At 41.4% G+C, this 288,358-nt stretch overlaps 2 protein-coding genes across 5 annotated transcripts; one reads left to right on the forward strand and one right to left on the reverse strand.

The window, feature by feature from the left end:
- Nucleotides 1–2,965: 2,965 nt before the first annotated feature.
- LCLAT1 (lysocardiolipin acyltransferase 1) lies at nucleotides 2,966–170,569 on the reverse strand. 4 transcript variants are annotated; one of them, XM_081254167.1, is made up of 8 exons: nucleotides 170,343–170,567; nucleotides 151,851–151,978; nucleotides 110,829–110,997; nucleotides 99,390–99,588; nucleotides 81,091–81,237; nucleotides 75,121–75,237; nucleotides 59,632–59,694; nucleotides 2,966–7,286 (listed from the first exon to the last, which is right to left on the reverse strand). In XM_081254167.1, exons 3-8 carry the CDS (start codon nucleotides 110,991–110,993, stop codon nucleotides 6,784–6,786), a joined length of 1,194 nt encoding a protein of 397 aa, XP_081110293.1. In that variant the 5' UTR covers nucleotides 110,994–110,997; nucleotides 151,851–151,978; nucleotides 170,343–170,567; the 3' UTR covers nucleotides 2,966–6,783. The 4 variants fall into 4 exon arrangements, with proteins under 4 accessions (XP_081110293.1, XP_081110292.1, XP_081110295.1 ...); XM_081254166.1 differs by lacking the exon at nucleotides 151,851–151,978 and having other exon boundaries at nucleotides 170,343–170,565; XM_081254169.1 differs by lacking the exons at nucleotides 110,829–110,997; nucleotides 151,851–151,978 and having other exon boundaries at nucleotides 170,343–170,569.
- Nucleotides 170,570–217,070: 46,501 nt separating this feature from the next.
- LOC308627464 (E3 ubiquitin-protein ligase ZFP91-like) lies at nucleotides 217,071–219,233 on the forward strand. The gene has a single exon (XM_081253658.1). The coding sequence runs from the start codon at nucleotides 217,109–217,111 to the stop codon at nucleotides 218,822–218,824; it is 1,716 nt and encodes a 571-aa protein (XP_081109784.1). The 5' UTR covers nucleotides 217,071–217,108; the 3' UTR covers nucleotides 218,825–219,233.
- The last annotated feature ends 69,125 nt before the right edge of the window (nucleotides 219,234–288,358 follow it).

The raw sequence follows: 288,358 nt of genomic DNA on the forward strand, positions 1-288,358 counted from the left end.
CCGGCCGATGCAGGGGACGCGGGTTTGTGCCCTGGTCCGGGAGGATCCCGCATGCCACGGAGCGGCTGGGCCCGTGAGCCATGGCCGCTGGGCCTGCGCGTCCAGAGCCTGTGCTCTGCGGCGGGAAAGGCCACAACAGTGAGAGGCCCGCATACCAAAAAAAAAGGAATGGGTGAGATGCTGGGCTAAATACTGTTCGGGATAAGAGAAATATGAGGCATTCTTATCTTGGCTTTCCAGGAGCTTATACTCCAGGTGAGGTGATAAGACTGAAAAATAACTATAACGTAAGATAGTATGTAATACGGTCAAGCGAGAGTTGCAGAGAAATATCACCATGACAGGAGGACATTTCAAGCTAGACTGATGAGGAAACAGTTCAGAGAAAAAGTGGGATTTGACAGAATTTGGGCTGTGAAGGAAGCACCTTTATGAGCAAAGGTGGGAAAGAGCAGGGGGCACGTGAGTTTTAGGCAGCCAGTTGCATTGGGATGAAAAGGTCCACCCCTGGGGACAATCGTGGGCCTGAGGATAGGGTGGATTGGGAAGAACTGGGATAGGTTGAGTCTGGGCTGCCTGACATCAGCAGGAAGCCACTGGGGGTGGTGAGACGCAGGGTTCCATGATTAAACTGGGGTTGTGGGGAGATCAACTGGGTCCCGTGGATAGAGATTGGCGTCCATCTCCTGGAGCAGGGAGAATTGGTAGGTAGTGCTGACTTGCCAGGTCTAATGCCGTAGGAAGGAGCTGCCCCTGAGGAGGAAGGCACAAGTGGGGGTGACGGCTTGACTGTCAGGGCAGGTGAGGGAGGGGTGAGCGACACGGTGAGATTCTGTGCCTGCAGTGCTGGAAGAAAGAGGACTGCATCAGCCAACAGGGAGAGACATGAGAGCTACAGGATTTGTACTTCAACAGATTTCCCACGGGAAGAAAAATGCTGTCCATACTGTCTTGCTTAAGTCGCGTGGTCTGGGTAGAGGTAATGATTAAAGTATTCAGATGGACCAGTTGTTGATGAGGTTGTCTGTGTACAGCTCTGGAGAACCTTGGATTCCCAAATATCCCCTGGTGTTGATGGGAGGAGGCAGCCAAGCTCCTTTGTTTCTCACTGTGCAGGGTCAGGGACTCTCTGCAAGCTGTGCTGATTTGCTCCCAGCTCCACTGGGAGGTTTGGGAAGTTTCATAGTCGAGGTGGACATCTGGCCACCCAGCGTCATTTTATCCTGTTCTCAACAGCAGCCCTCTGAAAGTTCATCCCTCCCCAGCACTGGGTCCCTGTGGTCCAGGGGTACAAACTCCAGCCCTCTCCAGGGGGTGGTGAGTAACCCAGGGACGCAAGCCACCTAGTTATTTCCAGGCAAGTAAGTGGTTCAGGAATGAGCATTGCAACCCACTTTAGGATTTGTGTTAAGCCACTGGGGAAGCTGTCCCTCTGGCTCTTCCCCACCGGATTTGAACCTTGGAGGATGTAGGGCTGAAGTGACTGCAGGCCTCAAGTCACCATGTGGATCCTGGGAATCAAGTCAACACAGCCAGGAGAGCTCAAGTTGTCTTTTAGGTATTTACTTTAAAAACATTTTGGCATGAAGAGTGCATTGTATGAGTGTAGGTTAGACTCTGTGACATCCTAGGGCTTACTAGCTGGCATTTGAAGTACCTCACTGAAAACCCACCCTTCGCAGGGAGCAGCTGAAGCCCTTTACATAACTTATCAGTGAAATGAGTGGTGTGGAAGCACATGGGTGCTTTCCTCTCCCCTTTGCCTGAACAGAATATAGAAATCCCACCAGCCCCACGGCCCAGTCCTGGAAACCCATTCTTCTGGTCCCTCATGCCCCCTTCCCAGAGAATGACATTGGGGGCTCCCCTCAGAGTGGATCTTTCAAGCAAATGCTTGTTGGAGAACCCAAAGACAGAATGGGGCACTGCAGAGCTTAGATTCTGTAGGGGAGGAAAATCATTTTCCCTCTACCCTTCTGAGTTCTTGGCTGAGACTCCTGTAATATCAGCCAGATTAACAAGAGGAGAACAATCAAAAATTTATTAGCATGTATCCCTCATGTATTCATGGAGATACTCAGGGAAAAAGGAGTAACTCTTCGAGGTGGCTTAGAATCCAGGCCTGAAATACCATCTTAATGGAAAAAGGGGAGGAAGAAAGTAGCCCTCTTAGGGGATAGTGAATGTTTTTTAGGAAAGATGAATGGACCCTTGGAATAGATGGGGTGGGGGTATGGCCTTTTGTGACAAAGTGTGTGGGTGTGAAGTCTTTCCTGTGACAAGAGTCAATCCCCTCCCGCTGATAAAACTCCCTGGGAGGGGATTTATGGCAGTTGAGTTCCTTTTGGAGGATCTGTCTTCAGGCAGAAAAGGAGAGTTCAGAGACAGCCCTTCCCTGCATTTGCTGTTTCTCAAGTGCCTACAGCTGAAAATAATCAATATTCCAAAGTGGTATATTTGCGGCGGCATGTCCTGAACTCCTACACTCATATTTGGGGGCAGCATATTCTGCTACCCTTCAGTCCCATGATGTTTGTGCGTGTCTGTTGGCTAAGTGTGTTTTCAGGATTTGTCAAGCTTTGGTCCAAGAATTGCTTTCCTAGTTCTGTATTCCCTGACGGTGGGGGAGGGGCGTGCATAGAGCCCCATTTACCTCTTACAGCTAGTGGTCCGGATATTTCCCATGAGACCCCCTCCCTTGTGGAACGACCACACTGCCCTCAGGCTGAACTGAGATGGAGGAAAACCAAGTTCTGATGACATTCACTGAACCCTGAATTCAGCTGCGGCCCCTGGACTTTCTCAGTGATGAAGGCGGTATATTCCCTTTTTGCTTTGGCATTATGTTTTAAACATCTGTGAAAGAGAGTCCTAACTGGTCAGCTCTTCCTCAATACCACGTTATAAAACAGTAACAATATAGCCGCCAGTCATTCCTGCAAAAAACAGAAACCCAACACACGAGTAAACTATTGAATTCACTCCACTTTATTCTGGGATGTATACTACAGAGAACACAACTCACAAACATACCAGCATACATAAAAAACTAAGGCCATTCTGTGAGTTATTTTTAAAACGTAGTGTTTTTGCACATGATCTTTTAAAAAATGAATTACCAAAACCAAGATTCTCTTCTGAAATAAGAATTTAAGGTCAGCACAAGACAACTTTAGGGCCATGTCTAATCTGAAGCTCATCATGTGACAAGAGCGTTTCTGCAACATAAACAATAGCCCTGAGGCAACCGCTACCTCCACATAAAGCTCTCTTTCCCAGATGTCATCACAAAGTAGTATTGACCACAGTGACCAGTGTTTTAGAAACCATTTTTCTCCCAGTGAACAGCAAAAAGAGACTTTTACCTAAGAGACACATTGCAGAATTCTTGGAACAAGAGAAAGAAAGGGACCCGTAACTAAGGCACTGAAAGCACATTATTTATATAAAGAAATGTAAACAATTTAATACCAACAGGCTCCCTCCATTAGTCTCTGTTATAAAAGTGCACAAGGGCAGCGTGGTCAGGCCAGAGCTTGAAGTCCGAGTGAGGTGGGAACGTCTCCCCTTCCTGGCGAGTTCAGTATCGGCTGCTGATGGACGACGTCTGACGTGGGGCTATGGATGTAACTAATTTCAAAGTGACTCAAGTGGAAGCTGGGATTTCTCCCCATCTGTGTTTTAGCAGCCTAACAAACAAGGATTTTATTAAGAACTTTAAATTATGGGCTCTGACATTTATTTTTCTTTTAGTCTTTTACCATGTTCTTCTACTGAATTTTACAATTACTTCGGCTTGTTTCATCAAAGAGGCCTGGTGGGAAAACTTGTGACCTAATCAGTGCCCTTCCTTGTAGGTTCCTGTTTTAAGTGTAATGGTTCATGTCCCATGTAAACCACACTTGCTTTATTTAAATCTTGTCTGAATGGTAAAGATGTAACAAATGGACATACAGCACTGTAAACATTTCAAACTCCACTGAGTTTCCTTTGGATGGACTGGTGAGAGTCCAGATGCCGCCAGAGAGGCGGCTGCTGAGTCCAGAGCAAGAGACTGGGAGGTGGGAAGGGGTCACAGCTGAGGCCAAGCACAGTACTGTAACTGCATTAACCTCTACGTGACACTATCAATTTTAGAGTCCAAATCATGGACAGTGTATTTTTTTAAATAAGAAAAAGTTGTGTAGGAAAACACAAATGATTACAATTTTAAAAGAAGCCCTATTGCAAACAAAACAAAACAAACAAACAAAAAACCACACCAGAGACCAAAAAAGGCAACATTTTTCTTTTTGAAGTTATTTCTAATTCTTAGAAGTACAATGTCTCAGTTTCAGTGCTTATGAATTCAGGGTACTAAAAAAGAGTTTGCATTTTATCTTAAACATGTTTTTTATGATCAAAAGAAAACATGTTTTAAAAAGGAAGAGTTCCCCTTTTACAGGTTTCAAAGGGTTCAAGAGGACTCGCCGTTAAAGCCAGACCCTGAACCAAGGAGCCTTGAGCAGTTGGAGGAAGAGCAGCCAGGCTACATTACAAACACCTGTGGAGCAGAAAACTCAGCGTTTCTCTCTGACCCAGGACAAATGCAATCCTGACTGTTAAACTACTTCTTATTTCCAAATATAACCAGAAGTCTGAGAGAGGCCTGAATTAGAAACCTCTTTTATTAAGGGGAGGGGAAAAAAGGTTAAAAAAATAACCACCTTAGAAACCAAGGAAGCTGGGTCTGCAGATGTGCCTAATAACTAATTAGTAGCCCCCGCCCCGGCAGGATTAGAAACAGCCTTGGGAGAGGAGTTAAATACAGGTTGGGCTCTTCAGCAGAGGCACTAGTTAGTTCTCTTCCAGTGGAGATGGCGTGCCAGCAGGGTGCTGCGGTGGCTTTCTGAAAGAAGTCGTCTGCTGGGTAAGTCTAGCTCACAGCGGGCTTGCCTGTCACAGCGATGCCGGTTTCCACTGCCGGCGGAAATCACCGCCCAGCACAAAGGAGATGTAATTAAGGAGAAGGCACTCACGCCAAGAGTACACAAAGCTAGAAACAGTGTTTGAAGCTGGTTCAAGGCAGGAATAAGCGGACAGGTTTTTTAACAGTAAAGACTTTTTTTTTTCCCTTTTTCTTTTGATGCCTGCAGTTTCCATTCATCATTACACAATTAAGTGCCTCCCTATGTTTTTTTTGTTTTTTTTTTTTTGCGGTACGCGGGCCTCTCACTGCTGTGGCCTCTCCCGTTGCGGAGCACAGGCTCCGGACGCGCAGGCTCAGCGGCCATGGCTCACGGGCCCAGCCGCTCCGCCGCATGTGGGATCCTCCCAGGCCGGGGCACGAACCCGTGTCCCCTGCATCGGCAGGCGGACTCTTAACCACTGCGCCACCAGGGAAGCCCCAACAGTAAAGACTTTTAATTGCCCCATATTTTCTGCTGCACTGACCAGCATTCCCATTAGGACCAGAAAAAAAAGAAAAGAAAAAAAAGAAAAGTAGCTGCACGGCTCCAGCAGAGTGGAAACAATAACCACACATTTGTTTTTTTGCCTCAGAAGGAGACTGGTGCTGTTGACTGCTGAATTTTCCATTGACTCCAAATAACAGGAATATTTAGGTGAACAACACAATTGGTAAAAAGTGGGTTTTACTAATGAAAGAGGAAACCTGGGACTAAAAAAGAGAGAGAGATCCCTCACTATCATTAAAAAAGGATTCATTTTTGTGTGACCATTTTGGTTTTAAGAATAAAACTTGTCAAGGATTGAATAATTTAAGTTAAACCATTACAGCCCTGTCTGCAAGTGCTGCTGTTGATTTAGTGGCAGAAGTTAGATACCCATGCACACGTAGAAAATACAATAACCTTCCTTTTTGTGGCAGGTTTTAAAGAAATATTTCAACCAAGACACAACTTCAAAAGAGCGTTTCTGATGGCAATAAGAGAAAGTTCTTCTACGCTTTCCTTTAAAAAGGTAAGTGACTTGATTTTTATAATGCAGAAAAGCTACACCTGCTAACAAGCTGTAAAGAAACCAGCACGAAACATGCAAGGTTACACAGAAGTGAAGAGCTAAACTGTATGAATTCCTGGCTTTAAAAATTCAAACTAAGGTTTCTGAGTGGAGAGCCTGCGGTTGCTCCCTGAGACTTGTCCAGCTCTTATTTTCCACGTGAGAAAAGGGCACCGGTGGTCTTCTGACGTCTAGGTCAGTGCACAGCAAAATGCCAAGATTTCACGAGTAATGAAGGGCTTCCTATTAAAATGTTTGTTCAGCTTAAGGACAAGGGGTTTCTGTTTTCTGGTCTTGAGGAAGGATGCAAGGGTTTGATTGGCATAGAAAGGAGTGCAGGGACAGGGCTGAGAGGGAGCCAGGAGGAAGGGCCCTCACCTCCATGGTCAAGTGCCAGCACTTGATCTGGGCCAGTGCTCAGGAGCCCCAGATCTGCCTCCTGTCTGGGGAGTTTGTTAGGAAGCAGGATTGGGCCTTTAAGAAGATCTTGTGTGTACCTTGTCTGCTAACAGCCTGATGATTGTTTACTAATACTCTGGCCCAAGTTATTTCACAGCGATTGCTCCCTGCTACACAGTGTTGAAATTACATTCAGAGATTTAAAAAAAAAAATCGTGTGTGTAGCAATATTTTCCCACAAAACTAAGTGCAAAATATCTTTAACAAATAATGACGATAGTAAGAAATATTTGACATAGTCATGCAAAAAAGCATCTCGGTTTACAAAAGCTTAGAACATTTCCAAAATACCCCCTAGGTTTTTACACTGTGAACCTTACAATCTTACTCCTTTTTCTTTGCATTTAAATGTGGCTGTTTGTGTAAAAAACGGTAACATGCAAGTTCAATGATCTCCAGTCCACCAAATACTCTCTCCTGCAGCACGAAGATGACAATGATGATTATAAAATACCACCGAACAAGGCTGTATAGATAGATGAGCAGGCACATTGCAGGGCCAAACAGGGTCCAGTACAGTATGGAGAGCAATTTGACCACAAGGACCCTGAGCTCAGACTTGCAAGGTGGAATGACAGTCTGCCCCGTAAAGTAAAAATTCTTCTCCCCTTGATAGAAGGAGCGCAGCCTCTCCTCTTTCTCTTCCCACCGCTTGCGGCACCAGAGCTGGAGGTCCTCCTTGGATGTGGGGAGGGTGTCCACTGGGTATCGGTGGACGTGGAAGTGGATCTCCTTAGGAAAGTCACCGAGGAGGAGGTGCCTCTCTGTCTGGGGAATGTTGTGAGGGTATGCCACCGTGATGTCATGGACAGCATCCAGGTTCTTACCTACGTTTTGGAAAAGATAAAAATACAGATGGAGTAAAGATCAATTCAGACAGCAATGCTGATTCCCAAAATCAGGACCAAGTGAACCAAGATGAACAAACAAGGGCTGTAAATACTCATGTTCCTATGCTCTTGGGTCAATATTTACCAGTCATTTTTAGTTTTTTATCTGCTTGCTAATTACCACAAAGGCCTTTAGAAAGAAATTACCTTCATTTGTAGAAACGGTAATCTGCCATTCTAGAACTAAACGAATAAGCACATTAAGTTAGATTTGAGATAGGAATTAGAGCACAGACAGCTCTTTTACACCAACAGGACTCACCGTTTTGAGACCTCTTACCAACAATAAATACACCCTCTCTCTAAATAAAAAACTTGCTCACCATTAACCCAATATTATCACGAAAGCTATTGGAAAGAAAAACTCAGAATCAGACTTGATGAAGTGGTCAGACATGCATGAAAACTTCCATATGATTTTTTATTTCTAGAAACATCAATGTGAAGTCTGAATAAGACCCTGACCCAGTACAGCACCATCCTTAGAAGTCTCATGATTTAGTTACTTTGGGGTTAAGTGTTGTCGGCAAAGTCATATGCCAGATGCTGGAGATAGGGAAGTGAATAAAATATGGTCCCTAACCTCACTGCAGAGCTCACAGCAGAATCAGGGGGTCGGCAAGTGCAATGCCCTAACAGGGGCCTGTGGAAGGGGGGAGGGAGCCGGTGAGGCAGGAGAGCAATGGCAGGGTGAACCTCCCAGCAGAGAACACTGGGGGGCTGAGGGCACTAAACACAGGCTGGAGGCATTCAGTTAAGGCCCTCATTGTCAAACTTGAGAACTGGAACTCAAGTCTGTAGGTGACAGAGAAGCACCTTAAATGGTGGAGAACCACTTAAGGATTTTAAATAGAAAAGCGACCAGAATTTGTTTCATTTTAGCAGGGATTAGCTTGGGGGCAGTAATAAGAATATTTTGGAGAGGACCAGGGGCAAGAGAGGTCGGAAAAGTAATTTGATTGGTCATTACAAGGCAAGAGATGAAGAGGAGGTAGGGACTAAAGTAAGTGACATGTCCAAAAACATCACAAGGAAGAACTGACCTGACAAGAGTGCTCAACTGGAGAGGGTGGAATGAGCCCGAGGTTCGTTTCTGCTCCGGGTTCTTGAATGGACTGCGGGGGGGGGGGTAATTTTGAGATTAAAAATGTGCGTGGAGTTCGATCTTTAAGGAATCAAGAGGATCACCTATGGAACTCTGTAACGAGGCCCAGGGAGGTTACAGCACAAAGCCACATACAACTCTTGACTGCTGACAAAAGAGCTTACTTTTCAAACTATCTTATCAAGACCTCTTGGCCCTGGGGCCTCTAGCCAAGGGGAACCCTTACTACCAGACAAGTTAGCTTCCTCCCAGAAGGTAGCAGGCCAGGGGTTGGCAGGCTTGCAGAACTTGGTTCATACGTAAGTGACAATAATGAAATGGATACTCAGAAGTTGAGATGTGCCTCTATTTCATTTACCAATTTATAATAGCTAAAATAATGCATAATGGATTAAGAAAAGATAAGTTCCTGCAATTACAAAGGAGTTAAACTATCTTTAAATTTTCTGGTATGAAAACAACAGACCTTTCAGTATGCAAATCAACTTGGGTACATGATTATTAGTAGAGCCCTACTCACCAGGAATGGGGGAGGGCCAAGTCTTTACACATTTGTATGTTTAAAGTGAAAGAATGGAGTGAAGAAATCCCCGTTTGCCCAGATTCAATTATATAGTTCAGTGGCAGAATAATAGAAATGTAAGTTTTGTTTCTTTTTAATCCAAAGTGAGCTTTAATGGAGCCGATAACAACTGAAATGTCTTTTCTTTCCCCATTCCATAATCAAATGTATGCAGAATATACAAAAATATAATTTATTTTGGATATCATTTTAATGCCTGCTTTTAAAAAAAATTACAAATAAGTTTATTTTCTATTAGAGCTAGATCCATAAATCTAACTACGTGTATTAGATAGTTTTTGATAAAGCAGCTTGTCACCTAAGATGTATTTGTGTTAAAAGAAAATGCTGAGGCCGCTGGTTTTGTGCACCATTTTTCAGATTAATTAAAAAAACCCAATAGAATAAAAGTTGGAATTAGTAACTAAACAGTCATCCACTGTGCCACTTTGACACTGACATGTAATAGTACGTGGCTAATAATAGGCATGACAAATTAGCACTAGTTAGTACACTTAGAAGAACAGCTTTGAGTGGACAGATTGGGATAAATTTAGATGAAAAATACCGATAAAGAAGACACTTTCAGCTTCAAAATAATAGGGCGTGCATGAATCACCTAAAATCAACTGGTATTAAGGCTCAAACAGTACCATTTTCTTTGTTGGAGAAAACACGACCGTTGCCTACTAGGGACATTATTCATTTTTCCTTCTGTACAAGTTGGATGCATATGGAACAAAAGGTGGAGTCAGGTGGCTTCCAGCCCTGCCTCTTATCAGCTCTATGGCTTGCCAAGTTCACTAGAAGCCTCATCTGTAAATGTGGATGATAACAGTAGCGACTCTCATAGGGTTTTGTGAAGATCAGTTGGAAACAGGACTGCGGGATGCTTAGAGAAGTGCCTGGCAGGTGGTATGTGCTCCGACTCTCTTGTGATTGTTATTCCTCCAGGTGGGAGGATCAACTACAGCACTTGAAGAGAGGTTCGGTTTAGGCTGCTACCCTTTACCTTCCTTTCTCTAGATTTCCTCTTCCTTTGGGAGAGAGACAGGTCTGTTGTAGTGACTCTGAGTTTTACTGTCTAAAATGCAGTCCACTCCTCTCCCACGGTATAGAAGCAAAGCTGTTTAGGGGATTGACCTTGGCTCTAGGGGTAGGTCCCAATTTATCTCCTGATACATATTCTTCTCCATCCCTACTAACTCATTCCTTAGACATTTTGAGCTCAGCATAGATATTAAATCCTCTGAGGGCATTCGGAATTAGAAACTGATGATTTGTGCTCTAGGATCATTGGTCTCTTGTCCCATATTGTTGTTGCTGTTGTTTTTTTAATAAGTCAAAGTTGGTGCCTACTCTTCTTCTAAGAAAGAACCATCCTGTGCTTAAAAAGCAAATTTCAGCTGAAAGGTGAAACTAAAAATGGTATCCTTGTGAACAATCTTGCTTATCCAACCTGAGTTCAGGTCTTACATATTAATTTTAGGGACATATATTTTCACTTTCCTATCCTAAATCTATTGTACTTTTGTGTTTTCATGTGTAAACGCATGAATCTTTTCAGTTACAAATCTCTCTTCCGATGGGCATTGGTTCTCTGGATCTTCAAAACAAGTTTTATTTTCTAGGTAGAGTGGAAACCTGTTGACATTTTCCATAATTCGACAGTACTGGTGCATTAGCAGAACATCAAAGGCAAGATGTGAATAACAATACAGCACTTGCTGAGGCCAGATACACATCTATACACACATATACACACGTGTATATAAAACATGTTCCTTGAAAAAAGATATATAAACTTTCAAAAATGAGATCATACCATATACACTGTTTTATAACTTTGTTCATGCACTTCCCATCCATGCCATTAAAGATTTTCTAATATGTCACTTTATAGATGTATAATATTTGATTTTATATATATATTAAAAATTACTTTGTTTTCAGGTATTTAAGTTTTTTCACATAAACAATATTTAAATATCTCTCAATATTTAAATAGATATCTTTGTAATTAATGATAAGGATTTTCTAGGATAAATTCCAATATGTTAAATTGCTGGATGAAAGAACATGAATACTTTAATAGGCTTTTGCTACCTATGGGAAACTGACCCCTGCAAAGGTCAATTTAATAAACACGCAAGAAATGTATGGTGGTACTTTCCTTTTCACACTTTTACTAATGCTTGGGATTGCTATTTTTGGAAAGTTGCCAAAGTATGTCATTTTTGTTTTAATTTGTATGTCTTTGATTAGATAAAACAAGTTCACTGGATATACACTGGGACTATTCCTACCTGTTTTGGAAATTCAGTTAGTTGTCATCTTACGGATTTGTAAGACCTCTTTATATTGTACATGCTTTAAATCTTTTACACTAATTTTGGTCATCAGGCTACTAGTGTTTCCCTGGCCACTAATGAGTTTATTTTGTTGGATTTGCTGCTCTGTGAATGCAGCTCCACATCCTTTATCTAGTGCCTATGGGCTGTTTGTCTCTTTCTAGTCAACTTGCAAAGCTCCTTCTTTATCATGGATTATTAATACTCTGTATTCTTTTGTTGCAAGGTTTTTTTTTTTTTTTTTTGCGGTACGCGGGCCTCTCACTGCTGTGGCCTCTCCCGTTGTGGAGCACAGGCTCCGGACGCACAGGCTCAGCAGCCATGGCTCACGGGCCCAGCTGCTCCGCGGCGGCATGTGGGATCTTCCCAGACAGGGGCACGAACCCGTGTCCCCTGCATTGGCAGGCGGACTCTCAACCACTGCGCCACCAGGGAAGCCCTGTTGCAAATTTTTATAAATCCACTATCGCCTTTATTTATGGCATCTATCCAATACTCATGTGTGCGTGCATGTGCATGTCTGTGTGTCTATACAAGTTCATTTCTTTTTCGGTTACAGCTTTTGGATTCCTGTTTTTGTCTTCCCTGCCCCTAGACTGTATGTATATTTTATATTTTTCTACAAGATGAAAAACATTTTTCATTTAATTTTATAATCTAGCTTTACTTTCTTTCAAGACATTCATTTTTCTAGCATCCTTTATTAAATAACTCCTTTTTTCCCCACCGTTTTGAAATACCAACTTGGTCATATATTACATTCTCAAATATACAGATATCCAGTCTCCCTTCTCTCTTCTGCTCCATTGATCTGTGTTTATTCCTGCTTTCCTTAGTGACTTAATATCTAATAAGGCAAGTCTGGCTGTTTTCTTTTTCACGCTGTTTTGGGCTCCTGCTGGCACCGATTTTGCAATATACATTTAAGAGTATTTAACTTAATTCTAACACACACACAAAAAACCCTTCTCAACTTATCCCGAAATTGCATTTGTGTGATATTTACATGATACTTTTGAAAGAACTGACACTTTTATACTGTCTTTTCAAGGAAAAAGTATAAGTTTCCATGTGCTCAAATCTTATTTTCTCTTCCAATAAGACTTCAGTTTTCTTCACATAACTTCTGTGGCTTTCTTTTAAAATTTATTCCTAAACAATTTCATAATTTTTTCATTATGGTAAATGGAATATGTGTTCCTACTTCTGCTTTTAGGCAATCACTGCTTAGAATAGAGAAAATCAACTGTTGTGTATTTATCTCATATGTAGCCATATTAACAAATTTTAAGTCTACTTGATTTTTTTACTAGACTCTTTTTGACTTTCTAGATTTTCTATCAGCAGCAAAAACACAGCTTTATGTTGAATATTCTCATCTTTATGGTCTTTTCTTAGTGCTTTCACTAGCATTTGCTTAATAATAAAAAAGCATAGTTCTGACTTTAACCAAAATGTGGGTTTTAATGCTTCAGCATATGAGATACTGTTGAGTTTTGGTAACACAGTATTATATTTAAATAGTTAACTTCTATTTTGTTCTAATTTTTATTAGGAATGCCTTAAGTTTATCAAATCTCTTTTCAGCATCTATGGATAGGATCAAATATATATATATATTTTTAAAAAGAAAATACTGGTCGAACATCTGTATGAATCAAAGTAGTAGCTAAATATTAAAAGGAAAAATATTAGAAATGCAAAGAGAAATGGAAAAATAATAAAATTACAGTGTAGGCTTCAGTATCTTTCATAGTAGGACAACTCCAGTAGATAAAAATTAATTAAATAAAGGAATTGAAACTACTGATAAATTTAATAGACTTATACAAACCCATATGTCCCTCAAAAATATTTTAAAGGGGGTAGGATCCCTGGAACACTTTGATGTTTGATCATTTACTTGGTGGCAAGAGGATTAAAACACATTTTATAAAAACTTATATTTTATAAGTTACATTCTCACATCAAGATTCCATAAAAATAAAAATAAAAATAAACAACAAAATATAATAACTAAAAGTGTTCTGGGATGTTAACTCTGGGATGGAAGATGAAATCAAAAGAAACATCATGAACTACTTAAAAAAGAATGAAAAAGAGAATCAACGGGATACAGTATAGGCTGTACTAAATAATAAATGCCTCATTATTAAAGAGGAAAAATAGGGCTTCCCTGGTGGCGCAGTGGTTGAGAGTCCGCCTGCCAATGCAGGGGACACGGGTTCGTGCCCCGGTCCAGGAAGATCCCACATGCCGCAGAGCGGCTGGGCCCGTGAGCCATGGCTGCTGAGCCTGCGCATCCGGAGCCTGTGCTCTGCAACGGGAGAGGCCACAACAGTGAGAGGCCTGTGCACCGAAAAAAAAAAAAAAAGAGGAAAAATAAAGAGAAATTACTTATCTTGGAAATTGGGGGAAAAAAAAGAAAAAGAATCCAAAGGGAAACAGGAAGAGAAAATTACTAAAGATAAAAAGCAATAATTAATGAAACAAAAGTAAGAAATAGTGAAAGAATAAACAAATGCAAAAGCTGGTTATTTGACGAGATGAATAAAATATTAAACTCTATGAAGATGATTAAGGGAAAAAGAGCATACATATTTAAGATCACAGTGAACGAAACAGAATCACAGATATGGAAGAGATTAAAAGAATTACGACAACGTGAATCTACACGTGATATACACAAACCACAGTAGAAGATCCATGTGTATATATACTATATATTATACTTCAGATTTGCTTGGTGAAAATTTGTGTTCACTTCAAAAATCATAAAATATCATTATTCACTCTATTTTCAACAGAAATGCAAGCTATTGTTGCTGTGTAATAAGGACAAGGAGCATGGGTGCTAATTTTATAGGCAGGCCAACACAGCTCATGCACCTCGTCTCCTCAGCTCCCGGGAGTTTAGTGCAGAATTTACAAAGCAAACATAGACATCAATGAATAAAATAACACAATGTGCTATGAAGGGAAAGGGACAAAGAGTTCTAGTTCCAAATTGTTTTCACTCCTAGGACCTACTAAGCATAACTGCCACTTACAGTGGTGCATCTGTAGACTGTGTCATTGGTGACACAGACTTATTTTGCCTATTCTTTCAAAAATTCATACTCTTTGTTTTCATTACTCTTTAAAAGAAGATGTGCTAACGTGATGTTTAGAGAAGACATTCAAAATTCAATGTAAAAAAACAAGAGCAATAACAATATAATTTATGTTACTGTTGGATTCAACAAAAATTTGTTTAGATGTTCCAAAACCCATGGACATGAATCAATACTGGATTAAAAGATTAGAAGTGTCAGCATATGCATACTCTGCTAATTTGCTAGTGTTTGAATTAAATGAGATCGGAGACAGCACATTATTATAGTCTCTGTGCTTTGAGGTTAGGATTGAAGATGACTAATGATGCACTTGGACAATGCCATGTATTGAATGCCTACTAAGTGCCAGGCATTATTAATTCAACAAGTTCTCTATGGAGCAGGTACTGGCTGTAGTACCAAAAGCTGCAGGCAGTTGGGGTACACTGGTGGACAAAAGGAAGATCCCTCCCTTGTGGAGTTTATCAGGACAGTCACTTTTAGATATGTAACCACCCTTGTGGTGCTATCCCTCTTTTGCAGTTGTGGAAACTGAGGCACAAAGAAGTTGTCACTTGCTGAAGATCACAGTTAGTTAGCCACTTGTGTCTAATGACTACAAAGCCTTTCCACTATGCTGCTCTACCTTCTAAGAGCTGCACATTAAGAACAGGAGCTGCAGAGTCAGACTAACCTCGTTTGTACCCACAGTCTTATTAGCCACGTGACCTTGAACAAGTTACTTAACCTCCCTGGGCCTTAGGCTCTTCATCTGCAATCTGGGAATAATGCTTCCCTTGGAGGGCTAGAAGAAACAAAAGGTATCTGTCAGCCAGTCTGTAAAGGCAGTCTACTGTACTTAGTAAGGGTGTCAATTCTATGCAAATGAAAGATCTTGGTGTTTTTCAAGTTTCTTTCAATCTGGCACTGTGTTATTTTCATCTTTTAAGTATATCATGCACATATTCTGATTAACAGAGTTTTGCTATAGTTTTATACAAAGTATAAATGATTAAATCTTGTATAAATTTCTGTTATATACTCCTGGGATAAAGCTTGATTGATTGATCCACCAAACCACAAGCTAGGCCCTACCGTCCATTACGTGGCAGCTATCTAAACCACAGTGGAATGTCTGTTACAATCTTGTAAATCTAAAAAATTTATGGTAAATGGGCTTCCTGGTGGCGCAGTGGTTGAGAGTCTGCCTGCCGATGCAGGAGACACGGGTTCGTGCCCCGGTCCGGGAAGATCCCACATGCCGCGGAGCGGCTAGGCCCGTGAGCCATGGCCGCTGAGCCTGCGCGTCCGGAGCCCGTACTCCGCAACGGGAGAGGCCGCGACAGTGAGAGGCCCGCGTACTGAAAAAAAAAAAAAAAAAACAAAACAAAAAAGTTTATGGTAACAAAAATACAGCTTAAACTAGTAAAAAGTATGCCCCCAAATCAAAGCCTAACATTACTACTTTATAGCTTTATTTAGTATGCATATATACTCTGCATATAACACAGAGTTCTCTGCAACTTCATCCTTGTCTCCTTTGAGAGGGAAAGGTAATTTGGTTGAGGATGGGGTATTATTAATGGGTGGAGGGGAAGTTGCTGTCTTCAAGAGTAAGTAGAAGATAGAGTAGAAGTGAGGGTCTCTGACTGCAGATGAGTTTTGTCCTTCCCGTGGCCCTGGGCTCTGCATTAGGAGCCACATGAGTCGGTCTCAAGATGGCTGTCAAACTGCCTTAGGCTTGTGCCGCACCTCCTGGCTAGCCTTCTCCTTAGATGACCCAAGAATTACCTTGCTTTCAGTCACTCAGAAATCAGAATTCCCACTCAGTAAACTGACCTCAGCCTGATGGGATTGAGGATCTTACTACAACAGGGTTTTCTTCATCAACCAGGACTGAGCCAACCATGGCTGCTCACCTTGTACAGTAGGGCCTTATTAATCCAAAAGACCCTCTGGTCGATGGAAGGCATGTGGGGAGATATTTCTGAGCAGGATTATGTGTGTTCTGAAGGCTGTGTTTCTATTTTTTCCCTCCACCACCATCTGCTCATACTCTCTTCCCCCAAATAACCAAATTAAATATTCTACCAGGGAACATACTTTATGGCTTCTGTACTCTTTAGTAGAAATAGTCGTAATTCATTCTTCCTTATCTTCTTATGTTGTTTTAATGAGTCCTGTAAGGTAAAGTACAAAGTGCAGCAGTGGTGGTGCTGGTAAAGAGAATGGGTCAGCACAGGAAATATTCAAAACTTCCAACAGTGAATTCTCAGTGCAGGTCTTCACTTCGCTTCTGCAAAAGGTCCACTACTTTAATAGGACCATAATTTAATGGAACTGTGACTTCTTTTCTACTGAAAGGATAAAGAATCAGACTCTGTGGAGCTCAACTGAAGGACAGAAGTCTCAGGTTCTTCCAAGATGGAAAAGGAACAGTAAGCTCTATTCTTACAGCATTTAGAGTATCTTTTGAAGGTTAAAATAAAATAAGAAAAAGAAAATGGACTTTATGTAGTTCAGAAAGATGTGTTTCAAAGAACAGAGCAGGCATACAGATAACATCATATACCATTTTGATACTTCTGACCAAAAGAGGTTACATTTTCCTGCTTTTTCTTTTAGTAGTTTCTTTTTTCTTTTTCCTTCCTTCCTTCCTCTCTCCCTCTTTTCTTTCTCTTTTCCTTCCTTCCCTCCCTCCCTTCTTTCCTTTTTTTTTTTTTTTTTAACTATTTGTGGATAAAGCTCAAAGACAGACACTAACATTACACCAAACTGGAAACTAATCCAAGTACTCTCAACAGTTGTAAATGATCAGAATACCATACAGGTGGCCATCTACATTTATAGACTTACTTTTTATAGTCATTTATAGACTTTTTAAATTCCTGGATTTAAAAAGTTCTGGCCTGCTGTATGTTCCAGGCAAAAAACTCATTTTCTTGCATCCTGAGGAGTCTGAAATCAACTGCTGATCCAAGGGATGGAGTGTTTTATGTAATACTGTTCTGTGTATTTTATTCCTTAGATTAAACAGGATCAAAGATTCTGCTAAATATTTCCCAAACATCAACCAGAAATTCTTTAGTGCTGACAAACTTCTCAAAACAACACTCCCCAAAGCATCAATAGAGACTGGGGGGGTGGGGGTGGAGGAAGATATTAAGGTGAGTTCATTTTCTAGTAAACTTTGTCAAGTTTCATCAGAAAGCAGAGGTCAGTGCTGATGATCTAGCCCAACTGTTTAGTAAACAACTGCTACATCTGAGCCGCAGAGAGGAGAAATCGGGATGGGACCACTGCAGTAAATAAAGTATTAAAGAGCAGATGATTTCTTTGCAGATAGTCATTAGGAGATAGGGAGTAGAGAGAGAAAAGTGCTTCCATCCAGGGATCAATTCCTATGACTCGGCATAAAAACAGAGTCATTTGAGTAATAACTGGACTTTGTTTAAATTCAGAAACATAAGCAGAGTTAACATCTGGATGAATAGCTACCTAACCTGGAATTTAAGCTGGCAGAATAACAATTAATTAGGGAAGTAAATAAGTATATGTAGTGGGTTGAATAGTGTCTTCCCCAAAATTTACATCCACCAAAACTTCAGAATATGACCTTATTCGGAAAGGGTCCTCTTTTTTTTTTTAACATCTTTATTGGAGTATAATTTCTTTAAAATGGTATGTTAGTTTCTGCTTCGTAACAAAGTGAATCAGTTATACATATACATATATCCCCATATCTCTTCCTTCTTGCGTCTCCCTCCCTCCCACCCTCACTATCCCACCCCGCTAGGTGGTCACAAAGCACCAAGCTGATCTCCTTGAGCCATGCGGCTGCTATCCACTAGCTATTGGTTTTACGTTTGGTAGTGTCTATATGTCCATGCCACTCTCTCACTGTCCCAGCTTACCCTTCCGCTTCCTCAAGTCCATTCTCTAGTAGGTCTGCGTCTTTATTCCTGTCCTGCCCCTATGTTTCGAATGTTGGTGCGTTTTATGTTGTCCCAGAGGTCTCTGAGACTGTCCTTAGTTCTTTTCATTCTTTTTTCTTTATTCTGCTCTGCAGTAGTTATTTCCACTATTTTATCTTCCAGGTCACTTATCCATTCTTCTGCCTCAGTTATTCTGCTATTGGTCCCTTCTAGAGTATTTTTAATTCCATTTATTGTGTTGTTCATTGTTGCTTGTTTCATCTTTAGTTCTTCTAGGTCCTTGTTAAATGTTTCTTGCATTTTCTGTATTCTGTTTCCAAGATTTTGGATCATCTTTACTATCATTACTCTGAATTCTTTTTCAGGTAGACTGCCTACTTCCTCTTCATTTGTTTGGTGTGGTGGGTTTTTACCTTGCTCCTTCATCTGCTGTGTATTTCTGTGTCTTCTCATTTTGCTTAACTTATTGTGTTTGGGGTGTCCTTTTCACAGGCTGCAGGTTTGTAGTTCCCATTGTTTTTGGTGTCTGCCCACAGTGGCTAAGGTTGGTTCAGTGGGTTGTGTAGGCTTCCTGGTGAAAAGGACTGGTCCCAGTGTTCCCGTGGATGAGGCTGGATCTTGTCTTTCTGGTGGGCAGCATTGTGTCCAGTGGTGTGTTTTGGGGTGTCTGTGAACTTATTATGATTTTAGGCAGCCTCTCTGCTAATGGGTGGGATTGTGTTCCTGTCTTGCTAGTTGTTTGGCATAGGGTGTCCAGCACTGTAGCTTGCCGGTCGTTGAGTGGAGCTGGTTCTTAGCATTAGGATGGAGATGTCTGGGAGAGCTTTGGCCATTTGATATTACATGGGGCTGGGAGGTCTCTGGTGGACCAATGTCCTGAGCGCAGCTCTCCCACCTCAGAGGCTCAGGCCTGGCACCCGGCCAGAGCACCAAGACCCTGTCAGCCACACGGCTAAATCATTCGGCTTCCTTTCTAACTCCACGTTCCAACAAAAACGGACAAAGTCCAGCTTATTACAGTTCTTTCCCCTATTCCCTGCTATACAGTTCCGAGAATCTGTCTTCCCTAGGACTTCTCTAGACTGAGATTTTCCATTGTACTTTCATCATTCCGTTTTACCATCAGTCCCAACTCTTGTTTTTGACTAGCCTCTCTCCTGTATCCGGGCAGGACTTGGAGAGCACTCCGCACTCGCAGCAACGCAATACAAGACCCCTGGCTCTGGCTCCCGCCTGTGCCTCCCTACATTCAGCTGGTGGGAAATGTGTGTCTGTGGTGATTTTTTTTTTTTTTTTTTTTTGCGGTACGCGGGCCTCTCACTGTTGTGGCCTCTCCCGTTGCGGAGCACAGGCTCCGGACGCACAGGCTCAGCGGCCATGGCTCACGGGCCCAGCCGCTCCGCAGCATGTGGAATCTTCCCGGACCGGGGCACGAATCCGTGTCCCCTGCATCGGCAGGCAGACTCTCAACCACTGCGCCACCAGGGAAGCCCTGTGGTGATTTTTAATGGCAGCCTAGGAAACTAACACAATATACATTAAGAAATATTGAATGTCAAGGACTGCTTCTTTTTTGAGGCATTATTTTGGGGAAGGACATTTCTTCTAGAGATTTGTTGTACTCTTGAGTTATCAAGTGGCATTTTGAGAATAAAGAGCAAGGTCACCTAACTGTTAGAGACAGCTGTATGGAAGACGAAGAGTTTGTTTTCTATATTTATCTGAAGAGGTTGACTACAGGTTCTTATGGAGAATGCAGAGCTACCATTTTATGGCAGTTCCTACAAACTGCTGAGATCTGTTCCTCAGTTGAGAAGGAGAGGCTGTGACAGTGGTTCTCAACCTTCAGTGGCCTAAGCATCACCTGGGGAACTAAATGAAAATGAAGAGTCCTGGAGACTCTTCCCAGAGATTCTCATTTAGCATGTATGGGTGAGATCCCCTATTCCCTGCTATACAGTTCCGAGAATCTGTCTTCCCTAGGACCTCTCCAGACTGAGATTTTCCATTGTACTTTCATCATTCCGTTTTACCATCAGTCCCAACTCTTGTTTTTGACTAGCCTCTCTCCTGTATCCGGGCGATTCTCATTCCCAGAGATTCTCATTTAGCATGTATGGGTGAGATCAAGGAATCTACATTTTAACAGGCACTCCAGGAGATTCTGCTCTGATACAGAGGGTTGGAGGGCCACATTTTGGAAAACATTAGGTTATAAGGATGGTTCTAAGCAGAGGAGACTGTGTGGAGTTGTGTTTAAGAGCTGGGTTCTTAGAATCAGGTAAGACTGTGGATTCGTCGTCTAGTTCCACTCCTTGCTAATGTGTGGCTTGGGAAACATACACCTCTGGGAGGATTATATGAGATCATCCTAGTAAGTGGTTGATGAATGTTGTCTATTAAAATTATTTTACAATTTACTTAAGGTAAAAACAATTTGCTCTAATTCTCATTACATAGTGACTTAATTAGAGCAGTAACTGCCATAGTTGTGCTCACATAGTGCGAGATTTTGATTAGGGTATTGATAAGAGTTTATTCCCTGCTTTGGGGTACTGGAGAGAGATCTTGCTGGATATGATTTCAGATAACTGAAACAGCAAGAGGGAACAAAATAGCTAGCATTAACAAGAGAAATTTTAAAAGGAAGAAGGCAAACCCCAAGTCTTCCAACACTGCAGTTTTGGCCTGAAAACCCTGGTGGCTTCTATGTTTACCACTAAAATCATTTCTTGTGTATTTGGCATGCCCAGTGTCATAGTTGTGTATCTGGGCTGGATTGGAAAGAGTGGCATTCTTGACCTCCAAATTCAACCTGGTTTCTCAGTCAGTCTCAAGCAGAGGAAAGGAAAAAGAGAAAAACAAAATAGGTGCATGAGTAAAGTTCCCTTTTTATTAGTACTAGAATACTTAAGTACAGTTTCATATTTGTAGAAAACTTCCTCAGTGGGACTGGCGGGCAGGGAGGAGCGAGGACTGAAAGTGAGCAAGACTGCAGACACCTAACAGAGGTTTACTGACTAATGCCAGGGGAGCAGAAAGTCTGCTGGTCTGAACCCTGAAGGCTAGAGCGAGCTCTGGCCTGAATCTTAGAGCCATGTGGGATAGTAAGTTTCATATTACTACTTTTTAACACCAGTATTCATGCAGCTGAGGCTACACTTAATAGCAGGTTTTTTTTTTAAAACATTTTAAAGTAGTACATAAAGTGTTTAAAGTAGTGTATAAAGACATAAGGTTAACGTATGATAAAAAACCACTTCTCATCTTTTTTCCTGTTCTTAGCTCACTAGAACAGAGATGCTTAACAAGAGGTTAGGTAAGATATGTTTGAAAAATCAACCCAAATTATTAGGTAGAATACTGGTCTTTCAGTTCCACATACCTAAAATAACACTAAGTAGCCATATATCGGTACTACATCAATATGTTAGCATTTATTACCAGACACATGGTATTAGAGGTTCTAGTCATTATAACAGGCAAGAGAAAGAAATAAAAGGCCTACAGATTGAAAAGGAAAAAGTAAAACTGTCTTTTATTTATAGACAATTAGATAGACTATCAAAAAGCTACTGGAATAATAAGTGGATTTAGCAAGGTTGCAGAATACAAGTTCAATATAAAAAATAAATTTTTATATTTACTTTTATATTATAAAAGTAAATTTAACAAAAAAAAGTGCACGACTGCAAACTACAAACATTACTGAGAGAGATTTGAAAGACCTAAATAATTGGAGAGATTACAAGCATACCTTGGAGATATTGCAGGTGTGGTTCCAGACTACTACAATGAAGGGAGTATCACAATAAAGTGAGTCACAAATTTTGGGGTTTCTACGTGCATATGAAAGTTATGTTTACACTATACTGTAGTCTATTAGGTGTGCAATAGCATTATGTCTAAAAAAAATGTACATGCCTAATTAAAAAATACTTTATTGCTAAAAAAATGCCAACCATTATCTGACAACACAGGGTTGCCACAAACCTTCAATTTGTAAAAAGAAAAAAAAAAAAAACGCAGTACCTGTGAAGTGCAATAAAGCAAAGCACAATAAAACAAGTTATGGTTGTACCATGTTCATAGATTGGAAGATTCACTATTGTTAAGAGGACATTTGTCCTCCAAACTGATCTACAGATTCAAAGCAATCTTAATCAAAGCTCCTAGTATGCTATGTATAAGTTAACTGATTCTAAATTTTATATAGATACGCAAAGTAACTAGAAAAACAAAACAATTTTGAAAAAGAAGAACAAAGCCGGGGGCCTTACACTAGCTAACTTAAGGACTCTTTCTAAAGGTTCAAGTAATCAAAACAGTGTGGTGCTGGAGGAGGGCTAGACGTATCGCTCAGTGGAACAGAACAGAGTCCAGGAACGATTCACACTTACACTGCCAATTAATTTTCAACAAAGTTGCCTGATTCAATGGAGAAAAGATGGTCTTTGCAATAAATGGTACTGGAACAATTGGATATCTACATGTAAAGGCAACGAAACAAATTTGATGCTTACTTCATACCATATACAAAAATTAACTCAAAATGGATCATGGGCCTAAATGTAAATACTAAAACTATATAATTTCTGTAGGAAAACATAAAGGAAAATCTTTGTGACCTGGGCTAGGCGACAATTTCTTAGATAGGTCACAGAGAACAAAAACAAGAAAGGAAACAATGGAGAAATTGTACTTCATCAAAATTAAACACCTTGACTCTGTATAAGACAATATGAAGGAAATGAAAAGGCAAGGCACAGATTGGGAGAAAATAACTGCAAACCAATTTATATGATAAACGACTTGCACCCAAAATATTAAGAAGTCTTACAACTCAGTAATAAGAAGACAACCCAATTTTTAAGAATAGGTAAAAGACTGGAATTGACATCACCAAAGAAGTTATATGAAAAGCAGTTAAACCCAGGAAAAGATGCTTAACATCTTTAGTTATTAGGGAAATACAAACTGAAACCACAGTTAAGATACCACTACGTACTTAACAGAATGGCTAGAATTAAAAAAAACTGACTATCCAGTTTTGATGAGGATGCCAAACAACTGGACCTCTGCCACACTGCTGATGGGAATGTAAGCTAGTACAGCCACTTTGGAAGAGTTTGGCAATGGCCCACTAATCACACTCCTAGGTATTTACCCAAGAAAACATAAGCAAATTCTTTTATGCAAATGTTTGTGGCAATTTTATACATAATATTCTAAAACTGTAAGCAACCCAAATATCTATCAATCCATGAATGGGTAAACAAATTGTGGTATATTCCATACAGTGGAATACCGCTCAGCCATAAAAAGGAATAAACTGATACATAAAACAATATGGACGAAACTTAAAAGCATTATGCTAAGTGAAAGAAGCCAGATACAGTTAACTCCATACCAGTTAATTTCATTTATATAAAAATCTAGAAGAGGCAAAACTATAGGGACAGCAGATGAGCAGTTTCTAGGGACTGGGGGTTTCAGGGGAGAGGTCTGACTGCAAATGGGGTCATATGAGAACTTTTAGGGTTGATGGGATGTTCTGTAGTTTGATTATGGTGGTAGTTATGTGACTATGCATTTATCAAAAAGTATCTAATTGTACACTTAAAATGTACTTGCACTTTAAGGCAAGTAGATTGTACCTCTACAAGTTGTTGTTTTTTAAAGCTTTTCAAATATGAACTTTAAAATACTTAAGTGATATAACAAATTGGTAATATCTGCTATAGTCCAAATAGAGCTTTATTTATGCTGGTTGGATTCTCATCAAACCAAAATGTTAGAAAACATAGTATTTAAAGTTTGAAACAAGTCCAAAATTTATTCACATGCACTAATTTTTAATGATTTTTTTGATATTAGCATTTTATTGGAAACAGAACATTTTCCTATTCATTCAGATAAACACTGACATATCAATAAGCTTTGCATTATTGTTTTGCACCTTTTTTCCTTTCTTGGCTAATATAATTCCCTAATTAAGAAATTACGCTTAGTGCAACCTGACATTTTAAAATTTCTACCACCCTAATTTCTTTCAGGGTCACAAATAATATCTGAAATGTTTTCTTGCTACTATCTAGAAAGGAAAGGGTTGAATCAACATAATTCTGAAGCAGTTACAAATAATTCAATTAGGATTGACACAGAAAAGAATAAAGATGACAAGACAAGTGGGAGACAATGTGTCTTGAGACCAATATTTTAGAAGCAGAGCTCTCTAATTTATTAGATCACCACAATGGGAGCAGGGCTTCAGGTTTATCAAACAAAGCACACACATACACACCCTTGTACCCTTCAATATTAAAACAGTATAGCATCTAATCTGTTTAATAGTTCAGATTCTGGAGGATTTATTTCTGCTTTTAACCAACACCATGACACAGAAACTTATAAAACATTTGGGAACTGGTTTAACATACCCACTGTAACCATCCCCCCGGCCAAGTACTCCCTCTACCACCACCCAGAACAGAGCACCGATCCCCTCACGTGCCACAGCAATGCAACAGCAGCACCTTCTCAGCGGCACAGAAGGTGGGACACTTGCATCGAGATTACCTCGCACCGCTCTGAGTTACTCACACACAGTGGCTGTAGACCGGTCCGGGCCTGGGCACAACTGCGCAGAAGGCTGACGGGGAGGTAGTCACGACTCTCCCTCTGCATGTCCAGAGGCTCCTGCTCTGTAATCTAGCACTCTCTCCCCCTTTACTGAACAGGGAAGGGTCTCATTTCAGTACTTTAAACAAGCTGATCCATACTTGCATATGAGTAGATTTCAAGAAGTCTTAACCATGCAACCAGTCTTAAGACATAACCAGAAAGAAATCTGATTTAGCCCTCCTGATGTATAATTTACCCTTCCCTGGTAAAAATTTCCCACCATAGCTCCACAGAGCCAATAAATGAAACTGGATTTGAATGCTCGGTTCCTAAGGTTTTGTACTCCCTTTCACTTCACACATCTACATAACCCCTCTGGCTACTGGAGGTTTTTCCTTTTGCTACCTCCTCCTCACCCAGAAACTCACTTGAGCCTACTGGATGGGTACATGTTTTGGGAGGAGTATTTGATTTTTTGGCTGGGAATGGAGGCTAGTGGGAGTCCTTGGTAAATTTGTGATTATTAGCCAAAACTTGGCCCTCTACTTCTTGGCAATCATACCTATTTCTTTAGTCCATTCTGTGTCCCAACTGCCCAGATTTGAGTATTTCATGCCTTTGTTTTTCTTTTCAACCTCCACTACAGTTCCTCACCATCCCTCATTCTCATCCTATTTCTCTGAGAAAATAAATCATAAGAAACTTCTACAAACTCTTACCACCCCATCTACCCACCTACTTGCATGTAAGTCCATATACTTTGCCTACTCTTCTTTATATGGACGACCTGTCCATACTCCTATTTAGTGCCAATTCCCTCCACCTGTGTGCTCTGTCATCCTGTCTACTCCAGTGATATTTGATGATGATATTTCTCCAGCAATAACCAATCACTCCTGTCTTGCCTATCAACATGGGTATAATTCCTCCCGTCATTCCCTCTTGCCACGTGTCCTCCTAGCTACTGCTCACTTTGCTCACCTACACAGCTAAACATCTTGCGTTGTCTATACTCACCATCTTCAATCCTCTCTCATCTCTCTCTTGGACCTATGCCCATTAAGCTTTGCCCTCACCACTCCACCAAAACTGTTCTCATCAAAGTCATCAGTGACCTTCAAAAAAAAACCAAATCCAATGACTCTCTCCCTCCTTGAAAAACTATTTTACCTTGTTTCCTTCCCATATTACTCTCTTGGTGCTTTTCCTGACTCACTGATCACTCTCAAGTCTCGGATTTTATTAGTTTACCTGCACTCATTCCCGAGGTGATCTCTTCCAGTCTTAAAGCTTTAAGTACCAAATATGTGCTGATGCCTCCCAAATCTGTACCTCCAGCCTGCCTCTTTCCCTTGCAGACTCATATATCTGACTACTAACTTGGCATCTCCCCTTGGATGTCTAATTAGTATCTCAAGTTTAACATGGCCCCAGTGGAACTTCTTCTTGGTCTCTCCCCCAAAACCTGTGCTTCCCACCATCTCTGTCTCAATTAAAGGCAAAGTTGTCCTTCCTCCAGTTCAGACCGAGAACCCTGAAGTCATCCTTGCTTCCTCTCTCTCTCATGTACTCCACATGCATTCCATCACAAGGTTCTATTGGCTCTACTTTAAAATAGATGCAGAGTCTAGCCAGTTCTCACCACCTCCCCAATTTTACCTCAAGCTACCACCTCCCACCAGGATTACTGCAAATATCTTTCTAACTGGTTTCTCTGTTTGACCACCCTCCCTCCTACAGATTCGTTTCAGCACAGCAGCCAGAGTAATCCCTTCAGAATGTTAGTCACTACATTATAACCCACCTTGGTCTCCTCACCCCATCTCATGCAGGGAAAACGCCAAAATCCTGCACTCACCTGGCAACCTGTTACCCTTCAGCCCTCGTTTTCTTCTACCGCCCACCAGACTAGCTGCTCCCGCCACACTGAGTTCTGTGTTCTCCTTTGAACACACCACGCACACTCCCAGGACCCGAGCTGTTTCTCTACCTGAGATGTTCTTCCCCCAAATTCGCCTTTTCAGGGAGGCCCCAAGGACCCTATTTAAGATAGCAGGCTTTCCTCTTCCCTGATTTATTTTTCCTCTATAGGCCTCATCATCGGACATACTATATGTTTTACTTACTTGTTTATTGCCCGTTTTCCTCCTGCTAAAATGAAAGCACCACAGGGTAGTAATTTTGTCACTTTTACTCACTGGCATATCCCCAGTGTTTCTTCAATGTGCTCGGTAAATAGCTGTTTACTGAATACATTGAATGAGCAGAAAAAGGGAAACTGAGCTGAGCCTCCCTCTGTGGTATATCTCTGCCAGGAAGAGTACCTGAGAATAGAGCCTTTGCTAACAGCCTGCAGGAGAAAGAGGTACTGGGAGGCTGTCACTTGACAGTAATTGTGATTAATGATCCTCCTGACCTGAGAAGAGAAGACGGGTTTATGCTTTTGTCCTTCTGTGAGCGTCAGACATTCTTTGTTAATTTAAGCCTCAGATACTCTGCACTTCTGCCATTCTCTAACTCTATTTGTGCAAACACTGCTATATTATTGTTAAAGCACCAGTATTCTTCACGGGTTTTGGGCAACCTGAGATGATAAAAGGTTTTAGGTGATATACTGGGAATCAAGGTCACATGTGTGGGGCAGTAAGAGTAGGTCAAGGGAGCTAACTGACCAACATTAGGACATCTACAGGCTGCCACAAGGGTAGGAAGCTAGGGGTGTATTCAATGTGCATAGAGCTGAGTGAGTTTGATATTCCCCCTCTCCCACTACCTTCAAACCCCCAGATGAATGTTTTCTAGTTTATGGCATATTTGACAATGCTAAGTATATAATGCTATATTTAAACTGAAATTCTTTCCTGAAATTATGTAATGCAATACTGAGTGCTTTCTGTATCATTTCTCTCTATCAACAAAAGATACTTCATTAAGCCTGCTGGAATGTTGCCTCTTCCTTAATTGAAGAATTTACAGTAGAAGCATTCGTTTCCTCCTCAACTCTAAAAATATGTCTTTAAAGCGAACCACCAATCTCCTCAAAGAAAGCCTTGTAATTTCTCTACTGTGCTATTTTTCTTTCTGTCCATGAGACACATAGGGTTCTCACTTGCTTGAAAAAAATCTCGCAGAGCTGGCATTTCCATCAGTGCAGACATTACTCTGAATACAGTAATTGCTGCCTTACTTACATGACACACTATTTCTACTGTGACCTCTTCCCGGGCGGGGGGGGGGTCTCTTCTGCAAATGACCACAGTATTTCATCCTATTATTTCACGTGGCCTGCTAACGAGTTCATCAACCACCTCCCCCGCTGACCAGACAAGTTGCTCAGAGCCCCTCACGCCACGCCCAGACCTGTTAAGAATCTTAGCCTGACTCGGTCTGAGATCCCTCCACTTCCAGTCCTGACTCCAAAGCACCTTCTATCAGCTTCTGCCCCACTGACTCAGGCTCCTACCAAACCACTGTTTCCAAACAGAATAGTTCACATGGGGCAGAGGAGGGTGATGGGGAGAGAAAAGGAAGAGTCAGCAACTCTCAGGGAGCTGGTAAGCAAAGGGCTCGGCAGGAAATGGGAGCTCGGAAGTCACCGGATGCTGGACTGCCTTTCCTTCTCCCCTCATGGTCCGCCCGCCCTCTCCTACTCAACTGAGAACATGTGTGCACACAAACACACACACTCATTCACCCCTCCCCTCCCTGGGATTTCCAGAAACTGGAGCTAAATTATGATCAGAACACATCATTTAGTTTGCTTCATAATGGACTTTCTTGATATCACAAAAAAGGGACAGTATTTTCAGGGGTTTTTCCGGCTGCAGCAAATTAGAATATATGCTTTGGCTTCATATAGTTAATTTACATAGCTTTAGTCACATTCACATGGAGACAGCAATGTAAACTTTCTCTTGCACACATAGTGGGGAAGAGGAAGGGCTAAAAGAACAAAAAATAAAAATGAAAAGCTGGACAAAAGGGTTAGACAAGGTTATAAGAGCAAGTGGTGAGGCCAGACTTGAATAAAGGGAGGAATGTTGGGGGAAAGTTGATTAAGAAAGAAGAAAAAAGACCCCAAGCAAAATTAAGTTCAATATCTATTAAATGTCCATCAATGAAAAATAGAGGAAAAGCAGAAAGAAGGTAAAGGGTGAGGACGCAATAATGGTCAAGTCCAAGAAGTTTAAAAAAAAAAGGGGGACAAGTTACACTCATGTCCATGGAGGCCCTCATTTCAGAATATTTATCTACAATGCTTGTTTCTATTAAAACTGAACTTCTGGTAAAACAGAAAAGGCATATTTAATGTGGTGAACCAACTAGTTGGGATGAAAACTGATTCCCAAACCAAAGGAACATAAGAATATATAAGGTCAGTATTTTAATTTAAAACAGACTAAGTCTCCTGTTTTCAGTGACAGGCTGTTACAGCACTTGTGACATTCTTGAATTTAGCAGAGTGACATCAGACCTAGGTTTACAGAACAATTCAAACAGCGAGGTCTTAAATACCTGAAAGATCTGTGAATATAAAGATCTTAATATTCCTAATGCTCTGGTGTTAAAAACACTTTCCACCAGACCTTGATATACAAGTGGATAAATCACATTAAATTAAATCAGTCTGTACTTGGGGAGCTATCTTAATCAGAAAGAGATTTAATAAAAAGCCTTAGCATAGATGAGTCCTCTAATTATTACAGGCTAATATTTGTCCACAAAGAAGAATTTGTTTCAGAATTAGAGACCAGGGGAAGCCAGAGACACCAATTCAGTAATGGAATGCCTAATTAAATGATAATGGAATCCTAATTATAATATATTGCTTTCCCCTGCACATGATTTATTTACCACAACTGCTTTTCTCTTGGTTCATTAAGGAAAACAGTAAAATGCAATTACTGAAAATACAAAGGGAAAGAAAAAATAGGTAAATTAAAACTTTTTTTTTTAAACATGGAGAGATTCAGATATAACACAAAGTTTAATGATTGGGGGGGAAAAAAAGTCCTGCTGCAGAAGATATGACTGTGTTCAATTAGTACATCTAGAAACTGGATGTCTGTCCTACATCCTTTAAGTCAGTCATTGTCCTTATGTGCTTACAATTCAGTTAAGACATACATCCATCAAATCAAAGGTACTGATGAAAAGTCTAGTAAGTGCTCAGTAAATCATGGCTATGATGACGACTGCAGATCCTGTGATAGCTACAGCTACTATGGAAGACTCAAAGACATGGAAATATAAGATATAATCATGTGAAAAGTTAAGTAATAACAAGGGAAATTAATAAAAGTTAATACAAAATTTTAAAGAGAAGTGAAGTGAGTGTACTGGAAAATGAGTACTGTGAGTTCAGAGAAGGACAAGATCACTGTGGGCTGAAATGCCTAAACAGTTCTGAAAGCAAGAAGAATATTCTGGTTTAACATATGCATGAACCAGTTCCTTGAAATTTAGAAGAAACAGCATTTTACATTCTAAAAGAATCAAGTAGTTACAGAACAACAAACATCAGATGCCTCAAAAAAAAAGACTAATGCAGTAGAGAATAGAGTTCAAAGCCATTCTCATGGATATATGGGAACTTAATGTACAACAAAGATGACATCACAAATCAATGAGGGAATGACAGGTTGCTTAATAAAGTGCTGGAGAAAAATAAAACTGCGTCCTCAACAACAACACATTTAAAGGACTTGAGAGCTTTCCTGGTGCTGCAGTGGTTAAGAATCCACCTGCCAATGGAGGGGACACGGGTTCGAGCCCTGGTCCGGGAAGATCCCACATGCCGCGGAGCAACTAAGCCCGTGCGCCGCAACTACTGAGCCTGCGCTCTAGAGCCCATGAGCCACAACTACTGAAGCCCGTGTGCCTAGAGCCCATGCTCCCCAACAAGAGGAGCCACCGCAATGAGAAGCCCGCGCACCGTGACAAAGAATAGCCCCCACTCACCGCAACTAGAGAAAGCCCGCACGCAACAACGAAGACCCAACACAGCCAAAAATAAATAAATAAATAAATAAATAAATAAATAAAGGAGGGCTTGAGATGACAAAAATTTAAATGTAAGAGGTAGTTATATATTTAACATAAGAAAATGGAGACTATTTTTCTGATCCAGTGGCTAGAAAGGTTTTATTAAAAATAAACTTCAAGAGCATAAATTATAAGGCAAAAATTTTTTAATGAGTTTGATTACATTAAGTGTTTCTGTTCAGTGAATACGTAATTGAATAAGAACATATTTGTAATATTTAAAACTGAACAAGGGATTAATATCTATAACACAAAAAGAACTAGTACAAATCAACAAGTCACTATAGTAATCTCAATAGAAAAACAGAAGATATAAACATAGAAAAGGAAATGCAGAAACCTAATTGGCACATGAAAATCCTCTGCAATCAGACAAATGCAAACAAAACACCAATAAGGTACTACTTTACACATATCTGACTGGCAGAAAGTAGAAAGCTGGATAATACCAAATGCTGGTAGGAGTGAGAGGGTACAGGTATCCTCATGCACTGCCAGAGTGAGTTTAGTGGGGAGTAACCATTTTGGAGAGCAATGTGGATCTAGTCAAATTAAGGCTACCTAATCCTCTGCCTCAGCAACTCATACTCTCGGACATGTATCACATGGCTACAAAAGAGAGCATAACAGCAGTGCTTTTGTGATGGTGAGAGTTAGAGGCTACCTTGGATGTCTGTCTTTGGGAGCCTCAATAACTGAGATGTGGAAGGGACACACCATGGAGAAGACAGTAGTCAGAAGCCAAGGATTAGATACACGTTTAACAGCATGATGACAAACTGAAATTATAATGGAGTCATCACAATTCAGGCATACAAGAATGGACGGGCCTCCCTGGTGGCGCAGTGGTTGAGAGTCCGCCTGCCGATGCAGGGGATACGGGTTCGTGCCCCGGTCCGGGAGGATCCCATATGCCGCGGAGCGGCTGGGCCCGTGAGCCATGGCCGCTGAGCCTGCGCATCCGGAGCCTGTGCTCCGCAACGGGAGAGGCCACAACAGTGAGAGGCCCGCATACCGCAAAAAAAAAAAAAAAAAAAGAATGGAATCAGGCAGCCACTGAGGATCTGGTCTCAGACATGCCTCTGCACCACTGAGAACTTGAACTTTCTTTGAACTGTACAAGACCCAGGGATACCACCAATCACATTCAGAACAATACCTGCCAGCTGCACCACTATGGTCTCAAGGTCTCTCCCTGTAACTATGCAACCATTTTGGATCCCAACCAATCCTTACTTAACAAGCATCCTTACTTCTTGCCAGCTCCAATTATAATTCTTGATAAACAATTCATGTAACTGTAACCTTGCAGTTTTTGTCTTTATAAACCTCCCCCATTTTGTAGTCTGGCAGAACACAATTCAAGTGCTTCTTGAATCTGTAGCTCCTGGGCTGCAGTCCTAATAAACCTCACATAAACACCTTATTTCAATCAAGTCCCCTTTTCTAAAATTTTGGTTAACAAACATGACTATATTTTAAAAGCAAAATGCTAAGTGAAAAAGCAAGAAACAATGAGATATTAAACAGTCTAATTTGTATAAACTTAAAAATGCAGGAATACAAAACACCAAAAATTTTATAGGAACAATAGAAGCAAAAGGATACACATTACATGTATCAGAATACCTATGGAAGAAGGAAGTAGGGTACAGGGAAAAGTGGAATAAATAAAAAACAATAAAAACAAAAGAGAAGCTTTGCTCAAGATCAACAACAATGTCCTATAAACTAAGGAGTATGATTAACTCAATCCTCTGAACCCCAGGTCTGCATTAAGTAATAAGTGCTTTTAAGTAATTAATGGACAGTAGAAAACACAAATTAGGCCCTTTAAAATAATACACACACCTCCCAATTAAAGAATCTAAATTAGCTACCCTATCTACTCAAATAATCGCACATTTAGAAGGGAAGAACTAATAGCATTTTTGAAGCAGGATTTAAAGCTCAATCCCCACTGCCATGGAACACTATAATTTTAATACACATCATGGGGTGGCGGAGGGGAGGGGATGGTTTGTCTTGGCCAGTAAACCCTATTCTAAACTGGAGTACTAAAAATTCTGAGGATGCGATATTTAGATCTCTGGTTTTTATGTGCAACGTTTTCGTTTTGGGTTGTGAGTCAACTGAAACCTGTCAAAATATTTTAAAATTTAGCAGCTTTGCTGTGACTGCTCAGCTCAGCTCCCCTTTAATTCTCACATCTGAATCTAAAACAGATCTTTACTTGAGCTATCTTCATCTGCAAAGGATTTATATGAGGATCTATTCTCTTTTTTTAAATTTTACTTTGAATAATTTTAGGTTTATAAAAAATGTTGCAAAGTACTAAAATGACTTCCAGTAAACTTCACCCACCCTCCTCAAATGTTAGTATCTTATACAACTATAGTACAATTAAATAAAACCAGATTAACATTGATACTTTACTATTAGCTAATCTATTGATCAAATTTTACCCAAACTTTGCCAATTTTTCCACTATTGTCCTTTTTCTGGTTCAGGATCCAATCCAGGAACCAATGTTGACAATTATTTTCTGGAAGGTCTCTCAATTTGGTTTGTCTCATGTTTCCTCATGATTTAATCCAAGTTATGCATTTTGGTATGAATACTTCAGAAGTGATGATGCTCCCTTCTCAGTGAAGCTTATCAACATCCATTATCTTTTTAATACAAATTGATGCAACGTGGATGGGCAACATTCACTTCCAGTGTACACATTACCGTGTTTTGTTATCATCACTAGATGATAACATCTCATAACATTCAAAGGTTATGTTTTATTTTCTCCCAGCCATCTGAACTCTGGGATCTGATGATAATGTATATATTGTCTCCCTTCTCTAAATTCCACAGCTCTTTCTGTGAACTTCTCTTATAGCACTTACCATTTTTCTAGTTTAAACTGTTTTTGTCAAAATCATATTTCTTGGGTTAGATTATATACTCAAGGGCAGGCTGCATGTCTTTCTCTCTTTGTATTCTCCACATTGCTTTGGGTCTACTGTTCATAGAGGTACCTGTTAGAAAAATGATTCCTCTGTATTATGAAACCTAAGAAAAAAAAGGAAAGAAACTAAATGCAAACAGTAGGCTATGTACTTCCTCATACTACTTTATTTGATACTCACAATAACCCCATGAAGTGGGTATTGAGACCCAGGTTAAGTAATTTGTACACGGTTACAAAGCCAGTAAGGGACAAGGTGATGGTTTTAAACCTAGGTCAATCGGATTCTAAAGCCCTGGGGTTAGGGTCAAGAATTTAATATAGGGAGGCAGTTCAGGATTTCTCATTTTCAGTTTGGTAAACTGAAGATCAGAGAGATTAAATAATTTTTCAAAGAGGCTTAGAGTTTGGCTGAATAAAAGGACTAAATTTAGAAGCTAGGTTTCCTGCCTCCTAGCTTTAGTTAGTTCTTTCCATTTCATAAAAGGACTGGAGCGCAGGCCCCCAAATTGTACTTTGGTATTCTCAATAAGCACATTTTTAAAAGTTAAGATCTAGAAGAATATAATTGGTCTTTACAGTATATTTTTAAAAGTCTCTCAAAAAGTTGTTTGGCAGCAAAAGCCTTTTAGACAACTTAAATATCTTAATTTTATTACACTGCAAATATAACTGAAATTCTTTCCATTTCTGAAACACATTACAAACAAAACATCAATTAATCAACATTTACCCAGAGCGGAAGAAACACACTGTTCTAATTGAGAACATGGCCAATGGAAAAGGACTGAGCTATGGTATATTGTCTTGCCTGTGTTTCTGAAATGGAAAAGTTTTCCATTACTCTTCTCGGTATGATTATGAATACCTAATTCTAATCGAAAGAATTAGGGGCTCATATGTGAACTTTAAAATGGTTCCTTCATTGACCTGTAATAAAGTGAGAAATGGTATGGTCTATCACATTCCTAGGGTAAACTAGGTTATCTTTTTAATGTTTTTATTTATTTACTTAATTTTTGGCTGCTTTGGGTCTTTGTTGCTGTGCGCAGGCTTTCTCTAGTTGTGGTGAGCGGGGATTACTCTTCGTTACGGTGAGCAGGCTTCTCATTGCAGTGGCTTCTCTTGTTGCAGAGCATGGGCTCTAGGCACGTGGGCTTCAGTAGTTGTAGCTCACGAGCTCAGTAGTTGTGGCTCACGGCTCTAGAGCGCAGGCCCAGTAGTTGTGGCACATGGGCTTAGCTGCTCCGCGGCGTGTGGGATCTTCCAGGACCAGGGCTCAAACTCGTGTGTCCTGTATTGGCAGGCAGACTTTTAACCACTGCGCCACTAGGGAAGCCCCTAGGCTATCTTTTATTCCAGTGAATGTACATTGCTTGGAGTAAATTTGCTACTTAATATGAATAAACCTCGTTTTAGTAAAGTATCTCTTACATCCAGCCTGGCAGAGAAAACTGAAGGTTTATAAGTGAGTAGGATGACCATATAAATGAATATTCTCTTGTGGTTCATTCATCTCTGTCTGTAGTTTTATCTCTATGGTGCTGCTACTATCCATCATTCTCATGAAAATCCATCAGTGACTCTTGGGGCAACACGTCCTTTTCTCTCTAAAGAAACAGAAATACTCTATACCTGGCTCAGCTTGAGTTACAGTATGACTTTGGGTCTCTCTGACTTGACTGTCTTCAAATCTCTCTGTAGATTTGGCCTCCACCTTTCTTAACCATAGTATATATACAAAAATATTGCCCACACCAAGGAAGTTTGGAAAGGCAACTTGATAGCAAAATACATTCAATAAGACTCACTAGCTTGCACATTTAAAATGAAGGCTAAACTTATATTCTGGTATCTTTCAGTCTAGAAAAAAAGCTCAGTCATTCTAAGGCTGACTTAGTATATTTTTCTCATGTACTGCCGTGGATGCAGCTTATTAGAGATCACTTAACTCTGTGTGTATACGTGGTATCCTGCCCCAAGTTCCAAGGTCAAAGTCGGTTTCAATGTCAAACTAAGCTGTTCCTGCTCTGTGGCGTGTGTGTGTGTGTGCGTGTGCGTGTGAGTGTGAGGGGGTGGTCCCTGAAAACTCATTCTTGATCTTACTAGTGTCTAGAATGGCTTAAAAGTAGTTATAGAACCAGCTCTAGACCCCTATGAATACCTACATAAGCATTAATACTTGAGACTTCCAAAAACTGACCTTAGGAATTCATCACTGAATTATATGGAAGCAGGAAGCTTTTAATCTTGTAGTTCTTAAATTTTTTTTTTAACTCACCGACTCGGTCAGAAGTTTTACTAGATCGTACAGGTCCCTCCAGAGTACTGTCTGAGGATTAACCATGTCTCTGTGTGTCACAGAGCACTTAGTTTGATGCTGTCTCCTTATAGACATTCAATAAATATCGGCTGAGTGAGCGATAACTGTCATAACTGGCTTAATAAAAATGTCTTAGCCTTGTTAACAATCATTTTCATTCAAGTATCAACAGGAGATTTTAAATATCTTAAAACGGTGACTTTAAACTTATGTGGCTTTAAACTTAGGACTTAAATATCCCAGTCACCTGGGACAATTAGTGATGATGGTATCAAGACTGTATAGAAAATTGGGTGCTTGCTTTTCTCACTGGATCTGAATTATAAGCCCAGTTGTATCTGATCCTCAGTCATGTAGCTGAGAAAAGAGTTGCACGAGCTACTTATCCAAGAAACACAAAGCAGAATGCCACTTGCTAAACTATTTTAAAAAGTCCCTAAGACAGAGTCTATTTATAGCCCATAAGCAGCCAATAGCTCTGGGGTGATGACTTGAGCTAGCTTTTATCTTTTCTTTTTTATTTTTTTGAATTTTATTTTATTTAGAGCTACCTTTTATCTTATGAAGCTTGAGGACAGAGTAATTTCAGGACTGTCTGGGAATTATGTTCATTTCAATAAAAACTTCAAATGATTTGGAAACTCTTGATCAAATTAACCCCCCATCCTCCATGCCTAAAGATGAGTAACATAAATCTCTGCATGGTGGCCATAGTGGAAGTTGAAGGTACATGACTGAGAGAGAACTATAATTTCACTGGGTCATTGTTAATAGGAAGAGACTCTTACGGGTATGCTTGGGCTAAGAAGTACTTAACTCTATTCAATGGGCCTAGTACAAGATAAATTTTGTACATTCATCCAAAGGAAGAGATGAACTATTCTTTTATTTTCTACATTAAATCCTTGTGGGCCATCTCCCAGAATACTTCTGGCTTGATGAATATATAAAAATGGTGGCAGTGATGAACAGAAATGGAGAAGCTGAGAAGAAAGTAAGTAGTTTGGTATTAGAAATACTATATTTGGGGTGACAGAGACATATCTAGATAAAGTGTCTCTACTTACTGGAGATCCAGGTAGGTCAGACCTCAGGAGACAGATTAGTCAGAAGCATAAATTTGAGAATCATTAGCAAACAGATGATCGTGGTAGTCACAGCATGGAGGTATATTCTAAGGGAGAGACTATAATGAGAAAAGAGCTGGCAACAGAGGACAGAACTCTGGGGGAATGGTCTTTCCATTGGAGATCAGAAAAGGAAAGGAAGTCTGCAAGGGAGAACTAAAGGAGAAAATAGTTATGAGGAAAATCAGCAAGACGTAAAGGTACTGGCACATGTGTGTAAGGAAGAGTCCAAGATACCCACAAAGGTCTAGGCCCTACAGCACTGTCATCAGCACTTGTGTAGTGCAATCATTCTGATGACTGGTTTGGGGCACTGACTGTGAGGGGGGCCTCGGTTTTTGTCAGTGCAGCAGCAGCCTCTTGGTTATCTCTTGATTAACGTTCCCTTGTGGGAAATCAGTCAGAACTCAAGACTTTGAGAAGTAAAAATGTGAACTTGGTATTTAAATTGGCACTTTCAAAACATATAAGATAACTGAGAAGACTTCATATGACAAAAGATTTTGCTCATCCATTTTTCTACCTGGCACTATCTAGATTCATTCTGACCATTCACCAAAACTGCTATTGAATCTTTCTTTAAAGGTGGAGATTCAGAGCCATAGGGGGGAAAAAGGGATGTATATTTCACTCCAAGAAGTGGGATTTATGTACTGGTGAGGAAAGTAGCTTTCAGAATTATTTAAAAATTAATTTTGCTAGGCTGAAATTGCCTTAAATATCTAAATATCTTAGATGTTCAAACACTTTTTTAAACATGAAAGCAATTCCTAAAAATAGCAATACACAGAGAAATCTGGAGAAATAAATATACTAAAATGCGACATGCAAGTTGATCTGCTTTAGAATAAATCTGCATATAGTGTCCTGCAGTGGTACATTTTACAAAGAGAATTAAAGCTATGAAATTAGCATTTTAATGAAGCAGACAGACTATTGACTTCAAGACTACTCACTGATTGCAGCTTCCAGGTAGCCTAATGAGATGAAAATGAAGTTTATACCTTCAGCTAGTCTAGGCTAGGGCTGTTTGGAGATGGATTGAATTTAAATTAGAAAATACTGCTGTGTGCAAACATGTTTAAGCTAGCAAGTCGTCTTTGCAAACCTTGGCACCACAAATGCTTGATTTAAAATACTTACGGCCTCCCCCACCCTCACCCCTCACACACACGCTCTAGTCTAATTTTTTCTAAGCACTGTCCTAAAACCAGTGGGAAGTGACTGTACTTTGGAAAACATTAAAACAGCTTTTATCAGAATGATTCTTCTTAATCGTCTTACAGGGCCATGAAATGTAAGAATGAAAGGGGTGCATGGACACCAAGTGGGCCTTCCCACCCCTGGGTGAAACTTTCAAGCACAGGGACACCTTGGGGCGGCCTTTTTCATTGTAGGCAGCTCTAACTTGTAGAAATGCTCTCATTATGTGAGGGAATTTGAGACTGAAATTGATTCCCTGGGGACTCCTACTCCTCAGTTTTAGTTCTGTCTCCTAAAAACAAACAGTATGATACTATTGAGTCAGGAGATAGATAGGCCCCCCAGGGTGAACAGCTGGAGTTCATTCCCTGTGGACCAATACTCCAAGATGAAAATAGCTGGACAATTGAGAGAGCAGGCTGGGCCCTGCCCAGATAAAAGACCATATATTTCTCATTCTCAAAGTCAAGGAGACCTTGCCAACTAGAAAGCTCCATGGAGGTCAAAAGGGGAGTGATGTCAGGGCTACCCATAGGCCTCTTCGCTGGAATCCATCTTGGCTGAGAGATGTATGGACACACATGGGAGAATCCTGAGATATACCAAATACAGACTCAGAACCAGGTAAATCAAAATGACTGGCCAAAGGAAACCCGGGAGAAATGCCCCATGTAAGTGATTGAAACTACCACGAGGGCACTACTCTCTCTCAGAGTCTGCCCGTGTGTCTATCCACACATACTGTACTCTTTTTCCTCCTAATAAACACTTTACATGTTTCACTACTTTCCATCTTTGTGGGAATTCTCTTCTGCAAAGCCGAAGGGCCAGGGCCTTGTCACTGGCCACTGGTCCCTGGTGGTCTAGCGGCTAGGATTCAGTGCTCGCACTGCCCGGTCCTGACTTCAGTCTCTGGCCGGGAACTGAAACCCTGCTTCAAGCCGCTGCAGGCCAAGGCCACCTGAGATCACTATTAGCTTTTGTGAGTAACAATACTTTGAATATTTAGAGCAGGGGTTAGCCGACTATGGGCCAATTCCACCTCTGTTTGTGCAGCCTGTGAGCTAAGACTGTTTTTTTCCATTTTTAAATGGTTGGGGAAAAAATTGAAAGAACATATTTTATGACACATGAAAGTCATCAGATTCAAATTTCAGTATCCATAAATAAAGTTTTAGTGGAACACAGACCCTTATTCACTTGCACCACAACAGCAGAGATAAGCAGTTGCAAAAGAAACTGTATGGTCTGCACAGCCTACAATGTTTACTATCTGGCCCTCTCCAGAAAAGTTTGCCAAATCTTCTCTTAGTCTTCTGTAAGAAGTCACAGTTCTAAAGAACAGAGGAAAGATTTCCAGACTACTGAATGCATTCCTGTCTGTCCCTGTCCCTTGCGTGTTGCTGAGGCCTGGGAAGGAGGATCTGAATGGTCACAGGGTTGTAGCCCAGAAATGACAGACACCTCTTCAGCTCTATCTGGGCCAGAGCTGGTCCTATGGTCCTGACTAGCTGGAAGGGTGCTTGGACACATGGAGTGAGAGAAGAACCATACTGATGAGCATTAGTAATGACCGTGGCTTCTGGTCAATATAAAAAGCAATCACCTGCCCAGTTCCTCCCTAACCTGTAATGCCCCTCCCCAAAGATAATCATTTCTAACGTTTTAAGCTGTTTATGGTCATGTTTACCTCCATATAGCTATGTAAAATGCCTATGCTGACATTTCCTAAGCTTTTTTTGTACTTTTCCTGTTATCTATCAACTTCCTACTATGAAAAATGAGGATTTTTGTAGCATTTCTTGTAGCATTTCTCCCCATTCCTCCATGGCCCTAATACAGTTATATCATAATATTGATACGGTCAATATTTAGTGTCTACTTTAAAAAACAAGGCAGATATTCACAAGGTAGTTGTATAGTAACTATTACATTTTTCCCCTGTGCTACTAATCATTTTCCCTGGAGTTAATAACGGCCTTATTTTTCCCTTTGCTTAATTTTCTAGAGACCTGCCACTAGTTCATCCCCAAACTTAGCCAGAAGTACAGATCTCCTTCCAGTACATTCACACACACCAGACAATCTATCAGTTTCATCCTCTTGGAGACGTTCTTCGTGGAACCCTCCATGCTTCTGCTTTGATCAGGACTGTAGTCTTCAAGGTCTGTTGTGCAGCTACCATCCTGGATCTTCCTTCACCATCATCCTGGAGATTCCCTTCCTAGGCTGTTTTCCTTGCTTCCTGAATCTTCTATCTGTATCTTTTTTGCTTTACTTCTTTGTTAGAATTCACCCTCCCTTAACACCCTAAGAAAGGTGCATGAGGTCAACTTTGAGACATGAAATTTTTGACAACACCTATTCTGTCCTCACACTTGGAGAATTCAGCTATATTCAGAATTCTTAGTTGGGAACCATTTTCCTCCAAAAAATTAAAGGACTTTCTCTATTTTTTCTACCAGTGTTACTTTGGGCAATTGTGATACCATTCTAATTTTTGATCTTTTGAATGTTATTTCCCCTCTTTCGAAGCTTTTAGGGTCTTTGTTTTGTTGCTGGTATTCTGAAATTTAATAATGATGATGATTTGTGGTAGGTGTTTTCCTTTCATTATCTTGCGCACTCACTGGGCTCTCTCAATCTAGACATTCATCTTTCTAGAAAAATCTGGGATCATTTCTTGAATAATTTCTTTGATGATTTACTCCCTGTACCAAAGACTACAACTTTCAGGAAATAGTTTTTTGAGTGTTTACTCTGTGTCAGATACTATTTCTTACGTATTTTGTTTCTTATATAATTTGCATTATATGTTAGTGCTAAGCTTCTTATATATATTTTATTTCACTGAAGCAGCAGTGTGTTAGGTAAAGCTTTATTACCCTCATTTACTAATAAAATGTTAAATAAATCACCAAGGTCACACAGCTAGGAAGACATGGAATTATGATTGTAGCTCAATTCCTTCCTCATTGAAATGTTCTAAGTTATTATGTTTTACTCTCTCGGAAGGAGAGATCCATTTCTAGAGATCTCATCTTTCTCTAAATTTAAATGTCATCAATCTAAAGACAAGGGATGGGAAGCAAGGGCTGAGTTAATGTGATTGCAAGAGCACCATTCAAGGATCAATGTGCCCACAAAGCCTCCCAAGTAGATGGCCATGGTGCTTAAACTTTCTGCCATTAGAATCACTCCTGTATTTCAGATCATTAAAACAAAAGCTCTGTTACTGAATGTGCATAATACATAGGAAGAAAAAGAAAGGCATTCGGGAGAAACAACTGATTAGATTAACAGGTTGTGAAAAGCTCTTAAATGAGACACAGAATTAATGATTTTGGACAAGTCCAGAGTTTAGAACAATCCCCTAATGCTTGTGTGTCCAGGTAGAAGCCTAAGATGGTCGAAGATGAGCAGGATCTCAGTCCAAGATGAGGAGCACAGAAAGGGTAGAGGTGACCTCTAACACAAACCTCACCTCTTTAACCATTTTACTAAAGGCTGGCTTCATGAATTAAAGAGAGCCTTGAGAAGTTATTTCTTGGGGTTCAAACACTGGACCTGGTTGTCTAGTGCAGAAGGAATGAACTATACACTCTTCTGAGGGGCATTTTCCAAGCTGCTGGTAAGATCCAGTAAGATCCACAGTAGCAGAAAGTGTTTGTCGTTTTAAAAACTCAGTAATCTACTCTGCTGTACTGTTACCATAGCTGCAAGGATAATCTCTCTCGTACACACTTATCAGCCCATTATTTCCTGGTAAAAACCCTATGGGTTTTCTATTTGTCTACTTGATTAAATCTAACTACTGCAGCCTAGCACTGGAAAGCCTTTTGAGAGGGAAGCTGGGTGGATACCAACCAACCGGCCCCCCAACCTAACGAGCTGCCCTATCCACCCCATCACTGTATTCGCCCTAACAGCCCACTGTTGGAGTTGGCCCCAAGTCTGTCTTGTTCCCAAGTTTATGCTATTCCTTTCTTCTGCATTTTTGAATTTTTTATTTATATGATACACCAACTGAATTATACTATTTATAAAGAACTTACATGCAACATTTATTTCACTTTGTTGGTATGTCTCTGGCACTGCACTGGAAAAAAAAAAGCAAACAGAAACCTTGCCAAATAACTTAAATGCTTCCATTAAAATGTATTATTTTCTGCATGTGCTAACCTTGGAATATGAAGCTTGCAGCACTGACCATGATAAATGGGTTTGTGCTAAACTAGTCATATTCATGTGAATACTGAAAAGTATTTGTTTGTGGGAAGTTAACTGGCCCACATGGGATTAAACCCACAATCTTGGTCTTATTGGTCTTTAACCAAAAGAAATAATATACTGAAGTAAAGTTAGTGTTCTGCTTTGGTTGTTTTACCACTTCAATAATTATCTTCACTCACAGAGGAACTTTAGTGTTGAAAAATCGCCCAGAAATACTACAATAGTTCTTGGCATGTGGTAAAAATATTTGAAAAGTGATAGCATACCATATTCAAACTTAGAATCCCAAAATTCAGGCTCTCTTCTGGAAAACTATGCAGACCTATTATTTGAAAACACTGATATAAATATCACCTTGATATAAATAAACCTTTCTAACGTATTATTTTTAAATGTACCTTATTAAGGTCGGCAAAAGCTGAGAGTAGCTGAGTCTTGATGGACGGGTAAGAACGGCATTCCAAACAAGGGCAAGTGTTCCAGTTGAGCATGAGCACAATGTGTTCAGGAGGCACTGAGAACTCAAGTTTAGCAGAATGAAGATAAGGTGAAGGTATCAGTGTAGCTCAAGTTAGAGCTGGCACGTAACTGTACTCAATACAATAGTGATTGGAATGAATGATGAAAACTTAAGAAAACTTCTGGGCCTACTATAAGGATCAGGGAGAGAGTGGGCCTAAGAAAAAGACAAGGAATGGGAAGCCAGACAAGAAGGAAGGAAGGTCAGGAGAGCTTGCTGTACACCAGTAATAATATATTACAGGAAAGTACCTAAAAGAAAATAGATAAAAGATCGGAGGAATTCAGTACTAAGAAATGGGTGTATACAGACAACAAAATGAAAACTGATCCTCTTTAAGTTTCAGGGAATAAAAGATACATAATAAACCTCTTACTCACAAAAATGCTATGTTTAAAACTGATCTTTAAAGAACTTAGAAGGAAAAAAGGTCAAAGACAAACCAATAAACTCTATAGGCAATCATTTCTGAAAACTAGCATTAATCAAGGGGATAGCCTTTAGGTTCATGATTTATGGGGGGAGTACATATGTATATAATGCTCATTTTATGCTTCATTAAAATATTTGAGGGCCTCCCTGGTGGCGCAGTGGTTGAGAGTCCGCCTGCCGATGCAGGGGGATACGGGTTCGTGCCCCGGTCTGGGAGGATCCCATATGCCGCGGAGCGGCTGGGCCCGTGAGCCATGGCCGCTGGGCCTGCGCATCCGGAGCCTGTGCTCCGCAACGGGAGAGGCCACAACAGTGAGAGGCCCGCATACCGCAAAAAAAAGAAAAAAAGAAAAAAAAAAAAATTTGAGGATTATATAACAAGATTCCAGTATAGCATAAACTTTGTAGACACCTTTAAAAATGTCCAATACTTTGTTTTATTGTTTTTTCCTAGAGAAGTATTATGTACTGTTTCATTTCAATTAAAATAGAATTCCTGAGACAAGAGTAGAAAGATGGGAGATCACAATTTTATACACTGCAAAGAAGTAAGAGACCTTCCCACATGATGGTTAATCCAACAGAAAAAACTGGCCACTTTGGTGTAAACACCTGAGAACTCTGGTTTTGAAAATATGTGTATAGGCCCCCCCACATATTATTAAAGGAATCTTAGTAAATGAGGCTAAATGAAACAGCAGTACAACTTGATGCAAACTCATTACTTGAAAACGAGTAAGTCAAAAAAAGGAATTCATAAAAGAACTCTAGTCAGGGATTATCTAACAGTCAATTATCTAACAGATTATCTGACAGATACATGATCAAATGGAGTAAAAATGTTTAGGGTAGAATCTAGATGGTGGCTATATGAGTGTTCACTGTTAACTTCTTTGAACTGTGCTCTATGTTTTTAAATTTTTCATAAAGAAATGTTGGATAAAAACCAACTAGGTGAATCTGCAGGACTATGTGAATTCAGAGGAAAACGTATTCTGACATGAACAAGTTTCTGAAACTTTTGATTATTTTCCCTTAATTTTTATTAGAATAACATATACGCACAGGTTAAAAAATCAAATAGCACAATAAGGCTTGTAATGAAAAATAGCAGGCCCCTACCATATCCCTAAGTTTCCAGGTCCTAAAAACATAAGTGTGAAACTACAAAAACTTTATTAAAATATAAAACCTATATTACATTTCTTGTGTAAGTTTTTTTTAAAAAATGAATGTGTGGGGAATAAAACGAATTGCAGAGTCATGGAATGACAATTTTAGAATTTTCCACGTTCTGATGAAACTCATAGGAAGCTGTCTTCTACAATGTCACAAAATCTCTTCTGCATTAACGGGAGAGGAAGTGAAGACATCACAGTGAAACACAGGGAGCCCAACACAGCAGCAGTTTCTTAGTGGTGCTGCTTATACCTTAGGCAAGAGAAAGAGGAGAAAGCTCAGCGAAGAAACCAAAACAAGTTAATCGCTGAGACCTGAAAATGTATATCATTGTACAACCCATTGATTAAAAGCCCAACCTGACTGAAATATCACATGAAAGGATTGGATTATATTTCCTTGAAATTTGTTTCAGGGAAAACTTTCTGTTATTCTCCAACTAGACAGATGCTAGGATCAATCCCAGGTAAAATATACGGACAATATGCCATTTTGCCAGACTTTTAAAATTTTTCATGTGGAGTTTGCAGACATACCAAGATTTAAGTAGTACGTTCAAATTCTTGATTAGCTGGCTAGGGATACTCTTTTTTAAAGGTGATGGTGAATTCTAATTAAATCATCCTGACAATAATTAAAATGAACAATTTGCCAAGTACAGGAACAATATTTTCTTGAGTATGACTTTCTTTGGAAAGACAAAATATAATCAATCTGCTATTTTACTGAAGTTTCAGTATAATATTCTCTTAATAGTTTTTAAGACTTACTCATTTCATTTCGCCTTAAGTAATTTAGACAACTGGAAATAGCACTGGATTTCTTGGCTGTTAACTTACATGAACTGAAAGAGTTAAAGAAGATAGAAAGGTGAATGAAGAGATGAGGGGCAGGCAGGCAGACTGATATGCAATTAAATAACACTAACAAAAGTCCAGGAGATACAAAGTCCAACTTTGTCATATAAAACAAACTTCATTTTAGTATAAATGTAAAACATGCCTTAGTTTTCAAGTAACAAATATGGTTGATCAGGAAAAACTTCTTATAGACTTAAAACATTATCCTAAAATATTTAATTCTGCTCTATAGAATCACAGAAAGGTCATGGTCAAAATCAGCATAACTAGTAAATGTAATTATTTTTCCTAATGGAGTCTTAGACTTGGCTCATTATTTAGTTTCATCTCACAGAAAGCGGATTTTCAACTGTCGAGAACAATTTTTGAATAATAGTTTTGAGATACATCTACTAAAATCCTTGATAAAATTAACCACCTGTGGATGCTTTGTCATAAATAATGAACATTAGTTTTGAAGGGATATATGGAATTTATGATCATATGCCAGAATATACTATCTATTGGATTTGATTTTAAAGTCCTTCAACTAAGCCTTATTCTATAGCCATTCAACATTGAAGGTAGGGAATTCAAGAGCTCTTTAATTTGGGTTAACTGGGAAGATCTATTTTCCAGTTCAGATTGCTTCAAGAATGGCATTTTTGTTGCCTCAAGTATATTTTGTGAAAGGAAACTGCTAGTAACAGGTTGGCAAATAATAGTTCCTATTGGACATACCTTAATAAACAGGTGACTCTTGTTATCATTTGTAATCAATCCAGTAACTGAATGGATATAAACGGATGCTATTAAAATATATGAAATGGATTAAACAATCCCCCAGCAGTTTCATTCACACAGTTCTCTGCTTGGCAACCCCCTTCCTTATACATGAAATAATGATATATTTCAGTCCTGCTCTATAAACAATATAACTCATTCTGAATTGAGAAAGTCACATTAATAGGGCTTCACTATACGTGAATATAACTACTAAGCTAGGAAAAAATGTTTTCTTGTCAATCAAATTGATTATTTAATATTCCTTTCTTTTAATGCATGTTGGAAAATGAGAAAGGGATCGGAGAGGGAAGAGTACAAAGTACCCATTCATCCACTGTTACGGAGTGTTTGGTAGGTGCTAAGCCCTGTGCTGAGAGCTGGGATCACAAAGATGAACCATAACTCTCACGACATTAACAGTCTGGTAGGAGAGATAGGCATGTAAATAAACAAATTACTATGCTACCAATTTGAGAATGTACAAGATACAGGGACATTCAAAGGAAGGAATGAATATGGTGGAATGGGTGCGGTGGGGAAATTTCTAAGAAGAGCAACAGCCAAGCCCCATTTTCAAGGTGTATAGGTATCCACCCCTAAACTACATGGGGGTATTTAAAACAAAGAGAGAGACAAAAAAAGATGGAATGGTGTAGTGTGTTGTTAATTTTTCACATGTTTGTTCCCTTAATGGCCTGTGGGCTTTAGATTATTAGGGAAGACAGGTCTATGTTTTTTTTATTAAGTATTGTAGTTTCAGGGTCTGGTTATAGGAGGTGCTCAATACAACTTTTGTAAGATTATTTCCTCTGTTAACATAATATTCCAAATATAATACATGAATATAAAACACTTGTTTTTTAACATCTGTATACATTGATAACCTAAATTTAAAAGTTAAATAAATATATTATTTTACTTAATGCAATAAAAATAGTTCCGGGGCTTCCCTGGTGGCGCAGTGGTTGAGAGTCCGCCTGCCGATGCAGGGGACACGGGTTCGTGCCCCGGTCTGGGAAGATCCCACATGCCGCAGAGCGGCTGGGCCCGTGAGCCATGGCCGCTGAGCCTGTGCGTCCGGAGCCTGTGCTCCGCAAGGGGAGAGGCCACAACAGTGAGAGGCCCGCCTACCGCAAAAAAAAAAAAAAAAATAGTTCCAAAAGGACTTTCATGTTTTGACCTTAAAGGGTGCAACATAAATAGTCTACTTCTTAATTCAATGCTAAACTCAAAGCTCAGGTGCTGCAGTCTGTACCTGAACGTCTAATGAGTAATAATTATGATGTGTTTATATGGAACACATAAGTGTGGCCCAGGTACTGAGCTAAATTCTTTACAGAGATTATGTCATTTGTTGCTGACAATAATCCTAAAAGGCGGGTATCCTCATTTTACAAATGTGATGAGGATAGTTTAGCAGGTTGATCATCACACTCTAGTTTGGAAAGTAACATTTTTTTCTTCTATAGTTGTAATACACACAATTTTAGTTACACAAACTGTTTTTACAATGCCCTAATCTGTGAAAGTAGCACCCTTTTATCTGCTGATTGACAAATGCAAAGCAAACTGCATATCAGCTACCCAAATTTACCTCTAAGTTAAAGGACTGAAAAGAAGAGAACATTTTAGAACATTAAACTTGTATCATCACAGCATGCTTTGATGTTACAAATCATACAGTGTATTTCATTAGTGATATCTGGAAAAGTAATGGCTGGCACATTAATTAGCCTGAGGCACATCCTTGCTGGTTTATAGGTACTTACCGTTTTTTCTTGTTTTAATATGATATTTGGCAACCTTGAACTTGTTTTATTTGTGTAAAAATACATTGACCTGGCCCTTTTGCATGCTCAAGTATCTGAGTTTTCTATGTATATTTAACATTCCCATGTTACCACCTGCTGCTAGATAATTAGTTCCCAAAACTCTGAGTTTCAAGCAGTGAAACATAAGATGATCTGTTTTAATGTCAAGTTTCTATTCCAAATTTGTAATTTGCCTATTATTTTCCCTCTGCTGTGTAGGAGCCATGCCTCATCACTCCCAGAATATATATTAGACCCACCATCACACTGAGTGGCTAATAAATAGATTTACTGCTTCTTGGTAGGGCAAATAAAATCTTATTCTTTCTAATGCATTCTTCACTTCTTTTTAGAAATCAAGTGATTTCCTTGCCACCTATAAAACTGTTTCAGCTAACAGATAGCTAAGCAACTACCTTTTTTCCTATCTAAAAAGCAATCTCTCAAAACCCCTAGTTAGAGTATTGTAAGATCAGTGGTAGAAGCTTAAAGTGAATAGCCGACAAAAACTACTTTAAGTGATGTTTTAAGCCACATCTTCTTCACCCACAAATATTCTAGAATTACTAGGAGTTTGGCCGAAGGCCCTTCCTAAGCAGAAGGATCCAGAATTCTTATAGACAAATCAGGTTCCAAGAATCTTCTCTGGATACTCTAGGAACAGAATGACTATATGAGTGAAGTCAAGTACACCAGAAGGGCAGAGCTGAAGGCGGATGTCCTTGAACTCTCACCATGAGGAAACATAATTATCATCCCTGTTTCAAAACAAACAATTCAATAAAATAAAATTGAAAATGCCATATAGAAGACAGAAAAACTTAGACTGAATCACCTCTTGGATGCTGGGATTTATTACAAGGGATCCTTTTCAAATGCTGGACAAACAGCCAGAAAGCATCCTTGCCTGTTGCTAAATATTCGTCAAAGACAGAAAGCTTGTACAATCAACAGCAGGCCCAAAGGGAACTACAAAACCAGTGGGTGGAAGTTCATCCCTTTATAGTAGGATACACTGATATGCTTTGAATAACAAAGGTAAAATAGCTTTTACTTATAGTTTATCTATCTACGGGTATACAAATCTGTGGTTTGTTTTGTTGCTTTCATTTCTACAGTGTAATACATAAACTTAATTCACTCTAATAATACTAGTGCTTAAAGAACAGACATCCAATTTCAATAGTTTTATAATTTGGGAATTAGGTGAACAGGAGAAAAATATAATTTATTCAGCTGTATGTCTTAATTTAAATCTTTAGTAGCTGGCAATACACTATCCCCTTTCTCTACTTTTTTCTCAACGTGGCACCCCTCACAGTGATTCTCCAGGCTTAGGATAAACACACATTCCAGTACCACCCCTTCCTCCATTCATCCAATTAAAAATAAATAAAAGCAAGGTCAGCATCCAGCTCTGTTGCAGAGAACTCCAACGTGATATCCTAGAAGACTTCTTGTTACTGTGTTGCATACACTGACTATAAACCCCAGAGAGATGACATTTTGTTCTCAATAAAACTAAATGTGGAATTTGAAGACATAATATTTTTTAAGTGTTCTGAAGCTCACTGTCATGAAAGGGCTATGGCAGTAGGAAGTTCCAAGTGAACCTAACTGAGATTTAATATCTGATGAACTGGAAAGCAGGCCAATTTGCCAAACAACCAATTTGCAGAATTTACAAAATGTACTGTTTACAAAAATCTTGTTTAACTATCAAGTTTGTAGCAATTCAGATTGGAAAGGAAAAAGCATTTTAACAACTTGTGAAGACTTCTGCAGTTTTGATTGGCTTTCATTGGGTGTTTTATTAATTTGCTACAGCTGGACATAATTGAGGGGGAAGGGGCAGAGACTGAAAGGGAAGGGGAAAGTCTGAAGCCTCAGAATCCCGGAGCTCTGGCTCCCAACAGCTGTACCAGCAACTCCGTATGGCTTTGCATCCGCTTTCCTGTCCCCTCCCCGCCTCTATATGCATGAATGTAGGGCCGAGTAAAGAGACCCTCTGAGGAGAATGTCTGGGGCCCAGACACAGGAGCAGAAACTGGTAAAAAGGAGGGCAGGAGAGGAGGGCAAGGTGCTTTTCCCCAAGGACTGAGTCCCAGGGAAAGAGAAGATTCTGATTTTCTGACAGAGGGATTTCTGTCAGGATGAGAGAATACAGGGCTGCCTGGCCCTTGGGGAGCTGGCAACTTGGGGAGACATGCAGCCATGCCCGAGGCAGCGACACAGTGTCTCATGCCCGTGGACTGCAGGGAGAACTTCTACCAGAAGGTCAGAGCCCATGAGACAGCAAGACTTGGAAATGCTTGGTGGACACTTGGACAGAGATGATGAGGTTCCGCAGCCATGCTGGAGGGGCTCCAAGATGGGACTTTTTGATATTAACCCAAACTCATCTGCATCTTTAGGCCAGGAGGACTTGGGGACATTTGGAATTATCTTTTAAACATTGTTCTTGAATTAAAATCAAGTGGAGCAACTTGATTTAATTCAAATCAAGAGTCAAACTATTTGTCTAAAGGGAGAACTGTTCAAAAAAAAACTTTGCCGTAAACAGCTTGAGTTCTTCATACTATAGATATTGTTAGGAAAGGGAGGAGATTATAAACTTCAAGTTTTAACTCATACCATTTAGTTTCCATTTTCTCTTATATTATCTGTCATCCTACTCTCTGAAAAATTAAATTAGATAAGCCTATTTTTATACATATAAAAACCTTATATTCTTACAAGAGGACATTTCAGGCTTCAGAACTTCAAAAGATAACTTAATGCATCAGAGTCTGTATCTTTGAATCTTAGAATTTTAAATTCAGTACAGCCAGTTTCTATTTAAAGTTTCCCTAATGGGTTTTCTATTTCTGAGAAATTTTATAATAACAAATACAGTTACTAAAAATAATCTCTTTGAAATTACAGTAACCGAGAAACATGAGAAAGATGTTGCATTCTGTAGTCTCAACGTTATTTTTTTTAAAGCACTACCATGTTTAAATAACCACAAATTGCCAAGAAGTTTTATAAACAAAAAGAACTGAAGATTCTTGAAATCTCAGAAAATCATCAGCTTCTTAGAATTGAGGGAGATCTCAGAAGTCTTCTAGTTCTATCTAGTTTATCCTGGCCCCCAATTCTCCCTAAACTACCCTCAAGGCAGGGGATGTTTCTAGAAGAAGGAAATGTCCATGAGGGTCAAGTGTTGGTGATGGGGCAAAAAGGGACAAGATGGGTTTTACGACACGGGAGACTGTTCCGGTTCAGTGGGACACGGGGGTGGGAGACTGACTGCAGAGCTCATGAAGTCATTAGGGGTGAGGTTGTAGTGACAGCGTCCACAGCTCTTCTAAGAAGCTTGTATCTGAAGGGAAGAAAGAGGTAGAGGGAAAGCTGGACTAGGGGCAGGGATTGAAAAGTGTTGTGCAATTGTGCAGTTTTTTCCTTTTCCTTTTTAAAGACTAAAGACATCTGAATGACATTAAATGCTGAAGACAGGAACCATTAGTAAGTTCAAGTTTACAGCTATGGTAAAGAAAGGGGACAGAGGTTAAACTGAAGTTTCCTGAGGGAGCAGAAGGGTATGGGATACATTGTGGAGATGGAAAAAAATGAAATGAGATTTTAGGAGGATGAGCTCTTTCATTAAAACAGGAAGCAATGAGTATAGACTCTGCTAATCTGTAGGTCTGAGGGAAGAAAGAGAAGGGAGTTCTGGTTTGATGGTGTCTGATTTCTTTGCGAAAGAAATGGGGGCAGGAGGATGGGCGCTGGAGTGTTGAGGATGGGCAGGGGAGGCTTAAAATTGCTACTGCAGAGAACAGGAAAACTGGCCAGGGAAATACAGAAAAACAGCCAGCACTGAGGGTTCTTTGGAGATACGCAACTATACTGGGTTGGAGAGTGTCCATCCCCACCGCCCCCCACCACCCCACAAATCCAGGTCCACTGGAACCTCAGAATGTAATCTTATTTGGAAATAGGGTCTTTGCAAATGTAATCAGTTAAACTGTGATAAGGCTGTACTGAATTAGGCCGGGAGCTAAATCCAAAATGAGTGGATCCTTGTAAGAAGAAGAGAGACCCAGGGAAGAAGGCCACGTGAAGACAGAGGCAGAGATTGGAGTTATGTTGCCACAAGCCAAGGAATGCCAAGGATTGTTGGCAACCACTAGAAGCCAGAAGAGTCAAGAAAGGATTCTTCCCTAGAGACTTCAGAGGGAGCGTGGCTGCTGACACACTGATTTCAGGCTTCTAACTTCCAAGAGAATAAGTTTCTATTGTTTTAAGCCAACCCAGTTTGTGGTAATTTGTTACAGCAGCCCTAGAAAACTAATACAGCAACAAAGAATTTATTTTGGCAGTAATCTGAATGGTTTGGGGGATTTTCTCCAGCGGAGCTCAAAGCCAGTGCAGGTAGAGCAAAGGCAGTCAGCTGGCGAGACCCAGGATTGCACCTCTACCAGGAGTGTGCCCTAGGGCTAAGGTGCTGAGGATACTGGCAAGAATATGGTTTAAAGGATGGGCCACAGAGTATAACTGGGACTGGAGAAAAGAGTGCAGGCAGGTGAATGATTATGAATAGGGAAAAAGAATACAGGCATTTAGGGAAGAGAGATCTTCACGAGAGTAAAGAATAGCTACCGGGGGAATAACTTACCAACAGTTGTCATGTGAGACTGTCATCAGAGAATGAGATGTTTAAATTTGATGTTTAACAGGTAGAGCAAATCCAGAAGACAAAATTCAAAGTATGAAGCAGATAATGGATAATGGGGAGATCAAGAAACTGAGCTAAATGTGTCATCATATACATGAAATTACCTACGAGGATGGCTTGACCAGGGATGGAGTGGAAGGCTAAGCCAGGTGCTAAGTCTCCTCTCTCCACTGAAATGAAGGCTGAGGCAGAGAATGGAGAGATGGTTTGATTGATATCTAAGAGGAGTAAAAGTTGCTGTATTTAGACACGAAAGGCTCAAAAAAGAATCAAAAAAAATGTTTTGAACTCCAAGGTACACTAAGTCAGAGGTGAATTAAGAACATCATAAGGTAGTAAGATGTGACAATGAATTGCTTTCACTTGAGAGGGCAAGAGGAAAGTACCCACCCCACAGATGACTGAGATAATTTTTCTTATTTAGCTCATATTTCTCTTACCGAGATTGTAACTTGGCTGTTACAAAGTCACTCTGATATCTAACACTTTACCTTTATTTATGTCATTTAAGGAAGCCTAGAGTTTTTAAAATACAGTGATGTTGGTTCCTTATCAGGACAGCGATTGGTTCTTCCTTTCCCATGGGCATCAAAAAACATTGTTCAAAAGAAAGATCACTGATACATCATGATGTGCTTGAGAAGCAAAGGACATCAATGAAGACACAAGACCTTAATATCAGGCTCTAGAATAGCTTAGCCAGTTTTACGGATTCTAATCATTACAGAGGTCTAGTAACCTTAAAGTAGAAAAAAGTCAGACTAATTGTCATCACTGAAAGATTTTTTTTTCCTTAGGCTGCATCATCAACTATGACCAATTTTAGACAATAATTAACTAGACAATTACAAGGAGAAATCCAGAGAACCTTCTAGAATACTGTCAGAGTGTGGCCATCAATCTCTACACTATGCAAAGCAGTGATCTTTTTAAAACTTCTTTAAGACTGTGGCATCTGCACCTACAAAACATATGATATCTTGAATGGATTCATTAAAGTCACCAAGAAGCCTTCTTAAAAAAAGCCATTCTAGATATGAATCAGCTAACCAGTATAATTAACAACAAAAACAACTACTGAAACAACAAAGCTGTTTTTGGTTATATGTTTTGAGGGCTGGAAAAAGGGGGGAGCAAGAGCAGAGTAGACAACAGGCTAACAGTATAGAAAAGTGAGGTTCATGTATGCAATTGCAACACAAACTGGGGCATCTTTTTTTTAATTGAAGTATAGTTGATTTACAGTGTTACATTAGTTTCAGGTGTACAGTATAGTGATTTGATATCTTTATAGACTTACTCCATTTAAAATTATAAAATTTTGGCTATATTCCCTGTGTTGTACAATATATTCTTATATCTTATTTATTTTACACCTAAGTTACACCTCTAAATCACCTTCCCCTATCTTCCCCTACCCCTACCACTAGTTACCCACAGATAACCACTAGTTTGTTCCCTGCATCTATGAGTCTGTTTGTATTTTGCTATATTCATTTGTTTTATTTTTTAGATTCCACATATAAGTGAAAACATACAGTATTTGTCTTTCTTTCTTTGACTTATCTCACTGAGCATAATATCCTCCAGACCCACCCATGTTGTTTTAAATGGCAAAATTTCTTTCTTTTTAAATCGAAGTATAATTGATTTACAATGTTGTGTTAATTACTGCTATACAGCAAAGTGATTCAGTTATACATATATATATGCAGTCTTTATATATTCTTTTCCATTATGGTTTATCATAGGATATTGAATATAGTCTCCTGTGCTGTACAGTAGGACCTTGTTGTTTATCCATTCCATATATTGTATAATAGCTTACATCTGCTAACCCCAGCCTCCCCCTCCATCCTTCCCCCAACCCCCTCCCCCTTGGCAACCACAAGTCTGTCCTCTATGTCCATGATTCTGTTTCTGTTTCATAGATAGGTTCATTTGTGTCATGTTTTAGATTCCACATGTAAGTCATATCATATGGTATTCATCTTTCTCTTTCTGACTTCACTTAGTATGATAATCTCTAGTTGCATCCACGTTGCTGCAAATGGCATTATTTCATTCTTTCTATGGCTGAGTAGTAGTCCATTGTGTGTGTGTGTGTGTGTGTGTGTGTGTGTGTGTGTAAGAGAGAGAGAGAGAGAGTGTGCCACATCTTCTTTATCCATTCATCTGCTGATGGATACTTAGGTTACTTCCATATCTGGCTAAAACTGAGTTGTCTTAATACAAGTACAGTTAAATGGCTATAGAAATTCAGGGAAGGGAGAGACTATTTCTAGCTGATAGAATCAGGAAGCTTCATGGACGAGATGGCCACAACTAGTAGTGATCCTTTTTCTCTCACCTTCTTGCCCATTTCAAATATCTCTATGTAATATTTCAGCAGGGAAAAAAAACAAAACAAAAACAAAGTTAAAATCCTGAGTGATTATCCAAAGAAAACACCAGATATGATACGTACACCAATACCTAGGAGCCTGAAAAATCCAATGAGTGGAAATTTAACATTATAGGCAGAAACTGGCACAGAAATGATGGCAGTTTTTGGCAAGATTTCCTTTCCTCTTTCCTCTGCATTATATTCACTTCACTTGATAATACACTGGCCTACTCTGGGGACAATGTCCCCAGACAGACCTAGAATTTGAGGGTTTTATCTGTTCTGAACACTCTTCCCAAGGTGAGAGTGTGACATTTTAGCAGTATCTTGTGAGATACTGTGCTGTGGTTGAGGTGGGAAAACCTGGATATAAATGGATGGATCAGTATCACTGAAATAAGGAAAAAATTCAAGTATGTACTCGCTGGGCCTTGGGTAGGGCCAGTGGCAATCAGGTAGGGAATGCTGCTCTGGCTGTGGTGATGCAGAAGACTACTTTTTACTGCACTTCAGTGAAACAATGAAGCCTATGATCTTGGAGTTTATAAAAATGGAATTTCAATTGTGATTGCTATTTGTACTTCTATATCCATATGGCAAAAGAGGCAATTAGAAGCATCTGAGAAACTTCTGGTTTAGTTCCTCAAATGAATAATACCAAATAAAATTCTGTAACACAAATTAATTAGGATCTAAATACTGAGTTTTATTTTAACAATAAGCCACAACAATATCCTCCTAATTAATACACAGTAAATGACTAGTTATATCTGTTAGCTAACTTAGCTATGTCTTAAACTTGTGTGGGCCAACACTTTAGATACCTACCCACAAAGGAGCTAATTAAAGTATAAAATAGAATGAACTGGTTCATAGAGAGGTCCATCCACCACTCTTATATAATTTGGTGGATTTACTTCATTCATTAATTTATTCATTCACTTTTACTGAACAACACAGGAGCACTGCCCTAGGCAGAGAGAGAAAGAGAAACAGAGACACTGACAAACTCATGATTCTTGCCCCAAAGGAACCTACAAGCTAGGAAAGAAGATAAAATATATTTTCAAATTACACAATTCTTGAGAGTGGTTCAGCTGTTGTAGAAGACCGGAGGGGGATAGATAGCACTGCCAGCTGAAGAGGTCAAGAAATGATCTACCTGAGCTGGGCATAAGAGAACAGGTAGGTTTGAAGAAAGGCAGAAGACGTAAGACAGTTGCAGAAGGTGAAGAGGAGTGAGGTCAGTGCAGGGCAAAGTGAGTCTCCACTTTGGATGGAGCTTAAAGCTACAGTGGGAAGTTAGATTGGGCCTGTAGCACGAGGTCGGAGAGCTCAGCAATGCTTTTTATTGTTTTTATCAGCTTCCTTTTCTCATTTTCCACAGCAACTATTCCAAACTCTCATTATTCACCTCTCTCCCCTCCCCTCCCTACCATAATCATCACATTACCACCTAACCTCTGACCTGAGAGGAGAGCCTTTCATCAGAGCACCCCTCTCTTTCTCACCCTTTACTCCCCAAACCAAAATATATATTCAAGCTCAGCCTTGCTTCCTGCCTTAGAAAATGAGGAATCCCCTTAAGTCTGTTTCTGTTCCTAACCCCTCCTGATTTCTCAGAAAATTTGCTCATCATTAATCCATTTCTCTTCCAGCTTTTCCTCTGTTAAGTTTTCTCAGCCTTTAAAAACACTCAACTCCCCTAGTATCCTTGATGTGGCTTCCCCTTCTGTTGACTGCTCCAGCTCTCTCTTCTCCTTTATCAGCAAACTCCCTGTAGGAAGCATCCAAACTTGCTGTCTCCACTCACTCACATCAATCTGCACTCCACTCACATCTGGTTTCTGGCACCCCCATTCCTGTGAAACTACTCTCTCTAAGGTCAACAAATACATCCTGGTGCTGTACCCAGAGGATTCTTCTCAGGCTTTATATCCAAAGAGTCTATTGGCACCTAGAATTTCAGATAAGTTGCTAATGTTTTAGAAAATGAATCCATCAAAGTCCACGAGTATTGAACCTTGCAAACTGGCCAACTACTGCTGAAAAAGATTGATTTAGATGAAATCAATATTTGCCAATACATATCAAGGGACTCCCTATCTGGGTTTTGAACTTTAAAAACACGGTTTAAGGCATAGCTATTAAAGTTTGGGGTAGGTATTAGGGGATGGGGCTCAGATTTTATGGCTAATTCTGTAGATCACTAGGGGTGACAGGCAATAAGTAAATGGTCCCACACACAAAAAAACTGCAATATAAAATTATGGCCATTTACAGCCATACACAGAAAAGGCAAGATTTTTTTAAGTCAAAACCATTTATAAAAACATAAATAAGATTTTTCTCCAATGATTCTTTCTTAGGAAACAGCTTTGTAATTAGGATGAATCATTCTTTTTTCCTACTATATGCCATCATACAGTTCTGCAAATACCTCACTCATGGATCAAAAGAGATGTAAAAAAAAACATGAGATGCAATTACTTTTACTGAGTCTTCCTTTAAATTGAACATAATTAATACAGAAATCTCAAAATAAAAGACTTTTGGGATGACTATGGTGATGGAAAGCCAACAGATCTTATTTTATCTGAGAACAAGTAGTAAACTGCTTAGGAAGATAATCAACTCTCTTAGAATACTAAGAAGGGAACAATTTACTCACCAGTCCCAGAATATTTATAGTCCTAAATACTACCTTCACAACTCCCACCATTTCTGACTCCTTTTATTTTTCACTTTGTTAGAAGTGAGACTTCACAACAACCAAGACTACCTCTCTAACTTTAGCTCTTACCACTTAAAAGGATGAACTTTGCGTTCCAGTCAGGCCAGTCTCCAACACTGGATCTCCAACCCCGACTGTACTCTCCCAGTATCTTTACCAAATCAAATCCTGTTGTTCCTCAGGATCTAATTCAAGCCCTGGTTCCCTAAATTCTCCCCTTGCTCTGCCAGTTCACTGCCACCCTTCTCTTCTGCCTGGTATACGGTCTCCATGGTACTTGATCATACACTAACTTTCCTAATGTGAACACAGGAGGATATTCATCACAAGTTTTTATTCTCATGCTGTCACCAGCATGCCTTGATTATATAGTATTAACTATAAAAATAGGCTTTACCTAAGATTCAGATTATTTGCATTTACCAAAAAAAGGTATTTTCTTTAGAATATCTAAATACGAATACCTTTCATCATAATTTTAATGACAATGCATACAGGACAAACTTTATAACATGCTTCCCATTGCCCAAATTCTGTTCACCTGTCAAGTCTAAACAAAAGTCAGTACTTCCCATCAAATCCTTCCTAATTTCAGTTCTTATCAATATCCATCCCTAAAGTATTAAACTATAAGCCTTCATTATGACTGATTTAGTAACATAAGAGGCAGCTACAGTCTACTTGAATTATTAAGGAAACTAATATTGGAACCAACATATTAATGACATTTTTACTGATCAGAAAGGTTATTAATAATTTCTTTAACAAAGATTAATTTGTAAACTATTTGGAAACTTTGTTTGGATTACTATTATGAACGTATTGTGGTTGTTAAAATTCTGTTCTCCATGAAAGCAAGTAAGTCCCCTGACCCAGAAAACAATGTTCAAAGTAATTTCCATGTACTCACACCAACAGTGCGAAGTTCCTCTCCTGACTGGAAGCATATCAGGGCCAAGTGGCAGATCTTTTATAATAACAACTAACAGCAGTCTGCAAAAATAGGAATAGTTTGTTGTCCAGCTTTGAGGAGTGCTAGTTAACCGAACTCAGCCAGATCCCCTACCCAAGAGCAGTGATAACCGTGCCCAGAAAAGACATTGACTAATACTTCCTTTTCTGCTATAAACTAGCTCATCACCATTGTAAATCACCAAGAGCTTAATACAATGAGTAAAATCTAGAAAGACTCCTTATGCCTTGACTTCTAAGAAGGTCACTGCTAAGGTTTACGTTTGACTGAAGCAGTTTTTCTTCGCGTGGATAATAATACGCCTTCCCCTCAATCCCTATGCACACACATACTTTAATACCTGGCTTTGACACCGGGAGCCATGTTTTTCTTATTTTATCTTCTGCTAAAGGCCATTTCAAATCTATGAGGAAATGGGAAAGATGTAAATCATAAATAAACTATGAATACAGGATTTTAAAACTTTTGTACAGCAGTCTCAAAAGTTTTGTCAAAATTTCCACGTGGAACCCCAAACTATTTTCAGACAACATTTATACAATGCAAGATTAAGCCAAAGAATGCAGAGTTTGGGGAGGTAATATCTATCAAAGCAAACAGTTGTTAACCTACAGATAAGACAACTCTCAACACAAATTTCTCATATTTAACATCTAAAAATTGTGTAGCACCCTCAAAGGCTTGTTGTTTAAGTCTACAAATAACCACACACTGTAGATTCTTTTAAAGTGCGTTCTATATAATAAATAACAAGGAATTACAGACGGCTGTTTACCTAACAGTACTCAAGTATTTGTGAGGAGTATCTTAGTCACCACAAACAGGCATGTAACATGAGCAACAGAGAACAACAAAGACAAGAAGAGCTCAAACAGGACACTTGCTGTTCAAAGATTTATGATGGCAACTTTTATTCATGTAAAATATTAGAATGAAGACAATCCAACACATTGTAGATTCCTGTTTTTTACATTCAAATGAGACTATGCCTGGAAAAGGCACTTGATAAGACAAAGATTAAGAAATAAATGTACATTAGTGGTTATATTTAATTACTCTTTCAATTACTATTCCTTATGAAAAAGATGACTAAGTCACAATGAAAATTATTTGTATTAAGTTACTAATTATCACAAAATAAACACACTAAATAGGCATGTTGTATGTACATGCATGCTCTGACAAGTCAGTATTCTCATAAGAAGGAGAATACCAGGAATTTGCTCCGTGTGGTCAAATGCAGTACTTAGGTGCAGAGAGAATGAAAGCTATTGAGAACACATGTGCTTTCCTCTCCTACATAACTTTATTATGAGAAAGCAGGTGAATTTGAAAGTTACTAACACACTTTCAACATCTTACATTTCATGTAGCATAGAAAGGCCAACTTAGGATAACTGCACCAGGACTTGCTCTGCTCAGTCCAGATTCTATGACAAAGTACATTCGGGCGCTCTTAGCAATCAAATGATAAATACAGGGATGCCTATATTATAAAATACATAATAGTAAATGTAAATCTAATTATTTTATATAAAATATAATTATGCAAAATAAAATGGAAAAATATTCTTTCATTTAGAAAGCTATTCAGATAATTTTCAACATTAATAAGCAAATAACTTCTATATTTAGTTTCATGTTCCTGTGGCACTGATTTCTGATCAGAATCTATTTTTAAAAAGTGAGGGAGGGCTTCCCTGGTGGCGCAGTGGTTGAGAGTCCGCCTACCGATGCAGGGGACACGGGTTCGTGCCCCGGTCCGGGAGGGCCCCACATGTCGCGGAGCGGCTGGGCCCGTGAGCCATGGCCGCTGAGCCTGCGCGTCTGGAGCCTGTGCTCCGCAATGGGAGAGGCCACAGCAGTGAGAGGCCCGCGTACCACAAAAAAATAAAAAATAAAAAGTGAGGGCACATGAACTTGGTTTGCATGTGCACACGCATAAGCACACACGCACACCAGCAAGGTCAGTATTGTTTTAACAGTACCTTTGCAATTCTCAAAACAAACGTCAATTTATTTAAAAACAAAAATACAAAACGAGAAAAGGTCCTAGCAACTGGAAAAAATATAAAAAAAAATTTTGAATAAGAAAAAAAATCTATAAAGCTAAAAGAGAAAGGGCATAACCTTTAAAAATATGGAAATGAGACACATGCTCAGAAAAAAGGAGAAACAAGCCAAAGCTTTAAAGCTTTTTGGGCAAGCCCAGAAAAGAAAAATGATACATCCACAATGAAATTATATACTACATAAAACAAAAAGGCAGGCATAATTTCCTGTTCAGATGAATTTCTGGATTAAAGTGTCCAGAGCAGTTAGATTCAGGCCAACATTCTCAGCTTCGGTGAGAATAAACTTTGATTTTCATATGAACAGGAAGCTGAAGTATAATATTGTTACATACGTTGTGCATATGCACTGAAACTCTTATTTTGCTTCAAAACAACATTATAAGGACATAAAGATTTAGTGCTTAGCTGCCACTCGGTGAGATAACACCATGATGGCAGAGCTGCCAGTATTCTCTGCTGTTGGTTCAGCTGTCTCACTAATGCTTTCAGAGGGAAAAACTGAAAGAAGAGTTTAATGTATGTAACAATCTTCTTTACAGTTTAATGTATGTAACAATATTCTTTACAGTCAGTATACAGCCTACAGAAAGTTATCACTCAAAGACAATTCCACAAATTTTACTTACAAAGCTTCTTCCACAATTCTAAATTTTAAAATAAACATATTTTGTAAGTGTCACAGTTATCAGCATTTTTCAGTGTACTACTCTTAAGAAAATAATATAAACATTATAACAGAGTATCAGTACTTAGGCATTTTGAATGAGTAAAATACAACTTGTATATAATTTTCACTCATTTGTGAAAATGGTAATCTAACCAATTGGAGAATATATATTTTGAGAATTTTTATTAATGGTGCCATAAGACATGAACTCATCACTGAGGCCTACCTTTCACACTAGCTGGCATTTATTATAGCTGGCCGGTGTTAGAGAAATAGTACATACCCCCAGAACAAGATTTTTCTCCTACTGAAGTCAAGTGGTACAGAGAAGCACAAGGCTGCAATGACTGTCTTCTCAGGACTATCTCAGAAGCTGAAACTCGTTGAGTAGAAATACTAATAAACCGGGAAACATTTAAGAACCACAATTCCATACTGATTTTTACAAGATCAAATGCCAAGAGCTTGTTCATGTAAGTTGCAAATAATATGCTTCCATATGTCCCTTCTAATAGTATAGAAAATCTGGGGGGGGGGAATCAGCCTTACATGTATCCTACAGTGGATACTGAAGGTGGTAGGGGGCATTACTAATCACAAGTACATGTGTGTGAGATGCTGAAAACAGCAGCTACAAAAATCTGTACAAATCTATACTGAGTACCTGTAATACTCATGACACTAGGGCCTCAGCTATAAAAATCAACAGAACACAGTATCTACCCTAAAGGAGCTCAGAGTCCAAGTGAGAGATGGACCAAAAAAAAAAAATCATTGATTATAGAAAATATGAAAAAAGTGATTGACAAACGCATGGAGTATGACAAGAGTAAGAAGAAAGAACCCTAATAACCTGGTCAGGAGATTATCTGAAATGTAAAAGGCATTTGAACTGTCTTGAAGGACCAATAGGAGCTACCCAGATGACTGGGAACAGTTCAGGAAAAGGAATAGCATGAGAAAAGCATGTTTGACCTGGCTAGAACAAAGAGAGGACATGGAGTTAGAGCCAGTAACAAGATGAGAAAGGCCACACAGACAGGGACTGAGCTTTGGGCAGTGGTCTGTTGACCATGCGCAAGGCACCATTCTGTTAAGTATTGCAAACAAAAACACATGAATCTCAATTGTTTTCTGCAGGCCACACTGGCCACCCTCAGTTCAGAGGTAAAGTCACCTTCAGTTCCTGAGTAAAATCTCAGCAGGCTCAACTTCCCTAAGAAAAGCCTATACCCATTTCCACCTACGAGTAAAGCCCTTGGACCTGTACGTAACTTGTGATACAAAATATGTGCACAACAGATGCTTTATGAAGAGCAACCAAAATCTGTACAAACCAATTCGCATCCAAAGCTCAGTGAGTAAAATACCATTTGTGGAGAATGATTTGAAGGACATGCAGTCTCTCCATACCTTTAGAGTTAAGACAATGTTTTGAGCTCTTATGAGGCTGTTTTCACTGAACTACTCTTTCTCCTTCTGCCATTAGCCCATGTGGGCAAGCGCTCTGAGGCTACGTGGAACAGTTAACATTAAAGATGCTGTGAGGCTGCTGGGCACGACAGTGCACAATGTCCTCTGTGAGGAACCAAAGATCTTTCTCTCAAGTCCTTCAGAAATGGTCATGCTTTTTCCGAGCATGTGGTTTGCTTTAATCTTATGGCCCTTGTCAATGATACCATTCAGTTCCCTTATATAGAAGGTGCCAGAAAGCTCAGGGCCAATTTATAGAACTACATTTTATAGGAATATAGAGTTTATAACATGTCTTATGTATACAATAACCTTGTAAGATATAACTTGTCTATTAAATTCATCCCTTTATTGTCCCTTTACCTTAATTTTTTTTCTTATGTCGTGGTGCTGCTGTTATCGTAACATACAAATTTATGTTTGCCACTTTAAATCTTTATTGGAACATAGCAGGGTATAAAATTACAGCAACCAAGCAGCTGATTTGTTGAAAAAATTAAAAGAGCATCTTTTATATGCCAGGTCTCTGCTGAAGGCTAGGATAAAAACTGTCAGTGGACCTGACTTGATGCTTATGGTCAGGAAACTGAGAGTTATGGACAAAATGGATAATTAAACAAGTGATAATACCATAGGAAAAAAATTATATAGGGCAAATATAGTAGGAAAAGCATTCACATAGGGAACACAGAAGTCTAAGATAGCTGGGAAGGCTTCCCAAATGAACTATTATCTAAGCTGTGACCTCCAGGCTGAGTAGGAGAAGTTCTGCTATAGTGGGGAAGGCTCAGAGTACAGTACACTCTGGGGAAGGAAAGCAGTTCAGTATGTCTGGGACAAATGGTGTAACTAAGGAGATGGCAGATAGGCCAGAGAGGTAAGCAAGGACCAGGTCACAGAGGGCCTGGCAAATCATGTTAAAGAAGTAGATTTAACCTTGGAGCATTGTGAAACCCAGAAGGCTTTGCTGGGTGCTGACACAATCAGATTTGCACTGTAACATTTATTGAGTGCTTGCTATTTTCCAGGCCCTGTGCTAAGTGCTCTCTGTGCCTGACTATACTGAATCCTCAGAAGAGTCCTATAAAATCATAGAAAGTAAGCACCATTATTACTCCTATTTTATAGAAGATGAAAATGAGGTTTAATGAGGAAAGGAGTCTAACCAGCCACACTCCTAGTCCTAGTGAAGCCAGGGTTCTAACCCAGGTCTTTTGACTCCAGGGTTTAGCGTGCTGTCACATTCATTTAGAAGGAGGCTTGATTGATAATGATGGTAATGACTCTGTGGTGGGAGGAATGTACGAGGAAAAGCAATTTAGGGGGAATGACAAATTCAACTCTGAACATTTTGAAGTGCCTGCAGAACCTCCAAGTGGCAAAAATCACATATATGGCTCTGAAGTAAGAAAGGGCTTTTGGACCAAGGGTTTAGAATTAGGAGTCATGAGCACATGGATGATCATTTGAGCCACCAACCTGAATGACATGTCCCAGGGAGAATGTGTGGAGTGAGAGAACAAAGGAGCCTGGGAGAGTCTTATGAGAAACAGAGAGAGGACTGAAGAACCTGCAAAAAAAGTCTTGAGAAGTGGCCAGAGAAGTAGGAGAAAAAATGACAAGCCAAAGGGAGAGCATATTTCAAGAAGAATCAACAGTGCCAAATGTTGCTAAGAGGAAAATAAGTAAGAATGGAAAGGTATTCATTAGATTTAGAAATAAAATCTTTGTTCTTAATGGTTTAGGTGACATGGCTGTTGCTGTCCTTTTAGGAAGGTAAGAGGTAAAATATATTAAAATGGCTATTAATATAAGATCTGTGCTAAGTCCTATTAGAGAAGAAAAAGATATTTAGTCCAGATGTCTGCCAGCTGGGGGAAATGAGAATGGACTCTTAGAAGAAGACCATTAAAGGAAAAACAGCATTTGGAGATTAAAGAAAAGAGCAAAGCCTTGCAGGTTTTAGCCTGGACAGATACAACCAGAGGCAAAATTCAGAAAGCATAAGGCACAGTCAGGAATAGTCCATTAATTCAAATAGGTTGGCTCATACTGCATTAGTCGTAAAATTTAAAAATTAGATTGGAACCATATTATAAAGTCTTCACCAAGGAATATGGAAGTAATGCACATATTTAAATGTCTTTTCTCCCTGGAAAATGCCTAATTATTCTTTAATTCTCAGCTCATGTGCCACCTCTTCAGTGTCACTTTAAGTAAAAAAAAGACTAGCCTTTCTTTATGTGCTTAAGTTATTTTCTATTCATTATCTCTTATGATAATGCATTTTAATATTTCCTAAACTTGATGATACTCAAGAGAATTGGGTGTGTCTTGGTACTGGCAATATCTCAGCAAGTCAGATAACATGTGCCCAAGAAGCATTTTCTGAACAAATAAACATACACACAATTACATTAGAGTGGTACTTTATGAAGACTGACTGTTAGCTGTGTGCAATATGGATTAGCAAAGAAGAAACAAGAGGCACTCCAGTGAGAAAGCAAGGAAGCGTGAAAAGGAGAAGTAATGAGATCCCATCGAATGGGGCCATTGTGGAAATACAGGAAGTTTCTCTAAGAGATGCTTCCAAGGCAATATCATAGAATTTGGTGACCAAATGAAATGGGGCAGGGCATAAGACTAACATTTTTTAAAAACTTTAAAAAACATACCCTGGACTCAGTGATTAGATGTGGAAATATATCCTATGGAAATAATTATAGATTTACACATACTTTGGCATTATTTATAAGAGCGGAAAACTGGAAACCATTTTAATTTTTAATAATAGAGGCCTAATTAAATAAATAGTGGCACCTCTATCTGATGAAGCACCATGCATACATTAACGCATCATAAAAAATTATGTAAGGATGGTGAAAAATGCACATTATAGTAAGTTGGGGAAAAAATTTTACAAAACAAAATAGAATTTGACCCAATTTTAAAAATAAAACATGGAAAAACACAAGGCTCAAAAGGCACTGGATATTTGAGAAGTGCCTGACAAGACTATGGGTGCCATTTTCTTCTTTGTAATTAATTTTCCAACTTTTTTTTTTAAATAAAGAAACACATTTTTTGTTTTTATAGGAAGAGAGCTAATATTGAGAAAATCAAGTCATCAGGCTAGTTTGAGAGTTGTTGGCAAAAATAAAGAAAAGATAGAACCACAATTTGAAAGGACAGATAGTTTGAGTTTTGTTTTAAGGATTAGAGAAATAAAGGAAGAACTGGTAAATATAGGAACCAGGGAAAAAAAGATGCTTACAAAAAGGAAATCTTGATTTATTTTTCCATTTAAACAAAACACACAGTACAGCCAAGGATACCAGGGAGAGATCTAGGTAAGAGAGAAAAAACCCCTACAAAGATGGCATTTTTGTAGCATCTGGAATAGAAAAACTGCTAACTTCTTACACAGCAGGAAGAACATGGGCTTTGGCATCAAAGAGACCTGAGTTTAGATCATGGTACCTCCACTCAACAGCTGTGTGACCCTGGACAAGCTGTTAACTGAGCCAGTCTCCTCGGGTGTAGCACAGGGCAAACCACCACCTAGCACAGTTATGAAAACTAAGTGATCTGTAAGAAAGTAGCTAGTGGGGTAGCTATGAGCCCAGGAGCCACCACCAGACTTTGATTCAGCAGGTCTGAGCCTGGACCCGAGTATCTACGTTTTTAAAAGCTCCCTGGGTAATTCTACTGCATGAGCAGCAACATGTGAACAGTGCAGTGCCTGGCACAAGGCAGGTACTTGATAAATGTTACATGGTTGTTTTTATGGACAGAATATAGGGCTTCTATCATTTTTCATTAAGGCTGTCATGACTCTCTTCACTGAACACAATGGCAAGATCTGTCCCAAGTGAGCTGTTTGCTTGAGTGACTTGATCTAGAAATGGAAAAAATAAAAACATGACTCTTGGGGGGTAGGAATTAAGTTCTTCAACAATAATGGTGTCACAAAACCTTCTTAAATATTGTCTGTTACTTTACAGCCAGGTCTTCAGCTCAGTCAGACTGGTTTTGCCTGGCTGACCAAACACTGTGCCCTTTCTTGTACTCTTCTTTTCCTGTTCTCAGCCGTCCTTATTTTTCCTGCCTATCCAAATTACATATAGTCTCTAAGGTCCAAGGGAAATTCAGCTTCTTGAAGAAGCCTTACCTGAGTATTTCAACACTACATGATCTCTCTTTACTGAACACATCTGTGATTGTGTAATGTAATTAAGCATAATATTTTACACTGTGTACCACAAAACTTGGCACGTAATTATACTGTCATATTATTTTTTAGATATTTCCATGAGTACTATTCTTATCTATTCAGGGAGATGATAAACTTCTTGAAGGCAAGGTCATATTCCATGGAGTGTTTGACCCCTCACTCCCAACTACTTTAACCTAATTTCAGGTTATCTCAAATGTGCACACTTGTGCCGTCTAATGGTGAAGGTAATTATTGCATGGTTACAATTCAGTAACTGGCTTACAAAACATGTAACGGAACCAAATAATGGTTGGACCAAATCATTACTTGTTTAAAATCAAAGAAGAATAAAGCTACTACTGTTAAAAATAATACAGCAGCAGAGATGATAATGACTATAACTAAATTTTGGTGCATTAAGTTAAATTTTTTTAATTGTGTGATAAATTTCTTAAAGCTGAATAACTAAAAATCAAAACCAAAACACTTTCTCATGTAAAACCTTCTTTTCTCTAAGTTAGCAACTTCCTTTTGGGTTTGGGTTAATCTTAGTACTGAAAAAGGTTATATAATCACATACTGAAATGTCCCGTGATTAGAGGTACATATGAAGTAAATCTTCCATGACAGATACTGATCAGTGTAGTATACATTGCTCTGGGAAGATGGTAAGGACACTGTGCTTATCTTTTCAGACAAAAGAAAATATTAAACTCAACTAATACTGATTTAGTCTCTATTATAGGCAGGACAATCCATATCCTTAAGAAGGTTATGATCTAGTAAAAGTATAAGAGCAAGTACAAAAATGATGGAAATCAAGGTACTCAGGGAAAACTTTTTACTATTATTATTACAAGAACAACACATCTGTATAATGTTATATAATGGGTGTTATATTTCAGGTTAAGTGTGTGTTTTCTAAATGTTCTTAATCTCGGTGAAATATATTCTAAAGAGACTCTCAGAAACTACTTTCTTTGTTTTGCATTTTCTCTTATTCAGTGCTTCCTGTTAGGACTTCTTATCCTTAACTTCTTGATGTCTTGAATTTCTCATCTGCCTGAACTTGTGCTTTTTTTTTTTTTTTTTTTTGCGGTAGGCGGGCCTCTCACTGTTGTGGCCTCTCCCCTTGCAGAGCACAGGCTCCGGATGCGCAGGCTCAGCGGCCATGGCTCACGGGCCTAGCCGCTCTGCGGCATGTGGGATCTTCCCAGACCGGGGCACGAACCCGTGTCCCCTGCATCGGCAGGCGGACTCTCAACCACTGCGCCACCAGGGAAGCCCTGAACTTGTGCTTTTAATATCAGAAATAGTGAATTCAGTTACACACATGAGTGAGCAGTAAAGATGTTACCTAATGATAATTGGGTTTTTTAAATTTAATTTTTATTTTATATTAGAGTTTAGTTGATTTACAATGTCGTGTTAGCTTCAAGTGTAGAGCAAAGTGATTCAGTTATACATATATCCATTCTTTGGATATACATATCCAATGGATACATATATCCATTCTTTTTCAGGTTCTTTCCCCATATAGGTTGTTACACACTATTCAGTAGAGTTCCCTGTGCTATATAGTAGGTCCTTGTTAATTATCTATTTTATATATAGTAGTGTGTATGTGTTAATCCCAACCTCCTAATTTATCCCTCCCCCACCCCACCTTTCCCCTTTGGTAACCATAAGTTGGCTTTTGAAGTCTGTGAGTCTTCTTCTGTTTTGTAAATACGTTAATTTGTATTAATTAAGTCCATCTGGTCTAATGTATCATTTAAGGCCCATTTTCTTACTGATTTTCTGTCTGATCTGTCCCTTGATGTAAGTGGGGTGTTAAAGTCCCCCACTATTATTGTGTTACTCTTGATTTCTCCTTTTATGACTGTTAGTATTTGCCTTACATACTGAGGTACTCCTATGTTGGGAGCATATATACTTACAATTGTTATATCTTCTTATCGATTGATCCCTTGTTCATTATGTAGTGTCCTTCCTTGTCTCGTGTAGCAGTCTTTATTTTAAAGTCTATTTTATCTGACATGAGTATTGCTACTCCAGCTTTCATTTGATTTCCATTTGCATGGAATATCTTTTTCTATCCCCTCACTTTCAATCTGTATGTGTCCCTAGATCTAAAGTGGGTCTCTTGTGGACAGCATATATATATGGGTCTTGTTTTTGTATCCATTCAGCCAGACTATGTCTTTTGGTTAGAGGATTTAATCCATTTACATTTAAGGTAATTATTGATATGTATGTTCTTAATGCCATCTTGTTAATTGTTCTGGATTTGTTTTTTTGGCGGGGGGTGGTTTTTCTTCCCTTCCTCTTTTGTTTTCTTCTTTTGTGATTTGATGACTATCTTTAGTGTTGTCTTTGGGTGCTTTTTCTTTTTTGTGTGTGTATCTATTATAGATTTTTGTTTTGCGGCTCCCATGAGGTTTTGATACAGCAGTCTCTCTCTCTCTCTCTCTCTCTATATATATATATATATACACACACACACACATATGTATATATATACACACACACACATATGTGTATATATATATATACACACACACATACACACACACACAATTATTTTAAGCTACTGGCCTCTTAATTTCAAATGCATTTCCAACATCCTGCACTTATACTCTCCTCTTCTCACAGTTTCTGGTTTTGATAGCATATTTGTGTGTGGATGATTTCCTACCTTTACTGTATGTTTGCCTTTACCGGTGAGCTTTCTCATTTATAATTTTGTTTGTAGTTGTGGCCTTTTTTTTTCCAGCTAGAGAGGTAGAGAGGTTCCTTTAGCATTTGATGCAAAGGTGGTCTGGTGGTGCTGAATTCTCTTAGCTTTTGCTTGTCTGTAAAGCTTTTGATTTCCCTGTCAAATCTGAATGACAGCCTTGCTGAGTAGCGTATTCTTGGTTGTAGGTTCTTCCCTTTCATCACTTAAAATATTGTATATCATACCGCTCCCTTCTGGCCTGCAGAGTTTCTGCTAAAAAATCAGTTGATAACCTTATGGCAGTTCCCTTGTATGTTATTTATTGCTTGTCTCTTGTTGCTTTTAATATTTTTTTCTTTGTCTTTAATTTTTGTCAGTTTGATTACTATGAGTCTTAGCATGTTCCTCCTTGGGTTTATCCTGTATGGGCTCTCTGCGCTTCCTGGACTTGGGTGACTGTTTCCTTTCCCATGTTAGGGAAGTTTTCAGCTATTATCTCTTCAAATATTTCCTCAGGCCCTTTCTCTCTCTCTTCTCCTTCTGGGACCCCTATAATGTGAATGTTGATGTGTTTAATATTGTCCCAGAGGTCTCTGAGACTGTCCCATTTCTTTTCATTCTTTTTTCTTTATTCTGTTCCACAGCAGTGGTTTCCACCAATCTGTCCTCCAGCTCACTTATTCATTTTTCTGCCTCATTTATTCTGCTATTGATTTTGTCTAGTGTATTTTTCATTTCAGTTATTATATTGTTCATCTCTGTTTGTTCTTTAAAGCTTCTAGCTCTTTATTAAACATTTTTGTATCCTCTGTGTGCTGTTGCTCCATTCTTTTTTCTGAGATCTCAGATCCTCTTTACTATCATTACACTGAATTCTTTGTCAGGTAGATTGCCTATCTCCACTTCACTTGGTTGTTCTTCTAGGGTTTTATCTTAGTCCTTCGTCTGGAACATATTTCTCTGCTGCCTCATTCTGTCTAACTTTTCTGTGTTTGTGGTCTCCATACCTCAGGCTGCAGGACTGTAATTCTTCTTGGTTCTGGTTTCTGCCCCTGGTGAGTGAGGTTAGTCCAGGGGCTTGTGCACACTTTCCTGGTGTGTAGAGCTGGGTCTTGCCCCTCTGGAGGGCAGGGCTGTGTCAAGGGGTATGTTTACAGGTGGCTGTTGGCTCAGGACAACTTTAGGCAGCCTGTCTCCTGATGGGTGTGGCTCAACCCGTTGGTTGTTTGGCCTGTGGCATCCAATCACTGGAGCTTGCAGGCTGTTGGGTGGGGCCAGGTCTCAGTGCCAAAATGGCAACCTCCAGGAGAACTCATGCTGATGAGTATTCTCTGGGGCATCCACCATCAGTGTCCTTGCCCACAGTGAGCCACAGCCAACCCCCCATCTCCCCAGGAGACCCTCGAAGACCCACAGGTAAGTCTGGCCCAGGCTCTTATGGAGTCACCGCTTTGCCCTGGTCCCTGTGCACGTGAAACCTTGTGTGTGCCCTCAAGGAGTGGAGTCTCTGTTTCCTCCAGTCCTGTGGAGCTCCTGCACTCAAGCCCCGCTGGCCTTCAAAGCCAAATGCTCCGGGGGCTCCTCCTCCTGATGCCATACCCCAGGCTGGGGAGCCTGACATAGGGCTCCCAACTCTCACTCCTGTGGGAGAACCTCTGTGATATAACTAGTTTCCAGCTTGTGGGTCACCCACCTGGTGGGTATGGGATTTCATTATATCATGAAAGCACCCCTCCTACCATCTTGTTGTGGCTTATTCTTTGTCTTTGGGTGTAGAATATCTTTTTTTTTTTTTTTTTTTTTTTGCGGTATGCGGGCCTCTCACTGTTGTGGCCTCTCCTGTTGCGGAGCACAGGCTCCGGACGCGCAGGCCCAGCGGCCATGGCTCACGGGCCCAGCTGCTCCACGGCATGTGGGATCTTCCCGGACCAGGGCACGAACCCATGTCCCCTGCATCGGCAGGCGGACTCTCAACCACTGCGCCACCAGGGAAGCCCAGAATATCTTTTTTGGTAGGTCTGAGTCTTTTTTGTTGATGGTTGTTCAGCAGTTAGTTATGATTTTGGTGTTTTAGTGAGAGGAGGTGAGCTCAAGTCCTACTCTGCCATCTTGTCCTCATACATTTCTTCGGTAATTGGTTTTAATATGTGGTCTCCAGGCTTCCATTGGAATATTTATTTATAATGGCCATTTGTTTTAAGAGCAAGCTTCTTTTTCACTTAATTGATAAACAAAAGCAGATCCCAGAAAAGATCAGGAAGTTGTGCTGGGCCCTTTCTGAGCCTTAGATTTCTTTCCTAAAATGATACTCTGACTAGATGACTGTGCCTGCTCTCCCTGTCATCTCAGGCAGCATCATAACCCCTTCCCTTGTGACTCCCATCCCTCCATGATCTGACCATTTAGCCTCTTCTTTCTTTTAAAATATTTTCCTTGAAGAAAACCATCCAGCTCACTATTATTACAAAGGTGCTTTAACTAAAATCACACTATAAATATATGAGGCACCATATTACAGTAGAAAGAACACAGGCTATTCAGTCAGACAAACCATGTTCCAATAACTTTGAGCTGATTCTTCAATTTCTGCTTCAGTTTTGCTCTACAAGTTAAATACTGGTAACTACCAGGACAGTTGTTGTTAGGGTTAACTGACCTTACACATACAGAACACTTAGCATAATGCCTGGAAATGCTCAGTAAACGTTAGCTGCTGTTACTATTATAATTATTGTCATATTTCTTGTTTCTATTATTATCATAGTGTATAGGACCAATTCTACTTTTCTAACTGAAGTAAATGGAGTCATCTAACTTTTTTTAGCTGAAGCAAATGGAGTCATCTGTGTTTCTTTCTTTACTGATACAGAGAAGGGGGAAGAATCAGTTGCCACTTCTGGCAGGAAAAATGACATACTGTGGTTGTTGACTAGTACTCTGAGTGACAACTAAGTAATACATGTTCCCCAAAGTTATAAATCAGTTTGCTACTAAAATATTTTCCAGATTTCAGAACAGAGAGCTCTGTAGTTATATCCTCATCCACTATAAAATAATCCCTCAACTATCCTGCCTGCAATTAAAAAGATTTTTATTAGCAAAAGATGTGTTCCAACAGCATGTTCCATGATGTCAGAAATACTTTTAAAGTAATCATTAAATACTATAAAATATCAGATTGTTAGAAAATAAAAAACATATTGTTGAATGAGAAGGGAAAGTCTAAATTGAATGCCACAGTAAGTGGTACCATGTTTTGGGGAAGAAAAACAAAACAAAAAAAAGCAGCAGCATCCCTGTTTTAATGTCTTGGTACCCCCCTGTCCTATTCCATAGGCATAAAGAACTGTGTTCTCCATGAGCTTCTATGGGTAGATGGACACTCACTATTCATACACAATATGACCATAAAGCCCATGTTTCCATTTCATATTAGTTATAACCACCGAATTCCAAAAGCAAGCCAAACTAACAGGACAATATTTTTAGTTTACTATGTGAACTAATAGGAATGTGATTTTGGATTGACTATGCATTTCTTTTATATCATGAGTACTTAGTTGTAAAGATGCTTCATTTTGGCAGGGTTCCCTAAATGAGGTTATACTTTACATCTTAAAGTACATTAAACCCTAAGGGAACAATAGTGATGCCAATTAGGGTAAGAAGTAAGAACTTTATACCTTTTCTTATATAATGTTTCAAGGCCTTTCATGTTAGGCACAAGCAGTTTTATGACAACATAACAATTATCAAATGAAGGTGATAATTTGTCACAGATGTCACCTTTATATAATATGGCTTGCTAGAAATCAGAGTGGAGAGCAGAAACATGCAAACAAGATTTTTCTTCTGCTAGGTGGCTCTGGGCTTTGACTTGTTCTTGTAAAATTAATAACACTTCAGCATGTTTCTGAATAGTTCCTTTTTCGTATATATCCATATGTCTGCTATCCATTTGTATATACATGTGTGTATGAATATATAAATATTTACATATGCAGCTATAACAAAATGTCCAACTGGGTTTTTTTTCATAAAAATATCAAAATGTAAACATTTAAATGGGTGTGACATGGTCAATGCAATCACCTTGGCTCCAGATGCCCTTCAACAGACATGGCTCTAGAGGACGTGGGGGTGGGGAGGGGGTAGTGTAATCCACAAAGTAGGAAGCAGAAGAACGAGGTTCCATCCGTGATCTATGAAAATTTACGAACGACCCTGGATGCCACTTCTATTTAACAGCAAAACAGAGGTAGCAGTACTTGCCTTCCTACCAACCGGGATCATTCGTTGCAGTGAGTGGAATAATGAATGTAAAAATATTTTTTAGGCTATAAATAACTATATTATAAGTGATAAGATACTTTCAGGACAGTTTTGCTGCTTTGAGAAGCATTTAAAAATGGAATGATAGTCTAACTGTATGTATTATTTTCTGTCTATTCCAAAAAAGGAGAAAAAATGTTTTGTTTTTGACAAAGACTCTTTTATATTTCTAAAGAATACATAATAAAACATTTTAGTGCATGGAGTCAAGTTAGCATAAAAATACAGTATCTCATTTCTTGAGATAAAGTATGAAAAAGTGCTTTGTAAATTCGACAGAGTTATATGTGAAGTTCAGCAATTTCTGCCACTTATATAAAAAAGTACACTTTGAGATGGGTGCTTACCTTCTCTTAGACGGTCTACTACAAAAGTAAAGCCTGTAGTTCTTGGATGTAAGACATATTCATATTTCTGAAGTCCATTCTTTTCAGCAAATTCATTACTTCGAGCCGTGCTATTTTCTAAATAAAACAATAGGCCATTAGAAGTCATAAAATAAAGGAAGATAAGTGAGGTAAGGAAATGGTGAAGAATTTCTTTGATAAAAATGGCAGTTAATGTTTCTGTAATTAATATACTGAATCAAATGATAAGATAGAAATACTTTAGTAAATCCCTAACAAAGATCCCAGAGTTACCTACTTATTGGAATTTTGGAAATTTTATAATAAGGTATTAATAGATGTTTTTTTAACAGTTTATAAATTCATATTCAAATCCTTAAAATTCTTTAAGAGATTTCATAAAATAGTCAATATACAATGAAAACTGAAATACAAATAAAATACTAATAACTAAAATTTTCATAAAATAGTCGTTACATAATAAAAATTGAAATACTAAAATATAAAGATGAAATAAAGTAAAACTAAAATAGTAATAAAACATAAGGATCTAGACATCCAGAAGAAATAACTAACAATTTGCCAAATATATCAGATCAACATTTTTTTAACCCAATAATTTAGGGCTTCAGTGCAAAGTGAAATATCTGCCTTGCTCAGGCACAGAGCACACTAATATTACTGACCAACACCACTCCACGACAGAATGGGCACATGATTAGCACACCATGTACAAACATCTGAACATGGTTTGGCTGAATATAGTTACTGAGTCAAGTATATGTTCCAATTGTTGGCAAAAACTTCTTTTTCCATTCCATGAGGTAACTTTATAAGTTCCAAGAAGAACCAAACCCATTATTCAGCAATTATATTTGGAAAAAGTAAAGTGTTCAGAAATATGGCCTTAGCTGCTGGGGGAGATCATGAAATACCTTCTGATGACAGCAGACGTTAGAACCTGCAATCCTCGGTGGCATCCTGAAATTTATAGACCATTCCAAGTCACCAGGAAAAAACCTATATGTAAAAGTACTACTTTCCGAGGAGTAAATTTAAGACCACAGACTCCTCAAAATCTCTAAAAACTACAGATGGATTCCACGACACTAAAATATTCAAAGAACCCTCCTATAAATTGAGTCAAAAAATTAAACAGATCTCCAGCAAGTCAAAAGTAAAAGCTCTAAACAAGAAAAGTAATAAGTTCCTCTCACATTCATTTGAGGGGAATATTCTGGGCATGGGACTACAGAACAGTATTTTATAGACAACTGGCAGGACCTTACATGGGATGGGGAATCCCAGAGACACCACAAAGAAGAGTAGTTAACTACTCTTCAGTTTGCTCTTCCAGTTGGTCACAGACTTGGGGGATCTGAAGACAAAACTGAACGCTGTTGTAGAATGTGAATACAGGTGGAAGTAGTTCTAAAGGGCACAGGCACAATGTGGGAAGTAAGAAATAATCACAGATCAGAGATGCAGATTTTCCCCTCCATCCCCACTTTATGTACCCACCCCCAGACTGTGATTATTAGGACTGACAGACTAGCACCCCACTTTCTCACCACAACCTCCTATCTTGTTAGCCTGCTCCCTGTAACACTCCAATGCCAGCACGCCTACCACTCCAGTGAGACTACTGGCTGCTCGGATGTTCTCAAACCAGCCAGGCATATTCCCACCTCAGAGTCTGTGCAATGGTTCTTCCCTCTACCCAGAATGCCTTCTACCCAGACATCTGCATGATTTTCTGCTTTCTTCATTTAGTCTCTCCTTAAATAAGAACTTAAGGGGCCTCCTCAAACCACCTTATATAAAACAGCACCCTATGTCCCCATCTTTTATTACTCTCTCTCCCTCTCTCTCTCTCCTTATCTTGCTTTTCTGTACAGCATTTATGAATACCAGACATATTTTTATTATTAGTTTTTTTTTTTTTTTTTTTTTTTTGCTGTACGCGGGCCTCTCACTGCTGTGGCCTCTCCCGTTGCGGAGCACAGGCTCCGGACACACAGGCTCCGCGGCCATGGCTCGCGGGCCCAGCCGCTCCGCGGCATGTGGGATCTTCCGGGATAGGGGCACGAACCCGTGTCCCCTGCATCGGCAGGCGGACTCTCAACCACTGCGCCACCAGGGAAGCCCTATTATTAGTTTTTAATCTGTTTTTCTTCATTAGAAAGTAAGCTTCATGAAAAGTCTCATGAAGAGACTTTTTTCTATATAAAGCTCCAGGCACTCATGTATCTATTAAATGAATAAGTTTTGCATACAAGGGTGTTTAATTGCATGTAATATTATATAATTGTTAAAACCTAGAAAAGCTTCCCTTTCTTAAAACAAAACAGAAAATCATAATATACCAACTGTGATGGTTAATTTTATGTGTCAAATTGACTAGGCCAAAGTACCCAGATATTGGTCAAACATTATTCTAGATGTTTCTGTGAAGGTGTTTTTTGATGAGATTAATATTTAAATCAATAGACTTTGAGTAAAGCAGACTATCCTGCATAATGTGGGTGGGCCTCATCCAATGAGTTGAAGGTCTTAAGAGAAAAAGACTAATCTCCTCAAGCAAAAAAGAATTCTGTCAGCAGACTGCCTTTGGACTCAAACTGCAATTCTTCCCTGGGGTCACAGCCTGTTGATATACCCTGTATATTTCTGACTTGCCACCCTCCAGAATCATGTAAGCCAATTCCTTAAAATAAATTTACCACCTCCCCACTCGTTCTCTCTTTTTCTCTCCCTCTCTCTCTCTCTACACACACACGTATGCACACACACACACACACGGTTCTGTTTTTCTGGACAACCTTGACTGATGATGTGAGGGAATACAATATTAAGTACAAAGAAAAGTGTAGTTCTGGTTTTCCAATTTTAAAATTACGTGTATGTGTGCACATATATATGCCTATGGATGTGTGTATGTATACGTGTGTGTGCGTGCACGTGCATGTGTGACCAAATGACCCAAAAACAATGGAGCAAAATTAGAATAGTGCTTCTTTATGGGCAGTGGGATTAGAGTAATATTTGTGCTCCCTTCTATGTTTATAAATTTCCCCAAAATAACATATATTACTTGCATAAGCAAAAAAAAAAAGTTATAAACAACAATATATGAAAATAGAATATAAAGTTACATTTAAACATACTAATTTGAAAATGTGCAAACAAGTTGGATTTACAACTTAAAGAGGATTATAAAACATTCTCTTTGGGCTTAAAAACCCAACTTTAAAGTTAACTGTGGTAGCTAAGAACACCTTTGAGTTAACAGATATGTTTTCAAACCAAAGTTATTTTGCTAGCCTACTTAAAAAAAAAAAATCATATCCCAACTCAAAACTATTTGTAAAATACTGTTTAAAAAAATTTTTTTTTAACTTCAAGATCAGTCTATTTATTTCCTCTATCTCACAAATAGTCTGGCTTTTGCAAGTTGGCCTTAGAATGTAAATACTGTTTTAACTTTAAAAATATTCAACTACATCATGTAATAATGAGTACTCTGGACCCTGAAAATATTCAACTAGATGTCAAGTTCATCACCTAAAAAAGACACTTGAAAATACAGACTGAAAAGTTTTAAATATCTACTTTATAAACTCTGAAGGTCTAATGTATGAACATTTTAATATTGATGTACAAAAGTAACAGCAACCCATGAGCTTTTATCCCATTAGCTTTTAATTACTAAATAACTTCCACAGTTGCCACTCTTTAGTGTACATTTTGGCATTCACAAAATCTATCATTTCAGTAAATGACTTTCTATACTCTAATACAGATGATATTTCAATACTCAAATTTAAGTATTATACGTTCTAAGGATTAAAAAATGTAAATATGGCTGTCTGTCCATTGAAATTTCCTAATGATAGTTCAGTTCTGGGAATCAATCAACTTACAACTTACAATATATTTTCAAGCTTAAACAATATGCAGCCAATATTATGCTCAGTATCACCTTCTGTGACCCAACTACTATTAGAATTTTAACTATAAAAATCAAACATATTATAGGTAAGTATAATTTAGTACATAATACTAGTATATAAAAAGTGCCATGCTTCATTTAGCTCAGTTCCAATCTGTCATACATTAGTCAAAGATCTCTTCCTTGGTATTAATGGTAAATGTTTCCCAAAATACTTTTATTTCCCTATTAACATATTACAGTTTAGTCACCCATTCACTTACTTAAGTAGTTGTATAATTTGTATTTTCCATCTTGTACTCTTTTCTGGGGTATTGGGTTCCATAAATTACTATGTCCACAGAGTGAATTAGATTGTTCATTTACTTGTTCTCCTCTCAGGTTCTAAGGGTTGCCCTTCTTGGTAGCTCTTAGTTGCCTCGATCTAGTATTGAGGATTTAGAAAATAAGTTCACAGGGATCTCTCCGTACTATTTGTGAGTTTTAGATTTCAGTTCTAACCTGCTTCAGTCTGTCTTCCCTTGTACAGCAGACCTTTATACACTGGGTCCTTCCCAAATTCTGCTGTATTTTTCTTAAAGTAACCAGGGTACTAAAGCTTTTGAATTTTGCTTTTTTGAGTTGAAGGATTCTATAAAACTACTTCCTGTTGTAGCTTACTCCCTCCCCCACTAATATTCATCAACCAGAGCAGTTCTTCTCTCCGTCTTAAATCCTAGACTGCAATAGAAGGCTTCACCTGCAGAAATGACCTGTGGTTCAAAAAAGATGTGAAGCCCACTGATTTAGTAAGAATGAAAGACTGCGTTTTGTTTTTAATCTTTTAAAGAATTCCTTGAGGACTTCCCTCGTGGCGCAGTGGTTGAGTGTCCACCTGCCGATGCAGGGGACACGGGTTCGTGCCCGGGTCCAGGAATATCCCACATGCCACGGAGCGGCTGGGCCCGTGAGCCATGGCCGCTGGGCCTGCGTGTCCAGAGCCTGTGCTCCGCAACGGGAGAGGCCACAACAGTGAGAGGCTCACGTACCACAAAAAAAAAAAAAAAAAAGAATTCCTTGAGATCCACTGGCATTCTTGGCCTGTGTAATTTGATATCTAGGAAGATAGAAAAGTCCTAGATATATTCTCCTGTGTCCCCTCTACAACTCAACAATGGCTGAATTTTCTTTAGGAAAAGGACAAGGCCTTTCCTTTTTTAAAAAAAATTTAATTAATTGATTTGGTTTTGGCTGTGTTGGGTCTTTGTTGCTGCGCACAGTCTTTCTCTAGTTGTGGTGAGCGGGGGCTACTCTTCACTGCGGTGCACGGGCTTCTCATTGCAGTGGCTTCTCATTGTGGAGCACAGGCTCTAGACGTGCAGGCTTCAGTAGTTGTGGCAATGGGCTCAGTAGTTGTGGCTCGTGGGCTCTAGAGCGCAGGCTCAGTAGTTGTGGCGCACGGGCTTAGTTGCTCCGCAGCATGTGGGATCTTTCCGGACTAGGGCTCGAACCCGTGTCCCCTGCATTGGCAGGCGGATTCTTAACCACTGTACCACCAGGGAAGCCCAGATCCTTTTCTTATAAGAAAGAAGTTGAAAAAAAGAAAGGGTCTAATGGATAAATACAGATCTTGGAAGAGGACAGAGAATAGATATTTTAAAACTAGGCTTTGTTCTTCTTTCTCAAGATTGTTTTGGCTACTTGGGGGTTTTTGCGGTTATATACAAACTACATAAAGAAAAAGGCTGATATTTAAAGTATATACCGAGACTTAAAATATAAAGCTCTAAGACGGCAAGTATAAATAATACCTCTTGGAGTTGCCCATCATAAACTCTATGGGCTGGAAACCAGGAGTTCTGGGTTCTGACGTGCTGCTGACTAACTGAGTGACCCCAGGGGTCACTCAGATTAATGGGCCATTAATCTTGTTGGTATTCAGTTGCTTCATCTGAGGACTGAGAAGTTTAGACTAGATAGCTAATTTTGGAGTTCCTTCGTGTTTTAAAATTCTGTGATCCAAACCAAGGGTACCTTACCTGTGAGATCAGTCCCTTCTGGGAATATGAGGAGTTGAAGTGGTTCATGGATATCACAAAAATAATCAATCATGTCTTCAAAATGGCTCTTATCATCCTTCCATTTCCTATGAATGAAGATATAGGCAGCAGCCTGCATGGCCCAACCTAGAATCAATTTAACAAGTATTTATGTATAATTTTAATACCAATATCTACATATTTTTGAATATAATATTTCAGAGTTTTGGAGTTTTACTATAAATTATTTACTTCTGTAATAAGCATCTCATGATATACCTTAAATTCAGCACTGATCTTGGATTAAATAACAGATATACCAGAGAATATTCTTAAAGGAGTCTGCTAAATTCTGGAATTTGCAAAATTCTCAAAAACCTCTTTTCAAGCAAAACCTAACTATTAAAATACCAAGGAGAAAAACTTCCTTAATATCTATCAGTAACTCATCCAAAGTTAACAATCCTAACTTAAACAGATATTTTAACCAAGTTACCCACAAGAGATATATGACTATGTGTTATCAGGCTTACAAAGCAGTAAGCAAGGGATGGTTCTCAAGCCATGTATACAAGCATTGTCTTTAATATTTCCCTTTCTGTACTACTCAATCTCTAAATCCAATTGCTGTTTTCAATGTAATCTCTTCTTTAGAGTTATTTTAAAAAGAAAATATGCAATGACTACTAAACACATTAATTAGAGCATACGCTGTGATCACATTCCCTTTCTCTAAGGAGAATTCAACCTTGCTACTGAAGAGGCAGCTCTAGACGAGCCAGGTTTTTCCCAGCTGGCATCCCTCCCTGGCCAGAAATGACTAGAACTACTGTGGTAAATATCTGACTTAAGGCGGACAATCAGTAGTCTATTCAGTAGTCCATGAAGCATGAAACCCTTGGCCCATACACAGTAACTGTCTTGGCCAAATGTTCTCTCTCAGGAATTTTACCTGGGACCATGGAGAAAACAAGTTGGTATATAAGACAAATGGATGGACAAAAAAAGCAGATAATAGAGACAGTAACACCTGAGGCAAAATAAAGGTAGCACACTATAGTGAAGACCTAAACGACAACTGCTGTTGAGGCACATAAAGCTGACTGTGATCAAGAACAAAAGATAGTCTTCCACAATGGTTGGCCCGTCTTTGGTTCACCTCTTGGATATCCCATAAGAGTCCATCTCCCTTATTGTCATGTGTATCTTTACAATATACTTTTACTAGTTCAGCTAGAGGGGATGAGTGGTAGTTTCTTAAAAACACAACTAAAATAATAGTTATTATCATTTAGTAAATACAGTAGTACCCTAAGAATGTATAAAATTATCATTAAATCATGATTTTAAAATCTGTAGGACTTTATTTGGTTTGAATTAAGTCCAAGCTAGAATACTGTATTCTACAAATATAAATAAGCATATTCCCAAATAATCCTTGCTGATAATGTGTCCAGTTGCTGCTCACCCACTGTATTGTCAGTCATATCCACCTGTACTGGAATTGATCCCACACTTGCCCCCTCTTACATGTCTCCTCTTTTACCTGACGACACCTACATCCACAGTGCAGTCTGTAGGCGGTATAACTCTGGAATGAGATTGCCTGGGTTAGAACCATAGTTCCACCACAAACCAGCTATTCAGCTTTAAGCCTTTGTCCCTCATTGACCCCAAATGTAAAAATAAGCATAATGCTGCAACAGTATTTACCTGATAGGAGTTGTTGTAAGAAACAAATTAAGATTATTTAGCACAAAGTATTCAATATGTAATAGTTATTGTCATTATTATGATTAAGAAGTTACAGTAATACCAAGGATATTGCATCAAGGAACATAAAAATGTACCCAAAAATGTTCCCATTCACAATTGCCCAGCCCTACGCTAGTGTTTTGGAAATTATAAACTCTATTATTTTAAAGGTCATGCTTAAAATTTTTTCACCTATTTTTACAAACATTTAAACTTAAATAATTCTATCAACTTTGAGTTAATCATCTTCCCCCAAACAAAAAATTATGCTTTCCTCTTGTCCCTCTTCGAAGATTTGTAGAAATCATCCAATAGTTCCTCCAAATTGCTATTATTATTACTACTACTATTCCTTATGCTCACAGAGCGATTTTAATTATTTAGACTTGACTCGGGTTAAGTTTGTTGGCTTCTCTTCTTACCATTGTTTCTTATATCCTATGTCCTTCTGTTAGTCCTCCTTAAGGAACTTGTTTCAAAAAAATGTTTGAGTTTTTGCATTTATGAAATGTATTTTTTTTGTTGTTCTCAATTTTGGAGGCTAGCTTGGCTTAAAACAGAACTTGAGATTTTTAAATCATTTTCCCCTCAGAATTTCAAAGCTGTTTTTCCCACAGTCTTCTTATAGAAGTCTGATATCAATCTAATTTCTGTAGATAATTTTTTTCCCTCTGGAAGCTTTATTTTCTCTTTATCCTTGGTTTTGTGAGACTTCACCAGTAGGCAACTTTTTCATTAATTCTGCTCAGCAGTTGGTACACTCTTCCAATATGAGTCTCTTTAACTTTGGGAATATTTCTTCCATTATTTAAGAAAACACTATTTTTTCTCTTCTTCATTCTCTCAGACTTTCTATTTGGAACTTCTCTTAGATAGATGCTAAAACTTCTGGTTTTGTCCTCTCATACTTTTTATCTCCCTTCATTTGATGCTGTGTTTAAGGAAAATCTTTTAGCTTGGTCATCTAACTCATTAATTTGATCTTTAGCTGTTTCTAGTCTACTAATTGAGTTTATTTCAGCAATCAACTCTTTAATTTTCAAATTTTATGGACAAATAGCTAAAACTGTAATAAGCTATGACAAGTACAAAGAGGAGTAATTTTTAAAAAATGTTTATTGAATGGTTACTATGTGCCTAGTACTGTCGTAAGCATTTTTCATTAATTAATTCAATTAATTATCAAGACAACTTTGTGAATTAGGTAAAATTATTATTCCTATCTTATGGATGAGGAAACTAAGGCACACTGAGACTCAGAGAACTAGTAAGTGGTAAAATCAGGTTTCAAATGCAGGCAGTCTGGCTCCAAAGCTGATGTTTTTAACCACTATACTAAACAGACTCTTTGCAATACATACTTGAATCTCTCTAAGGGTATTAGTAAAACACAGTATAAATTCTCCTCAGAGAAATGTCTATTCCTCAGAGAGTTTATTCTTAGACTTTATTTAAAGCTGTGTATTTTTCTCAAATGTTAATTCTGCATTGTCCTCATATTTGTAAAGGATGTTCTAGACTGAACAATACTGACAGGTTGAGTGTATTTCTCCATTCCAAGTGAGAATATCTGTTGCTCCCTTGGTGGGGAGGGAGCAGTAGGAAAACCCATGGGGCTGTGCCATAAAACTTTTCAAGTATTATGTATATGTTTCAGAAATCCCAGAAAGGGAAGTAAAATGACTAAATCAGTCAGCCTCTTGGACCTCTCCTCTGAAGATGTGATGATTCTTCCCCTTTGTGCTTTGCCTTCTCATGTTCCATTTATACATTATACATCACTAATGCTTTTGAATCTGTTTTACTCCCTTTAGCTTAAATGTTTTCCCCCTCTCATAAAAAGCACAGGAAGACCTCATGAGTCTTTTTCTTCTCATTTCATTGCCATCAATACACGTTATTCACATTTAAAGCAATATCCAGATTTTTCTTAACATTCTTGAGGTCCTCATACAGTTTTATGACATTTATTTCATAAGTCTATGGGCTGATAAATGACATTGCAACTGATCCTGTCATTTGAAATTAGTCTATATAACTTGCCTGTTTTATACTTTTTCCATTGGAGGACATTCTGTCTATCACCTGAATTTCTCAGACAAGTACTGAGAGCCTGGCAGGTTTATAAAAATAGATTCTGTGTGGATGCTGGCATGGCTCTGTTACCACCATCTTCTTTCAAAAAGCCCATTTACGTTACCAGCACTGCATTCTCAAAGCAGACAGGAGTAATCTCTAAGCATACTCTATTGTCCAGAGGTATTCCATAATTTTAGAACCTGGTTTTCCTTGGCTTAAATTTTCTTTTATCAAGTTTTAGAGTTGGCTAGGAAAAAAAAAAACAACAACCAATTTACTTGAGTGTATTTTTAACATTATGCATTCTTTCTCCATAAAAAGTAAGCCCTTTTCAGCATTTTCTTTTTCCTTTTTTGTTATTTTTTGTTTTATTTATTTTTTATACAGCAGGTTCTTATTAGTTATCCATTTTATACATATTAGTGTATATATGTCAATCCCATTCTCCCAACTCATCCCACCATCACCCCACCACCACTTTCCTCCCTTTGTGTCCATACGTTTGTTCTCTACATCTGTGTCTCTATTTCTGCCTTGCAAACCGATTCATCTGTACCATTCTTCTAGATTCCACATATATGTGCTAATACACAACATATGCTTTTCTCTTTCTGACCTTACTTCATTCTGTATGACAGTCTCTAGGTTCATCCACGTCTCTACAAATGACCCAATTTTGTTCCTTTTTATGGCTGAGTAATATTCCATTGTATATATGTGCCACATCTTCTTTATCCATTCATCCTTTTTTCATTTTAGTGTAGATGAATATACAGTTAACCCCTGGTCAACATGGGGGTTAGAGGTGCCTACCCCCAAGCACAGCCTAAAATCCACTTATAACTTTACAGTCATCCCGTCCATATCCATGGTTACGCATCCACGATACAACCAACCACAAATTGTATGGTACTGTAGTACGTATTTATTGAAAAAAAAACCCACAGGTAAATGGACCCATGCAGTTCAAACCTGTGTTGTTCAAGGGTCAACTGTAGTTAAGAGAATCATAAAAATATCTATACTACTCACCTATTGTACTAAAAACTGAACTTCAAAAATAGATTAATTCATCATTGTTGTCCATGTACTTATTAATTCATTACAGTATTTACTATGGGACTATGAATGCAATACCAGAAACAAAAAGCAATGTGCAAGAGATAAAACAAACTGTTCTCTTCAACGTATTTTCAATCCTGAATAGAGGGTGTGGATGCAACCAAGGGAATGTTACCCATAGGCCTCTCTATTAAATGAAAATGAGTGATAATATGAACAGATGCAAATTTTATATAAACTCGTATCACAACAGTCATAAGCAAATACTATGTTTGCTGACTGTGTGGTTGTGCATAACAATGGTTATACAAATAAATCCAGAACAAGTAAGTTCTATTTCTCAGAATTTCAACCTATGTCAGCATTTAGCAGAATGCTACACCAAGTTAGGGAAGCTCTGTCTTCTTTGAACTCACATTTGAAATTAGGTAATGCTCTCTATATCCCTCATCTAAGATGATTAACTTACATGAGGCTCTGGCTTTTAAAAACATTGAGAGGAGGCAGATAATCAATTCTATGACTTTTTCCTGTAATAATCCTTTTAGAGCATGCCTATATCATTAGGTTTCAAATGTGCTTGTGCTGAAAATACAAGACAGAAATCAAAGTATAAAATATGAGCAGACAATTAAATAATATCCTAAAGGAAACTCAATTCTAAATATAATTTCAAATTTGAAAAACCACAAAATGGATAAAACCACCCTTACTGCAAATTTCACTAGACTCCACAAAGAGATGATTATATCTACCTGCAGAGAGTAGAAAGTCTTGCTTGACACTGATGAAATACCTATTTATTGATGGCTTTTGGTTGGCAAGATGCGATTTCTTGGTTGTGATTACAGTTTCAGGGTTTACCCTATGGTGGAACCAAAAACCTGTTTTTCATACTATGTGAGATTTGCCATTTAATCAATATTATAGATGAAGTGCCATCTGAGATATCTGTTCCTGTTGCAAAACTGATTCCTAAGCTACGTATATTACTAGCTCTATACACTGAGAGGCAGTAGCCACCAGCATGTGGTTGGCAGAATAATGCCCCCACGAAAGATATCCACATCCTAATTCCCAGAAGTGTGAATACATTACATGGCAAAGAAGAATTATGGTTGCTAATCTGCTGAATTTAAAATAGGGAGATTATCCTGGATTAGCCTGGGGGGCCCAATGTAATCATAAAAAAGGTCCTTAAAAGTGGAAGATGGAGGCAGGGAAAGACTCAGTGTCAGAGTGAGGCAATGTGAGGAGGACTCAACGGGTTCTTGCTGGCCTTAAAGATGGAGGAAGGGAGCCAGGAGCCAAAGAATGTGGGTGACCAATAGAAACTGGAAATGTCAAGGAAACAGACTCTACACAGAGCCTACAGGAAGGATTTGGTCCTGCAAATGCCTTGATTTTAGCCCAATGAGCCCCACATCAGACTTCTGACCTCCAGAACTGTGAGATAATAAATATGTGTGGTTTAAGGTGATTCCATTCATGGTACAAGCAGTAATAGAAAACTAATACAGAGCACAATCAGTGCCCAGATCTTAGTTTCTAACACCTTTCTTTAATCAAAGGAACTAGGGTTCCTTAGGAAAATGCTGAGTCTAGGGCTGGGGCAGGGAAAAATACAAGAATCTTGTACCACCAGAAAATAAGAAAATGATTAAAAGAAAAAAAGAAATATGGGGACCCAAAAGGACGTAAGAGCCAACCTGCAAAAACTCCCAATGGCCAAAGCTGGAACAATTTCAGCAACAAAATAAATAACAATAGTACTGGATTATACCCCAAGGAATAAAATAAATATTGATAAGTTCATATCAGCATAATTAAATGACTGAGAAGGGACAAATCTCCTTCACAGAATTGCAAATAAAATATGTAGATGCTCCCCACTGCAAGAAGGTGAAGCTTAATTCCCCCTGCCCACAACCAGCCCTACCAAATAAAATACAGAGAGAGAGGAGAAAACATTAACTTTGTGGTGCAGAACCCTGGCAGACACCACCTTAACCAAATGATTACAATTAACATCACCCATGATAAGCCAGGTTGATATCATGAACCCTCCTGATGAAATGAGAAAGTCACTTCATATCCATGGGGCTTTTTCCCAAAACCCCCAACTAATCATGAGAAAATGTCATGAAAAACAAATGCAAAACAAACTAAAAATGAGGGACATTCTACAAAATATCCGACCAGTTCTCTTCAAAAGCACTAAAATAAAGGCAGACTGCCACAGAATGGAGGAAGACTACGGAGACATGGTGACTTAAAAAAATAAAGGGGGGGGGGATCCTCAATTGGATCCCAGAACAGAAAAAGGACATTAGTGGAAACACTGGTGAAATCTAAATAAAGTCTGTAGTTTAGTTAATAGTATTGTACCCATGTTAATCTTTTGTTTGACAAATGTTCCATAGCTGTGTAAGAGGTTAACATCAGGGGAAGATGGGTGAAAATAGGAAAATTTTCTGTACTGTCTTTGCAAACATTCAATAAATCTAAAATTATTCCATATAAAAAGGTATTTTAGAACATCTAATGTTAATGCAAACTACTGTTTAATTAAAAAATACATGAATAACAGCTATTTTGCATTCTAAAATCAAAGACCTAAGTGTTCTTACTTGGGATTCACTTACTATGCCGTTTATTTGATTGTAATAGTTGAAGATTATCAGTAACCACATTTCTAAGATATAGTTGAGACATTATTTTTATTGTGGAAGGACATGTTAAATCTTGGCTACATGATATGTCCCTGCCTGGTATTCATTACACAATTGTATGACTCTCAGAAATATCTGACTTCAAGCATAAGGAAAATAACTCCCATAAAATTTAAGGACAAGAATAAACAAGGGAAAAAACCCACACTGGGTTTCGTAAACTCCCTTAACAATGACATATATAATAAATACAACAGCTAATTCAATTTTTCCCCAGTATTACAATGCTGCCTTTCTCTTTAAAAATATCATTACGGGGGCTTCCCTGGTGGCGCAGTGGTTGAGAGTCCGCCTGCCGATGCAGAGGACATGGGTTCGGGCCCCGGTCCAGGAAGATCCCACATGCCGCGGAGCGGCTGGGCCCATGAGCCATGGCCGCTGAGCCTGTGCGTCCAGAGCCTGTGCTCCGCAACGGGAGAGGCCACAACAGTGAGAGGCCCGCATACCGCAAAAAAAAAAAAAAAAAAAAATCATTACGATTTATAGGTACTTATTTAGCCACAAGTGAAAGAAAAACTGAAGGCGCTAGAATCAAGTATCTATTGAAATTAAGGTTGAAAAACAAACTGTAAAGTACATTGGGTCCATCTCTCCTATTTTTTTTTTTTTACTATTATTGTAAAACACCCTTTTACAAAGTTGGCTCAAATTGATCATTGTAAGGTTGACTTTATTTGTGCTTCTCTACTAAATGCAAAGTGGACAGAAAACCCTAAAGCTCCCCCCAAATTCTTTTACTTCTTTCTCCTAAAATTGCCGTTATAAAAACATGCATTTTAGGTAGTTTTTAGAATCTACTTATTAATTTAGGCAAAGAAATTCTTCAATTTTCAGTACAACTGAGGGTACTGAAAGGCCTAGAGTCAAAATATGCTTCACAGCTCACATCTGGAATGCCTCGCAGCCTGAAGCAGTGCAGCTGATTGAGGTATTAGAGATGGTACACATCTCTAATTTAGGTAAACAACCATAGTATAACTCCAGTAAGTAACTGACTGAATAACCTTAAAGCCCAGAACCATGTCTCCCAACCAAAGAATCTGTCAACTTCCACACAGCTCAGAACTTGAGCTTTGTTAAGAACTCAGCTAACACAGTCAAAACAAAAGCTTCATTTAAGTTACTTAGATCTCAGTACAATCATAAAAAATTACTTAGTTCTCAATGTAATTCTAGAAAGAAGTATAATCCTGGTATACTGTCTGGCATATGACTTAACTAAAATAAACCTTTGTTCCCAATGGGTTTCCCTCCCTCCCTGGCAAAAAGAAAAAAAAAAAGCATCAAACTCATCTCAGCCAAGCAACCCTGGCAACTGAAACTACAAAGTCAACAACTACAAAAACTTATTTTTCAACTAGCAGTAGAAGAGCTAAGATGAAAATGATCTGTTACGTATCTGAAAATACAGAGTTGTATGTGATATCTAGCCATAGAACTAAAATATTTTAATATACTGTCTACTATATTTCTTCTGACAGTTTTCATAAAAATCTTAATTCACGATAACCATTATAATAACATTTACTGAATGACTAAATCAATCGTTGGATACTTTTCTTTATAGATTGGTGAAATGTGGGAAAGAAGCTGTATGTATCAGGATGCTTTGGGCTATAAATAACAGAATACCAATCTGAAAGTCATATAAACACTCTGGGTGTATGTGTCTCACGTAAAATGAAGTCTGGCCCCAAGGCTGGTTCAGAAGCCAGGCTCTCACATTCTATTTAGCCATCCTCTTGGATGCAAGATGATTGCAGGAGCTCCAAGTATGATGTACTCTCACAATAATGTCCCAAAGTAGGAAAGAAGAGGCATTGTCCCTTCATGAACCTCTTTTCTCTTATTAAGGAGGAAAATCTTTCCCAGAGCCTTCTAACAAAGAGTCTCCCTATTAGGTCCCTTTGGTGAGACTGGCTGATAGGAGGCTGAGGAAGGCAATATGAGGTATTTTCATTCTCTGTCATGGGATGTGTGTATCATAGAAATACATTGTTTAAAATAGTAAAACATCCTCTCTGGCCTTTAGGTATTTAGTAACAAATGAAACAACACAGGAAAGAAGGGTGCTGTGAAACCTTCCATGATTTAGATAACAGTAGGAAGCAATAAAGTATCAGTCTCTTGTGGCCAGGTGACAAGAAAATTTGCTGTAAGAGTAAGAACTACAGTTTAGTAATTAAGTAGCTAGGAATCCTTGACTAAAAGCCGCCTTTGAAGATAGGTCACAGAGGGAGTGTCAAATATATGTGCTGTAGAGTAGCGGTCCCCAACCTTTTTGGCACCAGGGACCAGTTTCGTGCAAGACAATTTTTCCACGGACGGGGGCAGGGGGGAGGGGGTGATGGTTTAGGCAGCAATGAGACCGATGGGGAGCGGCGGATGAAGCTTGGCTCGCTCACCCGCTGCTCACCTCCTGCTGTGCAGTCCGGGTACTAACAGACTACACACTGGTACCGGTCCTCGGCCTGGGGGTTGGGGACCCCTGCTGTAAAGATTCCTTCCAGGAAATCTCAAGCAGCTTGTTACTCAGGGTGACTAGTAACTAGTAATTCCTCACTTAGCTGATGCAGGTAATAAAACTGATGCCTCAGGTATACTGAAGAAACTGGTAGGAATGGGGTGTTACTGATACCGACTCTTGAGGAGTGTCTTACTTCAATAGAGAAATGTATTCATCTTATTCTCTGAGTTGTAAAATAGGAGAGCAGCATGAAGTGTTGTCAAATTTTAAAAGGGTCCACCAAATTGAATGGTGTCAAAGATATTCATGGCTTAAAGATGGTTCTAGTTTTAGTGAATGTCCATTTTAACTAGGAGGAAGCTGGGTAGGAGAGGGAGAGTTTTCCCTCTCACCGAAGATAAAGTTGGGTATGATAAACTGTAAATATCTCAAATAGAAAATTATCCATTCTTTGTACTTACTATATAATAGTTAATAAAATTAAGGTGACTTCAGTAAATTTAGTGATTCTTAAAACGGTGTGAGAAATATCTTTAAATGAATTTACATCTAACACTTATACATTAAATACAGTTAAAACTGAAATTTTGACCACATAAAATGGATTATCTTTCCAACTAATGTATGATGCCTGTTTTGCAGCATGTTCATGTGTAATAGCAGCATGCGCTATAACCACTGTTTCTCCAGTGTATTGGGCAAGGTGTACAATAGATTTTAACCGAGTAGTTTTTACTCATGGTCTTTAAAAAGAGAAGAATACTTGTAAAATGCCAAAGGCATATTTTTAAAATTCCAGATTTAAAATTAAATTATTTCTATAAATCAGATTTGACCAAAAAAATTTTAATATTTTGGGAGACAGGTTATACTCAGGGAGGCTGGACTTAGGAAAAGCCTCTGACCCAGTTTCAATTATCCAGCTAAAACAGGACCACCACAGGAGCCTGTAAGGATACACTCAGACTTTGCATGCCTTGAACAAACAGAGTGGATAAAAGCATTCATCAGAGGCCATGCTGTTACTTCTTTCTTCTCCCTGATCTCATTCTGGAACAATCTAGATATATTTCACAATTTGTGGTTGTTCCTAGTTTTCCCCACTACCTTATGTTGTAGTTTGAGAACAGTAGGATTATATGACAATCTAATTTGAAATCATGAGGTATATGTCAGGGAGAGTTTTAGTTTAATCCATGACTTGGCAACTTTTTAAATCACTATCCGTTTAACGTTTACTCCTCTTGTTGTGCTTTCTAAAAGCCTCAAACCCTTTTGCCACTCAAGTGTGATTAACTATTGATCCAGAAAAACCAAGGAGCCATGAGCTGGGTGGGCCAGATGGCACACGAATTTCCTGGTACAAAAACACCAGGCAAATGGACTTTTCATGACACCTCTGGGTTTCATATTTCCTGCGTTGTTACTAAGTGGTTATGAAGTTGACTAAAAATAAAAACCTATGTCTAAACCACCATTATAAATAGTTGAAATCTAACTATCAGACATTTTTTCCTTAACATCTAATTTCACATACCTTAGCAGACTCTAAACAGTTTAGTTAGCTTAGCTTACCAAAACTCTTTACAACGTGAATTGGAGTCTAAACACTCTTAATGGTTTCTTCCCTAGCCTGTTAGGTAAGTCTGTTACTTCCACACTTTAAGAAAAAACTTTCAAATTCTAAATTCTCATCCATTCTCCAAACTGGCACTACAGATATATAATGTTATTTCCCTTTGGTCATTCGTAAATGAACTAAAGGAACCAGATAATTATATTCCAAACTCTGGTAAGCAAACATTTATTTAGAAATAATTATACATAGCAACATTAAATACACCCTGAAGTCATGGCAAGTGTCAACAAGCTAAGTCTAGCATAGTCTGAATCAGGATAGAGCTGACCAATAGGACACATCCATTCTCTTCCCTTTCTTTCATTTTCCTCGCAAACTCCAACATTAATACTCCATTTGCAAACACATTCTGTTTTATTTTTCCTGCCTATACTTTTGTCTTGCTTAATTTACTTTGCACTTATTCACTTTAAAGGTTCTAAAATCGGTTTTTTCTTCAATCCAAAATCTGTTCTCATTAATGGTTTGCATTTTTATGAAATCCTATCAAGTTTACAAATACTTTAAGAGCCTACAATGGTGAGAGACACTGTAAGGAGCTTATAGCTTTTGGGGAAAGAAAATGGGAAAGCTAAGAATGAAATACTTACACAGAAACTCAAACAAGAGAGAAGACAGTTTAACAATGTTAAAAATGAGTATAGGGGCTTCCCTGGTGGTGCAGTGGTTAAGAATCCACCTGCCAATGCAGGGGACACGGGTTCGAGCCCTGGTCCGGGAAGATCCCACATGCCGTGGAGCAACTAAGCCTGTGCGCCTCAACTACTGAGCCTGCGCTCTAGAGCCCGCGAGCCACAACTACTGAAGCCAGTGCACCTAGCACCCGTGCTCTGCAACAAGAGAAGCCACCGCAGTGAGAAGCCCACACACTGCATCGAAGAGTAGTAGCCCCTGCTTACTGCAACTAGAGAAAGACTGCGTGCAGCAACAAAGACCCAACACAGCCAAAAATACGTGAATAAAAGTACATAAATTTATTTTTTTTTTAAATGAGTATACCATTGCAGAATAGGAGGAAGTAAAGATTAGGTGGTCAGGGAAAGAGAACATGGGTCTGTGAGACACCAGAAAAACCAGAGGTCTAATATGGATCTCTGTAAGGCAAAAGGTGGGAGGGTGGATGTCCCAAAAGGAACTACAGAAATAACGGGCAGCAGCAAATAACACTCTACTGGCATTTAATTTAATCCTCACACCACCCAATAAAGCTGTACTACTTCTTTTTTAAGTTGAGATGTAACTGATGCATAATATTACATTAGTTTTAGGTGTACAACAAAATGATTCCATATATGTACATGTCACGAAATGACCACAGTGTGTCTAAGTTAATATCTATCACCACATAGTTACAAATATTTTCCTTATCAGAACTTTTAACATCTACTCTCAGCAACTTTCAAATATACAAGAGTATTATTAGCTATAGTCACCATGCTGTACATTACATCTGCATAACTTATTTTATGACTGGAATTTTGTGCCTTCTGAGCAACTTCACCCATTTTGCCTACCCCCAAATCCTGGCCTCTCTGTATCTATTCAGTTGGGTTTTGGGGGAATTTTATTTTATCTTATTGGTTTTTTTATTTTGGGAAACTCTACAAATAAGTGAAAGCATGTTGTATTTGTTTTCCTCTACCTGACTTTTCACTTAGCATGATGCCCTCAAAGTCCATCCAGGTGATATAAATTATGGGATATCCTTTTTTATAGCTGAGTAATATTCTACTGTCTATATTTACCATTTTCTTTATCTACCAATGGACACAAGTTGTTTCCATGTCTTGGTTATTGTAAATAATGCTGCAGTGAACATGGGGGTGCAGATATCTTTTCAAGTTAGTGCTTTTGTTTTCCTCCAATAAATACCCAGAAGCAGAATTACCAGATCATATGGTAGTTCTATTTTTAACTTTGGGGGAACCTCCATATTGTTTTCCATAGCTGCTACACCAATGTACATTCCTACCAACAATGTACAAGGGTTCCCTTTTCTCTGTAGCCTCACCAACAGTTGTTATTGCTCAGCTTTTTGACAGTAGCCATTCTAACAGGTGTGAATGTGGTATCTCATAGTTTTGATTTGCATTTTCCTGATGATTAGTGCTGTTGAGCACCTTTTCATGCACCTATTGGCCATTTGTATGTCACCTTTGGAAAAATGTCCATTGATCTCCTCTGCCCATTTTTTAATTGGATTGTTATTTTGCTGTTGAGTTGTATGAGTTATTCATATATTTTGGATATTAACCCTTTGTCAGATATATGATTTGCAAATATTTCTCCCATTCCATAGGTTGCCTTTTCATCTTGTTGATAGTTTCCTCTGTTGTGCAGAAGATTTTCAGTTTGATATAGTACCACTTATCTTTGCTTTTGTTTCCTTTGCTTTTGGTACCAAATCCAAAAAGTCATCACCAGCACCAATGTCAAGAAGCTTGCCACCTATTTTTTCTTCTAGGATTTTTAAGCTTTCAGGTCTTATGTTCAGGTCATTAATCCATTTTGAGTTAATTTTTGTGTACAGTGCAATATAGTAGTCCAGTTTTCATAACAAACACCATTTATTGAAAAGACTATCCCTTCTTTATTGTATACTCTTGGCTCTTCTGTCATAAATTAATTGACCATATATGTGTGGGTTTATTTCTGGGCTCTATTCTTTTGTACTGATCTATGTGTCTGTTTTTATGCCAATGCCATACTGTTCTGATTACTACAGTTTTGTAACTAGTCTGAAATCAGGGAGCATTATATCTCTAGCTTTCTTCTTCTTTCTCCAGACTGCTTTGGCTATTCTGAGTCTTTGTGGTCTCATACAAATTTTAGGGCTGTTTGTTCTATTTCTATCAAAAAATGCCATTGGAATTTTGATAGGGATAGCACTGGATCTGTAGACTGCTTTGGACAGTATGGACTTTTAAACAATACTAATTCTTCCAATCCATGAGCACAGAATATCTTTCCTTTCAGATATGAGCACAGATATCTTATTTGTCTACTTCAGCTTCTTTCATTGACACTGTATAATTTTCAGGGTACAAGTATTTCACTTCCTTTATTCCTATTTTATTCTCTGGTGCCATTGTAAATGGGATTGTTTTCTTAATTCCTCTTTCTGTTTAGTTTGTTATTAGTATATAGCAACACAACAGATTTTTGTATATTAATTTTGTATTGTGCAACCTCACTGAATTCATTTATTAGTTCTAACAGTTTTTTGCTGGAGTCTTCAGTTTTCTATATGTAATACCACGTCATTTGCAAATAGTGATGGTTTTACTTCTTTTTTTCCAATTTGGATGCTATGTATGTAATCTATCTAACTTTGCCTAATTGCTCTGGCTAGAACTTCCAATATAATGTTGAATAAGAGTGGAGTGCATGGGCATCCTTGTCTTACTCCTGAACTTAGAAAAGAAGCTTTCAGCTTTCCATCACCATTAAGTCTGATGTTAGCTGTGGGCCTCTCATATATGGCCTTTAATATATTGAAATACATTCCCTCCATACCCACCTTGCTGGAAGTTTTAATATCAATGGATGTTAAGTTTTGTCAAATGCTTTGTTGTTGTTGCATCTATGGAGATGATCAGACAATTTTTATCCTTCCTTTTGTCAATGTGGTATATCTCATTGATTGACTTGCAGATGTTGAACAATTTTTGCATCCCTAGGATCCCACTTGATCATGGTGTATTATCTTTTTAGCATACTGCTGAATTTGGTTTGCTAACATTTTGTTGAGGATTTTTACATCTATGTTCATCAGGGATATTGGCCTCTAATTTTCTTTTCTTGTGGCCTCTTTGTTTGGTTTTGGTATCGGGGTAATGCTGGCCTCATAAAATGACTTTCGAAGTGTTCCCTTCTCTTCTATGTTTTGTTTCCTTCTTCTTTTCTTGGCTGCACTGCGTAGCATGTGGGATCTTAGTTCCCTGACCAGGGATCAAACCTGTGCTCCCTGCATTGGAAACACAGAGTCTTAACCACTGGATTACCAGGGAAGTCCCATCTTCTATTTTTTGGAAGAGACTGAGAGGGATTAGTATTAGTTCTTTAAATGCTGGGTACAATTCACCACTGAAGCCATCTGGTTTTGAACTTGTTGTTTGTTGGGGGTTTTATGATTACTGATTCAGTCTCCTTACTAGTAATGGGTCTGTTCAGACTTTCTATTTCTTCATGATTCCTATGTCATATGTTTCTAGGAATTTATCCATTTCTTTCAGGTTGTCCAATTTACTGGCATATAATCGTTCATAGCAATCTCCCATGATTCTTCATATTTCTGTGGTATCAGTTGTACATCTACCCTTTCATTTCTGCTTTATTTATTTGTGTCCTCTCTTTTTTTCTTGGTGAATCTAGCTAAAGCTTTGTCAGTTTCCTTTATCTCGTCAAAAAACCAACTTAGCTTCGCTGATCTTTCCTATTGTCTTTTCAGTTTCTCTTTCATTTATTTCCTTCCTTCTAACTTTGGGCCTTATTTAGTCTTCTTTTTCTAGTTCCTTGATGTATAAAGATAGGCTGTTTATTGAAGTCCCCTTTAAGAATTACTTTCGCTGCATCTCATAAGTTTTGGTGTGTTGTATTTCCATTTCCCTCTGTTTCAAGGTATTTTTTTATTTCTCTTTTGATTTCTTCTTTGACCCACTGGTTGTTCAGCTAGGCCTTCTCTATATATCTGATTCTCCCTCAGAAGCAATACTTCTCTGAGGCATCTTCAGGTCCCACTGTCTTTCTAATCACTTCCTTATATCTTGTGCTGTGAACTACTATGTCCAGACCTGTGTTCAGTATTTTGGCATTTAGTGTTAGACTTTAATTTTTCTGGAGATACTTTTGTTTGTGCTTCCTCTAAGTTTTCCATGCCTCTCTACTCTTAAGTCTCTTCCCACTCTCAGAACCCACAGGTTTGCAATGATGGGAGGGTAGAAAGAACTCCTTTAGACTTTCTCTACTTAATACCAGAACCTTCTAAATGCCTTGTCTCCTGGTCATGCTGAAGAGATGAGTGATATGTGGTTTTACTTCCTCTGCTTGTTGATTGGATGTTTTTTGTTTTTCTAAAGATGAGGAAGATCAGGCAGCTGCCATTGTCCTCCAAAAACCGCTGTAAGAAGGCTCTTAATTATGGATTCAATCTCTTTATTAGACACGAAGCTGTTTTAATTTTCGTTTTCATTTGTTTTCATTATTATCAGATTTTGTCAGTTGTATTTTTCTGAATGTAATTTGTTGATTTCATATATATTTTCAAGCTCATTCACATAATGTTCTTAATATTCTGTTACTTTATTTTATGTAGAATCAGGAATGATAAGACATTTATCATTTTTGATCAGTCTTTTTAGGAATGTGGCAGTTTTAAAAATACTATAATATTGTTGACATTTCTGCCATCAAGAGGTGAAGTCTATGCTCCCTCCCCTAGACTCTTTGAGGACAGTGATGGCTTCCACCAATAATGTACTGTAGATGTGATGCTATATGAATTCTGGGGCTAGGTCATAAAATGCCTTGCAGCTTCCTGCTGGTTCTATGAGGATGTTTGCTCTAGGGACAGTCAGTTGCCATTTAAGGAATCTGACTATCCTGAGAGCACAATACTGTGCAAGTGACAAAGAGAAAGATAAAACTACTAGCATGAAGGCAACTAAAACACAAACATGCAGTACTTCTTACTAGTCTATCCTGAGGACAATGCCTGCCCTTTGCCCTTACAAATCCTACACAATTTCAGTACACTGATAGGCACATGGTTTAGAGAGCCAAGAATTCAAATAAGAAATATTACATAGGAAACCAAAGAAGTACAGATTTAATGGATGAGGCTGTCAGGGAGTATAGTGGGTGCTTCATCCACTCATATGTGAATAACTGGTTTGAATATATTTTTAGTCTGTTCCTCACCCCTACTTCACATTACAGAGTGGAGATCAATTAAGATTTAACATGCAATGTTGAAATATCCCTACTTATCCACCACTCAGTGAACATGCTGCTTTCCTAACTATGGAAAATAAACATTTCTAGGAATTTTAATATTATAGTATACAACAAGGACAGTGAAAAGCCTTTAAAAAAAAAGTGATGGATTAGGTAAGTTCAGAAAACACCAGCACCTGGTATAACGCTTGGAACCAATGGTTATTAAATTACTATTTATTAGATAAATGTGAATGAATCAGTACCTTTCAAGTACCTTATCAGCACAGACCACTTTCTGGTCTAAATTACCACAAGTATGACATGTAATAAAAAGTTACTGAACTATTAATTCAAATCTTCAAATTTTTGGTCCTTCTGGGACCATATCTACTTCCTTGTGAGTAGTTTATTCTATTTCAACGTAAGATGTTTCTGAAAAAGGATTAAAATAATCTATTATCCCCTAAGGAAAAAAACAAAACTGGTGATTATTTTTGGCTAGGGAGGGAAAAAAGTGGAAATGGCTTTAATACTTAAGTGGAGTTTAGTAAGTTATTCTGTAGTTTTAGAGTGAGTACATCACATATAAAATAAATGAACAACTTATAATAATTTGTGAATAGCCTACCAAATCCTGGAACACATTTGAGAGTGGCTTTGAGGCAAATTTTCTCTAATCTGAGGTAGCTGTATCTCATCAGACAATTCCACAGGAACATCCAGTCCATTCTTGTCCGATGATTCATGATAATGACACTTCTTTCTCCAGGAACAAATGCATCACCTGTTATAATCACTTTTACACCAAACATGGTCTCCAGCAATGCCTACAGAAAAAGCAATACAGATATTTAACAATTTAAAGTTTTGATTTTCCATAGGTAAATTTTATCATGTCCCATAAATAAATCTGATTTCTAATAAGTCAAAAGCATGTTATTCTTGCTTCTATAATAAATTAAGAAAAAGAAGTTAATCTGGAAGAACACGAAGGCACTGTTTCTATTTTCAGTTCTACTAATTTAAGTTTCTGGCAGTTCCCTTATTTAAAAATGCTAACTTTCATTGAAATCTTCAAGATGGATTATTAAGACAAAAAGAAAAAGTACAAAAGGCATACAAAAAGTTTCCACTGTGTAATTTTTTCAGGTTATAGATATATAAGATTTTTAAATTTTTTCAATAAAAAGAGTCAAGAAATTTAATACTGAACATAGGACTGAGGGAACGAGAGTCAAATTTTTCATTTTATACCTTTCTGTACTAAGATTTTTTTTAAACAAATACACGTATCTGTTTATTTTTTAAATATATAAAGAATGTATATTTACTAAAGTGCTGCAGCCCCAGTACCTACAACAGTGCTTGACACATAGAAGATCAAATATTTGCCAAATTTGCTTAATTAACTTTTCTGATGGCCAGGCATAAAGTATATATGAAATATTTAGAAGAAAATACATTACAGACTGAAGTTCTTGAAAGAACAATAACATATTAAGAAGCCCTGATTACTGATTTCAATGCCCATTTAAATTTTTGAATAATTTACAGGTAACAAATTTACTAGTTAATAAATATTTGACTAATGGAGAGAAAACTGGTCCACAGCAGATAAAAGACAAGAAAATCGAAAGTTCTCTGGCAATATTATGAAAACTTTGATCAAAGTATAGCAAAGAAACTGTGGTACAGTTAATGCAATGGAATATGATACAACAATGAAAACAAATGAACTATGGATATCTACAGCAACATGGACAACATACAAGCATAATGTTGAGAGAAAATAAACAAGAATATATACATTAAGTGTCCATATATAAATCTTTCTGAAACAGTAACTAAGATATTCTAGGGATAAATATACAGATGGTAAAAATACAAGTGGTAAAATTAAAAAGAAAAGCAAGGAAATAATTATCTTACAAGTCAGGACAGTAGCTACTTCTACTAAATAGGAAGGTGTTGCGACTGGGAAGCTAGGTGGCTTGCTGACAATTTCCTACTTCTTGATTTGGCTGATAGTTATACTTTAAAATTATTTATTAAAGTGCCTTTATGTTTTATCAATTTTTCAGTATTTTTCCAAAAAGACCTTTTTTAAAAAAAGTATGATACAAAAGAACAACAGGACCTCAAATAGGACAAAGAAAAAAACAGGTTAAAAGGAATATTAGCTTTAAAAAAAAGTTAGATATGTTTGTTATTATGTCCACAGTATTAGAGTCAGAGGGTTAAGATGTAAAACATGATCATTTGGGCTAAAGTAGCTACAAAATGCCTGCAGTTTTCATCAAATTTTCAAAAGCATCCATAACCACTCAAATAGTTATAATCCCCCCTCCACCACTCCAAAGTCTGGGAAGTTAAGTTCCCATGTAGAAGAGAGTTCAGGATGGAGAGGATCAGGGAGGAGCCCTCTAGACTTGGACCCACAGCAAGAAATAACCATTTTTCCACTTACAAGTGTAAAGGGCTGTCAACTACCAAAGTGAATCACTGAGTTATATGTCTTGGCCCAGATGACATGTCTGAAGTCACCATCCAAGGTTAGTTTAGATCAGCCCCACTCTGCATTCCAAATATGATATACTTTTCAGATTTTGCAAAGAACTGAAATGCAAGAAACCCTTCCTTTAACTGGTAGAAAGAGGCAGCTGACTACTAATTGTATGTTGTACTATAGAAAACAGTTAAACATCTTAAGCCTATAATTCCCAAACAAACACTAACTCTAACCTTACATGTGTAATTTCTAATACATGTTTCCTATGAATCCCAAAACAATCGTTAGCCTTTCGTTATAGTAAATGTCAAAATACAAAATCCTAGACTGTAGAGGAGCATATTATGAAGCATTCTCCTCCCTGCCATCCAGCACTCTATCAGAATGTGCCTGAAAGTTATATATAGTCTTCTGGGCAGCCTAGATCTCTAGTTCACACTAATCATTTTTAATACCAGATAAGACATACCTAGTCAACGTTATTTACAGCTCCTGCAAAAGCAGAATAACAAATACACTACAGAAATAAAGTTGTAATGCCTATAAAGAACTCCAGAATTCAAATATTCCAGATTAAAAACTGTTTAAAAAAAAAAGACACTATTCTCATATTTCTCATATTCTGTTTCTAGTACAGAAGATAACAGTTTTAGCAGTAAGAAACTAATCTTATAAAATTTTATGTTGTATGTCTTAAACTGAACCAAGAGTGATAATTCTCATGGCTTTTACTTAACTGGTCAAAGATCTCTCCTAGAATTAGAAATACAGAAGTAATTTCTGAGGATCTTTTATATACCACTATTTACTACCTCCAAGTGTGTATGAAAACAAAGATGAACAGGTCCCCTCATGATCACAGAGAATCAGTTTTGCCTTCATGCCCCATGTTCCTATTTATTACTCCAGTGGATCTTTACTTAGTCTGATGTAAGAAAGATCTATGACGTTCCTCATCTCCAAGTCTGCCTTGGCTTTTCAGACTAAGCTTAGGCCGGGCTCCTCAAATCCTTAGCTATTTAGGGACGTGCAATCCCAAGTCATTCATCAATCCCAAATCATTCATCAAAGACTGAGACCCCCTTTCTTAAGAGCAGCAGTCTAGACAGAAATTATATTCAGTAATCTATGTTTGTTGAACACCTGCTGTGTTCTAGGATGGGAATGGAATCAGCAAGCTGTGGAAGAGACATGTGTCCTAGATGGGGAGTTCGAAAATGACTGCTGAATTCCTACGACATGATTTATGGTGAAAGGACAGAACTCCAAGTAGTTCTAATAATCTCAGTAATTAGCTAACAAACACTGTTGGAAAGACTCAGAATTTTCAGAAGCAAAAACTGCTCTGGGCACAAGCAAAGTTTGACCTGACAGTATTGATTATGCTGAACAGAACCATCCAAACATTAAATGAACAAGGACATGTACTCCTCATTACAAAAATGTTCCAAGGGAGACTGAATTGCAGACTAGAAGTACTTTGCAGACTTCAGGAAAGGATTCTCAGACACACAGGTAAGTTAGACTAGGTGACCTCTAAGTCTCATCTAACTCTAATAAGATTCTAAACGATTTTATTGTGGTACCTCATTTAACAGAAAATGTGCCCGTTTAAAATAGTAAGATAAGAAAAATCTTGCCAATGAAATCATTTTAAGGAACAGGAGAAGCTTACAAAAGAAAAGATCATTTGTGACCATTTCTGTGAAGCAATAATTAGTCTAAATGCATTTACCCTAATTTATTTTTACTGAAAAATGATTTTTAACTGGTTGGGATTGCTTAAAATAAAGTACACCTATGGGGAGAGAAAGCTAAATTCCTGAATAAAAAATGATCTGTTGTACTATTTGCTTCAAAATAAAAACTCCATTAGCACCTTATGAAGGTATGAAATAAAAGATATAAAAGACACCCTGACAGTTTTTCCTCCATTTCTTTTAACAGAGGTGTTCACTTTCTCAAAACTAGAACATCAACTTTCTATAACCTCGCTACAAGGGATTCAACTTCTATAAATTTCCAACTGAAAGACTCTCTGATCGATATGCCACTACTGGTGAGTAAGCCAGTGAGTTAAAAAGTTGAGTAACATAAGTTTTTGCAAATATATACCAATTTAACACTACAATGGTGGTTGAATCTTGCCTATATGATCAGCTCTGAAGACAGGTAATAAGGCAAAAGTCAGGAATAGCTGAAATTACCCTTGAATATCTCATAGGAAAGTACCTACAAGAGACCAGCACACATCAGTAAGACCAGCTCAGCCTGTTTTTTTCTGAATGTTGGACCAGATTTCTCCAACTGGCCATCAGATGAAATTATTGGTTTGCATATTGTTTTAAACACAAGAATCATATTCAGCACCGGACCACTCACATTTCAAACATTCAGTCTCATCTCTCCACTCTCCCCATATCCACCCTAGTACACGTAATTGAAGCTGTACAAGGTAAATAGATATATGACATAATTCTGCTGTAACAGTATTGGTACTAGTAGTAACAGCAGTAGGAGCAGCTATGGCAGAATTTGTCCAGTTAATTTGTCCATTTCTTCCAGAGTAATAGATTTTAATTGTGTACATGGCTGTCAGAAAAAAGACCACACTTCCCAGATTCTGTTACAGCTTTTAGCTGTTCTCACCAATGGGGTGAGCAAGAGAGATTATGTACAACTTGTAATTCACTGGTCTAAAGGGAAAGCACTTGCTCTGGACTTCCTTCTCTCCCCACTTCCTGCTGAGTGGGGCAAAGAAGGGGTAGTGAACAGTCTTGACCATACAGAAGACGATATTATGCCAGGCTGGGTGGAAGGAATCAGAGTCCCTGAGTGACATCAGGAACTAAGCTAACCTGTCAACCTGGACTTGAGGGTGAATAAAGTTCTGCCGTTTTCCAGCTGCTATGTTATGAACTTTCTTTGATAATGTAGTTTAGCTTACCCCCTAAAACTTCCATAGTAGCAAACAGTTACTGCTTACTTTGGAAAGGCTATATTCATTATCTCATCTAGTCATCACAATAACTCTGTGGCAGGTGGTATTAGAACTCCTTTATTTATTTCCTTATTTTTAAACAGATGAAGGAAGAGAAGTTTAGAGAAGCTATGTAGTTTAGCCAAGTTCAAATGACTAGAAAGTGGGAAGGCCAACAGTGAAACCAAAAGTCTGTTTCTAATACCTGTACGAATAAGCAGTCTGCTTATATTGGCTTTCCAAAGAAATTAGATTGATTAGACCCTGGAAAGCCATAACAATTGCAATGATTTCTACTAATGTAGTAACTCAAGAAAATCCTCAAAACTCGTAAGGTTTTGGTGGAGAGATTTAGCCAAAAACATGTAATTTATAATCAAAAAATCACACACTGTGGAAAATTTATCATATTAAAGAAGACGAAGTGTAGCAGCAACATATGACTGTTATTAAAAAAAATAATTTACCTCTAAATGTCTGCTTTAGAATCAGATACACATTGCTGACTCTGGAATGGATCTCAAAAGACCATCTGCTCCAATTTCCTTATTGTACAGATGATGAAAGAAAAACCTTAAAGTTATGTAAAGGACTTGAAAATTTATATAACTTTCAAAACAAAATGTCTCTGACTTTATAATGACTATTTAACAGTTTGACTTATTAGAAATAGCTACTTGTGATGGTTAATTTTATGTAACTGAACAATATGCTTATTTCACTTAATATAAATAGTTCATGGAGAAATGCTTTATAAACAAATGAGTAATGGTGATTGAAACAATACCACAAAATGAATATTTTACATTAAATCATATGTTTGATGGCTGCAACAAAACACTGGGCTTCATATCTTTAAAGGTGATTTTAAAATCTAACTCTAAAAAGTCATGGCCTGGAAAGTCAACTTCTGTCCTCTAACAAAGGAAGTTAGTCTTTCAGTCAAATGAAAGCCAGAAAAGAAACTAGTCAAGTTGTGTAAACCTACAACTAGGAAAGACAGTTTAGGTAGAGAACTATTATCTATCTCCACAAGGACAGAGGTCATATGCTAAGATGGTAGACACTTAAGAGTTAATAAATTAATAATAAATAAATGAGTGTTCAGGGATACTGCTGCTACTTTTTCAATAAACACAAGTTACAACACAAAACATCCTTCTATTAGAGAAAGAAATTTTGCCTGAAAGATAAGGAGGATACATACTAATAATGTAGGAATTATGCAAATATTCAATGCAAAGTATTTCCTACAGGAAAAATAAAAAAAGAGGATGAGGGCCCTAACAGAGTAAATGGCACCACACTTAACTACCCAGCTGACTTACAGGAAAATATAGTCATTATAATTACAACTTGAGGAATCTCAAGAAAGTAGTGAAACCAATAAAAGAACCCCATGTAAGTTCTAGAACTTTACAGTATTTTAAATCAAAATCCACTGTGTAAACAAAACACAGATTAGAGATGGCAAAAGACAGGGTCACAGTGAACTTGGTGACCTGTGTAACAATCTAAGCAATCTAACATACATATAATTGAGGACACAAAAGGATAAAAGAGTAAACGGGGCAGAAAAAAATATGTAAAGAAATAATGGCCCCAAATTTCCCAATTTGGACAAAAACAAAGCTACAGATCTAAGACGTCCAATGGAACGTGGCAAAATAAAGGAAACTATACCTAGGCATATCATAATCAAACTGCTAAAAAACAAAGAGAAATCTTTAAAGCAGCCAGAGGAAAATGACACATTACATAAAGGGAAGCAACAACATGTATGATAGCTAACTTTTTATCAAAAACAATGGAGAACTTCAAGAGGAACATAAGACAGGGGAACTTCAAAGTGGGGAGTGGGGGGCCCCGCAGGGGAGTCATCCCAGAAATGCCAACAACATTAGCCTTCAAAAATAGAGGCAAACTTAACTTTTAATTAAATAAAACCAGAATCCGGGGCTTCCCTGGTGGTGCAGTGGTTGGGAGTCCGCCTGCCGATGCAGGGGACGCGGGTTCGTGCCCCGGTCTGGGAGGATCCCACATGCCGCGGAGCGGCTGGGCCTGTGAGCCATGGCCACTGGGCCTGCATGTCCAGAGCCTGTGCTCCGCAGCGGGAGAGGCCGCAGCAGTGAGAGGCCCGCGTACTGCAAAAAAAAAAAAACAGAATCCATCTACAGGAGCCCTCACCACAAGAAAAGCTTAAGGAAGTTCTTCAGGCTGACGGGAAATGTCACTAGATAGAAACTGTACCATACAGGAAGAATAAGAAACACTGTGGGACTTCCCTGGTGGCACAGTGGTTAAGAATCCGCCTGCCAGTGCAGGGGACACGGGGTTGATCCCTGCCAGGAAGATCCCACATGCTACAGAGCAGCTAAGCCCGTGCACCACAACTACTGAGCCTGCGCTCCATAACTGGGCCCACACGTCACAACTACTGAAACCTGTGCGCCTAGAGCCTGTGCTCCGCAACAAGAGAAGCCACCACAGTGAGAAGCCCACGCACCACAACGAAAGGCAGCCCCAGCTCGCCACCACTAGAGAAAGCCCGCGCGTAGCATTGAAGACCCAACGCAGCCAAAAAACAAAAAACACTGTAAATGGATATTTAGATAAAACACTGTTCTATGGAGTTCACTGTGTAAGTAGATGCAATATGACAATAACAGCACAAAGAATGTGAGAATAAATGCACCACACTGTTACAAGGCTCTTACATTTTATACGTAGTAAAATTACTCTAGGTGGACTATGACACACTAAGGATACACTACGTAATCCCTAAAGGCATGATTTTATAACATTTATAAAAATATAAACATATATAAATTTTTCTTTCAACAAATAGAGGAGAGGATACTGCACAATTCTTGATACTGAAGTTTGAGATAGTTTGACCCTGAAACTTCTTTATGTTTGTCCACTCATCCAACGAGTAGTTACTAATACGCTCCTCGTTCCAGGTATTTCAGCAACCTATGTCTTTGGTTTCTCTAGAAAAAGAAAAGGCTTTCTATGACTATTTCTTGCCAACTTTCCTCTTCCACTGCAAGGGAATCATCTCACTAATGAAACTGATTTTATTACAAGTTGTTGGTTTCTCAGATTCCCACCCCCACCCCCCCTTGCCAAAGTGAGGTATTCCCTGGCTTGAAAAGAACTCCATCTTCTTTAGAAACAATCATGAGGTGCCAATGAGTTTCTTACCACCTGGAATGGTTAAGGTGCCAGGTGACTCTGACCAACCTTTGAAGGTTTTCTTATCACCTAAAGCTCTAATGGCAGCAGACAAACTGAGTTTAATCTCAACTCTTTTTAAATAATTTGCTTATGCATGTGAACTTGGGCAAATTATTAAATTTCTCAAAACTTCCATTTCCTCTTCTATAAAATGGGGATAATGGTGGCACCTAAAATGTAGCTGTCTTATTAAAGCACTTAGCATAACATCTGCCACATAAGTGGTCAATAGCTATGATCATCATTACCCTTGGGTTTTTTGTTTGATTTTTCCTTTTAACAAAACCTCCTAATTCTTCTCCTTATATCTGAATTAAATATGCCATACCTTTCCACAGGTATTTACCTACCAGTAGGTTACAATCCCTTTAGTTTGTGCCTGTAGAAAAGTCAGCTTTAAGTACAAATAGAGAAAAGAAAATAAGAAGGAGGAGACTACTTTTAGTTTAACAATATCACATTTCATAAAACAGATACGCCTGAATAAAATATTTTTAATTAACCTTGTAACAAGGGAGGAATATAATCTATAAAATTATTCATCAAAGGATTTCTTTTTAAAATATGAGAAGAAGGAGAGTGCACTGTAAACAATTTATTAAAATTCAATTTACAGGGAACTTTTGAGAAACGTCTTCTCTATCAAGGTAGGTACTCCCCCACCAACCACTGTTTCTGGAAATCTTTCCCTATCAACCTCCACCTGAGGGGTCTATAGCATCAGCATTGATACCTTCCTCTCTACAAACACAACAATGGCAGTCTGCCTGAGGGGAAAAAGACAACTCATTCAAAAGAAACAGGTAGAGAAGACCCTTCAACAAGTGAAGGAAGAGTATTCCCTCCTTCTTCTTCTTTTCAGGTTATTATACTCACCACCTCCACCAAGACAGGTCAATAAACCCAGTAAAATTAAGTTCCAGGTGTTGCTCAGGGAAAAGAAGGAACAGAACGCTCTCAGGAAATATGATTCATTCAAGGTAAAGGAGGCTGCTTGCACAACACTTCATTTTTGGAGAAGGCACTGCTCTTAAGCAACAACAAAGGGCTGAAACCAGTTCAGTGCCAGAGAAGGGAGGAGTATAGACTGGAAACCTATGAGGAGTAACCAGCTCTCAGGGTCAGAGGGACATGTGCTCAGAGCAGTATGCACAGACCTCGTAGCAAATATCTAGCTGTTCCAAGAATTTACTATACATTTTGTATGCACTTTTACCTCACACGTTTTCAACCTAGCCCACAGACAGAAAATGACTTCATTCCTAAATTCTGTGGTTACTAGGGAGACTTGATCACATCAATGTCACAAGTTTTAAGAAGTCTGTTATCTGAATCTTAATTTGTCATTTTATAAAATAAATGGAGGAGGTGGAGACAAGATGGCGAAGTACAAGGATGTAAGCGCACTTCTTCTTACAAAAAGACCAAAACCACAACTAACTGCTGAACAATCATCAACCAAAAAAAAAACACTCGAACCTACCAAAAAAGATATCCTACATCTAAAGACAAAGAAGCGACCATGAGACAGTAGAACGGGCGGAAACTCGATAAAATTAAATCCCATACTTGCCGGGTGGGCAACCCACAAACTGGAAAATAATTACACCACAGAAGTTCTCTCACAGCAGTGAAAGTTCTGAGCCCTACATCAGGCTCCCCAGCCTGTGGATCTGGCAAAAGGAGAAGGAGCCCCCAGAGAATCCAGCTTTGAAGGCCAGCAGGGTTTGAAAGGAGGGATTCCACAGGGCTGGGGGAAACAAAAATTCCACTCTTGGAGGGCTCACACAAGGTCTCGTGTGCACCAGGACCCAGGGAAAAAAGCAGTGACCTCATAAGAGCCTGGGCCAGACGTACCTGCTGGTATTGGAGGGTCTCCTGCAAAGGAGGGGAGACACTGTGGCTCACCGGGGGTGCAAAAACACTGGTGGTGATAGTTCTGGGGAGTACTCACTGACGTGAGCCCTCCTGGAGGCTGCCATTTTCTGACCAAGACCTGGCCCTACCCAACAGCCTGTAGGCTCCAGTGATGGGATGCCTTAAGCCAAACAAACAATGGGGGGGGGGCCCGGGGGGCAGAGACGCAGCCCCACCCATCAGGAGACAGGCTACTTAAAAGTCTTCCTGAGCACACAGCTGCCAGATAAACACCCCCTGACACAGACCTGCCCACCAGAAGGACAAGACACAGCTCCACCCACAAGTGCGCAGGAACCGGTCAATCCCACCTGGAAACCTGCATAAGCCTCTCAGCATCATCCACCAGAGGGCAGACAGTAGAAGCAAGAAAACTACATCCCTGCAGTCTGCAGAATGGAAACTGCAATCACAGAAAGTTAGACAAAATGGGATGAGAGGAATATGTCCCAGATGAAGGAACAAGATAAAATCCCAGAAGAAAAACAAAGTGAAGTGGAGATAGGCAATCTACCTGAAAAGAATTCAGAGTAATGATAGTAAAGATGATCCAAGATCTCAGAAAAAGAGTGAAGGCACAGATCTAGACAATGCAAGAAATATTTAACAAAGACTTAGGAGAAATAAAGAATAAACAAACAGATGAACAATAACTGAAATAAAAAATACACTACAAAGGGGCTTCCCTGGTGGCGCAGTGGTTGAAAGTCCACCTGTCAATGCAGGGGACATGGGTTCAAGCCCTGGTCTGGCAAGATCCCAAAGGCTGCAGAGCAACTAAGCCCATGTGCCACAACTACTGAGCCTGCATTCTAGAGCCTGTGAACCACAACTACTGAGCCTGCGTGCCACAACTACTGAAGCCCATGTGCCTAGAGCTCGTGCTGCGCAACAAGAGAAGCCACTGCGATGAGAAGCCCGCACACCACGACGAAGAGTAGCCCCCGCTTGCCGCAACCAGAGAAAACCCACACGCAGCAACAAAGACCCAATGCAGCCAAAAATAAAATAAATAAAATAAAAATAAATATAAATAAATAAATAAAATAAACGGAAATGCAATATAAAATTAACAATGTAAAAACTCTTCAGTCTGCATCTTTAGATTTTTGCATTTTACTAAAGTATACCCCAATGAAGGAAAATAAAATTCATTAGGAATATGGAAGAAACTCAATTTTGGAATATAGCCCTTAAATACATATTTTATTTCAAGGACATGAATTACTTCATTTCTCTCTTTCATTTAAAGGGGGAAATACAAAAACTAATGTGCTTCTTATGTAACACAAATATGTTTCTTCTAATATTTGACTAAATCTGACTCTAACAATATACAAAGCAATAGGCTAGGCCACTTTGGTTTGGTCACTTTGGTACGGTCTCTTTGGTATGGTCTCTTTCTCTGCTGTTTAACTTACCACGGGTAGCGTGAGCCAGGTTGCCACAAGGCGGTTGTTGATCCAGCGATACCAAGATGGGTTTATAAACATCAAAGGTAAAAAGGGACCCAGCATGAAAATGCTTCCAAAAAAGCTTCCCCAAAACAGAGTGAGTATAAAGTATATCCCTCTCCATGACACCATGATTCTGAAAGACACAAAAAAAATCGATATATTTTGTTACTGTAACTGTCCAAATTGAATTTCAGAATGATACATGTAATAATCTTTAATTATAGGGCTACAGAATAGGCCCTGATAAAGAATATGAGCTTGAATGCCCTCTTACATGACCTACAGGTCTAACAAGTCAGAACATTAGAAATGGATACTCTCCCCCAAAACAGATATATTTATCAATGGAACAGAATACAGAGCCCAGAAATAAACCCACACACCTATGGTCAATTAATCTTCGACAGGAAATCCCTGATGGTCCAGTGGTTAGGACTCTGCGCTTCCACTACAGGGGGCACAGATTGGATCCCTGGCTGGGGAACTAAGGTTCTGCATGCCAGGTGGCGCAGCCAAAAAAAAAAAAAAAAATCTTTGACAATGCAAGCAAGAATATACAATGGAGAAAAGACAATCTCTTCAGCAAGTGGTGCTGGGAAAGCTGGACAGCCACATGTTAATCAATAAAGTTAGAACATACCCTCACACCATACACAAATATAAACTCAAAATGGATTAAATATAGGACATGACACCATAAAGCTCCTAGAAGAGAACACAGGCAAAACATTCCCTGACTTAGCAATGTTTCCTTAGATCAGTCTCCCAAGGCAACAGAAATAAAAGCAAAAATAAACAAATGGGAACTAATCAAACCTATAAGCTTATACACTGCAAAGGAAACCACAAACAAAATGAAAAGACAACCTACGAATGGGAGAAAATATCTGCCAACAATTTGACTGACAAGGCCTTAATTACCAAAATATACAAACAGCTCATACAATTCAATAACAAAAAAACAACCCAATCAAAAAATGGACAGAAAACCTAAATAAATATTTCTCCAAAGAAGACAGATTCTCAATAGGCCCATGAAAAGATGCTCAACATCGCTAATTATTAGAAAAATACAAATCAAAACTACAATGAAGTACCTCACACTGGTCAGAATGGCCACTGAAAAGTCTACAAATAACAAATGCTGGAGAGGGTGTGGAGAAAAGAGAACCTTCCTACACTGTTGGTGGGAATGTAAATTGGTGCAGCCACCATGGAAAACAGTATAGAGGTTCCTTCAAAAACTAAAAATAGAGCTACCACATGATCCAGCAATCCCACTCCTGGGCATTTATCCAGAGAAAACCAAAATCCGAAAAGATATGTGCACCTCCAGTGTTCACAGTAGTACTATTTACAACAGTCAAGACACGGAAGCAACCTAAATGTCCACTGACAGATGAATAGACAAACAAGATGAGTTATATATACAAAATGGAGTACTACTCAGCCATAAAAAGTAATGAAATAATGCCATTTACAGCAACATGGATGGACCTAGAGATTATCATACTAAGTGAAGTAAATCAGAAAGAGAAAGACAAATACCATATGCTATCACTTATACATGGAATCTAAAATATGACACAAGTGAACTTATTTATGAAACAGAAACAGACTCAGTCATAGAAAACAAACTTATGGTTACCAAAGGGGAAAGGGGGTGGGGGAGGGAAGCGGTAGGAGTCTTGGATTAGCAGTACAACAACAAGGTAAACAACGTCTTGCTGTATAGCACAGGGAATTAAATTCAATATTCTGTAATAAACCATAATGGAAAAGAATATGAAAAAGAATACATATATATATGTATAACTGAATCACTCTACTGTATAGCAGAAACTAACACAACATTATAACTCAACTTTTCTCTTTTTTTAATTGAAATAAAGAAAAAAAAGAGATACTCTCAACTGACCTCCCCCAAAAAAGAAAAAAGCTGTTTAAAAAACCTTGCTTTTTGTTCTGCTTATTAGTATTAACATAAAACTGTATATTTTCTTTTCCAAGACGTTATCCAACACAAAATTTTAAAATATTCCAGAGTTCATTTTTTTTATCTCTTACTATAAAAAGTAGATTTAATGGACTAAGAACTGCAGAACAGCTTCCTAAGGGTGACTGTGCCTAACAGTGATGGTAATTTTACAGAGTGCACTAAAAAAGAATTTTTTAAATCTAGAAATATTAATTTTTTACATTAGAACCTAAAAGTAATATCTTTGGGCAATTGGTCTTTATGAGCTGAAAGGTTAAGTAGAAGTCAGACTCCTCACTCACTTTCGTAATTATTTGCCAATGGATTACTTTTGAGGGTCCTCATAACCAGATGAACAAAATATTGATGTTTTAAAAATAAAATGTTGGAAGCACAGTCTAAAATGAATAATCAAACATTTGATTTTACAATCTAAACTCTATTAGAGCAAAAACATGGTTTGCTTCAGGATAATAAAACCATTGGAAACACTAAAACCATGAAAACAATAATGGCCTTAAAATTTATATATTAAAAAAGGTATTTCAGGGCTTCCCTGGTGGCGCAGTGGTTAGAAGTCCACCTGCCAATGCGGGGGACACAGGTTCGAGCCCTGGTCCAGGAAGATCCCACATGCCACAGAACAACTAAGCCTATGCACCACTACTACTGAGCCTGCGTGCCACAACTACTGAAACCAGTGCACCTAGAGCCCATGCTCCGCAACAAGAGAAGCCACCACAATGAGAAGCCCGCGCACCGCAACAAAGAGGAGCCCCCGCTCGCCGCAACTAGAGAAAGCCCGCACGCAGCAATGAAGACCCAGCGCAGCCAAAAATAAAATAGGTAAAATGATTTTTTTTAAAAGGTATTTCAGCAATTAAGACCTCTGAATATTTGAACAGAATCACAACAGGAAAAAGAAATAAAATTTCAAATGTCATGGTGCTTTAAAAAATGTCAGTCAGACAAACAAAACAGGTCAAGTCTCTTACACCAAATCAAGTTTTTCCGCATATTTGGTATACTTTTAAATCTCTACCAATACTTGACAGTGTTATATACAAAATCCTTCAAAGTACAAACAGAACAAATATCTGCTAAGAACTGGCTTTCTGCTAAACTCTAGATCTGAATTTCTAAGAAGTGCTTTGAGGGAGTGAGGGTGGAGAAAAAGAACACTGAAAAACAGTAGCCAAACAATTTGCTCACACAGGGCCCAGGATGGTCTGTAGTTCTACACACCCTTGGCTTTGCTTTCTCTGAGGCTCAGCTCCTCCTCTTTGCATTAAAAGACACTATAGGCCACTTCTCTCCAGTCTAAAATAATAATTAAAAGAGTGGCTAAATTTAGTATTCTCAACCCCTATTTCCTTTCATAACCCCTGCCTCCAAAATATCCCTGCAATCCTACTACTCGATTTGAAAATCCCCCTGTAACTACCTTTTTTTAAATCTACTGTTTGTTTCTGCCATTATCTAGCTCTCTGTTTAGATACTCACCCCTCAACTCCCTGAAGGGCTATACTTTACATCCATATACAACTACCTCCCCATCAAAGGCTCTGACATGCTTCTTCCTCACTTACTAAACTACTTCTCATTTGATGTCATTAAAAGGAAAAAAATTATAGTTAAAGGAGCTTAGGTATCATGTAACAGAATCTTTTCAATTTACAGTGATAAAGCTAAGGACCAGAAGAGTTAAGAGATGTGTCACGTGATATACTGGGATTACTCAAACCAAGTCTAATCTAAAATTACTTTTCCATCCTACGCCTGTTTCTTCCCTAACCTCTCAATCATGTGTACAGTGATTCAATAAACATGCAGAGAGATTCCTACTGTGTGTCAGGCCCTGTGCCAGTTATTTGGGGATACAACAGTGAACATGACAGACATACCAAGCTCTTACATATCTAACAGTCTCTCCAGCCCCTCCTTATGAACTCTGCATTTAATCTAGCCCTGTTCTCTCTCTTCTTCCAAGTCTCAAGGATTTGATAGAAAACTTGGTTAAGAATTATGCTAGCTACACGCTTATTTAGAATAAACAAAATTTAAAAAAAACAAAAACAAAAACTGGCTAAACCAAGTGCTGGTAAGGATGCAGAGCAACCAGAACTCACACACGTTGCTGGTGGGAATGCAAAATGGTATGGCCACTTTGGAAAACAGCTTTACAGTTTCTTAAAATATTAAATGTACATTTACGATATAACCCAGCAATCCCACTACTGAATATCCAGGACAAATTGAAAACTTACGTTGACACACAAACCTGCACACAATTGTTTTCAGCAGGATTATTCATAATTGCAAAAAACTAGAAACAACCCAAATGTCAGTCACGGGTGAGGGGATAAACACACTCTAATACATAGAAAAGAATACTACTCAGCAGTGAAAAAACATATGACTGATACATGCAACATCTGGGGTTAACGTCAAATGCATTATGCTGAGTGAAGGAAGCCAGGCTCAAAAGGCATGATTTCTTTTTACCTGTATGTTTTCATTTATATGACATTCTGGAAAAGGCAAAACTATACGAGGGAACAGATCAGTGGTTGTCAAAAGGTTAGGGGTAGGGGGAGTGTTTGACTGTGAAGGGGCAGCACAAGGGAAGTTTTAGGGGTTGAGGAAACTGTTCTATTTCCCAATTGCAGTGATGGTTACAAGACTATGCATTTGTTGAAGCTCACAAAACGTATATTTACTATCTTTACTAAATTAAAAAGAACTAAATTAAAAAGATTATGCTATGTGAGATAAAATCTGATAGAATATTCATTAAGCTCTTATGATCTGGGGAATTCTACACGTCTGGATTATTTCAATTATAAGGACATCTAAACTATGCCAAGCTTTTAGAATACACCAGGCACTGTTTCATATATTTTAAATGCGTGAACCTGTTTAATACTCACAATAATCCCATGGTGTAGATATTTTCATTACCCCACACTTTATATATAAGGATACCGAGGCACGAAGTGGTTAAGTAATATGCTCAAGATTATACAGCTAGTAAATGGCAGAGCTGGGATTTGAATCCAGGTAATTCGGTGTCAGAGTCCATGCTCAGTCTAAAATTCAACAGTATGTTCTTTTTCAAGCATATACTTCTTTTGTAATTAAACACACACTTTAAACACTATACAAAATCAAGATGTCATAAATCTAAACCAAGTTTTTAATATCTCATGCAAAAATTATTCTGTATGTTAGTGAAGTTTATAGGAACTTAGTGAGGAAATCTAACGTCTTTTCTTACCTTAACACTCCCTAGTACTTAACATATAGCATACAAAAACTTGGGGTGAGCTGAGGATGGGGGTTGCCAGCTTCTGCTGGAAAAAAATCTGGTTAAATAACTGGTAAATGAACCACCTAATCTTTTAAAATCCTTTAAAATAAGGGCCACATCACTGCAAAGGTAATCACAAACACCGTAATTTAATATTTCTGTGCATTCTTTGTATAATACTGATAGCATTCTCAAAAAATAAAAGCCATTTGGAAAATAATCATAGTTTTAAAATGGCATATCCATTTTATTGCCGAGTACAGATACATAGAACTCAACTGCAGATCTTCTTGAAAAGCTATGCCTACTTCAGTGTAACCCAGGAACTTTTCCCCTTAAGACCACTGTCCCTTCTCAATGAATTAAGATCTCTTACCCACTAACTTCCTAGCTCATAATCTGATTCTGATGCTTGCCCTTGTCTAACCATCTGTGGTTCCAATGACTACAATGCCAAGCAAAGGCAGGAACCAAAACATAGCCCACCTGGACTTCTTATTCAGTTGCATATATTATTCCTACAGTATGACAATGTGGGAGGATACTCCCTGACAAGGATTAAGGGAATCTACTAGGGATACTGACAGTTCCTTGCTCAGGAAGGAAAGACGTTTTACTTCACAAAATTTCCTTAGTTTTTTAATTCACATAACAATTCAAATATTAACAAGCATTGCTCTCATAGTCTAGGAGGGAAGCTAAGTGTGCTAAGGAACGATTGCAATTTGGTGTGATACATACTATAATAGAGGTATGTAACAGGTGTTAAGGATAGGTCAAAGCAAGGCAAGATGAGCTCTGCTAGAAGGGATTAAAGAAGGTGTTAGACACTTAGAGGATGAGAAATTGGGGGAGGGGAGAGATTACTCCAGACAATGAAACAAAACATGTAGGGCTTCCCTGGTGGCGCAGTGGTTAAGAATCCGCCTGCCAATGCAGGAGACACGGGTTCAAACCCTGGTCCAGGAAGATCCCACATGCCGCAGAGCAAATAAGCTGGTGCGCCACAACTACTGAGCCTGCGCTCTAGAGCCCATGAGCCACAACTACTGAAGCCCGCGTGCCTAGAGCCCGTGCTCTGCAATAAGAGAAGGCACGACAATGAGAAGCCCTTGCAGTGCAACGAAGAGGAGCCCCCGCTCGCTCCAACTAGAGAAGGCCGGCGCACAGCAACGAAGACCCAACACAGCCAAAAATAAAAACTAATTAATTAATTAATTAAAAAAAAAACCATGTAGAGTCACATAAATTTGAAACAGCATGGCTTAAACAAGGAACTGTAACTTATTACATATTAATGAGGTATAGGGTATACATCGGGGAGCTGCAAGAAATCAAGAAGACCCTGGTCCGAAAGACAAAGTGCACATAACCAGGGCAGGATAGACAAGAATACCACCTTGAGCATGTCACCATGGGTGGGAAAAAACCTAAGGCGTATGACTCATGTTTTAGAATAAATGTCAGAAGTGACATGGTGTAGATAAGCCTGGACTCAATAAAACCAACCTGTATACTGATTAAGAGCAAAGAGCTTCTCTGCCCTCTAAAACAGTGCATGGGACTGTCAGCAAAAATCCAGCATTGACAGATGCTGGTATTAAAGAGGTCTGTGAACCAGGAGCACCTGATCCAGTTCCAACTCTCAACAGCCTGATGATCGTGACCACACCGCTTAACCAGGATGCTCACAGGTGAGGAAGTTAGGAAAAATTCCCTCATATTTTGAGCACCTAATATTTGCCAGGCACTTTACAAAAGGCTCTCAGTATTTACATACTTAACACCTACAGATTCATATTCATGAACAACCCAAAGGTTCATGACATGTAAGTAATCTGTAATTTTGCTGAAACTCAATGTTGAAATTTGAATATTGCAAAACTAGTGTCAAAACACAAATCAGGGCTTCCCTGGTGGCGCAGTGGTTGGGAGTCCACCTGCCGATGCAGGGGACGCGGGTTCGTGCCCCGGGAGGACGCTGCATGCCGCGGAGCGGCTGGGCCGTGGGCCATGGCCCCTGGGCCTGCGCATCCGGAGCCTGTGCTCCGTGGCGGGAGGGGCCGCAGCAGTGAGGGGCCCGCGTGCCGGAAAAAAAAAAAATCATTTAGGTAGTAATAATCTGGCCAACTATATAGTATCCTAATCTCAATGGGCCTTTACTCTGTTCTACCTACCGCACGTGCACCATAGTGGATTTATAAATTGGAGGTTTTATTATCAAAAGACCTTGCTATAGGGCTTCCCTGGTGGCGCAGTGGTTGAAAGTCCGCCTGCCGATGCAGGGGACACAGGTTCGTGCCCCGGTCCGGAAAGATCCCACATACCGCGGAGCAACTAAGCCCGTGAGCCATGGCCGCTGAGCCTGCGCGTCTGGAGCCTGTGTTCCGCAACGGGAGAGGCCACAACAGTGAGAGGCTCGCATACCGCAAAAAAAAAAAAAAGAACCTATTACCAGGGGCATTCCTGGAAAATGCAGTGGAGAATCCAGAACTGGGACCAGTAAGACTTAAAAGCCAAAAAGTAAATACTGAGTAATAAAAGTAATATGAAGAGTTAAGCATATTGTTTCAGCCTTTGTCTTCTCTGGAGAAAGTGAAACAGTTTCTGGGCTGGGGGACACACAGCTGAGGGCAGTAACTGCTCTGTGGGATTAAGTAACCATATACCTACTGAATCGTGAACGCTGAGACCCCACAGAGTCTTCCCTCACTGAGCTCTCAAATGACTGCAACAAGATTTTAGTCCTAGTCCAGTGCACTCCAATAAAGCTTTCTGCAATGATGGAAATGTTCAATAGCTGTGCTGTCCAACATGGCAGCCATTAACTAAATGTGGCCACTGAGCCCTTTGAAATTTGGCTAGTTCAACTGGGGAACTGAATTATTAATTTAATGGTATTTAAATGTAAATAGCCACATGTGGCTACTGCATTGAATATGAATAGCACAGCTCTACGCTGACTTACTGGAGCACACTTCTCTGAGGAGTCTGACCAGACCATGAGGAAGGATGAAAATATAGAAACACTGGTGGTTCCCTTTTTATTAGCTGTAATAAAAATTCCAGCTAATCACCCTGCAGTGAAGCCCAAAGTTCATATAACCCTCACCTGTATGCAAGCTTCTTTGTAAGTCCCCTATTTTTTACTGTGAGTAGATTATGACACATCTGAGGAAAGACTTTAACATGACATTAGATACCAAAACAAACAGAAAAAAGTATACTTGAAAGAAACAAACTATTCAGGGAGAAAAAAACTATCTTTAACATTTTCAGAAAGACAAGAAATACTGCATCTGGTAGACAAGAATATGCACCTGTGGGGGAAAAATTTTTGATAAAATGAAGAATGGAAACATTCAGAGAATGAGAGCTACTGGAAGTTTAAAACACAGCAAATGTTTAGCAAAAATGAAACACTCAACAGAAGAGTTAGAAAATAAAGCTGAAGAAATCCCCCCAAAAGTCAAGCAGAAGATGAAGAGACAGAAAGTATATTAGAGGACCAAGACAGAGGTCTCATAGGCAAATCATATAAACTTCAAAAAGAAAGTAGTGAGAAACTGGAGGAGAGGAAACCAGCAACAAAATAATTCATAGAAACTCCCCAGAACAGGAGGACATGACACTCCATATTAACAGAGCCTACTGAAAGCTAGGATAATGGATGAAAACAAATGCTCACCAGGGCACGTCACTGTAACTTTCAGAACAGAGGAAATGATGGACATTCTACAAAACCTCTGGAGGGATGAAAATGGGTCACATGTAAAGGATCAAAAATTAGACTGGATTTGGACTCGGCAGCAATACCAGAAGCAAGATGAAAACAGAACAATGCCTACAAAATTCTCAAGAAAATTATTCCATCCAGTCACTCTTTCACTGAAGTGTAAGGATAGTAAAAACACTATCACAAGGTCTCAAAGTTACCTCCCATACAATCTTTTTTCAAGAAGCTATTGGAAAACGGGCTCTGCTAAAACAAGAGTAAACAAGACTGAGGGAGACTTGAAATACAGGAAACAAGAGATCCAACACATGTGAGAACCTCCAAAATGATCATGAAGGGAGATCCCAGGGTGACAGTCATGCATAGAACAGAGAAGGCATCCAATCTAAACAAACTGGGGGAGGGTGACATATCACCAAAATCCTTGCTGCTAAACAAACCATCTTTTTCTGAGCCAAGAACAGAATGCCCAGGTAAAGCTGGCACAGATTCTAATCTGTACTTGGCTTCTTGAACATGTACTAGTAAAATTCCTGTTCTCTCTTCCATACACAGCTGCCAGATCAGCTGATGACACTCATTTTATCTATCCTAAGTACTCTACTCTGACCTACTCCTGAGAGGTGGAGGGAGGGCATGGTGAATTTAGAAGCATTATTCCTACCCGAGAGTCAACACCTGCAGAGTCCTGACTGTGGTGAGCCCTCCACAGTAGTTTTCCAGGACTTATTTATGCATGAACCTGCTCACTGCCTTCCCCTAAAAAAGGATCTATCTGGTGAATCCTCTGGGAAGCTGAGGTCTGACTATCACCCAGAGACTCTGTACCTGTAGAAGCCTTCATCTATCTAATGGCAGCAGTGTTTGATGGCAGTGTTTGATAGATTACGCTGACTTCTCAAGTTCTCAATAAATAAATAAATAAATTGTATAGGGATTCATAGATAGGTAAAATTTTAAAGTAAAAGAACAATCAACATAAAAGGATACTAGCTGTCATGGTGGGGCACACAGGAGGCTTCTAAAGGTACTGGTAATATTCTATTTCTTAAGTATGGTGGCTATTTATATGTTCACCAACAATGACTTTTGGACTATTCTATCAGCGGCAATTTTTGCCAATCTGCACACACACCATATATCATACACTCTTCTAATTATATGCTACATTAGCAACAGCAACAAAAACAGTTTTAGTGATTACCATCCTTGGTGGAAATGGAAAAAACACAGCTTTCACTTGTTAATTCATGTATTTCTATATTACCTAATTTTATACAGAATAAACATATAATTTACAATTAAAGATATTTTAATTATAAAAAATTTAAGAACACATTAATTCAGGTTAGGATGATCTCTCTTTGTTATAATCCCTAATCAAATACTCTGCCAGAAAAAGCAGTCCTTGGGAATCAGTGGAGACAAATAAATGGGACAAGTTTATAAGTTTTCTAAGACTGCTCCAAAATAAATAAGCAACATGTTGATCCTGATTCAAGTGACAAAATCAAATACATAAGATGAGAGCGTGAACACTAATGTCAATCACTGCATATATACGATATATAATAATAGTTATTGCAAAATATCGCTTCACAATGAAAATGAAAACGTTTTAACAGTCAGCTAAAACAACCATAGCCTGATTACTGAGATTATTCCACAAACTGAAAGAAATTAACTGTTAACTATTTAAGTAGTTTAAGCAAATGCTCTTTACGCTCTAATTTTGTAAACTAGGTGAATACTTCACTTATACAATCGTACTGATTTAGTTTTTTCACAAACAGAAGTGAAATGTTTATGAACTGATTAATTTCTTTTAAATCCACCAATACACTTTTAAATCCCTGGATGCATGTTAATTTACATGACCTGATTTTGATGAACATGTCTTCATTTTTTGGAATTTAATAACATAAACACATCTGTTGACTGATGAAATGGTGTGCTTCTTTATTCCCCAGTGACAACTGTATTTGTTTTCCTTTCAAGTCCCGAAAGCAGAGGCTCAAAGCTAAATTTAACATCCAATTTTACAAGCAAAGATTATGGTTATTATTATCTTTTTCTCCTCTTACAATCTTATATTTTTATTCTTATTGGCATTATTGCCATATGTCTTTCATTGTAAATCACTTTAAATTCTTGTAGGAAGCAGACTATTAATTAAAAATAAATTTAGGGCTTCCCTGGGGCCCAGTGGTTAAGAATCCACCTGCAAATGCAGGGGACACGGGTTCAATCCCTGATCCAGGAAGATCCCACATGCCGTGGAGCAACTAAGCCCGTGTGCCACAACTACTGAGCCTGCACTCTAGAGCCCGTGAGCCACAACTATGAGCCCGCAAGCCGCAACTACTGAAGCCCGTGCGCCTAGAGCCCGTGCTCCGCAACAAGAGAAGCCACCACAATGAGAAGCCCGGGTACCGCAACGAAGAGTAGTCCCCACTCACCACAACTAGAGAAAGACTGCGCAGCAACAAAGACCCAAAGCAGCCAAAAATAAACAAATAAATAAATTTAAACATTGTTACCTACAGTGACCTTATTTATGTTTACACATTTTACTAATTAAAAAAAAACAAAAGAAACTAGGTCTCTACTAAAGCATAGTGTCAGGAAACCACTAGAAATTTGTATTTAACAGTTTATGTTCTAGGTATTCTGAAGACAAAAAAAGTATACTCCTGTATAAGCAAATCGCCAAAAGAAACAAGTAACAAAAAATAAACCAAAAAGACAAAACTTAAAACACCTCTGCTTATCAATTAAGCACTTATAATGCAACCAGGGGAAGCTAAAAGGATACTGTTTAAAGGTGCTCTGGCACCTTTACCTGTTTGGGAAACCAACAGACAATAACAGGAAAGGGACAAACTATACGATTTCATTCTTCCTGAAGCAGCACGAGAGAATAATACGTTCCCAGATACAAAAAGAAAGTAAAAGGTTAAGCAGCATTCTAGTCACAGAGCACTCAGAAGAAATAAAAGCAGTTTACAAATTCTGACAAAACAGAACAGGACAGCTACAGAGCAGAATACGGTCAAACCTCAGCTCTACCCAAAAATGAAGCAAGAACTTCCAACTATCAACTGGAATTCAGTAAACAAGTCTGTTAACTCCCTGGTGGGGGAGTCTACCCTGAGTTCTTAGAACTGTATACAGACATTTGGGGTTATATAAAATGACACTACTTATCTATTGAAGTTTAGTGAGAGAAGAAATTATCTGGATAAATATTCACAGATCTCTACACTGATACAATTCTTTTACTTAAAATGTATTCAAAAGTTAATACTGAGAAAGAAGCAGAGAGTATATACTGTATAATTCTATTTATCTAACATTCAAAAGCATAGAAACTAATTTATAATATTAGAAGTAAGGATAATAGTTATCCTGGGAGGTGCAGAGCAGGAATAGTAACTGCAAGGGGCACCAGGGGGCTTCGAGGGCTTTGGCAACACTGTTTCTTATTTGGGTGCTCGTTACACGTGGTGTATTCACTTTATGAAAATTCACTGAGCTGTATACTTGTGGTTTATGCACTTTTCTATATGTATATTTCAACAATATTTACCCCCAAAGTTATCATTTAAACTGGATACTTTATAAGAAATCCAATTCAATATATGCAGTTTATAGGAAGAAAATACAAATGGTCAAGCCAATAAACAAGGTTCAACCTCACTATTTTCTGGAAAATGCAAAAGTGAAACAACAAAACACCATTTCTTCTCAAAGACTGACAAAAACGTCTAAGTCTTGCCTTTGATATTCTAAATATCATTTGGTAGTATCTTTGTCTTCATAGCTGGAAGGGAGTATAAACTTTAGGGGGCAAACAGATAAGTAGCTGTTATAATTTTGAATGCCTACCATCAGGAATGCTTTCTCAGTATCTACCCCTGAGAAATACTCAATTGTAAGTACAAAGATGTTTCATTGTAGCCTTGTCTGTAATGACAACAACAAAAATCGGAAACGTGGATGTCCACTGATGAGGGAAGGGCTAAATAAACTGTGGTACTTTCAGCATTATGAAATACTACCCAGCTGGAAAGAATGAGCTATATTTTTTTAAATGAACAGCTCGCCAAGAGGTATTGCTAAGTGAAAAAGAATATGATACCATTTTTGGAAGGGGGGACCACATTCCCCCCAAAAAAACCCTATGCTATATGGCTTATATAAATAAATGTAAATACATATAAATCTGTCTAGAATGATACATGCCAATGTTATTATGGTTGCTTAAGTGAAGACAGAAGAGGCTGCAACTAAGGATGGTGGTCAAAAAGGTATAGACCTTTCTATTGATATAGTGTTTTAAAAAGAGAACATTTCCACTTACATAGTAAAAGGAAAACAGGAAGGAACAGAGGGAGGGAGGGAAAGAGAAAGGAAAAAAGCAGCAGCTCAGGCACAGCCAAGAGTCAGCTTACAAATAATGCCAGTTGTTCCATGATCCCATAATCAGAGTAAAAATGATTAAATGGGGACTTCTCTGGTGGTCCAGCGGTTAAGACTCCGCACTCCCAATACTCGGGGCTGGGTTCGATCCCTGGTCAGGGAACTAAATCCCATATGCCGCAATGAAGATCTCACACGTGGCAACAAAGATCCTGCGTGCCACCAACTAAGACCCACCGCAGCCGAATAAATAAATATATATATATTTTTTAAATGATTAAACTTTGAGGTAGAAATAACCCATAGCTCTTAGCCAAATTACTCTTTGCCATACCTTAAACTAAAAGTAAATTTTTACAGACAAATTAAAAACCACTCAAAACATACACTGAGATAGGAATGATAAAGCACCCTAGATAAACTAAAACTACACTGGCACCCTTAAGAATCATTGGCCTAACAAAGGTCACTCAAAACCACCATTCAATTTACTTTACAGCACTCATCTCCATTAACTTGAAGTTTAAGCTCATGTTTTGCTTTTTCCTTCATGAGACACACAGCTAGACAGTAAAATGTATAAGTAAAGTACTAAGTGATGGAGGTACATAGACTATCAGAAGGCAAGCAAGTTTACTGACACTCTTCTTATATACAAAATATGAGGCCATGAATATATATACATATATAAGTCTCATAAGGATAAAGTTCTAGCAGAAAAGTTATTAAAGTTACCAAAAACAGAATTTTCATTTCTGACTATACCCATGTCTACTTTAGTCAAAGCCTACTCTTTAAAAGAGAGAAAAAAGTTAAAATATCTATCTAAATTTACCAAGTTTTTTCAATCATTTCATTTAAACAGAGAATATGACCAATCAGAGTCATTCTGCAGTCACTGAAAACTCACAATATTTGCACTAGCAAACACTAACCATCTTTGGGCAAGGTATTACAAAGGCTATTCTTTGTTACTGTTAACAGAGTCTTTGCCCTCCTAGGACAGATCATCTAATGGAGAGGGAAGAATGAATTTTAAAAGTAAGGAGGGAGGGAGGCAATACAAGGAAGTATATATTAAAATGCCAAATTCATGAAAAATCAGTAAGTGTGACAATGAGTTTGTAAAACCTTAAAAGTCTAGAGCTAGAATTAAGATCACCGAGCTTGGGCTTCCCTGGTGGTGCAGTGGTTGAGAGTCCACCTGCCGATGCAGGGGACACGGGTTCGTGCCCTGGTCCGGGAAGATCCCACATGCCGCGGAGCGGCTGGGCCCGTGAGCCATGGCCGCTGGGCCTGCGTGTCCGGAGCCTGCGTGTCCGCGACGGGAGAGGCCACAACAGTGAGAGGCCTGCGTACCGCGCAAAAACAAACAAACAAACAAACAAAAGATCACCGAGCTTTGGGAATTCCCTGGTAGTCCAGTGGTTAGGACTCAGTGCTTTCACTGCCATGGCCCAGGTTCAACCCCTGATCAGGGAACTAAGATCCTTCAAGCTGCATGACATGGCCAAAAATTGTAATAAAATAAATAAAATGGTAAATTAAAAAAAAAATCACCAAGCTTTAAACAACTTTTGGTTTCACAGATGGCTGTCTCATTAAACCAATGAAGAAAGTGAGAAGCAGAAAAGCTGAGGGACCTGACTGTGCTCACAGTGGCACACCCAGTGACGATGGAACTAGGTGAAGACCTCCCATCTCCAGTTACCAGCTCAGCGTTCTTCCCATTAGAAAGGGGTCCTAGAGGTCTAAGGCAATCAATTAAAACATGCAGGAGGAATCAAGATGCAAACAAGGCCTGGGCCTGGAGGAAGAACAGTACTCTGTCAAGCTAGGACAAAAAAGACAGGCAAAGAGGCCGACTTCTTGACATTATTCTTTATGATGCACACTGCACAGGGACTGGTTAGGCATAAGGAAGTTTTTCCAAAGTCTCAGGATTTCTGTTGGGTTTTGTTTCTTTGAAATTGTTTCAAACAATATGAATTATTAACAGCATTTTTTAAAAAATGAAAACATCACCAATATTTTTCTGCATAAATGGCAAGCACACTCACTGTATTTCAACTATTTCCTGTTATTACACAAGGCTTCCTTGTAAGATGTAGAAGTTAAAACCACACACACCCACAATGAGTGGAACATAACTATATGAAATCATTTCAGAAAGACGGGTTAGTATAACTCTATTATACCTCTTACCTGTTATTCAAGAGACTACCCTCCCTGTTCAAATTACTTACTATAGTCTTCAAAATGTTAACTATATGGTACCATATAACCCAGCAATTCCACTCCTAGATATATATACCTAAGTGAAATAAAAATATATGTCCACACAAAAACATACAGGAATGTTCACAGAAGCACAATTCATAACAGTCAAAAAGTGGAAACAACCCAAATCTCCTTCATTTGATAAATGGATAAACAAAAGTGGTATAAACATCAGTGGATATCATTCAACAAACAAAGCAATGAAGTATTTGATACATGCTACAACACAGATGGACTTTGAAAACTCATGCTAGGTGAAAGAAGCCAGTCACAAAAGTCCACATAGTCTATGATTTCATTTATGTGTCCAGAATAGGCAAATCTATAGAGACAGAAAGTAGGTTAATGGTTCTTTGAGGCTCAAGGCAGGTGGACGGGGTGACTGCTAATGAGTATGAAGTGTGTTTTGGGGTTAAAAAAAAAAAAGTTCTAAAATTAGACAGTGGGGATGGCTACACAACTCTGAACAGTCTAAAAGCCACTGTGCCTTGTACACTTTAACTGGCTGAATTGTATGGTATGTGAATTATATCTCAAAATAAAACAGTTAATTAGCTGGGACATTACCAAGACATGAATAACTCTAACCAACTCTACCCTGGAGCTCATGAATGCTGAAGGAAAAGAGAAATTGTGAGGATAACTGCCACCCCAGAAATTAGAAACAAGAGTATATACAAGTGGGGCTTCCCTGGTGGTGCAGTGGTTGAGAGTCCGCCTGCCGATGCAGGGGACAAGGGTTCGTGCCCCGGTCCGGGAGGATCCCACATGCTGCGGAGCGGCTGGGCCCGTGAGCCATGGCCGCTGAGCCTGCGCGTCCGGAGCCTGTGCTCCGCAACGGGAGAGGCCACAACAGTGAGAGCCCCGTGTACCGCAAAAAAAAAAAAAAAAAAGTTATTTACAGAGCTTACAAATGTAACTCCTCTATTTGATAGACAAGAGGAAGTAGTTTTCAGAATAGTATTGAAACCAAGCCCCCCTAAAACTAAGTCTCCCTAACAAGTTTATGATTAATCTCTCTATCCAAAATTGTATTCACTTGCTTGTCTCCCCTGACCTCAATCCCTTTCTTGCTCCCCCTGACCTCAATCTTCTGTGCTAACTGAAAACTAATCACCCAGAGTTAGATGACTAAGACTGCTGTCGTTGATAATACCATTAATGTACTAAAATGGCTGTTGCAGGTATCATCATTAGCATACACTCAGGTTGTTTCTACAGATGAAAACACCTGGCCAGAGAATCGTACATCAGAGACATCCTGACCCCCAAAACCACACTTAAGAAATGTCACAAGATGATGATTAATCCCAGTTTCTTTGTTCGTCCCCGTTAAAACATCCCTAACTCAAAGACCACGAGGGAGTGGATCTGAGACTTGTCTCCCATTCCCTTTGCTTGGCACCCTGCAATGAACGCTTACTTTGCTGCAAACAACCGCTATCAAGAGTTTGGCTTTTGGGCTTCCCTGGTGGCGCAGTGGTTGAGAATCTGCCTGCCAATGCAGGGGACACGGGTTCGAGCCCTGGTCTGGGAAGATCCCACATGCCGCGGAGCAACTAGGCCCGTGAGCCACAGTTACTGAGCCTGCGCTTCTGGAGCCTGTGCTCCGCAACAAGAGAGGCCGCGATAGTGAGAGGCCCGCGCACCGCGATGAAGATTGCCCCCACTTGCCACAACTAGAGAAAGCCCTCGCACAGAAACAAAGACCCAACACAGCCATAAATAAATGAAATTTAAAAAAAAAAAAAAAAAAAGAGTTTGGCTTTCTACACTAAGGGCACAGTTACAGTATAATGCATAAAATATTATGAAAGACATCTCCGAAAGTTCAATTTAAAAACCACACTGTCTGGGCTTCCCTGGTGGCGCAGTGGTTGAGAGTCCGCCTGCCGATGCAGGGGACACGGGTTTGTGCCCCGGTCCGGGAAGATCCCACATGCCGCAGAGCGGCTGGTCCCGTGAGCCATGGCCGCTGAGCCTGCGCATCTGGAGCCTGTACTCCACAACGGGAGAGGCCACAACAGTGAGAAGCCCGAGTATCGCTAAAAAAAAAAAAAAAAAAAACCCACACTGTCTATAAAATCACCTATCATGGAAAGTCAGAATTGAAAGGGGCTTTAGAGATAATTTAGTCCACCAGTTTGCAAACTTTTTGAATCCTTCATTCAAAAATCTCACCAAGAAGTCTCATGTGTAAAACAGAACCAGAGAAGAGCTCTACTTGAGGACTGGCCCCAGCCCCAGCCCCAGCTCCTCACCTTTGCCTAGACCTCTCTGTCTGTCCTAAGGGATGTAAAAGACATCATTTGAAACCAGTGGCCCAGGCAAACCCTTCATATTCCAGAAGAGGCAATAAAGACCCAGATTCAGTGAGACCACCTGGTGGTTTGCTTACTCCTCGGGTGATCTTCACATAAAGTCCATCACAAACACATAATTTTTGAGATAGAAGGGCAGGGCTGGCCAGGACTTCTCACTCTCAGTCTGTCTCCCTCTAGTTTACTCTGCCTCTCTTTTCAGAGACTGTTAAGAGACATGGGAGAGAAAGAAAGACTGTATAAAGTACTTTACATACAATATTCCTAATCTCACAACTCTGAAAAATGGGTAAAAGTACACCCATCTTACAGTTGAAGAAAGTGACCTCAGAAGCATTCAAATATTCCCAGACTATATAGTTGACAGGTCACAGAGCTAGGATTTAAACGTGCATCCATTTAACTCCTAAGCCTGTGCTCTTTCCAATTAAACCACGTTATATTTGTATAGCACGAATGCCAGACTACAAAAGAAAGAGGAATCCATGGACCGGGCCGAGAAAAACACCCAGAGAGTCTCCAAAACAGTATCAAAGTGATAGGTATTTACTAACATGAGCACCCTAAGTTAGCAGCACTGAAATGGGGTTGTGAGAAGTATGGTTGACAACACATTAAGAAGAAACAAAGCAACCATGAGACCAACAAAGCAAAGCCAGGTTTAAATTAATGAGTCATGGCTGCTGAATGTAAAGAAAGTTTCACCACACATATTCAGGAAGTCAACAATGAGAAATGGAATTGTTGTACTTAAGCAAAAACACGAAGTCCAAAAATACAAGAGGAAAAAAGTACAAAGTCAGACAGCTACCGCAAAAGAGTAAATTACACTCTACCTAAAACAAAACTATTTACAAAAGAGTAAAATGTCTTTCAGATGTTTAACAAAACACCACAGAAGTATTAGTTCTTCATTAATTGATCTTTGATCTTCATTACCTGGAATCTTTATTAAAAAAAGAATTCAATGTATAAGGCTAAAGTCAAAAGTATCAAAAGTTAAGCTAAGACAGAATTCTTCATAACTGGTAAAATTCAGAAGCAACAGTCTAAAAGTTACAGGGGACAATGTTTCCTCCAAGAAATTAAGTGCGTTAATGGGATGAAAGTAAAAAGGAACTTGGACTAGTGCTGGGGGTGCTTCATATTGGGTTCTATTCCAAGCACCTCTGGAAACACCAGAATATCAGAGAGGGTTGAGACTGGAAGATAAACACAGCATATCTTCACTGAGTGTCAGTATTACTATATTTTGGAAATAATACTTTCACCTTCAACACAAGCACATAGGGTAGATTACAAAATTCTCATGGAACCTACAATCAAGCAAGGAAATCAAAAATTCAAATAAGAGTGATACTGTAATAAAAGCTTTGGAAGCATCTAACGAGGGCTCTGTGCTCTCCTAGAAGACTTCCTTGACTACTAATAGTAGTGGGGCTAAACTAGAAAAGTTTTGTTTTGATTTTTTGTTTGTGTGCTTACTGAGGGATAGAAGAGGAGGAGATGGGGACTGGGCAGGTGGAGACAGTAGCTGGGGAGAGGGCAAAATGTGTGACATCTCACAGGTAGGTGTTCAGAAAAATCAAGAAGCAAAGTTTTGTACCTACTGATTACTTAAAGTAGCATCCCTGGACTCATTGCCAATTGGATTCCTTCAGAATCCAGGGTAGCTTCAGAAGCACTAAATAACAAGAGCAGCAGGGCAGATCACAAAACCTGGAATTCCTGTCCAAGCTCTACTACTAACAACGCTTGTGTAATTCTGAGAAAGTAATACCAAGTCTCACCCAACACTCCCTCTTCTGCCCTTTTACACCCACCCCTTACTTTCTTTACCTATGAAATGAGAAAACTCATGGCTCTCCATGGGGCAGCCCACCCCCTAGGAGCATTTTAGAAATCTGTTGGGTTGTTCTTTGTTTTGGGCAGTTTTGTCTTCTAGCATAATCATACCTCATATTTTCAATGATTTTCCTTTTATTTTTCCTTTATATTACAGTTAGGTAATTAAAATGGTTTATTTTAATTAAGTAGGTAAAAATTTTCATTAACTATGAATTTCACTTCTGGATGCTAAAGAGTGTTGCAAAATATTTATTATGAAAAGGGGCTTTGGGTTAGATAGAATTAAGAACTAACTGAGGGCCTCCCTGGTGGCGCAGTGGTTGAGAGTCCACCTGCCAATGCAGGGGATACGGATTCGTGCCCCGGTCTGGGAGGATCCCATATGCCGCGGAGCGGCTGGGCCCGTGAGCCATGGCCGCTAGGCCTGTGTGTCCGGAGCCTGTGCTCCGCAACGGGAGAGGCCACAACAGTGAGAGGCCCGCGGACCGCAAAAAAAAAAAAAAAAAAAAAAAAAGAACTAACTGACTAGAAGATTTTAAAGGTTCTTTCTAGTCTGATAATTTATTGATTCTATTAATATGTTGAACACTAATAATGAGACAAAACACACTGATAGCATGTAGGTGATGATTTGCGGACAAGAACAAAAAATTCTAAATCTGCTTCTGTACTTGATTAAATAATTAAATTTGTAGGAAAGCAATTATATCTCGCTGCCTAGGATGTTATATATATCGAATACTGTGTACTTCACTCTTAAGAAAAAGATTAAAATGGCCAGAAAAAAACACTACTATAGTGGAAGCTTAGGAATACATGTTCAAAAGGAAGCCCTGGGGTTAGCAAAGATTCAGCCCATATGCCCCAATCATCAATTTCAAAACTCACATTTTATGAAATGGCTATAATATGATATGAACCCTGAAATATTAAGATAAAGTTAAACAGACTTAGTATTCTCCCCTCCAATGCAAAACAGAGAAATTGGTGATAAATTTCTGAAAAAAACTTATAAAAAATTATTAAGACAAAAAGGTGATATTTTGAGGATCAACCTTCCCATTCCAGAAGCTTTTGGGAGGATGGAGGGGTGGGTGAGAATCCTGATAACAAGAGGACATGATATTCCTTTGCCAAGCTATTCCAAAGTTCTGTAAACTATATTATTTATAAAATATATTTTTAATTGGTAGAACGCCTACTGTGGGTCAGGTCACATACACAGATATGTACATACACACACACGTGTGCATGTGGTGTAAAACTGTGTATTTATTGATGTATGTTTATATATGTCATCACATTTAATCACTGTAACAACCCTTCAAGGTCGATACCATTTTCCACTGTTTCTTATGAGGAACATGAGGTTAAAAGATAACGCAGAGGGGCTTCCCTGGTAGCGCAGTGGTTGAGAGTCCGCCTGCCGATGCAGGGGACACGGGTTCATGCCCCGGTCCGGGAGGATCCCACATGCCGTGGAGCGGCTGGGCCCGTGAGCCATGGCCGCTGAGCCTGCGCGTCCGGAGCCTGTGCTCCGCAGCGGGAGAGGCCACAACAGTGAGAGGCCCGCGTATCGCAAAAAAGAAAAAAAAAAAAAAAAGACAACGCAGAGACTTCCAGCAATCAAGACCATGTGAAACAAAAAGCCTTTCAAAAATAAGCCTAAAAGCCTCTGAGTAAGGAGAAAAAAAGCTATCAAATATTATGGAAAGTTAACTCAAAAGAAGAATCCAGTTAAGCTTTACCTACTGACCTAATATTACATGTGAAACTGCTTTTTATTAAGTCCTGGTGCCTCTATATGCCAAGCACTTTTGTATATATTCTTACATATTTCTCATATTTTATCGTATTTGATAAGATATTTATCATTTGACAGCGTTCACTAATACATCTGTAAGGGAAGGAATGGAAAACAGACCAGTGGTTACCACGGGTTAGGGAGAGAATGTGACCCTAAAGAAACAGACAGCACAAGGGAGTTCTGAGGGGTGATGGAACTATTCCGCTTCCTGACTGTGGTGCGAGTTACACAAATCTATACATACATTAACACTCACAGATGGACAACGAAAGCAAAAGGAAGTCAAGTTAGAACACACTTTAACTGCGTTTCCTTAACGACATGAGGCGGAAAGCAGCTGACTGAGAAGCCTCTCCTGGACTTCAGTTCCTTTCAATGCCACGTCGGAGTATGCTTTCAGCTCGTGAAATAAACTGGGAGAAACACTCTAGTCCTTTAACAGTTCTGACTTTTTACGGAGATTCTAATTAAACAACGGCAAATTTATCTTTTTTAAATTGTCAGTAAGTTCTCTTGGCATATCAACGTTTTTAAAAATTCAAGGTATTATGCAACGAAGTCAGACTTTACAAAAGTAACTGCCTTCCAAACTTCTTTATAAGTTTTGTTACATGAGTCTAGATTTAAATTAAGAAACAATAAGCCTCTATTCACAACCATTCCAAAGTCAGAAAGGAGGGAGAGAAAATTTACTCAATATATAGTTCCATAGTGTGCCAAACATTACGGCATTCTCCTGAAACTGTCTTATCTCACTGAACAACCTCCCCACCCCTGGGACAGAGACAGTTTTCCAATTTTATAAAGAAAGAGCATGGAGTTCAGCAGGTTAAACAATGCAGCCCACAGCTGCTGGGCTAATGTGATAGTGGGGCCAAGATAAGCCAGAGCTTTAAAACAAGAGCAAGTTTTAGTGTGCCTGTAAATAAGGGCTTAAATTTACAGTAGGTGGAAATTTATAAACAAAATTAACCATCAGTGCAAAATCCTGATTCGCCATCTCTAAAAATAGACAACTGTCAAGTATTTGCTATGTGATATAAAATTTTTCCAACCAGGAAGTCTGAGATGATGCTAACAAGCTAATTTTAAGCACTGGATTTGACTAACAACCAAGAAAGCAAGCTCTTCGGTATTTCTTGTTCCCAACAACTAAAAATATCTAGCATTTTAAGTCAAGAATATAACTTATTAAGTGATGTCCATCACAGAAGCAGTAACTCAAGAATTAACTATCATATACCCAAAGCATTTTTTCTCCCCTCAACTCCAAACTTCTTAAGAAATCCAAATTCCTACTCCTGGAATTCAAGGTCTTCTACAGTCTGGCCCAAATTAATTTCCAAAAATTTCTCTAAATCTTCATCTTCCTAACACTCTACTCTAGCCATGGCTGAATTCTTCCTGTTCCCTAAGCTCAATGTGTCCCTCCTCATGTCTAAGCTTTTGTTCACATACCCTCTTCACTCCACTTAAGGAAATTCAACCTATCCTATAAGACCAGCTCAGTTCTCTCCTCTCCCAATAACCCTTCCCAAACTACTAGTTGAAAAGTTTCCTCCTTTTCTCAGAATTCCTATAAGACTTATTTGTCCATTCACGATGTACACAGTGTTATTGTACTGAACTGGTATTTATTTCATTTTTTCATGTGTGTCTTATTTCTATAGGACAGAGATCTGTGACATCTATTCTTGTATCATCTACAGCAGGGGTCCCCAACCCCCAGGCCACGGACCAGTACCGTGGCCTGTCAGAAACGAGGCCGCACAGCAGGAGGTGAGCAGTGGGCAAGCAAGTGAAGCTTCATCTGTATTTATCCATCACTTGCACTACCACCTGAGCTCCACCTCCTGTCAGACCAGCAGCAGCATTAGATTCTCATAGGAGCACGAACCCTACTGTGAAGTGCACATGCAAGGGATCTAGACTGTGCACTTCTTATGCGAATCTAATGCCTAATGATCTGAGGTGGAGCTGAGGCGGTGATGGTAGCGCTGGGCAGCGGCTGCAAATACAGAGTATCATTAGCAGAGAGGTTTGACTGCACAGAGACCATAATAAATCAATTGCTTGCAGACTCATATCAAAACCCTATCAGTGGGACTTCCCTGGTGGCACAGTGGTTAAGAATCTGCCTGCCAATGCACTAGTGGCGCAGTGGTTAAGAATCTGCCTGCCAATGCAGGGGACACAGGTTCGAGCCCTGGTCTGGGAAGATCCCACATGCCGCAGAGCAATTGAGCCCACGCACCACAACTACTGAACCTGCACTCTAGAGCCCATGAGCCACAACTACTGAGCCCGCGTGCCACAACTACTGAAGCCTGTGTGCCTAGAGCCCATGCTCTGCAACAAGAGAAGCCACCGCAATGAGAGGCCTGCGCACTGCAATGAAGACCCAAGGCAGCCAATAAATAAATAAAGACATTAAAAAAAAAAATGAGAAGCCTGCACACCACAATGAAGAGTAACCCCTGCTCACTGCAACTAAAGAAAGCCCACACACAGCGAAAAATAAACAAATAAGTAGATAAATAAAAACAACAACAACAAAAAACCCTATCAGTGAGTGGCAAGTGAAAACAAGCTCAGGGCTCCCACTGATTCTGCATTATGGTGAGTTGTATAATTTATATATTACAATGTAATAATAATAGAAATAAAGTGCACAAATAAATGTAACACGCTTGAATCAACCCGAAACCATCCCCCCCACACCCCACCCCCATCCATGGAAAGACTGTCTTCCAAGAAACCGGTCCCTGATGCCAAAAAGGTTGGGGGCTGCTGATCTACAGCATCTCACACCTATTTTGGTAGCCAGAAAAAAAAAATTTTTTTTTAAATTTTAGAATTGTACTTAAATATATTTATGTGATACATGTGATATAAATATCTAATGTATGCTCAACCTAGACACAGTATTAGTTTCCCATTGAGAATAAAAACATTTAAAACATGTGTTATTTTTCCTAAGGCTAAATGCCTAAATGATAGCTTCTAAGCAGAGAAAACCCAATGGCAAATTCCTATATTTCCTCTTGATATCACTCATTTAAATTATAAAGTTTATTGGTTATCATTCGGTCATATACATTTCTCGCTGAAAGTCCAGGCAGAATTTTTATAATATTCAAAATTTATGGAATAATACCACAAATGCAGTTAACAACCAGCCTTTCAAGTGGAAGCTAAACAAAAATTATTCACTCTTAGGAAGTTAAAAATAAATCTACAAATAAAATATAAATACAAGCTAACACTAAGGATACCTGGCGAGCTTTAAAAGAAAAAAATCCCATGGGTTATATCCATGCACATACTACCATACTAAATCATAAGATTCAAAAATATAACAAATTGTAAGGCCATGTAGTTTTTTGTTTGTTTGTTTGTTTGTTTTGCGGTACGAGGGCCTCTCACTGTTGTGGCCTCTCCCGCTGCAGAGCACAGGCTCCGGACGCGCAGGCTCAGCGGCCATGGCTCACGGGCCCAGCCGCTCCGTGGCATGTGGGATCTTCCTGGACCAGGGCCCAAACCCATGTACCCTGCATTGGCAGCCGGACTCTCAACCACTGCACCACCAGGGAAGCCCAGGCCATGTAGTTTTAAGAGACAATACAAAAGAATAGTTAAGAGTGTAGGCTCTGAAACCAAATTGTATACACTTGAACTCTATTACTCACTCTACTATGTGGCCTTAGCTTAACCTTACTGCACCCCCTTCAGTACCTGCCTAATAGTGTTATTATTAGTATTAAGAGAGTTAACAGTGTATGTAAAGTGCTTAGATGAGTGCCTGGTATATGATAAGTGCTCTATAAATATACTACTGACTTATACATGGTGCAAATATATCTATTCTTTTAATTAATTTATTTTATCATATTCAAGTTATTATAACAAATACATATTATTCATCCAAGGCCAAGTAGGGGACAACATTGATGCACTTAGATTTACCAGATACATATAGTTTTCCTGCCTACTTCACTAAATTAGTTTTCTACCCATAGGAAAAATACCATCTTTTTCTCACTTAGGACTCTCTACAACAGTACTGCCCAACAGAAATATAATATGAGCCACATACGTAATTTGAAATCTTCTAGCAGCCACATTAAAAAAAAAGAAAAATAGATAAAATTAATTTTAATAGATTTAACCTTATATAAAATACTATTTCAATATGTAATCAAATTTAAACAGATTACTAATAAGATACTTTACATGCATTTTTTCATAATAAATTTGTGATATCTGCTGTGTATTTTAACACTACAGCACATCTCAATTCACACTAGACACATGGCAAATGCCCAATGCCATGTGTTTAGTATATACTACATATTGATGACTACAAGGTAAGATTAAATCTATAATAAAATCTTCACGCTGTAGTAAATTTACTGAAAAGAAGTATTTAGGTATTATAATTTGTGTTCAAAATCTTAAGACTTCTCCAATAGGAAGCACTTCAAAGGCCTAATTTCTTAAAACTCTTTATTTTACAGATAAAGAAACTCAGAGAAGTAATTCACTGGTATCTGTAGGGGCTCCCAGGAAAAGTCTCCTTTTTGAGTCCTAGACCTCTGCAATGATACTTACTCCTTTTAACATCAGGCTTGTCCCTAATCAAACGGAAGCCTGTGCTCAGACAGGCTATGGGTTTGAATCCCAGCTCTGCCACTTAATAATTGTGAACTTCCGGGCTTCCCTGGTGGCGCAGTGGTTGAGAGTCCGCCTGCCGATGCAGGGGACACGGGTTCGTGCCCCGGTCTGGGAAGATCCCACATGCCGCGGAGCAGCTGGGCCCGTGAGCCATGGCTGTTGAGCCTGTGCGTCCGGAGCCTGTGCTCCGCAACGGGAGAGGCCACAACAGTGAGAGGCCCATGTAACGCAAAAATAATAATAATAATAATAATTGTGAACTTCCAACCTGTAACTTCCTTGATTTTAAAAATAGGGGTAATAGCAGTACCAAGTCAGGTTAATAGCAGGTAAAGGAGCTGTTGTGAAAATTTGATGAGTTAATACATGGAAAGTGGTTGGAGCAGCAATTGGTGCATAGTACATACATAGTAAATATTTATTATTTACTAAGCAGGCTGATGTAGCTAGATTAAGATGCACCTGTTTGAATTAAGATACAAATGCTTCATCTGAAAGGTAAGAGTGTGACCAACTTTTTCTATTGTTCTAAGAGTTACGGCGGGTTTCTTGCACACAAGCAGCCCTCAGAGCCCTGACTGGCTCTCTTCAGGCCAGGCCGAGGCCACAGTGCACTCCTTGACCGTCTTACAAAAGACCCGCAGGCAGAATCACCCTTTCTTCCTTGACCACATGACACAGAGCTGGGTTCCTTCCCCACTGCACCTTGCCTGTGTGGTAAGAAGCTGTAAAGCTCCACTTCTTCGTGGAGTGGAAACCCCTTCTTTTCCTTCCCACGAGGTCTAGGAAAGTAAAAAAGGTAACATTACATTGGCTTTTCTTTTACTCACACCTTTTGAGTTGTAATCTCTGCATAAAATCTATTCTCTTGGAGGGGGAATATCCTGCTTATAAAATCTACCTCTGAAGTACAAAATCTGTCTTTAATCAGATTAAGCTATTTGCCAAAGTCACAGAGTGAGTCAGTGGCAGAGCCAGGCCTAGAATCACGGTGGAAGTAAACTGTTCAACTCCAAACTACAATGAAGTCATTTGATAACTTTGATAACTTTCAGTACAAGAGAAAACAGGTCCTGTGACAAAGAGTAACTACATATTGAGACAAAATGATTTGATGCTTTATTTAATAAAATACAAATTTAGAGTCAATACCTTTAAACACTGTAATAGAGTCTAAAGAATCTCCTTAGAGTCAATGGGAAGCTGCCTTTATGAGCATTATTTATTCCTTATATATAGTAATGGTACTGGAAAAAGACACATGATGGAATTCAGGATTATTGAGAGTCTAACACAAGCTTTGCAGAGATTACTTATATAACTCTGAACTCTAGACTCTACCTAGCTCTAAAATTTTAAGTATCTAGGAAGACAGATCTAAATCCATGCTGCCTAGGTAGGTGGGATCTAGGTGGACTTGTGGTATACAAAGGAAACACTTATTGAGTGCTAAAAATTACTTCCAAAGAAAAATATGGAAGGCAGTATCTCAGAGCCAGAATCTGAAAAAGCAAGATCCAGGGAGGCAGCCTAAGACAGCCAAGATGTTTTGAATATCAACCATTAAAAGGAAACAAGAAGCAAGCGTGATCTAAGGGCAACGCTCTCAGGCAACCGCCATGTTGGTGAGGGATGTGACTGCAAAGCCAGCGCGGTCTCCGTCCCAAGTCGGTCATTACTGAGCATGAAGCCAGCATCACCTTTTCTCTCCCAAGTTATAAATGCGTAATCATCTACTGTTACTTTAGCAGCAAGCTGAGAAGACTGCATATACATGACAGGCTTTTAGTGTTGGAATTTTTTTAAATTTACAGCCCAAGCAACCTGATACGAATTCACTAATATTCGTAATGATTACTGTGTTTCCCAGTATCTGGTCTAACTGGAACATAATTCACGTGATTCACGGCAGTGACAACTACTACAAACCTGGACATTCCTAAAGAGAGAAATAAGGGGAAAAAAGGGATTTCCCTGGGGTGAAGCTGAAAATCTCTAAAGCTTGATGGTTTTCAACAGCTTTACTGTGATCTAATTCACATACCATAAAATTCACGCATTTGAAGTGTACTTTTCAGTGGTTTGTAGTATATTCACAGAGTAGTGTGACAAGCACCACAACTGATTTTAGAACATTTTCATTACTCTCACCTCAGGCTGAAGAGCACTTGTGGTCTTCTCTATTTAATAGCTCTTTTTCCAGTTAGCCACATGGTTTCTACTCAGCTGGTTCAGATCATAGCCCAAAGGTAACTTTCGCAGAGAGGCCTTCCCTAACCACCCAATTTACACCTGTTACACCACCCCATGCAGCACACACTTCACGCATCATATCACCTGTCACCCCCACCCTCACCCCCCTACAAACACACTTTTTTTCCCCCAGATATTGATCACATTTAGCATTCTAAATATTTTACATGTTGATTGTCTGTAAACTCCAAGAGGGCACAATTTTTATCTATTTACTATTGTACCCCCAGAGCCTAGAACAGGACACTGTCGTAAATGTTTCATGTTTATAGAAGGGAAAGGGGGAGGGAGAAGAGAGAAAAGGAAGTGACTTCACTACTACAAATTTCACTAGCTTGTGAGATCTTTGTTCTAATTTATTAAATTACAGGATTTTTATAATATTTTTCTCCTTTAGAATGAAAGTCTAACCAGAGAAAACTAAAATAAAAGAAGTTAACTAAATTTAGCACTATTGCAGATGCAATATCTATGCTCTATTTTAAAGATTAGCAAATACCTAATAAGTACCAAAGAATTGGGGGAGAAAAAAAATGGTAATCTAAGTGAACTGGAATAGTCAGAAACTGCCTCCTAGAGGAAGTAGTGTTATTATAGATGAAACTGAGGTAACAAACAGAACCAAACATGTAATGACTTAACATATAGTTTATTTTGTGCATGTGTAATAGTAGCGGGGTAACAGGGGAAACTTCAGGTTGGTGGATAACTCTCCTCCATACAGTTACTCAGGGATCCAAGTTGCTTCCATTGCGGCTCGGCATCCCCCTAGTTCCACCTTATGGTATGTGTCTGGCCAGCAGAAGAGAAAAAAACATGGAGAGCTGTAGCGTATCATTTCTACTCACATTCAGTGGCTAGAATGTAGTCACATGAAAAACAAGAGCTAGCTCCAGGCTCAGGTAGGAGAAGAACAAATTTTGGTACACAGCTAGTAGTCTCTGCCACATGTAGGATTTGAAATGAACCCTGAAGGATAAGTGGAATGTAACCAAGAATGAAGGAACCACATGAACAAAAACAAGCAAGTCATAACTAAGCAGTACGCCAAGAGAGAGGACAAGTCTGGCTGTATTCTGAAAAGCAGTGAGAGAAGATGAGGTTGGCTAGGTCAATGGTTCCCAACTGTAAACTAAAGACCAATCCCAATATATATCAAAATTTCTACCAGTCTACAATGAAGTGAGAAAAATAAGTACAAGTTGATAACTTGGTAATAATGCTAAATTAATTTTATTATTATATACTTGTAATTCAATTTCCTATGACTTACATACAATGTGATATCATAAAATTAAAATTTCATTGTTTAATTTTCAACATAGCAATTAAAGCTATCAACAGTTCTTTCTAAGATAATGCCCTTTCCTGACTATAACAGATTCAGTCTATGTGCTGTAGGCAATGGGGATTTACTGTCACTTTCCAATTTATTATATAATTTTAATTATTTAATATTTTCTAACAAACCTGTATTGCTCTGGAAATTAAAACAATTTATTAGTTCTAGTCATTAGGATTTAAATATTAAAAACAAGAATTATCTAAGAGTGAGCAAAATGTGTTACATTTATAAACTATACTCAAAATACAATGCCCTAAAGATTGAAAAAAAAATAGTTGACTCTTCTGGACTGAATTTCAAACTCTTATATAAACATATAACATATAAGACAAATATTAAACTCAAAAAGGGAGTTTAAGAAAGCAGTAAATAAGTAAACTAAAAAACAATCTGCTATAGCATTAACCCAAAACTTTCTCTCCTAAAATAACTACCTTTAATCTAAAAATGGCATAATATACTAATTTTCTAATTATTTACTATGGGTTGAGTTAGAGTGGGAAATGTTAGTTACCATTAAAAATAGCAATAAAAAGTAAAATGCTCTTTTCACTAGAGAAATTCAAACGTCCATCATTCAACTCTGAGATAAAAGTAAGAACTTTATTTGGAATAAAGCAGTGTTAAAGTTGAACACTAAAGAAAATGAACACTTAGGAACTCCTTATAACCAATGGAAGTATGTGCTTATCAAAGACAGAAAGCTAATTCCAAGGCTCTAAAAGAAACAAAGCTCTATAAAAATCACTTTTTCTACCTTTTCTCCTATATACCACTAATGGCAAGGCTTGAAATGATGACACAGCACAGCATGCCTTCTTAAAAACAGAGAGAAAAAAGCCGTCAGAGAAGCAAAAATGGTGCAAATTCTGCTTACTGGAAACCTGATGTATGTTTCAATAAGTTCCAGACACCATGTAAATTTTAGCCACGCATCTTTCCAGGCAGTTTAGAATTATTCAGCTCAGGGGTGACCAAGTCAACCATGCAAGGAAAACATCTGCTGATAATTTCTAAAGTTAATAGTTGCCAATAGTAGTACGTATCTCTTATCATAATGCTTTCCATGGAAAATGTTCAAGTATTCATTGGTGAAAGATCTGCCTAAAGCAGAATTATCAAAAACTATTTTTACCATATAGCAGTCTGGTAATGTTTGGATAATTTAATTAGTCAGGTTCTAAAAAATTTTCTGCTTAACTGAGAGTTACTGCTTTTTAAAAATTTAACACACACACACCATTACCATGATAAAAGATCTGAAGTTATTTATACAAATAAAAAGAGTTTCAGCTCGCTGAAACTCAATTTACCACATATTTGGAAAAATGAAACAGTATGTGATAAACTGTTCAATTTAACTATTTTAAAATGAAATCACTTTTTAAAAAATGTCTGGTAGATATGTTACTACATGTTACACACTTAGACAAACATTCATATACTTATACACATTGATCATACCAGTGTGAGTCATATTAAAATTTGATGGCTATGATTTGTTGCATGTATGGACAAGCTGTAGCTTTCCCCTAAGCTATGGACAAAGAAACAGACACTAGATCTGCACTAGGGATTTTATTCTGCACAACACAGCTCTTGCCTACAATACTCCTCTAGCGCTACTATCTTAAAATGACAATAATATTGGTTAATGGGAAAGTTAAGAGTTACAGAAATTTAAAGTGGGAAGTACCATAAAGTAACTCAAGTTAAAAAGAAATACTAGAATCATTATTTCCAAATGAGATGTGTACACTTCAAAAAGACTGGCTTGGGAAGCGACACTATTTACTCCAACATGCTGTCAGTGCTTATATTTTTAGAATTCCTTTTTGGGAAATCTCTGCAGAAACTTTAGCACATTCTATTGATTAGCCTTAATGAATCTGCAAACTTGGAAACCGTATTTGAGTTTTTAAACCAATTAAGAGTCACACGGGCCTGCTATAGAGAATATGATGGATCATCGAGCAGAAGCAGAGTAATATACGTTAGGTCAAAAATGAGATGTACGGGACTTCCCTGGCGGTCCAGTGGTTAAGAATCTGCCTTCCAATGCAGGGGATGCGGGTTCAATCCCTGGTCCGGGAACTAAGATCCCACATACTGCAGGGCAACTAAGCCCACGCACCACAACTACTGAGCACACATGCTCTGGAACCCACATGCCGCAATTACTGAGCCCATGTGCTGCGACAAAGATCCCGCGTGCCGCAACTAAGACCCAACACAGCCAAAAATAAATAAATAAATATTTTAAAAGATTACAGTAAAAGTCCCTTCTAAGTCATAAATGTTATTTTTAAAAAAATAAACTAAAATAAATTCATTAAGGGTTTTAGTTTTAAATTCAAGTTAAGACAACTGAGAATCCCCAAATTCTCTAAGAATATGCAATTTGATTTTAAAACACACACTCTTAGAGGTGTCAATTCCAACTGCTATAGGCAGGGACTGCAGAAAACTGTAGAAAAGTCAACTTAGGATGGATGATATAGTAATTCAGGTTCAAAGAGGTTAGGCCCTAAATTAGGTCCAGTTTGGCGAGGCCACACTTCTTACGACTCAATCAAAATGTACAAATATGCTTTTTTTTCTTATGCAGACATTTAAAAAAATTTTTTAATGAGTTGTCATCATACTGTTTAATAGCATTTATTGAACACTTACAATGTCAGACAGTATGCTAGGCACTTGCATTACCTCATTTACTTCTCAAAACAGCTCTATGGAGGGAGGCACTATTATATCCCTATTTTAAAGATAAGGAAACTCAGATCCACAAAGCTTACATAACCAGAGTCATAAAATGTGGCAGACTGTATTTTCCAATGATGGCTACAAAAATATCTCCTATCCCACATGTTCTTTTTTTTCCATAATAAACTTTTATTTCAGAAGTTTTAAATTTACAGAAAAATTGTGTTGACAGTATAGAATTCCCACATACCCCACACCCAGTTTCCCCTAGTATTAACATCTTACATTGGTATAGTACATTTGTCACAATTAATAAACCAATATTGACACATTTTTAGTAACTACAATCTATATTTAAATTTCCTTAGTGTTTATCTAATGTCCTTCTATTCCAGGAACCAAATTACATTTAAGTCATCATGTCTCCTAAGTCCTCTTAGTGGTATCATTTTTCCAGACTTGTTTGTGATAACCTAGGAAATTAAAAAACTGAGACCCAGATGTGCTTCTTAACAACTCTCCAAACAACTTCCTATAAACCAAACTGCTTGTCGTTAGAATTTTTAAGAGGTCCATGTGTTGGTCAGTGCAGTGGGCCTGAACTGGCAGACCAATCACACTTGGCAAATACATCCTACAATGACACTTTTTTTGCCAGTAACTGCATTTATACATAGTATACTCAGAAGAATATATGAATGAGCTATCATGGTATATAAGACCATGTGACGCCAAAATATAATTTGACTCCAAAATGTAAGTAACATCATTCCCAGTGATAGACCAAGCAGGTAATGTATCAACTTCTTTTTAAGTAGCCATATTTGCTTTTCACACTGTAACAGAAAAACATAAGCCAGAGAATTTTCTAAATATTCAAATAATTCCTATTATTATGCACATTTTAGGGTTAAGTTGTAGCCAGTGCTAATTATAACATGTCTGGAAAAAATTTAAGCTACACTGATTAAAATTCTATTTATAAAGGAAAAATCTAAACCACAGAAACAGTGCTTAGTTTAGAACAAGAACATGTACATAACTGCCAAATGCAATCCCTGTTTAGATGTTGCTTACTGAAACACTGTAATTACAGAAAACCAAAATGAATTTCTAAGTGTTTCAAGATGAAATAGTCCTGGCATAATTTTCAAGGCTTACAATTACTTTCCTGAAAAGGTAAATACTCTAAGTTTTAACTTAATATAATATTAACTCTAGAAGTTAACACAGATTGAACATCCAATTTTACTCTAACATGGAAGCCACCTATGAAATTCAGAACCTTTTAAATTAACAATCAAATGCTAACCAAAGAAAAATTACTGGGAGGCAAAGGCCAATGCTAACTTCCTACAGCCATTTATGGATAATGCAAACCTCCAAGCTTACTGAATGGGTTTTGAACATTAAGTGAACATCTGCCCAGTAGAGAAATGCATCATAATGACACACTGTCCCTCACTTCCCACTCCCTCTTCAGTCAACTACAGTCTGGCTTGTTGCCTCTAACACTCCACTGAAACCACGTCAGCAAAAAAGTCTATTTTCACACTGCCAAATCCAACGGCCACTCCTCTGTCCTCGCTTTACTCCACCTCTTGGCAGCATTCCACATGAATGGGCACTTCCTCCTTGAAATGTTTGCCTCTCTTGGCTTTTGTGACACCACTTTTCCGGGTTTTCTTCTGACCTCACTGCTCCCTGTCTCACGGTCTCCTTGTGGCTCCTCCTCCTCTACTAGACCTCTAAATGCTGGGGCTTCCTATCACTCAGATATTGGTTGTCTTCTCTCTATCCTTTTCCTCCTCCCCACTTCCTCTACATTATCCTCATGCTGACCTTTCCAAAATATATCTCCAACACAATCCTCTCCTCTGAGCTCAACTCACAGATTCAGCTGATTACCTGACACTTGGGTGTCTAACAGTTCTATCAAACTGAACACATTCAGAATAAATGTCATGATTATTCTTCCCCATTCTTCTACTCGCCACTCAGCCCTTGTTTTTCTCCATCTCTGTAAACGGTATCAGCAACCACCAAGATCCTCTACCAAGAAGCCTAGGAGTCATCATTCATTCTTTCCTTTCCCTAACCCCCCAAATCCAATAAAATTAGCAACAGACCTGTCAACTGTTATTTCCAAAATATATCCTAAATCCACTATTTTCCATCACTTTGCATTGCCAAATATTATTGTAGTTTCTAATTACCAAAATTACTTCATTATAAACTTTTAAAATGAATGTAATTTCCCTTAACTTATGGCGTTCAATAAGATTAAGATGTTTGGGGTAAAAGTAATCTATTTTCATACATATCTCTATGCCACAGAGGTTTACCCAATTTACAGTCAAATAAAATTTTGGTTCACAGATTAGAAATGTCCCAAGGTGGGAATTCTATCAAAATATGGACAGAGACAAGAGTCCCAAATTATGAGCAGGTAGCATGCCAAAACCTTGCAGCAAGTCAGCTGTTTGGAATTCACAATGCATTTTCTCACAGAAATTATATGATACATAAGTGATCAGGTTTTCAGGTCAGCCTACAAAAAGCCAGCTTCACTCATACATGCCTGAAAAATAGCACTAATAACAACACAGTCTTTAACCACTATGAATAAACACCTAACTTGGAACAATGATTTGTAAAACTGTATTTTAATACCCCAATCTCTTGTATTAACTCTTATAAACTGTAGGAGACCCTCTCCTACCTCCCTGTCTTCCAAATGTGACCAGCTTATACTTATTTTTTTTAATCTCTCACCAAAACGCTTCACTTTATGTTCCCAGATTCTGGGCCACACAGAATGCAAGACCATAACTTATCCCATAATTCCCATCCCTGATATAACCCTTTGAGATTTTCACTGCTAGAAAAAACTCTGGGAGGAGAAAGACAAAGAGAAACAAGAAAAACAAATTGGCGGGGTGGGGGAGGATCACAAAATCTCAAGAAACCCTAAAAAGTAATTATTCTATTTTTACGATGTGCCAAAAGGCACATGGAGTCCCATGGGATTTTTCTAAGCTCCTACTTTCATTGAAACAGTCTTCTCTAGAGCCCTGCTCAATCCTTCTAGACTTTTAAAAATCCTAGGCTGGGCACTTTATCTCCCCTTACATTAGGAAAGCTCCTATTTTGTTCCTTCTCACATTCTCTCTTATTTCTCAATTAGAACCCTAAATGGAAAAATAAAGAAAGAGGCACATTGATAACAAGTCTTTAGGTAAACACAGAACTGAAGTAAGGGAGAGACGGAGCCTAAGGAGTAGTCAGGCCATTAAGGTCACCATTAATCTGTAACTTATTAAATACAAATTAGGAACAAATGATTTGGAGCAAAGAAAGAGTTTCATAAATGGACATCAGACAAGTTTCCAGAAACATGAAAAATCTACCTTATATATCTCAACATAATATATTCTATGGCTCACCTTCTCTTTCCAACAATCACATCGAAGACGAATCCTGTACGCCTCTGTATGACTAACACTGACCTGAGTACACCACAAATAGGTAAAATCCAGGGTATCAAAAAGCCAACACTCCCAATCTGATGAAATTAATTTACCAACAAATGGAGAAATCAATTTTTACTTGGTCTAGATAATGAAAACCAAATGGACAGAGCTACACTAGCATTAAGATCCAATGAAGAAGACGGTAAATGACTCTGAAAGCCAAAAGAAAGTCAAAAGTCATAAATAAATTCTTAAGCATAGGATCTTAAGCATAGGAGTGAGCAGTGGATTCTCTAAACTTTAAAGAATAGATGTTTTACAGAAAGTAAACTAGGAAGGTAAGACTGCATCATTCTGTCTGTCAAATAAGTCTCTGAAATAAGTATCTTACGGGGACTTCCCTGGTGGTCCAGTGGTAAAGAATCCGCCTGCCAATGCAGGGGATGCAGGTTCGATCCCTGGTCAGGGAACTAAGATTTCACATGCCGTGGGGCAACTAAGTCCACGTGCCACAGCTGAACTCGTGCGTCAGCTAGAGCCCGCGTGCTGCAAACTACAGAGCCCACGTACTCTGGAACCCACGCGCCACAACTACAGAGCCCATGCGTCCTGGAGCCTGTGAGCCACAACTTGAGAGGAGAAAACTCGCACATCACAACTAGAGAGAAGCCCACACACCGCAACAAGATCCCTTGTGCCACAACTAAGACCTGACACAGCCTAAAATAAATAAATAAATAATAAATAAATTTTTAAAGAAACAAAGCAAAAGTATCTTATGGACCAAAAATTGTTAATGGACTAAAATATTTTGGTCCAAATTAGTAAACTACCACTTTCTGAATGAAATGAATATGAAACCACACACTTAAGTGTAGAAATGAAAACATAATGTATCCAAAAGTAATCTGAGCTAGCTTGAAATAGACAACCAATAGACAACCCGTCGACCTATAAACAATTAAAAATTACCGGACTTCCCTGGTGGCGCAATGGTTGAGAGTCCGCCTGCCAATGCAGGGGACACGGGTTCGAGCCCTGGTCCCGGAAGATCCCAAATGCCGCGGAGCAACTGGGCCCGTGAGCCACAATTGCTGAGCCTGCGCTCTAGAGCCTGCAAGCCACAACTACTGAGCCCATGCACTACAACTACTGAAGCCCACGCACCTAGAGCCCGTGCTTCGCAATGAGAGGCCTGTGCATCGAAACGAAGAGTGGCCCCCGCTCGCCGCACTGGAGAAGGCCCGTGCGCAGCAACGAAAACCCAACACTGCTAAAAATAAATAAATAATATAATAAATTAAAAAAAAATTACCTTCACCTATTCACTATTATTTTATACAAGCTGGTCCTGGTTCCACCACTTACTGTATGAGTTTGAACAAATTATTTAACCTCTCTGGGTCTCAGTTTCTACACTTGTAAAACAGAACTAAAGATGGTACCTACCTCATGATTATTGTGAGGATTAAAAGACATAAGGTAAATTGTTCTGAGCAGCTTCAGAAACAGAGTAAGTGTTCAACAAAGGTTAGTTACTATTGTTTTCTCCAAACTGATGCAGACAGAAGTTACTTAAGTCACATCCATGCCTTAACACTACCTTTGAAACCGTCACAACCCTCAGGACAGTGCTAAACACTGTGGATGCTCAGTATTCAGTAACTGAAAACCAGTAACTCATGAAATCTAGAACCTTGAAGCTGAAGGAGATTTTAGAATTCATCTGCAACAATTTCACTTAATTCAACAATAAGACTCGTGGGAGATTATCAAATCTTTGCTTAAACACTTCCTAGAACAGAAACTTGCCTTCTCAACAAGACATAAAAAAACAGTTCTAATTACTAGAAATGTTCCCTCTGAAGATTTCATTGTATTGATTACCGCCTCTCATAACTTCTTATCTGAAAGGCTGAATTCACTAGAGGGCATCACAGTATTAGGAAAAGTCATCTGTCATGAAAAGGAAAGAATCGCTCAACATTTATTCTGGCTAAGAGAGAAATACGACACCCAATTGTATAAAACATGTATGTTAATTTAAAAATTATTCTGTTTAAACATACTTGAAAATGTTCAGAAGGAATTAAAAGGAAGTTAGATTATAAAATCATAGTTTACACATCCTTGTATATGTATAAGGTAAGTAATTCAGATTATTACAAATCTTAGGCTCTTTCCAACCCCACAATAAGGGCTCCCAAAATTTTTAAGCAATTTCAATATTTATATGTTTATAAGAGAAAAACATACAAAACCAGCATGATTTATTATTGCTCCTTGCAGCCATACTCCAAGTTACCTCCAGCTTTCCATAAAAAGACCCAGTGCCTGAGAGAAAATTAGCAACTTCTATAAAAAAGTTCAAACCTGGATCTGTATATAACCAATTATTTAAATGATTCAAAACCAAATTATTTTTTTAACATCTTTATTGGAGTATAATTGCTTTACAATGGTGTGTTAGTTTCTGCTGTATAACAAAGTGAATCAGCTATACATATATCCCCATATCTCCTCCCTCTTGTGTCTCCCTCCCACCCTCCCTATCCCACCCCTCTAGGTGGTCACAAAGCACCGAGCTGATCTCCCTGTGTTATGTGGCTGCTTCCCACTACAAAACCAAATTATTTTAATATGTCCACATTAATTAACAGAGTGATGGTACCACTGTAAAGGTTTACCAGGCTCCAAGAGGATCCAGAAGAACAGTCCTGGAATATCCTCTAACTCCCACTCACATAGAGGAAAAAAACATGGAGAACTAGGCACTGTTTATAGCACACCCTTCCACCTCATCATACTCCACCGCTATGTGAAATTTTACAAATCTATAAACTGTAGGTAACTGAGAGACATGCAGAGTCATCGTGTCAGGAAGAGGGTTCATCCGACTTCGCTCACTGCTCAGCGGCTCCCCCTCCCCCACAGACCCCTTTTGTCTCCGTTTGCAATCCATTTCAACATTGCTTTACTCCATACAAATTTGTGGGACTTTCTTTCACTTTCCTTTGAACCAGTTATATACCATTTGCCTGGTTCTCTCATTGATTATAAATTAAATAAAATCCTTAACACATTTATTTTTATATTTCTGTAAGTCATTATATTATCATTTAATGCACTAGTCAACTCTCTTACCATTGATAAGACACCATTCAGTACTTAGATGTTGTTCAGCACTTAGATTATCAACACAAAATGACACTCCAGCAGTGAGTATGAATCAGACTGGAAAGGTCCATCTCCCCATGTATATTAATAAACAGAACTTTGGCTTCTGAAAAATCAATCCTGGTGAATTGTGTTGGCATGAATGAAGTCATGAGCACCAGATGAAGCAAGAAAATCAGGTTTCAGAACCACAAAGCCCATATTCAGAGTGTGGATAACGGTGAAGCCAAGGAATAGCAGCCACAACAAGCTGTTGCCACTCATCTCCACTATCCATTCAGTGACCCCCTTTAAGAAGTTCAAACATTAAGGATAATGGCCAATTCAATGGCAGAATTCATGGCAGAAGATGAAAAAATAAGTTTGGTAGTCTGTTCTATAAAAGGTTCTCAAATTTTGCCATCCCTTTGCATGTATCCATGTTCACCTCCCATCCATAAAAGTAGGTATTTTTTATCTCATTTTAGAAGAAATCAATACAAAAGTCTGTGTTCAGCTTCATAAATTATCAAGAGTATAATCATGGAGAATTATAAAGAGAAGTAAAGGATGAGAAATATACTGTTAACAGAGTCAAAGAAGATGTTCCAGATGCAAGTGACCCACATCAGGAGAACTAGGTGGCTTCTAAGCTTCTCCATCTACCCACTCTCTTTATCCCAAAGACGCTAACTAAAATAAAAAGGATCATAATAGACTTCAATTCCTTTTACTAGTAAGAGGCACACTGTGATGGCTAATTTTATAGGTCAAATTGACTCGCCATGGAGTACCCAGATTAAACATTATTTCTGATGTGTCTGTGAGGGTGTTTCAGGATAAGATTAGCATTTGAATGGAATATTATGTAATGTATACTAAGTATGTTATATATTAAACATATAGATACATACATACATATATATGAATGTATTAAAAAGAAACATAATTTTTAAATAAACTTAAATTTTTAATATTTAAAGTAGAGATATGTATAAATATCTCTATCTCCTACTGGTTCTCTTTCTCTGGAGAAAGCTGACTCATACACACATACACACACACATCCTGCCCTTGTTCAGGACTGTCTCAGAAATAAATAAACATATGTATACATATATATAACAAATTAGCAATCAGAAATATCTATTCCAGGAAAACTATTTTCCAAGAGAAAACATCTGCTCTCCATTGACTGGTGAGGCCACAGATATACTGTACACAGATATCAACTATATTCAGAGACAACAAATCATTACACTAGTTTTTAAACTCCAGAGAGGATGGAGAGAAAGGCATAATTATGGTTTGTTTAATGCAAAAAGTTTTAGGCAACACACTGATCCACAGCTAATTTTTCCTTACCTCTGTGACTTAAAAGTCTCAATGCATTAGCTAAACATGGCACAAAAGATTCCGTTACAATATGGGGGGCAAGGTTGGGGGGAGGGAGGAATGCTGGCAAGACTCAAAGAAGCAAAGAAGCAAAATTATTCTAACAGGGCTCTTGGATATTTTTCCCAAAAATGTTTAGGAAAACTGAAAATAACTTAAATGAGTAGGAAAGGTAATCATCTCCTGTCTCTCTGCAATATATTTCTAAGACCTGGTCCATCAAAAATATTTTGCATATCTTCCACTAAAATAACTATAAGGAAGACAAGTAATAAGACAGCTTACCAAATGAAGATTAGTGTGCATTCTGACTCTGGGGGCATTCCCATTTTTGTAAGAAAATGAGTTTCCATTTTTCTGAGCAACTTCTGATGCAGCCATTGGCCCATGGTTCTTTCCTCCTTAGAAAAGGCCTCAGAAAAAGCAAGTTACTGGTGTTTATAAACATTTATTACAAACCAAGAAAGAAAATAACACATTAAAAAGCATTTTTAATTTTAAAAGGCTCAATCTGGGGCAAGTCTGTTTTCCTGCAAGCCAATATTAAAAAGTGAAGCCTTAGAAGTAGATGCAATTGTCAACTGCAACAGTTCAAGGAGTAAAACCCTGTATTCAATAAGCTCTGAAGGTCCTGTGTCCTTTTCTCCCCTTTTCCATAAATGCTTTCTGTATATTCCTGACCACGTAAGGACCAAATTATTACCGTACAAAAATTTCTTCTGTTCTCAATTTTGAGACAACTTCCCACAAACTGGCAAAAAAATTTTAAATTAGCCTATTTAAAGTTGAGCAATTTTAACTCCATTTAGAAAAATTTTTAAGATTTAAAAGAAAAATAAGGGCATTTAAAAAAAAACTACAGCTAACATCATACTCAATGGTGGAAGAATGAAAGTTGTCCCCCTAAAATAAACTACAGATTTAATGCAATCTCTTTTGAAATTCCAACAGCCTGTTTTGCAGAAATGGAAAAGCTGATCCTCAAATTCATATGGAATTGCAAGGAGTCCCAAGCAGCCAAACAGTAATAAAAAAGAACAAAGTTGGAAGACTCACACTTCCCAACTTCAAAACTTACCACAAAGCTTATAGTAATCAAAACAGTATGGTACTGGCATAAGAAAAGACATGCAGAGATCAATGGAATAAAAGTGAGAGTCCAGAAATATACCCATACAGAAATATACCCATACATCTATGGCCAACTGATTTTTGACAAGGGCGCCAAGACCCTTCAATGGGGAAAGAATAGTCTGAAACAAATGGTACTAGAACAGCTGGATATCCATATGCCAAAGAATGAACTGACCTCTGTATTGTACCACAGACAAAAATTAACTCAAAAAGGATCATTGACCTAAATGTAAGAGCTGAAACGATAAAACTCTTAGAAGAAAACATATAGGTAAATCTTCACAACCTTAGATTTGGCAATGGATTCTTAGTTATGACACTAAAACCACAACAAAAGACAAAAAACAAAATGAGTTGAACTTGATCAAAATTTAAAACTTCTGTACATCAAAGAACACTATCAAGAAAGTGAAAAAACAACCCACATAATGGGAGAAAACTTTTGCAAATCAAGGGTCTAGTATCCAGAATATTAAAGAACTCTTACAACTCAACAACAAAAAGACAAACAATTTCTTTAAGTGAGCAAAGGACTTAAACAGACATTTCTCCAAAGAAGATATACAAACAGTCAATAAGCACGTGAAAAAATGCTCAATGTCATTATCATTAGGGAAACACAAATCAACACCACAATGAGATACCACTACATACCCAACAAGAATGGCTATAATTTAAAAAATGGAAAATAACAAGTATTGGTGAAGATGCGGAAAATCTGGACGCCTCATACACTGCTGATGAGAATGTAATATGGTGCAGCTGCTGTGGGAAAACAGGTTGGCAATTCCTCAGAAAGTTAAACATAGATTTACTTTATTATCCAGCATTTTCACTCCTAGGTATATACCCAGAAGAACTGGAGCTAGGTACTCAAATACTTGTTCACTAATGTTTATAACAGCACTATTTACCATAGCCAAAAGGTAGAAACTACCTAAATGCCCTTCAATAGATGAATGGGTAAACAAACTGTAGTACTATATATACATACAAGGCAATACTACTCTGCCTTAAAAAGGAATGAAGAAAAAAAAAGGGGGGGGGGTGCGGCTTCCCTGGTGGCGCAGTGGTTAAGAATCTGCCTGCCAATGCAGCGGACACGGGTTCGAGCTCTGGTCCGGGAAGATCCCACATGCAGCGGAGCAACTAAACCCGTGAGCCACAACTACTGAGCCTGCGCGTCTAGAGCCCATGCTCCGCAGCAAGAGAAGCCACGACAATGAGAAGCCCACACACCGCGATGAAGAGTAGCCCCCACTTGCCGCAACTAGAGAAAGCCCTCGCCCAGAAACAAAGACCCAACACAGCCATAAATAAATAAATAAATAAATATTTTTTAAAAAGGAATGAAGTACTGATACTTGCTACAACATGGATAAACCTTGATAACAGTATGCTAAGTAAAAGAAGCAAGACACAAAAGGTCACATATTTATATATATATTTATATACATATTTATATAAAATACCCAGAAAAGGTAACTCATAAGAGACAGAAAGCTGATTGGTGGTTGCCAGGGACTGGAGAGAAAAAGGTCGTAACAGGGTTTCCTTTTGGGGTGATGAAGTGTTTTGGAACTAGACAGAGGCAGTAGTGGCACAACAATGTGAATGTACTAAATGCCACTGATTTGTTCACTTTAAAATGGTTAATTTTATGATTTGTGAATTTCATCTCAATTTTTTTTTAATTAATAGAAACCAAATGTCATAGCCTAACTTTTTTTCAAGTATCCATACTGGAGATTATTTACAAAAATCAGTTGTCTGTTAAGCCACAATGGCAATCTCAATTAATTTACAGGGCATATTTTCTGATTATAACACAATAAAACCAATAATTAAGAATGAATTCAAAACAAAGAATCCTAATACTGTAAATTTCTAAACTCTTAAATAATGTTGCATTAATTTTTTACAAATTAAAGGATAAACAAGACTTGTAGTTCTCAAATTTGGTGTGCACTCAGATTACCTGGGGAGCTTGTTTAAAATACAGAAGCTTAAGCCCTACACCCAGAGATTCTCATTTAATAGATCAAGAGTGGAGTTAGAGCATCTATACTTTTAATAAGCCCTCCACCAAAGTTTAAAAACAGTAATAGAATATTAAGGAAAAAAATTAAAGATGTTGCATATCAAAAGCTATGGAGGGCTTCCCTGGTGGCGCAGTGGTTGAGAGTCCACCTGCTGATGCAGGGGCCGCAGGTTCGTGCCCCAGTCCGGGAAGATCCCACATGCTGCGGAGTGGCTGGGCCCGTGAGCCATGGCCACTGAGCCTGCGCGTCCGGAGCCTCTGCTCCGCAACAGGAGACGCCACAACAGTGAGAGGCTCGCGTACCGCAAAAAAAAAAAAAAAAAAGCTATGGAATTCATACAAAGCTGTACTCATATACATTGTCTAAAATAATAATACTTAAGAGAACATAAACTAAGCAGTCAATTTAAGATTTTAAAATAAAGGTGTTATTAAAGAAAACAGGAAAACAGAAATATGAATGAAAATAAAACTACATGAATAGGAAACTAAAAAAGCAGAACTTTAAAATGAGTGTGGTTAGAGTCCTGAAAAATTCTAACAAAACCAAAAATTCTCAAAGAGACAAACATAGAATTGGGAAAAGAGATTAATCATCTTCTTTAAAAAAAACATAAAAACATAAAACAAGGAAAATCAATTTTTCAGAAAACTCTGGAAAAATAAATTTTCTAATAACTCTAAATCTACACATGGTCAGTTCATCAAAAATATAAGAAATTACTTGTCAATGAAAAAAGTCATAAGTTCAATTATGGCATTAGTTATAATCTGCTATTTGGTTGAAAAAAATTAGAACTTGTAAAGTGAGGAAAATTTTAACAAAATGCTATGAACTTGAAATTCTTTCCATTGCAGGAAAAAAAAAATGTATCAAACATTCAAACTGGTTAATAAGTACCCAGTAACTATCACACAGCTTCACTAGTAAGAGAAACAGACTTTATTCTCTGCAATCCAAAAGCAAATCTGAAAAGAACTTCATGATATAACTGATTATAAATTATTCTACTTTTCAGGTTTAAAAAAAAAACAGTCAAAATACATCACCATCAACTTTACAAATACCATTGAGGTTACATTTTCTTTTCTATTTTAAAGTCACTTTGTAGCCTATTTAACTTTAACCTCTGTTACTCAATCATGGGAACAAATAAATGATAGTCATTAACAAAGAGAAGCCAAGAGCCAAGTGTTATTACCAATAATTAATATAGGGTAAATAAAATGAAATGTTCTTAGTTTAATAAAGGGGAAAGAGCTAATGCTCTCCTCTCCTTAGGTGACATATTCCCCCCCTATGTCTGCTATAACAAATTACTTGGTGGCTTAGAACACCGTAATAAATTTATTCTTTCACAGTTCTAGAGGCAAAAAGTCTGAAATCAGTATTAGTAGGCCAATACTGAAATCAAGGTGTCAAGCCACACACCCTTCAGAGGCTTTAGGGGAGAATCCATTCTTTGCCTCCTCCAGCTTCTGATGGTGCCAGAATTCCTTGACTTGTGGCCACATCACTCTAATCTCTGCTTCCATGGTGGGTCACCTTGCCTCCTCCTCTTCTCTGTGTGTACCACCTCCTTCTGCCTCCCTCTTAAAAGGGTATATTTAATTGCATTTAGAATACAACCAGATAATCCAGGGTTAACTGCCCCAGCTCAAGACCTCCAATTTAATCACATCTGCAAAGACCCTTTTGCCCATATAAGGTTACCAGAGATCAGGACGTGGATCTCTTTTGGAAAGCTATTTTCAGCCTACCACAGTGTGTCTCCTTAAAAACAAACACCAAACCCTTTGGTCAGGAATTAGGTAATCTTAGTCTCCAGATTTCACAATGCAAAGTCACAGGCCTTCTGACTCTCATTACAATAAACACATACCTCTGAAATTAACTCAGGAATCTATCACCAGGTGTACAGGAGACTATCACAGGGGACATCCATTTGTTTCTCAAAAATATAAAAGAAACATTAAATCTCTATTTTACTGTAAAGATGAATGAAATTCTACTCAAAGTTTGTAGTCTCTCCTGAACTATCTACATGCATGTTATCTCACATGCATACCCAATATATTGAGTTTTTTCTCCCTTCTACATTGGTAAAGAGGGGTCTTTTTGTTGGCAGGATTTTCTTATTTCCCCAACAAACATTACTGAATTGGGTAATAATAAACTAAGTTTTTAAATGAATTTGAAACGGACTACTTTCCAAAAGCAGCAAAATTTATTTTTATTGTCTAAATTTTTCCAACACAGAATTTCAAGGCCCACCAGCCCTTGAACTCCTTCAGAATCAAGCAGTTTTCATTCCATAAAATCAAAATTCAAGATGAATTAAAGAGTTACATGTAAAATATGAAAGCATTAAGAATTAGAATAAAATATAGCAATAGAAAAAATGAGCAAAGAAAAGTCACATATGGGGCTTCCCTGGTGGCACAGTGGTTGAGAGTCCGCCTGCCGATGCAGGGGACACAGGTTCGTGCCCTGGTCCGGGAAGATACCACATGCCGCGGAGCGGCTAGGCCCATGAGCCATGGCCGCTGAGCCTGCACGTCCGGAGCCTGTGCTCTGCAACGGGAGAGGCCACGACAGTGAGAGGCCCGCGTACCGCAAAAAAAAGAAAAAAAAAGAAACAAAGAAAAGTCACATATGAAACACTAAAAAAACAAAGAAATCAAATTAAAGCAATGTGATGTCATGTTTCCAACTACTACCCTTCCATATTTGACAAGGATAATATTGGGTTGGCCAAAAAGTTCGTTCGGGTTTGTCTGTAACATCTTATGGGAAAATCCAAACGAAGTTTTTGGCCACCCCAATACCTAGCAAAAGTGAAGGTATGGGGACACAGGGACTCTTAAACATACTATTACTGAGAATATAAACTGATAGAGACCTTTTAAAAAGCAATTCAGCATAGCTGACAAGACTTAAAAGGCAAATAGATTTTCACCCAATAATTCTTCTTCTAATCATCTATCCTACAAAAATACTCATCAAAGTGAGGAAAAAAATTTATGTATAAAAATGCCCACTGGCCAAAGCAATATTGAGAAGGAAAAACGGAACTGGAGGAATCAGGTGTCCTGACTTCAGACTACACTACAAAGCTACAGTAATCAAAACAGTATGGTACTGGCACAAAAACAGAAATATAGATCAATGGAACAGAACAGAAAGCCCAGGAATAAACCCAAAAAATTACAGTCAATTAATCTACAACAAAGTAAGCAAGACTATACAATGGGGAAGAGACAGTCTCTTCAATAAGTAATGCTCAGAAAACTGGACAGCTACATGTAAAAGAATGAAATTATAACATTTTCTCACACCATATACAAAAATAAACTCAAAACGGATTTAAAAACTAAACTGGAAACCATAAAACGCCTAGAAGAAAACACAGGCAGAACACTCTCTGACCTAAATCATAGCAACATTTTTTTGGATCTGTCTCCTCAGGCAAAGGAAACAAAACCAAAAATAAACAAAAGGGACCTAATTAAACCTAAAAGCTTTTGCACAAAAAAAACCAGCAACAAAACAAAAAGACAACCTACTGAATGGGAGAAAATATTTGTAAGTGATATGACTGATAAGGGGTTAATATCCAAATATATAAACAGCTCATAAAACTCAATATCAAAAAACAACCCGATTAAAAAATGGGCAGAAGACCTAAACAGACATTTTTCCAAAGAAGACATACAGATGGCCAACAAGCACCTGAAAAGGTACTCAACATGGTTAATCATCAGAGAAATGCAAGTCAAAACCACAACGAGATATCACGTCACACCTGTCAGAATGACTATCATCAAAAAGAACACAAATAACAAATGTTGGCAAGGATGCAGAGAAAAGGGAAACATAGTACACTGCTAGTGGGAATGCAAACTGGTGCAGCCACTACAGAAAACAGTATGGAGGTTCCTCAAAAAACGAAAAGTAGAAATACAATACAATCCAGCAATTTCACTCCTGGGTATTTACCCGAGAAAAAAAACCAAAACCACTAATTTGAATAGATATATGCACCCCTATGTTTACTGCAGTATTATACACAATAGCTAAGATATAGAAGCAATCTAAGTGTCCATCAACAGACGAATGGAAAAGGAAGATGTAGTGTGTATTATATATACATATATATATATATATAATATATATATATATAAAATAAATAATGGAGTATTGCTCAGCCCTAAAAAAGAATGAAATTTTGCCATTTGCAACAACATGGATGGACCTGGAGGGTATTAGGCTTAGTGAAATAAGTCAGAGAAAGATAAATACTGTGTGTTATCACTTACATGTGGAATCTAAAAAGTGAAACGAATGAATATAACAAAACAGAAACAAGCTTACAGATGTAGAGAACACACTACTGATTACCAGTGGGGAGAGGGAAGAGAGGTGGGGCAAGACAGGGGTAGGGGATTAAGAGATATAAACTATTGTGTATAAAATAAGTAAGCTACAGGGCCTCCCTGGTGGCGCAGTGGTTGAGAGTCCACCTGCCGATGCAGGGGATACAGGGTTCGTGCCCCGGTCCGGGAGGATCCCATATGCCGCGGAGCAGCTGGGCCCGTGAGCCATGGCCGCTGAGCCTGTGCATCCGGAGCCTGTGCTCTGCAACGGGAGAGGCCACGACAGTGAGAGGCCCGCGTACCGCAAAAAAAAGAAAAAAAAAGAAACAAAGAAAAGTCACATATGAAACACTAAAAAAACAAAGAAATCAAATTAAAGCAACGGGAGAGGCCACGACAGTGAGAGGCCCACGTACCGCAAAAAAAAAAAAAAAAAAAAAAATAAGTAAGCTACAAGGATATATTGTACAGCACAGGGAATAGAGCCAATATTTTATAATAACTTCCTAACTCCCTTCCTTCCTTCCTTCCTTCCTTCCTCCCTCCCTCTCTCCCACCTCCCTCCTTCCCTCCCTTCCTTTCTTTCTTCATTTATTTTTGGCCATGCTGCACAGCATGTAGGATCTTAGTCCCCTGACCAGGGATCGAACCCATGCTCCCTGCAGTGGAAGCGCAGAGTCTTAACTACTGGACCACCAGGGAAGTCCCTATAGCAACTTTAAATGGCATATAATCTATAAAAGTATTGAATCACTATGTTGTACATCTGAAACTAATACTGTAAACCATTGATATTTCAATTAAATAAATAATAATTTACATGCTCACTGAAATTCTACTTGTATATGAAAATTAGAAATAATATAAACGCCCATCAATAGAGAAATAGCTAAATGATGGTATATGTCTACAGTGGAATTCAATGTAGCCGGTGAAAAATGAAATACAACAATATAAGCTGTCATTTAGAAAGCTAGCCATGATGCATTAAGTGAAAAAAGCACTTAAAATATAGTAAGTAAATTATTCTGTTTTTACTTAAAGGAAAAAAACAAAATAACAAACATATATATTATAATATGTTTACATATTAATAGAAGCTATATTTTCCAAAAAATCTTATGACATGGGAAAATCCTTATAAAGTTAACTGAAAAGAGTAGAACTACAAAATTGTATATGCAACTATATAAACAAAAGCAGTGCAATATTAATAAACAAGGGTGACTAATTACCTGAGTAACATGATTTTGATCTGTTCTTTATACATTTTTTATTTTCCAAAATGCATGTTATTTACAAAATCACAATAAAAATTAAAGTTTTGTTTCGTTTTTTTTTTAAATTCATTGATGTAATGTTCCTTTTTTTAAAAAATATTTATTTATTTATTTGGCTGCGCCAGGTCTTACTTGTGGCACTCAGGATCTTCGTTGCGGCATGCAGGCTCTTCATTGAGGCACGCAGGATCTAGTTCCCTGACCAGGGATCGAACCCAGGCCCCTGCATTGGGAGCGCGGAGTCTTTAACCACTGGACCACCAGGAAAGTCCCTTGTTTTGTTTTTAAATGGGAACCCAGATGACCAAAAAACTGTTATGCTTTAGCGAGTCAGGAATGATTCAAACCCTACAGAATACAGGAGACTGAGTATAAAATGACAACACCACAGTGAGTTCAGGTACAAAAGAAGACCTTTAAAAATACATATTTACCAAAACTTGCCCAATATAAAGAATGCTATCTCCTTCAGACTGGTTACTTGAAATACTATATTTATTCTAATGTTGCATTACTAAAAGTAATGTTAACCAACATGATCACCCAACCTTATCACCTAGGTAGGTCCTAAAATAGTTTGGGGTCATTTCAAACAACTCTAGTTTCAAAGAACAGAGACCTAGCACAAATTCAGTTAGTTAAAACATTATGCTGCAGCTTCTGAAGACATGTTTTGAGGCAGGGACTAGACCCTGGCCTTCAGGAAAGGTTTCCTCCACATAAACTATTCACTGCCATCAACACCACCTTTCCATACATGTCCAACAACCTCCTCCATTCCTTTCACTCATGAGCTTCCTCACTACAAGGGTCCTCTCCCCAGATGAGACAATTATCAAAATCCTACCATCTTGGTAAGATCAAGCTCCAAATACATCTGCTCCATGAACCTGCTGCTTTTTTGAACTCCAAAAGCATTTCAATATCTATACTGCTCATTGATCAGCATGTGCTATTTTTATACTGACAGTCTTTTAATATATTCTGACTTCCCAGTTATAGTTTATAAGGAACTGGAGTGCAGTTCACTGGAGATACACATCGAGTGGTGGCCCATCCAAGAAACACAATAGGTGTTTGTTTGCTTTGCTTCTATATAAAGTTTGGGACAGTATTATTATTAGTTTGGGCTTGACGGACTGTGGTGAGCCTTGAATGGCTGCCTAAGAAGTGTGGGTTTTATCCTACAATAATCTAGAGTTGACAGGTTCTTTAGCTCAAAAATGATGTGATAAAAGTGTATTCTAGCAAAAGTACTCCTTAGTCCACAGTTGCCAGATTTGGGGGAGACAGTAACATCTAAAGCAAGGAAGGAAGTCGGCTGAGCATAAAGGGTTAAAAGTCAGAAAGCACTGGGTTCTCTAACACCTCCAGCTCTTGGCAAGTTATATGACTTCTTAAAAGCTTCCTTTTCTTTATCTATAAAACAAGGATGAGAAAACCAGAACCTACCTAGCTGTAGGGAGTATTACAGAAAATCACAATGACAGTAAGCGCTACAGTGGGATTCAAGCACATCACAGTTCAAGCTGTTAAAAGGATAATTCAAACAAACAAAAAGATAACACTGTGTCTCCCATACAAATATAAAATGAACGCCTGTCTATGATTTATGTAATTCATTAATTAATTATGGAATAAATAAGATATTTCATCTGGTTCAAAAGTGAATCCAAAGAACACAAACATACAGGCAATCAGGAATGGTGAAATGGATTTGCTTGACAGATCCCCCACAAAAGAGGAAAAGAAATCAACAGTACCTCCAACCAACAAAATTCATTTGCATGTCTAAGGACAAGAGTAATTTGCACTGCTGTGAGTTATTCACAACTTACAACATTATAAAATAAATCAAAAAATAATAAAAGATGTAGATCCCATAGATTAGATCTCCAGGAAATGTGCTTTAGACCACCTAGTTTCCAATGAAGACACCCCATAATCCCTTTTGTACATTTCAAGACTGTCACAAATTTTCCTTACATAGTTCTTAACCACCATGCACATTGCCTTTTTCTTCTTTTAGAAAAAAATCCACAGCTTCAAGATCTCTGACAACCATTAGAAAAACTGAGTTAGTCCCCTCCATAAAACTAATCTTTCACTACAATAAACTGTTTTCTTCACATACTAAACCAGAAATTTAGAATATGCATTTATACATAAATGCAGAAATAAATTAATTCATTGGATTGTCAAGCTTCTTAAGAGATCTAAAACTAACAAGGGTTTGGTTCTACTGAACAATGACAAGGAGAATTACTCTCTGAAGGAAAAAAGACGTAGTTAAATTGTCACTTCCAAGTAACTGACCCAAAATTAACTTAAGTGTCTAACTGGCCGATATATGCATCTTAATTTCCACCCTATGTTTTCTTCCATAAGAAAAACCTATCCCAGTCCAACTACCACTCCAGTAAAATCAAGTAGATGTACTGCTCCTACTGCTCCAGCTAAGTGCAACTAAAAACCCTGGACATCATATATGAAACAAACAAAAGACTCTGAAGGTGGGACTTCCCCGGTGGTCCAGCTCCGCACTCCCAGTGTATGGGGCCCGGGTTCAATTCCTGCTCAGGGAACTAGATCCCACATGCATGCCACAACAAAAAGTTCACATGCCGCAACTAAAGATCCCACATGCCGCAACTGAAGAACCCACCTGCTGCAACGAAGATCAAAGATCCCGCGTGCCACAACTAAGACCTGAGCAGCCAAATAAATAATGAAAAAAAAAAAAAAAAAGACCCTGAGCACGGAGAGAAGGCACACTAGCTAGGGAGGCACCTTGGGACCCGTCGAACAACATGGTAGTGAGTTCTCTGGGTTTTCCTTTTGCCTCATATACATCACGTGGACACAGAGCTGAAGCAGCCAGTAATCCAGAAATACCAATGGGGGCTGACAAAAAAGCTCCTGCTCTTTCAGGAAACCAAGAAAAGAGCAGGAGAGCAAAACAGAAGACTTGCAGACAGTAACCACTGACACTCCAGCCAAAAACCACAGGAAAAACTGTGGCTCATCCCCACCCACAACAAGATAAGCCAAGTAGGCAGCATGAACTTTCCCTCTCACCAGGCTGTACTGTTGTGCCTCAACATTACAGGTTACCCCCCTTACTCCCTCCCCTCACCCCCCACCCTCACTCCTGCAGGGATGATATCAAAGGCAGAACTTTCTTCCCTTGCCAAGTAGGTGTAAGACTCCCCCTTGCCCTGCCTCAGTGTCTATGAAGACCACCTGGAGAGCCTGGACTTCTACTGCCATGACAGTAACGAGGCTCCTCTTTTCATCTCCACCAGGATGGTATGAGACAAGGCCTAGTAGAGAGTCAGGACTTTCTCTGCCCTCCAGGGGTACGAAGGCCATCCCCTCCCAGTGGTGTCAGTACAGGCCATGTGGAGAACAGCAAGAAGGCATAGTAGTATCAGTGAAGGCCTAGAGAGGAGCTGAAACTTCCACCTCTGCCCAGCAGCAGTGAGGAGCCCTGCTTCGTGTGTCAGTGGACCAATTCTTCGAAAGCGCACAACTCACCCAAAATGAAACAGATAATTTGAATAGCCCTGTGACTATTAAGGAAATTAAACTCTTAATTTAAAACCTCATGAAGGGCATCCCTGGTGGCGCAGTGGTTGGGAGTCTGCCTGCCGATGCAGGGGACACGGGTTCGTGCCCCAGTCCGGGAATATCCCACATGTTGCAGAGCGGCTGGGCCCGTGAGCCATAGCCGCTGAGCCTGCGCATCCGGAGCCTGTGCTCCGCAACGAGAGAGGCCACAACAGTGAGAGGCCCGTGTACCGCAAAACAAACAAACAAAAAAACCTCATGAAAAAGAAATCTCCTGGCTAAGATTGTTTGATGAGAGAATTCTACCAAATGTTTAAAGAAAAATTAACACAATCTCTTCTGGAAAACACAAGAATAAGGAGCACGTCCCAATTCACTTTATGAAGCTAGTACTTCCCTGATGCAAAAACCAGGAAAAGACAGTACAAAAGAAAAAAACTATAGACCAATACATGAATGTAGGCACAGAAATCCTTAGTTGAATATTCAAGAATCAATGTAACCCACAATATTAACAAACTGATAAAATACATATTCACACGATCATACCAATCTATACAGAAAAAATTATCTGATAAAAAGCAATCCTGTTCATGAGTAAAACTCTCAGAAAAAAAAAAAAGGGAATACAGGGGAACTTCCTCAATTTGATAACAAGCAACTATAAAAAAAACATACAGCAAACATCATTACACCTAATGCTAAAAGAAAAAATAAACAATGCATTGCCCCTATTTTTTTTTTTTTTTTGCGGTTCGCGGCCCTCTCACTGTTGTGGCCTCTCCCGTTGCGGAGCACAGGCTCCAGACGTGCAGGCTCAGCGGCCATGGCTCACGGGCCCAGCCGCTCCACGGCATGTGGGATCTTCCCGGCCCGGGGCACGAACCCGTGTCTCCTGCATCGGCAGGCGGACTCTCAACCACTGCGCCACCAGGGAAGCCCCATTGTCCCTATTATTGAGAACAACAATGTCCACTCTCACCAGTCTTACACAACACAGTACTGAAAATTCTAGTCAATGCAAGAAGGCAAGAAAAGGAAATAAAAGCCATACAGAAAGAAGAAATAAACCTGTCCCTATTTGCAAATGACATGATGGTTTCCATAGACAATCCCAAGAAATCTATCCAAAAACCTCCTAGACCCTCCTAATATGTGAGCTCAGTAAGGGTGCAGATACAACATAAATACACCAAAGAAAAAAAGCAACTGCAAACTGCATTTCAATGGAAAAGACAACCTACGGAATAGAAGAAAACTTCTGCAAATCTTATATATGATAAGGGGCTTATAACAAGAATATATACAGAACTTCTGTAACTCAGTAGTAAAAAGGCAAATAACCCAATTAAAAAAATGGACAATGGATCCGAATAGACATTTCTCCAAAGAAAATATACTAAAGCCTGATAACCACATGAAAAGATGCTCGACATCATCTGCCATCAGGGAAATGCAAATCAAAACCATAATATCAACTCACACTCAGGAGAATGTTTTATTATAACTTCTCTAGAATGGCTATAATCAAAAAGATAATAACAAGTGTTGGGGGAAGATGGAGAAATATGGGAACCCCCATATGCTGCGATGAGATTGTAAAATGGTACAGCCTGGAAAAGTCTGATGGTTCCTCAAAAAATTACACCATATTACCCAGAAATTCAACTCCTAGTTATATACCAAAAAAAAAAAAAAAATACAACATACATCTGCACAAAAACTTGTACATGAATGTCCATCAACTGATGAGTAGATAAATAAAATGTGGCATATCCACACAATGGAGTATTATTCGGCCATAAAAGGGAATTAAGTACTGCTACATGCTACAACAGGGATGAACACTTAAAACATTATGCTAAGTGAAAGAAGCCAGTCACAAAAGACCACATATTATATGATTCTACTTAAAGGAAATGTCCAGAACAGGCAGAAAGTAGATTAGTACTTGCCTAAGTCAAAGGTGGGAAGATGAGGGGACATAAGGTGTCACTGTTAATGGATACAGGGTTTCTTTTTGAGGTGATAAAAATGTTCTAAAATTAATTGTGGTAATGGTTGTACAACTCAATGAATATAGTATTAAAAATCACTGACTACCAGATCCACAGCTGACTTCTTTCTTGAAACGGAGAAGCTGATTCTAAAATTCATAAAGACTTACAAGAGACCCAGAATAGACAACCCAATTTTGAAAAAGAAGAACAAAGTAGGAGGACTCATACTTCCTGTTTTCAAAACTTACCACAGGGCTTCCCTGGTGGCGCAGTGGTTAAGAATCCGCCTGCCATGCCAATGCAGGGGACATGGGTTCGATCCCTGGCCTGGGAAGATCCCACATGCCGCGGAGCAACTAAGCCCGTGCACCACATCTACTGAGTCTGCACTCTAGAGTCTGTGACCCTCCATTGACTAATAACACTGAACACCTTTCTATACGCATACTGGCCATACAGAGATCCTCTTTTAGAAAGTGCCTATTCAAGGCTTTTGTGCATTTTTAAATTAAATTGTCTTTTTCTTATTAATTTTACACAATACACATACATTCTGGACGTGAGTCCTTGGTCAGAGAGATGAATTGAGAATTTCTTCTTCCAGTCTGTATTTTGCCCTTCATTCTCTTCATGGTGTCTTTAGGTGGAGAGAAATTCTCAATTTTAACGAAGTCAAATTTATCAATCATCGTTACAGTCATTGCTTTAAGTCTTTTTTAAGAAATCTGTGCCTACTCTACTCAGTAGTTCTTTGATTTGTGCTTATGGTTTGAATGGTTCTGACCTTGCTCTGAATTCATGAATTCCTGCATCTTTGTAAGGTTTACAATTTCACCTTGCAGTCGATCTGAAATACATTCATGTTATGTTGTTGGTGATAGACAACTTTAGTGTTATGAATGTTTGAGCAGAAATCAGTTTTACAACTAGAGGATTCATCTGTGACTACTTCCATATTATAATGACTTCTGTACAAATACATGAAAAACATAATGTTAAAAAAGTGAGAAAAACCCTCTAACACCTGCTATTCTAACATTTTACCCCAAACATACCTTAGATGATTCTTCCCCTCCCTTTGAGGGGCTTTCCTCCAATGGGCCACTTTATACTAGACCCTACTGACTTTGATGATATAATTAAGTGTTCTGTAGTCTCAGAAATCAAAAGCCTAGAGGCTTCTGTTAAGCCAGGTTCTATTACACCTTATTTGACCCAACAACCTCAGAGGGTTTACAATTCTCCAGAAAACCAGTAACAAAGAACTCTTTGCTCCATCCTTTTTCCTAAATTAATTAACTGAATCTCCTTTCTCCAACCACAGTTACCAAAAAACCAAAACGAACAAATATAACAGCTTAGTCTTCTCTTTACTAGCTCAGCAGGTGCTCCCCTCCCCCACCCAGTTATTCTTCACACCCAGCCAATCTTCCATTCTGCCTTCCAAATGTGTGGTGGCCTCTGAACTTTGCTGTCACAGTTAATGCCCTGCTTCACTCCCTCACCATCTCTGGTCTGGAGTATGGGAACTGCCCTTGACTGGTCTCTTCCTTACATTTTGTCTTTGACCCTGTCACCACCAAAGTCCCCTCTCCAGAACATAAAGTTGATTATGTTACTCATCTGATTAAGATCCTTCTATAGGTCCCACTGCCCACAGGATAAAGTCACTCTCTTAGTTGAGAATTCACAATCTGGCCCTAACCTTTCCTGGCTTCTTTCTTAGCAACTCCTGCAAAATTCTGGCCTGACACCTGGGCACCCATGCCCTCTTTCTCATCCTAATTTTGCACTGCTTCCTCCTTCGGCTAGAAGTCCCTTCTCCCTTTATCCTGCAATCAGCTCCTTCCTTTCTTGCAAAGGACGACCCCAGCAGAAGCAACTGTTCCCTAGTATGTGTTCCTGCAGCTCTCTGTACCCACCACAACTATACTTGAGTCCTTATCACCTGTATTAATGAATCACTTATTTGTTTTTCTCACTCAGGATTAGGAATTAATCTTTACATCCCAAGGACTTGGCAGGGCAATTCCATGAAGGTTCAATGAAAGAATGAATGTCCCAGCCATTTTTATTCATGTCACCTTCTTTCTATAAATAGAAAAAAAAAAAGTATATGTAAAAGGGCTTAAAAAAGTTAAAAGCACTGTGTTAACAGTTGACATTTATTAATATGCATTTACTCCTCAGGCACTGTTCCAAGAGCCTTATAAGGGCTCATTCACCCAGCAACATTGTGTATCATCTTTGTTTTACACTTGAGGAAGCTGAGGCACATTGAAGTTTTAAGTTATCTTCCCCAAATTGCAAGACTAGCATTATGATACCAGACTATGTTCTTAACCACCGTGCATACCATCTTCCTGTATCATGCAGATGTGTTATGTGTAAAGGTGATATATATGAACAGACTTTCAATGCAGTAATTTTGTTTGTGGTCTTTTAGTTGTATAAATAATAACTGTGATTCATTCCCTTGGCATCCAGTAGTGATTTATATGGTGATGACTCCAGTTACTTTGGTTAAGTGGTATATTCATGCCACCCTTGATGCCCATTATTTTTTAAAGTTTTTTTTAATTAATTAATTTATTTATTTTTGGCTGCGTTGGGTCTGTTGCTGCACGCAGGCTTTCTCTAGTTGCGGTTAGCGGGGGCTACTCTTGGTTGCGGTGTGCAGGCTTCTCATTGTGGTGGCTTCTCTTGTTGCGGGGCACGGGCTCTAGGCGCACGGGCTTCAGTAGTTGTAGCATGCGGGCTCTAGAGTGCAGGCTCAGTAGTTGTGGCTCACGGGCTTAGTTGCTCCGCGGCATGTGGGATCTTCCCGGATCAGGGATCGAACCCATGTCCCCTGCATCGGCAGGCGGACTCTCAACCACTGCGCCCCCAGGGAAGCCCTTCCCTAAGATATTTTAAATGGCAGAGTAAGAACCAGAAACTACGCCTAACCCCAGCCCCAGACTAAACTGACTAAATCTCCACAGATGCAGTGTGGAAGAAAGATTCTTTTGGGTTTTCCCCATTGTTTATCCTTGATTGTCAGCAACAGCCAGACTAAGCACCTGGTGGGAAGAAATGGACCACCATTTGCTCAAATTAAAAGGTAAGAGAAGCCTCATTTTCACAGTGCCTGATTCATAGCAGGCAGTCCAAAGACAACTACTGATAACAAACAAAAAGTGCCACTGTGCTTTCTCAATAACAGAACAAGGCACTCCACAAAATTAAGACCGCTACCAAAAACAAGTCACTTAATTTACCTGTCACATCGAAGTACAATGTAGCAACAGGAACTTAAAAAAATTTTTTTAATGAATCTTTTACTCTCAAAAACATAACCGTTTTGCAAAAAGGGCTTTCATCAAGACAGTTTTTTGAAAACTAACCCAACTAGTTATACTTCATGACAGGCCTCTGCTCAAATAAGGGACCTACATGAATGGACAAAATTTCATTACTGTTAACACCTTCACCTATACTTATCTTCACTACATTCCTGGGCTTCAGCTTAAAGTCAATCCTCAGTCTTAACATGCAGCCAAGTGCACATGGAATAGAGTTAATGAACTTCGAAGGCAGAGGCAATGCTCCCGGGGAACCCACCGGAACCAAGGAAATACAAGGAAGCAAAACGTCTCTCCCAACAGCTAAGCGCCCGAACTTTTTATTTCTTCTCTTCAAATGGACAACTAAGAGCTCAGATTCACCTTGACGATTAGACTTGACATCAGCCCCTGGCTAGGGCCTACCTTTCCTTTCGTGGCACTGCCACTCTGGCACCTACAGGCAGGCGCCTGGAGGATACACAAATAAGCCAGATCCAGCCCTTTCCCTGCACAGCTCATGTCCAAGCCTCGCACGTGGCGGCCACTTGGAACCTTTGGCACATCTGATTTAACAGTGGCAGAGTCTGGACTGTGCTCGCAGCGATGCAGCTCCCGGACCCGCCCCGATCTGGAGCCGGAAGGTCTTGGTGCTCTTCTGTAAACACCTATCAGATACCTGGCCCTCCTCCTCCCGCGGCCACGTCGACCCAGCCTGAGCAGCCCCGCGGCCCCCGACGCCTCCTCTAGCCTCCGGGAGTCGCTTCCCCGCGCCTCCTCTAGCCTCCGGGAGTCGCTTCCCCGCGCCTCCTCTAGCCTCCGGGAGTCGCTTCCCCGCGCCTCCTCTCACCTGAGCTGGCGGCGCCGCCACCCGCGTGGTGACCCCAATTACCCGTCAAGTAACCGTTACAGGGGGCCGCAGCCTAGGGAGGCCCGCGTCTCGGGTGGAAGAGCCCATGGGGCTGCTCCCCCTCCGCCGACCCAGGATCCCCCGGCCGCCGCCGCCATTTTCCCCGTGCCGTAAACCCCACCTGACGGTTCCAGCTTCTCACCTGTGACCAGCAGAGGACCACGCGCGACGCCGTGGGGAGCGCGTGGGCGAACTGGAGAATCCCTGGGGGTCACAACCTCCGTGCACAACCCGCCGCTAATTCATCCCGAAGCGGGAGGCCTCGGGCCAGTCGCCCTTGTAATGCGTCCCGGCAAGCTCCATCCTGATTGGCTGCGAGCGCCTTGAGGCAGCGGCGTCCCCAGCTGCGTGAGAAGCCCGGGTCCCCGGAGCCCCGCCCCTGCTCCCCCGCCTGGGGCTCCCCCGGCGCGGGACTCTCAGGGCTCCCTTAAAGTGACCATGCTCATTTCCGGCCCGCCTCCAGGAAAGGAGGGACCCACAGAGCGAGGGACTGTAGGGGCGAGTAGCAATAAGAAATAGGGAATGCCGGAGGGCATTGTCCCTGGGAACCTAATGGTCCCTCTAACCCCTGGAGTTTCAAAGTGACAATAGAAATCTGGGGAGTTTAATTTACAAACTGTGGACTGACAAGAAACGCACAACCTAAAAATTGAGAATTATGTTTTACTGGACGAACTTACTGAGGACTTAAGCCTAAAAGGTAGCCTCTCAGATCGCTCTGAGGGACTATGCTGAAGAGGTAAGGAAGGAGCCAGGATATTTAGGAGCTTTTGCAACAAAAACCAGGTAGTCGGAACTTGAAAAGGTTACTGATCATTAAAAAACAGACATCTCAAGTTAATGAAGTTAGCACTTTTCTACCTATGTAAAGACGCCAGAGTCTGGGCTTATCAAAATCATTCCTTTGAAATGCACCTTAACTGTCTAGGGCCAGTATCCTGGGTTTTTTTCCATCCTGAATTCCCTCAGGGTGCACGGCGCGGGGGAGGGGCGGCAACTGTGTTGGCTGATGGCTTGATGGCCACAACATCCTTTGTTTATTGAAATGGCTGGTGATATTCTTTGTCCACAAAGCCTAACCTACAGGGGCAAGTCAGTAGTAGAACCAGTTCTAGAGCTCAGGTTCCTGACGCGCAGCACCAAGCTCTCCGGAGCATGCAGCTTCCCCAGTCCTAGGGAAGCTTTCCCTCCTCTGAGCATCCGCAGTACTTTCATGATAACCCTCATAAAAGGCGTTCAGCACTTTCTACTGTGGGACATCTGTCCCCTAACCTACTAAACTCTAAAGCTCCATAATGGTGGGGACTGTGATTAAACCTTTTTTCATTTCCTACACCATGCCTTCCTCCTGCGAGTCTTTAACAAAGATTCACTGAATTAAAATCCTAAAAAGAATAAACATAGCCACCCATCACACACTTAGCCACTTTATGTATGTTTATGTGTTTTATTCATTTATTCAACAAGGCACAGAAGGGGATGAATTTTGTTTCAGAGTACAAGATTCCTGTCCTCATATATTTGTAGTGTAACAATAATGAACATCTAGGTTTGGGATGCATAGCTTCAGTATAGCTAAATTATATTCCATGGGCATTTCCTGGCAATCCAGTGTTTAGGACTTGGCACTCTCACTGCCTGGGCCTGGGTTCAATCCCCGGTCAGGGAACGAAGGTCCCAAAAGCCATGTGTCACAGAAAAAAAAAAAAAAAAAAATATATATATATATATATATATATATATACACACACTCCAGAGCTCTCTGTGAATCAAAAGTTCCCTTGTTCTTTTTCTAAATCAGCTTCACACTCTCCAATTTTGTTCAGAAATATTGAAATATTTTAAGATATGCTGAAATTGTGTTAGAAAATGAAGATAAACAACAGAGGGAAACACCAATACAAGAGCCAACTCTGTCAATTACCCCTGTGACCTTAGGCCTCGTTTTTTATCTGTAAAATAAGATCACTAATATAAGAGTTCTCTAAATTCTTTTCTTCCCCCCAACCCTACAAGTTTTTAACTTTCTTCATGTCAGAGGCCAGCAGGGAAAACCCTGGGGTTTTGAAAGAAGGGATTATATAATAGTTTATCTTTGCATCTCCTAAAACAAACAGTGCCAACTGAGAAAGAGAACACCACACATTTGAATACAGCAGATGCTGAATAAAGTTTAACTGACTTGATGAATCATCCTGGTTTCTTCTCTATTTCACTTTCCTAGCCTTAGGCTTTTTTGGAGGGTGGAGGGGTAGAACCTGAAGGAAAGGGTCAAAACTATGGAGTCTGAAGGTATTAGCTCTTCTTTACCCAAACTGCTTCTGACACCCACCACATGTGTGGCTTCTCCACACCAAGCAGCTCTCCAGTTCTCTGTGGACACCAACTAGGTGTCCTGCAATGTAATTCAGTTTTGACACTAACTGCGTGGAATTAATGCAGACCCCACAGGTTAAGGGCTTAGTTCCACAAAACTGCTCCCCACTTCAGACACCAATAGAAAGTCTGGGTCTCAGGACTTCCCTGGTGGTCCAGTGGTTAAGACGCCACACTTCCACTGCAGGGTGCACGGGTTCGATCCCTGGTCAGGGAAGCAAGATCCCACATGCTGCGTGATGTGGCCAAAAAAAGAAAAAAAAGAGTCTGGGCCTTGGGTACTTCTGACAAACTGGCTGTAAATCGGGGCATCCCACAATGCCCTGCTCAGTGTCCAATTTGCTAGAACAGATCACAGAACTCAGGAGAATGCTTTACTTACATTTACTGGTTTATTATAAAGGATACAACTTAGGAACAGTCAAATGGAAGAGATACGTAGGGCAAGGTATGGGTTGCGGAGAGGGTACTCAGAGCTTTCATTCTCCCTCTGGGTGTGTCACCCTCCCAGCACCTTGCTGGTTACACCAACCAGGAAACTCTCAGAACCCTGTTGTGTTTTTTATGGAGATTTCATTACCTAGGCATGATTGATTAAATCACTGACCACTAATGATTAACTCAACCCCCTCCCAGGAGGTTGAAGGGTGGAGTTGAAAGTTCCAACCGTCTAATCTCAGGGTTGGTTTCTCTGACATCCAGCCTCCATGCTCCCAGAATCAACTCACTAGCATAAACACAGGTTGAGAGAGGCTCGTTATAAATACCAAAAGACCCTCCTATCCCCCTCTGAAACAGAGCAGGACCCTATGGTCCCTCCCCGCCCAAGTCCTCCACCTGCCTTTTTTCTGTAGAAAAATTTTAGCCAAAGAATAAGTTTAATCAGAAAAGTGGGAAAATGCAGAAACAAAGGAAAACAGTCAAAGGAGACCGAATAATAATAGTTTAGTCATTAAGCAAAGTCAAGGACCCTTAGTTCCTTCTCAAGGGCTAGAGATAATATTCTGAGCCATAACCTGTGAGCTGTCTGATACTGAAAGCCCCACCAGATGGAAGAAGTTAAGTACATGATGACCAGACTGTAGTCATGACATATGCTGCCACAATTCTGAGAACTGGCCTCAAGGAAGTGGGAACAAACCGACCCTGGAACTAAAGATTAATTGTACTTAAAACAATCAAGATGACTCTGGTCAGACCACCGATGACCAATTTCAGGATGACTGTCAGAGCTGACTGTGCTGTTTCTGCATGTGGCCCCCTGCCTTTGTCTATAAAAGCTCTTACCCCCTGATTGTTGGGAGGGGGAGGCGGGGGGAGTTGGCCCTTGGACAGATGTCTGCCCCAACCCCTGCTGTTGCTGGTGTCCAATATAAATCAAACTTTCCTTTCCACCAACCTTGCCTCTTTATTGGCTTTTGAGCGGTAAGCAGCTGGACCCCACTTTCGGTTACACCTTCACTCAACAAAATACTACAAGGGGGTGGCGCAGTGGTTGAGAATATGCCTGCCAGTGCAGGGGACACGGGTTCAAGCCCTGGTCTGGGAAGATCCCACATGCCGCGGAACAACTGGGCCCATGAGTCACAATTACTGAGCCTGCGCGTCTGTAGCCTGTGCTCCGCAACAAGAGAGGCCGTGACAGTGAGAGGCCCGCGCACCGCAATGAAGAGCGGCCCCCACTTGCCACAACTAGAGAAAGCCCTCGCACAGAAACAAAGACTCAACACAGCCATAAATAAATAAATAAATAAAATTTAAAAAAAAAATACTACAAGGATTTTAGTATTTTGTTGCCCTTAATCCTAACTCTTCTGCCAAGCTGTGTTGAATGTTCTTTGGGGATCATTAGCATATGATACAAAGATTCTCACAATTTATGTTCACTCCCTTAGGTCTCTACCCCAGGTTTTCCTGTCTCCAGTCTTCCAAGCTTGCTCCTTCCAGACCCACTGACGAGCCAGCTAAGCCATTTGCCACTGCCAGTGCCCATGTATGTCCTTCTCTTGAGCCAATTCTCTCCCACACAAAATAGATGACCAGTAACACAGGCCTAAACCCTGCCCATTGGGATAATTACTCTCACCTTTAGGAGGTCTGCAGTGAAGCAGTAATCCATTTTCCTCGTGTATCCACAGACCAAACCTATCAATCTTCTACAAAGCTCAGGCTTTTCTGCCTCCATCCTCTGGTCAAGAGAACTCCCCATGGATTAAGGAAGAGGTGTGGGTACAACAGTGGTAGGAGAAATGGGATCTGGGCCATCCGTTCATGCAGCTTATGTGTGTCCTCTGAACCTGCTCAAACTCATTCCCAATGCACCACTTCCATTTGAAAAGATTGTTGCTAGGCCTGCCCACACTTATGAGGTGGTGGGCCTGCTATTATCCAATTCATGATGGGCAGTTTGGGTTGCATGGTCACTTGATGCCCCATGAAATGTTCAGCTTCTATTAGGGCTCAGTAGCATGCCAGGAGATGTTTTTCTTTTTTGGGGGGGCCACACTGCATGGCTTGCAGGATCTTAGTGCATGGATCATGGATTGAACCTGGACCATGGCAGTGAAAGCGCTGCATCCTAACCACTGGACTGCCAGGGAATTCCCCGGAGATGCTTTTCAAATGTGTATGTTTCTCTCCCACAGTTGGCATGGCCATTCTCCAGAACCACAGTGGGTCGCACTGTGACTATTCTTTTGGGTCTTGCCAGAGACTCCACTTGGCCTTTTCTCTACCACAGATACTTCTAGTATCATGAGATGTATCAGGTGATAGAGCCCAAGTGGCAGGACTGCTTGTTCTGAGGTTGGACCTGCTACTGAGTCCTTTATGGATCTGAGCCCTACTTAAAACTAGCCACCTTCCACCTCAACCTGAAGAGATCTACCAAACATTCTTTCTTAGTGGCAGAAGGTACAAGGTACTGTAAGTTGTCCTTTACTTGGGAGGAAATGTCCTTGCATGCCTTAGACCATTGGTCTACTTCACCATCCACATAAGTTCTGTGCTTTATATAATAGTATTGTATCAAGGTTATTTTCTTAGTTTTGATATATGTTCTGTGCTTATATAAGATGTTAACATAAGGGCAAGCTGGGTAAAGTACCTGCAGAAAATCTCAGTTTTCTTCTTGCATCTCTCCTATCAATCTAAAATTATCTCAAAATGTTAAAAGTAATAATTGGCATTTAAAATTTTCATCAACGTAGCAGGCTTCTGAATTTTTATGGGATTTATTCACCCTCTGGAAAGCATGTGTCTCATCAAGACATCCAGATTACTTGCATTTATTGCTCATCGGGGCCAAGTAACATGATATTTCACCGTCATAGACTAATGAGATGTTCTGTGGAATGGCCAGATGGTCCGGGTCCCTTTGGAATATATTATGACAGAAAACAGGAAAGTAAACATAGCCTTGGAGCAAGACTGTAAAAGTAGAATGTTTTCTGTCCTATGTGAATGTTATCTTCCTCTGGATATGATACTGTTTTGGTTTACTATCTTCATTGGGGCAGAGGAGATGCAGTTCCAGGGGCTTTACTTGGCTTTTCCTACTACAATAGCTCTTCCTCTACAGACCAAGGAGCAATGTGAGGATTCTGTCAACTGCTAAGTACATCCATTCCAATCATACATTTGGGAATCAAGGAAACAACCACCAGGTTGGTAAGAAGAGCCAGCGGACCCACTCAGAGACAGACCTGAAGACTCCATTTATTATCTGACTCCAATATGCCCCACCTCTAACAGGAGGGCCTGATGGTGCTTTGGACCCCTGGGTATCCCCATCAACTTAGACCCTGTATCCAACATCCCTCAAATATCAGATTATCCCTCTTTTCCCTGTCTGTGGTTATCCAAGGAAACAACCATAAATCACTTTGGAGAAGGACTGAAAAAAATCTGTATACACTTGCCCTGGCATTCCAGGTTCTTCCTCATAGACACCCAGTCTCTCCTTTGGTCCATGCATTCTAGGTTTGAGAACAGGCTCTGGTCTTTAAATCAGGCAAGTTATTATGACTTTCTATTGGAGTGATGTTGACCCCAGTCTTCTACTATTAATCTCTTCTTATTATGTATTAAGCAGTACCCCTTCTGGCTGCCCATCCATCTTGTCCCTAGAAATACATGTTCTACTAGACATTGCCATAGGTCAGGTCAGTCCCCCTGGCTGCCACTTCAACCTTACTATCCATTATGGTAATAAGTTCACCATTGCTTCTCATAGTTGTCTCTGCTATTCTAGAATCCTGTCATCTCCACTGCTGCTAGAAGCTCCTGTTCTGTGACAGCATGAGCCCTGGTCTGCAGAGGACAAACTCCACTGAGCTGCTCAGTGATGCTGGTGCCGGGCTTCCCTGGTGGCCCAGTGGTTGAGAGTCCGCCTGCTGATGCAGGGGCCGCAGGTTCGTGCCCCAGTCCGGGAAGATCCCGTGAGCCATGGCTGCTGGGCCTGCACGTCTTGAGCCTGTGCTCCACAACGGGAGAGGCCACAACGGTGAGAGGCCCGCGTACCGCAAAAAAAAAAAAAAAAAAAAAATGATGCTGGTGCGCCTTCCAGACATTTGCTATCATCTTGATAGTCATCCCGGCCCTCCTGAAGAACAGTCAGCTGATAGGTTTCTAGTCTTGTTTGGTCGATGCATTTTAGCATGCTTGCTTCTTGGAGCTTTTTGATTCCTACATCCACATTCTGCCATGACAGTTCTGACATCTCTGCTGGTTATTTATTTATTTTTTTTTTTTGGCCGCACTGTGCAGTACGCGGGATCTTACTTCCCCTACCAGAGTTCAAACCTGAGCTCCCTGCAGTGGAAGCACGGAGTCTTAACCATTGGACCACCAAGGAAGTCCCAAGGCATCTCTGCTTTATTTAACGTGGTCATTGCTTTTTCCCAACTTCCAAGAACCATGCCAGCAGCATATTAGAACTGGGTCCCAGAGCTCTTGCCACGTTATCGAACACTATGTGATGGGAATGTGCCTCTTATTGGCAAATTCCCCTAAACAAGCTTTATGTTCTCTGTCTCCTTAATCCAGTACCTCGGGTTCCACACGTAGGCAGAATCTCCCTGCTGTGAGCCAGCACCTGCAACCCCTGTGGCATATAATCCTTTCTCTCTTTTATAGCCCCTGAACTTCCCCGGTCAGGTCAAGGTGAGACTTGACCCATTTTAAGTAAGGGTTACCTCTTTCTTCCAACAAGGCAGAGAGACCCACTTCTGCAGGCCCAGATCATTCTGGGAATTGAGGGTTCAAGATTCTCAAGTGCATCTACTCAGCTATCCCAACCCCAAGTCTCAAGGGTTTGTTTTTTTTTCCAGCTTTATTGAGATATAATTGGCATACAACATTGTGTCAGTTTAAGGTGTGCAATGTGATGATTTGATATACACATGTATTGTAAAGTGACGACCACAAGATAGTTAGTTGGCCCATCTATCACCTCACATAGTTATCTTTGTGTGTGTGTGGTAAGAATTTTTAAAAACCTACCCTCGGGCCTCCCTGGTGGCGCAGTGGTTGAGAGTCCGCCTGCCGATGCAGGGGATACGGGTTCGTGCCCCGGTCCGGGAGGATCCCATGTGCCGCGGAGCGGCTGGGCCCGTGAGCCATGGCCGCTGAGCCTGCGCATCCGGAGCCTGTGCTCCGCAACGGGAGAGGACACAACAGTGAGAGGCCCGCGTACCGCAAAAAGAAAAAAAAAAAAAAAAAAAAACCTACCCTCTTAGCAACTTTCAAGTATACAGTACAGTACTGTTAACTATAGTCACCAGGCTGTATATTAGATCCCCAGAGCTTATTTATCTTATAACTGGAAGTTTGTACCCTCTCACCACCTTCACCTGTTTTCCCCACTCCACCCCTCCCCCAACCTCTGGCAACCACCAATCTACTCTCTGTTTTTTTTTTTTTTGCGGTATGTGGGCCTCTCACTGTTGTGGCCTCTCCCATTGTGGAGCACAGGCTCCGGACCCGCAGGCTCAACGGCCATGGCTCATGGGCCAAGCCGCTCCGCGGCATGTGGGATCCTCCCAGACCGGGGCACGAACCCGTGTCCCCTGCATCGGCAGGCGGACTCTCAACCACTGCGCCACCAGGGAAGCCCTACTCTCTGTTTTTATGAGTTGGATTATTTTAGATTTCACGCATAAGTGAGATCATACAATATTTGTCTTTCTCTGTCTTGCTTATTCTACATAGCATTATGCCCTCATCTATGTTGTTGCAAGTGGCAGGATTCCTTCTTTTTATGGCTGGATAATATTCCATTATATATATATATATATATATATATATGTATGTATTATGTATGTATATGGCAGTTTCTTTATCCATCCATCTGTTAGTGGACACTTAGGTTGTTTCCATATCTTGGTTATTGTAAATAATGCTGCAATGAACATGGGGGTACAGATATATCTTTGAGATAATGGTTTCATTTCCTTTGGGTATATAACCAGAAGTGGGATTGCTGGATCATATGGTAGTTCTATTTTTAATCTTTTGAGGAACCGCCATACTGTTTTCCATAGTGGCTGCACCAGTTTACATTCCCACCAACAGTGCACCAGGGCTCCCTTTCCTTCACAACCTGGCCAGCACTTGTTATCTCTTGTCTTCTCAGGGTTCTGCTTCTTTCCTATCAAGGCCCTGACCTTGACACTGGAGATTTACCTAGGCAGAGAAGGCAGCCTTCTCTGAAGGTCTGCCACTCTTACAGCTAAGCCCTAAGTCTGGTCTTCAGCTCTGGCTGTCCTCTGGCTGCAGATGATGAGAATTTCCTTAGATGCTTCTATAAGAACCTTTCAGACTCTCACACATTGCTTGCTTAGCAATAGTCACCCAATTCCACAATCCTTATAGATACTAATTTGCTCCATACCTCTCAAACCCCAGAGACGCTGCACCAGCTAGAGCATCTTCTTTCACCTGCATCCTTTCCTGGTTCACCAGAAGTAGTCTGCCACACCACAGCATATCAGGAACAATCAATATTCCACCTGTAACTAGTGACGGGTGGATCCTCATGACATCCTCCCATCGAATGATTTATTTTCAGAATCCCATGTTTGGAGTCTTTTTCCTAGAACCAATTCCCTTAAGGAGGCTTCCTAGAAGCAGCACCTAAAGCAAGGACCCTTGTATAGATCATTCTTTGAAGAAGTGCTCTCAAGAGAAGAGGAGTAATAAAAGCAGGGTACAGGGCACAAGAGAAAAATTAAGTAAGAATATGGTCTCAGCGGGAGAATAGCTTCAGCCTGATCTCACAGAAGCTCTGGAGCATGAATTATACCTCAGCGTTATTCAACCTTGAGACAGGGGGTCCGGGCTCTTATTTTCCTATATCAGTCAGTTATTGACTGCAGGCTGCCTAAGGGTGGAGGTGCATAACCAGCTGAGTAAGGCAGCTCGTATTTGGCTGAGGGGAATCCTTGGAGCCAGGGGGAAGCTGTGAGCCATTAGCTGCCAGTGTTTACAGCAGCAGGGAGACGAGTGCCCCATCTGAGCGGGGCACCAGTGGCATCCACTGTAGACACAACATAAATACTAAGTAAATGTTAGTTTCTTCAGGACTTCCCTGACGGTCCAGTGGTTAAGATTCAGCACTTCCACTGCAGGTGGCACGGGTTCGATCCCTGGTTGGGGAACTAAGAGCTCACATACCATGCGGTGCGGCAAAAAAAAAAAAAAAAAAAAAAGAATACATATATGATTGTACATGTCTAGAATATCTGGGAAGGCTCTGTAAGAAACCACTGCTGTAGTTGCCTCTGGGAAGAGAAACTGGACACCAGTAAACTGACACATCAACGTATTCCCTTTAGTACTGACTGCATTTTAGCCAGACGTACGTGTTACCATTTTAATTTGGGGGAAAAAAATGAAAAGTCCCTTTGATGTGCCTATGAGCCTAAGAGATAGGATTAACCTACTCTGCTGCCCAGAAAGGTAATTTCCCCACAAGTTTCTGAACCTTGACCTCTGCAACAGAGTATCACAGCTGATGGATTTCTTAACCTCATGAGCCATCAATTTAACAATCACATTTAACAGGGCACTCTCTGCAGTGCTCAGGAAGGCACTGTGACAATCAGGGAGCCCCAAGTCCTTGTTCTTATTGCACTTTTATTATTCTTGGGGTACTCTCTATGCCTGTGTAATGGCTTCCTCCTCTTCAAAATGCGACAGTAATAAGGTGAAACATGGACTCAATAACAGACCCCAGAAAAGAGCCAAGTGAGCCGCTGCCAGTAACACTGGGATGATGTGCTTCTGTGGTAATGAGTGGAAAGAACAGGCAGCCCAGAGCTGGCAGAGGCCACAGATGCTTAACCAGGGGCCTAGAGCTACTTGTTTCTTCTAGCCCACAGTTTCCCTATGGCCGAGACTTAGCGTACTCTTTGTTACCCGGTGATATTCTGGACTTCAGAGGTATTTGAAATCAAAGGTTTTGATTTCCTGAGAAGGCAGCCAAGTCCTTGGTAGTTCAGGAGTCTTGGTGCTAGAATGAGGAGCTTAGAAGTGACAGTTTTACATGAACACAAACCAGTGGTGGAACTGAATTCTGATTACTCTCTTTTTGCTCTTCTAACTGTCCCTCCCCCACTCCCACATACACACACACATTTTATGCTGATTTGTCCAACTTGCATCTCCTGGCTCCCTGACCCTTTGTCTCTGGCAGAGTTCAGCCAAGGGGAGGCACTGGAAGGAGTCTGCAGGGTGGACTGAGAAAGAGACCAAGATGTTGTTCCCTTGAGTCCCTCCCTGTGGGATTAGAGGGTGGCAGTGGCTTCATACTCCACCTAAGGCCATAGCTCCTCTCATACAGCTCAGCTCTCACTAAGTCCTGGGACACTCCTTTTCCCTTGGGCAGGGCCTAATTTATTTTCTCTAGCCCCAGGGTGCTTCATCATCCACTGATTCCACTCCTTTAACTCTCTCTAATCATTCCTTCTGCTTCTTGCCAAAACCCTAACTGATACATTGATGGACCAAAATTTCACTTAGTGAAATTACCAGGAAGCAAAATGCCACTCATCAGTAAAATGCCAGGAAGCAAATCTAGCCACTCATCCAACATAGACATAAATCTTTCTCCTACTACTATTTAAAACAAGCCCTCTATATCAGTAAAGAATGTTTTCAGCTCTAAGTACCATCAAACTCAATTTATTGATACAATGGCTTAAGCCACAAGGACATTTATTATTACTTAACTTGAAGGATAGAGGTAGGCAATCTCAAAATTGGTTCTGTAACTCAAGGATGACAACAAGGACCCAAGTTCTCTCCATCTTTCTGCTCTGCCTTCCTTACTATGTTGACTTTACATTTCCATGCTTGCTGCCTCATAGCCACAAGATGGTTGCCACAACTCCGGGCATCACAGTCATATCCAAAGGCAAGAAACAGTAAACAGAGGAAAATGTGTTCTCCTTGTGAGGCTTTATTTTTTTTATCAAGGAAGAAAAATCCTTCCCCCAAACTCCGTAACAAATGTCCTCAATTGTCCCATTGGCCAGGACTTAGTCACATGGCCACCCTGTATAAAGCGTGTGGGAAAGCAAGCATCTGACTTTCTAGGCTTTGTAGGGGGGGTTGGATTAGAAATTGAGTACCCAAACAAGGGCCTGTCACATCCTGTGCTGCATGTGAACCTTCAGCCCAGTGTCACTCTCTGAGAAATTACTTATGCTATCTTCCAAAAAGAAATGTCTGTTACCTCTTCTCTGTTGTTTTTCTAAATAGTAATAAACTTTAAGGCCCAATTCAAATTCTTTCAACATCTATTTATGACCTCCTTTGAATCACCCCTGATGTCCACATAATCTGTTTGGGATGGCCACCCAGAAAACTGTACTAACTATATTTTCTTATTTTCTGTATTGTTGATGTTCTGGCATCTGGCGTCTCATTCCTAGAGAGAGCAAACTCCATGCCTGGGAGCATGCTTTTTATACGCAAAGTAACCATCTAGAGTTCACCTCCACCCACCTTCAACACACACACACACCTCTTCCATCCAGCTCTTACACTCTAGGCAATTTTCCCTGCCTTAATTCCCCAAGGCCAGGTACCAGACTAGTTGAGACAGCCCCTATAGCCCAGAGCCTGCTGAAAGTATTCAAACTAACCAGTCCTAAACCACTTATTCTACCTTTTCTGTTCCTTCCCATGGAAACCACAGTAAAGGCTTTTGCCCACATTTTCTTCCCACCACTACCGCCTCCTAACTGAATCTGGTACTTCCCCACGTAGCCACCCTGTGGTGTGCAGTGCCCCCTCCTCTTGGGAACTGTAACAGACGATCTTTTCAACAGGCAGTCCCCTGATCTGTTGGCCTCACCTTACCTGAATAATAATAAAACCTACCTTTTAAAACAAAACCCTTCCCCATAATCTACTTCCCTTGGTGGTTTTCTGCCTATTTGCCTTCTCTACCCAGGGACAAGCTCTGTGAACTTATTGGCCCTGGGCTACGGTTGATCAGGTCTTACTGTCCTTCTCCACAATAGGCTCATATGTCCCACAGTCTTCCCACCAGGGCTCCTACGACACAAGCAAACCTTCCCTTGCTGATAGTGGCCACCTCGGTTACTGTAACTTATGTCAAAGACCACATGCTTTCAGGGTTGAGGGAAAAGGAATAAGGGGCATAATAGGAAAAGAACTCTATCTTTATGGAGTTAAATTATTTAATTTTACTATAGCCCCAGAAATGATATATTGTCCTCATTTTACAGATATAAAAACTAAGGCTCAGTGTATTCACTTCCTATTGCTGCTGTAACAAATTTCCACAAACTTAGTGGCTTGAAACAACACAAATTCATCCTCTTACTAGAGGTCAGAAGTCCAAAATCAATTTTACTGGAGGTGCTGGTCCCTTCTGGAGGCTCTGAGAGGAGAATTCATTTCCTTACCTTTTTCAGCTTCTAGTGACTGTCTTGGTTTGTGGCCCCTTCCTCTACCTTCATACACATCAGGCCAATCTCTGCTTCCAGTATCACCTTCTTTTCCACAGTAAAATCTCTGCCTTTCTCCTTTATGGATACTTGTGATTACATTTAAGACCCACCCAAATAATCCAGGATGATCTTCTCATCTCAGAATTCTTAATTTAGTTATAATTTCTGAGTCCCTTTTGCCATATAAGGTAACATTCATAGGTTATAAGAATTAGCACTGGGTATTTTTGAGGTTCATCATTCAGCCTATCACAGTGGGTTTCACCGAGCTAAAATCATGGTGTCAGCATTCCTGCATGCTGCATTCTTCTAGAAGGTCTAAGGGAGGATGCATTTCCTTGCTTCTTCCAGCTTTTAAGGGCCACCTGAATTCCTTGGCTTGTGGCTCCTTCTTCCACTTTTTTTTTTTTTTTTTTAATGTTGAGCCTTCTTTCAATGTATTTATTTATTTATGGCTGGGTTGGGTCTTCGTTTCTGTGCGAGGGCTTTGTCTAGTTGTGGCAAGCGGGGGCCACTCTTCATCACAGTGCGCGGGCCTCTCACTGTTGTGGCCTCTCTTGTTGCGGAGCACAGGCTCCAAATGCGCAGGCTCAGTAGTTGTGGCTCACGGGCCTAGTTGCTCCACGGCATGTGGGATCTTCCCAGACTAGGACTCAAACCCTGCATTAACCTGGCATCGAACCCTGCGTCCCCTGCATTAGCAGGCAGATTCTCAACCACTGCGCCACCAGGGAAGCCCCTTCTTCCACTTTTTAATGATGATACTTTTTAAATTTTTTTTGGCCATGCTGCACGGCCTGTGGGATCTTAGTTCCCTGACCAGGGATCAAACCCGCATCCCCTGCAGTGGAAGCGCTGAGTCTTAACCACTGAACCGCCAGGGAAGCCCCTCCTTCTTCCACTTTCACAGCCAGCAATCTATCGTCTTCAAATCTCTCACTGACTCCAATCCCTGCTTCCATTGTCACATCTCCTTCTTTGACTATGACCCTCCTGCCTCCCTCCCTCTTTCCCTTGTGATTACATTGGGCCCAGGAGAATCTCATCTGCAAAGTTCCTTTGCCTTTAATGTAATATATTCACACATTTGGGGGATTAGGACATGGACATCTTTGGGGGGGGCTGTTATTTTTGTCTACCCCACTCAGGCAGAAAGCAGCTCAGTGGTCGCTGGGGACCAGGGTGGAGAAGAGTGGAAAGGGGGGCCTACAGAGGAGCAGGAGAAAACTTTTGGGGGTGATGGTTGTGATTATCTTGATCGGGTGATGTTTTCGTGGGTATACGATACCTCTATCAAAACTTAACAAACTGTACACTTTAAATAAATACATGCAGTAAGCTGTATGTCAGTTATACCTCAATAAAGCTGTAAAAAAAAAGTAAATGAGAAAAAACCCCTGAGGCTCAGGGACTTTGGCCAAGTTTACCGCACTAGGCAGTGGTGTAACCAAGATGCACACCCAGGTCAGTTCATCTGATGCCAAAAATCAGTGCCTGTGATAGAGTGTCCTTTCCTTTATCCTCTTTTCTCTATATTTGGGATGATAATACTTGCCCCTTAAGGCTGTGAATCCATGGTTAGATGCTTAATAAATGTCCAGTTCCTTCCCTTTCTCCTTTTAGCCAAAGTTTTTGAGTATCCTGGAGCAGATTCTATTGATAGTTTACAGAACTTGAAAATTATCATGTTCTCCATGAGAGAGAGAGAAAGGTATCTAAGAAAAATGACAGATGGAGCCAACAGGGTAGTAGGTAGGTCTTGCCTTCAGGTATTCTCAGCCAGAAACGTCTCAGACTCTAGAATGCAAATCAACACACAGGATCAGACATAAGTGTGTTATTCAGGTCTCTCAGAAATCTAGGTTGGTGTGTTTGCCTGGTGATGAGAGCCAATGCTCACGAACAAGCAAGAGGAGGCAAGCGTGTGGAAGCCGCCCCATCGTTATAAACAGTGGTACAAATGATGATTGTTGTGCCCAAGGTCACAAAGCCCTTTTGACTGATGTACCACACTTGGTCCAAAGTGGTGAAATAAAACAGAACGGGGGCCTCCCTGGTGGCGCAGTGGTTGAGAGTCAGCCTGTGGATGCAGGGGGTACGGGTTCGTGCCCTGGTCTGGGAGGATCCCATATGCCGCGGAGCGGCTGGGCCCGTGAGCCGTGGCCGCTGAGCCTGCGCGTCCGGAGCCTGTGCTCCGCAACGGGAGAGGCCACAACAGTGAGAGGCCCGCATACCGCAAAAAAAAAAAAAAAAAAAACCAGAACGGTACTTCCAGCTGGCCAAGAAACCCAAACCTCTTTCCAGGGTTTCCTCAAAAGAAGAAAATGTACCCATGTTTCCCTCATTTATTTATTTGTGTGTGTGTGTGTACTTAGAAGCCAGCATCTTTTTTGGTTGTTTGTTTTGTTTATTTTACTTTTGAAGCCAGCATCTTTTATTCCTAGATAAATTGAAAATGTCTTAAAAAAAAGGGTCCACATTTCCAATTTCCACTGGAATTCTTCATTGGTTACTGTATCCTTGGTGGGGCTATCCTAGGCTTCTGATTCAGATTGTAAGGTTCACCTTGGATTCATTTCCTATTTCTTTACCTTTCTATCTACTTCTCCCACCCAAGGCCACGTGTGTTAGATGATCATATTCAGCTTATGTTGGTCACATCAATCAAATTAGGGAAAAAGGAACAAATAAATCAAAAGTACGATGAGAAAGAAAAGAAGGGAGAGAATAGCAGATGCTGCAATCCTCAGTTTGTCACCATAAAGCACTGTCCAGTTCATAGACCTGCAGGCAAGCTACCAATATAAAGTTTCATAAGTGGTAAATATAGTAGAGAGAGCCTGGCACAGTTAAGTTTCACTACCCCCGATCAACTCCATGATTTGCGGCAAATTAGCTTAATTCCTCTGTGCCACAGTTTCCTCATCTGTAAGTGAGAGTAATAAATAGTTTCTGCCTTCTGGAGCTGTTATGAGGTGCGGGCACATGCAATAGATCCTTAGCAGATTCACGCTGCTTTTCTCTTCTTCCTCTCCTGTCCAACTTTATCTCATTTGGCTTATGAATTTGCTCCAGCTAAATGCTTCAGGCGAGATGAAAATGTGAACGTCAGTCAACCTAGAAAGAAAGTGCTAGTACACCATGACCCATGAGGGACCATTAGTCCTCAAAAGCCCTGAGAGTAGGCAGTTTTGGCATGCAGCCAGATTTTGGCACTGAATCATGTCCTGTTTTGCATCGTTCCCTAATTGTTTCAAGTCCTTTTTCTTCTCTAGGATTCAATATCCCAGCTAGTTAAAGCAGTAATAGTTCTTCTCAGTTCCTTCTTCTACCATATATCTCTACTTGCATAACAAAAACACAGAAAATAGTCATGGTGATGGAGAGCTAAGTCAAGCCCTTATATTTATTTATTTTTCGTTGGCAACGCCACATGGCTTGTGGGATCTTAGTTCCCCAACCAGGGACTGAACCCATGGCCCCTGCAGTGGAAGCACAGCATCTTAACCACTGGACCACCAGGGAAGTCCCCAAGCCCTTATATTTAGAGCAAGTTCTCTCCAGCATGAGGTTGAGGCACGGATCGGGGCCTCTGACTGCTGCCCAGAACACTAGCTCTCCTGGACCAATCTATTACAGAGTCATCACCCACCACACCCAACTCGATTCCCACCCCTCAGAGAGCATATGATGACAAAAGCGGAATCTCTGAGCTCAGGCGGTTCAAGACCAGAGTTCAGAAGAGCCCTGTTAGAATCAGTTGGTTCACAGGTGTTTGCAGCTGCTGCTTCCCATAAAGTAGCTGAAAGGGTCACGCTTTGTGCTTACTCCCCAGAACTGTAGTTCTACACTTTGGTCACATGTCAGAATCACGTGGGGAGCTTTAAACCAGCAGAAATGATAGTTGTATTGGTTTGGGATGGGGCCTAGGCACTGATATTTTTTTAAAGTTCCCCAGGCAATTCTAAGTGCATTCAAGATTGAGAATCATCGACCTAGGTCAGAGGCTGGAATGTAATTCTTGGGGTCCGTACCTGAGTTTCTGAACACACCTGCAATAGCACAGTGACGGGCCTGAAGTAGCACAGCTGAGTGAATGACTGTATCTGAATCCCCAGTATTTAGCATGGTGCCTCCCATGTAGTAGGTACGCAATAAATGTTTGTTGGACAGATAAATACATAAATGAATGTGGAAAGAGTATTGGACTGAAGGCCAAAAAACCATGTCCTCCGCTGTAGTATGATGATTTATAATAAGAAGTATGTACTTGCTCTTCTTCCCCATTTCTGGCACCACTCCTAAACCTTTTGAAATTCCTAAGTGCTGAGAGCTATAAAGGTGTCTTCTGTTATGTTAATGACGTGATTTTGGAAAGCCCCTAGGTAACCTAAGGATGGGGGCCGCCTGCCAGGAGAACCAGCCCTGCGACTAGAGGGTTGGAACTTTCAGCGCCGGACACCCCTTGACCTCCAGGGAAAGGAGAGGAGCTGGAGATTGATTCCAACCACCAATGGCCATTGATTTAATCAATCGTACCTATGTAATGAAGCCTCCATAGAATCCAGAAGGATGGGGTTTGGAGAACTTCTGGGTTCATGAGTACATGGAGATGTGGGGCGAGTGACACTCAGGGAGCACGGAAGCTCCACACCTGCTCCCACATACCTTGCCTTATGCATCTCCTCCATCTGGCTGTTCTTGAGTTACACCCTTTTCTTGACATACTAAACTGGGAATCTAGTAAGTAAACATTTTCTCTGGGTTCTGTGAACCACTCCAGTAAATTAACTGAACCCAAGGAGGGGAGGGGGTCATGGGAATCTCCAATATTTAGCCAGTTGCACAAGTTACTTTAGCACAAGTAACAACATGGACTTGTGATTAGCGACTGGCCTCTGAAGTGGGGGGCACTTTAGTAAGACTGAGCCCTTAAGCTGTGGGATCTGATGCTATCTCCAAGTATATAGTGTCAGAATTGAGTTAATTGCTTGCAAGCTTTGGAAAAAACATATCAGAGCCACCCTCACCCTACTACTATGTAAATGTGGGCAGTTATTTTTTTCTAAGCCTGTTTACTTTCTTGTGATAATAGAACCTGCTTTATCCTATTCACGACATCATTGTGAAGCTAATGTATGTGAGAGTGCATATTTGTATTGCATAGCTTTAAGAAATTTTTAGAAATCAAACGTAACAGTCATCCTAGCCAGCTGGTTTTTCTATCAAATCTGGAAACGTGGACTAATGCAGAAACTGCTTGGGTAGAGGCTTGATGGAGGGGTCCGAGTGGGAAGGAGATCCCCCACTGCAGTGGAGTTGTTTCTGTTCCCCTTAGTTGGAGCTCAACATGGCTATTCTTCTTGGGGACCTTGAAGCCATGCTGGCTGACCCACATCCCAGCAAGCCTTGAGCAGGAAGGCCTGCCTCCCCGGGTGGTCCTTGCTTGCCTTTGCTCCCAGTTCCCCGGTTCTCAGCACAGTGCCGGCCCAAAGCGGGTGCTCAGTGGATGAACAAATGAATGTGCCTGGATTTCTGCCTCTGAGTACAGTTTTAATATTGCCTCTGTCTCTCTTGTTCTGTCACCCCTCTGGCCACCCATCTGATGGCTGTGGACTTGGTTTCCTGAAAGGGCCGTGAATCTGCTGGCTCCTCCGTTTGGGTGTCCCCTGATGCCACACGGGAGAAGCGTTTGCCCGACCACCCACTGCTGTTTAGGCCCCCCGCCAGCCAAGCCAGGCATTGGCCTTTCATGCCAGGGTACTTGCAATTCAGACAAAACATATGGTGTTTGCCCAGGACCTTGCTGTTTTTATTTATGTTTTTAAATAACTTGTTTTTCTTATTATTACAAAATAATGCATGTTCATTTGAAAAAATTTGGAAAAAAACCAGGCAAGCAAAAATTAAGAAAATCTTTCATAAATCCCTCAGTCTTAGAGGATCACTGTTTAATGTTCCTAGTTTTGTGTATGCATGCACACACACGTGCCCGCACACATGAGTACATATTTAGAGAAATGGGATCATCTTGTACTTAGTGATTTGTAACCTGCTTTGTTCACTTAACAATGCCTCGCTGCCTTAAATGGTCATCTTGAGCTATTATTAATCCCCACCCCCAAGGATCCACTTCTGTTGTCATTAGTTGCTTACAGTTATTTACAAAGAGAGCAACCTCAGTCAAAACAACCCAAATCAGTCGGCAAGGGGGAGGGCTTCTCTGGCTAACTGATGCAGTGGTAATCTGTGCTTTGACCAGCGGTGTCTGCTCAGAGAGAAACCCTACATCTCATAAAATGTTTGTTTCATCAAGGGCTCCAGGGCTCAGGCTATAATGGAAACAAAGAGTTTACTGAGTAGCCATAACCTTAAAGTTGCTACAGTTTCTATGAAACTGGAAAATTCCATTGCTACAGCCAATGTCAACAGTACAGGCAAGAAAGGAATGTAGGAATTCAAAGGAAGGGAAGAATTTGATTAAGAGAGACTATGGGTAACTGGCAGAAACGCTGTGAAAATGACTGTCCTGGCTTCCAGCATCAGCATCCAGAAATTAGATTACAGGCACCGGCCCTCCCTGGAGTGGGTGAGGTAGCAAGCAGGCCTGTAACACGTATTTGTGCAAAGAATGAATCTAGGCTAGGTTTCAGTTGTCGCAGCGATGTAGCTGGCTAACAGCATCCTGAGAAGCCCTTTCCCCCTGCCTTGGGGCCTGGTCCCCTGATCGCATGGTGCTCCTCTGTCAAGTGCCCGCCCACATGTGCACACACCTCGGGCACCTCCTCTAAAAGCTGTGCCTCGGGATGAGAAGCAGGATGGCCGGGGTGGGGTGGGCATGGAGGCTTGCAGGGGGAGTGATAGGAGTCAGACTGAGGAAGAAGACAGGAGGTATCACTCCCATCACACATCAACCAAGGAGAGGTTAAGCTCAGATACCTTCTAGTTCATCTTTCTCACCAAGATTACCGCAGGAGTCTCTGAACTGGGCTCCCTTGCTTCCTGATGCCATTCTTCATGATCTGCTCACCAAAATACCACCCAGAGTGGCAAAAAGCCGTCATACTCTAATTACATACTTTCTTGTTTAAAATGTTCGCTTCTGATATTTGTCAAAAGCAAGTACTACCTGCACATTGTTTAAAAATCAAACAGAACCAAAAGGCTCGTAATGGAAAGCATCAGTCACTTGCTTCTACTCCCCACTGATTCCCTACTGCCTCTGCCCCAGCTCTGGCTACCAAAGGCAGCTACATCTAACTTTTTTTTTTTTTTTGGGGGGGAGGGGGCGGTTCTTCTGGCATTTAACTCCATATTTCTAAGTATTATGCTTATATGATTATTTCCCAGCCCCACAATTTTAAACTTTATAGCTGTCTCCTTTTTGTGCAGATGAGGATTTATTTTTAATTTGTAAACATTTTTTTAGGTATAATAGACATACAATAAATTGCATGTTCAAAGTGTACAACTTGATAAATTTTGACACAGGTCTGTCGATGAAACTGATGGAAGAAATTTTCACATACTGAGGTATGGGGAAGTCATTCTGACATACATGATTTGGCTTGAATTTTATGCTAACTAGAACAGGCTGTCTTACGGCCTGTCAAGTACACATCGTACATCTGTTTTAACCATTAAAGAAAAGAATGCATTTAAAAATCAAAATGGAGTAATTGTGGTTCAGGCATTCAAAATGGAGCCTGGTGGCCATTGTGGACGCGGTTTCAGACACACTCCTGTGTCACTGGGAACTTGCATTTTCCGAACTGTATCAAACTCAAGGACACCACCAGCCGTTTCCAAGACAATACCTGCTAGTAGCTACCAGCTGCAACCTTATGATGTCCAAGTCTCCCTTTGTAACTATGCAGCCATTTAGGATCCCAGCCAATCCTTGCTTAACAAGCACCCTTACTTCTTACCAGCTCCAATCCTAATTCTTGACAAACTACTCATGTAACTTTGTGGATTTTGCCTGTACTATAAACCTCCCCCACTTTGTAGTCTGGCAGAACACAATTCAAGTGCTTCTTTTTCTTTTTTATTTATTTTTGGCTGCGTTGGGTCTTCATTGCTGCATGTGGGCTTTCTCTAGTTGCGGCGAGCGGGGGCTACTCTTCCTTGCGGGGTGCGGGCTTCTCATCGCAGTGGCTTCTCTTGTTGCGGAGCATGGGCTCCAGGCGCACAGACTTCAGTAGTTGTGGCGCATGGGCTTAGTTGCTCCGTGGCATGTGGGATCTTCCCGGACCAGGGATCCAACCCGTGTCCCCTGCATTGGCAAGTGGATTCTTAACCAGTGCACCACCAGGGAAGTCCTCAAGTGCTTCTTGATTCTGTGATTCCTGGACTGTAGTCCTCAGTTTGGCTCACATAAAACTCTTCTCTTTCTATTATAGATTGTTTATTGATTATTTGTGTTGACAAAACCATCACCACAATCGAAATTAGTCATCTAACTCTGTCCTTTCTTCAAAGTTGTTTGGGCTCTTCCAGGACCTTTGTGTTTCCATTAAAATCAGCTTGTCAGGACTTCCCCGGTGGCGCAGTAGTTAAGAATCCACCTGCCAATGCAGGGGACACGAGTTCGAGCCCTGGTCTGGGAAGATCCCACATGCCGCAGAGCAACTAAGCCCGTGTGCCACAACTACTGAGCCTGTGCTCTAGAGCCCGCGAGCCACAACTACTGAGCCCACGTGCCACAACTACTGAAGCCTGTGTGCCTAGAGCCCATGCTCTGCAACAAGAGAAGCCTCTGCAATGAGAAGCCCGCGCACCACAATGAAGAGTAGCCCCCACTTGCCACAACTGGAGAAAGCCCACATGCAGCAATGAAGACCCAATGCAGCCAAAAATAAATAAATAAAATAAATTTTTTTTTTAATCAGCTTGTCAATTTCTACAGGCAATTCTGTTGTGATTTTGATTGGAATTACATTGAATCTGTACAACAATTTGGGAAGAATCAACACCTTAAAATATTAAGTCTTCTGACCTTTGAGGATTTTACATTTTTATCTCTCTACTCCCTTCACCTGAACCTCCTACTTCTATTTTCAGTAATATCAACAATCAATCCGTATTTACATAATTACACAGAAACAAGTAGTATACTGAAAAAAATTTGTTTTTGAACAGCTCTCTGGTTTTTCTTGAGTTTATAATTGCTTCATTTTTCCTTTTTATAATTTTCCATAGATAAATCTCTAATTCTCTTTTTATACTCCATCACATTATCTAACTTATTAGCCACTCTATCAGGTCTACTTTTGTACTGATGATCTCCTCTAAGAGTCCTCCATTTCCTGGATTCAGAAGAAACCTACCACATAGCCCTCCCCCTGTGTTTTCTTCTGGCTAATGTTCTGAGGTGGACAGACTGTTTCCTGTGTCCTGTTTTACTTTTTCTTGGTTTACTTTTGAATTTGGTGGAGTACACCTTTTAGTAACTTCCTAAAAAAGGGTATATGGGAGGTAAGCTTTCTGAGTTTTTGGATTTCTTAACATATCTTTATTCTGCCCTCACACTTGCCTAGTTATAGAATTCTAGGATGAAAATAATTTTCTCACCAAATTTTGAAATTTTTATTATAGTTTAGTTTCCCCATTTGGTACTGAGAAATACAATGCCATCCTGCAGGTCTTTTAAAATTCATTTTTCCCAACTCAATGGGATCTTTTAGTCTGGACATTTATATTATTCAGTCATAAAGAATTTTATCAAATTATTTGGTTAATAATTTCCTTCCTTTTAATTTATTTGTTCCCTCTTTACTGGTAGTGTTGCCAGATAAGATACAGAATTAAATTTGAATTCTAGATAATCCACAAATAATTTTTTAGTATAAATATGTTCTGTGGGATTTCCCTGGTGGCGCAGTGGTTAAGAATCTGCCTGCCAATGCAGGGGACATGGGTTCAATCCCTGGGCCGGGAAGATCGCACATGCTGTGGAGCAACTAAGCCCGTGCGCCACAACTACTGAGGCCACGTGCTGCAACTACTGAAGCCCGCACGCTCTAGGGCCTGCATGCCACAACTACTGAGCCCGTGTGCTGCAACTACTGATGCCTGCGCACCTAGAGTCCATGATCTGCAGCAAGAGAAGCCACCAAAATGAGAAGCCCGTGCGCTGCAATGAAGAGTAGCCCCCGCTCACCGCAACTAGAGAAAGCCCACACGCAGCAATGAAGACCCAACACAGCCAAAAAAAAAAGAAAATTCTGTATAATATTTTGAGTATAAATATGTTCCATGTGACATTTGGGACATATTTACTGTAAATAATTATTGGTTGTTCATCTGAAATTCTGATATTCAAAATTAACGGGGCAGCCTGTGTTTTTATTTGCTAAATCTGGCCAACTTATTTACTGAAATTCTTATTATCAGATTTAATATCAGAATTCTTTTATCAGACCTCCTGGCTGAAGTTCACATTTAAAAAAAAATCTATTTATTTATTTATTTATGGCTGTGCGGAGTCTTAGTTACGGCATGTGGGATCTTTTAGTAGCAACATGCGGACTTCTTAGTTGTGGCATGCGGCCCTCTTAGTTGTGGCATGCATGTGGGATCTAGTGCCCCAACCACGAATTGAACCCGGGCCCCCTGCATTGGGAGTGTGGAGTCTTACCCACTGGACCACCAGGGAAGTCCCAGAAATTCATTTTTTTCCCTTACATTGCATTGTCTCCTCAACTATTTGTTCAATTTTCTGAAAGATTTTACTTTATTTTCCAACTTTCTATTAAATTTTCTTGTACCTGTTTTAAAGAACTCTCTTTTGTTCTGCTATGGTCCTCATTTAATTCTATTCTTGTTTTATAGATAAAATATCTTTTCATATCTCTTTTTACATTTTCTCCCCTATTCCCTGAAATATCTCTTTTTCTTCTGAATTCTTTTTTCTGTTTGTTGAGTTGGTCATTTTTATGTTGGGACTTTCCCCAAATGTCAGGTGATTCTTGGTTGTCTGTAGATGTTTAAGAGTGTGGTAAAAAGCTGTTGGAAACTTTGAGGGATGGTAGGGGTTGAATAGTGGAGGAATTCCCTTTTACTGCTGGGGCAAGTCAGACATTTCACGAGCACAGTGGGATCTCAGTGATCAATTTCTGGAGGTTTCTGGGGCTGTTCTTTGTGTCTAAAGAAGGATTCTTTGAGCTATAGCCTAGAAGGTGAACATCTGGTGGCTGACAGGTGTCTCATCTCCTGTGATTACCAGATGTGTTTTATATTCCAGCGGTACTAATGAACACTTCTCTGCACAATACCATTTACTTCTAGGTCTTTATTTCTGGAGTGTCTTCCCTCTGTATTCTCCACTTTATAAAATCCTACACATTCTCCAAAACTCAGATAAATAACAGTCTTCTATCTCCCTCTTAGGTAAGCTTCATTAACCTCCACCTATCCCACCCCCAGCCAGGTTTATTCATGGGTTTCTGTATTGTGTTCCCATTACCTCTTATTTATATCTTCACCAAAGCAAGGTCACAGTCTGGCTGGCTGTTACAGTTTTCAACTCCTTCTATGCTACTTTCTACTGTTCTACCCCCTTGAACCAATTGATCCTACCAATCAGGGAACCATTTCATTTCCTGATCTCTATATCCCTCCATGCCCAAAGAGCCCCTTGCACAGAGTCTTGTGTCTAGAAGAAATCTGAAAACATTAGTTGAGTGAACTGAACTGGATGCTCCCTTTCCAGTTGATTTCCTGCCAAGTCTGTACTTGACGGAGCCTGGCCAAACATGAGGAGAGAATGATGGAGAGACACTAATGGAAGCCGGAGCTGGGGAAAGCAATGTGGACAGCAGAGGGCCAGAAGGCCAAAGGGACAGAAGGGAGTGAAGGGAAGTGGAAAAAATGGTCAGAAGACGGCAAGGAGGGGATTATGATGCCAAAGAGATGAACAGTAAGAAGTCAAAAGTGCAGCTCCCCCAGGAAGATTGCCCCAGCCTCCTCGGTCAGAGCTAGGTGAGCCTTTACCTGCACTCACAGCCTCCTGTGACAATTCTGGTAGAGTGGCAAACCTCCTGTATTTCATCCTTTATTTTCTTGTCAAGGAGACTACGTGCTCCCGAGGGCAGGGGTGGAGTCGATTTAGTTTTTTTTATTCTGAGATGCTAACGCAGTGCCTACTCTATGAATGTTGGAGTGGATAGACAAATGGGGAAGGTCTGGCTGCTCTTCTGGGATGGGGTGGGGCTGAGCCACAGAGCTGCCCAGGCTGCTATTACTTATCTGCCAGCTGTGGAATCTGACAGGTGCCCTCACATCCTGGTGGATGGGGTTTTCTCATCTGATGCGGAAGCACTGAGAGGTTAAAATGGTTTGTGTTTAATCAGTTTGTGTCCTATACTCGAACCATATGTTACGAAGTCTACATAGAGACATGAAAAATTCTTATTGTAATGTTAAATGGAATGATGTAGGGTACCAAATTATATGATTATGTTAAAAAAAGAGAGAAAGAGAGTGGAACATTGGAAAGATGCATAGCAGGAAATATTACAAAACCAATATTATAAAATCTATATTATAAAAACCAATATTATAAAATCTGACCAACTGCATTTGGTTGGAATTGTTTTTCTCTTTATTCTCTGATGGTTTTGAAATATAGTTAGATCAACAGATAGCATTTTCTAAGAACTAACCATGGGCCAAGAACTGTGCATTATTTAATTTAAATCTTTTAAAATCTTACCAAGTTGCTACTATTATTATTCCCATTTCACAGGTGATGAAATTGAGAATCAGAGAGGTTAAGTGACTTGCTCCAAATTGCACAGCCAGTAAATGGTGGCTCTAGACTCACTTTATGTTACTTTTATAATTTTAAGGCCAGATTCTATGTGTATAACCATCATCTAAACACTCAAAATTAAGCTTTATTAGGGCAGAATATCACCAAATATACCCATCCTTTCATCTAGCTCTAGCTTTCTTAGATGAGATAACAAGTGGAAGAGAGGTTCAAGGAATTGAAGCAAAAAACAGCTTCAAAAGAACCTATAGATCAGTCCATTTAGGCTTGTATTGCCTGCACGGGGGATGGGTGGCTTGACTTGGGGTTCGGGGCGGGGGGCTGCAATGTAGAGAGGTGGTTTCTTTCTTTGGCAATTTTTTCTTTCTTTTTCTCTTTCTCTTTCTCTCCTTCCTTTCTTTCTTTCTCATTCTTTCTTCCTTCCTTTCCTTCCTTCCTCTTTCTTTCTTTCTCTCTCTTCTTTCTTTCTCCCTTTCCTTCTTTCTTCCTTCCTTCCTTCTTCCTTCCTTCCTTCCTTTCTTTCTTCCCTTCTCTATCTCAACTCCTCTCCTTTTTCTCCTTTTTGGTTCTTTGAAGATGGCAGACTTAATAATGCTATTTTTTTATTCTGGGGGGAAAAAGAGAACCTCCATCCTTGCTAGTGAAGTCTATGTGGGACCTCAAAACACCTAACCCTGGGGATCACTTCCTAGTCTCATTTTATATTATTTTTTATTTTATTTATTAATTTTTTTGGCTGTACCACACAGCATGTGGGATCCTAGTTTCCTGACCAGGGGTCGAACCCGCGCCTCCTGCACTGGAAGTGCAGAGTCTTAACCACTGGACCACCAGGGAAGTCCCCCTAGTCTCATTTTAACTCCACGGATCACCTCCTGTACTCCAGGTTTACTCCTCCAAACAAGACAAGGAGACAAACTGAGTAAAATGAGCTCCAGGGAGTCCTGGACACAGAGACTTTTCATACTGAAGACGAGTTTTCTATGGAGTGCGAGTGAACAGGCCAGAACACTGTTGCCCCCTCAAAGTCGCCGCTACACAGGAAGTGCACCTCGCACCCCGGCACACAGACACTCCAAAGGAGAGAGGCATGTTTGGGGGCTACCAAAATTTACCATTACTCCGATTTGATTTAGAGAAGTGGAGAGTTCCAATCTGTGCTCATGGGGACAAGAAGATAGAATTGGAACACTGAGCTTTGACGTGATACAGTTACTTCACAGATGCTATCTGGTATTTAGCTCTCAGGACCCAAGAGATGGTGTTAGATTGGAAGGAGTACATAGAAGAAGGCAGGGTGGGACGCTGGCAGATTTCAAGTGTGAAAAACAAAAGCATTCAAGCATTGTTTCTGAAAATCACATCAGAGAAGAGAGTGAATGAAAACAAGCTATGGAATGTCTCCATTATCTGAACTGACATGTAAATAACCAAACAGTTTTCTCCTGATTCATCAGACTTTGAAGCATACAAAAACCAAAGGAAAAAAAAATCCTATCAGAGAGAATCTGAACACAGGGAGCTGAACATAGACAAGGGCAATTCTAAAGTGATGAAGAGATGGAGGACTCAGATGACATGTGCAGGAGTGTTCTCTGCATGAGACAGACAGCTCTGGATCTAGATAAGGAAGGCAGAGCAGTTATTGCCTGGGCTGGGCCATGGAGACAAAGGCTGGTGGGGACATGGGGAAATTGCAAGCAAAATATTGCAACTCATTGAGGGTCTCTGCCAGAAAAATAGGAGCTCAGAAAAGCAATAACCTTGTGACTCACATATCAGAGTCTGAGATGACAATGGCTTTGAAGATTGGGTCTGAGGGGCAAGAGGAAAACTGGCCCCGGCAGAACATGGATTGGTCTAAGCAGGAAATAAAGGGGAGCAATAAAGCCAAATGTTTCAAGGTAGGAAGAGACTGCTGGTGATGAACGGCCGGAAAGAGATTTGGGAGAGCAACATTTTATTACTTTTGGATGCCGACAGCCAAGGTATCATATCCAAGTTTCCTAGTCATAGAGTAACAACAAAGGCAAAGCAATAATACAGGACAAAACGATCAAATAAAACAAGATTCATTTTATTTAGTTACTATGGTTGGCAAAGGCAGATGTGGTGCAAGGCAAAGAAATATAAACCAATTCGATGGAATAAAGGGGAAAATGTGTGAACCAAATAGGAAATTCAGTTACACAAAGCAGGATGAAGAAAGACAAAGGGTTAGAACGGGTAGTTTGAACAAGGGATAAGACATTGTAAGACAGTGGAAAATTGGAAGCATTCAGGGGTCTTGGTACTTTTCTAGAAAAGAACTCTGTTGTCCTTTATCACTAGGTCTATGAACCCATGTGGGGACCCATAAGCAGGGGTGACTCAGAGGAATCAGTGACAGCCCTCCCAAATGCCACAGAGGACCTCAGCTTCTGAGATCCCAAAGCTTTGCAGTTCCCAAGGGTACTGAGCGATTGCTTGATCAACCTCAGTAGTGTAGAATTTTAAAACTGTCCTTTTTAATCTCTGGAAATTGAACCCATGGGATTACACACAGACTTGAACTCTATACACATCTCACTTGGTATTTTCCAGGTTCTGACCCTCACACCCTCTTCATTTAGGTCTTTGTTGGACCCCTGGCTAGCTGCTGGACATGGCTTTCCTACACAAGGCCTGGACCCCATGCTTCTAATCCTGTCTTCCAGATTCTGCTCTCAGTCAACACACTGCTGTCCCATTCCAGGATCATCAATTCAGCATCCCCATAACCAGTGAATGACTTAATGTTAGGAAAGATACATTTGCAAACAGACACTTCCCCCATGTTTCACAGAAAATCAAGGACCTCCTCCTCCTTTCGTCATCATCGTAGGCATTGGCGTCTCATCACCATCATCACAATCATCACCATCATCACCATCCAAACAGATATTGAGCACTATGGTTCCACTGGGCTTAGAGCTTTAAATCTAACACTGTATGTAATCTTTATCTCAATACTATAAAGAAAGCACTATCATCATCCCCATTGTATAGATGAGGAAATTGAGGTTTAGTTTGCCCAACACTAATCATATGGGGAATGGCAGATCTGACAATGATATCAAGAGCCTGTACCTTATCCATTAAGCTCACTACTGCTTATAATCTTCTACTTCTCCATATCAACTTATTTTTCCTAGTAAAATAAAATGTTATAAATTTCCCTATTGGTTTGGGCTAGGTATACAGTAGGTGCTCAATAAATGTTCAGTTGAATTGAAACAAAGGAGCCCTGAGCTCTCTGGAGCTCACAGTTGCATTAAGAATCCACTGGCCCCACAGATCCTGCTTTTGAGGTTTTACCCTGATCACTTCTTCATCAGCTCCTGTCCTTCAATCAGCCCGCCAACCTTGGGTTATGTAAAGTAACACTTTTCAAGCCTCAAGCCCTGGCCTACTGTGACCCAGTGAGGGGAGAAGCACAGGGTAAATTCTCATTATTGGCAACTCAGTATTTCACCAGCAGCTGGAGGGGGAATGCTGAGGCTCGGATGCTAGGAGGCTATCAGCTTGACTCGGTGTCTTGGCACCCTTAGCAGTTGCCGTGGAAGAGCTGAATCCAGAATGAACATCTGCCCAGGCTAGTCAGAGAGGAAACAGCTTTTGGTTAGCTAATTAACAGCTTTTTCATCTGCATCAGATGATTCCATTTTAGCACAGTGTCTTGAACACAGAGGTCTTGGATTAACTAGATTCACTCTTTTCACATTTTTAGGTAGTGCTCTTAGGTCATTGTATCTCCCAGCACAGGTCCCATCCTATCTGGCTGAGGCTTTATTTTTATTTTTATTTTTTTGAGACTTTGTTTTATTTTTCTTTTAAATGAGGTCTTTTTAAAAAATTAATTTATTTATTTGTTTGGCTGCGTTGGGTCTTCGTTGCTGTGCATGTGCTTTCTCTAGCTGTGGTGAGCGGGGGCTACTCTTCGTTGTAGTGCGCGGGCTTCTCATTGCAGTGGCTTCTCTTGTTGTGGAGCACAGGCTCTAGGCGCACAGGCTTCAGTAGTTGTGGCGCACAGGCTTCAGTAGTTGGCACGCAGGCTCAGTAGTTGTGGCGCATGGGCCTAGTTGCTCCGCGGCATGTGGAATCTTCCCGGACCAGGGCTTGAACCCATGTCCCCTCCATTGGCAGGTGGATTCTTAACCACTGCGCCACCAGGGAAGCCCTGGCTGAGGATTTTAGAAGAAGAGGACTTCACATCTGTCTGGGCTAACTCAAGGGTTGGCTTATTCTTCCCTAAAGGCATGGCCATCACACCTGGAGGGCTTTCTAGCCCATTTGTTTTGGGACTGGGACCCACATGTGCCTCTCACTGTACTCAGATGGTTTCACCTGTGATTTACCAGAGTTCTACATTTGGTGAGGGAGACTTACAATCAGGGCTATGTTATTTGTGGGGCCTCTTGTTCAAATGGCAGGAAAAAAGTGCCATGAGAGGTACGAAATTACAAAGTTTTTGCTTTTTTTTCCTGCAGTCTCTGCCTTGACTTGTCATGGCACTCTTTATGTCCTATTTAATGTCATTCCAAGGAAATTATCTTTTCAAAAGTATCTGCATGAATTTTACCATTCATCTTCATATTGTGCAATGCCAGTTTTAAGTACAAGAGCATTTAACTCTCATGTGTATTCATGAAATTACATTATGTGTATTTCATAGCTCATACTTGCATATCCACTTAGTTTTTCCCAGAACAGTGGAAATGCATACAAGTCATTCGGCTGTTTTAACTTCACTTCTTGATACATGACATTTTACCAACACTGTCTTCAGCTTACTGATGGGTAAGGAAGGACCAAAAGGAAAAAGGACCACTGGTTGCCCTATGAGTCCCTTGCCTTCTATGTCGATGTGTGTGTGTGTGTGTGTTTGTAGACAGTCCCCAGAGGCCACCCACGAACTTTCTACTTTGAATGCAGAAATAAGACACTGTTTTTCTCAGAAACACAAATGACCGAGGAACGCTATCATATCCTTTCCTACTCATGCTACTTCCCTGAACTGTATTAACTTTGGGTTGGAATGTGCCTTTCTAGAAGCATTGTATATTTTAAAAGAACCACAAAACCTTTGACCCTTTTTCCACTTTGTCTTTTCCATTATGCTTCCTCATAAAAGAGACCTCTGTAATACTTGCAGATGTTCATTAGAAAAGCTTAGACCCAGAACGATGCTCACACTCATGGCCCAGTGGTACAGGAATTATAGAATTCTTAATGAAAAATAATGGGTGTTTGTTTTTGAGGCAAAATCATTGGGGTGATTCTGGAGGATGTGTGCTGATGTGTGTGGATGGTGACTGTGTGTTGTGTCTGGGTGAGGTTTAGATGGTGAGGGCGATATTTGTGTGTGTGTGTGGTATTTGTGGCACATGTTTTGTGTGTCTGTGTGATTTGTATGTAGGGTTTGTGGTATGTGTGTCTATGTGTGCCATGTGAAATGAATATGAGTTTAAGTTTTCTCAGCAAACTTTTCCTCTGGGCTGGAGAGCACATATCTTTTGCTTTCCCCTGAAACGCCAGTCTGTTCTCATGTTCTTCTAAGTAAAATAACATGCAGCTTTTTGACATTCACAAACAAAACCCAGTGGTTTTTATCTGAGTCAAGTGCTCCCTGGGGCTTTGTTTTTTTTTTTCCCTCCTCCTTCCTGTAAATCCATTTTATGCGTTGGAGTTAGAAGATGACATCTTGTTACATCATGTTAGACAGCACCATAATTTTTTCCAGCAAACCATTTCCAATCTGATGAAGCAGACAGAACTGAACAAAGACAGACAACCCAGCATAAATAAAGGATCAGCTCACAGCCTCCTGAGGGACGGACTCAGAAGAGCCTTGTCCCCAAATCTCAGGCTGATTTGCCATTTTAAGTTTAAACTCTTCAGACTGGACTGGAGAACTCGATCCAGGAGCACAGTGATGCTGCACAGCCTCCCTCTGTACGAGAGGAGGATGTCTGTTGGGGAAGGGCTGCTCACGCAGGGGGAGGGAGCACCCGGTGAGACTGATGTTTCGCCCAGGGTCCTTTCTATACTATGCACAGGTCAGGCCTGTCTTTTGCTTTCCAGCCGCAGCTGCTATTTATAGTCCTGGCTCTGTTTGCCATTCTGCCTATGACCCCTGTGGTCAGCTCAAGGCCTATGTTTAAAAAGAGCTGTTCTGTGCTCAAGTTCAAGCCCACCACTGCGGCTTCCCTTCAGTCTGCAATCTCCATGATGAGGGCTCCCTGGGTGCCCTCCCCACGCCCCAGTATGCCATGTATCAGATTGGGTGTTTGGTTTCCCTCAACCCTGTCATGTGTCTGTACCCACAGCCTGTGCTGTGGTCAGAATTAGTTCTGGGTGGGGCGTTGTGCTGTGTCTTTCCGATCTTATTGTGGGTGATCTGCCAGAATGTTCCTTCTAAACATCTCACCCTGTCAGCCTTTGGCCTGCAAATATTGACTGGCTCACAAGCTGTACGGCCTAGATAACTAAGGTGGGAAAACTTAGATCTATAAAATCTATTTTTTTAAAAAAGAAAGAAAGAAAAAGAATACTGAACTTAGAACCAGATGAGCCAGGTCTGAACCACAATTCCAAGCTGTGTGACCCTGGGCAGGTAGTGAAACTCTCTGAGCTTTTCCTTCCTCCACTCAAAGAGAGTGCCTGCCTCCTGGGGATGCTGTGAGGACTAAAATGAGACCACGCCTGTGTGCAAGTAGTCTGGAAACTTCCCTACTCTCATAGTCTATTGTTTCAACTTCTCACACTTCTCAAAAGTACATGACAAGAAAGGAAGGTAGGAAGGAACTGAGATGCTTTGGAGGTAATAGTGTGAAAGACTCCTATGTGTGACTCAGTCACCCAGCAAAGAGAGGTAAAAATTGATTTTTTTAATTAAAAAAATAATCCAAATGGAAACTTAGGATGGTATAAGTATATACTATAAATTTAATACCTATCAATAAAGATTCATTTAACACGTACTACATGACAGTCAGTATAGCTGACACCAGAGATACCAAGAAAAACAAATAATTAAAACAGGGTGATTTTTTATCACAAAATATGGAAAATAGCTCAACACAGAAGAAAAGAGAATCCAGAACTCAGTCTCACTCATACAAAAGTATAAATCTGGTATGTGATAAAAAAGAGAGTAAAAAAAGCTTTCTTTAGTAACCACTGTATCACTGATCATAAATTTGGAAAATGATCTATTTAGATCAATACCTTATATCATATCATAATGGAAACTCCAGATGGGCTAAGAATTATATATAAATAAACAAATTATAGGGCAAAACTACCAAACAATCAGCATACAGGCTTTACCAATTTTGAAGCAATAAAGGAAATCATCAAGACTGACTGACGGGCACAAATAAATATTTTAAGAGATTTAAGATGATGGAAAATGTTAACTCTAATATAACATGCCAAGAGAAGACTGGAGAAGTATTTTTATCAAGCATGGCAAAGAGTATATACCGATACTTTATAAGTTACTCATTGAAAATACAAAACAAAACATTAAGCTCTCAATAGGCGAATGAGAAAAGATGGAAACTAATTTACAAGAGAAACTATAGATTGCCTATAAACTGAAGGGAAAAAAGTTTATCTTTATAATTAAATAGATATAGATGAAAACAACATTGAAACATCAATCTACATTGTTAAATCAGGAGAGGTTAAGATAAAATGTGACATCCGTTGCTGGTCAGGCCTGAGTGACGCTGGAGAGCCCTACATAACTGGTGCCAATCTGAATCATTATAACCCATTCCGAAAGTAATGACAATGCATCTCAAAACCCAGAAATCTGTTCACACCCTGTGAGCTAGACAATGCCCTCCTAGCAATTTATCCCAAAGAAAAAATCAACAAGAAAAAGCTGTGTGATCAATGTTGTTTCAGTTTTGTATAATAATCAAAATTGATAATAAATTGAATGCTCACCAAAAGGGCACAGTACAGAAAAATATGATGATTATGAAACCTTAAGAACACTATGCAAGACTATAAATGGAGCATAGCCTTTAAAAACTGTGAATCACTACATTGTACCCCTGTAACTTATATAATATTGTACACAACTATACTTCAATTTAAAAATATATAATTGCATAAGAAGAATACAGGTATTAAACTAATTATAATAAAAAGTTGATGTATAGAAAATGTTTATGATAAAATGACAAAAGCAGGAATATGAAATTTAAAATGATATCAATATAATAATTACAATTTATGTAGAATGATTGTTCTGTTTTAACAAAACAGGAAGAAAATATGCAAAAGTATGAAAATATTTGTATTAGGGTATTAAGATTGTGACTTTTTATTTCATTTCCTATTTTTAATTTTTTAATAAATTTATTTATTTTATTTATTTATTTCTGGCTGTGTTGGGTCTTCATTGCTGTGCGCGGGCTTTTTTTTCCTCTAGTTGCCGCAAGTGGGGGCCACTCCTCGCTGCGGTGCGCGGGCTTCTCATTGTGGTGGCTTCTCTTGCTGCAGAGCACGGACTTTAGGCATGCGGGCTTCAGTAGTTGTGGCACGTGGGCTCAGTAGTTGTGACTCGCGGGCTCTAGAGCGCAGGCTCAGTAGTTGTGGCACACGGGCTTAGTTGCTCCGCGGCATGTGGAATCTTCCCGCACCAGGGCTCGAACCCGTGTCCCCTGCATTGGCAGGCGGATTCTTAACCACTGAGCCACCAGGGAAGCCCCAAGAGTGTGGCTTTTTTTTTTTTTAAAGAAGATGTTGAGGGTAGGAGTTTATTTATTAATTTATTTATTTTTGCTGTGTTGGGTCTTCGTTTCTGTGTGAGGGCTATCTCTACGTTGTGGCAAGCGGGGGCCACTCTTCATCGCGGTGCGCGGGCCTCTCACTGTTGCGGCCTCTCTTGTTGCGGAGCACAGGCTCCAGACGCGCAGGCTCAGTAGTTGTGGCTCACGGGCCTAGTTGCTCCGCGGCATGTGGGATCCTCCCAGACCAGGGCTTGAACCCGTGTCCCCTGCATTAGCAGGCAGATTCTCAACCACTGCGCCACCAGGGAAGCCCCCAAGATTGTGACTTTTTAAAATAAAAAATGTTTCCTTAATTTTGCTGTATTGGTTTTTAATTTGGAAAAAATATTAAAAAGAAGAAAAAACCTCCCCATGTTGATTTGAACTTAAATTCCTCTCCCAGCTCTTGCTGCTTCTACTCTGACTGCTCCTTATACACACATCCCCCATTGCCCAGCCCTAACTCTATTACAAGGCAAACTCCAAATTCCTGGCTGCCTAGTGGCTTCTGATGCAGCTGTTTGTGTCAACACTATCCTGGCAGAAAGCAAGAAAGGAAACGTTTTCTTCCAATCACAACCGCTCCCAGATTTCCCCTTTCTATTCTCGAGTAGCATCCCTATTGGCCCCTCAGTGCCCACTGAGCACAACAACACGCATCCACCCCCTTGTAATGTGCTCAGCTGTTTCACTAGAGTTAGAGGAAGGTGCAGACTGGCTGATAAGTCCATAGCTTCAGCATCTGCAATTAGCTTGGAACGGCTGAAAGAGAATACCAGTGGGAATTCAGGGCTTTTCTTCATGCGTCTCTCCTTCCACTTTCTAGTTCCCTTCTTAGGACCATGGCTTACAAAGATAAGACATGGCCCCTGGTCTCAAGGAGCTTGATATCCAGTGGGAAGACAGATATTAAGCCAAAATTTTCCCCATGTAAATATGCTAAGTCCCAAGTCTGACATCTGAGAAGTATAAAGAGGGAGCTGTCCCAATCTGGAAATTCAGAGATGGCGTGATTCAGGGTTAGCTAGACAAAGAAGGGAGAGGTGGGATCGGGTAGGGTGGGGTGGGGGGAAGTGAGGGATACTTAAGACAGAGGCAACAGCATGAGGTAAGCTCAGTCTGAATGACAGTGGGCATGGTAAGCTTGATGAGAACTACTTTTCAGCTCCATGCTCCTTTTTCAAAAAGCAAGTTATTTTAGTGTCAGAGACAGGATCCACTCCTTTTTAATCATCCAGATATGCTAGAGAAGCCCTTCTCTCGAACATCACACTTGGGAACCCCAGTTTTTGGTCCACCCTTTCACTCCTGTTCTCCCCCTTACTACTTCTGTCTCTGCTCTTTACTTCTCTATTCTCCCCGAGAGTCCTTGCCTTTACTACGTCTTCATCTCTAACCCCATGTTTACATTTTCCACAGCTACCCCACCAGCCTTTAGCTCCTTGTCTATCCCTGGACTGAGGCAGGGGTAGGGAGGGGAAAGAATTCTCTGTGACGCTGCTTCCACTGTTGGTGTTAAGTAACCATTTACAGGCAAGGGATGACTCTCGTTTTTGCTTAATTTATGACAGCTTCTAACAAGATGCACCCATTTATGGAGGGCTGTAAGGTCAGCTCACCTCCTCTTATCGGTCATGTGCTCTGCTTACCAAAAATCAACCCATGAGATTTACTTTCCAATTACCTTTGTTTTACATTATTAGTTTAAAAGTCCATGTGGTTTCCACTTGTGAAAATGCGCAAACTTGGATGCTGTTAACTTGGATGGATTCTGAGGTGTGAAGGGGGGAGTCAGGTTGATGCAGTTGTTATATATATTTTTTAAAACAAATCTTGGTATTGTCAAGTTTTTTATATCTCAGGAATGAACAAATGACCTTATTTCAAGAGATGAGTTCAAGAAAGTAGCAGTGTAAAATATGAACGAGGAATTGATTTCCAACAAGAGTGTGAAGGCTATTCAGTAGGGAAAGAATAGTCTTTTTTTTTTTTTTTTTTTTTTGCGGTACGCGGGCCTCTCACTGTTGTGGCCTCTCCCGCTGCAGAGCACAGGCTCCGGATGCGCAGGCTCAGTGGCCATGGCTCACGGGCCCAGCCGCTCTGCGGCATGTGGGATCTTCCCGGACTGGGGCACAAACCCGTGTCCCCTGCATCAGCAGGCGGACTCTCAACCACTGCGCCACCAAGGAAGCCCAAGAATAGTCTTTTGAACAGCTGGTTTTGGGACAGATAGCTAACCACATGCAACAGAATGAATTTGGATATCCTACCAGATACAAAAGCTAACTAAAAATAAATCAAAGACAAATATAAGAGCTAAAACTAGAAAACTCTTAGAAGGAAATATGAGTATAAGTCTTCAGGACCTTGGATTAGACAGTGGTTTCTTAGATATGACACCAAAAGCACAAACAACAAAAGAAAAAAATTTGGACTTAATCAAATTAAAAAGCTTTTGTGCATCAAAGGCCACTATCAAGACACTGAAAAGACAACCCACAGAATGAGAGAAAATAGTTTTAAGTCACATATCTGATACACGTCTAGTATCCAGAATATACAAAGAACTCTTACTACTCAATGAAAAAAGACAAACAACCCAATTTTAAAATGAGTAAAGGACTTGAATAGACATTCCGTCAAAGGAGATCTACAAATGGCCAGTAAGCACCTGACAAAGTGCTCAACCTCACTAGTCATTAGAGAGAATGCGGTTCAAAACCACAATAAGAAACCATTTCACACCCACTAGGATGGCTATAATAAAAAACAAAAACAGGGCTTCCCTGGTGGTGCAGTGGTTGAGAGTCCGCCTGCCGACGCAGGGGACACGGGTTCGTGCCCCAGTCCGGGAAGATCCCACATGCCGCGGAGCGGCTGGGCCCGTGAGCCATGGCCGCTGAGCCTGCGCGTCTGGAGCCTGTGCTCCGCGGTGGGAGAGGCCACAACGTACCGCAAAACAAAACAAAACAAAACGACAACAAAGAGAAAGAAAATAATAAGTACTGACAAGGATGTGAAGAAATTAGATCCCTCATCTGTTGCTGGTGGGACTGCAAAATGGTGCAGTTGTTTTGGAAAAGCTTGGCAATTCCTCAAAATGTTAAATGTAGAGTTACCATATGACCCACCAATTCCTCTCATAGGAAACATATGTCTATACAGAAACATGTAAACTAATATTCATGCAGCATTATTCATAATAGCTAAAAAGTAGAAACGATCCAAATGTTCATCAACTGATGATTGGATAAACAAAATGAACCGACACATGCTACGACATGGACGAACCTTGAAAATATCATCATGAAAGAAGCCAGATACAAAAGGCCACATACTGTATGATTTCATTTGTATGAAATGTCCAGAATAGGCAAATCCATAGAGATGAAAATAGATTCGTGTGGTTCCCTGGGGCTGGGGGTGGAGATGATAGGAAGTGATTATTTAATTGCTATGGGGTCTCTTTTGGGGATGATAAGATGTTTGGAATTAGTGGTGATAGTTTCACAACATTGCGAACATACTAAAAACCACTGAACTATACACTTTAAAGTGATTATTAAGATGGTGACTTTTATGTTACATAAATTTTATCTCAAAAAAAAAAAAAAAGAATGGAAAGAATGAGGAGGGTCTCTTACACATCACTGCTGTGGACTTAAGCTGGCATTTGGGACTTCACGGTGACCATAAGTGATATGATTCAATTTGACAAGCACTTTTTATGCTAGGTTGTGGGAGTGGGTGGAAAAAAAATATGAATAAAACACAGGCTCTTTCCTCAAGGTGCTCACACCCTGTTGGAGGACACAGATGCATACTTCACTAACTAGCACACAAATCAGAAGACAATAAGCATCACAGTGGAGAGAGATGGTTCTGCTGGAATACAAGGAAAGAAGTGATTTATACTGCCTGAAGGAATATTGGAAAGCTTTGCAGAAGGGAAGATGTTCGAACTGGGTTTTTAAGGATGAGTAGGAGTTTGACAAGCAGAGAAGGTGGTACATTCTAGGCAGAGGGACCCGGTTGAGCAAAGGTCTGGGGCTGTATAAAGCATTCAAGGACATACTAGATGGTATGATTTGAGCTATGGTTTTTCTCTCCTAGTATTCTGTCACTGATATTTTTTTAATTAAAAAACATTTTTTTAAACTTTTTATTTTATATTGGAGTATAGGTGATTAACAATGTGGTATTAGTTTCAGGTGTACAGCAAAGTGATTCAGTTATAGATATATATGTATCTATTCTTTTTCAAATCCTCTTCCCATTTATGTTGTTACATAATATTGAGCAGAGTTCCCTGTGCTGTGCAATAGGTCCTTGTTGGGCATCCATTTAAAATATAGCAGTGTGTACATGTCAATCCCAAACTCCCTAACTATCTACCAGTGCTTTTTATTAAACATCACAACCATGTCCACTTTGATCCTTGGTTCTTGCCTTGTAGAATACGAGCCTTTGATGTAAAAATAGAGAAACAGAAATGTGGAGCTTGAGCCTGGTGGGGTTTAGCAGGGTCCCCCAAGTTCCCTTGCTCTCTCCACATCCCCCCTGTGGTTGTCCAAGCACCTGGAACCTATCTGGCAGCTGCTTTGCTTCTGCCCTGTTTGTCCAATCTGAGAGCCCCTCTTGGCTGTAACGACTGGCTTCATCCATCTGCTAGACGGATGAGCCCTCCTTCCCTCTTGAAAAGGTTCTTGCTTGAATGGTGGCTCCTTCATTCCAGCCCTGCCTGCCCTCTGGTGCATCCAGAGGGGGAAATCAGGGAGGAGGAAACAATAAGAGGCCCATCCCATTCCCTCGGGAAGAGTCATCCCATCTGGCTCCTTTAGCAGCTGCTTTGTTTGGATTCTATTTGGATTGTGAACCCATTGCTTCGAGTGGAAGTGGAAAAACAAGCTCTCAAGACAAGTGCTCTTGTAGGAGTTTGGCGCTTAATGAATTATTCAGAGAAGAGGGCTAAGCACAATGCGTTCCAGAAGGAAAGAAAATTTCAGTATGGATCCCTGAGACCCCCAATGCTTCCCAGGCAAAAAGCTAACAGAATGGTCCTCCCAAATGTGAATAACTGATATTTGCTCCCTGATGCACTAAGCATAAGCCCGGTTTATTGTGTTTACAATTGCATATCTTCAGAGCATAATTGATTCATTGCAAACAAGAGTGCACTGGACAGTGGAGGCATCTCTGAACAGGCTTTTCCCTAAAGCCAGGAATAATCCCCTGCAAGAGATACAGTTTGATGAACTACTCAGTGTTCCCAAACCTCATATGCTTGGGGGAGATCAGGACACAGAGACATCTGGTCTCAGGCAGCTTTGCTCAGGATAGAATATTGTTCTCACCAGGGGGGATCTTGTTAGCAAATGAGGCCAGTGCGCCTGACTGAGACTGGGGCTCCTGCCCTTTGACACCTGGGGAAGGAGTCGGGGACCAGGCAGTGTTGTAAATATGCTCCCTAAAAATCCCGATAAAAAGAAACGTGGATTTAACACTGACTTCTCCTTGAACCAGCTGATAATTTTTTAAAATAAATTTATTTATTTATTTGTTTTTATTTTTGGCTGTGTTGGGTCTTCGTTGCGTCTTTGTTGCTGTGCATGGGCTTCCTCTAGTTGAGGCAAGCAGGGGCTACTCTTCATTGCAGTGAGCAGGCTTCTCGTTATTGTGGCTTCTCTTGTTGCAGAGCACAGGGCTCTAGAGGGCAGGCTCAGTAGTTGTGGCTCGCAGGCTCTAGAGCGCAGGCTCAGCAGTTGTGGCACATGGGCTCAGTTGCTCCGCGGCCTGTGGCATCTCGGACCAGGGCTCGAACCCGTGTCCCTGCATTGGCAGGTAGATTCTTAACCACTGCGCCACCAGGGAAGCCCTAATTTTTTTTTTTATCCACTTCAATTCCATTGTCTCCAGTTCTCCGAGGCCTGAATGCTCCAACAGTGCAGACACGGAGCAGATGTGCAGTGGGAGGGTCAGTCAGTACTGGTGGGGGCGAGGAGAGAGGAGGGGAAGCAGGCCTGAATGTCATTACTTGAAGGGGTCGGGGGGTCAGTGACAGTGGCAAGGAACAGATTTTTCCAGCTGCTTTCAGGCTGAGATTTGCACTGCATAATCTGAATGCTTTTATCTGTTTCTGAAAATAGACAGGAATTTTTTCCACAGGCTGCTCCAATCTGGCCGTGGAGACGTGAGGGAGGACGGCCGGGAGACAGTTGTATGTGGTCCAGTAGGTACGTTTTGTGACCCGCTGCCCCCCAGCCAGCCCTTCTGCATATTGGTTCCCTGAGCCATGTTATCTTAGCATCCCTTGAAGTAGGGAGTCATATATGCTGGAAATACTTTCCATTCTGAATTTTGTATAGCTTCTGATATACTGAGCTATCATTTCTTACTATTACTAAAATATATAGACTGAATGGTCTTTGTGAGGTCAGAAGTACCTGTTCAGAGGGAATGGTCGCTTGAGTCTTTACAGAATGACCTACGTGGGAAATGTAAACGAGACAGAAAGAAGAAAATGGTTTGATCAGAAATGATAGTTTGCGGTTGTTAGCGATGCCACAGATCATATTCTCCACCTTTGTCCTACATTTAGACTACAAAGAAGCATCACAAATTATCTACAAAGATCTTCTGGAAGGTTAACTCTGGATTAAATCAGACTCCATCTCTCCGCAGCTGGTCCCTCTGATCTCAGATCAAAAGGATCTTGAAGCTTCTAAGTGAACTGCTGTCAAGCAAACAGCAGGGGAATCTCTAATATTATTTACATAGCATTTTCCTTTTTTTCCAGTTATGTATTGGTTTCTCCTTGTTACAAGCCTATCTTGTAAATATGGAAACCAAGACACAGAAAAAGGAAGCAATGTTTAGGGCCATGTGGGCTGTCAGAGGTGGAACTGGGAATAACACAAGAGCCTTTTAATCTGCAGATCAATGTATTTAGATGCAGCCTCTAGTTATTCCAACAATCCTTTACAATTGCATTCACCCACCCACTAAGAAGTTATCAGTGCTGATCTTGCAGTGAAGCATGCCAATTCCATGGATTTTTCAACCTGGAGAGTTTCTTGGGCTCAGAGAAAGTGATACCAGTCTTTGAGGCTGGAAATATTTGCAAATTTCCTCTAAAATAAATCTTATTGTGAATGGCAGCAAGAGGAGAGTGCCAGATTATTCTGGAATGCTGCCAATGTCCTGTGTCTCTGCTGTCCTTATGACCAAAGAACCCCATGGCTAACTCAGGTAGATAAGGAGGAAAGAGGGTGAGCAGAGATAGGAACTCTCAGTAAGCACTGCAGCCTGAGGTCTCTTCTCCTGTTGGAGGCTCTGCCTAGCAACTGCAATTTGTTAAGTCAATGTCTTAATGATGCAGTTCTTTCACCTCCAGACCCTGTCGAGCATCAAGTGCAATGTCTCCTCTGTCGGCCCCCCAGGAACCCCACACCCGGCACTGCAGTATCATGAAGGTTGCTGCAGTCAGGGAAAGGGGATCCCAGCTTGCTGTGTGTATAACGCTGTGTTGCTCCCCAGTTTTGTTAGCCACCAGATCATCAAGGAGAAGAAAGAATGGGAAGATGGAGAGATCAGAGGGAAAAGGTCAAACAGTTACCAGGGAGAAGGACTGGAAAGATGAAAAAAAGAAAGACGGAGAAGAACATAATGGGGAAGTAGGTAGTGGGTTTTGAAAGTATCAGGGCAAGCCAAAGACAAAAGGGGAAAAGGTTTAGCGGAGAGAATGGAGCACACAGTGGCACCTCTGCCTCCCACATCACAAAGCTCATGATGGAGCTGGACTAACAGCCTACCCCTCCCCGGACTTTCAAGCACGACCATACACAGGGTTCAAAGGAAAGAAAAGCAGTTGGTTGGTTTCAGGTCCTTGGAAAAGAAGTGGGCTGGCATCTGACTCATCCTGCTGTGGTCCAAGCCCCCAGCACACACAGAAGCTTTCAGATGAGGTCATCTGAGCATCACTCCTAAAAAGACTGATTTGGTGGTGTATGGGGTTAGGTGCTTTATCAACATTATTCCTTGCTTTTCCCAGCACAGCTTGAGGTGGGTAGCACTGCAGTTCTCGTATAATAATAAATAATTTTATGGACAGGAAAAATGAAGTCCAGGTCACAGTGGATGTAAATTGGTGACAGAGCTGGGATTGGGGCACCTGGCTTCCAAGGTAGTCCTGCTACCTCTTCACCTGCCTGCCTATTTGTACAGGTGATCCTGATGGTCCTTGAATAGACTCAAGTGCATTTTTCCTGCTAAATTACCAACTGGACGGTACTTCTTTGTGATACCTCCTCAGAGGAAAAGATACAGGTAAAAATAAATGAACTAGCTGTCTCCCGCCTTATTCCTCCCCATCCTCTTACCACCCCAGGCCATGGCACAAAGCAGATAACCCCCTCCATCTCCTGGGTGCTATCAGTGGGCAGCAGAGAGATTCCTGCATACAACGTGCTGGTGGCTCCCTCAAGCCTTGACATGAGCTTTTCCTGATTTCCCGGGAGGACACAGCAACAGGGACTTTGCCATGGTGGGATGTTTTTTCCAGCAGTCTTGGCTTATGGGAAGCCATCCAATGGCTGTTCAGGAAGTCAGCTGAACCCTCTCTGCCAGTAAGAAGGTTCAAAACTGGCCAGAACCTCAGGGACATCTGAGCTATTACTGGAAAGTGAATCAATTCGGAGTCCCTGCAAGGCCCACGTAGTATAAACGACATTTATGTGGACTGCACAGTGCATCTGGAGAGGCTTGTGGAAAGAAGGAAGGGAGAGGTAGCCTCATCCTAGGCTGTTCATGTTAGTTAGGATCAGGACAGCCAGGTGATGTATCTCTTTCAGGGCCGAGAGCTCTGCAGAGGTAGAAGTCAGGAGGGCAGGATGTTTAAGACGAAAGGAGAGACGAAGAGGAACCGGGAAGAAAGATTGTCCGGGGCCACATCTGGGCCCAACCTTGCCTCAGTGCTGAGTTCGAGACAGGCCTCCACTTCTCTTCAGCTGGAGGGAAGGTGCCAGAAACGAGTGAAAATGAAGGGAAGCCTCTTCTCTGTCCCTTGCAAAAAGGGACCTCCCTCTATGCCCAGGTGAGGCTTTGCATTTTAGAAAAATGGGTACTTAGGTGCTGACTGGGGCAGAATCTATCTCCTAGACGCCAGTGCAGAGGCTCCAGATGCCCTGTCCTTCATCTGGACTTGGAAGCCTTCCCGTGGGCCAGATGTTTTCAAGGCTGTGATAGCAAAGCCAAGGGCACCTACAGGCTGCCAACATCCTGCCGAGTCTAGGACGCAGGCTGCTTTGCCCTCCACCTGGGCGGGGGTGGGGGGAGGGCAGTTCCTGTATATGTATGAAAGGGCGGGTCAGACCCCGACCAGGCTGGGCAGGGGGCTTTCTTCTCCGTTAACAACACCCCCGCACCCACCGCCCCAAGATTACCTCCACGCTCAGTTTCCCTCTTCATGCTCACACAAGGGGCCAGGCTCAGGGGTGCACTTTGGGAAGAAGGCTGCCTGCCCACCTGTCCGCTTTTTCCAACACACACACAGACACACACGCACGTACGCACGCCTGCAAGATCTCCACTCTTGACTGACTCTATCAGCCCAGTCTCATTTCCTTCCACGGCAGGGCCCTTGGAGCCCAGTGCTGAGATGGTGTGTGCTCTAAAAATAACTGTGTCCGACATGATGGATGGGAAGGCTTTGCTCTCCTTTTCCTGCCTCGGCGTCGGGGTCTGAATCATGCTGGGAAATGACATTCTGTTAACACAAGCACTTTTGCTTCCTCCCATGCTCTCTTCCCATCCGGTGGGGGCCCTGGCTGGGACTGGCTTTCAATGTTTAAAGCCTCCCTGGGGGTCCATTCAATAGCCCATCCACTGACATTAAGGAAAGCTGTGGATAGAAATGGAGGGAAGCATCCTGCACCTCCCTATGGGATGCTAAGGATGTGCTGAGGCATAGACACGCCCCCACGTGACTCCTCCAAAAGAGGCCCAGAGCATCAGATGCCCAGTGGCCCCCAGGGTCAGGAGCAACCTCAGCCCAGCCCCTGGCTCAGGTAGCCGCTCAGTAGGGACTGTAGAAAGGAAAGCCACCTGCACCCAGACTTGCTGGGGAGCAGACTTCTCAGCAATGCAGGGGGAGAATTTTTGGAAATACTTTAAAACTTCCCAGATTAAAGGAAGTTCAGCTTCTCTTGACCTTGTTCTAAGTTCTGTGAGGCCATGGACCCTGCTCGGCTTATCTTTGCATCCCCAGAAACCCAACCACCGTGCCTGGCTCAGAACAGGTGTTTGATCAGTTCGTTTTGGTTTCAAAGGAATAAATAGCACCTAGAGGGTCTCAGTGGGAGAATGTGAGTCGTTTACCTTTGAAAGAACAAAGCTGGGGCCTCTGGTATGGAGAGATTCTGCAAAGCCCACACGAGAGTCCTGGAGAAAGATCATTTCCTACAGCCTAACTTCCAGCCTTGATTCCATCCTAGCTCAGTGCCACTTGGGAGCCTGTGATGCTCCAGAGCAAAGGGTCTGACAGCTCATATTCCCCTCAGACAGAAACCAGCTCCTCTGTGGAGCCTCTCTTCTGGTCCCTAAGTCTCACTTCTGCTCTTCTGCATGGATGTGTATGGGATCTTGGTTAATGGAACCTGTTTTAAATGACCTTTTTGACCCCCTATTGAACGGATTCTCTTAACCTTTAACCGGTTCTCAAACACAATGACAGAAGCTTTGGGCTTAAGCAGTAAACCCACAGTCAGAAGCCGAGGAAATTCACATTTCTCAGTAATGGGAGAGTTTCACTGTTCATTGTTTTTTTTTCAAAATGTGCTTGCTGGGCTTCCCTGGTGGTTGAGAGTCCGCCTGCCGACGCAGGGGACACGAGTTCGTGCCCCGGTCCGGGAGGATCCCACATGCCGCGGAGCGGCTGGGCCCGTGAGCCATGGCCGCTGAGCCTGCGCGTCCGGAGCCTGTGCTCCGCAACGGGAGAGGCCACAACAGTGAGAGGCCCGCGGACCGCAAAAAAAAAAAAAAAAAAAAAAAAAAAAAATGTGCTTGCTTACTTATTTATTGATTTATTTATTTATTGGCTGCCTTGGGTCTTCGTTGCGATGCGCAGGCTTCTCACTGTGGTGGCTTCTTTGTTGTGGAGCACGGGCTCTAGGCATGCAGGCTCGGTAGTTGTGGCCCGCGGGCTCTATAGCGCAGGCTCAATAGTTGTGGCGCACACTTAGTTGCTCTGCGGCATGTGGGATCTTCCCGGACCAGGGCTCAAACCCGTGTCCCCTGCATTGGCAGGCAGATTCTTAACCACTGTGCCACCAGGGAAGCCCTTGTTGTTCATTGTTGGACTAGGGCAGAAAGTAACCAGCGCTCAAATATATGTTACCCACAGACCCGCACGTGATCATCTCTCCCATCTGTGTGTCTGCACATGTGCAGGACACTGGGGACAGGCCTTAGTGGCCACCTGCCTGCTCCCCTGCTCCATGCACATCCACGCACTGACCCCTCCTGAGGAATCACACACATGCCTGCCCTGAAAGGAGGTGGGAAAGATGTGGGCCTGAGAGCAAAAGTCCACACCCTGAGAGCAAAAGTCCACACCCCTGAGGAGGCCAGGACGGGCCCCTGAGCTGGCAGTGAAAGGCAGCAGCAGACAGGCCCACGGCCGCCGGCAGAGGCTGCTGCCCACGTGTGAGCCCAGGGGCACAGGTGTGCTACCTACAGCAGGAGGCACAGGTTCACATTCAAGAGACCAAGATGGGCGCGCGCGCCGCCCGCGGTAGAAGGCCTTGAGTGGCAGGGGGTGGGGGGGGGCGCCCTCGGAGCCGGGCGGAGGGGAGGGGGGAACGAGGAGCGCCGAGTGAGAGTGAGCCGGTCGCTCCGGGGGGGCGGGGGGAGCAGCGCCGCGGCCGCCGCCGCCTCCGCCTGGGACTAGGGGGTGGGGGGCGGACGAGTCCCGATGCCGGGGGAGACGGAAGAGCCGAGACCCCCGGAGCAGCAGGACCAGGAAGGGGGAGAGGCGGCGGCGGCCAAGGCGGCTCCGGAGGAGCCCCAACAACAGCCCCCTGAAGCGGCGGCGGCGGCCCCTGGGGGGACCACTAGCAGCCGCGTGCTGAGGGGAGGTCGGGACCGGGGCCGGGCCGCTGCGGCCGCCGCCGCTGCTGTGTCCCGCCGGAGGAAGGCCGAGTATCCCCGCCGGCGGAGGAGCAGCCCCAGCGCCAGGCCTCCCGACGCCCCAGGGCAGCAGTCCCAGGCCGCGAAGCCCCCGTCTCCAGCTCAGGGCAAGAAGAGTCCGCGACTCCTATGCACAGAAAAAGTATCATCTGACAAAGATCCCAAGGAAGAGAAAGAGGAAGAAGGTTCTACCGTCCCTCAGGAAGTTTCCATTGCTGCAACTAAGCCTAGCCGGGGCTGGCGTAGCAGTACCAGGACATCTGCCTCTCGGCATCGTGACACAGAGAACACCCGAAGCTCTAGGTCCAAGACTGGTTCATTGCAACTCATCTGCAAGTCAGAACCAAATACAGATCAGCTTGATTATGATGTTGCAGAAGAGCATCAGTCTCCAGGTGGCATTAGCAGTGATGAGGAGGAAGAGGAGGAAGAAGAGATGTTGATCAGTGAAGAAGAAATACCATTCAAAGATGATCCAAGAGATGAGACCTACAAACCCCACTTAGAAAGGGAAACGCCAAAGCCACGGAGAAAATCAGGGAAAGTGAAAGAAGAGAAAGAGAAGAAAGAAATAAAAGTGGAAGTAGAGGTAGAGGTGAAAGAAGAAGAGAATGAAATTAGAGAAGATGAGGAGCCTCCTAGGAAGAGAGGAAGAAGGCGAAAAGATGACAAAAGTCCACGATTACCCAAAAGGAGAAAAAAGCCTCCAATCCAGTATGTCCGTTGTGAGATGGAAGGATGTGGAACTGTTCTTGCTCACCCTCGCTATTTGCAGCACCACATTAAATATCAGCATTTGCTGAAGAAGAAATACATATGTCCCCATCCCTCCTGTGGGCGACTCTTCAGGCTCCAGAAGCAACTTCTACGACATGCCAAACATCATACAGATCAACGAGATTGTATCTGTGAATACTGTGCTCGAGCCTTCAAGAGTTCCCACAATCTGGCAGTGCACCGGATGATTCACACTGGCGAGAAGCCATTACAATGCGAGATCTGTGGATTTACTTGTCGGCAAAAGGCATCCCTTAATTGGCACATGAAGAAGCACGATGCAGACTCCTTCTACCAGTTTTCTTGCAATATCTGTGGCAAAAAATTTGAGAAGAAGGACAGCGTAGTGGCTCACAAAGCAAAAAGCCACCCTGAGGTGCTGATTGCCGAGGCTCTGGCTGCCAATGCAGGCGCCCTCATCACCAGCACAGATATCTTGGGCACTAATCCAGAATCCCTGACACAACCTGCAGACGGTCAGGGTCTTCCTCTTCTTCCTGAGCCCTTGGGAAACTCCACCTCTGGAGAGTGCCTCCTGCTAGAAGCTGAAGGGATGTCAAAGTCATATTGTAGTGGGACGGAACGGGTGAGCCTGATGGCTGATGGGAAGATCTTTGTGGGAAGTGGCAACAGTGGGGGCACTGAAGGGCTGGTCATGAACTCGGATATACTCGGTGCTACCACAGAGGTTCTGATTGAAGATTCAGACTCTACTGGACCTTAGAGGAAGGGAAGACTTGGGGCACTGGGACAGCTGAGACTTTGTATTTAAAAGACAAAAAGGACAAAAAAAAATTTTAAGCATTTAAAATCTAGTAAAATAACTGAAGGGCCTGCTCTTTCCATTGTGGATCACAGCACACGTGCGCACACACACGCGCGCGCACACACACACACACACACATCCCCTCTTCTCCCTCTGTTGTCCCCTTTATAAAATTGATGTTGCCTTTACCAGAAAGCTAGACAAAGAAAAAGCAGCAGCAGGTCTTAAAGTGACGGTTATTCTTATACTCAGTTCCAGCCAGGCAGACTTCCTGCTCATCAGCAGATCCCCCTTTTCAGCCTGTAACTATGATGTGCTCTGGATCAGCTTTTAACTCTTGATAATATATTAATATTCTCTAAACCCCTTCTCCTCTACTGCTTCCCTATGGTCCTGGCTTCTATCCCCTGCAGCACATTTATCTTCAAAGTATCATGTAATTCTAATCTCTGGAGGCTGGCAGCTTGACTTGGCACTTTAGGGCCCCTTAGCAGGGTGAGCTGTTAAAACAGCACACATCTCTCACCCCCTTTCCCTCCATTCCCCCTGGGTTTAGGAAAGGAAGGATACATGGGGACCACCTCCTGCCTCTTCACCTCATCACCTTCCTCAGTCCCCCTCCCAACACCTCCATAAGGTTCTCAGTGGTGCTCACTTGCTTTGCAAGCAGGCTCCCAACAGGGAGGGAGCTACCGTCTACATGGTCTCTCTGACCATAAGACAGGGTTCTATATCAGTGAGACAGAAAAGTCCCAGACTAGTGGCAGAAATTTGCACTTTGAACATGTGTGTTTTTGTGTTGTGGAACCTGAGATTCCTTATTTATTAACAAAGTCTGATTTCTCTTTTTTTTTTTTCTTTTTGGTCGCTATATTTTGTGGGGCTGGGAGAGATTAGATTATTCTGACATGGGGTCCTTTGCATAAGAGGTACTTGTAGAAGGCAAGATATAGGGTTGAAGAAGCACAGCCAGCCTCTAAAATCATAGCTTTCTAGTGGCCTTTAAAGAAAGCTGGTCCTCAGCACTAACAAAATCACTACAGTAGCCTAGTGCTTTTCCGGAAACCTCTTTAAGGAAGTATGTTAGGTTTATGGTAATTAGTGGTCTGAGTTTTTAGAGCATCAAGATTTAGGAATTTTGAGGGGGTCAGGAAGGTTGTTCAGGGTCTGAATTACAGATAAAAGGTTTTCTCTTGTGAAAAAAAAAAAAAAAAAAAAGAGACCAAGATGGGAGGATCTCTCGGGCGGAGAGACAGACGCTACGGGAGACCCAGATTCCAAAAATCAGGCCTAGAGAGACGCACACCCTCTGGGGGCCAGAATTGATGGAGGAGGGGAGGGCATTGGGGCTTGGGAAGGAGGAGACCTTGGCTCCAACTGGGGCTTTACCACCAGCTCTTGAGATGACCTTAGGTATCTTCATTGGTAAAATGAGAAGGCAGGATTGATCTCCAATTCTCTGATGCTGATGCACTTTTGTGTTCACAGATATGGGAGGAATTGGTCAACAGAAGGAAGAGAACAGCCTCTGTGGCTCACCTGGTTGGTGGTGGGATGGCCCAGGAGGTTCCCAAATAGAAGGCTCTCCTCTGCCTTTTCAATTTCTTGACTCTTTCTCCGTAACTTTTTGTAATGGGTCAAAAGCACTCACTCTTAGACGGCCTGGACTCATCTTGCTGGTTAGAGCCCCATTAAATTCCACCAACACCTTATCAGATCCCCTCCCTCCCTCTTCTCCACCCAGCTGCCTTTAGACTGGCTTTTCCCCCTGACTTCCTTGGCTGCTGAGCGAGTGGGGAGCCTTCTCTCTGGGTTCTCTGGGCCTTCAGTAGAGGTCAGGCTGGACCTGACTTCAGATGGTCCCCGGGCTCCTCGAGCAGTGTTCTTCCCTGCCCTCCCTATCACAGGCACTTCTTAGAGGTGTGTTCCTAGTTCGAGGCATCTCTTCCCCAAGTCAGCTTCTCTGAGGCTCTCCATGCTCTAGCTCGCTCTCCAAACTTCTTTCGTGATCACTCCCTGAAGACCTTTCCTGAGTCAACTCCTTCTCATACTGACCTTCCCAATATTTCTTGTTTGGACATATGACTCGTTGTATCTCTTTTCAGTCTTGCCTCTTCTCCAAGACTTTCATTTTCTATTTTTACTCTAGCTCTTGTACCGATCATCAGAGATTAAAATACAGAGCATCATCGAGGTATCACTAAGGAGAAAGAGGTCATGCAGACCTGATCCCCTCCCCTCCCAGTTATCTCGATTGAGAAAAGGTTACTGCACAATCCCAAGAGTCTCGGGACGTTACCCCTGCAGGTTAAGATGGCTAATAGATCCCAGGTATGTTTTCAGAGTGGAGCCAAAGCTCACCTTCAGGATATTTACAGAGGTGACCAGAAATCTCCAGTGCTGATAAATGTGAAGTATTTGCATGCAGTGCTTGCTCGCTTTTGCTAAATCCTCTCCATTTGTAGGTGTCACTCCTTTGCTGAGGGTTAACTGCTCCAGAGACTTTTGATCTGCATGTGAGAAAGCAACCAAAGTCGATCCAGCAGGCAGCCCAGTCTGCTAGCTCTCTCCTTTTCTTCTCTGCTTCTAGATGACATCCAGATAGCCCTGTTCTGAGGGGTGCCAGAGAGTAACTATTCTAAAATTAAAGGGCAAGGAAGTCTTTTCAAAAAAAAATTTTTTTTAAACTTGGGCCCTGTAACTTAACCTTTCCCTCCCTGAGTTCAGCTTCTAGGAGGTCTGGTTTTACTGCCATAAAGATAAATGAAAGGCCGAGTGGGTGTGAGAGCACCTCCCAGGGCTATGGCTGGTGACTTGACAAGTCATTTATTCCAGGGCACAGTCTGGCTTCCTGCCAGGCCCTGCAGTGGAAACGCAGAGAAGGAGAAACCCGAGTGAGGTGGCTGACCCCCGGCGTGGGTCCTGTGCTTCCCAGCAAGGGCCTCCCAGCATCTGGTGGATGTGCACAATTAGTAATGCTTTTGAGGATAACGCTTTGGTCTCATGGAAAAAGGAGAATTAGTCCAAGATAATGTCTGGTAAACTTTGACATTCCACCCCGAAGTGACTGTATACTCATGTAGAATCACTAAACAGCTGCACGATCATATTACAGAACCTTCTTCAAGAGCCAACTTGTCATTGAATCCATCCCCAAATTCCAGATTTTCTCAAACAAAAGGACCCTGATGTGGAAGGAGCTGTAATCAGCCAGATGGAAAAGAGGTGTAGATTGCCAAGATTGGAAGCACCCTTTAAGATGTTTTGGCCCAGTCTCCCTCATTTTGTACATGAAAAAACTGAGGTCCAAAGAAGAGAAGAGAATTTCCTGAGGTCACTCAGTAGAAGAACTCGGACAAGACAATAGGACTCTTGAACCGCAGAATCACCAGGCCAAGGTGCCCATTCACCTCTTAGAGATGGACAGACCTCCTTGACCCTATTCCTTAAAGAAGCTCTGAGGATGAGAGTCCAGGCCAGAGGGGTAGTGATGGAATCTCTTTAGTGAAAAGAAATGAAGTTGTATTGAGAGAGTCTGCCAAAAGGAGAAACCTTGCATCTGTAGAGGGGAGAAGAAGGGAAGGTGGTGGCAAAGTCCAGGTTTTACTAAGCCATAACTACAAAGTGAAGCAAGATGAAACAAGTTATCTAGGTCTGGGACCCTGCCAAGAACCTGCATCACTGAGGGTTTTCCAGAGGATCAAACAGAAAAGAACAAATAATATTAGTCATTCAACAGCAAGTCTTAAGCACCTACTTTGTGCAGGACGTTGTGCCAGGTGCTACAGAGATAAAGAAGGTAAAATGTGGCAGAGAGTAGTGGTTCCAAGAGCCAGTCTTGTGCTCATTAATGACAATGTTTTTACAGGTGCACACACACACGCACACACAAAGGCACACACATTAAGGCATGGAGTATTTCGTAATGCTCAGTTTTTTCTTTTTATTCTGAGATCACGTCCTGTCTTTCTGCCCATTGTTAATAGAACTTTCTCATTTCTTAACAATATCCTCTCAATAAAATGTTGGCAACCCAATCAGTGTTCTCTTGAGTGTTTTTGAAACTGCATTGGTTGATGAAATCCAAAAGCCTGGCAACCATGGCTGTGGTTGAAAGGACGTGGGGTCTAGGGACAGACAGACATGGATTGAAATCAGGGTTCAGCTATTTATTCACTGTGTGACTTTGGGAGAGCTTCTTAACACTCAGAGTTCAAGTTTCCTGCCTGTGACACACACAAGTCCCCAGAACAGCAGGGACTTCCTATGGAAGTACTCACCAACATTATTGCCCATCTTTTAGAAATATTTCCTGTGTGTGTATATGCACATATGTGTACCTACATTGTATGAGGTGCTGCTATATGGTAAATGGGAGATCTTTAATAGCCTTTGCACTCAAAGAGTTAAAAATGTTGCTGGTAAGACAGTCTACCTCAACAGAAATCATGGCAGAGACGTGACGTCTAGCATATCTTTCTCTTCCTTGTGAACAGTTTCTTTAGTTTGGTAACAGTGACAGAATTTTCAGATATTGCTTTCCATTATATTATCTTTCCATGGCTGGTTTCGGTTTATACTAAGGCTCCCTCAAAACTCATAAAGTTCCCTTTAAAACCTCATAAAGTTTCACCTGTGCATGTTTATTACCCACAGGATGTGAGCTGTGTCCGTTTGGTTTTGATAGATTTACCATTATTCAACTTGGGCCCCCGTTTCCCACCAGCCTTATGAACATAGCTGCCTCCTGATTTTAGCACAGGGAGCTCTCGCCTTTGTCCCTCAGTGAGGAAATATTTCAGCTCCCTGGAATTGAGCTGGGTTCATGGGCAATGATTCTTACTCCTAGATTCCTGAGGTCCAGGAGTTTGCTCCAGCTCTGGGCAGTGGATGTTCTCCATGAAGGTCACCAAGCTCTCCCCACCCTCTCCAGGCAATTCCCAGATGCCATTCCCAGGAATTCATCTACAAGTGAGTGAGGAATTCACTCACCTACACGGGGATTGGCATTTGAGAGATGATTAGGATGTTAAAGATGTTCCTGCTAAAGTCAAGGGCAATTCTCAAGTGTATAAAAATAATCCAAAGTAATTCTTTATAATGACCTCAGATTCACCTCCCTGGGACATTCATCCATTGGCTCTCGTCCTATATGACAGTCCTATAAACATTTGCAGAAAGACAGCATGTCTCCCCTTTAAGCTCTTTTTCAGGCCAAATGCCACAACTTCTTTGCATCTGACTTTAAGGACCTGGTTTCCAGATTCCTTGCCATCCTGGTGGGTCTCCTTTGAGGTTCCCATTTGGGTGTGTGTCTGATTCACACTGGAGTTAAGAAGTGTCATTAGGGGTATATCTAAGTCTTCATGGCTCAAGATCCTTCTTCTCGGGATAAAAAATGGACATGGATGTAGGGAGGCACCTCAGGGGCAGACGAAGAGTGTTCAAGGTTCACAGTATATTCAGACCCTGGTCAAGTAAAGGCCAACTCTGGGAAGTCCAAACAGGCAGACAGAGCCCCAGACCAGAGAATCCAGAACAATCTGGGAGTCTAGGCCACAGAGTCAGAATCAAAGAACAAGTCCAGTGATACTGACTGGGATAACGTGGAAGGAGGAAGGGGTCACCTGCAACTGGAGGTTCCTAAGCCACAGGCCTAGGGGATGCTGTGTCCTGGATGTGATCAACATACAGGAGGTGCAGGGAGGAAGCTAGAGCAGCAGTCCGAGTCAAGAATTGTTATTTAATTCTGAGCTTCAACAGAAGGTAGGGCCAAAGCTGTTGACCTGTCCCTTGTCTGTATTATGAGGATTCCTTTGCTTGGAAGGGCAGGCACCAGACTCATCTTTGCCTTAAGCACAAAGGTTCGTATAACTGCAAAGTACTGATATTGAGGGCAGCTCCTGCTTCAGGAACTGTTGCATCTAGGTGACTTTACCTCTCATCTCTAAGTTGATGTTCCTCTCAGGCAGATGTTTCCAAGTGGTAGCTTCTAGAAGCTTTCATTCACTTCCTCCCAGCTTCAAATTTAGCTGAAAATGAATTTATGTTTCCTATGAATTCTATTAAAAAAAACCCAGAATTGGGTCAAGTGCACATTTCTGGAAAGAGGTGGATGTCTAACTATATAAGGCAGAGGATGATGGAGGGTGGTTTCCCAGAAGAATATGAGGGTGGATCTGGGGAAGCATAGCTGGTAGATGTCCACCACTCTGCCTCACTTCAGATTAGCTCTGGATCTGGGGATACCGCCCAGGATGGGGCAATGGGAAGAGCTGGCAGTGACAATGAGTTAAAGGTGTCTGCAACTGGAAGGCCTCCTTTATCAAAACTCAACCCAGCACTTCAGACATGGTCCAACTAGTGAGGGGCACAAAAGAGCCATCTCCATATTCCAGGTCCTATCCTTCAGCAAAAATCCAGGCCTGAATTGCACACACCCTTCTGAAGCTTCAACACTCCTTCTGGACACTCAGGTAATGCCCCCAAATCCTCTGCACATGAATTGTCATTAAGGTATTCCATCTCTACGCTTTCTCATCTGGGGTGTTGTACATTCAGGATTTTGCTTTTAGCCCAGTCCCATTCCAACATCAGGGGACATTTTCTGGGGTGAAGAAAGAACATTTTAAGCAATCCTGCCTCCCTTCATCTTTTTCTTTCTCTGGAAATAATCACAACAAAGCCTCACCATAATTTTAAAATTCAAGGCTTGTCTCAGCTTGGTAAGCCAGGGTCTGACTTGGACAATAATGCCAGCACCAAACTCAGCTCAGCCTGGATCCCTGCTGAGTTGTTTATCTTCCCTGATCTTAATCTCAACACTCTCTTGTGAAGGCTTTTTGGGAGAGGGGCACTGCTCAGAGTGGGGCTTCGGGGAGAGGCTGAGTGATTTCATCTCCCCTGCCCCCGGGCATGCCATCTTCTTCTTTCTGGAAAACAAGAATCTTATCCTTGCCTGTCCTCCCTTTCGACTCTTTCACTCTTCAAGCTGGAAATGTTCCCGACAAAGTAAATTCAGAGGTGACAGATCATATATGGGTCGCATTCCTGTGCCTCCTCCTCCTCTTGGCTACCCTTAGGCTAGAGAGTCTGGAAAGTGTCAAATGATTCAGAAAGTGAGCTGAATGGGTTCTTCATGCTTCACATTTGGTGCCAGGGAGCAGGGCAGTAGCTGATGCAAGAATTGGACGGAGTAGGAGTTGAGCTTAAAAAAAAAAAGATAAAAAGAACCCAACCATAACTAAGGACACCCACACAGAATACTTAGGAAAAGCGCTCAATGGGGGACCATGCATGGCTGTGGAGCTTTAGTTGCTGCTGGAAGACAGGCAGGGCAGGGCTCTGCCTGCAGGATATGCCCGGTCAATGCTTACAGGATCTCCTCTCTGCGCCTGGGGCCATTGAAAAGGGAGTGACACCGTCAGGCAGTTGGGGCAGTTGGAATGGGGCTCAGCAAAATCCTGGGGTGTGGACAAGGGTCACTTATCACATCCACAGGTGACAAGCAGGCAGCTATGGAGAAAAGACCCTGATGGGCAGTGACTTGCACCCATGCTGTCCTTCAGCACATTCAACAGGCTGTGCGCACCCCAGTGGTGATGGCGGCCTGCAGGCATGGTCTTTGGGAGCATGCAGCCCCTGTCAATGGAGAAGACCACTGGGTCACTGCTGGTTCCACCCTTCTCCGTGAACCCACCAGGACCACTCCTCCAGCCCAGCCACTGGTCTTCTCCTGCTCATCCCCCTTCCAGCCAGCTCCCAGCCCAGGGGAACTTGTCTGGTCTCCCTGGGGCCAGGGGCCCAAGCCGGGCAGTCTGGTCTCCCCCCATGCCCCTCCCAGTCAGTGCTGAGCATAAACTCTCTGTCTTGTTTCCTTCAGGGCTGCCCTCTTCGATGTCACGCGCCTTTCCTTCTTTCAACAAAACTCTTGTTGTATGGATAGAACTACTTGGTTTTCAAAAATATTAAATTTGGAAGTAAAAAAACAAACAAACATTGGCTTTTTCCCTTTACATTCTTGTTTGAGCAATCCTAATTATCCCCCAAATTACAATCCTCCTCCTTGAGGAGGATTAAGACTGAGAAAGTATAGACAAGAAAAGCACAAAGATTGATATTTCGATGTGTAATTACACTCCATTCTCATTGGTCCTTTGCAGCCAAATAATTTGCTAACAGAAAACTAACCTCGGGTTTCCCTGGTGGTGCAGTGGTTGAGAATCTGCCTGTCGATGCAGGGGACACGGGTTCGAGCCCTGGTCTGGGAGGATCCCACATGCCACGGAGCAACTGGGCCCGTGAGCCACAATGACTGAACCTGCGCATCTGGAGCCTGTGCTCCGCAACAAGAGAGGCTGCGATAGTGAGAGGGCCCGCGCACCGCGATGAAGAGTGGCCCCCACTTGCTGCAACTAGAGAAAGCCCTTGCACAGAAACAAAGACCCAACACAGCCAAAAATAAATAAATAAAATACTGAATACATAACTACTTTAAAAAAAAACTAACCTCCACAAATAATTTTTATAACAATTTTTTGTGATATTTTTCATATACGATACAATTCACTCATCTAAAGTATATGATTCAATAGTTTTTTGCTTTATCATATTCACAGATTTGTCACAAGTGATCTTTCAATACAAGCAGTGCTTTAGGAGAGTAGATACTGGGACAATGATCCTTTTTTTTTTTTTAACTCTACAAAAAGTCCAACTCAAACACACTAAGCTGCCTCACGTAAAATCCAGCCCAGGGGTGTTTGTGGCACAGTCACAAACTCAGGATTAGGGGAAAAGGGAACGCACATTAGTTAATGAGTCCAGCCCCTGACATAGATTTTATTATGTAATCTTCACAAGAAGATTCTCCCTCTAGGGGAAGATATTATCCCCATTTTTCAAAGGAAGGAACTAAATTTAAAGTCACACAGCTAAAAAATAAGACAAAATAAAATGAAGTCACCTAGCTAGTAAGTGGCAGAGCTAGAGATTTTAATGCAAGTCTATATGAATTCCAGGCATTCTGTCCACAGCAACTTCTCCTGCCTTAGACAGCCTCTGAGACCAAACGATGGCATGAGAGCTATTCTAGAAAAGTTTCTGAACTTAGATTCTGAATTTCTCTACTATTCATGGAACCCCTCAGAGGAAAGCTATGCCACAGATTGGTGTTCTCAAAATGTGGTTTTGAATTTGCTGGTTTGTCTGCTATGGCCCTAGGTTGAAGCTTCAGAGGTTTGGGGAAGACTTTTGCCATGGACCTCCCTCAAAAAGAACAGGCAATGTGGCCTAGTGTCATGGGCTCCGATCCTGAGACCCTGGGCAATGAATGCTTCCGGAATTATGCCAGTACTGCCCTTAGTCCTGGGGACCCACTACCCAGGGCAGAGGGTCACTCCTGGGGTTTGACCCTGGAGCATCCTCATCCTTCTGGGACCAGAGCAGAGTAGGCAAGAGTCTGTGTGCTCACGGGCCAGTTGGCCCTCTGCCCTTGACTTCCCCCTCCTTCCTTGGACTTCTTGAACCCTCTGATGTATTTTCTTATGCCTCCCTACCTTCTTCTTTGGATTTGCTTATTTCTTTTTGTTCCAATAAAGGCTTCATGAAAAACATTTGAAAGATTGATAGTACCTAGTATTGACACGTAGCTGGGAAAACCTCATTAATCACTGGTGGGCATTTTAAGTGGTGCCTCCCACCTGGAAGGCAATTGGCAATGTCTGTGACAAACTTAAATAGGCGAATCCACAGTCTCAACAGTTTCAGTTCGTGAAACTAATATCACAGAAATACTCTCACAGTTGTGCAAAGATGTATGTGCAAGGCTGTTTGTGCTCACGATGTGACAGGTCTCGTCCTTCTATTCCTTGTCTTATTTCAGAACAACCTTATGAATATTATTATTGTTCCTATTTTCAGGTAAGGCTTTGCAAAAAATTTACAAATCTTGCCCCAGTACCATACAGCTAACGAGTAGCCAAGCTGAGATGGAAACCCAGATCTGTTTCACTCCTAGTCTCCCCAGTATAATTGCATTTTTGTAGGAAATATGGAAAAAGTATATGTACGCGTTGATATCAGCACAGTATGGAGTAAATAAAGGTTTGCTTGGTGAACTTCATCTTTCTAGACTGCCCAGGTGTTTAACTTCTCTCCTTCCATCCCAGGCAGAGTTAACCACCTCTTCTGGGGTGTTTCCAGAGCCACTTGTGCACACACCAAACACGCCTCACCAACCTCCATCTTAAACATTAGTTTTTATGTTTGCACCACTATTACTATGTTTTGTCCTTGGGGGCTGAGTCTGGCTTATTTGGTTTTATACCCCAATTCTTGGCATAATGTAGATAGATGCTCTCAGAACATTTGTTGAAAACCTATGAGGGTTTCATACACACTGAGCCAAGGGTCAGGGGGTTGGTTCAGGGTCAAGGTGTCAAACCAGATGACCACTGCTGCTATTCCTGGGAAAGAGCCTGTTGGGCGGACCAGGGAACTACGTAGCATTAGCTCTCATGGTTGCCTGAGCAGAGTTTGAGCCCCAGAAGGAAGCCTTCCACTGGCCAGAGCAGATTTCCTGGGAAGCTGGTAAACCTAAACCTGCAGGACCCCTCAAGGTCCAGTACATACTTTTGCATTTGTGATTTTATAGCCTTTACTTCTGAGAGGATCCCCCAAATGACATGAGCTTCAAACTCCATCAAACCTGGATCCACCCCGTCCAGAGCTCCTTCCTTCTCTCACAGGCAGGACTCCTCCCTCCCTATTCCTGGGGCATCCATTCTTTCCTAAGTGCTCCTTCAAAGGCCAGGTTTCTTGGTCCTGAGTGTCCCCCTCATCTGTCACCTTAATCATCATCTTCTGAACTTCAAAGCAGTGTTCCGCAGGAAGGTAGACTGGGTGTCTTGGGTCTCCAAGGGTGTTCAAACGTTTCAGGAAGCCAAGGGGGAGAAACACATTTATCAGTCATCAGACCTCAAAGGTCTGAAATGTCAACTGGAGCTGCACACGGCTGCATTGTACCTGCTCAGTCGGGGACACGGAGTGCCGTGCTCCTCAGAAGCCTGACTGGCAAACACATTCATCTATGATTAATTAGAATATGGAGAAACACAGTCATCTTAATGGGTCAGTAAAAAAAAAGTCATTTAATTGCTTGGAGACCAAATCTTTCAAAAGGAAATGTTTAGGGAGAGGCTCTTGGAAACAAAAATACTGAGAATCACTCCTTTAAACCTTCAGTCTCCAGAACAATTAGCCTCTTCAAAAGCCGAAAAGATCCCAGAGCCAGGAGCAAGCAGCTCTGAGCACGTTAGGTGAGATGGAGCAGAAAACACACACCCTCGCTGCAGGACTGTCTCTCCCAGCGTGGGGCTCCCAGAAGGCTCTCGTGGAGGGAAACTGATAGGTTTTATTCTAAGGAAGTGATCATTGAATGGCTCCTGCAAAAATCCCTCTGCTACCCTGGACTCTGCTCACACAGCCCTATTCCCCAGGCAGTAGGAGAGGCTGTCTGCCTGTGGCATCTGGTTTAAGAATAGTTCATCTTTCAAAAAAAACTCCTCTCATCTTAGCCCGTCTCTCAGCCCCATGTTATCTACTCTGGAAATGTTCATTGGCCAGCAGAAAAGAGCAAGAGAAGAAAAAGAGGGGAGCAAAGAGTAAGAAAGAGTGATAATGAAAAGCAAAGAAGAAAAGTGAGGGAGGAAAGTGAAAGAGAGGAGTGGAGTTAGATGAGAAAAGGGAAAAGGGAGTATGATCAGTGCCACCTGAAAAACAACAAGGTCTGTGAGAGAGCTGTGGCCACAAAGCCAATGGTATCCTTTAGAAACCCTCAGGGAAGGAAAAAGTGCCTTCCCTACAAACGTAAGATGCCTCCTCCTCTCCAGGTCTTCTCTCCCCCTCCCCCTTCATTTCCAGAGCCCACTTCTCCAACACATGATGCTAGTCTTCCAGCCAACCTGGGGGAGTCCTATGAGATGACTTTGGTCTTTCAGGCTCGTGATGGGATCTTGCAAAACACAAACGATACATAGCGGAGACACTGATCAACTGATTCCTCAGATACTACCACCTGGGGCAAATGTGGGCCAGCTGTTGAACAGCTGGACCACGTCAGCACTCAGCGCCAGAGGTGGAGCAGAGGCTGTATGTAATGCAATGAGATCAAGAGGAGCCTCCTGGGCCAGACAAGCACCATGAGAGCCTGGCAGAGCCCAGTGGAGCATCAGCACTGGTCCTTGGCCTGGCTTTTCTTCGCCTTTCCAGTTTTATTATAAATACACTCATACAACAATAAGTACCACTCTACTTTTGTACAACACTTTATAATTTAAGCCTTTCCCATGCATTATCTCACTGGATCCCTCAGCATTTAAAATTGTTTAAAAAGTAGCTAATGTCAAATGTATTTATAATTTTCCCCACCCAACCCACATATTTCCCACAAACATTGTCTATCGCTTTCTAATAAATTCAGCACATGCAAAAAAAAAAAAAATCCTTTCACCTTTTTCTCTGTTTTTTCTAAAGTAGTCTTTCCTCTTCTGGCCGGTTCTCTTGACACCATTATTTTGGGTTTTTGCAATTTGGTTTTCCTGTCTCCATCTCCAAGATTGTAATCCTTTGTTCCCTTTTCCACTTACCTTCGGAGAAAGGTTTGTTCCTTGCACCTGTGGCTTGCCCCTTAGCTCTTCCTCCCACACTTATTTAGTCAACTGTCTTCAAATCCTTTCCTGACCAGAGGACAATTAGAGGCACAAAAATAGGTGCTGCTGAATCACCTCCTACGTACATCCTCTCCCTGCAGCTGCCTTCTGCTCCTAAATCTTACACTGTCTTGAATCCAACGCTTCCATTACTAGCCAGGTGACCTTGAGAAAGTTATTTAACCTCTCTGAACCCCAGTTCTCTAACTGTAAATCAGGAGACTAGGAGAACTGACCTCCTATGACTGAGGCTTAAAGAGGTAATGATGCCTGGGTACCACAGAGCCTCGTGCCTGGCATGGAGTGGATGCCTATAAATATCAGTTCCTAAGCCCTCCAGCACACTTTCCCCTCTTTTCTCACTAAGAGTGCAGTATTGTGAGAACACTTAACTGTGGAATCACAAGACCTATGTTTAATTACAGCTTTTGCCTCCTTGGGCAGACATTTATTATGATCTCATTTTGCATGTGCATAAAATGAGGATAATGAAAATCTTCTCTACCCATCAATCAACATGGCTGTAAGGATAAAATGCAAAGAGTGTAAAAGGGCCTTCCCAACTAAAACATGACAAACAGACACAATTATTACTGATAAGGCATTCACAGCATACTAGTGTTTTGTCCTACTTTAAAAAATTTCCTGTAGCTTCCTAAGGAGCTTTTTAAAAAAAAAAAGTAATAAAATACAAATATAAAATTTATCACTTAACCATTTTTAAGTGTACAATTCAGTAGTGCTAAGTATATTTCAAATTGTTGTGCAACCAATCTCCAAACTTTTTCATCTTAAAAAACTGAGGGAGCATTTTAAATGTCCTTATCCTTAGAACGTCAGCATCTACTGTATAAAGATCTATTTCCTTGTTGAGATTTCTTTCTTAAGCCTCAAGGCTAAGGTGGGTCATTGAATTTGTTCTGGGGCAGCCAGCAGAAGATGTTTTAAAATTAAGAGCTGTCTGGGACTTCCCTGGTGGTGCAGTGGTTGAAAATCTGCCTGCCAATGCAGGGGACATGGGTTCAAGCCCTGGTCCGGGAAGATCTCACATGCCACAGAGCACCTAAGTCCATGTGCCACAACTACTGAGTCTGCACTCTAGAGCCCATGAGTCACAACTACTGAGGCCACGTGCCACAACTACTGAAGCCCGCACGCCTAGAGCCTGTGCTCCGCAACAAGAGAAGCCAGCACAATGAGAAGCCCGTGCACCGCAGTGAAGAGTAGCCCCCGCTCGCCACAACTAGAGAAAGCCCGCACGCAGCAACAAAGACCCAACGGAGCCAAAAATGTAAAAAAAAAAAAAAGAGAGAGAGAGAGCTGTCTGTTAAAAGATCAGTGTTTACCAGAGGTTGTAGTTTTGGGGGATGGGGAGGGGGAGGGGACTCTGCAGTCTGATTGTCTGTGTTTGGATCCTGCTTCTATATGATTGTGGTCAAAGTTACTCTCTGTGTCTCAATTTTCTTATCTTTATAATGGGTATAGTTTTTAACCACAAAGAATTTTTGTGAGGATATAACAATTGAGAATAACGGACAAGGAATTTCCTCCCAGAAAGCAGATCTAGGGCCTGTCAGATTGGTTTTACTTTACTGCCAGAGCAAGATGTTCCCTTTTTTTCTGATCAGTAGGATTTGATATATTCTATGGTCCAGTGTGCATTCCCTACTTTCCCTTTGTGTGAGTTAGGTTGGAGTTTTTATTGTGGTTATTGGTTTCCTCCATACCTTTGGATATCATGTATATGGGGCAGATAAGTTGTCTTTTCAACCTGTGGTCCTGAGAGGCACACACAGACCCAGTGGGGAGCTCTGCACAGTAACCAGAGATCCTGGACTTTGAATTGGATGAGACTTTGGGTTTTCTTCCATGGTGATGGAGGGTGAGAATATGTAAAAGAATAGGAGACCTTGGGTGCTGAAGAGCCAAAGGAGTAATTATGACAGATATCATTCAATAGCTCATCAATATTCATTTTAAATTACCTTACCTTGTTCCTTTCCCAGTGTAGAGGTAAAGACACAGTTTTCCATTGCCCAGCTTCCTTACAGCGGCAGTGACATGTAATGCAGTCTGGTCCATGAAATGTTGGTGAAAGTCCACTGGAGAAGTCAGTGAAAAGCTTCCTGAGTGAAAAGAAAGACTTGTAAGGAGAAAGCCCTTCATTGTTTCTTTTTTTTTTTTTTGTCTTTTTAAAAAATTTTTTATTGGGATACAGTTGATTTACAATGTTGTGTTAGTTTCAGGTGTACAGCAAAGTGAATCATTTATACATATATCTACTTATTTTTAGACTCTTTTCCCACATAGGCCACTACAGAGTATTGAGTAGAGTTCCCTGTGCTATACAGTAGGTCCTTATTAGTTATCTATTTTATATATAGTAGTGTGTATATGTCAATCCCAATCTCCCAATTTATCCCTCCCCGACTTCATCATTTCTTCTTCTTACTGCCTTAAACATGGATGCAAGGCTACAACGTCATGGTTGCAACCATGAGGCAACAAGCCAGAAGATGTAAGCCGGGAGGCCAAAGATGGAGGAAAGGAAAGAAAGTGCCCAGGTCCCCAGTGGAATGATTGAGCAACTGCTTCCCCAACCCACCTACATCTCCACTACTTGAAATGTGAATTTCCTATTGGTTTATGCCATAGTTGGCTCTCTTTTTTTTTTTTTTTTTTTTTGCTGTTGATTGTAATCCTAGCTTATATAAGAGCAGGGGTATTAAACTTTTTTTGTTTTAATTTAATAACTATCCCCTGAGAATGGTGTTCCTTGAAGCGTCAGGGGATGTGGGAAGAGTTGTCTATTTGCACAGTGAAGAACTTAGGTGATTCTGGGCCTGAAACAGAGAGCATTCTCTTCACTCAGGGGCTGTGAGCTTTAGTAGAGAATGAGAAATTTATCTCTCATACAAGAGTTAATTTACAGACAAGAGGCTCCTTGGAAGATGGCCAATGTGACCCTTTTGAGACTAGGCCCAAGACATAGTGTAGAACAATGGATTCGCAGAATAACACTCTGACTGACCAACTCCTGATTGTGTTTCAGGAAGATTTGACAAGATGGAGTGAATTTGAGCTGTAGATACTAGGATACTGTATGCTCATTAAACTAAACTTTAGTTACCTATGTTGATAAATTACTGCATTTGTGAGCATTGGGGGAATGAGGATTGGGTTTCCTTTTCTCAAATATTCTTGGTCTTCTTTATACGTTTCACTTGAAAGGTGTCAATCGTTTCTCTTTGCACAAAGAGAAAAATTCATGCTCTGAAGATAGGCAAGGTGCTGCTAATGGCCCTCCTAGGCAAAGAAGTGGGGAGAAGCCAGCTGAACTGGAGCAGAGATGTGGAAACTCTAAGGATAGGAAGGCCGCAGAGATTTTGTGTTCATCTCAAGTTTTCACCAGCGTTCTTTCCTTGAAGAATTGATTTCCTTCCCAATAGCTGTACATTAAATTAAACTGACACCATTTGGCTGCACCCTTTGGTCATTTTACCATTTTTCCATACTTCTCTACATTTGTGGGAAATTGTGTGGTCCTCAGCAGTAAGGTTACAGGACTCTGGAGCATGGCCCCTCTCATCAGCCTGATGGTTGCTGCTTTCTTGAACAGTGATGTCTCTTGTGACGACTTGCAGCTCTTGGAAGGCAGACTACATTCTGGACCTTTCCCTCCTATGTGCCACTTGCCATCTTTCTCGTTGTTCTTTTTCTTGATTAACCTTCTCTATATTCACTCATCTCCATGACCCTGTTTATGGAAACTTCCCTCATTTGTTCTTTGATTTTGGCTATTTCTGTTCCTCTTTCTTCACCTTTACAGGGGAAACATACTCTACATTGATCACTCCTGAGCAAGAGGTGAGTTATTCTGTTATTTAAAGTCCTTGGCTTGGTGCCTCCCTTTGAACATTTTTTAAATGTATTTTTAACATGTCCTATTTCTTCATGGCATCTTGAAGAGGGAGAAAGTCTCCTCTCCCCTTAATGATCCTTTTCATAGTTCTACTTTCTTCCTGTTCCAGTAGGAATTTGCATATGCTCTATTTGATCTTGCCAAGTTTCCAAGATTTTGAGAATTCCATTTTGATCAGGAGAGAGAATCTTGGTCATCATTCCACTTCCTTAAGCCATGTGACTTTGGGTCATTCACTTGGCTCTGTGCACCTCTGCTTCTCCATTTTCATAAAAGGATAAAAATACTTTACCGTAAGGCAAAGTGATGGATAAGATAACTTCTCAAGAACCTTTACTGCTTTAAGACCTGGACTTCTATGATCGGAAAAGAGATGGCTTTTGTTTTGTAATAACCTTTATTTCATGATTATCCTATCCTTTTTATTAGCCATTTCTCTCTCAATTTTCTTTCAGTAAGTTTATGTCAGATTATTGGGATAATGAAGCTACTGTAGCACTTATAGTGTTCAAATACTTTTAATATGCATTAGCTAGCTTTGTTCCCTTGCTAGTACACATAACTAACGAGCCTTAAGTTCTGCATCTTTAAAAATTATCACATAAATTACGATCATGCTATGCTTCCTCTCTGTTACTCCACTTTCCCCCATAAGATTATATCAGGAACTCATTGCAAAGTTAATATATGAACCTTTACCTTCTTCTTTTTTTAAAATAAATTTATTTATTTTTGGCTGCACTGGGTCTTCACTATTGCTCGTGGGCTTTCTCTAGTTGCAGCAAGCGGGCGCTACTCTTTGTTGTGGTGCACAGGCTTCTCATTGTGGTGGCTTCTCTTGTTGCGGAGCACGGGCTCTAGGCACGTGGGCTTCCATAGTTGTGGCACGTGGGCTCAGTAGTTGTGGCTTGCGGGCCCAGTAGTTGTGGCTCGCAGGCTCAGCAGCTGTGGTGCACGGGTCCAGCTGCTTCGTGGCATGTGGGATCTTCCTGGACCAGGGCTCGAACCCATGCCCCCTGCATTGGCAGGCAGGCTCTCAATCACTGCACCACCTGGGAAGCCCTACCTTATTCTTTTTAATGGCTGCATAATATTCAATTGTATGGACGTACCATAATATATATAATCAATCTCTTAAAAATGAGATAATTAGATTTGCAGTTTTTTGTTATCATAAATAATACTGCAATGAATACACTTGTACATACATATTCATGCAATTATTTCTGTAAGATATTTTCCAAGATGTAGGATCACTGCTTCTAGGATATGCTTACTCTTAGTTTAATAGCACAGAGTCCAAAATCTTTACATTCATACATTACTTTTTAACATCTGGCTGTCCCTCTTCCTCATGACAACTGAATTCTTCTCTATTTAAAATATGGCATTGTCCTGAAATAGATATGTCCTTCCTTCGATAAAAAAATTCTAATTCTGAAAGTTTATAGAAATAATTAAGGATGAATACAGAGATCAGCTATAAGGACTTTAACAAAATTGTTATCATTATTAGTATGTACCTATTATGTGCCAGGTATTGTATAAAATGTTTAAAATATATCATTTCACTTAATTCTAACAACAAGTTTTAGTGTATGTATATTATCATTATTATTATTATTATTTTATTTGTGTGTGTGTGTGTGGTACGCGGGCCTCTCACTGCTGTGGCCTCTCCCCTTGCGGAGCACAGGCTCTGGACGTGCAGGCTCAGCGGCCATGGCTCACGGGCCCAGCTGCTCCACGGCATGTGGGATCTTCCCAGACCAGGGCACGAACCCATGTCCCCTGCATCGGCAGGTGGACTCTCAACCACTGCACCACCAGGGAAGCCCTATGTATATTATTAAACTCATTCCACAGATGAAGAAACTGAGCCTTAAAGAGATTAACTTTCCCAAAGGTATACAGTCAACATGCAAGGAATCTGGGAGCTGAACTTAGAAATCTTGTCACTGGAATCCACAGGTTTAACCTTGACATCAACTCCTTATATCACAGTATGAAATAAAGAAATGTTGGAAATATTCTAACTATCCAAAAATAAAAGAATAGTTAAATAAATATGATATTCTTTTATAATAAATATTATATGTAGCCATTAAAATTTCTGCTCAAATTTATTTATTGTTCCTATACAATAATATATTCCTGACATGGTTATTTAATGGTTATTTAATAAGACGTTGCAAAATGGCATGAAGATGAGACCATATTTGTTTTTTAAAAAAGGTGAGTGAACTTAGTTCCTTCAATATGCACAGAAGAGTTAGAAGAATGTTTGCAAGATTATCTTTGGGTTGGTAGGATTGAGAATATTTTTAATATTATTGGGTTGGCCAAAAAGTTCGCTCAGGTTTTTCCATATGATGTTATAGAAAAGTCCAAATTGGGCTTACCTGATGGCTCAGTGGTTAAGAATCCGCCTGCCAATGCAGCTCTGGTCCGGGAAGGTCCTACAAGCCACTGAGCAACTGAGCCTGTGCACCACAACTACTGAGCCTGCGCTCTAGAGCCCGCGAGCCACAACTACTGAGCCCATGTGCCACAACTACTGAAGCCCGCATGCCTAGAGTCCGTGCTCCGCAAGAAGAGAAGCCACCACAGTAAGAAGCCTGAGTTCCGCAACCAAGAGTAGCCCCTGCTCGCCGCAACTTGAGAAAGCCCACATGCAGAAATGAAGACCGAATGCAGCCATAAATTAATAAAAAATTTATATTAAAAAAAAAGTCCGAATGAACTTTTTGGCCAACCCAATATCTTTTGGGTTTATTTCTTCTGATTTTTTTCTATAATGATCATATATTACTTTTGTAATAAGATTAAAATGAAGGCTTTAAAAAATAATAAAAAAGATATTCAGTTTTGCTACAGAGGTGTTTTTGGTTTTACATATTGCAGGAGATTTGATATTATTGAAATGGGTTTGAATTTTTAATAAATTTATTTCACTTATTTGATATTTTAGCTTGTTTCAGGTATTATGTGTAAACTGATATAAAATAACCAACCTTTTCCTTTTGCTCTTTTTGGGAAAGTCATGAATATTTGCAAGTCTGTCCTTTTACTTACCCTTTCACTCTTTTACTTTCACTTTCACATTCACATTCGTTCATCTTTCCAACCAGCTCCCATAGCTTTTGAAAATCCACATTCCTCTCACAGTCTTACCTCTACTTTTGGAGATGTTGGGCTCTAATACACATTTAGCTTAACACCCCTGTCTCCTGACACTATAGAGTTCCTATGGAACCTCTGTATTCATTTTGTAGGAAGCTAATTACAACAACTATACATATTTAACTAGGGTTTTACAGTTTAAAAGTGCTTTTGCATGCATAATCTTATTTGATTTTCCCTGTAGGTCTTTATAGGAAGTAGGGAAAACCTTAGGAACCCCATTTTGCCTAAGAGAAAACTGAGCTTCATCAAGTTTGACTTCACTAAATCCACACACCTAGCAAGTTGGCAATGCTGGAAGCAAAACCTAGGTCTCCCGATTCCAGGCTCTTGATTCCAAGTTACTCTTTCTCTTTACATTCTATAATATCTCTGAATAGCTACCAAAGGCCACCAGCTAGATGGCAAATATTCCCTAGATCTAAAGTCTTATACCTTAATTGGGTGAACAGATCTTTTTTAACACATCCAAAATGGAACCCAGGCAGTGAGGCTAATCACTGTAGCAATGGGTTAAAAGGCCACTCTTGTCCCAGACACAGGGCCAGCACAGAGCTATCCATGGTCCTGAGATTACTGCCCTGAGCCCATGCTGACCCCTTGGGCTCTCGCCCATCTGACTTGTTCATTACTTGTCCATTATTGCACCATTTATTCATTTGAATCTCATTGACTATTCTGTCTCACATTGCCTCTATTTCTCTCCTTGGTTATCATTTCTGCAGGTCTCAGGGTCAGTAGTGTCTACTGGTCTAGAGCTCCATGAAAACCTTTCCCTGCATGATTGTCATCCTTGAATCCAGGAGTAAAGCCAGGTCCTTGATAAATAATGAATTTCTCTATTCATCTTCATCCTCAAAAAATTAAAATCAACCAGCATGAAAATTTTCTCTTTAGCCTTCCTCATATTTACGCCATTTGCTCTGTATCTGCTTTCAGTCTTGCTTTACCAAAACTTGTGCTGATGCCTTTCTCCTTCAAGTCTTTTTTATTTTTCTCTTAAATTTGCCTTGTTTGTCTCTTACTTGCTTGTCAGTCTTTATGCTTTATTTCTATTGCCACTTCCTACTTCTGGGTTCTTGGCTCCATCAATAGTTAACCAATATGCTTCTTAGTTTTAATTTGTCTTATCTGGCTCAGTGTTTCTCAAAGAATGGCCAGAGTATATCTGAATTAAGATTCTCTGTGGTTATCACTAACGTTTAGATTTCTGGGCTCCATCTCTGGCTGATTCTTCTGCTTTGGCCTGGGGCTGTTTTCCTTCTAGTTTACCTTCATTTTTTTTTTTTTTTTTTTTGTGGTACGCGGGCGTCTCACTGTTGTGGCCTCTCCCGTTGCGGAGCACAGGCTCCAGACGCGGAGGCTCAGCGGCCATGGCACACGGGCCCAGCCGCTCCACGGCATGTGGGATCTTCCCGGACCGGGGCACGAACCCGTGTCCCCTGCATCGGCAGGTGGACTCTCAACCACTGCGCCACCAGGGAAGCCCTGGTTTACCTTCCTATCGGCTGGGAAATCCCCATCTCCAGCAAAGTCCTGGCCAGCACACAGGGAAGTGGATCTGAGCTCTGCCTCTCAAGACCCCACGCACTCATTCCTATCAGTAGCTATTTCTGCTCCGCCACTCTCTGGCCCCAGCGGACCGTGTATGGCTGGTGAGCACACTATGTCCTCACACATATCCCCTCCTGCCCTTCCTTCCTTCTCATCCTCCTCTTTGTCGTCCACCTCACCCCCACTTTTCCTTATTCCTCTTCTTGGGTAGCCTGCTTGAATTGCTCTGGTGTTTTCTATAGCTCTAGTGTATAAATAGTTCCAGTATTACTATACTATTTCCTCACTCTTTTTTATTATTTCTGGGGGATCTATGTTTTCATCTGAGAAGGTACCATTTATAAGACAAAGCTAGTTTGGTTCTAATGATAAAGCTGTGAGAGAAATGAAATATGTATTATCATTGCTTTCTTACATGGAACCTGAGATCTGGAAAACTTTATGTTCAAGGAAGGTCAGTGGCAGAAGTAATACTAGAAACATGGTCTGAAGACTTTTGTATAACAATTCCATTCCACAAATACTTCCTGAGTCTCTACTATGGGCAAAGCATTGAATTAGCCACTAGAGATACAAACATGGAGAAAAACTGCCCTCTCTGGCTTCATGAACCTTCCAGTGGTAATGAAGAAGTTAAGAAATGCCCAAATAACATAGCACCAGGAGGTGTGTGCAGTGCTTCAAGCTCTTATACATTTACTTATGAGATATGAGAACCTATAGGAGGAAGAAATGCTTTTATGCTTTTAACTAGGAGGTAAGGAGAGATGGCACAGGGACGAATTCTCGGGCATTGAAAACCATGTGAGGATTTCCGGTGGCAGAACATTGCATGTTTGAAGAATGCTCTGGGGATTTCAAGCACGGAGTTGAGAGATTTGAGAAGTAAGTAAGTTTAGGGAGATAACTGAGGCCACATCATGTAAGGGCTTCAATGTCAAACTAACTTGGAGGTGGGTGGGGAAGTCTATGACTCTTATCGTTAGACCAGGCTGCCTTCACACATGCATGGGATAAACACGGTATCTGAAGCATCATTTTACAAATAATAGCACAGATTCAGGCGCATGAAATGAAGAATTTATCCAAATGGAGGATGAGACAAGTACAAATGTCCCTGAGCACGGTGGTGGCAGCCATCCTGAGCATCAGGTGATGATTCAACACTCCAAGAGTGGCCCTGGAGAGGGCAGGCCCTCCATCTCAAAGAGAGAGCTGACACATGCTGCCCAGGGCTGGTGCTGGTTTTTTGATGGATGTTCTGAGTCTTAACTATGGCACTTATGGCCTGAATCTTGGGATCTTTTTGTGTCTTTCACATTGTAGTAGTGGTAAGTAAAAATTCCTATAAATGCTTCAAGCCACTTGGGCAGTGAAATGGGGGAGTGTGGAGAAAGGTGATGTTTAAGTACAAGGCAAAGAGCTGACTTTCCTAAAGCATGTATTAGCAGCATGTGGCTAAAAATAGCCACCTGTTCCATGTCGGATTCCAAATTGGAAGAGCCCTTTACATACCAGATTCAAAAAAGCATCTGTCTCCCGGTAGCCATGGAAACAGGCATCCCTGAATAAATGTGGAGACATGTTTTCAGAATGGGGCTGGGAAAGGAAGTGGACAAGACAGCCTCTGGATAAGGGGTGAGGCTTTCTGTTCCTCCCCTGAGTTGAAGCCTTATCTTTCTTTCTTACTTCCCAGCCCTTCTAATTTTCACAGTCATTGGTTCTTGTTTTCTCTGAAGAAATAGCTTCTATAGTTAGTGCCTGTCCAGTGGGCTAGACAGGGAGAGGAGATGGGGAGAAGGGTCAGACATCCCACTGGCATGAAGAGATGGGATGGGAGGCCAAGCTGCTTGGGCTCAGAATCTCATGTATGCTATATTGTTTTGCTGTTGGCATATTTCCTTTGCCAATGATCCCCTTAAAATGTATTTGTCCCTTCATGTTAACTATATTAACATGGGTTATGGGTCTATCTTTTTGTTTCTATTGCTTTGTATCCTTTGTCAACTCCTTGAGGGCAGGGAGTCCTCTTTCTAATTCCACTTATAGCATGAAAACACTCCTCCAGTCTGTCAGTGTTGCTTGCACAATACAGCAGCATAAAATTCTCTTAGGACTCAGAGTGCTACCCCAAAGCTGTATTTAGCTTTCCACCTGCCAATTCTCAGAATCCCCAATTCTGACAAATGGATGAATTGTATTAAGCACGACTCTGTTGTACAGGTCCTCCTTGAAGACAATTGTAAATTATAAATAAGACCACTCCAAACCATTGTTCACAGTAAATGCTCTTAAGTGTATGAATAAATGTAAATGACTAAAGATGCTTGGGATGACCTTGGTGATGAGGGCAGAAATGTAAGGAAGAAAAAAAAGCCAGCAGGGCTTCCCTGGTGGCACAGTGGTTGACAGTCCGTCTGCCGATGCAGGGGACATGGGTTCGTGCCCCAGTCTGGGAAGATCCCACATGCCACGGAGCCGCTGGGCCCGTGAGCCATGGCCGCTGAGCCTGCGCGTCCGGAGCCTGTGCTCCGCAACGGGAGAGGCCACAACAGTGAGAGGCGTGCGTACCGCAAAAAAAAAAAAAAAAGCCAGCATTCCCTGAGTGTGTTCTCTAGGTGACTGCCTGAATAAGACAGACATTTGGCCCCTGGAGAGAGAGGATTAAAATCAGATTACTAGTCAGGTGAGGAGTCAGCAGATGCTTCCTGGAGATGTAGTCAGGAGTCCCTGCAGCATTCATCAGATCTTCACTGTACAAAATCTGCAAACTATCTAGATTGCTCTAGGAAGAACTCTCCACAAGCACATAGTTCTAGATCCTGGCCCATAAGGCTCTTGAGCATCTCTTTTCCCTGGTATTCTTCTCATTGCCCTCTTTCTTACCTGATGAAGAAAATAAGATATTTATTGAGTATCTACACCTATGTGTTCCCCACAGGGCATGAAGCTCCAGGCTTGGCAGGCATGGGACCATTCATTCATTCACTCACTCATTTAACAAATCCCTCCTGAGAGCTACAATGTGCTGAGTGCTACATGGTCCCTGTCCTCATGGACTTTATCTTAGGAAAAGGATGGGACATCATTGTTATGGTGATGATGGTTCCTGATGATGATGATAATCGCCCCAGCTATGGCAAGAGCAGCGCACGAGGCAGCCCAGTTTAATGCATAAGTATATTAACTGTATTTTCTTATTTTCTCCATTCTTGATGCTCTGGCGTAGGGGCCCAGCTGATCCTGTAAAGAGTGACTCTCCCAGGACTAGCTAATTCCTAGAGACAGCAAATAATTCCCCTGTGAACATGCCTATCATGTGCAAACTACCAATCCAGAGCCCAGAGCTGCCTACTGCCTCCTTCATGGAGCTCTCACAGGTTGAGCCACTATCTCCTGCCATAATCCCCCAGGGCCAGGTACCAGGCAGCTAGGGGCAGTCCCTACACCTGTGAGCCTCCTGAAATTACTCAAACTGGTCAATCCTAGACCCGTGTGGCCTGCTTACCCTGTTTCACCCATTCCTCCCCAGGAAAATTGCAAGAAAGGCTCTTTCCCATGTTTTCCCCTCACTCCTTTGCCTCCTGACCAGTCCTGGGGCTTCCTGTGTGGCCCTGCATGGTGTGGAGTGCCCCCTCCTCTTGAGAACTGTAACAAACTATCTTTTCAACAGCGATCGTCTCCCGGTCTGTTGGCCTCATCATACCTGAATAATAATAAAAACTACGTTTTAAAACTATAAGAGCTCAAACTCTGGAGTCAGGTCTCCTGGATTCAAAGTCATCTCTATCATTTACTGGCTATGGGATACAGTCTCAATTTTTCATTTCTACAACAGAAACAATAATATCTAACCTGTTGGGCTGTTAGGAGGATTAAATGAAATAATCCATATAAAGCACTTAACCTACAGTAACTGCCGTATGTGAATGCTAAATAAGCATGAGATCTAGATTTATATTTGGGAGCAAAAAGAAGGCAGAGCTCATGCCTTTTTTTTTTTTTTTTTTTTTTTTTTTTTTTGCGGTAGGCGGGCCTCTCACTGTTGTGGCCTCTCCCCTTGCAGAGCACAGGCTCCGGATGCGCAGGCTCAGCAGCCATGGCTCACGGGCCTAGCCGCTCTGCGGCATGTGGGATCTTCCCAGACCGGGGCACGAACCCATGTCCCCTGCATCGGCAGGCGGACTCTCAACCACTGCGCCACCAGGGAAGCCCGCTCATGCCTTTTTGAAGTCTGTAATCAATGGAACATTCTAGAATCTCCAGAGCCTTCCTATTCGTTATCTTTTTTGGTCCTTATAGCTCTGAGAAGATGGATGGGTAGGTGGGGCACCCATATTTTACAGACAAGGAAATTGAGACTAAAAGAGCACTAGCTAGTCAGTGGAAAAGGCTGGACTAGAATCCAGCTCTCCTGACAACTAGTTCTTTCTCCCAGGCCAGATGTGGTGCGGATGAGGACTTGGCAGTCAGACAGACCAGGCTTAAAAGCCAGCTCCACCACTTCTAAACCTTGCACATGCTGAGGCAAGTTGGAGATCTCTAAGCTTCCATTTCATCAACTGTTGAAAAGGGAAAAATTATTTTTTCACTTATTATTTAACTGAGATTTTTTAGAGGAAATTTAATCAAAGCTGGTTAGGGCATGGGAAAATGAGTACTCTCCTATACTAAGGCTCTCTTATTTTCCTACAAAGAAAATCTTAAATACAGAAAAAGATTTCTGCACAGGGTTGTTCATCACAACATTACTATCTAAATATAATTTGAAAGCAAATGACATATTCAATAACAGGGAGATAGATAAATAAATTGTAGTATATCCATGGAATGGGATAATATACAGCCATTAAAAATGATGTTTACTAATAAGAACCTGCTGTATAGCACGGAACTCCACTTCGCTATACAGTAGAAACTAACACAACATTGTAAAACAACTGTACCCCAATTAAACAAACAAACAAACAAAGAAACCCCGATGTTTACAAAGTTCATGACAAAAACTGTATTCACAATTAGGTCAATAAATCATGCCTCGTGTTGTTTCACTTTCATCAAAGTCACACAAAGATTAAAGAGGCAAATAGTGCAACAAGCCTTGCTGGAGAAAACAACAGTTATTCCATTCATTCCCATTTCCCAGATGCAACTGTTTTCAACTCCTTTAGCTGATTATTTGGTATTTTCTTTTTTACGTCTAAGTAATAATATTTTATTGTTCCTTCTTGATTTTTTTAAACTCAGAAAAAGAGGCCAGAAAGAGACAAGGTCTCCCTCTGCCTCTTTTATCGATTTCACTTTGCTGGAATAATTTCTTACCAAAGTGCCCATCCCTCAGGAATGTCGTAGATGTTCTCACTCCACCATATAAAATGTACAAGTAAGAAGCAAGCATTTCTGTCCTAATGTTTGCAAAGTATGAAGTAACATGGGAGATATGTTTCTATTTTAATATTGAGTGAAAAGGGATTTCACTTAGTGTGGTTCCAATTACATACCCATGAATAAAGGGTCAGGAGGAAAACAACCACTACTATATTGAAGGTAGTTTCTGGATGGAAGAATTATGGGTAATGTTTTTCTTTCTTTTTTTCATATTTTCCAAAATTTCTATGATGATCATTTCTTTTATTGTGGATAAATACCTTTGGTTCTAAAAAGATGAAAATCCTATTTACTTCTTACAATTGTTGTAAGGCCATACTCATATAGAGCCTGGTACATATTAACTGGGGGCCCCAGGAATGGCAGTTTCCTGTCCTCTGACCATTCCTGTGGCCTCTGCTCCTTGTGGAATGGATGAAGAGGTGGACACCTGTAGTCAGATCCAGGAATGGATCATCAGAATGCTATTGAACTGCTATTGGAATTTGACGCAGCAGCATCTGATTAGAAAACCCAAAAAGAAAGGAAAGGGAACACTCCTACCCTGTTGGTGGGAATGTAAATTGGTACAGCCACCATGGAGAACAGTATGGAGGTTCCTTAAAAAACCAAAATAGAACTAACATATGATCCAGCAATCCCACTCCTGGACATATATCCAGAAAGGACAAAAATGCTAATTTGAAAAGATACATGCACCCCATGTTCACGGCAGCACTATTTACAATAGCCAAGACATGGAAGCAACCTAAATGTTCATCCACAGATGAATGGATAAAGATGTGGTGCACATATATACAATGGAATATTACTCAGCCATAAAAAAGAAAGAAATAATGTCATTTGCTGCAATATGGATGGACCTAAGAGATTATCATACTAAGTAAAGTCAGTCAGACAGAGAAAGACAAATATCATATGATATCACTTATATGTGGAATCTAAAAAAAATGATACAAATAAACTTATCTACAAAACAGAAATAGACTCTCAGACATAGAAAACAAAGTTATGGTTACCAAAGGGGAAAGTGGGGGAGGGATAAATTGGCAATTTGGGATTAACAGATACACACTACTATATATAAAATAGATAAACAACAAGGACACACTGTATAGCACAGGAAACTATATTCAATATCTTCTAATAACCTATAATGGAAAAGAATCTGATAAAGAATATGTATATGTATTATATATATGTATATATATATATATATACACACACATACACACACACAACTGAATCACTTTGCTGTACACCTGGAACATTACAAACCAACTATACTTCAATAAAAAAGGAATCAATCCAAAACAGAAAATTTAGTAATATTTTCTCTTTAAAAAAAGTAAGAAAGAAAACCCAGAAAGACATTAGGGTCCAGAGTGTGGGCATGGCCAACAGGAGGCCTCAGCCACCCAGACCCAGGTCCACCCCAACCTACTGGTGACTCAGCCCAGCACTGACAGCTGGGGAGGAAGGAACAGGCCTGGGCAGGAAGAACCGTGTAGGCAGGGGAAGGGCTGAGGTTTGTGGGGGAGAGGATTGGCTGAGAATGGGGTGCATAGAAAGGGGTGCATAGAAAGGGGTGCAAAAGAAGTTAATACTAACAAGGCTCCTCAGGCCCCAAAGAGGAAATAGGCAGCTCAGTGTCTCAGTTTGGGTTCCCCCAGAAGCAAACCCTGAGGCAAGAATTCAAGGGCAAGGAGTTCATTTAGCAAGAGCAGGAAACACTGAGGAAGTGCAGCAGGGACGGGGCAGCCAACAAAGGTGTCACGTTAAGCAGCTACTACTGTGGGCGACCGGAGCATAATCTTATGGGGAAATTCTGGGAAATGGTGTGGAGCACACACCTGGCTCTCTCCCATCCGAGGGGTGAGGATGACAGACCATGATACACAGTCCCTTTCTGTCACTGGTTGAGGGCTGCTCCTGGGGGACATTGATTCCCTGGCATTATTGGCCTGGTGTGCATGCCCAGAGCAGCTTTCTGTGGCTTCTGAAAAACCCAAGTGAATCGCAGCCTGAAGGAGAGGAGCACGCTGACATGGTAAGGCCAAGGGGGCAGGCCCTACTGCCCTTGGGTTGAAGATACCATTTCCCATCCAATAGGTTAGTAAAAGTTGTTTTTCCTCCCTGTAGGATGGTCATATAATTTATTATCCAAACTAGGACACTTACAAAGTGAAAGGGGACACTATTAAACTTGATGCTGAGACAACAGGTATAGATGGGGATGGTCCAAGCACACCAGGTGTAGTCACACCATCTCTCTGGATGTCCTCCTGACCTGGGACAGTAAACTCTCTCCCTTTTGCTTTTATGTAAACAAGCCCCAAAGTGACAAAAACAACTCAGGGAAAGCGTAGCTAAAGTATTAACTAATGTTGCTGGATATATAACAAAGACTAGGGAAGATGTAAGAGAGTCATTCATTTATTCATTCGCTCACTCATTCCTCAAACACTAAGAATCTACTCTGTCCCAGGCACTGCTCTAGACTTGGAGACCACAGAGATGATGAAGACAGCATTTCTGCCCACAAAAGATTTATCATCTAGCTGTGGAGACAGATATACAATCAAATAAATTACAACATAGTGCATGGCTGCAATTGAAACCTTTTCCTAAATCATACATGGATCACAATAATAGCACTGGGAAGAGAGTGACGTACGTGTGTGTGTGTGTGTGTGTGTGTCTGTCTGTCTGTCTGTCTGGAAAGGCTTCCTGGGGAAGATGAAATGTGTGCCTAGAAGAATAAAAATAGTTTCTCCAAGAATAAGGAGAAGGGCTTCTATGCAGAGGATATAGCATATATATAGGCAAGGATGCACAAAACAAATATTTAGCTGGACACCTATTATGCACCAGCATTGTTCCAGACCATGGGGAATGCTTGATAACAAGATTCCTGTGTTCAGATACTTGTGCACCAGTGGTTACAGCAGCATTATTCACAATAGCCAAAAGGTAGAAGCAATCAAAATATACTTCAACAAATGAATGGATAAACAAAATGTGGTATATCCATACAATGGAATATTATTCAGCCACAAAAAGGAATGAAGTTCTGATACATGCTACAACATGGATAAACTTCGAAAACATTATGTTGTGAGATAAGCCAGACACAAAAGGACAAACATTATACAATTCCACTTATGTGAGGTACTTAGCTTAGAATAGTCAAATTCCTAGAGACAGAAAGTCTAATAGGGATTACCTGGGGCTGAGAGGAGGAGATAATGGGGAGTTACAGTTTAATGGGTACAGAGTTTGTTTGGGATGATGAAAAAGTTCTGGAAATGTGTAGTGATGACGGTTGCACAACAACATGCATGCACTGAATTGTACCTTTAAAAATGGTCAAAATGGTAAATTTTATGTTATGTATACTTTATCAAAAAATTTTTTGAAAGATTCCTGTTTTCATAAACCTTATATTAGAGGAGACGGACAAAAAACAAACGGAGAGATAATAGACCCAATCATTACAGATTATGATAAGTACGATAAAGAAAAAAGCAGAGGGATAAGATAAAGTGACCAGGGGAGTTTATTTTAGTGTAGTGAACATATCGTGTAAAGGTATGCTTAGAAAATCAAAATCAAGAGAAGGATGGTGGGAGATGGGGCTAGAAATTAGGTGGGAGCCAGTGTTCACATTATGGAGAACCCTGTTTGTCATACCAAGGTGTATGGCTTTATCCTGAGAACCAATGAAGACTTTTAAGAAAGGCAGTCGTGTGGTTGGCTTTGGCCCCCACGGTCGGGACGTGCTGGTGGGTGAAGCCAGATGTAGGAACACCACTGTAGGAGGCTCTTTCCCCTATTCTCCATCAGAGATGAGGAAGGCCTCAGCTTGGGTGGTGGCAGAGGACGAGAGGAGTGGAGAAGCATTCCAGAGTTAGAATCGGCAAGCCCAGGGAACTGGTCAGGTATGGGAAGAGAGGGGCAGGAAAGAATGCAGGTTTCTGGTTTTGAGACTGGGCGGACAGTGGTACATCAGCTAAGCGAGGGATCAGATCCAGAGGAAAAGACGATGAGTTTAAAATTGAACGTGTTGTGTCTGCAGGGCCTGGGAGAGCCACTGATAGCCATTGGCCCTGAAATGTGAGAGTGGTTTGAATCAGAAATATAGATCACGGAGTCATAAGCCTTGAAAATTTCCCGGAAGAGAGTGCAGAGTGGGAAGAGGAGAGAGCCAGAATCAGGATCCTGGGGAATGCCTAATACCAAAAAACTGAGAGATGAAGGGGAAACAGAAAATGATGATGAGAGAAAAAGGTCATCAGGAGTGAGAAATAGTCACTGAGGAGTCCACTTTGTACTGGCAGTTCAGAGGTCCTTGGAGATCTTTGCGGATTGCACAAGGGATCAGGGTGAAGCCAGTTGTGACCAGAAGAGCACTGAATGGGGAGAAGAAAGTAGGTACAATGCATGTGGACCAGTCTTTCCAGAAACTTGACCGAGAAGGGAAGGAAAGAGATGGAGGAATAGGTAGAGATGTGGGGTGAAGGGAGGTTTTTGTTTTTTAAAGAATGGTAAAGTCTTTTTTAAAAAATGTACCTTGAAATAGTTGTGAATTTCTATGTCTACCTATCTATGTATTCAAAACCATAAGTTCACGTTAATGCCTTCAGTTCCAACCTAATACCACAAGTTTCATTCCGGCCTTTCCCCTTCGTTTAGTTGTAACTCTTTTCTCCAACAGTGAGGAACCCAGCTCTCATTATCTGCAATATATTTACATTTGCTCACTTCCAGTATACATGTAAAGGGGTTTCAGAATTGCTACTCATACTCTTGTGAGAAGTAAATATACTCGTTAGAGGAGGATATCTGTATATAGTTCATTTTGTCTTTCGCCTTAGAGTGTATAGTCAAATGTTGGTTTTCAAATTACTTAGGTTGGTTATGTTCTTCCCCACCCCCTTCAGTATGGTTATATATTCAGTTTTAATAGAGTTAGGTTCAGTCATTACTGTCTGTATTCCATTTGAAGTTCTGTCGACATCCTGGTTGACAGTCTTTCTGTATTCCTGGAGGGCATGTGAAACATTACCATGGTTTAAGAGTCAGAACCATACAAAAAGGACCTCTCAGAGAACTGTCACTCCCCCATCAACCCAAATACCCCTCTCCCGCTCCATGAAGGGAGTGGGGAGTTTTAAACTTGTTTGTATACCGAGGAACAGGACTCCAAAGAGATGGGAGAGTAGAAGCTACAATTGAGAGAAAAGGGTTCATGATGGAGAAAAAGAGGAGGGGTATAAAAGAGGAGGAGAGATTATCTCCTGAGAACAAAGGTGGGGGAGGAGAAGGCAGAGTGGAGAGAGGGTGGCTGTGAGTGGCAGGACAGAGTAGGGAACGAGGAAGGCTACTAACAGGGTCAGTCCAAGATGGGGCTCTGTAGGGAGTGTGGAGAAGGAGGCTTGTGAGGATGGCTGGTGACAGGCTAGTGCCTGGAGTCCAGGCTGGATCAAGACAGAGCAAGGTGGAGGGCAGCTGGGAGATTAAAAGATGGTCTGTTGAGAAGAATAAAAGGTGGGGTTGAAGAGGTGGATGTTTTCATTTTAATTCCAGAAGTGGAGCCACCCAGAATGATGACACCATTCATTCATTCAACAAAGATTAAGTATGTATTTGTGCCAGACATTGCATTTAGTTGGGGACAATGCTTCCTTGGAGCTAATATTCTTTCCTATTAATGATACTATTTATGAAGTCCCAACTATGTGCCATATATTGTATTAACTCTTTAATCCCACAGCACCCATTGATACAGGTTCTAATATCATCCCATATGGAGGCACAGAGTGGCGATTTACCTTGCCCAAGGTTACACAACTTGAAAATGGTGGAACCAGGATTCAAATTAAGGCAGACTGGCTCCTGAGGGCATACGATGAACCACAGTGCTGAAGTGTAGAGGTAAACTTGGATGCCTGAAGTGGAGATGTAGGTGTCAATCAACCGGGAGACCTGGGAATCAGGAAAGTCTACTACATGGATGCAGAAATCAGCCAGGGTGGGGCAGGAATTGAGGCAAAGAGGAAGGCTGTGAGTCAGGTGTCAGCTGAGGGGGTCGTGGTCTTCCTTATTCCTTCCTCCACAGGCCTCTCAGCCCTGAGGATATGTCAAGTCTATCCTTAGCTGAAGGTGAAGCTCTATCCACACTTGTCAATAGAGATAAGGCTTGAATCCAGTAGTTCTCAGACTCAGCTTTGGGGCCTCTCAGTCCTGGTGTCACTCTGACCTGGCCCCACTACCTGCTGGATTCAGGTTGACCCCAGTCCTCTCTAGGCATGGGATCCTGGGAGCAGTTTCAGGGTCGACAAATGGTAACAGTGACTGAAATAATTCTTTTGAGTTGATCTCCTAGTTCAGACCTGCTTTCTGGACTCATCCCCACGTGCCGGCCACCATCTAGATCTACTTCGACTCCTGGGTGCAAGTCTTCCTGCCCATTCTGGTATTACCTGAGTGCTGAATGGGGACTCCCTGTGGCCTGCATGAGTGTCTCAGAGTGTAAGGTTTCGAAAAAACAAACCTGGAAGGTGGTATATGAGCCCGTAGATTGGACACTCACACCCCAGTTCTTTGGAGAGTACCATAATGGCCCTGGGAAGGAAGGTTACCACTGATGCCTTGCTTTCTTCACACTGGGGCGACCCTCCCTCCCTTTTTGAGCATCTCTGGGCTGATTCACACCCCAGTGCTTCAACACTGTTGAAGCAACATTTTCTGCATCCTCCCCCTGTGCTCTGCAAACCTGCCTTCCTCTGCGCCTCTAGGTTTGCCCTGCCTGCATCTTAGCTTTCTCACATGGGTCAGCTTAAACATTCCTTGCTCTGTAAAACCACTCCTGGCTTGTAACAGGATTGGATGCACCTACTGTATGTTTCCTGGTGGGTGGAACTTCTCCATCCTCACACTCATCAGTCTCCACTGTAATCCCTGGGCAGATGTCCTTCTTCTCCACTAGGCTGGAAGCTGCTCTAGGGCAGGGCCTGGGGTGTCTTTCTTGCCATCCTTTCCCCAACACTCCACACACAGGGGCTCAGTACACTTTGATAGATGAATGAATTGCATGTGTGTGTGTATGTGTATATGTATGTATGTATACATGTGTGTGAGTGTGAGAGTGTGTGTGTGTGTGTGTGTGTGTGTGTAAGGAGGACTTAGGGTATGAGTTTCTGGAATTCCGAGTAGAACTCTGCCAGCCAACAAACAGTTCACCTCATTCCTGCTTTTATTGTTCTTCCCTGTGTAAGCAGCTTTTGCCAGGAAAAAGCTCTTTGCAGGAAAGTGCTCTTTGCAGGAGGCACTCCTTTAACTTGTCACTAACCTTAAACCAGACACCCCCATGCTCTACTCAACTCCAGCCCTAGCACAACTTTCAAATCTTTTGATCACACAATAGTTTGCCTAACTTGTTGGTTCTTTCCGATGATCAAAGAAGTAGAAATGAAGAATAAGTAATTAACAGATGGGGACTTCCCTGGTGGTGCAGTGGTTAAAGAACCTGCCTGTCAATGCAGGGGACATGGGTTCGATCCCTGGTCTGGGAAGATCCCACATGCTGCAAAGCAACTAAGCCCACGCGCCACAACTACTGAGCCTGCGCTCTAGAGCCCGTGAGCCACAACTACTGAGTCTGCATGCTGCAACTACTGAAGCTCATGCACCTAGAGCCCGTGCTCTGCCGCAAGAGAAGCCACCACAATGAGAAGCCCACACTGCAACGAAGAGTAGCCTCTGCTCTTCATAACTAGAGAAAACCCATGCCCAGCAACGAAGACCCAACGCAGCCAAAAATAAATAAATTAATTTTTTTAAAAAAGTAATTAACAGATGACCAGATCTCTTCCCTAGCTTCCCCTTCAGTAATCTCGTGAACAAGCTACATGAACAAGATAGCATCTAAAGAAAGATCACAAGGTGTCCACAAGCCAGTAAACAAGCCTGCACATAGTGGGGGATGGTGATGACCTTGATCCCCTAACTCAATGATTAACTAAGATTACTTCCCTGTTCCCCTTTAAAAGCTTTCATGGCCAAGCAGAATCTTCAGAGGTGGCTTTTGAGGGATGCTGAGTCCTCCATCTCCCCAGATTGCCAGCATTCTGATTAAAGGCAACTTTCCTTTCTAACAAGATTTGTGAGTATTGATTTTATAAGCAGTGAGCAGAGGGGCTCGATTTGATAACACCAGCTTGGGAAAAGCAAAGCCAGTAATCACCCCCAAGACACAAGCATTACCCTTGTGTTGCCCTGTGGCAGCTCAGAGCCTCAGGAAGGACGCGAGGGTGTTGCCAGCCTGTTCTTGCTCCTGGCCCCGCAGAAGCTCTAGGACAGCCCTCCAGGGGCTGGCGCTACTCAGCAAGTACTGAGACCAAGGAGGCTCTGCCGGGGAGGATCGGGACGTGCTCACCCCACGAAGCCTGGAGCGGAGCGTCCGCTCCCCTTTGGCACTGTTTGTGTGTCTGCCTGCTTCCTCCCAAACAGCTCATCCCAGCTGGATCATAAATAAGAGAACAATATAGCTACATATTTATAATCTCCATGAATCACTGGTGACTAATTTTTCCCATTTTGTAACCCCAAATAGTTTTTCTCTTTAGGCTCCCGTGAGGGCACAAACCAGCCAATCATTCAGACGACAACACATATTTGTATTAAAAATAAAAAATTCCTTTCTTAACCTGGGACAGAAGGTTCACAAATACAAACTTTTAACCAAACAATGACTGGCTTTCTTTCTTTAACGGTAACAGTTTTATCTGCACCCAGCTCAGGAGAGTCAAAGAACTTTTACCCACTGAACCTTTAGACTAGTGTTTTACTAGCCCTTGGAAAGGGCTTTCCAAGGATCTACAATCTGTTCTAACACCCAGGGAAGACTTAAAAATAAAAGTACTACCCCAGCAAAAACAAAACCCCCAAAAAACCCCAAAAAACCCCAAAACAAAAAACTCCCAGAGTGAAAAGTACATCTCCTGTTTTTCTACTGTGTTTGCTGGCTGGGTCTCTGTAACAAAGAAATGGTCTTCCAATATTTTGGTTACATATTATTATGTTCCACTGAGTAAACCCAACTTACAAAAAGAGGCAGATGCAACCAGTTTCCAGTGCCCCCAGTGCCTCTGACATGCTCTCATTTACTGCGAATTGCTCCCTGTAAAATTTGGCCTCCTGAATTTTGTTTTTCCATGATCAGCATTCCTCACGTCTCTTACCAAAAGGCTCCATCACTCATGCATATCTCAGATCATTTATTGCATTGCCTTTGAGGAATTTATTTCTACAGCGTCTTCCTAGAAAACTCATTCAGTGTCTAAATCCCACAGTGGAGGAATCCAGGGCATGAGGGCTGAGGAGAGGGGTCTGGAGAGGAGATCTGGGGTGAGAGGAGAACATATCTGAGGATGTTGTTTAACCAGAAAACCAGACTTTCTGCATTCAGCATGCCTAAATTGCTGAGAAATCAATTGACAGATGTGTTTGGTACAGGACTGAGGGTCTGGCTTGGAGATGGCCCACGTGCGTGTAGAGGTGACAGCGTGTGGGGACTGCGGAGGCACGGCCAGCAAAGCGCGGGGACAACCGGGCAGCAGAGGGAGAATGGGGGGAGGAGGAGTGGCAGGCCAGTGGATTTCAGGAGGACAGACCGGCTCTGGGAAGCCTTGGTCTCCTCTGACCTGGCTGAGGTCCCATCACAGCGCGAGGCTAATGGCCTACACCTTTCCCCTAAAGACTCTGTCCGGTAAGGACTGGCAGCCTCTTCTGAACCCCCACTGCGATGAACGTGTCTGCAAAATAATTTAAACTGGTGATCTGTAACGCGTTGAGGCATGCAATGCCCTTTTGCCCTAAAGAGCTGAAACCTGTGACTTAGGGCTTGAGTCAGTTTCTAGCTCCCAGAAGTGAATGACTTTTCACCTCTGGATCTCTACCCAAGGCATGTATGGACCATGGAGCCAGGCAGTCTTCAAGGAGCCAGGTTTTCCTGCCTGCCAGTTGAGATCTGCCAATGCTGGTTTTACACATTCCTATTAGTTTTTAACAAGTATTTTGTCTTAGCTATAAAATCTCAACTGCAGGGCCATAAATATACACATCATGTGATTGGAAGGGCCTGCTTTAATTTTCTAAGGGTCTCTATGTAGAACTGAGCTCCTAACCTTACATTTACCCGGCTCCTTCGTCAACTACTTCACAAGTGTTCATTGAGCACTTACTGTATGCAAAGCCCCATGCTTGCTACTATAGAAGGTGTGAAAGAGGCCAGAGCCTCCTCTCAGGATCTGAGATGGGAAAGGAGGGAGGAAATGGGTATTAAGCAGTGACTCCATCAAACCAAACTGATGGCTGTCACCCTCTCACCTCTCAAGCCTCATCTTCCTCCACCCCACTGCTCTCTGTGCTCCAACCAGCCACTGCTCTCAGTTCCAGCAGGGGATGTCCTCTCTCTGGCCACTGGTCATGCATACCTGCTGTTTAGTGGCTTAAAACTCTAGTCTCCCCTAAACTGTCACCTTCCCCAGGAAGTCCTCCCTGATTAACCCTAGCTGCCTCTCTCCCCACCCACCCAGCCTGCCAAGTGCTCCTAGACGCCTATACACTCCCCCGGTCACAACATCCACCATACTCCATTGTTGTTCCTTGTTTGATTGTCTGTAACTCTTGCAGGCTCTGTGAGGGTGGGGCCTGCATCTGTCTCCCTCATCACTGTAGCTCCAGGGCCCAGCACAGTGCCCGGCTGGCATAGAAGGGACCTAATAAAAGTATACTGAAGGAGGGAGAAACACCTTCCCCCCAAGGTGTGTGGAGAGAGGTTCTGTAGCTGCTCACTTCATGACCTGTCCTACTTTATCTCACCCGCTCTGAATTCAGGATGGTGACAACACACTTCTCCCTTCACACCCCATGGCTTCAGGAGTCCCAGACGGGTCTTCCCCAAGCCTGGTTAGGTCAAGGCTTTGGGGTCTCACACCCCAGCCATTGGCTCAAACACTGAGTGACCAACCCTCTATGAGAGTTTTTAGAGTCATTCATGAATCTTTAGATTTGGGGCTGGTCAAGGGCTGTTGCATCTGGGGACTCCTGCTGGCATCTGTCTCCCCAGAATACAAGCAAGCCCCTCACCATGCCTCACCCAGTATCTCATTTTAGGCCTGTTAGGACCAGATGTACAACTCTTGTCTTCTTTCCTCCTGGCAAATGGGCAAACACAGGAAATGGCAGGAAAATGATGGCTCTAAGCCAGGAGAAGTTGGCTTTGATTGACTTTCATTTCTCTGCCATATAGTCACTTGGGGACATCTCAGCCATCTTTGGAATCTATATTCATACACACATGTATACACACACACACACACATATACACACACACACTTATGAATGTTCACTACAGTTCTGGTTACAAAGGCCTGGACAGCATGGCCGTGTAACACCAGCACAGTGGGGTCTTTGGGATAAAAGCCAGCAGTGGGGACAGCTAGGGGCCAAAGGTTGGGGCCAAGCTGGAGAGAACAAATAACCCCCATTTGGAAGGCCAGAGGTAAGGCCTGAGGTCAGAATCATAGATCCAAGAGTGGGTGTCGGGTGAAAATGGGATGAATGCAAGAGCAGGTCGGGAGTGCGGGAACGCTTGGGTGGCTGCCTGGAACACTGAGTAGCACTTGGTGAGCCAACAGGGGTGTGGTCCTGGGTGGATCAGGCTGGTCTCAGTGGCTCCCGGCAAGACGTATAAAACAGGACAAAATTTGTGCCCTCAATAAGCTTAAACATCGTAGGTGGAAGAGGAGGTGTGGGCATAAACAGTTACATGAGAAGAGCCGGTTGGGGGGAGGATTTTGGAGGTGGCAGCATTTTAGAGGTGCCTCAGTGCTGGAAGTGATATAAAATGTGTCTGGGTGAGGGGGGAGCAGGGGGCAAGTTAGCAGAGCTGAGCCATGAATACAAGGCTGTGCTCCAGTTGGCTGCAGACTGGGCTGGGAGGGGACTGAGACCTGTTAAACCTGCTCCATGCCAGATCCTGTGCGAGAATTCACTTCTAGTTGAGTTTTTATCAAAATTGATTTGCTAATAGTACTTAGAATTTGTACCATAACACAGTACGAAATGAACGATTAACCCTATTTTAGAGATGAAGAAACGGAGGCTCAGAGACATGAAGAAAATTTGCCTAAAGGCCTGTGAAGTTACAGTTAGGAGAGTGGTGGGAGAGGGAAGCTGGGGTGGGCCATGTGGAGGAAGACCTGAAAGTCCAGGTGAAGGGTTTGTATTTTGTACGTACTTTAGAGGCTTTTGATTATTTGATTTTTTTTTTTTTTTTAGGACACCGACAATTCCATATGATTGTCAAAGACATTTCGGAGCCTAGGACGAGCTCTAACCCTTTGCCCTGCCCTTCCAGGGGCTTTGATATGTGGAATGTTCGTGCTGTGTGTTTCTTTCCCACTCAGGAAGTAAAAGGAACCACTAGTGGTCTTAAGGGAGCCAGACAGCCAACACAACCAGTGCTTGGCTTTGGAGGCCCAAGGCTTCGATCCAGGAATGAGAGAGAAACACGAAAAGGAGATGTGATATGAGATGTGTAAAATCTTTTCTTTTTTAAACATTCCTCCTTACCCCTCACTGCACCCCAGACCAACACCCCTAACCTGGAAAAGAGAAAGAGAGTTTGGAGAGCTAGATGTACCTCCAAGGTCCAGTCCTCTCCTGGATCCTGGGGTGGGGGAAATGAAAGATCAGTCCTGTAAGGATGGAGTCCAGGCATGGTGAGCCCCTGTGCCTCACTTCTCTGGGAGCCCAGGGAGGATGGGAGCCTCAGGGAGTCCTCTTGGCCACCATGGTGAGCTACAGAGCTATGGAGGAGTGGCAGTGTGGCAGGTCTGGGCAGAGAACACTCCCCGCCTCACTCCCCATCACCTCTCCCGCCCTGGCCACGCTCCACGCATACATGTTTCTCAGGCTCTTGCAGTGGGAATGGAATCAGGACTGGAGAGAGTGATCACGAGGAAGCTGCAGGCCTGCAAGGGGGCCTTTAGCAGGAACAGGGCACAATATAGAGAGGATGCAGCCACATGGAGCACCCGGCCGGGGGGCGGGCGTGTACCAGTTTATGGGGCCAGGGGTGGGGAGAGCATGTCTGACGACCAGACAGGAGCACCTTCCATCGCAAAGGAGGACTTGGGGCAGATGTAGCAGAGGTGTAGCCTTCCTCTCTCCACAGATGTGGTCGATAGCATCAACTCCAGGGAGGGAATGAGGACAGAAGTCTTGAATTTAATAGAGCCGAGCACTGAAGTGTTTGAGAAAATGACTCATGTGACTCGGTTACCTGGAAGTAACTATACTAGTTTTTCTGCATCAGCCAGAACAGGGGCTTGAGACAAAATAAATCCACTTACAGAAAAATGAAGAAAATTACATTGTACAGACCAGTCTTCTGACTGGGAGACCCAAACCATCTGCGTTTACCGCTTGCCTACACCCCTTCCCATCCTGTTCCTATCCCATCCGCTTCAACATGCTCACCTGTTGATGGGAGAACTGTGGGCCTTGTGAGAAGACAGGAATTTATGGCACCCAGTAGTAAAGTTAGACGGGACCTTAGAGGATGTTTCGTCCAACCCCTTCATTCCGCCAGTAAGGAAACCGGGGCCCCATGGCTTGCATGGGATCCTAATGCAACCAAGTGACAAGCTGAGAAAACTTGGTTCTTGAGATTTTCCCACCACCCTTTCCATACCAGCTCCTGCCCTACAGGTCTCCCAAGTGAGTAGACCCTCCTCATCATGCCTCGGCCTTGCCCCACAGTCACAGCTCACGCACAGCCCTCTCTGGGCCCAGGCACAAGCTGCCTAGTCTCCTTGGCTGGACGGGTGATCCGGAGCAGCTGGTGTGAGGACGGGGGGTGGGGATCGAGGGGCGAGGGGAGCTGTCCAGCACGGAGACCCACGGATGACCCTCCTACAAACTGACCCCTTGGCCCCGGAACAAAGCACTTCTCCAGCACACCATGGATCATGGCTTGTGGGGGCCGATGTGACACATGCCAGAGATTCTTTCCAAGCCACAATTGCTCTGGAGCTATGGCAGCCAGTCTCTGCCTGCTGGGGCCTGTTAGCTCCCCCGAGGCCGTGCTGGAAGGAGGGGAAGTCTCAGACCTCACTGAGTTGGGAACCCCAGCTGCCAGGAGACCACCCTGAACCTTGAGAGCTTGAGGCAGCAAGCAGTTGGGCCTCCCTGCCCTGAGGGTCAGCTCTAAATCAATGCCAACCTTACAATGAGGGAAAATGCCAGTGCTGGGTTCACTCTGCCAGCACTGGGCTTGGAGCTTTGCTCACTGTTCTCATTTCACCCTCACAGTCTCCTTTTTAGAGATGAGGAAAATGAAGTTCGGAAAGATTAGGTGACTTTGTCCAGTTTTTAAGGAGAGGATCTGGGATTAGAAATCAGGTGTGTATCACTCATTGGATACTGCGGTCTTTAAGACAGATCCTTGCATGTCTTTAGCTGCAAGGCAGCCTTGGCCATGCTTCAGGGGCTCCCTGAGTCTCTCTCCCAGGAATCTCTTTCCTAGGAGTCCTTCCCACCAGAATTGGGGTGTAAGGAGGGGGATTATGAACAGCCAGCTCAGGCTTGTGGATTTGTGGTTGGGAGTCAGGACACTCGGGCATTGGGCTTCATCTCTCGCAGGCCACATTCCCTTCACTTTTCTCCCAAGGAGGCTGTTCTCGGGGGCTGGGCAGTGACTGGAACTGGTTCTCTGGGTCTCTCACATTAGGAATGTTGTAAGCTCTGAGCACAGCAGCTCTGTCTCAGGAGCAACCGTCAGTGAAGTCTGATCACCAATGAGTAGAGCTTAATGTAATCAAATACATCTACACCAAAGTCAGTCTTACATAGGATTGAGTGACAAGCATCGTCATTATCGAGCTATATGGAAATGGTGAGCAGTTTCTGAAACTGATTCTATGTTCCTTTTACACAACTCAGACAAATGTTTACTTTTTCTATTCTTACTTGGTTGGCTCTTAAGTTATAATCTATGCTCAGAGTTGACGGTTTTCCTTGGTATTATGAATGGTTTCATCTTCACTCTACTTCCACTGCTCATACCCCCTTCACACACACATTCAAAGGTAGAGGTTGGCACTGCTGCTGTCTAAGAGCAGGGCCCTTGCCAGCCCCTCCCATGGTCCAGGGATGAGGTTCCTGGTGCTTCCTCTTAAGTAATATTGATGAATCTAGCTTCTTCTGCCCACACCATCCCCCTGCCACACAGACTCACACACATATACACATGCCTGAGCATGCCTTCCTACATGGGAGGAATCCTTAAAATGCCATTTATGCCCCATCCCAAGCCAGATGGGCTCCAGGTGCAGGAACTTGGGCCCTGATGCTATGGAAGGTCCATCCATAAGGTCACAGGTTGGAAAGATCCCCTGCATCCTCCCTCCAGGCCTTCAGCTGTGTCTGCTCTTGTTCCCTGAAGGGTTAATGTGTCCTGCAGTGACTAAGCCGGTCCAGAGCCTGGCTCACTGGTGGCCTGACTCAGAGGGTAGCAGTTTGTGGTTCCTCTGCTACATCCTGTTGTGAAGGATGCTGTTCCCTGTTTCCGAGGACCTGCTCTAATCCCCAGGCAGGCAGAGGATGTAAGGAACGGGAAACAGCCTTGGGGTTTAGATAAGAGACTGGCCTTGGCCTCCTGCCTGTGGGACAGCTTTCTTGGGCCCCTTCAGCTCCCCAGGAGCAGAGTGCGCTGTGGATGGGCTTTTGTGGTCTAGGCCAAAGAGCAAAGGAAAGGTAGTATTGGCACATGCTAAAAATAGGCCCTGTGGTTATTTTAGAGTTGTTTTGCTTGAATTGGAGGAGCAACTCTTGGATTTTGCTCAAACTTCCTGTCAGTCCCACGGGTCTCTTCCTCTGCAAGCTCACCCTCCAGTCTGGATATGTTCAAAGGGTTCTATCTAGGACCCACGGGCATTTTACATTCAGGCTCTGCATATACACAAGCAAACACACAGAACTGAAAAGTTTCACAAATGGTACTTCCCTCTATCAAGTACAATGAGCTTTATTTTCTATCCTATGCTAGTCCATTTTTTTTAAACTCCTGCTTATGACCCACTCATGAATTTTATGACCCACTAGTGAGTAGCACCTACAGTTTGAAAAACATTAATGAGTCTATCCTTCCTTTTTCCTTTTCTCTGATGCCATCACTAATCAGTCACATGGCTTTGGCCAAGTCACCTTAAACTTTCCAGAGCCTTTGACTTTTTTCATCCATAAAAAAATGAACTCCAATATCTCCTCAATTCCCTAAAGTTGTGTGGTTTGGTCACAGTCTTCCTTTAAAAAGAGTCATCTGTGGCATTTCCTGGGAAGGCTCCATTTGACACTCAAAGCGTCAAGTTCAAATCAAAAAGCGGTTGGTGTCTTCCTCCCCTGCTCTGGCTACGGCTTTTTGGTAAAGAGTTGAGCTCTGATCCCAATGTTCACAGCAGCATTATTCACAATAGCCAAGACACGGAAGCAGCTTAAATGTCCACTGACAGATAAATAGATAAAGAAAATGTGGTGTGTATACACACACGTACATACACATACACACACACACAGGAATACTACTCAGCCATGAAAAGAACTAAATAATGCCATTTGCAGCCACATGGATGCAATAGAGATCATACTAAGTCAAGCCAGAAAGAGAAAGACAAATACCATATGACATCACTTATATGTGGAATCTAAAAAAAATGATACAAATGAACTTATTTACAAAATAGAAATAGACTCACAGACATAGAAAACAAACTTACGGTTACTAAAGGGGATAGCGGGGAGGGGAGATGGATAAATTAGGAGTTTGGGATTAACAGATACACGCTACTGTATATAAAATAAACAACAAGGACCTACTGTATAGCACAGAGAACTCTACTCAATATCTTGTAGTAAGCTATAAAGAATCTGAAAAAGAATATATATATATATGTATAACTGAATCACTTTGCTGTACACTTGAAACTAACACAACATTGTAAATTAACTATGCTTCAATTAAAAAAAAAAAGATCTGAGTTTGGAGATGGGCACATCAAACCCCAGGCTCCCACAGGTGAGTGGTGTGGCTTCCTTGACCTGTCTGTGCCTCAGTTTCCTCAAATACAGATGAGGATGATTGTGTCCCATAGGTTGTTTTGGGGGAAGGGTTAAATAGTTCACTGGCAGTGCAGTCCTGAGCTCTACTTCCCTCCACTCCCCACCTCTTCTTTCCTCTCTCTTTCCCTCTTAGGTTTACTCAACTTCTTTGTGGAGAAACCTTCTCAACACCACATCCTCTATCTAGAGTTTTACAGTTTGCAGAGCACGTACACCGTGGTCCTCATAAGGACTCTGTGGTTTGGTGGGGGAGCTGTGATGCCCATTTTGTGGATGAGGAAAAGGAGACCAAAGCAACTCGTTCACGGTCGTTCAGCTGTTAGAGGCTGTAGGCTCAGAGCTTCTCATGCCAGAGTCGCTGGTTTTCCCTGCAACCCCGTTAACTTAGTACAGCCTTGAGTGGAGCCCTTGACCTGGGGAGGGGCTGCTGGTGGTGATGGGATGAGTAACCAGGTCTGATCACAGGCAGATCTGACTTCACAGAAGGGTGTTAGTTATTTTTGTGGACAGTTGCCAAACATTGCTTACAACAAGCATAGAAAAAGTTTTGACTCATTCTGACCTTTACTATAGTTTCCAATGATCATATTTGTTCATTTACTTATTTTTAACTTTTTCCCTTTCCAAGATATACACTCTCTCTGCACAAAGACCGTGTTTGCTTAGTCATGACTGTATCCCCAATACCTAGCATGGGGTCTGGCCCAAGAAATATTTGTTGCAAGACAAATATTTGTTTTGACGAAATGACTAAATGTGCCACCTGTTAAGAGACTGGAGTGGGAAACTTTATTTATGTGCCTTATTTAATATCTGTGTTCCTTGACCTGGATGATGCTATGTCTTATCCACACAAAGTGAATGGGAAAATGGCAGCAATTTTATGGGTAATTCAAGCAGAAGATAAACCACCCACTCCAACCTCAATTACCTGGTTATTTTAGGTGGAAGTAGCTTAAAACCTGAAGAACTGGAATGATTGCTTGCTTTCTCCATTTCACTTGATTTTTGTAGTCCTAGCTGCAGACAGATGTGGAAATGCTTCCCTCTTTGGAACGTGTCCCCACCCACCCCCCATCAGACACAGCACACAGGCATGGTACACACACAGGGACGAAGGAAAACAGGAGTGGGAGAGTGATAGGAGAGAGGGTGTCCAGGAGGCTCGCTTTCCGCCAGAAGAACCTGCATGCCCGGCCTTCCCCAGCATTCAACTTCCTCCCCCAAGTGTGCATCGCCGGAGCGAAGGTAATCACTCCTTGACCTTGGCGAACTGGACTAGCTCCGAGCTGGACCCTTGCGGGCAGAAAGGACTGGGTTGGCAGACACATTTCTAAAGCAGACACATTCTTCAATTGGGGATTTAAAAAAAGAACAGAAAAAATTCAAGCCTAAGCCAAGAAGTTTAGCTTTGTCATGTCAATAGTATTTAAAGATGTTATTTGGCCGGAACTGGAAGTTCTGCAAATGAAAAACAACTTGGCTCTTTTCTATCCCTTCCTTCCCTCTGCCTGCTGGTTCCCAGCTCCATCCTTAGCTCTCCGCTGAGGCCTCACCTCCTGATGTGGTCTAAAGGCACCTCTCATTGGGGGAAATTGTGTGTGTGTATATATATATATATATATATATATTTTTTTTTTTTTTTTTTTTTTTGAGGTACACAGGCCTCTCACTGCTCCGGCCTCTCCCGCTATGAAGCACAGATCTCCGGACGCGCAGTCTCAGCGGCCATGGCTCACGGGTCCAGCCGCTCTGCAGCATGTGGGATCTTCCCGGACCGGGACACGAACCCGTGTCCCCTGCATCGACAGGAGGACTCTCAACCACTGCGCCACCAGGGAAGCCCGAAATCGTGTATATTTGATGCCCGCCTAGCTCATGCCCTGTTCTCCCCAGTCCCACCTCGTGCTGCTTGCTCCTGAGGAATGGGGCTCTCTCAGGGGACCCACCAGTCCCCTGGGAAGAATGTCAGTGGGATGGGGGCAGAGCAGCTTTTCGTCATTTTAGGGAAGGAAAAATGGAGGCCAAAAGAAGGAAGGAACAGGAGGAGACACGGCAGTTACTGCCCACCTTGTACTGAGCAGGCAGTGAGTTGCTTTACGTGATAACATATTCGAAGCTCAGACACCCTGTGAAATGGTTACTGTAGGCGGTTATATCTCTATTTTACAGATAAGAAAACTGAAGCTCAGATGGGTTAAGCAAGTTATCTAAAGTCACATGTTTAGTACATGGCCAGATCTTTTGGATTCCAAAACCACGTGCTTTCAACCATGTACAAGGAAGTGATTTGTCCTAAGTCACAGAGCCACCTGAGGTCTGTATCAAAATGCATTCAGCCCTCATTTGTTCTTGCCTCCGAGCCTTTGCTAACAAAGTTCCCTCAGCCCCTGTCAATATCCTAGCCATCTCTCAGGCCTAGTCCACCTCTTCCCTCCTTCACAAAGTTTCTCTCGATTCCCCAGGCCAGAATTATAACCACTTCCTTCTGTGTCCCTACAGTGTGTCTATTAATTAACAGCTGCGTGGAAGCATCTATGTAGGTCTGACTTGTGGTACGGTTGCTGGGGCGTGTAGGTGACAGTTAAAGAGGCCAGGACATTCTGTTGCAGCCTGGCCTCAGCTGAGAAGGCACAGGGTGGAGACAAGGTGTGGGGGGTACAGGGCAAAGGAGAGTCTTCTCTACTCCAAGGCTTGGGGGGACACTCAAAACCCAGAGGCTGCAAACATTGCCCTCCACTGGACTCTGCTGCACGAAGGCCTCCCCACATCACGCTCAGATTCCAGGAGAAGGCCTCCTTCATCCTGTTGGGAAGTCAGCAGTACAGGGAACATTGGGGGATAGAAGTTCTGAGCTTCCTCAAAGCAGGACATGGGTCTGCTTCAGAAATGGTTGAGAGGTGAACAGGTGAATCACTCAATGCTGTTACTATGAGGAGCCACCCTGCTTGGTCCCAGGGCAGGGGAGCTATAGGAAGATGACTAAGTATCACCCCCTGAATCCCCCTGGTTTTACCCTGAGCACGAAGGTGCGACCCGGGCACTGGCTGGTCTTCTAGGGCCTTCCTGGGCTGAACCCAGCATTTTGTCCCCTCTAGGGTACGTACGGGATGCAGTAAAGCTAAGGCCTTATATATGCCCCTGCCTGCTGGCTGGAGGGTAGATCTCCAGCCTCCTCTTCGTTGCATTCTTCTTCGTCTAACTGTCCACCTTGCTGCTGGGGTAACGCAGAGCAACCAGAGCAGAGGGGGGTCCCTGTCTTAGTCCTTTCCTCACCCTAACAGCAGCAGCAAAGATGTGCCTGAGGCTGGAGCACAAGCCCATAGCTTTCCACAAATATCAGCTTCTGACCTGAACCTGGGGATGCAATGTGTGCGTCAGTGTGAGTGACTGTGCATCCCTGTGTGTGTGTATGTGTGTACACGTGTGCTTGTATAGATAGGGTGGTTCTCAGGCTCAGGGTATCCAGAGACACCAGATTGTACTTGGACAGGGTTTGAAGTTCAGCCGATCTAATCCCTTCATTTCATATATAAACGGTTTTACTCAATGGGAGTCTTTCCCTGACACATGAGATGTCAAAAGTATGTAAGCAGACCCCATGGCACCCAGGAGGACGGGTCCCTGCGCATGCTGGCCTCCGCACCTCCTCCACCACCGCCGTGTGGTCTAGAGCCCGTCCTCTCCTCACAGGGAGTTCTCTCCTTTCCTCAAAGCCTTTATTAGATACAAGCAAACAGAAGACATCATTGAGGATGCAACGAGCCTTTTTGTCACCTGGGGCCCCCATCTATCCTGCCCCCCTCCGGTGTGTGGCCCAGCCTATCCCAGCAGGCTCACACTCTACCACACACCTGGCACCTTTTGTCCCTTCTTTCTTGTAGCCTTACAACAACCTTGCAAGTATGGTCTCATTATCCCCACTTTACAGGTGAGAAGACCGAGGCTCAGAGAAGTCAAGTGACTTGTCCACAGCACCCAGATGGTACCCAGCAGGAGTAGGACTGGAACCTCATCCGTCCAGACCTCAAGTGTGTGCTCTGAGCCAGCAGGGTGGGGAACAACTCTGGGGTGAATGCACAGTGTCCTATGACTCTCAGGCTCCTCTAGGCCACAGAGCTTCCTGGAAGGAAGCCCACCACCGCTTCCCCCCACCCCCGCCCCCCTGCCCTCTCTCCACACTCCAGAAGCACTGGGCTTGAGCTGATAACCATGGCAGGTGCTTGTGAAATGGCTCTGACAGAACAGGAGTCCCTGGAGGGGCCAGCCTGGGGGTGTCTGCAGAATCCAGAGCTCCCCTCCACCCACACCTGTGGAAGAACTCCTCCTGTCCCAGCCCCACTGGCTCCTGCACAAGGGGTGCCCCCCCAGAACCCTGACTCCCAGCTGTCAGCACCAGCTCTCCTCACTCAGGAGCTAAGCCCTGGCACTTCCCAGGTCTGCAAGAGGCCAAGATTCCTTCCAGAGAAACACTTCATCTGTCTCAGAGCCCAGGGCCTTGTCCCCCATCCAGTGTCTTCATAGTTCAGATTCCTGTCGCTATGAAGGGGTTGGCACCTGCAAGCAGAGCCCTTCCAGCTGAGTTCCATGAGAAAGGTGATGCCTTTTCCATGAAATACCAGGCCCTTGAGTCCTAAAGGCCATTACAGGATTAGAAGACACTTCCTCCCAAATTCTGGTGACCTCTGATCCAACCCAGATACCCTGGGTATCCCCTGTGATGGAGAAGTTGGATTTCCATCCCGGGCAAAGGCCTGGGGTGGAGTCAAAACTTGGGGACAAGGGTCTGGAGCTGGATGAGAAGAGAATAAAGGAATGTTGGCAGCAAGTGAAGCAGCAGCTGGGGATCCTACACTTGAGGGAGTCACATCTTATAGGGGGTTACTCTCCAAAATCAGTGAATAAGGAGAGATCGTGAATGGTCAAAATCACTTTGACTCCTTCAGAAGGTACCATGTTGGGGACTCTGACAAACTGCCTCCCATTTAGTCCTACCAGCTGCAGAGGATCAGATGCTCACTTTGGGTGAGCATGCGTCAAGGTGGCTGACGCATATTTGGGGACCATGTTGTGCAAAAAGTATGTACACCAAGCACTAGACTCACACTCACCCACGACGCAGACAGACGCATGTCTCCCGCGCCCAGGGCACGTACGCACTAACCGACAGCTGACCTGTGCTCCCACGACCGCCCCTAAGCTAAGGGTCACACAATGGGATTTGGCCGAGCATTCCCAGGCCTGGGTGTGTCTGGCTGGGAAAAGCAACAGGACCAGGGTGAACAGCACCGAGGAGTTGAGGGGTTGCCCCAGAGGCTGGAACCCTGCGCACCTAGGTCACCTTTGCTCTCCTTTTCGGAAAGCTTCTCATTTTGAAGTGCTCCCAATGGCTGTCTCCTCACTACGTCATGTCTGGGGGCAGCCAGTCTTTGGGTCACTTTCTGGTACAAAACTGTGATGTTTCGTTAGCACAATAGGTCCTTTTTTTTTTTTTTCCGGTACGCAGGCCTATCACTGCTACGGTCCCTCCCCCCGCGGAGCACAGGCTCCGGACGCGCAAGCTCAGCGGCCATGGCTCACGGGCCCAGCCGCTCCGCGGCACGTGGTATCCTCCCAGACCGGGGCACGAACCCGCACCCCCCGCGTCGGCAGGCGGACTCCCAACCACTGCGACACCAGGGAAGCCCCCACAATGATCCTTTTACAGCCTCTTTCCTCTGCCTGTTCCTGCACTGAGAGTTATCATGTGTTAAGGGGTAACTGATCCTGCAGATTGGATGTCTTCCTGTAGGTGTGTGGAGAGGGGAGGAAGGCAGAGGGTGCCTGTGATGACAAAGCAGTAGCGGGGAGAGAAGAGCTGATTGGGCCTGAAATGCTCCCAGTGGCAGAGCTAAGGGCAGCCCCAGGACTAAGGCACCTGTCGTTTCCAACAGCCAAGATAAGGGAGAGGGCACGGAATCGTGCATAGGTTGCCATCATTTGAAAACTTTTCTTCAAATGACTGATTTTCCCTGAAAGTCCATTTGAAAGCATAGGTAACTGGTGTTCTGCAAATATTTATACCAGCATTTTAAAATTCATTTTTAATGACAAAATTAGCATAGTGGTTATTATGAAAAAGCTAAATATCAAAGATACAGAGGACCAAAAAAGTGAAAGTCCCCCTGTAATTCCACTGGGCTGGGAAAAAAACACTGTTAAACAGCTTAGGATATTTATACTAGGGTTTTCATAGGAAAGGCACGTGCAGCAGGGGAAGCACGTGTTTAACTTGCCTTTCCGCTGTCCCTATCTGGAGAGCACCTTGCCAGGACCCTTTCAGACCAAGCCTCACTGTCCACCTGGTGGCACTACCTGCACTTCCTGGCGGGATGGAGTTGCCCAGCTCTGGGCTGCCTTTCCAGTTCAGTAGTGGAGATCTCAGCCCTGTACCCTCCCTCCCATTCCTCACACCCCAGTCACATCTCACAGGTGATTGGTATGACATCTGGGTCCTTCCCCAGGACTCCTTTGGGCAGGTAACACTCCCAGGGCACCCCGAGTCCTGCCCTGTCCTTAAGCCGCAAGTATGGTCAGATTCTCAATCCCACTCTTGTTCAGAATCTCCTCTGTTCATTGTCATATAGTAGAAAATGGGCTGAATTTGTGATGGGGGGTGGGTAGGGAAAACATCGTTGTTTCTGGAACACTTTTGCCATTGAAAGGGTTTAAATACATTTACAACTTTCATCGTGAGGTTAAATGACTCAAGGTTACACAGTTAGCCATTGGGAGAGGTGATCCTAAAAGCCAGTCCGGCTGATGACAAATTAGAAGATCTTGGTTGGGGTCCTGACTGGGGGTGTGGGTTGCATGTCCTTGGGAGGGCTGCTTCCCCTCCCTGGGCTCGTTGTCCTTGTCTACAAAGCCAGGAGGTTGGTTCTCAAGTCTGACTGTGTGTTGGAATCACCTGTGAGGCTTTAATGAGCAGAGGCCTTGGCTCCACCTGGGGATTCAGATTTAATTAGTGAGGGATGTGGTCTGAGCATCTCACCTTATGTGGTTCTGCTGCTGGGCTGGTGGTCCAAGGGGTCCAGGTGTGGAGGACCAGACCTGGACTGCCCCTCATGGGGGGATGGATGTTGCTGTCCCCCACTTTGTTTCGTCTCCCTAGGTCTGGTTCCCCAGACTAAAATTTCTCCTGCCTAAGAGGGCGTTAGAGCCCCAAAGCTGTGAGTTCACATCTCGGTCCTCTCACTTGGTGACCTCAGGCTGACTGCTTAACCTCTCTGTGCTTCCGTTTCCTGACCTATAAGATGAGGAGGGGGGCTTCCCTGGTGGCACAGTGGTTGAGAGTCCGCCTGCTGATGCAGGGGACGCGGGTTCGTGCCCCGGTCCGGGAAGATCCCACATGCCGCGGGGCGGCTGGGCCTGTGAGCCATGGCCGCTGAGTCTGCGTGTCTGGAGCCTGTGCTCCGCAATGGGAGAGGCCACAACAGTGAGAGGCCCGCGTACTGAAAAAAAAAAAAAAAGATGAGGAGGAAAATAGTGCTTCCTCGCAAGCCTCTTGGGAGAACGAGATACTAGGTGCAGAGCATCGCGCACAGAGCCTGCCAGTGGGTCGGGCTTTCTCTGTCTCCTTTCCTACTTCCTCCAGGGAAGCTCCCTCAGTGACTGTAGCCAGGCAGAATGACTTCCACTTAACTCTGTAACGATTAGATCCGAGTTCAAAAGATCACACGAAAGCGTCTTGGGGGTCACAATAAAGGGAAACCAGCAGAAGGTCCAGGCAGAAGGCAGGTAGAAGCACCCAGGGGAGACAAACCTTTTTTTTTTTTTTTGGCAAATTAGGGAGTTGTCTCTGTGACCTTATCATTCTCACCGGACCGCTCCCTGAGATCCCCAGACGCAGGGCTTGCAAACTTTTGCCAGCTCCTCAACCTTTCGTAGAAGCTGGAGGAATTGCCTCTCAGAGATCCAGAGCACCTCAGCCAGGTGGTGGGTGCCTCCTCCATCCCTGCCCCCTTCTACATGCCCAGAAAAGCTCTCCTGCCCTGTCCCATACACATACACACTGTCCCTTTTTTCTCCCAAGGGTTGCGTTGTGACTCACATTTTTGGGCGCCCTGTGGTTGAGCTTTCCAAGGTTTGTCCAAGGAAGACCCAGCTTCTTCTTCAGGATCCACTCTTTGCAGTCTCCAGGCCCAGCTTTGCCTGGTGTGGATGCAGCTTAGAAGGATCTCCGCCTCCAGGAAGGGCGTGAACCCCGAGCAGGGGAACAAGACACACCTGCGTTCCCTCCTTTGCTTTCCACTTGTGAGCTCCGGGATCTTGGGCCTGGGGTTTTGCCTCTTGAGAGGAGCTCAGACACACGTTCATCTATTTGACTCCATCCTCCTATCCGGCTTGATCATAGGGCATGATTACTTCCTCATAACTGAGGAAAAGTTGAGGAGGTAGATGGGTCAGGATCAGAGTGAAATTTCTGGGCCTCCCAGCCCAGAAACCTGGAAAGAACATGGTCCACCAAGCCTGCAAGCCTGACCCACAGCCCTGGCTCAGCTGCCAGCTGACTGCCACCTTGGGCAAACCCACAACTTCTCTGGACCTCATTTCCACAGCTGTGTCTAAGGCAGTTGGTCTAAATCAGTCATTCCTCAAATTGAATTATTTAGTACACTGGTTTGGCAAGCTGCTTCTCAAAAAAAAAAAAAACTGTCTCAAGGGTCAAATAAGTTTGAGGAATACTGTAAATCGCACCCCCAATCAGCACATCGTAATATATACATCAGCCTGTTAAAGGCGCTGAGAGATCCAGGAACACAGAGGCCAGTTTGGCTTTGTTGAACTCACCTTTTCCTAAACTCATTTGACCATGAAGCTTTTCGTTCCTATGAACATCCTGGGGCACTAGTGATTGGAGAAAACCACGTGAGAAATCTGGAGCTGGGGTTCTCAAACTTGAAGGTGTGCACAAAACGCCAGGCGCTCTTGTTAAAATGCAGATCCTAATTTAGAAGCTCTGGGCTGGGGTCTGAGATTCTATTAGTCTACCAAGCTGCCAGGTGGTGCTGATACTACAGGCCCAGAGACCACATAGTGAGTCCCAGAGGGCTGATTCCTAAGGCTCTTTTCAGCTTCAATAGTAGAAGCCGTGCAGAAACGGCAAGTCGGGGTCTGGACTTCCAGAGACCTGGGTTAGGGTCCTGGCCCCCCCACTTAGCAGCAGTATGACCTTGAACAAGACTCTGCTTCCCTGAACATTCGAAGTTTAGATATAAACAGTACCTGCTCCATAGGATTGCCCGAGGATGCAATAATCTATGGAAGGAAAACATGTAGTGCTAGACCTAGCCCATGATAGGAGCAAAATATATATTGGGCATCGTCAATAATAAGAGGATACGACACTGGCCTGGCCCCGTCTGTAAGCTGACACCACCTCTTCGCCCGCCCCACCTTCACTGGCCCTGCTGACTGCTGCCCACAGACCTCTGTCCTCACAGCATGACGGCACTATCTCGGTTTATGAGACTACATGACCTCTCTTCTCTAGCAGATTCTGGTAACCTCTCTTGATTTCAGGGCATCAGAGGAGCTGAGAGACAACAGAAAATCCTGCTAGCGGCTTCTAATAGCACAACCCACTCCAGCAGAAGTGGGTGACATGAGTCCTTCCTGACCTAAAGGGTCCTCATAGACCGGGGAAGCACCAGCATCATCCCATCACATTATCCGGGTCACAGGCCCTGCTAACTGTTGTAGAATGTGTGGGTGTCACATGCAGCTTCTGTGAGAGTATAACTCATTTAATTCACCTTTGTGTCCCTTTAGAAGTGTTTCTGCAACTGAATTACACGAAAATCTTCATATAAATATATTCACATGGTAGAAAAAAATCCCGAGTCAGCAAAGCCTGTCTGTATTTGGGCTCTATTAAGCTCCCTGTTTGTATGTAGACAGTGGATTAGGACCACATCACCCTGGCTGTCCTGATCTCACCTCATCTTGGAAGCTAAGGCAGGAAACGGGAAGGAGGATCACTAATTTTTTTTTTTTTTTTTTTTTTTTTGCGGTACGCGGGCCTCTCACTGTTGTGGCCTCTCAAGTTGCAGAGCACAGGCTTCGGACGCGCAGGCTCAGCAGCCATGGCTCATGGGCCCAGCCACTTTGTGGCATGTGGGATCCTCCCAGACCGGGGCACGAACCCGTGTCCCCTGCATCGGCAGGTGGACTCCCAACCACTGCGCCACCAGGGAAGCCCCGAGGATCACTATTTATTGATTACGTCTCAGTGTTTGGCTCCTGATACACACGTCATTATTATTTAAGCCTCTTGGCAACCCTCTGTGATAGGTATCAGTATTCTTATTTATCAGGCTCAGAGAGGCTAATTAATTTGCCTAAAGATACACAGCTAGTAAGTAGTGGAGCCTGGATTAGAGCTTAGGGTGATTTGACTTTATTCTCACTATATTTTTCTCTGTTCCCAAAATACATGGCAGAAGATGACTGCCTACAGCTTCCAAGTTTTACCTGTGATTGGAACACCTGGAGAGAAAATAAGTCCTCTCTCAACTTGATCCCTGTCTTAGGTCAAGTCCTACATTGGGGCCAATCAAATCTGACCATTGTCCCATTGTACAAAGATGGCAGCTTCTGTTCTGACCACGTGTGATGTGAGTGGTGGTGGAGGAGAAGGTGTTAGTCAATGACAAGAACAGGGTGCTGGGCAGGGTCCATTCTGCCTGCCAGTCTATGGAATACCCCTCATTAGGGGCACTAACTGGAAACAATGACATTGAAAGGGCAGATGAGAAGGAAAACTTCACCTTGACCAGATCCAGGCACCACGCTGGCCACCTTCTGACCCTCGTACAGGTTAGCACAGCCAGCGCCCCGCCTGCAGCAGCCTTGGTCATCTCTGGCAGCCTCATCCCTGGAGGGTCCCAGGGATGGAAGCAAATCATAACCACCTTCCTTGCCTCTGGCCTAGACTAAGTCAACCCTCCGTCTGGTCACAGAGACTGCTGCGTGGTGAGGTTCGTCCGGCTGAGCACGCACAGCTGAACACACCTGGGAGGTTCTGGACCCCTGGATCCCTGCCACACTGTGTCACCTGCTTAGTCTCTCTGCCCCTCAATGTTTCCAGTGATGGAAGGGAGAGTGAGCATAGGATCCATGTCATGGGCCCTTGTGAGACACCACTGAAACCAAGACTTTCTGGAATCTTCATGGAAATGCAGGGTAAAATGAGGTGAAGTGCTAGGTGTTTGTCAAGCATTCCACCCGACTTCTAAAAATTGACCTTGGAGAGCCTCTCTGATCCCCATCGCCACCAAGTCATCGAGAGGCACAAACTCTGTTCAGAGCTGACAGCTACCCAGCCGACGACTGTGCCCTACACCACGCAGAGGGGACCGTCTGCTCCACACTCAGCACCTTTCTCTCAGTGTCCCTGTGAGCTGATTTTTAATTATCTTTCGGGACTGTCGCCTGTTGGAATGCAGGAAAGGGAATGCTTTTCCCAGCTGGGCTGGGGCCAGGCCTGTCGGAGAACAATGTCCACCTCCAAGCCCACTGTGTTATCTCCGGACTGGGCCGCTGGCCCTCAGACCGGGAGGAGCTTCTCCAGCAAACCAGGAGGCAGCAGGAGCTCGCTGCCTTGTCAGCACTTCTGTGGCTGCAGAGCTGACACGCTTCACAATACCAACCTCTTCGTAAACTTTGTTTCCAGGAGTGCCTCACTGAACAAGGCAACTGGGGTCTTTTATTAATTTTCGAATCAACACCATTAGGATTACTTTTCCTTTAATTTGGCAGCTGGCGTTCATTGAGCGCCTACTCTGTGCCAGGTCCTCTGTGTTATACGCATCACCTCATACAAGCCTTGCAACTGTGTGTGGCTGGTACATTTCTACCCCATTTCACAGATGAGAGGCTCAGATAAGGGAAGCCCCCTCCCCCGCCTGAGGTTGCACAGTGGCAAGAAGATGGTGCTGGGATTCGAGCCCAGGCAGTCGGACCCCAGAGTCTACCCTTTAGCCATCACCCCTTCCTCTCCCCCTTAGAATTAGGTATCTGTTCAGTTCTATGGACCTGGGAGCGGGTATTGGGAAAACACCCCAAAATATCTCAAGCTTCTGACTTATAACTTTCACCCACTCCATCCCAGCAACGTGTGCTCACCTCCTTCTGAACAACAGAAGGGCTGGGTAGGGTCAAGGTGCCGTATTCTTCCCACCACAGTGAGGTGCAAGGGCCAGGGGCTCAGCAGACGAAGGCACAGGCAGATGTCTGTTTCTAGGATGGGAAGGCTAAGCTCCTGGGCTTACAGGTTCTGACATGTTCTCTAGCCAGCTCCACTGGATGTCTTAGGAAGGAGATGGCTTATTCTTTCTTTATGCAGAAGAGAAGAGTCTGGAAAGATGCAAAGAGGGAAGGGGTTGAGAAATGGGTAAGAGGGGAGCAAGATACTCCCAACAGCAGACTTTCCTGCCTTCGCTGTTTATTGTTTTCCGTGTCCCCTGCTGGCTTCTCCTCCTTCTCTGCTCTACCTCATCCCCCCTATTTCTACCAAATGGTAGAAGTTGATAGACCAATAGTCTTGCCAGTACTTCTTCCGGGAACTCAGGGAGAGGGACGTGCCATGTGTGAGGTGAAGCCACATGGAGAGCAGGTGGCGGCTCCAGGGGACAGACCTGCGAGGGTGTTGATCAAGAATTCACTGGAGGGGCTTCCCTGGTGGCGCAGTGGTTGAGAGTCCGCCTGCCGATGCAGGGGACGCGGGTTCGTGCCCCGGTCTGGGAGGATCCCACATGCCGCCGAGCGGCTGGGCCCGTGAGCCATAGCCGCTGAGCCTGCGCGTCCGGAGCCTGTGCTCCACAACGGGAGAGGCCACAACAGTGAGAGGCCCGCGTACCGAAAAAAAAAAAAGAATTCACTGGAAACAAGACATTGGATTGAGAGCAGTGTACCTGCAGAAGTCCCAGGGGTTGGGCAGGAAGGATAACCGCTAGTGGGGTGGGAGGGCTAGGTAGGTGCCCTGGACATTAAAAGAAAAGAAAAGGTGAGCTCAGAGGCTGGAGGGCTCGGGGACAGCCAGCAGGCAGTTCTTGGGTTTGACCCAGCCCCTCTTTCCCCGCCATGCTCACACAGTTTGTAGCGTACAACGAATTCCCAATAAATCCCTAATAAATAAATTATGTCTTTCAGGGTCCATTTGGAACCAAAATACTATATATTGATAAGATGCATGGGAAGAGCCCAGGCTACAAACCAAAATCAAACTACACATGGGGAGCTTGCAAGGGATGTGGTCTCCCTTTTCATTCCCTCCTGGCCCAACAGAATTTTTTTCTTTTTCTCTTTCCCAGGTTTTCTTCTAAACAAATTCTCCCCAGTGACTGTTCCCAACTGGTAAACATTTTTTTATCAGATAATTGTTCCTTACAACCTAGAATTCTCATCAGTGCAAGCTTTTATTTCTCCTGTTCCTTTAAAGAAAATTCTATTACTTTTTATGTCCTGGACTTGACATCTCCCAATCTCTTGCTCTCTCTCTCCTGCTTTATTGAGATATAATTTACCTACCATAATATTCAGCCTTTAAAATACAGCTCAGTGGTTTTTAGACTCTTCAGAGTTGTGTAACCATCACCACTTTACAAATCCCTGACATTTTCATCACCCCAAAAGGAAGTCACCCCCGATTTCCTCTTCCTTCAAGCCCTTGGAAAACACTAGTCTACTTTCTGTCGCTATGGCTTTGCTTATTCTGGACACTTGATATAAACGGAATCACACAATATGTGGCTGGCTTTTTGTGTCTGGCTTTTTTTTTTTTTTTTCACTTAGCACAATGCTTTCACAGTTGATCCATGTTGTAGCCTGCATCCATACTTCATTCCTTTTGTTGTAGTTGAATAATATTCCATTGTACGGACATACCGCTTTGCTTTATTTATTTATTAGTTGATGGATATTTGAGTTGGTTCATTTTCTAACTACTAGGAATCATGTTGCTACGAACATTCATGGAAAAGTTTGTGACTTATCACACATAATAATTTCTCTTGGGTAGATGAGTAGGAATGGAAATACTGAGTCACATGATAAATCCATGTTTAACATTTTGAGAACCTGTCAAATTGTTTTTCAAAGTGGCTGCAGCATTTTACATCCCCACCAGCCGTGTATGACTGTTCTGATTTCTCCACATCCTCACCAACACTTGTTCTGCCTGTTTTTTCCATTTTTACTCCCAATCTCATTTAAAAATGTGCTTTTCTCCTTTTACTCCTTCTCTTTGACCCTTTGATGAAGAGACTGTCATATAAGCCAGGAGTTGAAAATTTTTCACCTGAAATAAGTATCAACATGTCTAAACCCTTCATTTCTATTACAGTTATTTCTGTTTGCTCTAGTGCACAAACTCAGACCCACTTCAGAAAGGAGTTTTCCCCAACCCTGGTGGGAAAGAGACGAATATGGGAAAATGCTTCTTCTCTTAGTTCCTGGAGAAGCTGCATGCAGTTTGTCTGTGTTCCTTGTTCCTTGGAGACAAGAGATTGAAGAAGGACAATCACAGTTTACATAGTACTAACTAGTCCCCTCGGAGCTCAGGCAGGAATAGCTAGTATTTGTCGGCATTCTACTAGCAACAAAACATGGTATGGTCCTGGCATTTAATTTGCTTTCTCCCAGAAACCCCAGGGCAACTGCTAAGAATCTCTCCTTCTTCTATGTGAGTCTACTTGCCTGAGGTCACCCAGCTGATAAATGATGGAGCAGAAATTCCAACACAGGCCAGGCTGTGCTCCCCTCTCCCATCCTGTCACTGACCTGGGGGCTACAGCAGGACCCTTTTCCTACAACTCCCGCTCCCCTCCAGTAAAGTGGACACCTGCAGCCCTAGCCGCTCGCAGGCCTGACTTGGGCTTCCAGGGCCTGCCTAGGCTGTGTGGGGTTTGTTTGGCCAAAACTGAGCTCTAGATTTTGCTTTAGCTGTTTTCTTTTCCACTTCTTTGTTTCCCTAGGATGTCTGCCTTCCCAAAATAGCATGAGGGCATTCCAGGTAAATTCAACATCCAGCCAAAATACACATTCAGCCCGAGGGGTACCAGCTCGCCACTGTTTTCCTCCCTTCCTTTGATTACTGTGGCTTGGGAGGCGTGAGAGTCTGGGACAGCCTCATGGTAGACCCTGGACAGAGAGGAAAGTGGGAGGAGGCGAGGAGGGGGCTTGGCTTTGCTCTCTTGGAAGCTGGCTAACTGACCTCCAACCGGCAGCCCCAGCGCTAGAGGGTGGCTATGCCCCTGGCCTTGGGGAATGTTATGGAGACTGGGGCCTAGAACTGGGTAGGGTCCTGTGGCTTACATCGTACTAATCAGAGAAAGAAATACAATAGTGTGGACTTAAATTTTTCTCTGACTTTTCGAGGCAGCATCATACTATGGAGAAACACTGGCTTTGGATGAAAACAGAGCGAGCTGAACACTGGCTCTAGTGCTTACTAGAGCTATAAGCCATAAGGCAGCTGTAGTCATATTAGCAACTCATTTATCACTCTGAGCCTCTGATTCCTCATCCGTAAAACGGGGACAATAGTGCCCACCATGAGCAATAAAGACCGATGGAGAGATGGGAAGTGAGCGCACGTTGCACAGCAGCTCGGGATCCTCCACCCTCCCCGCCCGCTGCTTCCAGTGTCCCCGCTGCTGTTATCGCCGCCTCGGCGTGCCCCCGCTCCAGTCCCTTTCCTAGCACAGTGCCGCCACCACCGCTCAGCCCTGCCCCCCGCCTGCACCGCACAGCCCATACGTGCTCCCGGATGGCACCTTCCTCCCCAGACCGGTTTATAATGCAATAATTCAAGAATTTTTTCATACAGGGGAGTAGCTTAACTACTGCCTGTGTGCTTCCCATGGTATGTTCTCTACATTCCAAATTAAGACTAATTGGGACCAGAGGGCAGACAGCAGAAACAAGAAGAACTACAGTTCTGCAGACTGTGGAAGGGAAATCATATTCACAGAAAGAGAGACAAAATGAAAAGGCAGAGGACTTTGTACCAGATGAAGGAACAAGATAGAACCTCAGAAAAACACTAAATGAAGTGGAGCTAGGCAACGTTCCAGAAGAAGAATTCAGAATGATGATAGTGAAGATGATCCAGGAACTCAGAAAAAGAATGGAGGCAAAGATCGAGATGATGCAAGAAATGTTTAACAAAGACCTAGAAGGATTAAAGAACAAACAAACAGAGATGAACAATACAATAACTGAAATGAAAAATACACTAGAAGGAATCAATAGCAGAATAACTGAGGCAGAAGAATGGATAAGTGACCTGGAAGACAGAATGGTGGAATTTACTGCCATGGAACAGAATAAAGACAAAAGAATGAAAAGAAATGAAGACAGCCCAAGAGACCTCTGGGACAACATTAAATGCAACAACATTTGCAGTATAGGGGGCCCAGAAGGAGAAGAGAGAGAGAAAGGGCCTGAGAAAATATTTGAAGAGATTATAGTCGAAAACTTCCCTAACATGGGAAAGGAAATAGCCACCCAAGTCCAGGAAGTGCAGAGAGTCCCAGGCAGGATTAAACCCAAGGAGAAACATGCTGAGACACATAGTAATCAAACTGACAAAAAATAAAGGCAAAGAAAAATTATTGAAAACAGCAGGGGAAAAATGACAAATAACATACAAGGGAACTCCCATAAGGTTAACAGCTGATTTCTCAACAGAAACTCTACAAGCCAGAAGGGAATAGCATGATATATTTAAAGTGATGAAAGGAAAGAACCTACAACCAAGATTACTCTACCCAGTAAGGATCTCATTCAGATTCGACCGAGAAATCAAAAGTTTTACAGACAAGCAAAAGCTAAGAGAATTCAGCACCACCAAACCAGCTCTACAACAAATGCTAAAGGAACTTTTCTAAGTGGGAAACACAAGAGAAGAAAAGGATCTACAAAAACAAACCCATAAAAATTAAGAAAATGGTAATAGGAACATGCATATCGATAATTACCTTAAACATGAATAGATTAAATGCTCCAACCAAAAGACACAGGCTCGCTGAACGGATACAAAAACAAGACCCATATATATGTTATCTACAAGAGACCCACTTCAGACCTAGGGACACATACAGACAGAAAGTGAGGGGATGGAAAAAGATATTCCATGCAAATAGAAATCAAAAGAAAGCTCGAGTAGCAAGACTCATATCAGATAAAACAGACTTTAAAATAAAGAATGTTACAATAGACAAGGTAGGACACTACATAATCATCAAGGGATCAATCGAAGAAGAAGACATAACAATTATAAATATATATGCACCCAACACTGGAGCACCTCAGTACATAAGGCAACTGCTAACAGCTATAAAAGAGGAAATTGACAGTAACACAATAATAGTGGGGGACTTTAACATCTCCCTTACACCAATGGACAGATCATCCAGACAGAAAATTAATAAGGAAACACAAGCTTTAAATAACACAATAGACCAGATAGATTGAATTGATACTTAGAGGACATTCCATCTAAAAACAGCAGATTACACTTTCTTCTCAAGTGCACACAGAACATTCTCCAGGATAGATCACACCTTGGATCACAAATCAAGCCTCAGTAAATTTAAGAAAATTGAAATCATATCAAGCATCTTTTCTGACCAAAACGCTATGAGATTAGAAATCAATTACAGGGGAAAAAACGTAAAAAACACAAACACATGGAGGCTAAACAATACATTACTAAATAACCAAGAGATCACTGAAGAAATCAAAGATGAAATCAAAAAATACCTAGAGACAAATTACAACAAAAACATGATGATCCAAAACCTATGAGATGCAGCAAAAACAGTTCTAAGAGGGAAGTTTATAGCAATACAAGCCTACCTCAAGAAACAAGAAAAATCTCAAATAAACAATCTAACCTTACACCTAAAGGAACGAGAGACCCAAAGTTAGTAGAAGGAAAGAAATAATAAAGATCAGAACGAAATAAAAGCAATAGAAACAAAGAATACAATAGCAAAGATCAATAAAACTAAAAGCTGGTTCTTTGGGAAGATAAACAAAATTGATAAACCTTTAGCCAGACTCATCAAGAAAAAGAGGGAGAGGACTCAAATCAATAGAATTAGAAATGAAAAAGGAGAAGTTACAACAGACACGGCAGAAATACAAAGCATCCTAAGAGACTATTACAAGCAACTCTATGCCAATAAAATGGACAACCTGGAAAAAAATGGACAAATTCTTAGAAAGGTATAACCTTCCAAGACTGAACCAGGAAGAAATAGAAAATATGAATAGACCAATCACAAGTACTGAAATTTAAACTGTGATGAAAAATCTTCCAAAAAACAAAAGTCCAGGACCAGATGGCTTCACGGGTGAATTCTATCAAACATTTAGAGAAGACATAACACCCATCCTCCTCAAACTCTTCCAAAAAATTGCAGAGGAAGGAACCCACACTCCCAAACTCATGCTATGAGGCCACCATCACCCTGATACCAAAACCAGACAAAGATACTACAAGAAAAGAAAATTACAGACCAATATCACTGATGAATATAGATGCAAAAATCCTCAACAAAATATTAGCAAATAGAATCCACAACACATTAAAAGGATCATACACCATGATCAAGTGGGATTTATCCCAGGGATGCAAGTGTTCTTCAATATACACAAATCAATCAAGGTGGTACACCATATTAACAAATTGAAGAATAAAAACCATATGATCATCTCAATAGATGCAGAAAAAGCTTTTGACAAAATTCAACACCCATTTATGATAAAAACTCTCCAGAAAGTGGGCATAGAGGGAACCTACCTCAACATAATAAAGGCCATAGATGACAAACCCACAGCAAACATCATTCTCAATGGTGAAAAACTGAAAGCATTTCCTCTAAGATCAGGAACAAGACAAGGATTCCCACTCTCGCCACTACTATTCAATATAGTTTTGGAAGTCCTAGCCACAGCAATCAGAGAAGAAAAAAAAATAAAAGGAATACAAATTGGAAAAGAAGAAGCAAAACTGTCACTGTTTGCAGATGACATGATACTATACATAGAGAATCCTAAAGATGCCACCAGAAAGCTACTAGAGCTAATCAATGAATTTGGTAATGTTGCAGGATACAAAATTAATTCACAGAAATCTCTTGCATTCCTATACACTAAGAATGAAAGATCAGAAAGAGAAATTAAAGAAACCATCCCATTCACCATTGCAACAAAAAGAATAAAATACCTAGGAATAAACCTACCTAAGGAGGTAAAAGACCTGTACTCAGAAAACTATAAGACATTGATGAAAGAATTCAAAGATGACACAAACAGATGGAGAGATATACCATGTTCTTGGATTGGAAGAATCAATATTGTGAAAATGTCTATGCTACCCAAAGCAATCTACAGATTCAGTGCAATCCTTATTAAATTACCAGTGACATTCTTTTACAGAACTAGAACAAAAAATTTCACAATTTTTATAGAGACACAAAAGACCCTGAATAGTCAAAGCAGTCTTGAGGGAAAAAAAATGGATCTGGAGGAATCAGACTCCCTGACTTCAGACTATACTACAAAACTACAGTAATCAAGACAATATGGGACTGGCACAAAAACAGAAATATAGATCAGAGATTCCCGGGGGAAGATGGTGGAAGAGTAAGATGCGGAGATCACCTTCCTCCCCACAGATACATCAGAAATTCATCTACACGTGGAACAACTCCCACAGAACACCTACTGAACGCTGACAGAAGACCTCAGAACCCCAAAAGGCAAGAAACTCCCCACATACCTGGGTAGGGCAAAAGAAAAAAGAATAAACAGAGATAAAAGGATAGGGACGGGACCTGCACCAGTGGGAGGGAGCCGTGAAGGAGGAATGGTTTCCACACACTAGGAGCCCCTTCGCGGGTGGAGACTGCGGGTGGCAGAGGCGGGGAGCTTCGGAGCCGCAGAGGAGAGCGGAGCAACAGGGGTGCGGAGGGCAAGGTGGAGAGATTCCCGCACAGAGGATCGGTGCCCTCAGGCACTCACCGGCCCGAGAGGCTTGTCTGCTCGGGCCGCCGGGGCGGGCGGGGCTGGGAGCTGAGGCTCGGGTATCGGGTTTCAGTCGGAGCGCAGGGAGAGGACTGGGGCTGGCGGCGGTAAGAGAGCCTGAAGGGGTTAGTGCACCACGGCTAGCCCGGAGGGAGTCTGGGGAAAAGTCTGGAGCTGCCGAGGAGGCAAGAGACTTTTTCTTCCCTCTTTGTTTCCTGGTGCTCGAGGAGAGGGGATTAAGAGTGCCGCTTAAAAGAGCTCCAGAGACAGGCGCAAGCCGCGGCTAAAGGCGCGGACCCCGGAGACGCGCGTGGGACGCTGGGGCTGCTGCTGCCGCCGCCGTCACGAGGCCTCTGTGCGAGCGCAGGTCACTGTCCACGCCCCCCGTCCGGGGAGCATGTGCAGCCCGCCACTGCCGGGGTCCCGGGATCCAGGGACGGCTTCCCCGGGAAAGCGCAAGGAGCGCCTCGGGCTGGTGCAACGTCATGTTGGCCTCTGCCGCCGCAGGCTCGCCCCGCACTCCGTGCCCCTCCCTCCCCTCGGCCTGAGTGAGCCAGAGCCCCCCAATCAGCGGCTCCTTTAAACCCGTCCTGTCTGAGCGAAGAACAGACGCCCTCCGGCGACCTACATGCAGAGGTGGGGCCAAATCCAAAGCTGAGTGCTGGGAGCTGTGAGAACAAAGAAGAGAAAGGGAAATCTCTCTGTGCAGCCTCAGAAGCAGCGGATTAAAGCTCCACAATCAACTTGATGTACCCTGCATCTGTGGAATACATGAATAGACAACGAATCATCCCAAATTGAGGAGGTGGAGTTTGAGGACAAGATTTAAGATTTTTTCCCCTTTTCCTCTTTTTACAACGAATTATCCCAAATTGAGGAGGTGGACTTTGAGAGCAAGATTTACGATTTTTCCCCCCTGCTCTCTTTTTGTGAATGTGTATGTGTATGCTTCTGTGTGAGATTTTCTCTGTATAGCTTTGCTTCCACCATTTGTCCCAGGGTTGTATCCGTCTGTTTTTTTAAAATTTTTTTTTAATAATTACTTTTTTATTTTAATAACGCTACTATATTTTATCATACTTTATTCATTTTACTTTATCTTCTCTCTTTCTTTTTTCCTACCTTCCCTTCCTCCCTCCCTCCCTCCACCCCTCCTTTCTTTCTTTCTTTCTTTCTTTCCTTCCTCCCTCCCTCCCTCCTTTCTTTCTTTCTTCCTTCCTTCCTTCCTTTCTTTCTTTCTCTCTTTCTTACTTCTACTAATTCTTTCTTTCTACTTTTTCTCCCTATTATTCGGAGCCGGGTAGATGAAAGGCTCTTGGTGCTGCAGCCAGGAGTCAGTGCTGTGCCTCTGAAGTGGGAGAGCCAACTTCAGGACACGGGTCCACAAGAGACCTCCCAGCTCCACATAATATCAAGCGGCGAAAATCTCCCAGAGATCTCCATCTCAACACCAGCACCCAGCTTCAGTCAATGACCAGCAAGCTACAGTGCTGGTCACCCTATGCCAAGCAACTAGCAAGACAGGAACACAACCCCACCCATTAGCAGAGAGGCTGCCTAAAAACATAATAAGGCCACAGGCACCCCAAAACACACCACCAGACGTGGACCTGTCCACCAGAAAGACAAGATCGAGCCTCAACCACCAGAACACAGGCACTAGTCCCCCCCACCAGGAAGCCTACACAACCTACTGAAACAACCTTAGCCACTGGGGACAGACACCAAAAACAATGGGAACTACGAATCTGCAGCCTGCAAAAAGGAGACCCCAAACACAGTAACATAAGCAAAATGAGAAGACAGAAAAACACACAGCAGGTGAAGGAGCAAGATAAAAACCTACCAGACCTAACAAATGAAGAGGTAATAGGCAGTCTACCTGAAAAAGAATTCAGAATAATGATAGTAAAGATGACCCAAAATCTTGGAAATAGAATAGACAAAATGCAAGAAACAGTTAAGAAGGACCTAGAAGAACTAAAGATGAATCAAGCATCGATTAAAAACACAATAAATGAAATGAAAAATACTCTAGATGGGATCAATAGCAGAATAACTGAGGCAGAAGAACGGATAAGTGAGGTGGAAGATAAAATAGTGGAAATAACTGATGCAGAGCAAAATAAAGAAAAAAGAATGAAAAGAACAGAGGACAGTCTCAGAGACCTCTGGGACAACATTAAATGCACCAACATTCGAATTATAGGGGTTCCAGAAGAAGAAGAGAAAAAGAAAGGGACTGAGAAAATATTTGAAGAGATTATAGTTGAAAACTTCCCTAATATGGGAAAGGAAATAGTTAATCAAGTCCAGGAGGCACAGAGAGTCCCATACAGAATAAATCCAAGGAGAAATACGCCAAGACACATATTAATCAAACTCAAAAATTAAACACAAAGAAATCATATTAAAAGCAACAAGGCAAAAACAACAAATAACACACAAGGGAATCCCCATCAGGATAACAGCTGATCTCTCAGCAGAAACTCTACATGCCAGAAGGGAGTGGCAGGACATATTTAAAGTGATGAAGGAGAAAAACCTGCAACCAAGATTACTCTACCCAGCAAGGATCTCATTCAGATTTGATGGAGAAATTAAAACGTTTACAGACAAGCAAAAGCTGAGAGAGTTCAACACCACCAAACCAGCTTTACAACAAATGCTAAAGGAACTTCTCTAGGCAAGAAACACAACAGAAGGAAAATACCTACAATAACGAACCCAAAACAATTAAGGAAATGGGAATAGGAACATACATATCAATAATTACCTTAAATGTAAATGGACTAAATGCTCCCACCAAAAGACACAGATTGGCTGAATGGATACAAAAACAAGACCCATATATATGCTGTCTACAAGAGACCCACTTCAGACCTAGAGACACATACAGATTGAAAGTAAGGGGATGGAAAAAGATATTCCATGCAAATGGAAATCAAAAGAAAGCTGGAGTAGCAATTCTTATATCAGACAAAATAGACTTTAAAATAAAGACTATTAGAAGAGACAAAGAAGGACACTACATAATGATCAAGGGATCGATCCAAGAAGAAGATATAACAATTGTAAATATTTATGCACCCAACATAGGAGCACCTCAATACATAAGGCAAATACTAACAGCCATAAAAGGGGAAATCAATAGTAACACACTCATAGTAGGGGACTTTAACACCCCACTTTCACCAATGGACAGATCACCCAAAATGAAAATAAATAAGGAAACACAAGCTTTAAATGATACATTAAACAAGATGGACTTAATGGATATTTATAGGACATTCCATCCAAAAACAACAGAATACACATTTTTCTCAAGTGCTCATGGAGCATTCTCCAGGATAGATCATATCTTGGGTCACAAATCAAGCCTTGGTAAATTTAAGAAAATTGAAATTGTATCAAGTATCTTTTCTGACCACAATGCTATGAGACTAGACACCAATTACAGGAAAAGAGCTGTAAAAAATACAAACACATGGAGGCTAAACAGTACACTACTCAATAACGAAGTGATCACTGAAGAAATCAAAGAGGAAATAAAAAAATACCTAGAAAGAAATGACAGTGGGGACACGACGACCCAAAACCTATAGGATGCAGCAAAAGCAGTTCTAAGGGGGAAGTTTATAGCAATACAATCCCACCTCAAGAAACAGGAAACATCTTGAGTAAACAACCTGACCCTGCACCTAAAGCAATTAGAGAAAGAAGAACAAAAAAGCCCCAAAGTTAGCAGAAGGAAAGAAATCATAAAGATCAGATCAGAAATAAATGAAAAAGAAATGAAGGAAACGATAGCAAAGATGAATAAAACTAAAAGCTGGTTCTTTGAGAAGATAAACAAAATTGATAAACCATTAGCCAGACTCATCAAGAAAAAAAAGGGAGAAGACTCAAATCAATAGAATTAGAAATGAAAAAGGAGAAGTAACAACTGACACTGCAGAAATACAAAAGATCATGAGAGATTACTACAAGCAACTCTATGCCAATAAAATGGACAACCTGGAAGAAATGGACACATTCTTAGAAATGCACAACCTGCCAAGACTGAATCAGGAAGAAGTAGAAAATATGAACAGACCAATCACAAGCACTGAAATTGAAACTGTGATAAAAAATCTTCCAACAAACAAAAGCCCAGGATCAGATGGCTTCACAGGCAAATCTATCAAACATTTAGAGAAGAGCTAACACCTATCCTTCTCAAACTCTTCCAAAATATAGCGGAGGGAGGAACACTCCCAAATTCATTCTACAAGGCCATCATCACCCTGATACCAAAACCAGACAAAGATGTCACAAAGAAAGAAAACTACAGGCCAATATCACTGATGAACATAGATGCAAAAATCCTCAACAAAATACTAGCAAACACAATCCAACAGCACATTAAAAGGATCATACACCATGATCAAGTGGGGTTTATTCCAGGAATGCAAGGATTCTTCAATATATGCAAATCAATCAATGTGATACACCATATTAACAAATTGAAGGAGAAAAACCATATGATCATCTCAATAGATGCAGAGAAAGCTTTTGACAAAATTCAACACCCATTTATGATAAAAACCCTGCAGAAAGTAGGCATAGAGGGAACTTTCCTCAACATAATAAAGGCCATATATGACAAACCCACAGCCAACATTGTCCTCAATGGTGAAAAACTGAAACCATTTCCACTAAGATCAGGAACAAGACAAGGCTGCCCACTCTCACCACTCTTATTCAACATAGTTTTGGAAGTTTTAGCCACAGCAATCAGAGAAGAAAAGAAAATAAAAGGAATCCAAATTGGAAAAGAAGTAAAGCTGTCACTGTTTGCAGATGACATGATACTATACACAGAGAATCCTAAAGATGCTACCAGAAAACTACTAGAGCTAATCAATGAATTCGGTAAAGTAGCAGGATATAAAATTAATGCACAGAAATCTCTGGCATTGCTGTACAGTAATGATGAAATATCTGAAAGTGAAATCAAGAAAACACTCCCATTTACCATTGCAACAAAAAGAATAAAATACCTAGGAATAAACCTACCTAAGGAGACAAAAGACCTGTATGCAGAAAATTATAAGACACTGATGAAAGAAATTAAAGATGATACAAATAGATGGAGAGATATACCATGCTCCTGTATTGGAAGAATCAATATTGTGAAAATGACTCTACTACCCAAAGCAATCTACAGATTCAATGCAATCCCTATCAAACTACCACTGGCATTTTTCACAGAACTAGAACAAAAAATTTCAAAATTTGTTTGGAAAAACAAAAGACCCCGAATAGCCAAAGCAATCTTGAGAACGAAAAACGGAGCTGGAGGAATCAGGCTCCCTGACTTCAGACTATACTACAAAGCTACAGTAATCAAGACAGTGTGGTACTGGCACAAAAACAGAAAGATAGATCAATGGAACAGGATAGAGAGCCCAGAGATAAACCCAC

The sequence above is a fragment of the Mesoplodon bidens genome (genome assembly GCF_964165515.1).
Source record: "Mesoplodon bidens genome assembly, chromosome: 14".
Taxonomy (NCBI): Eukaryota; Metazoa; Chordata; class Mammalia; order Artiodactyla; family Ziphiidae; genus Mesoplodon; species Mesoplodon bidens.

Excerpts from the sequence above, each read along its gene's own strand:
- LCLAT1 (XM_081254167.1), bottom strand. The coding sequence starts at position 110,993 with ATGGTGTCATGGAGAGGGATATACTTTATACTCACTCTGTTTTGGGGA. Across the intron at positions 99,589-110,828 it reads CCTGGCTCACGCTACCCGTG|GCATTGCTGGAGACCATGTT; the intron begins GTAAGTTAAACA and ends CTTTTTCTGTAG. Across the intron at positions 81,238-99,389 it reads CAAATGTGTTCCAGGATTTG|GTTGGGCCATGCAGGCTGCT; the intron begins GTAGGCTATTCA and ends AATTGATTCTAG.
- LOC308627464 (XM_081253658.1), top strand. The coding sequence starts at position 217,109 with ATGCCGGGGGAGACGGAAGAGCCGAGACCCCCGGAGCAGCAGGACCAG.